Source organism: Sciurus carolinensis, chromosome 9, assembly GCF_902686445.1.
Source record: "Sciurus carolinensis chromosome 9, mSciCar1.2, whole genome shotgun sequence".
Lineage (NCBI taxonomy): Eukaryota > Metazoa > Chordata > Mammalia > Rodentia > Sciuridae > Sciurus > Sciurus carolinensis.
In genome coordinates this window covers 29184011-29472368 of record NC_062221.1, presented here as the reverse complement: position 1 = coordinate 29472368, position 288358 = coordinate 29184011, and the positions used below count along the sequence as shown (strand labels likewise).

Here is a 288358-nt window from a genome sequence, read left to right as displayed (position 1 = left end):
CACCATGATTCTTGACAGTTGGTGGAACAGCACATGCCATGTATCAGTTGGCTATGGCTTCATTTCCCAATAAGCAGAATTGACTACAGTCATCTCAGCAATCATTTGGTTCAGTTTCATTCAGCTCTCTATGGACCAGTAATCTGATAAATAACTGAGTTCTTCTTTGGGAATCAATATTTATTGACTTGTACTGACTGCCAATAATAAAGCAGTCTTTACCATGAATAATAAAAAAAAAGAAACAATACAGTAGAGCTCATGTATCCTTTGCCTAATTTCTCCCAGTAACAACATCTTGCAAAACTATAGTACAAAATCACAACCCAAGATATTGAAAATTATAGTCAAAATATATAACGTTTCCATCATCTCAAATATCCCTCATGTTTCTACTCCCATGTACCTCTCACCATAGTCCTCTAATCAAGTCATTTGAATCATAGTCCCTCAACTACATTGGACTTGAGTAAATTTACAGATTTAAAACTCCATGGATGAAGGGGAAAACTTTCCCCTTTGAGGAGGGAGCCTATTATACTGCCAGATATTTATTCTCAATATTTCTCTCAGCCTTTCCCAACAGGACCAAGAGCCATTACCATAGTGATTATTCACACTCATTCCCCAACACTGACTTTGAACTGAAGCTAATGCCAGGATACTCACCATTAGATGATCGATAGAGTTTTTAACTCAAGTCCATCTCACAATGGGTCCAGTGGGTCCCTGAAGCCATCCTGTTGTTACTTCCCCAGTTCTGGAGGGCACAATTGAAATAAATGTACTCAGCAATTAACAGAATCCCACATTGGGTGTACATACTACTTCATTCCTTTCAGAATGCCTAAAACCCAAAAAATTGACAACACCTAATGCTGGCAAGGATGTGAAGTAACAGAAACTCTCATTCATTGCTGGTAGGAATAGAAGATGGTATAGCCACTTTGGAAGAGAGTTTTGCAGTTTATTAATTACACAGAAAAATATAAGATTACCATACCATCTAGCAATCATGCTTAAGATACTTACCCAAATGAGTTGAAAACTTATAACTACACAAAAACATCTGTATCATGCTTACAACAGCTTTATTCATCATTGCCAAAACTCTGAAGTAACCAAAATATCCTTCAGTATGTAAATGAATAAACTGTGGTACATCCAGTAATGGGTTAAAAATAAATGAGATATCAAATTATGAAAAGACAGAAAGGAAACTTAAATGCATCTTACTAAGTAAAAGAAACCAATCTTAAAAGGCTACCTACTATATGCTTCAAACTATAGGGTATTCTACAAAAAACAAAACTATACTGACAGGAAAAAGGTTGGTGGTTGCCAGTTGTTTGGAACAAGAGGAAGTCAAAAATAGAATGGGACTCTTTTTTTTTTCTGGTACTGAGGATTGAACCCAAGCCCTCACCCACACTAGGCAAGCTCTGTGCTGCATCCCTAGTTTTTTTATTTTTTTATTTTGAGATAAGTTTTCAATAAGTTGCCCTTCTTGGCCTTCTAAATTGCATCTGCGATTACAGATGTACCACCACACCTGGCTAGAATTAAGCATTTTTAGGATGATGAAGTTATTTTATGTGATACTATAATGGTGGATATATGTCATTATACATTTGTCAAACTGATATGTCAAAAGCAAACCCTAATGTAAACTATGGACTTCGGGTAATAAAAAAAATATTAGTATTATTTAATCAATGGCAACAAGCATACCACACTTGTTCTGGATGCTGATAGTGTGGGAACCTATGAGTTTGTAGAGGGAAAATGGACATGGGAACTCTGTATTTTCTGCTTAATTGTGCTGAGAACCTAAAACTGCCTGAAAGGATAGTCTTTAATATTCTTTATCACTGCAAAAGAAAACCCACCCATTCCATCTTCTCCCCAGCCCTTGGCCACCAGCAATCAAATTTCCATCCCAATAGATTTGCCTATTCTAGATATTTCATATAAATGGAATCATACAATGTATGAACTTTTGTGTCTGGCTTCTTTTGCTTATGATGTTTTTTGGTTTACCCGCATTATAGCATCTATCAGTACTTCACCTTTATAGAATAACACCAATTAATTGTATAGTTTATACTATAGTTTGTTGATTTATCCTATGATAGATTAAGTTGTTTCTACCTTTTAGTTATTGTAAACAGTACCACTATGAACATCAGTTTCTTATGGTTGCTCTAAAAAATTACCACTAATTTGGTAGACTAAAACAAAATAAATTTATTTTCTTAAAGTTCTAAAGACCAGAAATTCATAGTCAGTTTTGCTGGAGCAAAGTCCAGTTATTGTCATGACTGCATTCCCTCCAGAAGTTCAAAGGGAAGAATCTGTTCCTTCTTCTAGTTTCTGGTGGCTGCTGATGCTCCTCAGCTTCTAAATATCATCCCTACAATCTTTTCATCCATCTTCAAATCATCTTTTCCTCTGTGTGTAATCTCCCTCTCTGTCTTTTTTATAAGGATTCTTGTTATGATATGTAGCATTGTTACAAGTTGAATTGTATCCTCTGAAAAAATGTGTTAAAGTCCTAATTCCCAGAACCTATGACTCTGATCTTTTTAAGAAATATGGTCTCTGCAAATATGGTCAATTTAAGATGAAGTCATAATAGATTAAGGTTGGTCCTAATTCAATAAGACTGGGGAAAGAGAAAACAGAGACACACAGAAGAAGGTGATGTGATCCCAGAGATAGGACTTGCAATAATGCAAAATCAAGCCATGAGACACCAAGGATTGCCAGAAAACACCAGAACTTAGAAGAGATAAGGAAGGATTGTCCCTTACTGGTTTTAGTGGGAACACAGTCCTGCTGACATCTTGATTTCAGGCTTCTAGACTTCAGAACTGTTGAACAATGAATTTATATTGTTTAAAACACCCAGCTATAGTAATTTGTTACAGTAGCCTGAGGAAATTAATAAGGGCCCACCTGAATAGTCAGAATGATCTCCTTGACTTAAGATATTTAATCCCATTTGCTAAAATCCTTAAACTCTAGGGATTAGGATGTGAATATATTGGTGGGGGGCATTTTTCAGCCTTACTAATCATTTTTATATTTATTCATTTTAAATAATTTCTAATTTATTTTTTAGTTTCCTCTTGACCTATAAGGATTTTAGTTTTTCATCAACCTGTGTTATTTTGGTTCCTAAACATTTGGGGGACTTTGCAGATATATTTTGTGTATTGGTTTTTAATTTAAATCTAGTTCTGATCAGTTTAAATTAGGTCAGAAAATGTTTTGTACAATTTGAATATTTTTAAACTTATTAAGAATTGTTTTGTGTACCAGAATATGACTTATTTTGGCAAATGTTCCATGTGCCATTGGAAAGAATGTGTATTTGGTATTGTTGGGTGAAGCAGTTTATAATTGTCAGTTAGGCCAAGCAGACTGAAAGCATTGTAAAAATTGCCTAAGTACAGCTTACATCTGACAGAGCATGCACATAACAACTCTACTCTTCTGCCTCAAAAACATGTCCTTCCCTCTACCTTCAGGCCTCCCTACAATTCATGTCCTACAATGGTGAATGCTTCTTATTTGTACACTTATGCTTGGATCATGAGTATTTGGCTATGTAATGCTTGATATAGATAGATATAGATTAGATGTAGATATAATAGATATAGGTATAGATATGTATTATATGTATATATGCATACATAACATAAGGAATTAAATTGTGTTGTACACAAGTCAAGAAATTTAAATTATTTTGAGTAATTTATGGACTATTTCATTTCTCTCACAAAAGACAAAGCAAATTGTAAAAATGAATGCTAATAAGCACAAAAGAATTAAAAATTGGGAAATATGCACCCATAAATATATTTGCATTCAACATTCACAAATATGTACTATTAAACATATTCGTGTATATTGAGGAGATTGAAAAAATGTAAAAAAAAAATGACAAAAAAGGATCAGAATATTCTGCATAGCCTTTACCATGGGGAGAGTTGGGAGGTTTGCCTAGAGTCATGAATATATTTGACTGATTGGTTGTGCCTGTTGAGAAAAAGCATCATGGAACTACTATTAGTCCAGACCAAGACCTCCAAGCATGTGACATCAACAGAAGCATGCAGGAAGATATAGAACAAGAAGGTGAAGGGATTATGAAGACAGAATCAAAACAACATTCTACATAGTTTAGAATGACGTTTTTTATCTTCCTTTGATAGTTAATTTTAGAGTAACCAGTATGTTTTCAATGAGATTCAACACCCAGCAAAGGAAAAAGAAATTTCAATATGCTTTGGGACTCTTAGCTCAGCCTACCTGGATTTACAGGGGATGATTCTGATGACCTTAAAGACACTAAAGAGGCAAGTAGAAGAGAGACAGTCTTCCCAGTACACCCTGTAAATACAAAACAATTTTTTTCTCATCCATTCTTCTCCTTCATTAATGGAATTGTAGAGATCATTAGAAATACCTTTTATGGGATATTTTAATATTCAAATTACCATTGTTATGTTCTCTCAAAGTGGTACTGATGTTGAACTTAACATTGTTATGTTCTCTCAAAGTGGTACTATTGTTGATCAAATATGTTTGAAGTAGAGACATACATTTACTCAGAGTTTATTATAAAGAGAGAACTACTTACTAAAGGGCCTCCACATTAAAAAAAAAAGGAAGAGGAATCCTCAAAAGACGTGTAAATCTAGGATCTCTGAATAAATGAGGAAATATACCAACTAAATGCCTCCAAAAGTTTATAATTCCCAACATCTAAATGGTATAGATGAAATAGCAATGAAATAAAAAATTGATTATAAAAATTATCAATAACTAAAAGACTTAATGAATGAACTAAGAGACAAAATTCAGAATGTAAAATAGAATTTCAATAAAGAGATAGAGATTCCAAAAAACTGAAAAAGAAAGCCTGAAAGTGAAAGACTCAACAAATTGAATAAAAATTCAGTTCAAAGACTCACCAATGGATTAGATCACAGAGAAGACAGTATTTCAGACCTTAAAGACAAGGTATATAAATTTGAACAGTCAGCATTAACAAAAAAGAAAAGAAAGAAAGAAAGAAAGAAAGAAAGAAAAGAAAAGAAAGAAAGAAAGAAAGAAAGAAAGAAAGAAAGAAAGAAAGAAAGAAAGAAAGAAAGAAAGAAAGAAGGAAAAAGAAAGAAAGAAAGAACCATGATCAGAATATCCAAGAACTCTGGGACAAAATTAAAAGACCATACTGAAGAATTATTGGAAGCAAAGAAGGAACTGAGACACAGGCTGATGACATTGAGAACATATTCAGTGAAATAATAGCACAGAATTTTCCAAACCTTGGGATTGCAGTGGGCATCAAGATACAGAAGGCATTCAGAACCTCAAACAGACTCAGGAAAGAACCTCTCTATGACTTTATAATTAAAATGCCAAATATATGGAACAAGAATAAAATTTTTAAATCCTCAAGGTAAAACTATCAGGTCATACTTAGAAAGAAATCCAAATAACATCTGATTTCTTAAAAGAAATTCTAAAATCCAGGAGGGCCTGGGAAAGAAAATACCTGCTGACTAAGATTGCTATATACAATAATGCTATCCTTCAAAATTGAAAAATAAATTAAAATCTTCCAAGATAAGCACGAACAAATATAATTTATGACTTCTAAACTAACACTACAAAAAATAAGTTTTAAAACTCCACACACAGAAGCTAAAAACAAAATCCAGAGTGTGGGTAAGGATGAATCTCATTAAAAGAGTAGTCAATCAAATGAGAATTAGTATCAACTAAAACATTAGAAATAAGTCAAAATGGCAGTCAAAATACACATATCTCTATATAACACTGAATGTAAATGGTCCCAACTCCCCATTTAAAACACATAGATTGGCAGGATAAATTTAAAACAAGAGATTAACCTCTCTTGTTGTCTGCAAGTGACTAATCTCTCATACAAAGACATCCACAGGCTGAAAGTGAAAGGATGGAAACTGATATTTCATGTAAATAGAGCTAAAAGTAAGTAGGAGTAGCTACTCTTTTATCCAACAAGATAGCCTTCAAGCCAAAATTAATGAGAAGAAACAAATGTCACTTCATATTGGTAAAGGGAATACCCCAACAAGAAGAGATAATTACAGTAAATATTTATGCCCCAATTATAGTAAATATTTATGCTCCTTGTACATTAAGATACATAAAACAAAAACTACATAACATAAAGCCTCAGATAGACCCCAATAATACTGGATGATTTTGACACACCTCTCTCAACAATAGATAGGACATCAACTTAGTAAATTCTTCAGACCTAAAAAATATAAATAAATGAACTCTAACAGACATCTATCAAATATTTCACCCAAAAACAGATGAACTCACTTTCTTCTCAGATGCTCATGGAACCTTCTCCAAAATAGAATATATTTTAAGTTACAAAGCAAGTCTTAGCAAATACAGAAAAAACTCAATATAATTTCTTGTATTTTTTCAGGTCATAATGAAATGAAATTAGATATCAAGAGCAAAAAAAACTATAGAAACTATGTAAACACATGGGGATTAAACAATCACTTCTGAACAATAAATAATTCATCAAAGAAATAAGAGAAATATTTTTTAAATTCCTAGAATCAGACAAGAATAGAGATACAACACACCATTGTTGCTGGAACACTGTGCAGGCAGTACTAAGAGGAAAGTTCATAGCATCAATTTATTGCCTCCATTTAAAAAAAAGTTAAAGATCCCAAATAAACAATCTAATGCTCCTTCTCAAGGCCTTAGGAAAGCAAGAATAAAACAATTTTAAAACCATTAGAAGAAAGGAAATAAGATGAGAGCTGAAATGAATGAAATAGCAAATTCAAAAATTCGAAGGACTAATATAATGAACAGTTGGTTCTTTGGAAAAATAAAGAAGATTGACAAACACTCACCCAAATAGCCAAAATAAAAAGAAAGGCCTAAATTATGAACTAATATCAAGGCTCCTCAAAGTATTCTATGAAACACAAAGCAGAAAAGGGAACACTTCCAAATTCATGTTATAAAGCCAGTATCACCTGAATACTAAAACCAGACAAGGACATATCTGAGAAAAAACCTACAGACCAATATCCCTGATGAATGTAGATGCAAAAATCCTTAATTAAATGTTAGCAATATACATCATAAACACATCAAGAACATTATACAGGTTAATCAAGTTGGTTTCATCCCAGGTCTATAGAGATTATTTAATATGCACAAATTGATCATTTCAATGAATAAAGAAAAGCCCTCAGCAAAACACAGGTCCCATTATGACAAAAAAAAAAAAAACACTGAAGAAACTAGGGATATAAGCCACTGACCTCAACATCATAAGGTTTCTTTATCATAAACTCAAAGCCAATATCATGTTTTTTTCCATATTTTTTATTTTTATGTGTTCTTTTTAGTTATACATGATAGTAGAATCTATTTTGACATATTTATACAAGCATGGAATATATCTTACTCTAATTAGTCTTATGGAAGTGTATGATGTGGAGTTTCACTGTGATATATATATATATACATAGGAAAGTTCTCTCAGATTCATTCACTGTCTTTCCTATTCCTATTCCCCCTTTTCTTTCATTTCCCTTTGTCTAATCCACTGAACTTCTCATCTTCCCCTCCCACCCTTTGTTGTGTGTTATCATCCATATATCAGAGAGAACATTGAACCTTTGGTTTCTTGGAATTGGCTTATTTCATTTAGCATGATAGTCCCCAAATTCATCCATTTACCAGCAAATATCATAAGGTCATTCTTCTATATGGCCAAATAATACCCCATTGTGTGTGTGTGTGTGTGTGTGTGTGTGTGTATATATATATATATATATATATATATATATATATATACACTATATTTTCTTGTAAGGGCATATATACTATATTCATCTAGTAATGGCATGAAGATGGGTTCCCTAGCTTAGCTATCTTGAATTGTGATGCTATGAACATTGATGTAGTTGCATCACCATGGTATGCTGATTTTAACTCCTTTGAATATATACCAAGGAGTGGGATAACTAGGTCTTATAGCAGTTCCATTCCTAGTTTTTTGAGGAGTTTCCATACTGCTTTCCAGAGTCATTGCACTAATTTGAAGTACCACCAACAATGTATGAGTGTGTACTTTTCTCCACATCCTTGCCAACATTTATTATTATTTATATTCCTTATAATTACAATTCTGATTAGAGTGAGGTGAAATAGTGTAATTTTAATTTGCATTTCTCTAACTGTGCTAGAGATGTCAAACATTTTCTCATATTTGTTGACTGATCATATTTCTTATTTTGAGAAGCATTTGTTCAGTCTCTTTGCCCATTTATTGATTGGGTTATTTTAGTGTTAAGCTTTTTTAATTCTCTGTATATTCTGGAAATTAATGCCTTATCTAAGGTACAGATGGCAAAGATTTTCTCCCATTCTATAGGTTTTCTCTTCACACTCTTGATTGTTTCCTTTGCTGTAAAGAAGTTTTTTAGTTTAATACAATCTCATTTATTGATATTTTAATTTTATTTCTTGCACTTTAGAGTCTTGTTGAGGAAGTCAGTTCCTATGCTGACATGTTGGAGAGTTGGGCCTACATTTTATTCTAGTATGTGCAGGGTTTCTGGCCTAATACCTAGTTCTTTGATCCACTTCAAGTTCATTTTTGTGCAAGGTGAGAGATAGGGGTAAAATTTCATTCTATTACATATGGATTTTCAGTTTTCCTAGCACCATTTGTTAAAGAGGCTCCCTTTTCTCCAACGAATGTTTTTGACACCTTTGTCTAATATGAGATAACTATACTTATGTGGGTATGTCTCTGTCTTCTTTTCTATTCCATTGGTCTTCGTGTCTGTTTTGGTGCCAATACCAAGCTGTTTTTGTTACTATAGCTCTATGTATAATTTAAGGTCTGATGTTGTGTTGCCTCCTGCTTCACTTTTCTCACTAAGGATTACTTTGGCTATTCTGGGTCTCTTATTTTTCCAAATGAATTTCATGACTGTTTTTTCTATTTCTATGAATAACATCTTTGGAATTTTAATAGGAATTGCATGAAATATGTATAGCACTTTTGGAAGCATGGCCATTTTACCAATATTAATTCTGCCTGTCCAAGAACATGGGAGAACTTTCCATCTTCTAAGATCTTCTTCAATTTCTTTATTGATCTGTAGTTTTCATTGTATAGGTCTTTTACCTTTTTTGTTAGATTGATTCCCAAGTGCTTTTCTTTTTGAGGCTATTCTGAATTGGGTTAGTTTACCTGGTTTCTCTTTCAACTGATTCTTCATTGGTGTGTAGGAATGCAATTGATTTATGGGTGTTATACAAATTTCTAGAGACCTATGACCTATCCAAATTGAATCAGGAGGACAGAAAATTTAAACAGATCAATTTCAAATAATGAAATTGAAGATGCCATGAAAAAGTCCTCCAACAAGGAAAATCCTAGGACCAAATGGATTCTCAGTCAAGTTCTTCCAGACCTTTAAAGAAGAACTAACACCAATCCTCCTCAAATTATTCCATGAAACAAAAAAAAAAGAGGGAACACTTCCAAATTCATTCTTTGAAGCTAGTATCACTCTGATACCAAAACCGAAGACACATCAAGGAAAGACGACTTCAGACCAATATTCTTGATGAACATGGATGCAAAAAATTTTTTTTAAAAATTTTTTTGGTGTTGGGGATTGAATTCAGGGGCTCTCAACCACTTATCCACATCCCCAGCCCTATTTTTTATTTTATTTAGAGACAGGGTCTCACTGAGTTGCTTTGTACCCAGTGCAAAAATTCTTAATATTGGTAAATCGCATACAAAAAGCACATTAAAAAGATAGTGCATAATAATCAAGTGGGTTTCTACCCAGTGATGCAAGATTGATTCAACCTATGGAAATCAATAAATAGAATTCACCACATAAATAAAGACAAGAATCACAAGATTATCTCAAAAGATGCAGAAAAAGCATTTGATAAAATACAAGCATCCATTCATGTTCAAAACACCAGAAAATCTAGGGTTACTAAAAACATACTTCGACATTGTAAAAACTATATACATCAAACCCAAGGCCAACATCATTCTACATGAAGAAAAACTGAAAGTATTTCCTCTAAAAATGGAACAAGACAGGGATGCCCTCTTTCACCATTCCTATTCAACATTGTCATTGAAACTCTAGTCAGAGCAATTAGACAAAAGAAAGAAATTAAAGGGATACAAATAAGAAAAGAAGGACTGGGGATATAGTTCAGTTGGTAGAGTGCTTGCCCCACAAGCACAAGGCCCTGGGCTCAATCCCCAGCACCACAAAAAAAAGGAGCCAAATTATCTGTTTGCCAACAGCATAATTTATATTTAGAAGTTCCAAAGACTCCACCAGAAAACTTTTCTCCATATTTTTATTGATGCATTACAATCATACATAATAGTGGAATTTATTGCCATATATTCATATATGCAGACAAGATAACTACATAATTTGGTCAATATCATTCCCCAGTATTTCCTCTTTGTCTCCACTCTGCCTTGCCCTTGGTCCTTTTCTTCTACTCTGATTAGTCTCCCTTCCATTTTTTCTTTTCCTTTTTCTTCTCTAGCATCTACATATACAAAAAAACAAATGATTCTTGATTTTCTGAGTTTGGCTTCTTTCACTTAATGTTCTCAAGTTCCATCCATTTTCCTGCATATGACATAATTTCATTCTTCTTTATGAATAAATAAAACTCCTTTGTATATACATACCATATTTTCTTCATCCATTCATCCATTGATGGACACCAGAAGCAATTGCTAACAGTTAATAAAAATGCCCAGAGACTGTCAAAATTAACTAGAAGAGAAACTTTCCAGAAATTTCCAGAGATGAGAAGCAGATATCCTCAGATGCAATTAATGTGTATAGAGAATCTAATTCCACTTTGCAGATAGAATTATGATTCCATTGAGGGATAAATTTTCTTGACTGTATAATTCTATATATATCCTCACAACTCTTAGCTACCCAGGAATGTATGATATAAACAGTGTCAAAGAATAAAAAAATATTGTGTAATGTAGCTCCAAGGGAATGGAAGTAAATAATATAATTTTTTTCTCACCAATGTCATTTTAACAAAGAGGAAATGTTGAATTGTTACGTCCAAAACTGTTGAGAAGAAAATTAATAAAACTATATAAAAATAGCTGCTGAATTAAGCATAAAGGAAGTTTTGGGGGCTTGAACTCTATTAACTATTTTATTTATTATAATTATATTTTGTGCTTGGGAGTGAACCCAGAACCTCACATACACTAAGTATACAATCTACCACTGAGCTATACCCATTATTGGATAATTTACAAGTGAAAAGACAGAGAGCTTTTAATGTTTTTCTTACTCTCTGATACACATTTGTTTTGTCAGGTCATTCAAAGAACATCTTACATCTCATTCATGAGATCTAACTAGCATATTGTCATCAAAAAAGAAAATGTCAAAAAGATTTAGATCCCTTCAGATTATACTTTGCAGAAAAATTGTCATAGCCTGTGGAAAGAGTGAATGTGAGTAACTTTCTTATCCAGAAAAATGAAAATTGCCTTTGATCTTCTTTCCTGATAAGGATTTAAAAGAACATATTATTCAGATATATAATCATTTACCAGAGTGTGATGACCTGTTCCTATAAGGTTAACAGATCTGCACAATAGCTGAGCATGAAATAACCACATGTTGGTTTTGTGATAGTTGACTCTCATCTGTTGTGATCCATTTTGTTTCTGCAGTAGTCATACGTGGTCTGTAATGGGTCCTATAGCCCTTTTATCTTCAAGGCTACAATTCTACCTGAATGAAGTATTACTCTGATTTACAATATATTGATCAGCAAAGGAAATTTTAGGAGTAATCTCTTGGTACTACTTGCCATAATGAATTTTACTTTACAGGTCATACAACTAAAATATGTGCTCTTCTAGATTCCAGGCATTTCCATCACAATTTTAAAAGTCATGGGCAAGGAAAGTGACAATGACACTTTTTTTAAAAGATTTTTCAAGTATCTGAAAAGGATTAGTAAAGTATTTGACAAGAATTTGCCAAAACCTTGCCAAGTCCTCAAAGAGCCCTCCTAGCAACAGTTAAGGGCCAACATCACATGACAGTCAATTTCTGACATATCATCCTGCTCAGTTAATCAATCATTTATTTCCTCCAATGGCAGAAAATTACTCATATTGTATTCATCATAGGTATTGACTTAGCTAGCCTCCATCCATCATTTGGTCAACTCATACCCCAGTTTAACATGGGGGCTATGGTTGATCTTTATTTCATTCTGCTATTTGGGAGAAATGGAGGCATAATCTCCATCTCCAACATTCTTCAATAGATTTGGGTATACCTCTCTCCCCAGTGTATAGTCACTTGGGTCCATGGCTATAAGTACTATTGGGCAAAGATTACGTGGATATGTTTTCTATACTCACAGAGGCTCTGTGGGTTCCATTCTCAAGGATACCCATATCCTCATTCAAACAATGATCTTTGTGTTCAAGAACTAGTTCAGATATCAAAATTGCATGAGGGATCATGATTTTCTGCTTGGTAACTGATATGAGTCTTTTGCACACATGCTCTTTATCATTTCTGGTTATAGAAGATGATCAATATCATCACTTGGTGTTTATCTAATCTCATTCCTAGGAACAACAAGGCCTATTTGTCACTGACCCAAATCCTTGCAGATCAAGGCTCGCAAGTTGCCAAGATAGCCTTTTTCCCCCTTTCAGCATCTACACCCCTGTGAAATGTTATCATCTGGTCTCTGTTATAAGAAATTCTATGATCCCCAATGGCACTAAGGAAGTTTCTTGGATACTCTCTTGTCCTCACCTGGGACCTTCAGAGGATAAATCCTTTCAGTGATGCCGTGCTTATCTTACTAGTACATTCTGTATATTGCTTTTGTGAGGAGAGTGGCTTGTGGACCCTCTCTGGAAATAGAATCAGCAAGTGGGTTCCCTGGAAACATATGATAATTCAATTCTTATATTCTCCTTTGCTGAAACTCATGACCATCAGTATTTTCCAAGGGAGTTGCAGTATCCACATTATTAACTATGTCAATTGCCGCATCTTTTTCCTGCCCCTCCGACATTTGACTCGGCTCTGTTGGAGTAGAGGATCTGACACTTGACACGGTTCTATTGGAATAGAGGACTCAACACTTGACATGGTTCTGTTGATCGTCCTCCGTCTTGGGGGCCATAGGCGTGGTGTAGTTGCTTTTTAATATTAATAATCAATATATCATTAGAAATTTATTGGAAAAACATTGGGAAGGTTTTACTGTATTGGGACACAAAATAGTGCACAATGACAATTTAGCAGTAATACATAGATAAATATATGAAAATAAACAATTGTAGCTGTGCTCGAGTTTAAAGGAGACTGTGATTGCTTTAGTATAATAATAGATGGATAAAGAGGCATTCCTCTGAGCTTCGATGCAGTGTTTAACCTTTGTTGCTTTCCTAGTTTTAATAGTTGATTCTAGAGATACTTTACATAATAAAAACATTTAGGTTAATATAATTCGCATAAATATAATTCTATAAAAAGGCTGGCAGAAAAAATAAAGACAGATTCAGCCTCAGAACACTTGGTGTCTCTGTGTGCTGTTTCTCCACTGCACCTCCCATCCACCTAGGACCCCCGACCCATGCTAGGGCTGGATCCTGGCAGTCAATACCTTGTTAAGTCCTCAAATAACCCTCCCAGCAGCATTTAAGGGCCAGAAGCATGTGAAAGTCAATTTCTGCCAATACAAATTGAATACATCAGGCAGCTCATTTGTTCAGTTATTTCTTCCCATAGCAGTGACTTTATTTTCTCACCAAGACTGGGCTGAGACCTGAACCTAGTTATTGGTATAGAGTCCATTATGTGGGACACAAGTAGAACCTGAGATGAGACTGACTTTTTAGAAGGACTGCGTATGGCCACAAGAAAATGAGAGATGACTGTCCTCTAGCAAAGATAGGAGAACTATTTCTATAGGCCTGGAGGGTGTTTTAGGGTAATCTGGAAGTTTAAGTTTCTCTAGAAAATCTCACTATATAATCCCTTCCTTGGTGTAATTGTCTTCCATTAGTATCCCAATTTAGCATAGAAGACCCATAGGGTCTGTGAATTCATCCTTTTAACTCCATTGCTATTCTAATTAAACCCTGGTTTCTATTTGCCTTCTCAGAAACAAAGGTATTATGGTTTATTTATGTGGTGTCCCCCAAAAGCTCATGTGTGAGATAATGCAAGAAAATTTAGAGAGGTTGGGCGTGGTGGCACACACCTGTAATCTCAGTGGCTGAGGAGACTAAGGCAGGAGTATCACAAGGTTGAAACCAGCCTTAGCAATTTAGCAAGGCTCTAAGCAACTTAGAAAGAACCTGACACAAAATTTAAAAATTTTAAAAGGACTGGGGATGTGGCTCAGTGATTAAGTGCCCCAGAGAGAAAGAGAGAGAGAGTTTAGAGATAAAAGGATTGGGTTATAAGAGCCTTGACCCAATCAGTGAATTAATCTCTGGATAATGGTTAACCAAGTGGTGACATGGAAGTAGGTAGAGGATGTCTGGAGGAAGCAGGTCAGTTGGGCATGCCCTTAGGGTTTATATTTTGTCCATGAGAGGAACCCTCTCTCTGCTTCCTAATGTGATGTCTTGGGCTACTTTCCTCCACCACACCTTTCCAGCATGATGTTCAGCCTCACCTGAAGCCCCAAGAAACAGAGCCAGCCATCTAGCCATCTATGGGCCAAGACCTCTGAAACCATTAGCCCCCAAAATAAACATTTCCTCCTCTATGTTGTTTTTGTCAGGTCTTTTGGCTACAGCAGGAAAAAAAAAAAAAAACCTGACTAAAACAGATGGTCTGTTTAAACATCTCTGTGGTGAGACTGACTTTCACAGCATGTCCTTATGTTACTGCAGCCAAACACCCAACTCTAGATTCCTTCTCATCGCTCTTCTTGTGTATATTTCAAATGCTAGAATAATGCATAAACCAAGTGTCTCCTTTTCAATCCATACCTCATCCCTATCTACCACACATCTTTCTACTTACAAGCATGACATTTGTCAGCAAAACAGTCTACACTGTCATCTTGTTCATTGATCACTTACTACGCCAATTATTGACAGGTTACTACTTACTTCATGGACAGCTGACCACTTACTATAACAATGGTCTTAGATTTGGTTCCCTCAGAGAAAACTCTGAAAGACTTAAATGACGTACTTTATTTGGAATACGGTTCCAAGAAACAAAAGAGAAAGTGAAGAAATAATACAAGGAAGATGGCAATACTAAGAATACTGAGCAGGTTTCTGCTCACTTCCACTGGGAAAATCTTTAAGAAACAATGTAGAACAAACCCAGCATCTTTCCAGTTTAGTATGTTAAGTTGCATTTACCCAGCAATTTCCACACCTCAGCATTTGACTTTTATTCCCACATCCTTTGTCCCCATCTGTTTTCTGAAAAAGTAAGATCATGTGCTACCAAAGAAAGTCTCAGAGAAGAGAAACCTACACCTGGGATGTTATACAAAAAGGACAGCATACTTGGGAGAACTTCTTGCCTTAAAAAGCTTGCCTTACAGAACATGGTTGAGCCAAGGAAATGTATAGACAGCATCACCAGTTTCTGATACACATCTCAATGCAATCCAGTGAATAAATTGGCAAGTCTATCCACAAAAGGGCAGTTAATGGTATCCTTCTATTCCTCTTAACTGGGGAACTGGAAAATTTATCATGTTGCTTATAAATGTGTTCAAAGCACAAGATCAAGTTCAGAGAATCATGTTTTCTCCAAATGCTTACTGATTTCAAAAAAAGACATTTTCTCATTAGAAGACATTTAAAAGGATCCTTTAAGATTATGAGATTGTGTATGTTCACCATGGTCATCTGACACTCACACATGATTTAAGAGTTGCTGGCTTACTTTCACTAAGAGGACAATTACTAAATTGAGAACCAAATTATTTTTCTATGTGTGAAAAAGTATATGTCATAAAGAATTAGAGGTCTTACAATGTTGATATTAAGAAAAAAGGGATTCTGATCCATAGTGCGGGGGTGGGTAGGGAAGAATGAAGGAACTTTGGATTGTACAGAGGGGAGTGAGGGGACAGGTGGGTAAGTGAGGAGGGGAAGGACAGTAGATTATGAGACAGACACATTATTACCCTATATACATGTATGAAAAGAATTTTTTTTTTTTTGCAGTACTGGGGATTGAACCCAGGGCCTTGTGCTTACAAGGCAAGCACTTTATCAACTAAGCTATATCTCCAATCCAAAAAGAATTTTTTAAAAAATATTTATCACTGTCAAAAAATTGATGAAAATAAATAAATAAAAGTTTTTAAAAAAGAAAAAATGACCTTGGAAAGTCATAATTCCAAGGACAATTTAAATACCAATTTGCAATAGACAGGTAGAATTTTCTAACAAGAAAGGAATGAAATTCAATTTCAACAGAGGAATAGATGCTATGTAGGGAAATATGGCAAAATCATATTTCTTCTTCCATATTATAGAATCATCAGTTCCTTTGCAAGTAGGTGGGCACTCATGTGCCCATCATTTTTAGGCTGCCACATACACCAAAATCTGTGTATGAATGCTAGACTAGAGTGGTTAAGGAGTAGCTGTGTCTCTGCCATTACTTTCCACACCACCTATATGTGGCCACACAGGATGGTGGAGACACATTAGGCTGCTATGCCAGTGAGAGACAAACTTCATGTGTTAATCACTGGAAAACTTGATGCTTACTTTTACAGAAACTGCACTAATTAATTCTCACCAATATAGAAAATAAACCCAAAACTAAATAATGGTTCTTGGAATTTGACTTTGGCAGAGATTCGCTAAGGTCCATGTGGTCCCCATATGTAGAGAACAAGAGAGATATATCAGACTTTAATGATTTTTTTTATTTAGATATGATGTTAATTTTCCACTGCTTTGTATTTATTTTCATAAGATAGTCAACATAGGATATGTTTCTCTCCTTTCTTAAATTATGGACATACAAACTCTCAGCAAACATCTTTTTCTTTTACATATAAACAAAAAGGATTTTAAAATCATAGTAAAGACTTAGCTATAAGGTAAATTTTAATGCAAAATTTATTAAAAATGCATGACAGTGTCAAAGGCATTTCCCTATGCATTGTTTTATCAGTTACAAACAACTACATGCACACCATCCCCTACAACTTCACAACTTTAAATAAATCATTTATTTAGTTCATATTTTTATGTGTTGGCAATTTGGGCCTGGGTTAGCTGGGCTATTCCAATCTGCTTCTGACTCAGCTCCATCTCAGCTGGGCTCATTCATGCATCTCAGCCAGACAACAAGTTACTTGGGTGATATTTATCTTCAGTGCCCCACCTCATGTCTCTGGAAGACAAGGAGAGTCCACTCACATGTTAGGAGTAATGATACTGTACATCTCTGTCATCCAATAGGCTATCCCAGGATTGTCCACTTGGCATGGGCATGGTCCCCAGAGAGAAGAGAAATATGCCTGTCATCTTGAGGCATAGGCTCTGATATAGCAGAGTCACCCTGCTCCTTTGTATTGGCCAAAGAAAGTGACAAAGCCAGACCTGGTTAAGAAGTAGAGAGGGGCTGAAACTATGGAACCTGCCTAGGTGTCCATCAGTGGATAAAGAAAATTCCATACATAATGGAATTTTATTCAGCCATAAAGAAAAATAAAATTGTCATTTCCAGGAAAATGGATGGAACTAAATACCATTTTGTTAAGTGAAATAAGTCAAACTCAGAAACTTAAGGGTTGTATATTTTCTCTCATATGTTAAAGCTAGAAAAGAATAAGGGAAAGAAAGGTGGGGTGGGGGACAAGGATCTCATGAAAATCAAAGGTAGATCAGTAGAGGAAAGGGACCAGAGAGTGGAAGGCAGGGAGGAAGGGAAAAAGTGGGAGGGAGTGATATTGGCCAAATTATATTGTTACATTGTGTACATGTAGAAATATGTAACAACAAATCTCACTATTAGGTACAACCATAATGCAATGACTTAAAAATGTAGAAAGAGAAAATAAAAAAGAAGTAGAGAAGGGTTGAAGTACAGCACAGTGGTAGAGTGCATGCTTAGTATGTGTGAGGCCCTGGGGATTCTATCCCCAGGACCACAAAGAGAGAGAGAAAGAAATGGATTTGTTGGAGGAGCTACAAAGTCTCATTTTAAAGTACACACACACACAGGAGGCATGGATAATTACACACAGTTTCTCTTTTTTTCCCCTAGGAACAACTACAGAAGAATAATCAATTCCTAACAGTTGTCTATATTTAAGTCCTTTCCTAATTTGCATATCATTCCCCAGAACCAAAAAAAAAAAAAAAAAAAAAAAAACTATTCTCTTTATAAAGCTATTTAGTAACTGTCAGTAATCACAGGAGAAAGTCCTCTGAAAGTTTCATCTTTAATTCTATAAGTTTCTCAAATATTTATCTGAAAAATGTAGCTCTTTCCAGAAAAAGGCAGGAATTGAACAGGTCTTTTCAGAAGAAGCCAGGTTGGAACTGTGCTGCAATACTTGTAGATTCTGTATATTTTATCACGTTCTATTGAGCAAAAATATCTAATTCTACAGTTCTTTTTTTTTTTCTCATGAAGGGATATAAAAACTTAAAGCACAATCAAATTCTTCCAATTCACGTATCTGGATCTCTTTGTTATTTCTTTTTCATTTCTTTTGAGTGTGACTCATGTCTATCTTGCCCTTTGGAATATTTCTTCAGAGATAAATAAACATGTTTAGAATATGTCTGACAATCACGTAACTTCAAGATAAATAAATTTTTCCTTCCTTTGTCAGTGTTAAAATAAAACCTTCTCTCAGCCCATAAAACCTCTCCACAAAAGCAAAAAAAAAAAAAAAAAGAAAGAAAGAAAGTAAAGAGTTTTTTTAATAAGCATTAAACCAGAATGTGATATGCACCACAGGCAATCAGCTAAGAGAATGCAAAGATAGAAACAAATCTTTCCCTTTTATATAGCCAAGCAGATACAACCTATTACATACATGTACTCAAGATAAACAAAAACTAGACCTTAACTAGCCCTCCAGTATGAGTACTTTTTTTTTTAATTGTAAACAAATGGGATACATGTTGTTTCTCTGTTTGTACATGGCATAAAGGCATACCATTTGTGTAATCATAAATTTACATAGGGTAATGTTGTTTGATTCATTCTGCCATTTTTTCCTTTCCCCCCACTCCTCCCACCCCTCCCCTCCCTCTATACAGTCCTTCCTTCCTCCATTCCTGCCCCCCTCCCTAAACCCAACTCCAACCCCAACACTAATCCCTCCCACCCCCATTATGTGTCATCATCCACTTATTAGCGATATCATTCTTCCTTTGGTTTTTTGAGATTGGCTTATCTCACTTAGCATGATATTCTCCAGTTTCATCCATTTGCCTGCAAATGCCATAATTTTATCATTCTTTATGGCTGAGTAATATTCCATTGTATATATATACCACAGTTTCTTTATCCATTCATCAATTGAAGGACATCTAGGTTGGTTCCACAATCTGGCTATTGTGAACTGAGCAGCTATGAACATTGATGTGGCTGTATCTCTGTAATATGCTGATTTTAAGTCCTTTGGGTATAGGCCAAGGAGTGGGATAGCTGGGTCAAATGGTGGTTCCATTCCAAGTTTTCTAAGGAGTCTCCATACTGCTTTCCAGAGTGGCTGCACTAATTTGCAGCCCCACCAGCAATGTATGAGTGTACCTTTCTCCCCACATCCTCGCCAACACCTGTTGTTGCTTGTATTCTTGATAATCGCCATTCTAATTGGGGTGAGATGGAATCTTAGGGTGGTTTTGATTTGCATTTCTCTTATTACTAGAGATGTGGAACATTTTTCCATATGTTTGTTGATTGCTTGTAGATCTTCTTCTGTGAAGTGTCTATTCATTTCCTTAGCCCATTTGTCGATTGGATTATTTGCATTCTTGGTGTAGAGTTTTTTAAGTTCTTTATAGACTCTGGAGATTAGTGCTCTATCTGAAGTATGATTGGCAAAGATTTTCTCCCACTCTGTAGGCTTTTTCTTCGCGTTGCTGATAGTTTCCTTTGCTGAGAGAAAACTTTTTAGTTTGAATCTATCCCAGTTATTGATTCTTGCTTTTGTTTCTTGTGCTATGGGACTCCTGTTGAGGAAGTCTGGTCCTAAGCCGACATGTTGAAGCTCTGGACCTACTTTTTCTTCTATAAGATGCAAGGTCTCTGGTCTGATTCCGAGATCCTTAATCCATTTTGAGTTTAGTTTCGTGCATGGTGAGAGATATGGGTTTAGTTTCATTCTGTTGCATATGGATTTCCAATTCTCCCAGCACCATTTGTTGAAGAGGCTATCTTTTCTCCATTGCATATTTTTGGCCCCTTTGTCTAGTATGAGAAAATTGTATTTATTTGGGTTTGTGTCCGTGTCCTCTATTCTGTACCATTGATCCACCTTTCTATTTTGGTACCAATACCATGCTGTTTTTGTTACTATTGCTTTGTAGTAGAGTTGAAGATCTGGTATTGTGATACCCCCTGCTTCACTCTTTCTGCCAAGGATTGCTTTAGCTATTCTGGGTTTTTTATTCTTCCAGATGAATTTCATAATTTCTTGCTCTATTTCTGTAAGGTACATCATTGGGATTTTAATTGGAATTGCATTGAATCTGTATAGCACTTTTGGTAGTATGGCCATTTTGACAATATTAATTCTTCCTATCCAAGAACATGGGAGATCTTTCCATCTTCTGAGGTTTTCTTTAATTTCTTTCTTTAGTGTTCTGTAGTTCTCATTGTAGAGGTCTTTCACCTCTTTTGTGAGATTGATTCCCAGATATTTTATTTTTTTCGAAGCTATTGTGAATGGGGTAGTTTTCCTAATTTCTCTTTCTAAAGATTCATCGCTTATATATAAAAAGGCCTTAGATTTATGTGCATTGATCTTATATCCCGCTACTTTACTGAATTCACTTATGAGATCTAAAAGTTTTCTGGTGGAATTTCCTGGTTCCTCTAAGTATACAATCATATCATCAGCAAATAGGGATAGTTTGAGTTCTTCTTTTCCTATTCGTATCCCTTTAATTTCTTTGGTCTGTCTAATTGCTCTGGCTAGAGTTTCAAGGACGATATTGAATAGAAGTGGTGAAAGAGGGCATCCCTGCCTTGTTCCAGTTTTTAGAGGGAATGCTTTCAGTTTTTCACCATTTAGAATGATATTAGCCATGGGTTTAGCGTAGATGGCCTTTACAATGTTAAGGAATGTTCTCACTATCCCTATTTTTTCTAGTGTTTTGAGCATGAAGGGATGCTGTATTTTATCAAATGCTTTTTCTGCATCTATTGAAATAATCATGTGATTCTTGACTTTAAGTCTATTGATATGGTGAATTACATTTATTGATTTCCTGATGTTGAACCAACCTTGCATCCCTGGGATGAAACCCACTTGATCATGGTGCACTATCTTTTTAATATGTTTTTGTATGTGATTTGCTAAAATTTTGTTGAGAATTTTTGCATCGATGTTCATTAAGGATATTGGTCTGAAATTTTCTTTCCTTGATGTGTCTCTGTCTGTTTAGGAATCAGGGTAATATTGGCTTCATAGAATGAGTTTGGGAGAGTTCCCTCCTCTTCTATTTTCTGGAATACTTTGAGAAGTATTGGAATGAGCTCTTCATTAAAGGTTTTGTAGAACTCGGCTGAGAACCCATCTGGTCCGGGACTTTTCTTTGTTGGTAGGCTTTTGATGACTTCTTCTATTTCATTACTTGAAATTGGTCTATTTAAATTGTGTATGTCCTCCTCGTTCAGTTTAGGCAATTCATATGTCTCTAGAAACCTGTTGATGTCTTCGAAATTTTCTATTTTGTTGGAGTATAGGTTTTCAAAATAGCTTCTAATTATGTTTTGTATTTCAGTCGTGTCTGTTGTGATATTTCCTTGTTCATTCCGAATTTTAGTGATTTGGGTTTTCTCTCGTCTTCTCTTTGTTAGTGTGGCTAACGGTTTATCAATTTTGTTTATTTTTTCGAAGAACCAACTATTTATTTTGTCAATTTTTTGTATTGTTTCTTTAGTTTCAAATTCGTTGATTTCAGCTCTGAGTTTAACTATTTCCTGTCTTCTACTACTTTTGGTGTTGGTCTGTTCTTCTTTTTCTAGGACTTTGAGCTGTAGTGTTAGGTCATTTATTTTTTGAGTTTTACTTCTTTTATTAAATGCGCTCCATGAAATAAATCTTCCTCTAAGTACTGCTTTCATAGTGTCCCAGAGATTTTGATATGATGTTTCTTTGTTCTTGTTTACCTCTAAGAATTTTTTAATTTCCTTCCTAATATCTTCTGTTATCCATTCATCATATAATAGCATATTGTTTAATCTCCAGGTGTTGGAGTAGTTTCTGTTTTTTACTCTTTCATTTATTTCTAACTTCAATCCATTATGATCTGATAGAATACAAGGTAGTGTCTCTATCTTCTTGTATTTGCTGACATTAGCTTTGTGGCATAATATATGGCCTATTTTAGAGAAGGATCCATGTGCTCCTGAGAAGAAAGTGTATTCGCTCTTGGTTGGATGGTATATTCTATAAATGTCTGTTAAGTCTAAATTATTGATTGTGTTATTGAGATCTATGGTCAGTATGAGTACTTGACAGTACCCTTTATTACACACAGTTCATCCTAAATTCACCATTAGTGTTAGTTAACTGGTTTTATACAATGGAAAAATAAACTTCTATCTTTCTGACAGGAAGTAGTTTTCTGATCAGGATTAAAGCACCCACTGAAGTTAGGTTCCTACGAATCTACTGGGAGGTAGGGCCCTATTACATTTCATTGAAATGTAAACATCAAGGGAAATAGTGCCCCTGTAGTTCCCAGGTCCTTGACAAAGACATCCTGGGTTATAAAGAAAGCAAGAGGTTTATTTAGCTTTAAAAAAAAAAATTATTGGCCACTCTGCAGATATTCACACATTTTGAGATAGAGAAAGAACTTAGAATTTTTCTAAAGTAAATATTCTAACAGGGGAAGGGAGAAAATTTTTCCTCTTATTTTCAAGAGAGAGAAATTAAACCTCATTTTTATTAATGCCTTATAATTATGCATAATAATGGAATTTGTTATGCCATATTCATACATACACAAAACATTACCCAGTACCTTCCCTAAACCTTACTTCCTCCCTCCTCCTGATTTGCTTGCTCTACTCCACTGATCTTCTTTTTATTATTGTTGTTGTTATTGTTGTTGTTGTTTTAATTAGTGCATTATATATAACTTAAAACAAAATTTAATTTCTCTTTCTCTCCTGAGAAACAACTGTAGAATTTGTTGTGGTATAGTCATACATGAACATAGCATAATCTGATAGATTTCATTCCCCAGTATGTCCCCTTGGGTCTCATTTTTAATTGTATTTGCCTTTTTCTCAAGCAAGGGCTCTTCTGTGTCAGCCATGGTTGTTAGTAACCATGGTGATTACAGGACTTATCATTCTCATCAGCTCAGAATTTGTTCATCCATTTCATCATCCATCAGATTGTAATTAAATCTTATGCACCAGAAACAAGCCTGGACTATGTTGATTAAGAAGTGAATTAGAGAGACAGATTCCTTTCATTAAAGAAATCATATTTCATAGAAGGAAACAGATAATAAAGAGAAAAATAAATAAATTTACTTAATAATTTATTTACAATCTAATTACAGGTGCCATTAAGGATAATGAGGACAAACAAAATAGCATAAAGGGCTGAGTTTAAAAAATTTCATGGAAGATGATGTTTGAGCTGAGATGTGATGAAGGACTACCAAGAAGATGAAAGGAGTTAATGTCACAAGCAAAGAGAAATTTAGAAAAGCTTCTAGATGTCTCGCCTTAGCAAAGGAATAGAATGTAAGTGGCACTTGCTATGAGTGGAAATACAGGGGAAAGTTACATTTGTGGGACTAGAGAGAATTCTGTTTTAAACATGTGAGTTTGAACTGCCTCTTAAACATCAAAGTATAGATATTAAGGAAATGATAGATTATTGCACTTCCCTGCCCGTAGAGAGACACGACACGTATCCTGGTTCAAGGCTTTATTGTTAAAAGGAGTCCATCATACTTCTTCTATTCTCCTTTGTTTTCTTCCTCCTCTCTAAGGGCTACAGCGAAGCATATATACACAACATCAGCCAATCAGAGCACTGTCCAAGAGGGAAAAGCGTGGACAATATAGTAAGTTACCTGGGGCACAAGGTGATCATGCACAGAGCATGCATAGGTGCAAACCAATCATAGAAACTTCCATATATGATGCCATTTGTTTTTCACAATAGAGCCTTACTGGAACCTTACTGGCAACTTGCCAGCCGCCATCATTAATGAACAGCCTAAAAAGGGTCTGGGGTCCCAGCTACCCCAACAATAGATTCCACAGTTTTTAACTCATATTAAATGTCAGAAAGTAACCTACAAATGTGAAAGTCATCAAGTTACAGACATCATTTAAACCAGAGATCCAGACTTCCTCTTCTTATGACAAAGTGATTTCTGGAAAACTGGTGCTTCCATGAAAAGCAGATTTAAAAAGAAATAAGATTTTAAATAATTAATGTCTGACATTTTCAGAAAGCTGCCTAGGCAACTAGAATTCAATTGGGCAGAATATAAAAATGAAGTGAACCAGAGTGGTGAGCCAAATTCTTTACCTGATTTTTGCCTATGGACATTTGGTCATTAATAGCATGAAGGAAAAATCCCAAGCATGAGAATGTCTGGACAAAGTTGCTGCTAAAAGACAGAGGAGTGAGCAAAAAGAAATGGCAAAATTGAACTTTGAATGGCAAGAAAATCAGGATTCAAGTGGCCAATATCCCAGCAAAGGATAAAACCCAACAACTGAATTGGTCTCTCCTTCTCCTGAAGGCATTTGCCAAATTCTTGGACTGTGTTGAGATGGGGAATAAGAATCTGAGCAGAGGGCTGAGGCTAGGGCTCAGTGGTAGAGCCTACCCCATGTCAGGCACTGGGTTCAATCCTCAGCACTGCATAAAAATAAATAAAATATTCTCCAATTCCATCCATTTGCAAATGCCATAATATTATTCTTCTTTATGTCTGAATAATATTCTGTTGTGTATTTATACCACATTTTCTTTATCCATTCATCTGTTGAAGGGCATCTAGGTTGGTTCCACAATCTAGCTATTGTGAATTACATTAATGTGACTGTGTTACTGTAGTATGCTGATTTTAAGTCCTTATCATGCTAAGAGAAATAAGCCAATCCCAAAAAACCAAAGGTGGATGTTTTCCCTGATAAGTGGAGGATGATACATAATGGGAGTGGGGGTTGGGGAGTGAAAGAAGAATGGAGGAACTTTAGATTATGTAGAAGGAAATGAGGGGGGTGGTATGAAAAATCGTGGAATGAGACAGACATCATTACCCTATGTACATGTATGATTACATGAATGGTATGAATCTATGTTGTGTACAACCATTTGTACCCCATTTGTGTACAATGAATCAAAATATAATCTGTAAAAAATAAAAAAATAAATATATAATTTTTAAAAATAAATTTTAAAAATCTATTTTTTATTTATCTCAATAAAGGTTATATAATTTTTTAAACAATAATAAATAGATAAAATAAAGGTATTGTGTCCACCTACCCAATAAAAAAGAGGGATCCTTTAGAAAACTCATTGCTTTTGAGATACCTCAAGGTACACACCTGAAGTAACATCAAGGCAGTCCAGAAGTATATCTTAAAAGTAGTGTGACCTTAAAACACTGCAAATCTATGTCCTGTCTTCTCTCCAACTTGATGGAGAAGTGAGTACATTTTTTACTAAGTAGATTAAAGGAACATGATGGAGAGTACAAGAAACAAACCAACATATATGCAATCACTTGCTTTTCAACAAAGTGGCCAGTGAAATGTGATAGAGAAAGAATGGCCCTTTCAACACATGGTCTGGGCTATTTGGGTATTCATACAGAAAAGCTAATTTACAATGAATCACAGATTTACATACAAAATGTTAAAAAATAAAGATTCAAGCAAAAAATGTCTTTTGGTAAACAAATGTATGTGTAAAAGGAAAGCACAGTCCATTAAAGAAAAAATTGATAAACTGAACTTCATTAAAGTAAAAACTTCTGTTTATCAAAAGTTACCATAAAGGCTCACAGGAGAATTTGCAGGAAGAGAGGAGTAAGAGAACTGTTTTATATCTTTACTGTGGTATAGTTACAACTATAGGATTAACTAGATTAATTCTCACTTTCTCAGTCAAAGGAAGACTGCCTGTGCTCAGGGAAGAAAGTTCTCTTCAGCATGTACCACTCTCTGGGCCTCAGAGTTTCCTTCATTCAGTAAGGAAATAGAATATTAATGTCTTCATTGGTCACTGTGAAGATATAATGCCTAGAACAATGACAAACAGGTAGGAAGTATCCAAAACTTTCTTAAAATTTCTGAAAATTTGGTGCATGAAGAAAGGAACAATCCAAGAACTATAGGTTCATTTCAAAAGCAGGCCTATGCTCTACCAATCATGAAATCCCTAGCCTACCATGGGACCCACAATTCTCTCAGACCACTATGGCTCTGCTCCAGTTGTTTCCCCAGTTAGGTCTGCACTGAGCACCCAAGTATGCACAGTAGATATCACATGAGCCAGTTCTTTCCCATGTGTGTGTCACCCCACCAGAGACAATGACTCTGAAGCTGTGAAAACCTAAAGGTCTGTAGGCAACACACTTTCTGCTAAACCTACCTGAGGCCACCAAATTCATGATTGTTTAATGAACACATAAAATTTCCATCATCACAATCCTCCATACAGGTTGCTGTTGTTGCTGTTCTGGGGATTGAGCCCAAGTGCACTTTACCACAGAAATACACCACCTATCCTTTTTATTTTTTTATTTTTTTTTTTTTTGAGACAGTCTCACTAAGTCACTGAGGACTTCACTAAGTTGCAGAGGGACTCACCAAGTTGCTGAGGTTGGCCTTAAACTTGTGATCCTCCTCCCTCAGTTTCCTGAGTTGCTGGGATTACATGCATGTGCCATTGCAGCCAACCCTCCATGCAGTTTCTAAACTCAGTGCATGCAAAATCAAAGTACTCCTCTCCCCCCAGTCCCATACCTCCTGCTGGGTTTGTGCTCTTCATGCCTTATTTCATCACTTCACCTTCTAACTGCTCAGTCTAAAACTTCTATCTGTAGATCTCTCTGGGGCACCCAAAGCCCTGCATGAAAGCATTGAAACATGCAAGTCTACTTCCCCCTCTTCTGTGACTCTTGGCCATAACCCCCACTTCCCATTCTCAGTGTTCCTGATTCCACCCATGGCAAATGTATATGAAAGGATCATTGCAGGGCCCACTCAAATCCTCTGACCACATGATTCTACTTACATCTCAGGTCCATTGCAAATTCACTGAAGTACAAGAAGAACTGCTATACAACTATCTCTCCCATTCCACATTTCTAGATGCTCCCATTACTGCCCCTTGAGCCTGCCCTGTACATTGTCTCTCCTGGAACCCATATGGTTTTATAAGATTCATACCCATCCTATAAACTGGGTAAGGTTTACTATTGGTGAGTATTTTCATCCCACACCCAGGTAGAGTGCAGGGTGGAGAAGAACAATTAGGTGACTCAGTGCTCACTAAGAGTACAAAAACCAAGTCATAGTCCTAGGGGTGGAGTTCAGAGAAGGGGAGTAGGGGGAGTACAGGCTCATGCTCTGGGTTTCTTGACTCTGGACCTGCCAAGACTTCTGGTTTGAAATACCTGTGGATTCCTCACATAGATGAGAAGGAGGGGACTCTAAAGTTGTGTAAATTAGTGGTATGTTGGAAAAATAGATCTACACATTATAGTATGGATGCTGATTGTCCTTCAAAGGCCCATGTGTTAAAGGCTTTGTTTCCAAAGCAGTGCTACTGGTAAATGCTGGAACTTTTATTATATGGTGACTTGTGGGAGGCCCTTAGGTCATTAGGGGTCATTACTTGAAGGGGATTGTGGGACCCTGGCTCCTTTCTTTTTCTCTTTTGTTTCCTGGTCATGAGGTGAGCAGTTTGCTCCACTGCATGCTCCCTGCTGTTACCATCCAGTCCATCCACCACAGGCCCAGTAGGTCCACCTTATCTTGCACTGGAACCCATAGAAAGGTGAGCTAAATTAACCTATTCTCTAATAAGTTAATTTTCTCAGCATTTCATTATAGTATGGAAAGCTAATACACAAGAGAATGAAATTTGACTCTCATCTCACACCTTAAAGAGAAATCAACTCAAAATGGATTAAAAATACAAAACCTGACAGTATAAAAATAATAACAGAAAACATAAGAGGAAATCTCCATTATGTAAACCCCAGTGATGATTTTCTGGATATGACCCCAAAAACAAAAACAAAAACAAAAAGGAAATACAGACAAATGGAACTATATCAAACTGAAAAGCTCCACAGCAAAGGAAACAACCAAATGAGTGAAGAGATAACCTATGCAAAGGAAGAAAATATTTGCAAACCAAATATCTTATCTGATAAAGACTTAATTTTAAGAAAAACACCACTCAGCTTGGGTCCCAATGCTGCTCAGACCCTTAAATCCAGGGGAGCAAGCATTCTGGGTGCCCAGTCTGAGTCACAATCCAGCAACAGCACCCAGAAAGCCACTCTGGACACGGGAACTCACATCAGAGATTTTATTAGGCAGACAAGTAGAGCATCCACTGGGGGCTGGAAAGAAAGGGAAAGAGAAAGAATGGCACAGGAGCTTCTCCTAAATATTGGAATTCTGTGAGCTAACAAGGGACCAATAACTGAGAAGGAGACTTGCAGGCTGACTGATGAACCAATAGCTAGCTAGGATGTTCACAGACTGACAAGCTAGTTTGTAAGATGGGAGGTGGGCTGCAGTGTAAAGGTCAGGTGAGCAGCTTTATATTGTATTAATATTCAAAATTTGTAAGATACACAAACAACCCAATATCCAGGAAACAAATAACCCAACTTAAAAACAGATAAAGGATCTGAACAGACATTTCTCAAAAGAGGAGATATAAATGGCCAATAGACACATGGAAATGTGCTCAACATCTCTTTCATCAAGGAAATCAAATTAGAAATCAATAACAAAAAATTAACAATAAAACCCCTAACATTTAGAGCCTGAACAATCTACTTCTACAAAACCATAATAAGACATCTCAAGAGAAAATTTTAAAACTAGATTGAACTAAAATTGAAAACTTATGCTATATGCACATACAAATTTATCACAACAAATTCCACTATTTTGTATTATTATAATGTACCAATAAAAACTACATTGAACTGAATGAAAATAAAAATACAACATATCAAAATTAGTTGGAAGCAGCCTAATAAGCACTGAGAGAGGAAATGTTATAGAAATCTTAAAAGGAAAAGCCTCAAATCATTAATCTAAATTCCTGTATTAAGAAAATAGAGGGCTGTCTGAGGCCCTGGGTTCAATCCTTAGTACCACATAAAAATAAAAGAAGAGATTGTGTCCATCTACAACTAAAAAAAAAATTTTTTTAAAGAAAACAGAAAAACAAAGAATAAAATAAATCCAAAGCAAGATGGAAATAAATAATAAAAAGATCAAACATTAACAAAAGCTGAAAACAGAAAAATATATAAACAAAATGTTATGGGGCACAACTTAAGAACAGACTGATCACCACTTAAAAGTCCAAATTTGAGAGTCTTTATTAAGTCGGCCAGCTGACTGTCTCACATGATGCCCCAAAAAATGGCTATTGGGAGAACAGCTCTGACCATAGGGTTGTAGGGATTTTTCTACCAAAAATTACATCAATCATAAGTGTCTGTTGCTATGATTCAAAATTACAAACTAACATCATGAGATCAACAGAGGAGGAAGTGGGTCAAAATGACCCTTACCTAGGTACAAACTAAAGAATAGTTACTAATATCCACATAATCAACATTCACATGGTACATTGTTTAGGAGCAATAGGAATCAAAAGAGAGCAATTTTTCATTACATAAGAATTGTCATTTTGTATTGCTAAAAATGTCACACTAAGGAACTGATGATGGGCACAGAGGTGGTGTGCTCCCATGGGAGAAACTAAGCAATTGTTGATGGGTACAGAAGTGGGGGTGTTCCCACGGGAGAAGTTTATTTCCTACATAAAATGGAGTCTCACAGCAAAATGGAGTCTGTTTAGTCATTTTCCCTATAGTCTGTCCCATAACATTCTCATGGAGCCAGAAGAGTCAGCCCATCACAAAAACCTTGTCTTTTTAAAGATCAGAAAAATTCTCTACTGAAATAACAAAAAAAAAGACAACACACAAATTTTATATCAAGAATATAACAGAGAAAGCTGGGTGCAGTGGCACACACCTGTAATCCCAGCAACTCTGGAGCCTGAGGCAAGAGTTTAAAGCAATCACAAGTTTAAAGCAATCTTCAGCAATTTAGCAATACTCTATGCAACTCAGTGAGACCCTAACTCTAAATAAAATATTCAAAAGGGCTGGGGATGTGGCTCGGTGGTTAAGTGCCCCTAAGTTCAATCCATGGTACAAAAAAAAAAAAGAAAGAAAGAAAGAATATAATAGAGAAATCATGCAATCATGAAATTTATTTGGAAAAATAAGAGACCCAGAATAGCCAAGGTGATCCTTAGCAGGAAGAGTAAAGCAGGAGGCATCACACTACCAGAACTTAAACTATGCTACAAAGCAGTAGTTGGAAAAAAATAAAAAATTTTAAAAAGCATAGTATTGTCACCAAAATAGACAGGTAGACCAATGGTACAGAATAGAAGACACAGAGACAAACCCACGTAAATATAATTTTCTCATACTAGACAAAGGTGCCAAAAACATACAATGGAGAGATGTTAGCCTCTTCAACAAATGGTGCTGGGGAAACTGGAAACCCACATGAACAAAATGAAACAAAATGAAAAATGACAAAATGAAACAAAATGAAAGTAAACCCCTACCTCTCACCCTGAACAAAATTCAACTCAAGATGGATCAAGGACCTAGGAATTAGACCAGAAACCCTGCACTAAATAGAAGAAAAACTACACCCAAATCATCATTATGTTACCTTAGGACCAGACTTCCTTAACAAGACTCCCAAGAAAAAACAGAATCATTGTGACAGTACCTGCAGGTTTGATTACACGTGGCTGCCGCCATTTTGAGACAAAAACCAGGCCCTGTAGGACCCCTGGCCGGACTGACTGAGCCCCATCTCCAGGATCCCTCAGCCGGACCAATCACTCCCTGCCTCTGGGGCCCTCACATCAACTGACTGCTCCCTGCCGCCAGGACACCCAGACCAACTGACTGTGCCCCATCATGGGGACCCCAGACCAACTGATTGCACCCAGCCTCCAGGATCCTGCAACCACACCAAGCACACCCGAATTCCAGGACCCCTGCGTGACCAACTGCACACCGCCTCCAGGACCTCCTGCTGACCATGGCCACACCCTGAGCTGCAATTCCCCATTTGCCAACACATTTCGAAGCCAGAGTGGCCATCTTGGATAATCCTGGAAGCTGGAGCTCTGATCTTTAGGTGGGGCAAATCCCATCCTGAGATGTCTGCTGGAGGCTTAAAGATCATTGTCAGGTACCTCTCATGCATCAGGCTGCTAAAGACTGGGAGGTTTCAATACTATATGAATGTTATACTATAGATTTTCTTTTTTCTCCTTATTGAAAAAGTTTAAGATTATATTTCTCTACTTTTCTTGCTCTCTTTTCCTTTTGTTTACCTGTTCCCTCAGAGTCTCTTTCTACAGTTTTGCATGATAATATCCAATTTCTTTTGATTACACTCTCACCCTTTCTATTATCTAGAACTTCTGTATATTCTTTTCTTATCCCATTAACGGCTACATCCTACATTACTCTGCATCCTCTTTGTCCTCCATTTGAAACTGCAGACCTTATTGCAAATCTGTTTGTTATATTGAAGGTAATATTTGAACTCATTCTGTTTATTATGACAATTTTGTTGTTGTCCTCATAGGGGCTATTTGGTATAGGATTGCATAGTGTCTGAATTGGGCACTGCTAATATTGATCTCCCCTTAAAGAAAGGGTTTTGGAAACCTATAGGGCCATATAAGCCTATAAGGGGAAATCTGTAATACCCCAGATCTGCACTGCTGGAGGGGAAGATACATGAACAACATGAAAAAACAAAGGAAGAAAATGATCAAAAACAAATCTAGATTCTATATTAATAGAATCCAATGACAGTATGTTAGAAGAAATGTCAGAAAGGACTTCAGATTATACCTGATTAAGATGATTCACAAAGCAAAGGATGAGATAAGAGAACAAATGCAATCAATGAATGATAATACCAATAAGCTGAAAGAGCACCTGCAGGAAGCAAAAGATCATTTCAACAAAGAGATATTCTCAAAAAAAAAAAATGGAAATCCTTAAAATGAAGGAAACAATAAACCAAATAAAAACCTCAATGGAAAGCATCACCAAAAGACTAGACCACTTGGAAGACACAACCTCAGACAATGAAGACAAAATATTTAATCTTGAAAATAAAGTTGCCCAAACAGAGAAGATGGTAATAAATCATGAACAGAATCTCCAAGAACTATGGGACATCATGAAAACACCAAATTTAAGAATTATTGGGATTGAGGAAGGCACAGAGATAAAAACCAAAGGAATGAACAACCTATTCAATGAAATAATATTAGAAATTTTCCAAAATCTGAAGAATGAAATGGAAAATCAAGTACAAGAAGCTTAAGAACACCAAATGCACAAAATCACAACAGATCCACACCAAGGCATATTATAATGAAAATGCCTAACATTCAAAATAAAGAAAGGATTTTGAAGGCCGCGAGAAAAAGCATCAGATTACATATAGAGGGAGACCAATACAGATAGCAGCCAACTTCTCAACCCAGACTCTAAAAGCTAGAAGGGCATGGAACAACATATTTCAAGCTCTGAAAGAACATGGTTGCCAACCAAGAATCCTATACCCAGCAAAACTAACCTTCAGATTTGAAGATGAAATAAAATCCTTCCATGATAAACAAAAGTTAAAAGAATTTACAAATAGAAAGCCTGTGCTACAGAATGTTCTCAACAAAATATTCCATGAGGAGGAAATGAAAAAGAACAAGGTAGGTCAGCAAAGGGAGTAACTACCTTAGAGAAAAAACACTCAAAGGAGAAACCAAGCCAACTTAAAAACCAAAAATAAGCCAAATGACTGGGAATACAAATCATATCTCAATAATAACCCTGAACATTAATGGCCTAAACTCATCAAATCAAAAGACATAGACTGGCAGAATGAATTAAAAGGAAAGACCCAACAATATGCTGCCTGCAAGAGACTCATCTCATAGAAAAAGACATCCACAGAAAAAGACATCCGCGAAAGGATGGGAAAAAAACTACCACACACATGGACTCAGTAAAAAGCAGGAGTTTTCATCCTTATATCAGATAAAGTGGACTTCAAGTGAAAGGTAGTCAGAAGGGATAAAGAAGGACATTTCTTACTGCTTAAGGGAACCATAAATCAGAAAGACATAATGGTAGTAAATATTTATGCCCCAGACAATGGTGCATCACTGTACATCAAACAAATCCTTCTCAATTCCAGGAATCAAATAGACCACAACACAATAATTCTGGGTGACTTTTACGCACCGCTGTCACCACTGAATAGATCTTCCAAACAAAAACCAAACAGAGAAACCATAGAACTCAATAACACAATCAATAACCTAGACTTAATAGACATATATAGAATATTCTATCCATCAATGAGCGAATTCACTTTCTTCTCAGGAGCACATGGACCTTATTGAAAATAGACCATATGTTATGCCACAAAGCAGCCCTTAGGAAATGTAAAAAAATAGAGATACTGCCTTGTGTTCTATCAGATCATAATGGACTGAGAGTAGAAATCAATGACAAAATAAAAAACAGAAATTACTCCAACACCTAGAGACTAAATAATATGATATTGAATGAAACATGGATAACAGAAAACATCAGGGAGGAGATAAAAAATTCTTAGAGGTCAATGAGAACGACGATACAACATAAAAAAATCTCTGGGACACTATGAAAGCCATACTAAGAGGAAAATTCACTGCATGGAGCACATTCCAGAAAAGAATGAAAAGCCAACAACTAAATGACCTAACATTACAGCTCAAAGCCCAAGAAAAAGAAGAACAGAATAACAGCAAAAGTAGTAGAAGACAGGAACTAGTTAAAACCAGAGCTGAAATCAATGAAATTGAAACAAAAGAAACAATTCAAAAAATTGACAAAACACAAAGTTAGTTCTTTGAGAAAGTAAACAAAATAGACAAACCCTTAGCCACACTAACAAAGAGAAGAAGAGAGAAAACTCAAATTACTAAAATTCATGATGAAAAAGGAAAAATCACGACAGACACCACTGAGACACATATCATAACAAGATGCTACTTTGAAAATCTGTATTCCAACAAAATAAAAACTACCAAAGACATTGACAAATTTCTAGAGACATATGCTCCTTCCAAACTGAACCAGGAGGACATACACAATTTAAACAGATCAATATCAAGCAATGAAATACAAGAAGCCATTAAAAATCTACCATCCAAGAAAAGCCCAGAACCAGACAGATTCTCACCGGAGTTCTACAGACCTTCAAAGAAGAACTCATTCCAATACTTCTCAAAGTATTCCAGGAAATAAAAAAGGAGGGTACCCTACCAAACTCATTCTATGAAGGTAATATCACCCTCATACCCAAACCATGAAAAGACACATCAAGGAAAGAAAATTTTAGACCAATATCCTTGATGAATATAGATGCAAAGATCATTAACAAAATATTGGCAAACCACATCCAAAAACATATTAAGAAAATTGTGCACCACGATCAAGTGGGGTTCATTCCAGGAATGCAAGGATGGCTTAACATCCATAAATCAATACACGTAATCCATCATGTCAATAGACTTAAGGGTAAGAATCATATGGTTATTTCAATTGATGCAGAAAAAGCGTTCGACAAAATACAACACCCCTTCATGCTCAAAACACTAGAAAAAATAGGGATAGTAGGAACATACCTCAACATTGTAAAGGCTATTTATGCTAAGCACATGGCCAACATCATTCTTAATGGAGAAAAACTGAAACAATTCCCTTTAAAAACCAGAACAAGACAGGGATGTCCTCTTTCACCACTTCTATTCAACATTGTCCTCAAAACTCTAGCCAGAGCAATTAGGCAGATCAAAGAAATTAAAGGGATACAAATAGGAAAAGAGGAACTTAAGCTGTCACTATTTGCAGATGACATGATTCTGTATTTAGAGGATCCAAAAAACTCCTCCAGAAAACTTCTAGACCTCATCAATGAATTCAGTAAAATAGCAGGCTATAAAATCAACACACATAAATCTAAAGCATTTGTATATGCAAGTGACGAAACAGCTGAAAGGGAAATGAGGAAAACAACTCCATTTGCAATAGCCTCAAAAAAAAAAAAATACTTGGGAATCAATCTAACCAAAGAGGTAAAAGATCTCTACAATGAAAACTACAAAAAATTGAAGAAAGAAATTGAGGAAGACCTTAGAAGATGGAAAGATCTCCCATGTTCTTGGATAGGCAGAATTAATATTGTCAAAATGGCCATACTACCAAAAGTGTTATACAGATTCAATGCAATTCCAATTAAAATCCCATTGATGTACCTTACAGAAATAGAGCAAGAAATCATGAAATTCATCTGGAAGAATAAGAAACCCAGAATAGCTAAAGCAATCCTTAGCAGGAACAATGAAGCAGGGGGTATTGCAATACCAGAACATCAACTATACTACAAAGCAATAGTAACAAAAATGGCATGGTATTGGTACCAAAATAGACAGGTAGATCAATGGTACAGAATAGAGGACATGGACAAAAACCCAAATAAATACAATTTCCTCATACTAGACAAAGGGGCCAAAAATATGCAATGGAGAAAAGATAGCCTCTTCAACAAATGGTGCTGGGAAAACTGGAAATCCATATGCAACAGAATGAAATTAAACCCCTATCTCTCACCCTGCACAAAAATCAACTCACAAATGATCAAGGACCTTGAAATCAGACCAGAGACCCTGCATCTTATAGAAGAAAAAGTAGGTCCAAATCTTCAACTTGTTGGCTTAGGATCAGACTTCCTCAACAGGACTCCCATAGCACAAGAAATAAAAGCAAGAATCAATAACTGGGATAGATTCAAACTAAATGACCTTCTCTCAGCAAAGGAAACTATCAGCAATGCAAAGAAAGAGCCTACAGAGTGGGAGAATATCTTTGCCGTTCATACTTCAGATAGAGCACTAATCTCCAGAATATATAAAGAACTCAAAATCTCTACACCAAGAATATAAATAACCCAATCAACAAATGGGCTAAGAATATGAACAGACGCTTCACAGAAGAAGATCTACAAGCAATCAACAAACATATAAAAAAATGTTCACCATCTTTAGTAATAAGAGAAATGCAAATCAAAACTACACTGAGATTCCATCTCACCTCAATTAGAATGGTGATTATCAAGAATACAAGCAACAACAGGTGTTGGTGAGGATGTGGGGAGAAAGGTACACTCATACATTGCTGGTGGGGATGCACATTAGTGCAGTCACTCTGGAAAGTAGTGTGGAGACTCCTTAGAAAACTTGGAATGGACCCACCATTTGACCTAGCTATCCCACTCCTTGGCCTATACCCAAAGGACTTAAAATCAGCATACTACAGAGATACAGCCACATCAATGTTCATAGCTGCTCAATTCACAATAGCCAGACTGTGGAACCAACCTAGATGTCCTTCAATTGATGGATGGATAAAGAAACTGTGGAATATATATACAATGGAATATTACTCAGTCATAAAGAATAATAAAATTGTGGCATTTGCATGCAAATGGATGAAATTGGAGAATATCATGCTAAGTGAGATAAGCCAATCTCAAAAAACCAAAGGACAAATGATCTCGCTGATGAGCCGATGATGACACATAATGGGGGGTGGGAGGGGGGCAAGAATGGAGGAAGGAAGGACTGTATAGAGGGAAAAGAGGGTTCGGTGGGGTTGGGGGAAGGAAAAAATAACAGAATGAATCGAACATCATTACCCTACGTAAATGTATGATTATGCAAATGGTATGTTGTACTCCATGTACAAACAGAAACAACATGTATCCCATTTGTTTACAATTAAAATAAATTAAAATTTTAAAAAATATATAAACAAAAGAAAAAAAACAGAATCAATGAATGGGATGGATTCCAACTAAAAAACTTTTTATCAGCAAAGAAAACAATCATTCTGTGAAGAGAGAGCTTACAGAGTGGGAGAAAATCTTTACCACACGCACTTCACATAGAGCACTATTCTCCAGAGTTATAAAGAACTCAAAAAATTTAACACCAAAAATACAAATAACTCAATCAATAAGTGGGCTAAGAACTGAGCAGACACTTCACAGAAGAAGAAATACAATCCCTCAACAAATACATGAAATATGTTCAATAACTCTAACAGAGAAATGCAAATCAAAACTAAGATTTCATCTCACTCCAATTAGAATGGCTATTATCAAGAATATAAGCAACAATAGGTGTTGGCAAGGGTGTGGAGAAAAATGTACACTCATACATTGCTGGTGGGATTACAAATTGGTGCAGCCACTCTGGAAAGCTGTATGGAGATTCCTCAGAAATCTTGTAATGGAACCACCAGTGGACAAAGTTATTCCACTCCTTGGCCTATACCCAAGGACTTAAAATCAGCATACTACCATGACACAGCCACATCAATATTTATAGCAGTTCAATTCACAACAACTAGATTGTGTAACCAACTTAGATGCCCTACGATAGATTAAGAGATAAAGTGTGGTATACATACACAAGGAATATTACACAGCCATAAAGAAGAATAAAATTATGGTATTTACAGGTAGTGGTTGGAGTTAGAGAATATCATGTTAAGCAAGATAAGCCAATTCCAAAAAAACAAAGACAAATGTTTTCTCTGATAAGTGGATGCTGAAACATAACAGCGGGGCAGGAGGTAAGGGAAGAATGGAGGAACTTTGGATTGTATAAAGGGAAATGAGTAGAGGGGAGGGGACAGGGGTAGAAAAGATGGTGGAATGAGACAAACATCCTTACCCTATGTACATGTATGATTACACAAATGGTGGTGACTCTACTTCATGTATAATCAGAGAAATGAAAGTTGCACTCCCTTTGTGTACAGCATTCTGCTGTCATGTATAACTAGATAGAAAAAAAACAATAAAAATAAATAATTAATTTAAAAAATTTTTAAAAAGAATTTTAAAACAACAAAAAAACACTTCCATGTTCAAATCATGTCATTGTAGAATTCTACAGTGTTTAAAGAACAATTAAAATTGATTCTATGTAATCTCTTCCAGAAAATAGAACAGAACTGTTCCTGACTCATTTTAGGAGGCCAGTATGACCCTAATAACAAAATCAAAAATTGAAAATATGGAAAAAAAGAAAGAAGACTATATACCAATATCTATCATAAACTTGAACACAATTCTCAACAAATTAATAGTAAATTAAACCAGCAATGTGTTGAAATAATTATATACCATGATCAAGTGCAATTATAAGAATGTACTTGATGGGGGATGGGGTTGTAGCTCAGTGGTAGAGTGCTTACCTTGTATATGTGAGGCACTGGTTTTGATCCTCAACTCAACATTAAGAAAAAAAGAATAAATAAAAAAGTAAATTAAAAAAGAAGAAAGTGATAGTCATATCAAATAATACAGAGAAAGCAGTTGATAAAATCCAACACACATTTTTTTTAAGGCATAGACAGAGGTTTAATTAGGAAGATAGATACACATTCAAGGGAGAATGCAGGCCGTCTCAAAAGTGAGAAACAGTCCTGACTTGGACTGGGGGTCCAATATTTATACAAGGGCTGTATTGGGGACTGGACTGAAGGTGGATTCAGGGTGGAGCTGCACAATTTCACACCAGTTTGCCTGCACTTGTGTATTTCCCTCATTTTACAAGGGCAAGGGCCAAGAGCATGGGCCAAGATTTGGAACTATGTTTTCTGCACCAAAACCCTTCACTTCTCAAAAAGTTTGAAAATTAAATGTAGACATTTGCAATGAACATTTTTCTAAACCCTCCTTACTTAACCATACTCAATGGAAAGGAATGGAATATTTTCTTGAGGACATGCATTTATGAACACAGAATTCTGAGCCTAGTGATAACATATGAATGTTCAGTTTGCTTCTGCTCAGAGTCAGGGCCAACCAACTGTGATAAGCCCTATCTAAAGCAGCAAAAGGCCAAGTTTCTAGCAGCATGCACACTGGGAGAGGTGACACCAATGCCCATACTTTCTAGGGAAGCAGTTCTTTTTTTTTTTTTATTGTAATCAAATGGGATACATGTTGTTTCTCTGTTTGTACATGGCATAAAGGCATACCATTTGTGTAATCATAAATTTACATAGAGTAATGCTGTTTGATTCATTTTGTTATTTTTTCCCTTCCCCCACCCCTCCCACCCCTCTTTTCCCTCTATACAGCCCTTCCTTCCTCCATTCTTGCCCCCTCCCTAACCCTAACTCTAACCCTAACACTAACCCCTCCCACCCCCCATTATGTGTCATCATCCACTTATTAGCGATATCATTCGTCCTTTTTTTTTTTGAGATTGGCTTATCTCACTTAGCATGATATTCTCCAATTTCATCCATTTGCCTGCAAATGCCATCATTTTATTATTCTTTATGACTGAGTAATATTCCATTGTATATATATATACCACAGTTTCTTTATCCATTCATCAATTGAAGGACATCTAGGTTGGTTCCACAATCTGGCTATGGTGAATTGAGCAACTATGAACATTGATGTGGCTGTATCTCTGTAATATGCTGATTTTAAGTCCTTTGGGTATAGGCCAAGGAGTGGGATAGCTGGGTCAAATGGTGGTTCCATTCCAAGTTTTCTAAGGAGTCTCCACACTGCTTTCCAGAGTGGCTGCGCTAATTTTCAGCCCCACCAGCAATGTATGAGTGTACCTTTCTCCCCACATCCTCACCAACACCTGTTGTTGCTTGTATTCTTGAGGGAAGCAGTTCTTAACCAAATAGCCTGGTCACATTCTTGATGCTGCCCCAACACCATCTGTAAGAATCCAGAAAACCATGCCGGACACAGGAATTGACATAAGAGGGATTATTAAGCAAACAAAGTGTCTCCCTGCAGGGTAAGAGAGAAAATGAGAGGAAAAGAGAGAGAGTGTGCACAAGAGAGAGTGTTAAAAGTGAGGAGGAGGGAGAAAGAAAGTGAGTAGGAGAGAAAGCTTGAGAAAAGATGACAGGAAACTATTTTTAAGCAATTGAATTCCACCAGGTTAACAGGGGACCAATAATGGAGAAGGATACTTGCAGGCTGACTGATGAACCAATAGCTAGCTAGATGTTCACAGACTGACAAATAATTGGGAGGTGGGGAAATGACTGCACGCAAAGGGCCAGGGAGCAGCTTTATATTACATTACACCATCTATGTGCCTGTAACTGCTCTTAATGTACTTATCACTCTGAGTCATTTTAAGGAATGCTCTGGAGGTACCCAAATTCTTGGTGACAACACTTTCTTGGAGAATACTCCAAAAGCTGAAGACATGAATCTAACAGATTTTATCAACTACCACAGAACCATCATCACACTGAGCTGAACACTTTTGTGGGTGTTTTTTTTGTTTTTGTTTTGTTTTGTTTTTTGTTTGTTTGCTTTTTTGTCAAATTCCTTTTTCAACAAACCCCTTGAGTTACATTCTTCAGATATGGATTGAGATTGCACGACCTCAGGGACTCACACTCAGAAAATGGCAGAGTTGGGGAGATGCACAAGTCCTACCTGTTAGGTATAAAGCCACCTTTTTCCCTCCCAACCCACCTGTCAATCTGCTGTTAAGCCCGCCTTTCCCGTTACAGGAATTTCCGGCTTACGTCGCCGTAACCTTCCTGCCTCCCACATTACGTTCCAATATGTCATTGGTCCATCAGTCAGTCTGTAATAATTCTCCTCCGTGATTGGTTCCTCCCAGCCCAAGAAATTCCAATGCAAGGAACCCTGCGCCATCTTCCTTTTCCCTTTCCCCTTTCCCCCAGCGGACACGTTTTGTCCACTTGAATAAAAGTTCCTCGTGTGAGACCCGTATCTGCGGAGCGTCTTTTCTGGGAGTTATCGATGAACCAAAACTGCCCCCCTTTACATCTAACTAACACTACCCCTTTCCCTTACAGATACATCTTAGAACACAACTTCCCTGCCTCCACCTATGTCAGGTTCAGAGCTTCACAGAACAAACCTGTCTTATCAAACTGAGGTCACACCTTGAGTGTGCACCTCAATTCCAAACACCCATATTGAGTGGAATCTGTCCCTGCCTCCTTGAAGAAATGAGGTCTTGTGGGATTCTGTACTCAGTGCCACACACAATAATGCTATAATGGTGGCCACAATAGGGGTGATTTTTAATACTTCACACAAAAATCTTCTTTAAAAATTGAGAACCAGAAACAATCATTCTTCCACATCATCAGTAGCCATGCTTCCTTCTCTCGGGACTTGTAGCTTTGTGCTGAAAACCAGTATCACTACTATAAGCAATAGTCTCCTGTCATCATTATTTTTACTGCTCTTTAAAATTATAATTTTTATTTTAATTTTAACATCTTAATTGATTACATGACTCTTAACCTAAGATGACTATAATTCCACAAACTGGAGAAGTCTAGCAACAGATGTCCCCACAAAATGTAACAGATATTTCAGTAATAGTGGTTCACTTCACCTTCTGAATATAGCTCTGAGGCTTATTTTTAAAAGGGACATGTTTGTCTTTTCCTCTTCTCCCTCTCCCACTCCCTACCTGGGAGCAGAGAACAAGATTACCTTGAGTTATCTGTGCTCCACAGGAAGGAGATATCTGTCAGAGGATCTAGGAAGTGAGTATCTCCCAAATTAACAAGTGAATGTTAACACACCATCAGGGTGCCCTGGGACCCCCCTGTCAGGGCACACCTGGAATGTGGCCTTTGAAGAGCTCCTATAAATATCCCTGTTCCTGCTGATCACAACCTTTGGGACAGGAGTCCCCTTTGTTTCTCCTTTGCTAGCAAACAATAAAACTTCTTTTTCCTTTTTCTCAAAACTATGTCCTCTTTATTGAATTGGCATTGGGGACAAGGACAGAACTTTGTTACAAATTTGGCAACCCATGGGACCCGAGAGCAGCCCCCGCTCTGGCTTTCTTGGGCAGGCCTGGCACTCCAAGCAACCACACTTCTGTAAGCTTGGGGGTAGGGCTAGTGGCCAAATAAAATTGGACAGAAAGCGGTCGAAGCAAGCTTTATTGGAATTTAACTCTCGGAAGAAATTCCCAGTGTCCCAGGGTACAGGTCAGGGTGACTCCAGCTGCCCAGGGTCTTTATAGGCTGGAAAAGGTAGGGGTGAGGGGGTCCTGCTGAGTGATAGGCAAACTAAGAGTCAGTGGAGTATTTCTGCCCCTGTTTGATTGGTCACTGTTTGACACGCTGCCCTCTGTATCAGTTGCTCCACCCCTCTCATATAGTTGCTCAAATTCTGACCTAACAACTTCCATGCTGAGAATATAAAGTATACTTCTTGAAGGCTGACTACTGGAAAGTTAGGAGACAGGCAAGTGTGCCCTGGGTCAAACCAGAGGAGCTGTTCCTGTAAGTCAAGGGAGTGAATGAGGGACTCCTGCAGCTGCTGAAGCCCAATTCAGACACTATGCAATCCTAGACCAAATAGCCCCTATGAGGACAATAACAACATTGTCATAATAAACAGAATGAGTTCAAATATTATCTTCAGTATAACAAACAGATTTGCAATAAGGTCTGCAGTTTCAAATGGAGGACAAGAGGATGCAGAGGGATGTAGGATGTAGCTGTTAATGGGATAAGAAAAAGATATACAGAAATTCTAGATAATAGAATGGGTGAGAGTATAATCAAAAGAAATTGGATATTAGCATGCAAAACTGTAGAAAGAGACTCTGAGGGAACAGGAAAACAAAAGGAAAAGAGAGCAAGAAAAGTAAGAAATAAAAACTTTAAATTGTCAATAAGGAGAAAAAAGAAAATCTACACTATAACAGTCATATAGTATTCAAACTCCCAGTCTTCAGTAGCCTGATGCATGGGAGGTACCTGACAATGAGCTACAGGTCTCTAGCAGGTGTCTCAGGATGGGATTTGCCCCACCTAAAGATTGGAGCTCCGGCTTCCAGGATTATCCAAGATGGCCACTCTGGCTTCCAAATGTGTTGGCAAATGGGGAGCTGCAGTTCAGTGTGTGGACATGGTCGGCTGGAGGTCCTGGAGGCGGTGTGCAGTTGATCACGCAGGGGTCCTGGGTTCGGGTGTGTTTGGTGTGGTTGCAGGATCCTGGAGGCCGGGTGCAATCAGTTGGTCTGGGGTCCTGGTGATAGGGCACAGTCAGTTGGTCTGGGGGTCCTGGCAGCAGGGAGCAGTCAATCGATGTGAGGGCCCCGGAGGCAGGGAGTGAAAGGTCATGCTTGAAAGGACGAACAGAGACTTATGCCAGGAGAGGGGGATTTTTTATTAGAAAAGTTTGTTGCCTTATATACAGTCTCGGAAGGGAACTAACTATGCTATCTGCATATTGCCAGCGAGGCATTTGCCTATAGGTCGGATAGGCCCAGGGTGGGGGTGTTGATACCTAATGGGTGGCTAAACGCCCCAGCGGGAAGCAGACTTTCAGGAAGAGAAGCCTGTTGGACGCCATTTTAAGAAAAGGGGGAGGGGCAGGGGAAAATAGAAAGGGAAATAATGAGGTAAATGGAGTCAATATTCCTCCCTTTTGTTTTTTATGAGGGGGGTCGCCAGTCTCTCTGGCTGCTTCCTGCTGGGTGGGGGCGACATGGGGGTAGAAAGAGTTGACTGCATATTTCCCAGAAAAGGGCTGCAAAGCATGTGAGGGCGGTCAGGCGTCAGATTAGGGAACGTCCCTGCAGGAGTAGCATTTGTATTGGCCTCGGACCAGTCTAGGTGGGAGCGTACAGGAGGTATGAGCCAGGCATCCGCATGGAGCTACATCAGAAAGTACTTCCACTGATTATAGATGGAGAGGGTTGAAGCTGGAGCTGGAGACATCTTCAGAATGGAGGGGGTGATATTTCTTTAAGAGAAGCTGGTTGAAAGTTTGATTAGTGATTTTTTGGAGCTGGCCTTGAAGGAACCTTATGATACAGGGCAGGAAGGAGCAGAAGAGGAGAAGTCCGAGGAAGGGCCCTAAAAATGGGAGGACATAGGTGAGGAAGGGTGATGAGAAGAAGTCTGATAAAGGACTAGCAGTGGGTGACTTCGTTAGTTGAGCAGAGAGATTCTGTAGTTTAACAACATTCTGCTCGAAAAGACCAGATTCATTAATGTAGTAGCAACATTCTTCCTTCAGGAAGAGGCAAGTTCCTCCCTTTTCTGTGGTGAGGAGGTCGATAGCCCAACTGTTTTGTAGGGTTACCTGAGCAATAGAGGTTACTTGCCGCTGGAGTGAAATTAAGAACTCTGTTGTGGTGTCCAGAGTCAATTCTAGTTTCTCTTGGAGGTCTCTGGATGCCCAAAGGGAGTGACTCAATGCTCCTCCCGAGAGACCCATTCCCACTACTGAAGTTGTGAGGGTGAGGCCAATAAGAACCAGCAGGAAAATAGCCCGACAGACGCGATGGTGAGGCATGAGCTGTTGAAGTTCAGAGGAGGAGTATAAGGAGAGCTGAGGGATTACTGTGACTAGAAAGCAAGTACCAGTAACATTGGCAGTGGAGGAGAACAGAGAGCCATTGCACCAGAGGAAGTGCCCTGGTTGAACAAATTTGGGTGTTGTTGGTATAGGGTAGGTAGTGGCGCAGAGGGAGGGGGAAGAGGTGCCGGACGGGGACAGGCAGATGAAGGGGAAGGAGGTGTCATTTGAGAGGAAAGTCTCTTTGGAGAGGGAGATGAGAGATAAACACAGGTTGACCAAAGGAGGGAAAGTTGTAAGTGGAGGGAGTGGAGTTGTCCGCCATGAGCGGCACCGCTGCAAGGAGGGGACGAGCTAGGGATGCACAAAGAAAACATTGCAAGGTGGGGATGGAGATGGTGGTTGAGTTCAAAAGATTTAGGAGGTGTAAGGTCTGATTTAGCAGGGTGAGCCAGGTAAGAGGGGCAGCTTTATTTGTACCAGTTTCATCAATGAGTTTGTTAAGTTGTGTCTCCAATTTCTGGACATATTCAATAACCTTGGTTTTGGCTTTGGGGGGGGTCATCAGGGAGCGAGTGAGGGACATAAATCCTGTGGGTTTCAAAGCAAAATCTTGTGCATAGACCGCAATATCACTGAGATCATTCCAAAAGGAGTCTCTAGGATTGTTAATGTGAATGGTATAAACATAGCTCTTCTGTGGGGTATCCGCCCCACATATTTGTGGAAGCTGCGGACGTGCTGGGCCAGACACAGTCTACGAAATTTAAGTCTAAAAGTGGGGAACTTATTTTGTCCCTGTTTCCCATTTGAGTAGTAAATGTTACAAGTCCAGTAGGGGCATCCCCCATAAATATCTTCCCAGCGACAGGCAGTAGTCAGCCTTTTGGTCTTTGGGAAGGCAGATGAAAGGGTTCGCAGCATTGGCAGGATTAAGAAGTTTGCATTGGGGACAGGAGATATCAAGGGAGATGGTGGAGCAGTTGTGGATAAAGCAGGAGCTCTCAGTAACCTGTGCGAACGCTTGAGACCCCAAAGGCTGTGATGTACTTTTCCTGAACAGTGAATTTGTACATGGTACCAGAGAAGGGTTGGGATTATAAGCTACAAGGCACAGGGGAAGTAGTGACAGAATGATAGGTGGAAGGGGTTTGAGAGGTGGAAAGGGTTTATGGCATGGAGGAATCATGTTCAGTAGTAGGAGAGAGTAATGGTGTATGCGAGATGCGGAGGCGTAGGGGTTAGAGGGCAAAGGGATGCAGGTATATGAAGGGGTAGAGGACTCTGGGGTGGAGGCAGAGGCGGTGTCGGCAAGTTCTGCTGGTTTCAACCTGGAAATATGAATCCAAGGGGTAAGGCGGTTATCAGACATTGAGAGTTTTGCAGCAGTTGGGGTACACAAAATTACAGGATATGGTCCTTCCCATTTTGGAGTCAGAGAAGCCCTGGGTTCAGGAGGATTATAGAAAACCAATTGGCCCGGGTGCAGCGATAGATTGTTCTGTAAGGCAGATGGGTCTGGAAGTAGCCAGTCCTGGTATCTCCATAATTCAGCACGGAGGTGAGAGAGTAAAGGTAAAGCTATAGTAGGTGGTATAGGTCCCTGGGTAGCCATAATACCAGGAGGTAGGAGGGGCCTACCGAACATGATTTCGAATGGGGAAAGGTTGGTGGGTTTCTTTGGGAGGGCCCTGACCCTAAGCAGAGCAAGGGGCAGGAGACGGGTCCAATCAAGGTGTAATTCCAGAGATAGTTTAGTTAAAATGTCCTTTAAAGTTCTATTGGCTCTCTCCACCTTTCCTGATGCCTGTGGCCAATAGGGACAATGTAGGTGCCAGGGGAGGGAGAGTGATTGAGATACTCTCTGTATTATTTGAGCAGTGAATTCTGGACCATTATCTGACTGGATGGATGTGGGCATCCCAAACCTCGGGATGATCTGGGAAAGGAGGGTGGAGGCCACAGTGGAGGCCTTTTTGTTAGATGTTGGGAACGCTCCACCCAACCCGAGAAAGTATCAGCAAAGACCAGGAGATACTTAAAACGCTGAACAGGAGGCATGTTAGTGAAGTCAATTTGCCAATCAGCCGCGGGGGTAATTCCCCTAGCCTGATGAGAAGGATAGGGTTTGGGTTTGAGGGGGGTGTTGGGATTGGTGCGCTGGCAAATGGTGCAAGTAAGGGAAAGCTTTTGTAATAGGGCTTTGTCTGATGGGGTTAGTGGAAAGAAGGTTTGCAAGAAGTGGGAGAGTGTTTGGGGGTTTGAGTGGAACAAGTCATGAAGGAGGTGAAAAAGGGGGCATTTATCATCGGGAGGAGGGGAGTGAGGGCCTGCTTGTGGGGTGTTTTGGGAGGTCTCCAAGTCGGGTGTCAGGACGGGAAGAAGAGAGTCACAGGTGGGCCCAGGGTTCAGGGGGCCCGTTGCAACAGCTGCTGCTCGTGCGGCAAGATCCGCCTTGCGGTTACCCTGGGTTATTGGGGAATTATCTTTCTGATGGGCTTTGCAGTGGGTGACCCCTAACTGTTGAGGCAACTGAGAAGCCTCGAGCAGTTTGGTAATTAATGCTGAATTTGTTACATTATTTCCTTTTGTATTGAGTAACCCTCTTCTTTCCATATGGCCGCATGGGACAGGAGGATATGGAAAACATATTTAGAGTCTGTGTATAGGTTAAGAATTTTCCCTTTGGTGAGGGTACAGGCCCGGGTAGTGGCTATGAGTTCAGCCTGCTGGTTGGTGGTTCCCTCCGGTAATGGTTGGGCTTCTATGATTGATTCGAGGGAGACCACTGCATAACCTGCATAGTGCGTTCAGGTCCTCCCGGAAAGAGGATCCGTCCGTAAACCAGGTGAGGTTGGCATGTGGAAGGGGGCCTTCAGAAATGGAAGAGTGACAGGGTATGAAGTTTTGGAGGGCTTCCAGGCAGTTGTGAAGTGGTGTGTTGGGGGAATACAGTATTGGGAGTAGAGTGGCGGGGTTTAAGGGTGGACAAGGGAGAAAGGAGATAGTAGGATTTTCTAGGAAAGAAGATAGAAGAGCTAAGATTCTAGATGGTGGCAGGGATTGAAGGGCTTTATAGGTGAGTAAGTCCTTAAGGTGATGGGGTGAAAGGATGGTGAGTGGTGCCCCAAATGTTAGTTTATAGGCTTCCTTCTGCAATAAGTGCCCAGCTGATAGGGCTCTCAAGCAGGGCGCCCATCCCCGTACAGTGGGATCTAGCTGTTTGGATAAGTGTGCCACAGGGGCGAAGGAGGGGCCGTAGGTTTGTCCTAAGACCCCTAAAACTTGTCCACTGTTTTCATGGAAATAGAGAGAAAAGGGTCTGGTGAGGTCAGGGAGGTGAAGTGCTGGAGCTTGGACTAGGGTCTGTCGGAGCCTGAGGAAGGGGCGACAGGGGTGAGGAGGATAGAGGCTCTCCGGGTTCCCCCCTCGCCAATTCATAGAGGGGTCAAGCTAGCAAAGAAAAGTTTGGAATCCAGGCTCTAAAATATCCAGCCAGTTCCAGGAAGGACAAGATTTCTGCCTTGGTGTTTGGGACAGGAAGGGAAAGTAGGAGGTGTTTCCTGTCTAAGGTTATTGCCTTCCTCTGTGGAGATAATTGAAAGCCTAAATATGTCACGGTTATGAGGGAGATTTGAGCTTTGGAAGGGCATTCGTGATACCCCCTGTCAGCCAGGACATTGAGGAGTGAGGCGGTGTCTGTTTGGGATTGTTCCCAGGAGGGGCTGCAGAGTAAGAGGTCATCTACATATTGCAGGAGAATAGATTTGGGGTGCGATGTATGGAAGACCTTAAGGTCCTGGGCTAGGGTTTGTCCAAAAATGTGGGGGCTATCACGGAACCCCTGGGGGAGGACAGTCCAAGTAAGCTGCTCAGAGTGTCACGTGTGGGGGTCAGTCCAAGTGAAAGCAAAAATGTCCTGGGAAGAAGGGTCAAGAGGGATGGAAAAAAAGGCATCCTTCAGATCTAAGACCAAAAAGTGCGTAGAGGAAGCCGGGACCTGGGATAACAAAGTATAGGGGTTAGGGACTAAGGGATGAATGGGAACAACAGCAGTATTGATCATGCAGAGGTCTTGAACTAGGCGATACGTTCCATTTGCCTTTTTGACTGCTAGGATGGGGGTGTTGAAGGGTGAGTGCGTATGGCGGAGATATCCTTTTTGGTAAAGGTCCTCAATGATAGGTTGAAGCCTGAGGAGGGCGGTGGTACTCAGGGGGTATTGGGCCTGATGTACAAATTTAGAGGGATCCTTCAGCCTTATGGATATTGGTGGGCAATGGGCAGCAGGAAGGGCTGGTGATGTCCCATACCGCGTCATTAACAGGGTGTGTTAAAATGGGAAAGGGAGTCTCGGTATAGAATTGTGACCCCTAGAATTGTGATCCTCTGAAATAAGAGCCAGAAGGAAGGAGGTCGTGGGTGGAGGGAGGGGGGCATGGTGATAGAAACATTCAGTAGGGAAGAGGATATCCCTCCCTAAAATGGAATAGGACATTGGGGCATGACTAAAAAGGAGTGGGAGAAAGGGAGGTGGGCATCTTGGATATAACAAGTTAAGGGGGGGGTCCTTTGGGGAAAGATTTGTTTTCCTCCTACCCCGACTATAGGAGAGGTGCTGGGTTTGGTGGGGCCCCGAAACTCCCTCAAGACCGAAAAAGTGGCTCCAGTGTCCAGGAGGAAGGAAATGGGGTGACCGTCCACAGTTATGGTTACCCTGGGTTCCTGTTTAGTTATAGGCATGGTCGGGAAGGACCCATGGCCCCATCAAGCCTCTTCAGCCAGTCCCACCACAGATGGTTGCTGCATTTTGGGTGGCTGAGGGATTGTTTGACCATCCACCCCTTCAGGTGAGTGGGCAATCAGAGCCCCAATGTCCCCTCTTTTGGCATTTCGGGTACGGCGTAGGTGGGTGCCTAGGAGAGGGGCAAGACTTTGACCAATGTCCTTCCTTGCCACATTTGAAGCAGGCCCCCGGTGGAGGCTTGGGGTTAGATGAAATAGGAGAATGCCCAGGGGAGGGTTTCATGATCTGGGCCAACATTTGAAAGTTGGCTTGATCAGCCCTCTGTTTCCGGTGTTCCTTTTCCTCCTCCCAGTTATGGAAGACTTTGAAAGCCACTGATAAAATCTCAGTTTGCAGGGTGGCGGGGCCTTGCTCCAGCTTCTTTAATTTGGCTTTAATGTCAGGGTAGGATTGGGCCAAAAAATATGTCATAAGGACATGCCAGCCATCATCTGAAGTGGGGTCTAAATTGGTATACTGCAGGAGGGCTTGGGTCAGTCTATTCAAAAACTCGGATGGAGTCTTCTCCTTCCTCTGAATTATTTCCTGAATCTTTTAAAAATTAACAATTTTGCAGGCAGCCTTTTTAAGGCCGACTACCAGACAAGAGGCAAAGCGGTCTCGGGCCTGGATTCCTTGAGCTGTATTATAATCCCAATTTGGGTCTTGTTCAGGGACTGCGTGTGGGCCGGGTGGGTGGTTGGGATCTATATGGTGGGTATCATTGGCATGGGTTTGGGCAGCCTCCCAGACCCTGCGGCGTTCCTCAGGGAGAAGAGTGTTGGCTAGGAGCATGAAGATATCATGGTGTGTTAGGCTATATGCTTGGAGCACCCATTGGAATTCCTTGATGTAGGTAGTAGGATCGGTGGTGAAGGAGCCTAGTCTTTTTTCTAATTGGGTTAGATAGGCCAAGGAAAAGGGCATATGAACCCTAACCACACCTTCAGCTCCGGCCACTTCGCGGAGGGGGGCCACCGTAAGGGGGGTAGGAGGAGGTCCCCTAGATTGAGTAATGGGGGGACTGAAAGAGTCAGAAGGAGGGGAGTCCCTAAGGGGTGGGGCTGTGGCTGCGGGGCAGAAGGGGGAGGAGGGGAAGCGGGAGCCAAAGGGGGAAGTCTGTAGGGCAGGGGTTCAAAAGAGGCAGAAGAGTCAGAGGGGCAGGGAGCAGAGAGAGGGGTGGAGGCAGAGGGTGCTTTGCAGGCAAGGAGAACCTGAGCAGGGGAGCAGGAGAAGCAGAGTCTGGGGTGTGTCTAAGCAGGTTAAAAGCCTCAACATAGGGAATCTCCCTCCACTTTTTCAGTCGCTGGCAATAGTTGAAAAGGTCCCAAATTAAATTTGGGTCCAAGGAGCCCTCTGGGGGCCAATGGCTTCCATTATCTAAGGGATAGGTAGGCCAATCTTGAGTGGAAAATTTGATCAAAAGTTTGGGCTTAATGTCCGGTGTGAGGGAGAGTGAAGCGAGGTTCTGGAGGAGGCATTTGAGGGGTGAGGTGTCCGGAAGAGATGAAGAAGCTCCCATATTGAGAGGAGGGAGAGGGGAGAGTGAGGAGGAGGACAGAGGAAGAGGGGAAAAATCCTGGGCCAGAAATGGTCAGGGGAAACCTAAGGAGCGTCCTCCAAAGATCCCCTCCCCGACCTTGTGACTCCTAGAAGGGAGTCAGGAAAAGGAAGTGGTAGGGGTTGTCACCCGTACACCAGATCCTTTTGGCTGAGAGCCGGAGGCGAAGTGCCAGGGCCACAGGGAACCTAGTACTAGGATTTTTGGTTAGGAGAAGGGAAGGACAGAGTGAAGGAAAGAACAGGAGAAAATGAAAGTCTTCACTTATCATAGACGCCTCACAACCCCAAAGCAGATGAGAATAGCAAGCTGTCGGAAGGGTCCACCAAGACCATAAAGATCATGGTGGGGTGCGGTCCCCACCCCAGAGGAGCATCAGGACTTTGCCTGACGATCACGGTCAAGAGTCCCACTATAGCTCGAATGGGGTTGACGCTTGCATGGGGGCTTACCTAGGTGATGGCCGGTGGTGAGTGCGGGAGCCAGCGTCTGAAAGGGCGGACGTGGGCAGAGGTCTCAAGAAGGCGAAAGGGAACAGGGGCCTTCAATGTAGAAGGGGACCCTGTCCCGGGTTTCGGCACCAATGAAGGAACAACAGAGACTTGCTGCCAGGAGAGGGGGGTTTTTTTATTAGAAAAGTTCATTGCCTTTATATCAGTCTCGGAAGGGAACTAACTATGCTATCTGCATATTGCCAGCGAGGCATTTGCCTGTAGGTCGGATAGGACCCAGGGTGGGGGTGTTGATACCTAATTGGGTGGCTAAACGCCCCAGTGGGAAGCAGACTTTCAGGAAAAGAAGCCTGTTGGATGCCATTTTAAGAAAAGGGGGAGGGGCGGGGGAAAAATAGAAAGGGAAATAATGAGGTAAATGGAGTCAACAGTGCTGAGGGATCCTGGAGACGGGTCTTAGTCAGTCTGGCCAGGGGTCCTATGGGGCCTAGCTATTATCTCAAAATAGCGGCAGCCTCGTGTAACCAAACCTGCAGATACTGTAACAGTGAACTTCCAGGCAACAGCAGGCAGCTGGCACTCCACTGGCGGTTGGTGATCAGTTTGCTGACTGTCATTGGACGATCAGCAGGTGAACCTCGTGCGGTGGGTGATGGATAGGTGTAAGGCAGGCAATGGACAGGCAAGAGGCAGGCAAATGGCGGATGATAGGTGCCTGACAGTGAGCAATCTGCACTCAAAAAAGGCATTGATATGCTGGCAGACTGCAGGTGATCACAGCAGACAAGTGGGGTAAACAGCAGGGGATCGATAAGCAGCAAAAACTGCCTCACCAAGAAACAGATATCCTCTGCTCAAAACTGGAGTTACGGAGCGACAAGGAATGCAGCCTCCCTCTAATCCACCATCTTGGATCTCCCTTTTTTCTCCTTTTTTTCAAGACTGGTGTCCTGACCCACAGCAGGATAATTTGCAGCTGCCTGGGGCCAGTCTGAGAAGTAGTATTCAGACTGTCAGTGCGGAGTTGAAGTGAAAAAATAATTTTTAAAAAATTCTCCTTTGTTGTCCTGCTATACTCACACATTAGAGGGAGCACCTTTTTGCATCCAACTTAGTTTTTGCTTGTTAAGACTCATTATGTAATTACATACATTCCTATACATATATCATGTATTTTATCTCTGACAGACCAACTCCCAACTGCAAGATTGTACAATAATTCAGAAAACCATTCAAAAAACCAGATTGTTATAGTAAAACATTTTTTTCTTAGACACATTTACATCTATACGTGGCCCATTCAGCCAATATCTTTCTCAGAAAACAGTCTATAGGATCAACACAGTATTGCCCATGTCTTAAGGAGCCAGAAACAAATGCAAACAAACAAACAAAAAACATATAGACAGAGAGGATCCCCAAACTATGGCTGACAGATGGGAACCTTTAAAACAGACAGACCAGATGGGAGAAATTCCCCCAAGTTCTCAACTCCCATTTAACTGTGACTTCTACACCAAGCAGAGCCACAGATGTCCCCATGAAAAGGCACCAGACATTCCCACAAAGGGGAACCAGATGTGGAGAATCAAGAGTCTCAGTGTGCACACTGGGGGAGCTTACCAAATGGCCAAGGTGTTGTGACTCTACTGCATTAAGTTTCCTTTTTCTCAATGTAGACCAAGATGGAGAAATCCTCAGTGCAGGGAAGGAAGGCAGGAGTTCCCCAAAACAAAGGGGGCTTCAGCAGCTACTGGGAGTCCCTCAGTCACTCCCTTGACTTACAGTAACAACAGCTCCTCTGGATTGACCCAGGGCACACTTGCCTGTCTCTTAACTTTCCAGTAGTCAGCTTTCAAGAAGTTTACTTTACATCCTCAGCATGGATGTGTGGTTGCTTGGAGTGCCAGGCCTGCCCAGGAAAGCCAGAGCAGGGGCTGCTCTCAGGTCCTATGGGTTGCCAAATTTGTAACTGAAAGTTCCATCCTTGTCCCCAATGCCAATTCAATAATGAAGACATGGTTTTGAGAAAAAGGAAAAAAGTTTTATTATTTTGCTAGCAAAGGAGAAACAAAGGGGACTCCTGTCCCAAAGTCTGTGATTCTGCCCATCAGCAGGAACAGGGATATTTTATAGGAGCTCTTCAAAGGCCACATTCCAGGTGTGCCCTGACAGGGGGTCCCAGGGCACCCTGATGGTGTGTTAACATTCACTTGTTAATTTGGAAGATACTCACTTCCTAGATCCTCTGACAGATATCTCCTTCCTGTGGAGCACAGGTAACTCAAGGTAATCTTGTTCTCTGCCCCCAGGTAGAGAGTGGGAGAGGGAGAAGAGGAAAAGGCAAACATGTCCTTTTTAAAAATAAGCCTCAGAGCTATATTCAGAAGGTGAAGTGAACCACTGTTAAAGCAAGAAAAGCAAAGCAGGACAGGGTAAACAGCTTAGGATAATGGGCAAGTGTGAATAATTCTGGTGGTCTTTGAGACATAGGGACCATCCCTAGTTGTCTCGTTGCTGACCCTGGGTTGATTTCCATCAGGTGAAATACTGACTTGATATGTGAAAGTTTAATACAAGCTATGGAAAGGGTTCTGGCTTGATTCGTTGGTATAAAAACATTCTCCTTTGCAGTCACTAAGGATTGGCTAGCCCTGGAAGGGGCAGTCTCTTCCCAGTCAGCAAGGCTCAAAATAGCCAGAGCATCAAGAATACAGAGAATAGGATGTACCTCCTACTCACCTCACTCGGCTCTGAGCATAGCCTGGGTGCCTGCCACCAGCATGGAGGCTCACCGTGAGTTGCAAAAGGATCTCAGAGTAAAGAACTTAAAGAAATTCAGATATATGAAGTTGATTTCCACGGAAACCTTATCATCCTCCGATGACAGTTGCGACAGCTTTGCTTCTGATAATTTTGTAAACATAAGTCTGCAGGCAAACCGCGAAGGCTGTAAGGACCCCTAGCTAGTAAAGACATTCTGGACCTCTAAGGGTGGCGATGAAGTTCCCAGCACGAAATACCAGGGGGGCAGTCAACCAAAAAAAAAAAAAAAAAAAAAAAACGGCCCTCAGCCCTCATTTTGCCACTGGTTCTAATTCTGATTCAGAAGAAGAAAGCGGCATGAACTTTCTTGAGAAAAGGACATTAAATATAAAGCAAAACAAAGAAATGTTTGCAAAACTCATGCCAGAATTAGAAAGTTTCCTTGGTTCCTTCCCTGGAAGACATTTCCTCCCAGGCCCAAGATCAGCAAATCAATCAAAGACACCCCAAAGGCCTACATTCCCAGGTGTGGCTTCCAGGAACAACCCTGACTGGAGAGCTCCTCCTCTAACTAGGTCAAGGTCCTGGATCCTGAGGTCCCTTAGTGCTCTTCCCACAGAAGAGGAGGAGGAAGAAGAGGAACAGAATAAGTTTATGCTGATGAAAAAGTGGAAGACTGTGGACAGCTACATGAATGATAATGATATGCCCAGAAGTCAGTGCCTGGGATCCATGACCCTTCTGCATATAATTTGCCCAGTGGAAGAAATTACACAGGAAGAATTGAGAACCTCTGCAGCAGCTCTCGAGAGAAGATACATCACTGCAATCTACTTGTCATCGGAAAACAATTGATGCCAAAACAAACTGCAGAAACCCAGACTGCTGTGGCACTCAAGGCCAGTTCTGTGATACCTGCCTTCGAAATCATTGTGGTGAAGAGGTCAAGGATGCTCTGCTAAATCCAAACTGGCATTGCTCACCTTGCCCAGGAATCTGCAACTGCAGTTTCTGCCACCAGAGAGATAGACAGTATGCAACTGGGGATCCTTGTGTATTTAGCCAAGTATCATGGCTTTGGGAATGCGCATGATTACTTGAAAAGCCTGAAACAGGAATTTGAAATGTAAGCATAATACCCTCAAAATGCTGGCCTTCCTCTTCTCATACTGCCCTTAAAGTTCTCAGTTTTCTCATAAATTGGAACCTGACTTAAGAATCTTGGCGATCAGTCTGCTTTATAGGAAACTCAATTTCATCTCATTAGACTGGCCCGTGTTTCTGGAACATCACAGAAGGCATTTGGCTAATTACACTTCACCTTCCTGTAGTTTCTCCTTTGCTTCCCCTGCCTTCATCTCATAACTTCCCTGTTTTTCCAGTGTTCCTCTCTGATCCCTTGGTTTCAGAACCCTTTTTAAATGCCAATTTTATAAAAGCATGTATGATTTAATTAGTGCATTTAGAAGGACCACACAAGTGTTAACTGTTCTATAGTATTCCAGAGAGCAGTCCTCTAATTTGTTTATACAAAAACAATGGTTATGATTTTAATGTTCACACTAATTGACATTTTTAACAGAATCAAGGCATGAAAATCTTAGAACCATGTGGAAAAATTAGGTAATTGTTGTGAAATGGAGTATTACTTTGAATGCCTCTGATGAGACTACCCCATTTATTGTGCTTACTATATAACTCATCACAGTTGAGACTTTGTTTCTGCTGATTTCTTCCATCCTAAAGTTAAGTGGTGCATTCTGTTTACAGTCATCCAAAGATTTGTGGGCAAAATTACACTGCACTACTTAAAACTATTGTCTAAAAGATATTCTTGGAAGTTAAGATGAAGAAACCTCAGAGTAGTCTGATTTAAATTCTTGCTATAAAAGTTTTTAGAAACTTGATAATAACTAGTCTATCACTCTTTGCAGTTTTTTTATATTATCCCTGGGTCTTGCTGTGTAGAGGAAATTTGTTTGGGTTTTAAGCACTTTTATAACAAGAAGTGCCTTTTCAGAGATGAGTAACTTTCAATGGTTTGTTAAGTTAATATCTCTGCCATTTTAGTTTCTGGACAGCTTTCACATGTTCCATTTCCTTTTGCATAAATCGTTATTTGGTAGAAGTAGAATTTTAAGTGTGTTCAGTTTATTTGCATATATAGCTTGTCACTGTACCCATTCAGAGTTTGATGCTTAATTGGACTTTGCATCAATAAGTGTAAATACAGCTTTTGATTGGTAATGTTTTTATACAAAGGTTTTTATTTTAATAATAAAACATTTTATTATTAAACAAAATACAGAAAATAGGAAAACATAGTTCACTCATCCTATTGGCCTTATGATAAATGAAAACATAGAAACCATGCACTAATAATTAGACCTACTTCATCTCATTATTGTGAGAATAGAGCAAATGACTCTATATAAATCATTTAGAAATTACATCTTGTCTACAGAGGGCATACGTGAAGTTTATGCCACCTTTTCTTGGGATGCTGTGCTGACCTTCCCTCTTGGTCATAAAAAGTGTTGGCAAGAATGTGGAGAAATGGAAACTTCATACAATGCTGGCGTGGGTGTGAGATAGTGCAACTGCTTTGGAAAATGGTTTGATAGTTCCTCAAAAAGCTAAATGTAGAGTAACTATATAGCTCAGGTATCTCACTCCTGGAAAGATACCCGAGTAAAATGAAATCATATAACCACACAAAGACTTGTATATGACTGCTCATAGCAGCAGTATTCATAATAGCTTCAAAATGGAAATAACCTAAAAATCCAATAATGATAAAATGATAAATGAAATACGGTAAAGTTAAACAGTGGAAATAGCCATTGGCTTCTGCTTCTCCTGAATAGGCTTCTGTTCTCAGATTTTCCCAGCTGCTTGCTTTAAATTACATTCTCCTCGACAAAGTCTGCTATTCTCTCATTTGCATCTTTTCTTATGCTTAGACTATTAAGGAGTTACCTTTATTGTTGAATGGAATATTCTATTTCTTATATCTTTGGCTTAATTCCATTCCTCTATAATAGTCTATTTCAAGCTTTCTCTATTCTTGCATCTTCCACACCACTGTGTCTCTGCCTTATTTCCTTTTCATTGAGTGCAAATCTCCTCTTGTATTTCTCATTCCACCTCTCTTCACAATTCCTCAGCTAAACCTTCTTACCTACCTCTCCATTTTAGATGCTTCTTCTTGGTCTTCAGTTTTCATTTACTTCTTCATCATTTCAATTTGTGTATGTGTGTATATACATACATATACATATATACATATGTACAAATATATACATGTGATTATGTACATATATATGCAGTACACATTTATATGTGTATATTTGTATATGTATGTGTATCTCATTTATCACTAGAGTGTGTGATTTGACCAGTGGTTTATACTATGCTCAAGTATGGTATACAAGGTAATACAAATCATTACCACTTTCTAATCCAGAACATTTCATCACCCCCCCAAAGAAACCCTATGCCCAGAAATCATCATTCTATTCCTTACTTTCTCAAGCACCTGAAAACCACTAACCTACTTCATGTCTCTATAGATTTGCCTGTTTCAGATATTTCATATAGATTTAGACAGTATGTAGCTCTTTGTGTCTGACTTCTTTTAATTAGGATTATATTTTCAAGGTTCATCCATGTTATAGCATATATTCATTTTGTATTCCTTTAATGGCTAAATAAAGTTTCATTGTATAGCTACACCATATTTTGTTTTTTAGTTTGTCAGATATTGGACATTTGGGTTGTTTTTACTTTTGAAATATTAAAACTAATGCTGCTATTAACAGTAACAAACAAGTTTTTGTATGAACATGTGTTTTCATTTTTCTTAGATATCTTACTAGGAACAGAATACCTGGGTCATATTGTGATTCTATACTTCATTTTGTCAGGAACTACCAAAGTGTTTTCCAAAATAGTTGAACCATTTTACATTCCTACCAGCAATATATGAATGTTCCAATGTGTCCACATCCTTACTAACACTTGTTATTGTTCATCATGTGGATTATAGCCATCCTGGTGGGTATGAAGTGGCATCTCATTGTGGTTTTAATTCACACTTCTTTTGATTAATGATGTTCAGGATATTTTTACATGCTTATTGGCTATTTATACATCTTCTCTGAGTGAACATCTATCCAAATCATTTACCCATTTTTAATTGCCATGTTAGGATGTTTACTCAGATGTTGGCTGGGTCTGCAGTCATTTCAAAGGCCTCTGTGTTCACATGTCTAATGCCTGAACTGAAGTATTTGAGCTCCCCAGGCATCCCTCTTCCTCTTTCTACTTGTTCTCTCACCATGAGAGCCCCAGGATAGCCAAACATCTTACCTAGGAGTTGAATACTGTCCCAAAACAACTTGGTAATGCACCTATGGCCATTGTAATCCTAGTCTCAGACATCATGCAGTCTCATTCCTGTTACATTACACTAGTATACAACTGCTTTCAATTAGGAATTAGTTAAGAATCTTGGCGCACTCTTGTTCCTTGTTAATGTTGCAAAAATAATCATTCTGGAATTCCATACCAAAAGGAATATGTAGTGTATCTTTGATAACTGTAGTGGGTTGAATGGTAACCTCTCCCAAAAGATAGGTCTATATACTAATCCCTGGAACCTGAATTACTTTATACAAAAAAAGAGTGAATATTATATTGTGTGGAAAACAGATGTGACTAGGTGAAGGATCTCAAGATCAGGAGCTTACCTTGGTTTGTCCAGACAGACCCTAAATATAATCACAAGTATCCTTATAAGAAAGACACACAGAGGAGATATACACAGATGAGAAAGTGACAGGAAGACAGAGACAAAGAATGGAGTGATGCTGTCACAAACCCAGGAATGCCAGGGCAACCACCAGAAGCTGGCACAGGCAAGAAGCATATTCTTTCCTAGAAGCTCTGAAGGGAATATAGTGCTGCCGGGTTTCATACATGTAGTCTTCAGAACTGGGAGAGAATAAATCCCTATTACTTAAGTCATTTAGTCTATAGTAATTTTTTACAGCAGCCTTAGGAAACTAGTACAATAACAACTCTTCATCCATGTTACACATTGGAATATTGTGACATTTTTCTACTCACATCACCACTATTCATTTGTTATCTTGCACTCCACTGGGAGTATTTGTATAAATGTAATTTCTCCCAAATTTAGTCCTTTGTTCAATTTGGGAAAAAATGTACACATATCCTGTGGTCATACAAAATTTTCCTTAACCATTTTAAATTTCAGAAAACTTAACAATTATACATAGTGGAACAACTGTAAAGCCATCACTCTCCCAGGATGGAAAATGTCCAGTGTTGAGGGTTTTCACTAAGAGAGATTCATACACCTTTAAAGGGATTGATAACAGGTACAGCATTGCTTTTGAACATCTTAATCAATTACTTGGATAAAGAAAATTAGAGAAAACTATAAAATGAAGCACCTGTGCTCTGGGCTGTTTTCAGGCTCTGTCTTACTTAACTTCTTCAGGCATCTTGCATTTCTCTAACCTTCAGTTTTATGGTAGCAGAGTCAGTGCTTATCTGCAGTTCTGCTCTTACAACTATTTTTCAGTGTGAATCTGTAGAAGGCTGTTTAAAACACGCACCAGAGGATTCTTTGGGCTATGGATTATTGGCTTAAGGAAAAGGTAACCAAAAAATGGAGAGTTGGAGAAATAAACTTTATTTATGGATGTACAGGAGAATACAGGTTTTGAACAAAAATACTTTATCCTGATTTCTTGAATCATTCATTACCAATATGTGCTTAAAGAAAAGTAATAGGCAGCCTTTTTTTTCATTATTTAAAATCCAAACTTTACTAATTAATACTCAAGGTAAAATACTCCAACTATAAGGATGAGTCTTTCTTATGCCCCTCCATGCCAGTCCTCTATAGATGTAAACATGGAATCAGGTGTTTTACACATACTTCCATATATGTTGTAAATATGCACACATTATATGTGGAAATAGATTACTTAATTTTGTTCTTTTTGTATCTGTAACTCAAATGCATATATTGATCAAAAACATTTTTCAATTCATTTTTATTGTAAACAAATGGGATACATCTTGTTTCTCTGTACATGAAGTAGAGGCATACCATTTGTGTAATCATATATTTACCTAGGGTAATAGTTTTTGATTCATTCTGTTATTTTTTCTCCCCCCCACCCCTCCCACTCCTCTTATCCTTCCTCCATTCCTACCCCCTTCCCACCCCCTATATGTGTCATCATCTGCTTATCAGTGAGATCATTCGTCCTTTGGTTTTTTGACATTGGCTTATCTCACTTAGCATGATATTCTCCAACTGCATCCATTTGCCTGCAAATTCCATAATTTTATTATTCTTTATGGCTGAGTAATATTCCATGGTGTGTATATATATCACAGTTTCCACAGTTATTTACAGTGTGTATATATCACAGTTTCCTTATCCATTCATCAATTGAGGGGCACCTAGGTTGGTTCCACAATCTGGCCATTGTGAATTGAGCAGCTGTGAACATTGATGTGGTTGTATCTCTGTAGTATGCTGATTTTAAGTCCTTTGGGTATAGGCCAAGGAGTGGGATAGCTGGGTCAAATGGTGGGTCCATTCCAAGTTTTGTAAGGAATCTCCACACTGCTTTCCAGAGTGACTGCACTAATTTGCAGTCCCACCAGCAATGTATGAATGTACCTGTTTCCCCCACATCCTCTCCAACACCTATTGTTGCTGGTATTCTTGATAATCGCCATTCTAATTGGGATGAGATGGAATCTTAGTGTAGTTTTGATTTGCATTTTCTTATTACTAAAGATGGTGAACATTTTTTCATATGTGTTTTGATTGCTTATAGATCTTCTTCTGTGAAGCGTCTGTTCATATCCTTAGCCCATTTGTTGATTGGATTATTTGTATTCTTGATGTAGAGTTTTTTGAGTTCTTTATATATCCTGGAAATTAGTGCTCTATCTGAAGTATGAGTGACAAAGATTTTCTCCCGCTCTGTAGGTTCTCTCTTTGCATTGCTGATAATTTCCTTTGCTGAGAGAAAGCTATTTTGTTTGAATCTATCCCAGTTATTGATTTTGCTTTTATTTCTTGTGCTATGGGAGTCCTGTTAAGGAAGTCTGATCCCAAGCCAACAAGTTGAAGATTTGGACCTACTTTTTCTTCTATAAGATGCAGGGTCTCTGGTCTGATTTCAAGGTCCTTGATCCATTGTGAGATGACTTTTGTGCAGGGTGAGAGATAGGGGTTTAGTTTCATTCTGTTGCATATGGATTTCCAGTTTTCCTAGCACCATTTGTTGAAGAGGCTATCATTTCTCCATTCCATATTTTTGGCCCCTTTGTCTAGTATGAGAAAATTGTATTTATTTGGGTTTGTGTCTGTGTCCTCTATTCTGTACCATTGATCTACCTGTCTATTTTGGTGCCAATACCATGCCGTTTTTGTTACTATTGCTTTGTAGTATTGTTGAAGTTCTGGTATTACGATACCCCCTGCTTCACTCTTCCTACTAAGGATTGCTTTAGCTATTCTGGGTTTCTTATTCTTCCAGATGAATTTCATGATTGCTTGCTCTATTTCTGTAAGGTACGTCACTGGGACTTTAATTGGAATTGCATTGAATCTGTATAGCACTTTTGGTAGTACGGTCATTTTGACAATATTAGTTCTGCCTGTCCAAGAACATGGGAGATCTTTCCATCTTCTAAGGTTTTCTTTAATTTCTTTCTTTAGTGTTCTGTAGTTCTCATTGTAGAGGTCTTTCACCTCTTTTGTGAGATTGATTCCCAAGTATTTTATTTTTTTTGAAGCTATTGTGAATGGGGTAGTTTTCCTAGCTTCTCTTTCTGAAGAATCATCACTTATGTATAAAAAAATGCATTGGATTTATGAGCATTAATCTTATATCCTGCTACTTTACTGAACTCACTTATGAGTTCGAGAAGTCTTGTGGTGGAATTTTCTGGTTCCTCTAAATATATAATCATGTCATCAGCAAATAGGGATAGTTTGAGTTCTCCTCTTCTATTTCATGAAATAAAGAAGTATTGGAATGAGCTCTTCTTTAAAGGTTTTGTAGAACTCAGCTGAGAACCCATCTGGTCCCAGACTTTTCTTTGTTGGTAGGCTTTTGATGACTTCTATTTCATTACTTGAAATTGATCTATTTAAATTGTGTATGTCCTACTGGTTCAGTTTAGGTAGTTCATATGTCTCTAGAAACCTGTTAATGTCTTTGAGATTTTCTATTTTGTTGGAGTATAGATTTTTCAAAATAGCTTCTAATTATGTTTTGTATTTCAATTGTGTCTGTTGTGATATTTCTTTGTTCATTCCGAATTTTAGTAATTTGGGTTTTCTCTCTTCTCTTTGTTAGTGTGTCCAAGGGTTTATCAATTTTGTTTATTTTTTCAAAGAAACAACTATTTATTTTGTCAATTTTTTTGATTGTTTCTTTTGTTTCAATTTCATTGATTTCAGCTCTGATTTTAACTATTTCCTGTTTTCTACTACTTTTGGTGTTCCTCTGTTCTTCTTTTTCTAGGGTTTTGAACTGTAGTGTTAGGTCATTTATTTGTTGATTTTTTTCTTCTTTTATTGAATGCACTCCATGAAATAAATTTTCTTCTAAGAACTACTTTCATAGTGTCCCAAAGATTTTGATATGTTGTTTCTTTGTTCTCAATTACCTCTAAGAATTTTTTAATTTCCTTCCTGACATCTTCTGTTATCCATTCATCATACAATAGCATATTATTTAATCTCCAGGTGTTGGAGTAGTTTCTGTTTTTTACTCTGTCATTTATTTCTAACTTCAATCCATTATGATCTGATAGAATACAAGGTACTATCTCTATCTTCTTGTATTTGTTAACAGTAGCTTTGTGGCATAATATATGGTCTATTTTAGAGAAGGATCTATGTGCTGCTGAGAAGAAAGTGTATTCACTCTTCATTGGATGGTATATTCTATAAATGTCCGTTAAGTCTAAATTATTGATTGTTTTTGAGATCTATGGTTCCTTTGTTCAATTTTTGTTTGGAGGATCTGTCCAGTGGTGAGAGAGGTGTGTTAAAATCACCTAGTATTATTGTGTTGTGGTCTATTTGATTTCTGGCATTGAGAAGGATTTGTTTGACGTATATAGATGAGCCACTGTTTGGGGCATAGATGTTTATGATTGTTATGTCTTGCTGATATGCTTCCCTTAAGCAGTATGAAATGTCCTTTTTATCCCTTCTGACTAACTTTGGCTTGAAGTCCACATTATCTGATATGAGGATGGGTACTCTGGCTTTTTTGCTGTGTCCATGTGCATGGTATGTTTTTCCCCATCCTTTCACCTTTAGTCTGTGGGAATCTCTTTCTATGAAATGAGTCTCTTGCAGGCAGCAAATTGTTGGATCTTTCTTTTTAATCCAATCTGCCGGTCTATGCCTTTTGATTGATGAGTTCAGGCCATTAATATTCAGGGTTATTATTGAGATATGATTTGTATTCCCGGTCATTTGTCTCATTTTTTTTTTACATGACTTGATTTCTCCTTTATTTGGTTGTTCCTTTAGGGTAGTTCCTCCCTTTGCTAATTTACATAGTTGTTTTTCATCTCTTTCTCATGGAATATTATGCTGAGAATGTTCTGTAATGCCGACTTTCTTTTTGTAAATTCTTTTAACTTTTGTTTATCATGGAATGATTTTATTTCATTGTCAAATCTGAAGGTAAGTTTTGCTGGGTATAAGATTCTTGGTTGGCATCTGTTTTTTTTCAGGGCTTGGTAAATGTTGTTCCAGGCCCTTCTAGCTTTTAGGGTCTGGATTGAAAAATCTGCTGATGTCCATATTGGTTTCCTCCTGAATGTAATTTGATTCTTTTTTCTCTTGCAGCCTTTAAAATTCTGTCTTCATTTTGTATGTTAGGTATTTTCATTATAATGTGCCTTGGTGTGGGTCTATTGTAATTTTGTGTATTTGGAGTCCTATAAGCCTCTTGAACTTGATTTTCCATTTCATTCTTCAGATTTGGGAAATTTTCTGATATTATTTCATTGAATAGATTGTTCATTCCTTTGGTTTGTTTCTCTAAGCCTTTCTCAATCCTGATAATTCTTAAATTTGGCCTTTTCATAATATCCCATAGTTCTAGTAGATTCTGTTCATGATTTCTTTCCATCTTCTCTGTTTGGTCAACTTTGTTTTCAAAATTAAATATTTTGTCTTCAATATCTGAGGTTCTGTCTTCCAGGTATTCTATCCTATTGGTTATGCTTTCCATGGAGTTTTTAATTTGGTTTATTGTTTCCTTCATTTCAAGGATTTCTGTTTGGTTTTTTTTTTCAATATCTCTAACTCTTTATTGAAATGATCTTTTGCTTCCTGTATTTGCTCTTTTAACTGTCGATTGGTGCGATCATTCAATGCCTGCAATGGCCTTTTATCTCATCCTTCAATGCCTGCATTTGCTCTTTCATCTCCTCGTTTGCTTCCCTGATTGTTTTGATTATGTACATTCTGAACTCCCTTTCTGACATTTCTTCTGCCATGCCGTCATTGGATATTATTGCTGTACCATCTAGGTTTGTTTGGGACATTTTCTTCCCTTGTTTTCTCATATCATTCAGGTATCTACCCCTCTAGTAGTGAAACTCTGGGATATTGCAGATTTCCTCTATTGACTAATATTGTCTCTGTAGATTTCCAATAACTCACCTCCTAGCCTTCAGTAGCCTGAAGTCTTGGAGGAACTTGATAATGCAATGCTCCACTAGGAAGCTAGCCTTCTACAGGTGGTGGCCTTCTGGTGGCTCTGAGTTGGTTCCGAGCCTCTCAATAATACCTCCTCTTCTTGGCTCCTGGGTCTTGTCAAAGGTCTTCTAGTCTCCTGTAGGTGTCTCAGGAAGGGAGTTGCCCTTCCAATGATGATGGCCACGCCCTCAGGAGTAATTAAAAATGCCTACACCAGCCTACAAAGAAGCCTCTGGCTAACTTCTTGATGGCGACAAACCTCGGCATGGTGGTTGGGCAGGGTTGTTCAGTGGTGGCATCTGTATTTGGCCTGGTGGTTGGGCGGGTTGCCCCACTCAGCAAGGCAGGTGGGTTGGGTGCCCGCGTGCTACCTCCATGATGCAAGCAGCCTGACTCGCCCTCAGCTCGCTCCACGACTGCGGCCAACCAGTGATGGCACCGACCTAGGTGCAGGGGTCAGGCGGGGTCGCTCAGTTAAGACGTCTGTCCTTGACCTGCTGGCTGGGCAGGATAGCTGCCCGCAGCCTACCTCCGTGATGTAGGTGGCCTGGCTCAGCCACCAGCTCGCTCCGCGACTGCCTATTATTTTTTATTTAGTTATAAATCTTGGAGACCTTTCCATGAAAGTTGAATTAGTTCTGCATCTATTCTAAACATTGTGATGTTATTGAAAATTTAAGCTCTTTAGCCAAGCATGGCAGCACATACCTGTAACCCCAGTGACTTGGGAGGCTGACACATGAGTATTGCAAGTTCAAGGCCAACCTCAGCAACTTAGCTAGACCCTGTCTCAAAATTTTTAAAAAGGGGGGTTGGAGGACTGGGGATGTCGCTCAGTGGTAAAGTGCCCTTCAGTTAATCCCCAGTACCAAAGAGAGAGAGAGAGAGAGAGAGAGAGAGAGAGATTTAAAGAGTTCACCCATATCCCTCCCTCTCCCCTTTAGACATTACCAAGTTGTATGTAGTAAACTGATAGTTTAACTTTGAATCTCTTTATATGATTTTTAGTTATCTGTTAGCTTGGGGGAGAAGACATCATGTGGTTCTGGAACAGACATTCTCTTTTTCTGCCACAAATGACCCATTCATAGTCTGCCATCATTCTGCTGCCCAGGCCTTTTCACAATGACTTCTAAGAATGACTTCATAGATATTTTATATAAATATCAACACATAGTTGTAAATTTTCAAATACCTTCACTCTGGCCTTGCTTACTTTCAATGTTGATTTAACTCATGGTTGTTATGTAAACACCGGAACCACAGACTAGAGGCAGGTAGGGTTAAATACCCTGAAGTAATTGCAGAAATTCTTAAAGAGACAAAGACAGAGACAAACAGAAACCGGAGAGAGAGAAGCATCCTGAGACAAAATTCATTTGAAATCATCATTCCTACTTTATAAAATGTTTGAGTATAGAACAAGGTGGACATTACGAATGTTTTCCCTAATAAGTGGAGGATGATATATAATGGGGGTGGGGGTGGGGAATGAGAATAATGGGAGAACTTTAGAATATGTAGAAGAAAATGAGAGGGAGGTGGGTATGAAAAATGGTGGAATGAGACAGACATCATTACCCTATGTACATGTATGATTACACAAATGGTGTGAATCTACATTGTATACAACCATAGAAATGAAATTTTGTACCCCATTTGTGTACAATGAATCAAAATGCAGTCTACAAAAAATTAAAAGCTAAATAAAAATAATAATAATAAAAATGAAAGAAAAAAAAGAGTTGGAAGGAAGTTTGTTGTTATGGAGTGTGCAAAAATTATAAACCACCATACATATTAAGCCAAACTGAAAGGGAAAGAAAGATCCTTTAATGAGCATGCCAAGCAAGCAGCTGGGAGCAGGCTAACATCTCAAAGAGCTCCCAGCACCTGAAAACCACAAGAAAAATTGAGGCACATATAGGTCAGAAAGACCCTGTTGAAGCAGATACTCAACATAGATACAGGTGTCAGGAGGCTGAAAAGAAAACATTATAAGTAAGCATACAGTGGGGGTCAGATCAGAACAAAATGGCATTTACTTTGGTTCTTTTTCATTTCATGTATCACCAGGGAATATAATTCACTTGTGTTATTTATCCACATGTGAATTTATTTGAATAAAAGTCAAGAATTTGTTCATCCACTTGACTTAGGTAAACCAAAAATGGATTTTATTTTAATTTTGTAATTAAAAATAACAAAGTTCAAAGAAACAAAGATTGAAGAAGGACTAGAACTACTGGTATAAAGGACACCATCAAGATTGTCTTTATCACTCTTTAAACAAAGATGTCTTTTTTCTTTTCTTTTTTTTTTTTGCGGTGCTGGGGATTGAACTCAGGGCCTTACAGCTTGTGAGGCAAGCACTCTACCAACTGAGCTATCTCCCCAGCCCTGTTTTTTTCTTTATAACTTTTTTTTTTTTTTTTTTTTTTTTGGTGGTGCTGGGGATTGAACCCAGGGCCTTGTGCTTGCAAGGCAAGTACTCTACCAACTGAGCTATATCCCTAGCCCTATAATATTTTCTTTCTCTTTAAAACACTTCCTCTTCAAACTAGTTTCTTATGATTCTGTGTTAGAAAAACCAAAGTGTCTGTTTTCCCTCTGCCATCTCACCACAATCAACATGGAAGACTTCCATGATCTCAAGAAGTGTAGGAATTTCTTTCCACCACCAAGCAAGTAATTTTGCAGCTGACATCAACTGGTTGTCCTGTAATTCAATTCAGTTCTGACATGATCTACTTGGAGATAGCATCAGATCCCACAGGTTGAGGACTCAGTCCCCAAGCATGCCCCCATTTCAGACCCAGTTGCAAGTCTGGGGTCTCCAGAACTTCAGACCAACCAGTTACCAATTGGAGTTCCCATAACCTTCTCCTTGGGTTCAGCTGATTTGCTTGCACAGCTCACAAAGCTCAGAGAAACATGTTTACTGCTTTACTGTAAAGAATATTATAGGAGTTCCTGCTGTGACTGGTCTCCCTGATGCGTCTGATTGTCCTCCGCAGGGAGGGCTGGGAGCGGGAAGTCAGTCGGCCCTACCTATCCTGGTCTGACCTTGTTGGGGAGTGTCCCCTTCCCTTGTCGCTGGTCAAGAAGAGCAGGGGGGCTTAAGACCCCGACATCTGGCGCCCAACATCGGACCCTCAAGGCTGAACCGCAGCCAAAGCAAAGAGGCAGTTTTGAAACTGAAAGTACCGGCAGATTGGGCCAAGCGAGTTCCGAGGTAAGGCATTCCTGAAAAGATGGGGCAAACACACACCACACATAGTGACCCTGCGCTCTCAGCTCTTAGACTCATGCTGAAGAGTAGGGGCCTTGAGTGGTCTGATACACAGGTGGAAAAAGCCTGGGACACCTTTACTTTGGTGGTCCCTTGGCTTCCTGCTGCTAATCTTTTTGACTGGTCCACATGGGATCGTGTAGAACAACTTGTTAGGAAGAGGGAAATCAATTTAGGGGAGGGTCCCCCATTGGGAGTCTGCCCTACATTATCTGCCCTTAAGGCCTGCTTCTCTCCAGGACCTCCCAAAGGGGGCTCCAAGTTTCTCCCCAAAGAGCCGCCACCTAAAGAACCACCGACTCCTCCCATTGCATCTCCTTCCAGAAACTTGCCACATAGTAAACAACGTTGGGAGACCTTTAATGAGGAGCCCAATCCATCTCCACCTGCTCCTCCCAAGGTTGAGGAACCACGAGGGCAGCCAGCCTCTACACATAGGGAGGGCCCACTACCACCCCGGGGAGGCTCATTGCTGCCATCTTGTATTCTGGGGCCACATCAGACTCCAATGAAAGCCCTCGCCCTCCTCCTTCCGGATGGCAGGAAATCTTCCCAGTGGCCGTTTTATGATTCTGGGCAAGAACTCACAGACTCTAACCTCCCCCCTCCCTGTATGGCCTTCCCAGTAAATGTTAAAATGTTAGTTTGGGAAGGAATGACTACTGATCACGAATTGGCCTGTGCAGGGATGAAAGATTGCTCTATGGGAAGGTGAATTGTGGCTATCAAAGATATTGGCACACAGCTACCACAAGCGAGCGGGCAGATGGAAAGGGATTCCTTATCTTCAAATCTCTTCTTTCTTACACTTCTCTGCTCTTCCTGCAAACTCCAACACCTCCTTCTTCTCCCCCTCTTAATTCCTCCTCCTCCTCCAACTTCGCCCCACCCAGCCCACATAGTCCTCCTGCTAGGAGGTCCCACATATGCCGGTGTGGAGGGAGTAACCAGTCCAACTATCAGTGGCACGTCCTAGTAAGGAGTATGATATAGTAGCCCCAGTCCGCACAAGTATTGGAGATAATTGTTTCACAATTTTCTGCATCCAAACCTGAATTGATTACTAACCAGGAATAAGGGTTAAAATGCCCTAGGCATCAAGTTTCTGCTGGAACATTTTAGCCCCTTTCAGATCCTGATCTCAGTCAAGGCTTACATTGAAATGTAAATAGAGAAAGCCTGAAGGCTCAGTAGGAGACCAGTCTCAAACCCAAGAAAAAGAAAAAGAAAAAAAAGAGCAAAAAGTCTTACCTGAACTCCAGCAAAAGTAAATTTTATGGTGCTTTACTAAAGTAATTAATGGCCATATCATTTTTCCAGGACTCTTGTTTTTTTTAATTTTACATTTTTTTTGAGCTCATGACTTTTTTGATCAGTTCTATTTTTTTTTATTCAACTAGAGTTTTTGAACATCTGTTACATTGCAATGGAGATTCACCTATAAAGTTTCAAGGCCTTTGATTTTGTGTTATGTGTATGTCATGCTGCCTGATGTCATGTTTTGTCTGTATCAAAAATGAGCACTCCTAAAATTAAAATTTAAAAATGGATCCAAATACTTTTAATTCACGTGATTTAAAAAGGTTCAATTTAAATTGGGTAAACTAATAGAAGTAAAATGTCTTGAAAATATCTCGCAAGTCTCTAGGTGGTCAAACTAATAAAATGTTGATGTTAATAAAATGTCTAACATCAATTTTTCTAGGACTTTCCTCCAACAAGAAAAAGATGGCAAATACTGTTCAGGACACTTGTCTAATATCTTGGTTTTTTTTTTTTTTTTTTTAAGAAAATAAGTGAATTAGAGTTGACATGCATGGGATTACTCAAATGTGTTTATAGAAAAAATTGTTTTGTGTCATCACTAAACTAAAAACAAGATTACTAAGAGTTATGTCCTAACAGGTATAATTCTATATACAAAGGGTTCTAAAGGTTTCAACTGTGTTTCAATTAGAGTACTATAAATAACAAAATATTTAATCATTAAAATGGAGTAATTTATATAAATTAAGAAATTTCATAAGAGTTGTTTCAGAATGTGAACAAAAAGGTCAACAGATAGGAAAGAAAAAAATAAAAGGTTCTAGATATGGAAATATATTTAGTGATAAAATGTTTCTGGGTAAGAAAGTGCTTATGTGATAAAATACATGAGGGTCTAAATAAGTGCTAAGAAAGTCTGTAAAGGGCAAATTTCAACAGGTTTGCATGTAACTAAGTTGGTTGTATGTATGTGACGCAGTTAAAGCTATTTAAATTTTTTCTGAAGGTGAAATACTAATGTTCTGATATAAACCAAAGTTTAGTCTATATGGTAAAATGACAAGGATTTCTTAGAAACACTAATTCACTCTTAACTTTGTGTCTATTAAGTTTTATTCTTTAGAACAATTAGTCTTAAAAATTGGGGTTTATACAATTATGGTTAAACAACTGTTAGAGTATTGTACTACGTTATAGAGTCTAAGTTTTTCTTTAAAAATTAAATTTGGTAAGATAAAAGTGTCAAGGTAATTGTGAAATGTCACTCTTTGTATATTAAATGTGTTCATATTTTCAAGGTATATAAGTTTTAAAGCAGGGAATTTATCAAGCTGCTGTTCTCCAAACTAAACTTGTCTGTAATGGTAATTTTAAACTTATAAAGAGTAAATTTTGGGGGGGATTTATTTCTATCATTTAATGTTCTATTATAGGACCTGTTATCAATAGGGTATATGTAAAATTTGTTACTTTTTTACACTGAGAAAATTTTGGGTGTGGATGTGTTTCTAGGGGTTGGAGCCTGATTTGTTTAAAGGTTAAACATAAAAACAAGGGCTGGGGATATAGCTCAGTTGGTAGAGAGCTTGCCTTGCAAGCACAAGGCCCTGAGTTCAATCCCCAGCACCGCAAAAAAAAAAAAAAAAAAAGAAAAGAAAAACCATAAAAACAATTGCCACTTCACCACACAAAAGGAAAGTTAAAAGCTCTCTCAGCATTTCTTTAATTCATGTTTAGATACAACGTTAAATTGTGTTAACTAATGTTCATATAGACTCAGGAGTCAATATATGTAAACTGCTTAAAATGACATTTAAGAAAGAGTGTAATGTGCAGTAGCAAAAATGGGACAACAGTGATTGAAATTGGAGTCTCTGACCTCATGACTTTGGACAGTGGACTTCCTTGAGAGCTACACAGAGCTCCTAACATTGCACTTTGCAGCTCTACCATCTTAGATCTACAGGCTCAACTTGAGTCCTTGGCCACTTCGTCCTGCAATGGTGAAGGAAGGAGGGCTTTGCCTGTTCCTTGGTGAAGAGTGCTGTTTCTACGCCAACTGCTCTGGCATTGTACAAGATAAAATCAAAAACCTACAAGAAGATCTGGAACGTCATAGGAGCGAGATCCACTCTAATTTCCTCTGGACTGGGTTACACGGGTGGCTCCCCTACCTCCTCCCGCTTATAGGACCGCTAATCACCATTATCCTTGTGTTCACCTTTGGGCCTTGCATAATCAATAAGCTTATCCATTTACTGAAAAGTCAGGCTAAGTCTGTGCAGCTCATGGTGGTCCGACAGCATTATACCGCTCTTCATAATGATGATTGGGAGCCCTATAGGATCATGGATCACTCGTATCAGGACACTGGGGTCTAAGTGTCTCTCCCTTAACCCCTGTTCCTCCTGAGGGGCCCACCTGAAGCACTAAGGTGGTAGTCAATGACGGGTAAGATCCTCAGAGGAGGACAACCTAAGACAGGCACACCTTCGAGTAAGGCGGACCCCCAAACTGCTAGGGTGATGTTCCATGATGGGTAAGACTCTCCCAGGGGCAACCTAAGACAGACACACCCTTAATATAAAACAAAAAAGGGGGATGTGTTGGGACTAATGACATGTTAACTATCTCAGGCTGACTCCTTACTCCCTGGCGAGTGAGCAAGATCAAGGCCTCAAAGGCGGTTTCAATAGTTAATGACGATGAATTGGACCACCGTCAGGGATTGGTTAACAACAGTTCCGCAAATGTGATCAGCTCATGCTTGCCATATAGTTCAATGGGACTCTCGCCTACGTGAACCCCCCTGCCTTGCTGACCTTTAAGCTGATTGGTTCCCACCTAGCCCCCACCCTACATAAAAGCTGTGCGATTTCCTCAATAAACGAGTTCCAGCTGTGAAAAAAAAAAAGAATATTACAGATGATGCAGATGAAGTGATGCATAGAGTGAAGTAAGGGAGAAGGGTACAGAGCTTCCATGTCCTTTCCAGGTATATTGCCCTCCAGGAACCTCCAGATGTTCAACTGTCCAGCCATTCTCCTTTTGACTGTATTTCTGGCTTCTTGTGGAGACGTCAATGCTTTGTCATGATTGCTGATAGACTGGATGGGGAAACCCAGCAAGACTTATCTGTTTAAATTCTTCAGCATTCCTTCCTCTTGGGCATGGGACCAGGGCCACTTTGGAACGAAGGTCTTGTGACTCTTGGACAAGGGTAGATCAGAGAATTTCTTCATGTCTATCTCCAAGACAGAAAACAAAGGGGAAGATTAGAGTTTGAATGACCTGCCTTGGGGAAGAGAAATTCTAGTTTCTATGGCATGCTTTGGAGAGGGAGTTATAAGCTAGGAACTGTGGAGGAAAACAAAAAATATATCTACATCTACATATGTATCACATATATAACATATATATCATAGTATCTCAGACTCTCTTTCAAAAGAATGAAAACATGGTCTCCCCATTGTCATTGGATTTGTATTTTGAATAAATTGATGATTGTTTAGTCATCATTTTCAATTCCAAATTCTAACAGAGTATATTTAATTGTCCCTGAACAATCCAAGCCTGTTTTGGCTAATGGAGCAGATAACATTGTAGAAAAAAATAGTACTCCTAAGAAGAATCACTATGAATCAGGCTGTGGACAACCATTTAAAGAAGTCGGGCTGAGGTTGTGGTAGAGCACTTGCCTTGCATGTGTGAGGCACTGGATTCAATTCTCAGCACCACATATAAAGAAATGAATAAAATAAATATCCATCAACAACTAAAAAATATATATGTGTATATATATATATATATATATATATGTATATATATAAGAAGTCATCACTATTGGGCTTCATAGAGGGACCCTCTGTCTTATTCAGTTCAAGATGCTATAACAAAGTACCATAAATCAGGTGGCTTATAGACAACAGAAATTTATTTCTTACTATTCCAGAAGTCAGAATTCTAAGATCAGGGTGCCAGCATGGCAGGATTCTGGTTACAGACTGCTGACTTCTTGCGCCTTCACATAGCAGAGGAAGATGAAATATATCTCCAGGGACTTTTTTTTAAATGGCACTAATCTCATTAACGAGAACTCCTTATGACCTAATTACCTCCCAAAATCCCTTTTTTTTTTTTGAAACATGGTCTCACTAAGTTGCTTAGGGCTTGCTAAGTTATTGAAGCTAGCTTTGAACTTACAGTCCTCCTACCTCAGCCTCCCAAATTGCTGGGATCACAGGCATGTGCCACCATACCTGGCCCTCAACATATTTTGAGGGACACAAATATTCATTCCATGACACCCTCTGTAGAATATACTGGAAAGGGTTGTCAAAATCTTGGCAGATATGTAACTATAGAAAATTGTTGCATCCCAGGAGCAGGTAAGGACTGTGAGAGCCATCTCCAACAAGGCCTACTACCTTAGCAATGATCTCTGTGGAGACATCTCTGAATCATTCTTTTCCCTCCCACTAGAAAGGTAAATTCACAAAAGCAGAAACTCAGAATCTGTATTGGTACTGAGAGATGGATGTTGCTAACCAGATTCAGTGTAAATGTGACAAACAGATTCCCTACCCCAGTAATTTGGAATAACTAAACAGGTGCCACCTGCAGAACTAAATCTGTCCAAGTGTGTTAATTAACATTTTCTAGAGAGTGCTTGCAAGTGCTTCTGCCACTGGGGCTGCTCCCAGTTCTACTCTTCTTGTTGAGTGCCTAGAAGGTGTTGTTGAGTTCATCTTAACAATGAACAACACTAACAAGTGAGTTTAGGTAGGGATGCCCACAGCTGAGTGGATCTGACCCCAAGGAAGTGGCCAAAGTGGAGGGCAGGCTAGGAATCTGCCCACCTGCAGCTTGTTTCAATCAGAGCCAAATGGGCTGTGGCTGGAAATCCTTCCAGGTGCTACAGACTGCGGCCAAGACTTTAAATACAGAGCAACCTGACAAGGAGAAAGAAGACTGGATGTCAGCTCGGGCCATGTAAGATGGAGGTGCAGTTGCCTGATGTGCCAATGGTGAAAATCTTCTCATATCTGGATGCATTCAGCTTGCTACAGGCTTCAAAAGTGAACAAGGTAAAGGCCCTCCACTTTCCGCCGCTCTGACAGAATTGACCAGCGTCCAGCCCACAATCCTCTACCTTGTCAGGTCCCTTCCACCTCTCAGCCTCAGCCATGGGTCTTGGCTACCCCAGCATCACATGTACATAGCCTTCCTTCATTTCTTAAGTTTACCTTGTTCAGATTATCCACTTAGCTCTGATACCAGTGTTCCTAGAATCTATTCACTTCTCTTGACCAGTTGTGCATCAGTTTTCAGAATAGCAGAACAATAATTTCAGGGTTTGGGGGCTAACCTCATTCACTCTGAGTGCCTCACATTCTGTTAAATGGAAAGAACAAACTGATGTATAGGAGTTATTTTGACTAAATGATCCTAGAGGCTCCCATTTCAAGTACTAGAAAATTACTTCTTCCTTTGAACTCTCACAGGAATATTGAGTGCCTGTATTACCTGTGATAGGACTCTACTGTTCCCACTTCCCTCTCTCCAGACTGGGCAGGCTTTAACAGCTGGGATTGTGTCAGATTAACCTTTCTGGATTCAGCCCCCAGAATAAATGCAAGCAAAAGAGAAGCCAGTATTTGTGTGTTGATTGCTTATCAATTACCTTCTCTCTCATAGAATTGGAATAAGATTGCAGAAAGTGATTTCCTATGGAGGTGAGTAAAGAAAGGGGCAGGGTAAGGTGGGAAGGGAGAAGGCCATGTAATTGTGTACCTGTACTGTATGCTTTGGGCTGTGTGCATCTGTGTTGTGGAGGGCACACAGAAAGGTTAACATGAATAAAAGGTTCATGTGATATAACAGTGACTCTGTGGAGGTGAGCTGAGGGCAGCCTAATGGGATTATGACTCTTGTTTCCAGGAGACTATGTCTAAAGAAATGGCGCTTCTGCAACTTCACCTATGAGCGTCTGGGCACACAGACATGGAAGCAGTTATTCCTCCACCAAACAAAGCAGGAGCGTCGGATGGCATGTGCACAGTCAGAAGACTTTATCTACAAAGAAGCAGCTGAGAACCTTGGTATGGAGCCAGGTGTCTTGGAGGAGCATGATAAGCTTGTTTTCAGAAGTCCACTCTATTTTTCCCCTGTATGCACTTCTGTGTTCTCATTCAGTGAAGGAGAAAGGGATTAAAACTTAATGGGCCTGGGTTGCTATGATAGCCATATCACCAGAGCCTTGCCTCCTGTGTCTGTACTAAATGGAGGAAGCAGAGTAACTATTTCACAACATAAAATAGGCCTCTGTTGCTCCCTTTTTCCAAAGGCTTTCTACCCATCCTAGAAAAAAAATTAGGGGAGGAGAGAGTTGATGGATAAACTCCTAAATAGTAAAGACTACTGTTCATTTTATCCCGATACTGCTTTCAATACTTGTAACAGTTTTCTGATGGAAAGAATTTTTTAAAGAGCATTATAGTTATACATAATAGTTGGGTTCATTTTGACAAAACCATTCATGCAAGGAATTTTATTTTAATCCCCATTCCCCCAACTTTTCCCTCCCCCTCCCCCTACTCTCCTTCCTCTACTCTCCTGATCTTCCTTTTGTTCATTTATTTTTGATTGGTACTTTCTATATATACATAAAGGTGAAATTCCCTTTGGTATATTTGTATATTCATATCACATGATTTTTTTAAATTTATATTTCCATGGGGAGGGTCTAATACCCATTAATCTATGGAAACAGATTAAAGAGAAAAAGCAAGTTTGCCAATATCTCCCAGTGACCAATCTGCAACAGGACCCTGCGTTTGACTAATTCCAAAGCCCAGTTTCTGCCTTCTCCGTAATTGCCACCCAGAAAAACTTAAATTATCTTTATTTGATTTGAATCATCCCTCTACTATCTCATGACCAAGTATTACCTGTGTTTCCTTCCAGGGATTTTGGGACCAGTGGCTTATCTCTCAGGGAGTGGCATCACAGTAGATGGACAAGGAAAGTCAATCATTTGTATTGTGTCTTCAACGTGCAAGCTTTATACCTGGGATGTACAAGAGGTGAGTGTGGCAAATGAGTAACAAAATTAATGCATACCTGTGACACATGAAATAATGCTGAGAGGAAAATGATACTTGGAGCTTGTAACGAAGTTTCAAAACAGGTTTTCCTTTTTTAATTTTATTTTTATTGGTTCATAATAATTATACATAATAGTGAGATTCATTATACCATATTTGTACAGGCACATGACATAATTTGGTCAATCACATTCCCCAGTACTTTCCCTCCCTCTTCCCTCCCCTGATCTGCTTGCTCTACTCTACTGATCACCCTTCTATTATTTTATATAATGCATTATAACTATATATATAAAAGGGGGATTCTTTATGATGTAATTATATATGGATATATATATATATATAACCTAATTTGGTAGACTTCATTCCCCAGAACTTCTTCATGCTCCACCTCCCACCCCTTCCCCTCCCTAATCCCCTTTCTCTACTTCACTGGACTCCCTTCTATTTTTGTGAGATTTCCCTCTTTTTTTTTTTTTTTTTTTAATTTCTCTTTCTCAGAGATCCCATCTTTGAGTCTGAGTGACTGATTTCACTTAGCATAATGTTCTCAAGTTCTATCCATTTACCAGCAAATGACATAATTTCATTCTTGTTTATGACTGAATAAAACTCCATATTTTATATGTATATATATATAAACCATATTTTATTTTTTAAGATGTGGATATACTTTATTTCAATGACAAATGGATTGGGCCCAACAGCTTTACTCCATAAAGTTTGCTCTTAAATATTAAATACTTTTTTTTTTAGTGTATCATAGTAATATATAACAGAGTTAATTTTGACATATTCATAAATACATACATTCATAGTTTTATCCATTTCTATCCTCTCCTTCTCCTTTTTCCTCCCCCTGGCCCCTTTTCTCTCCTCTATTTTACTTCCTTCTATTTTCTTAGTTTTAATTGGTACATTATAATTATTGTTCTGATTTTAGATATGAGGTATTCCCCAAAAACTCCTGGTAATGCAGGAATATTCAGAGGTTAAATGATTATGAGAGTTGTAACCTAATCAGTTCATCCTCGTTTGAATAGAATGAATGGTAACTGTAAGTGGGGCAGCCTGGATTAGGTGAGTCACTAGGGATGTGCCCTGGAAGGGTGCAATTTCTCTGTGGTCCCTTCCCCTCCCTTTCTCTCTGCTTCCTCACTTTGCAATGAGTTCAGCTTTCCTCCATTGGGCCCTTCCCCCATGATGTGCTGCCTCACTTTAGGCCCAGAGCCATGGAGTTGGCTGTCTATAGACTGAGACCTCTAAAACCATGAGCCCCAAATAAACTTCTCTTCCTCTAAGTTGTTCTAGTCAGCTATTTTGGTCACAGTGATGAAAAAGCTAACTAGTTTGATGTGGTGGCACATGCCCATAATCCCAGAGGCTCAGGCAAGAGGAATGCCAGTTCAAAACCAGCCTCAGCAACTTAGCAAGTCCCAAAGCAACTTGGCAAGACTCTATCGCTAAACAAAAAAATTAAAAAGGAGTAGAGATGTGGCTCGGTGGTTAAATGATCCTGTTATCAATCCCCACACCAAAAAATTTTTTTTAAAAAGAGAAAAATCTAACTAAAACAGTCAGATGCAAAATTGGAATGCATTGTGATATATTCACACAATAAATGCACAATATGTGCATAGCATAACTTAGTCAATTTCATACCCCAGTTTCTCCCCTTGTCCTCCCCTCCTCCCTCACCCTTGCTCCTGTTTCACTGCTTTCCCTTCTGTTTTCATGAAATCTCCTTTTGTATTCCTTTTTCTCTTTAGCTTCCACCTACAAGAGAAAATGTTCCACCCTTGATTGAGTCTGGCTTATTTCACTTCACATAATGTTCTGCAGTTCTATTCATTTATCAGCAGATGACAAAATTTCATTATTTATGGTTGAGTAGAACTCCATTTGTGTGTGTGTGTCTGTGTACGTACGCACACATGTGCTTATCCATTAATTGTGTGTATATGTATGTGTGTGCATCCATTCATCTGTTGATGGGCTCCTGGGTTGGTTCCATAACTTGGCTATTGTGACTTGTGCTGCTATAAACATTGATGTGCATGTATTACTATAGTATGCTGATTTACTTCTTTTGGATAAATACCAAGGAGTGAGATAGCTGGGTCATATGGTAGTTTCATTCCTAGTCTTCAGGAATCTCCATTCTGATTTCCAAAGTGATTATACCAACAATGCATAAAAGTATCTTTTTCCAAGGATGTAAGGGTAATATGGCTATGATATCTGTCACCCCATTGATTGCCAGGGTTGATTCATCCAATCTGGCTGACTAAGCAGGTGTACCCTTCCTTTCCCCAATATTTTTGTCAACTTTGTCATGAATCAGTTAGCTGTAAATGCATGGATTTATTTCTGGGTTCTCTATTCTGTTCCCTTTGTCTGTGTCTGTTTTTATGCCAATACTTGTTTTTGTTTGTTTGTTGTTTGGTTTTATTTTGTCAGTTTTTTTGGTAGAATGGTTCTGTAGTACGTCTTGAAATCGGGTATTGTGAGATCTCCAGTAGTTCTCTTTTCACACAGATTGCTTTGACTATTCTGTCTCCTATTCTTCCAGATGAGTTTTAGTATTTTCTAGTTCTGTGAAGAATGTCATTGGTGTTTTGATGGGATTGCATTGAATCTGTAGATTAGGTAGTATAGTCACTTTAGCAATAATAGTTCTTCCACCTATGAACTTGGAGGTTCTTCCATCTTTTAATGTCTTCATCTTCAATTTCTTTCTTCCATGTCTTAAAATTTTATTGTAGATGTCTTTTACTTCCTTAGTATTTTTTGTGCCTGACTATTGTGAATGGGACTGCTTTCATGATTTCTTTCTCAGCAAACTGGTATATATTAGAATATAGACAAGCTACTGATTTTTATGTGAACCTTCATACCCTCCTACTTTATTGAATTTATCAGGTTTTTGGTGGAGTCTTTAGAAGTTTCTTTATGTAGAATCATATCATTCACAAACAGGGATAATTTGACTTCCTCCTTTCCTATTCGTATGCCTTTTATTTCTTTCTCTTGCCTAATTGCTCTAAAATTTCTAGTACTATATTAAATAAGAGCAGGAAGAGTAGACACCCTTGTTGCATTCCTGATCTTAAATAAACAAGTTTTTCCCCATTCAGTATAACATTGCTATAGACTTGTCATACATAGCCCTTATGTTGAAATATGATCCTTCCATACCTAATTTGTTCAGGAATTTTATCAAATTTTATCAAACACTTTTTCTGCATCTATTTAGGCAAGCACATTATTTTTATCCTTGATTTTATTTGTGATGTCTATTGATTTTCATTTGTTGAACCATTCTTGGTTCATACTGGTTTTCATGAAACCAATTTGATCTTGGTGTATGATATGTCTGGTGTCCTATTGAATTTGATTTGCTAGTATGTTGCTGAAGATTTTTGCATCTATGTTCATCAAAGATATGTTCTCATAGTTCGAGAAACATTGTGTTAAATGTTTGGTAAGCCAGGCTCAGTGATGCACACCTATAATCCCAGTGATTCAGGAAGCTGAGGCAGGAGAATGACAAGTTCAAAGCCAGCCTCAGCAATTTAGTGGCCCTATGTAACTTAGCAATTCCCTGTCTCAAGTTTTAAAAAAAATAAAAAGGGCTGGGGATATGACTCGATGGTTAAGCACCCCAGGTTTAATCCCTGGTACCAACAAAAATTGTGTAGTTCAGCAGTAGAGCATTTGCCTGGAATGCACAGGACCCTGGGTTCAAACCTCAACCCTATAAAAAAAATTTTTTGGGGGGGTAAAATTCAACAGTGAAACCTTCTGGGTTTCAGTGAACCAACAGGTTTTTCTTTGTTGGAAACCTTTATTACTGGTTCAAATTCATTATTTTCTTCGGTCTACTCAGGTTTTTTATATCTTCTTTCTTCAATCTTGGTAGGCCCTATAAGTCCCTAAATTTGTTTATTTCCTCTAGATTTTTCCAATTTCTAGCAGCTTTTCAAAAGAATTCCTAATAATCCTTCAAAAGTTCAAATGTCTATATCAGTTGTAATGTCTCTTTTTTTATCTCTAATTTTATTTGGGTCTATTTGTCAATTTTATCTTTTCAAAGAACCAACGGTTTCATTTATTTCTGCTCCTATATTTATTATTTCTTACCTTCTACTAATTTTGGATACATTCTATTCCTTTTCTAAGACCTTGAGAGGCATAATTGTTTATTTTAAATCTTTTTTTAATTTAGGCACCCAGTGCTATAAACTTTCCTCTTGTACTGCTTTTGCTGTAAGCCATAGATTTCTGTATGTTATGTTTCCATTTTCATTTTTTTCAAGTAATTTAATTTCCCTTCTGACTTCCTCAGTGACCTGCTATTTGTTCAAAAGTGTATTGTTCAGTCTCCATGTATTTGTATAATTTCTAAAGTTTTCCTTGCTTTTGATCTCTAGTTTCATTCCTTTGTAATCCAAAAATATACAAGATATGATTTCAAATTTTTGAAGTTAAGACTTGTGGTTGACTACATGATCTATTCTAGAGAAATTTCCATGTGCTGACAAAAAGAATATACATTCCACAGCTGTTGGATGAAATGTTCTCTAAATGTCTATTAAGTCTATTTGATCTATACTTAGTTTAATTCTGATGTTTCTTTGTTCATTTGCTGGCAGGGGGTGGGATCTGGATGATCTATTAGCAAGAGTGGAGTATGGAAATCCCCCACTATTATTGTATTAAAGTGTACATCTTCCTTTTATTTTATTAGTGTTTGTCTTATAAAAGTGGCTGCTTCATCATTAGGTACGTAGAGATGAATAATCATATCTTCTTGATTGATTGATCCCATAATCATTATATAGTGACCTTCATGGTCCCTTCTTACTGTTTTTGTTCTAAAGTCTTGTCAGATACAAATATAGCTATTCCTGCTTGTTCTCACACTCCATTTTTTAAATATCATTTTCCATCCTTTCATTTTCAGTCTGTGTGTGTCCATATTGTGAGGTGAGTTACTTATATGCAACATATCACTTGGTGTTTTATATTCCATTCAACCACACTGTAACTTTTAACAGGAGAATTAAGACTGTTTACATTCAGAATTATTATTGAAAGGTATGGACTCAAGACTGTCATTTTGTTTTTTTCTTCTGGTCACTGAATATTATGTTTGTTCTTTATTCACCTTTGTGGTTTGATTTACGTTCTAATGATTTCTGTTTATCATTTGTGTATCTACTCTTCTAGTGGGATTTATATTTTCACATGCTATCATAATGCTAATTATCTTTCTTCCACTTCTGGATGTAGAATTTACTTAAGCATTTTTAAGTTGGTCTAGTGGTTAAATTTCTTCAGTTTTGCTTATCTTGTAAGGTCTACTTCTGCTTTGATTCTGAAGGAGAGCCTTGCTGAGCATGGTAATATCGATTGGTAGTTATTTTCTTTCAGGACTTAAATACATCATCCCATGCCCTCCTACTGAAATACATCATTCCATGTCCTCCTCCTCAGTTTCTACTGAGAAACCTACTCTTAATCTAATGGGGTTGCCCATAAATGTGACTTGGCACTTTTCTCTTGCAAATTTTAAAATTCTTTCTTCATCCTGTAATTTTGACAGCTTGATTATGTCATGGTGAGGATCATGTCCACTTGAAGTTTTAGACATCCTATGCCTCAGTGTTGACGTATGTCCCAAGATCAGGGAAATTTTCTGCTATTTCATTGAAGAGATTTTCTGTGCCCTTAACTTTTTTCTTCCCCTTTTGGGTTTGCTGGTGATGTAGACATTTGATCTTTTAATGGTGTCCCAAAATCTTGGATGTTCTCCTCATCATTTTTTCTTTACTTCTGTCTGAATGTGATATTTTAAAAGACCTGTCTTAAAATTCCAATGTCATTTCTTCCACTTTTAATGTGTAGTTGAAGTTTTCAACTGAATTTTTTATCCATTTCCAAGATTTCTAAATGGTTCTTTTTCAAAATATCTCTCTCCCTCCTCCCTTCCTCCCTCCTTCCCCCTCCCCTCCCTCCCCCCCTCCCCTCCATCCCTTCCTCCCTCCATCCCTTCCTCCCCTCCATCCCTTCCTCCCCTCCATCCTTTCCTCCCCTTCCTCCTGATTTTATTTATATCCTGCATTATCTTCCTAATTTTGTTTCATTGGTTGTCTGTCTTCCATTGGATCCTACTGAGCTTTCTTAAAATTAATCTTCTGAATTCTTTATCAGGAATTTCATCCACTTAACTGTCTTTGGAGTCTGTTACTACAGGGTTAATGATCTTTAAGATTGGGTCATATTACCTTGTTTTTTCATATTTCTTGTGCTCCTATGCTGATTTGCACATCTGATGAAGCGGATACCTCTACCATTTTTACAGGATGGCTTTCTTAGTAAGTAGCTTTCCCCTGAAGATGAATCTTCCAGAATCTATTTGTTGTACAGAATTCATCTCCAGCTGGGTATGACAGTGTAATCTCCTCGTAGCTTCTTTGCCTGTGATAGGTCTATTTGGATACAGCAATACTATATCAGAGTCAGAAACTCACTATCTCTGTGGGTCATGCAAGAGTGGGGACACCATAAGCAGTTCAGGAAGATGTGGCGTAGATAGCAGAGTGGAGGGGGGGTAAATCCTGTGTGATTACTCCTACAATAGAGTGGCAGCTCCTCTCAGGTGGTGGGAGTTTCCTCAGGCATTGATAATGATTCTGTTACTTGAATGGGTCTCTAGAATTGGTTATTCTGTTAGTGATAAGGGTCCTGAAACATTTATCTGATGAGATATGTTGTGAGGCCAGGTGCTTCTCCTGCAGAGGCTGGAGAGGAAGCACTATACCCTTCTATGCTCTCACCCTGGCTTCTCAGCAGTATGTCAGACAAGGTGTAGGGACAACATATGCAGGGTATCTGCACAGGTAAAGTGTGGGCTACTGAGCAGATTACCTGTATAGGTGTAGTGAAAGCAAAAGTTGTGTGATTCCTCTGTACTGCTACTATAAGCAGGAGCAGAACCTTAGGCACCCCCCACAACTGTGCACACCTAGGGACAGGGCAACAGTCAGGGGCATTTCTCTCCCTAATTCAGTTGTAGCATCCATCAGGGATCAAGCAGAAGTGGGTCATGGTTGGAGCTGGGTAAAATTTCTCTCAGTTGGGGTGCTTAAAGGATAAAAGGAGAGCAGAACAAGGTCAGCACAGAGCAAAGATTGTTTTCAGACCCTCTTTAGCCGTGCATCTTGGGGCATGACTACATTTGGAGCTGTAGTAGTGTTGCTTGAAACTGCCCCAACATCCCTCTGTGTTGGGGATGAGGAGCAATAGAATCTGAGTTCTTTATCTACCTCGTTAGTGGTAGGCACCTTTGCATGGTGCTGGGAGAGCGGTGGCAAGAACTCTGCAGGCAATCTTCAGTGACTGGCCAAGTCCCTGGTCTCACAGGGCAGACTCACCATCCCCCAGTTCTTGCAGAGGGCACCCCCTACTCCCCTCCACATCATAGCACCCATTCCCCACTGTGTAGTACTCTCAGCAATTTGTGTAAGCCTCTCCACCAAGCTAAGTTTAGTTCATGAGGCAGTCACCCCCGAGACAATGCAGTGGAATGTCTATAATACTAGAAATGAGAATATTGCAGGGCAATATTTAGACAATAGAGCAGTCCAAATTCAGACAGGAGGTCCCTTCTCAAGTTGGCTTCTGTCTACAGCACCCTTGGTTCACTCGGAGATGAAGTGAATTCCTTTTCCAAAGCCAGACTGCTGTAAAGATCTCTATTATCTATTTAGGCTCTAAGACTGCAAGAGCCATGAAACTTTACCAGTATATGCACTGATAGTTTGCTGGAACTCTTTCACCTTTATTCCTTCAGAGAGGGACTAAAACCAGAATGGCAGGCAATGGGATATTTTCTCTTGCTCTACTGCTATATCAGGTCTTTGGATTTTACTAATTTCCATCTTTCTACTGTTGAATTCCAAGGTTGCCCTGCCAATACTCACCTCAATCGTCACATATACACCTGTTGCTTTAGTTCTTCCTTGTGAAAGAGCAGGTGAATGCTAGGTGCCTCTATTCAGCCATCTTGCCTACCCTCTGTTGTCTCAGGAATTTGCTTTTTAATATGTATTCCTATATATAAACTTGTATAAGAACTTATTTTCTACCAGTAACATAAAGTGACTTCATGAAATAATCTTTTGGTGTTAAGTACCTTCATTACTTTTTTTTTTTACTGCCTCTTTGTCAATGATTGGCAATTGTTATGTTGCTTTTGCAGAAAATGATCTCTAACTCTGATTACCTCAAAGGGACATAAGGATCTTGTGAGGATTAACAAGGTAATGCAAGGAGCACTGAGTAGGGAGTTGGAAGACTCCAAAGTGGGTCCCCAATGATTGTATTTTTTTTGGATTTTCCTGTTTATTTCTCTCCTTTTGTTTAAAAAAAAAATTGTGTAATGACTCTCTAATACCCATGGTCTTTTGAAGTATAATTGCCCTCTTAAAAGTATGAGTTTATAGGGAAACTCAAAAAACACATAGAAGAGTATCTCTTAGGTAACTTTTTACAGAAGATGCCAGCATCATGTCCCTGAGAGCAAAGAGCCCAATGGTCAGATAGCAAAGAATCCAGACCTCCTGCCAACAGCAAACACCAACTTGCCATCATGTAATTGAATCATCTTGGCAGCCTTCTACAACCTCATAAGACACTCTAAGCCAGAACCACTCAGTTAATGTATTCTGGGCTTTTTAATTCACAGAAACTGATTATTGCTTTAATCCTCAATATAATTTGTTATGTAACAATATTTAACTGGTGTAATCCTTGGTACCTGGAAACAGAGTGCTGCTATAACAAAAACCTAAAATGTGGAAGAAGCTTTGGAACCAGGCAGTGGGCATAAGCTGTGAAGGAGACTCAGAAGAGAAGGTCGAGTTTTAAATGATTATCAAAAACCTCATGACCTGCATGAGGGCTTAAAGGAAAGTATAAGAAATATTGGACAATGGAGAAAATGGGTCCTTGTCATATAGTGGCAGAAGTTTAGCAATACTGTCACCCATGTGAAGTGAAAATTAGAAAATGTTAGCAACAAATTGAATGGTGTTGCTAAAGACATTTCCAGGCAGAATTCTCAATGCTGATCATTTTTGCAGTTCATAGTAAAATGCAAGAGAAAACAAAGAGATTAAAGTAATGACTTCCAAATAAAGGGGAGTTAAGAATTGCTGGTTTTGGAAATCTACAGCCTCTTCAAATGGAAAATGATGCTAAAATTCAAGAAACGGGTTCCAAGTAAAGATCAAATCAGGAAATAACACTACAAAGATGAAGCCAAAGGAATGGCTGCAAAATTCTTTGATAGATTTCAGAAATAAGCAAAACAGTTCCTTGGAGAATTGTTATGTCAATGGGACTTTTAAGAACTTTAAGGCATTATCCTCAGTGGCCACAGCAGAATACCAAGATATAAAAGCATTTATCTCAAAGACATGTGAATATGGCTATTGTCTAGTAGCAAAAACGCCAATAAGGTTCTTAAGAGAACCACAAAGTTTTTCAAAAGAATGACATTGGGAAAAAAATGACATTGCCAAAAACATTGCCAACTTGGGTTTAAAGGGTAAATACATTGCAAAGGTATTTAACAAAGGAAAATCAGTCCTTGGATCCCAAAACTTACAGGCAGGGAGAAGGTTCCAAAAACTACTTGGCTGCAAATTTTTCCATGGTGCACAGAAGGGAGAACAAAGAGCCATGAAGAATCTTGCTCAAGGTTTAATTCCTAATCGTCAAACTACCAGCATTTTCTCTATTAGATTTTTAAAAGTTCTGTTTATCAGTGATTCATTGGTGCTTCCCATCCTATTTTTCCATTTTTCCCCTTTTTTAAATGGCAGTGACTGTGTCATTCTATGCCTACCCTGCCCTTGTATTTTGAGGATATGGAGGATAAATAACGTGTGTATGTATTTCAAAGATTTCACATCAAGATCAATTGAATCTGAAGAGCTTCATCTATACCTGGACCTAATTAAACAATGAGTTCTGAGATTTTTTTAATGCTTTAATGGTATGAGACATTTGGACAAATTGGAAGATGGTGAATGTATTTTCACATGGGAGGAAAGTGAAATATTAGGGGCCACAGAGTGGATTGTGACAGCCAGTCTGTAAGATGGCCCCAACATCTTTGCCCCATAGTATTCATGATCTTGTGTAGTTTACTGCCACAATGTAACCAATAAGATGTTGTAGAAATAATGGTGTGTAACGTCTGAAGCTGTGTCTTGAAAGACTGTTCTACTAAGGTCGCTGGCTCTTAGAAATTCAGCCACAATGTGATGAGGGTAGATGGTCAAGCAGACTTCTAGAGACAGCTGTGTGGTGAGGTACAGAGGACTCCTGCCAGTATCCAGCACCAAATTGCCAGCCATGTGAGTGATATTTTGAAAGTGAAACTTGACTGCAACTTCATGAGAGATCCAGAACCAGAACTACCTTGTCAAGTCACACCTGAATTTCTGACCCAACAGAAACTGATATAACAAAACATGGCAATAGATTACACTATAACAATGTACCTTCTGATGCTAATAATCAAAGTAAAGATTACATTTGAGAAGGATAAAATGGTTATTAAATAGATCAAGTGCAAGGAGAGTTTGGGAGGGCTTAGAAGTTGGTTACCTTGAATTATAACCACCTTAGAAGTGGTATGATTTACTAAATTCACATTTATATTTGTCTTTATACATATACTTCACAATTTTTAAAAGGCTAAAGAAAAGCCTGTAGGAGAAGTTATTTCTTCTGTCTTATTTGCAATGTAAAAGGTTGGTATAAAGTTGGAATAACAGTTTTCATGGTGGTCGATGTATTTTGAACTCCTAGAATTCCCAAGGCAGAATTCTGTTTCATGTGTTACAAAATGTAATAACAACCCCATAAGAAGTCATGATAGGAAGTAACTTGCTGGTTGTCACACTGTTGCTTAAGAGGCAGAACTGATTTGAACAGAGTCTGATCATTCTTTCTGTTCCTCATATTCTGAGTTCCTATCTCTGCGCATAATGCATAGTTCCTGTTTTCATGTTCACTCCTATCACCAAATAATTGATGTTTAGAATCTTGATGTGCTTTTCCCAAAAGCAAAAAATGGGTCTGATTTGGAATAGGCTTCCAAATAAGCATTGGCAGAATGAAAACAGTTGGGTATGTTCCTGGAACACAGAATGTTGCTCTTGTTCTCTAGGGCACTATGATCTGGTCAAGTCCAGTACAGCAGTCCAATATCACAAATCTGGAGACCCTCCCTCAGATGCATCTCGCAATCACTGCGGATATGGAGAGAACTATCAAAGTTTGGAATTGTCATGACAGGGATCCTCTGGCTACTTGTACCATTACTCGAATCTGTTTTTCCTTGAAAGCTTTTCTCACAAAGGATGGGCCATTCCTGATGGTAAGTGAGCCCCCCACCTGAAGTGGGTGCACAAAATGAAATTCTTACTGTTACCTTGAAGGCTTTGAGGTCCTATTACTGTTACATTGTGATCTGTCTTCTAACCTAGAAATTGGTCACAAAATACCAGTGATTATTGACCACAAAAACCTCCATTCCATCTTGACCTACCTCATGTATATTTCCCCAGTCATAATTCTGTGGTGAGAATTAAGTTCCTGAATTATGTCACATCTGTTTCTTCTTTCAAGTGTACATTGTTATCCATGAATTAGGGCAACAGTGGAAAGTAAGATGTGAATATGGGCAAACACTGAGAAGAAAACAGTGCTACAAATGTGCCTACAAATAATTGTCTTTTGCAAGAATGTTTTGGAGCTTAGAAATTTTTATTCCATGGGATTATCCCGACAACTTTGGAAGGCAAGCTGGTCAGAAGTTTAGATCTCCATTACATGATTGAAGAAATCGTGGCATATATTGCCAATGACAGTGCTGCCCCCTGAGTACTTTAGGATTTCACATCTTTTTCTGTTGACATGGTGGTGATGCTTTGGTTGCAGGTGGGTGATTCTGATGGTAACATCCACACATTTACAATGCCTGAGTTAAGGGATATTTCTAAAGTCCATGCTTTTCAATATAGTGTTGATCTTCTACACTGCTCTCCTGACAAGAAATGGGTCTTTGCGTGTGGGATACATCAACATATCTTGCCAAAGGTAGGTGCTGTTCTGTGAACTTCAAGTTTAGGATAGGATGGTTGAGCATTAGGAAGATCAAGTTGGGAAGTGTCCGAGCAACTACAGAGTCAATGAGGAATAGGCCTAATGCTCTCTCCTCTCTAAGGCCGTATCATAAGCAGAATCTATTGAAATAGTCAGAAAACAATAATATCTAGTTGCCGTGGCAAATGTTTATTAATTAAAGTATGTTCATGAAACTTTAAAAGGTGAAGGAAAGAAGAAGAAAAAGGACCTCTGGTAACCTTGTTCTCTTTTGCTTTCTGAATTTTTATCTACCTTGGTTAGAAAGTACAGAGAAGTCCAAAAGGAAATACTCTTAGAGACTTAGAGTTACCCTAAGGAAGTCTTTGACCTCTGAGCAGGTCATCTGTAGCATGGCACCTATAGACTGGGCAACAGAGAGCAGGGAGTCAAGAGGGGAGGTAGTAAAAGCCAAACAACCCTTGACTAGTTTTCCAAGAAGGGAAAATTGATTTACCCAATCTCATCTTGACTAGAGTTCAATGTGGCAAGATGATTTGTAACCCTTCAGCCTACATCAGGGACTCTATTCTATCTGTGAACATGACAGGAAGATAGGAAGACAATGAGCTCCTTATGCTTTGGAGTGAAGCAATAATTGTTTAACCTTTCCTAAGATGCAGAATAGAGCTTTGGCCATAGGAGGAGGGCTCTTACAGTGGCTTATCTGGAGTCCCTTGTCGGGGTTTCGGCCGGACCCCTGGCCCTAGGTGTGGCAAGGCTAAGATGGCGCCTGGCAGGATGCCAGTGTGGTTGAGTGTAGCTAGCTTGTGCGCAAACAACTGATGTCACTTGAGGAAGTTTCAGTGATTGGTTGAGGCCCCCTCATGGACACTGCATGCCTGTATATGCTGCCTGTATCTGTCCACGCTCTCCCCTCGTGCTCTGTATGATGATTGGTCGCTTGGAGGCATATAGTGAGGTGTAGCTTCCCCCAAAAGAGGAAGAAGAAGCAAGAAAGAAACCACGGCAGACGCGCGCAATAAAGAGCTGAAAAGAACCAGGTGTCGTGTCTCTCTGCCTAGGGGGACCCTCCCCTAAACTGATTTCCCTCTTTCTAACAAGTTGTTCCTTACACCCACTTTCATTTTTATTTTTGTTTGTCCCTGATCTTATTGACGCCCTTTTTGATGTTTTAGACCTTTTCTCTTATTTTTTCTCCAAAACCTGACTGTCCTCAGTCAGAGGCTCCACAAAAGAGTGTTTTTTAACTATTGCCCACAGGTCTCGAGTCTTCACCGGTGTCAATGTCATCATTAATAGGGCGCTTAGACTGCATTGTTAGCTTCCCAAATGTCCTTTCTAGTTCCTCCCCTGAAAGTTCCTCTTCTGAATCCTCCCCGCCTGAGTTACACTTCCCTTCTGAGTGATGAGAACAAGACTGTTCCTCTTTAATCTCCTCTAAGACCTGACTTCCCTCTTCTAAAGGTCCTCTTAGTTTTCGTTTCTCTTTGTGCTGCAAACAGGATTTAATCAAAGACCAAATGGCTAAAGTTCCCACAGGTAGCGACTTTTGTTTCTCTGCTGTGCGCAGATCTTCTCCTAACTGCTCCCACTGTGGTATATTTAACAATCCTTCTTCTAAAAACCACGGAGAAACCTTTTCTATGGTATCAAGAAACGTTCTAGCTGTTTTTACTTTTAACGGAGTTTCGTGATTTTTCAGCAGCTCTCTGAGAGGCTGTTGTATTTTAATTTTAGACAGTTCTGTTTCCATGGTTAAATTTCACAACACTAAGAGCTAATCTAAGTACAAAAACAAACCACACAACTAACACAAAAATAACACACACCACACAAACAATCTGGTACCACTGCATCTACCTATGTAGACTCAATTTTGCTGGGTTCCCTACCCTGCACTGCCGGACTCAAGGTCTTGAAATGAATATCACTGACGGACTCAAGGTCTTAATATGAATAGCACTGACGGACTCAAGGTCTTAATATGAATAGCACTGACGGACTCAAGGTCTTAATATGAATATAAATACTTACCTTTTACTTTACCTGTAGAGCTCCTGGGTTTCGGCGCCACCTATCGCACTCCCTGCCCGCAGAGAGACACGACACCTGGTTCTTTTCAGCTCTCTATTGCGCGCGTCTGCCGTGGTTTCTTTCTTGCTTCTTCTTCCTCTTTTGGGGGAAGCTACACCTCACTATATGCCTCCAAGCGACCAATCATCATACAGAGCACGAGGGGAGAGCGTGGACAGATACAGGCAGCATATACAGGCATGCAGTGTCCATGAGGGGGCCTCAACCAATCACTGAAACTTCCTCAAGTGACATCAGTTGTTTGCGCACAAGCTAGCTACACTCAACCACACTGGCATCCTGCCAGGCGCCATCTTAGCCTTGCCACACCTAGGGCCAGGGGTCCGGCCGAAACCCCGACAGTCCCTCCTGCACTGAGATACTCTACTTTTCCCTTCACCTGACTCCATGCGTAATACTCTCTCCTTAGGTTTTTTTCACAGAGTGTTTACTGAGACCATCAGAATACAGCACCCCTCTGTACTTCACTGTCCCATTTGCATCATGCTACAGAGGCTGCTGGACTCCAAGGAGAGAAAACAGGATAACGCTGATGTATCGGAGAGGTTCCCAAAAGAAAACAGGATTTACCACTTTTGATCTAACAGCAGAAAGTCCTTGGGGTAGAAAAGACATCCAAGGTAGGCTATGCAACATTAGAAATACTCATTTCTCTTCCTTATCCCACATGCACTCCTGTGCCCTTAACAGATATGAAGAAGTCAGTCTGTGTAAAGGGACCAGAGGATTTCCTTAGCTGGGTGTGACCCCATGCCTGTTTGATTCTGATATTCATGCTGATCTCTACAGTCTACCCTGCTCTCTGGGGAAGATGTGTTTTGATTTCTATTATATCTTAGGACCAGGGTTCCAATGCACATTTTCAGTAAAGGCTTCTTTTCAATGTTTAAGTTATTATTTGTTGTCCATAATCTTCTGTTCTTGTGTTGGGGCACCCATTATCATAGTCAGTGACATGGATTTGTCAGGCTACTTCATTGTCCACACTGGACTGTGGTCCCATGGAAGTAGGAAGTATGTTTTTTCATTCAGTGCAAGTTTCTGACTAAACAATGTGCCTATATGTGCGTGTACATGTTTTATATGAAAACAGCACATCAGATTGCAAGTTTCCTGTTGCCAGTTCATATAGACAGCCCTAATTGGATGGGAGTTGGTGATGGAAGTATGATTGTCTTTGAGAGTGGGCCATACCTATTCCTCTTCACTGTTAATGGCCTCATGCTGCAACGATTTGAGGGCCACCAGAGCACCATCAGCAACATATGGGTGGTATGTAGGATGCTTTCTTTCCCCTCCACCCCCCTCCCCGTGCTGGGGATTGAACCCAGGGCCTCATGCATGCCTGGCAAGGCACTCTGCCATTGAGCTACATCCTAGTCCCTTCCCCTACTTTTTGATCTGAGCTTGACTCATTGTCCACTCACTCCCGGATATCCTTTGAAGGATTCTCTCCATGTCCTTGCTGCATCTGTGGATGGTTCTATACATGTGTACATGTGGGAAGAGGGAGGCCATTACCCATATCTCAAGAGGTGCTGTCACCTGGAATACCTGGGGAGTAGTGTGACACCAAGATGGTAAGCCCTGTTTTGTGACAAACTTTTCCTGAAGTTTATTTCTACATAAAAATAAATGAAAGGATAATAGGGTTTTTTTTTTTTAAGATTCTTTGTAGATATATATGAATAAACTTATGATTGAAAAGAGCATTGGTGGAGTTGGGATTGAGCTCAGTGGCAGAGCACTTGCTTAGACAGTGGGTTTGATCCTCAGCACCACATAAAAACAAAGATATTGTGTCCATCTACCACTAAAATCCCAGTTCAGTACCCTCTTAAGAGTGTCTTTCAGAGACACTGTTCTTAATTTTGAAGTTCAATTTTTCTTCCAAAATGATTGACCTTTAGGTGTTGCATCTAAGAAATCTTTGCCTAAACCAAGACCACAAAGATTTTCTCTTGTGTTTTTTCTCTAAAAGTTTTATAATGGCAGGTTTTAAATTTATGATCCACATTAAGTTAAATTTTGTATGAGCAAAATAAAGATCCAGGTTTATATGTTTGTATGTGGTTATTCAGCATCAGCATCACTTATTGAATAAAAACTATCTCCAAAAAATTGTCTTTGAAACTTTGTCAAAAATTGCATCCCCAGCACCATCAAATTGCGTGTGTTAGTAGAAAGACCTTTGTTCTATTGATTACACACTACCTTGAAAGTAACTTTTTGTGGAAACTTTGAAATTGGAGTATTCAAGTTCTATAATTTGTTCTTTTGTAAAATTATTTAGCTATTCTAGTTCCTTTTTTTTTCCACATAAACAAAGTTTTCCATTATAAAGTTCTCCAAAAATTGTGCTGTGGTTCATATTAGAATTCTATAGATCCAGTAGATATTTTGGAGGGAAATTAGCATTTTCACTATACTGACTCTTATAATCCATGATCCTGTATGTTTCCTTATTTAGGTTTTCTTTGATTTCTTTAATCAGTGTTTTCAGAGTTGCTTAGGTACAGATTTTGCACATATTTGGTAAAAATACTTATGCCTAAGGTTTCAGGGTTATGGGATTCCTTGGTTTTGGGGTTGTTTTAGGTTGTTTTGGATTTTTTGTTTGGGAGGTTATTTGTTTTGGGGCCTTTTTTGGTTTTTGTGCAGTGCTGGAGAATCCAGGACCTTGTGCATGCTGGGCAAGTATTTTATGATTTTGGTGCCATTATAAAAACTATAATCTCAGGACTGGGATTGTAGTTCAGGGGTAGAGTGCTTACCTAGCATGTATGAGGCACTGGGTTTGATTCTTAGCACCCCATATAAATAAATGAATAAAATTAAGGTACAAAAACATCTAAAACAATTTTTAAAAATAAAAATATGGTCTTATTTCAATTTTTTTCATTACTAGTGTGTAGAAATGAATTGTATATTGACATCATCCTGCAAACTTGCTTAATTATTCTAGCAGGTTTCGTTTTTTGTTTGTCCTTGGAATTGTTTTGTTCTGTATTTTGGGGGTTTTTTGTTTGTTTGTTTCTGTGTTGTGGTACTGGGGATTGAACCCCAGGGTATGCTACCTCTGAGCTATATCCCCATCCTTTTTATTTTTTATTTTGAGACAATGTCTTGGTAAGATGCTGAGGCTGGCCTTGAACTTTTGATCCCCTGCCTCATCCTCTTTTGTTACTGGGATTACAAGTGTCTGCCACTGAGTCCAACATCTAATATACTTGATATATATTTGCAGATATTTTATGGGGGGGGTCTAGGTAGACAGTCATATTGTATGTAAATAGAGACTATTTTCTTCCATTCCAACATGTATGCATTTACTCCCTGATCCTTCTTCACTGCATTGGCTACAACCTTCAACACAATGTTGGAGTAGATAAAAAATGTTCAGTCTTTCATCATTAGTATATTCACCATATCTTTGTAGATGCCACTTATTGGGTTAAGGAAGTTCTCTTGTAGTCCTCATTTGCTGAAGATTTTTATCACAAATGTTGAATTTTTCCAAATGCTTTCCTTACATAAATTGTGATAAGCTTATGGGTTTCTTTAGATAATTAGAGTGAATTATATTGATTAACTTCCTTTATTTTTATCAGGACATAGAACTTTATTTTTAAATCTATGATTAACAAATAACTATATATATATTGGGTACAGTGTAATGTCTTCATGTTTGTATACATTTGTAGATGATTGAACCAAGCCAATTAACATATTAATCACCTCATACTTTTTTGAGGTGAAAACATTAAAATCTACTTTTGGCAATTTGCAAATTAATTACTACTAACTGTAGTCATCATAGTGCACCAAAGATCTCCACAATTTATTCTTCCTGTCTAAAACTTTGTACCTTTTGACTCCATTTTCCCATTCCTTCTGCACCCCATGCTCAGTTGCCATTCTACTCTCTACTTCAATGAGTTCAATTTTGCTTTAGATTCTGTATATAATTGAAATCAAATAGTATTTGTGGTTCTGTGTCTGATTTGTTTCCCTTAGCATAATGTCACATAGTGATTCATCCATGCTGTTGCATATGACATATTTCCTTATTTTCCAAAATAGTATTCCATTGTATATATACCACATTTTCTTCCTTTATCCATTGACATACACTTAGGTTGATTCCATATCTTGAATATTGTGAATAATGTCTCAATGAACACAGGAGTAAAATTATCTCTTTGACATACTGATCTCCATTCCTTTGGATATATACTCAGAAGTGGATCATTATATGATAGATCATATGGTAGATATATTTATCTATATATCATATGGTAGATCTATTTTTGATGTTTTGAGGAACTTCCATACTGTTTTCCATAATAACTGTACCAAATTTACAGTTTCAACCAACAGTGTACAAGTGTTTCCTTTTCTCCACATCTTTGCCAACACTTGTTAAGTCTGAGAAATCCACTGTCATTCAAATCTTTCTATAAAACATGTGCTGTCCTCTGATTTTCAGTTATTTTCTTTGTCTTTAGTTTTCAGAGACTAGATTATGATGTTTCTAGTGTGCATTTCTTAAATTTTAACGTGTTTGGGTTTGATCAGCTCTTTGAAACTGTAGATTTACCAATTTGGGGGATTTTGCTTTTTTGTTGTTGTTGTTTTGTTTTGTTTGTGCTAGAGATTGAACCCAGAGTCTTGTGCATGCAAAGTGTGAAGTCTAGCACTGAACTGTACCCCAAATCCTTATGGGGTTTAGTTGTTACTTGTCTATGCATACTCGGTGGGAGAGAAAGGGGTTACCACTTCTACTCACCACAGTACACAGAAGGTGGTCAAAAGGGCTTTATCCTCATGAGTAGGTTGGGATTGCTACTCCTGCAAATGATACTCAGTATAACTTGGCTGGATCTATGCAGTTACTCAAAACCAAATTCAAGAGTATGATTAAAGGACCAATTAGAAAGAATATTTTTAGTTTTGTCAAGTACTAATTTAATATCAACAATACCTAGTTTCCATTTCATCCACTGATCTTGTTTCTTCTGCCAGCAACCAGGTCTCCAGGGCAATATGTGATAATGTGAGCATAGTACGAGTGGTGTCAAGAGTTCATGAATCCAACATTCTGGTGATGTATGCTTTGAATTCATAACATGGAAACCAATGGAATTAACTTTGATCCTCCTCCTCTTCTTCCTCCTTGATGTAATAAAGAGAATTCTGTTTGCAAGACCAGAATGATTTAAATGCTGTTAAGAAATGGTTGTATATACAGTGAATTGGACTCATGACAGATGTTATGAACAGGCACTATACAGATAGTGTGGAGCAACACATCCTTTGTCCTTGCCATCAGGGGAGCACAGAATGCAAATAAGGTAGTAAAATGTAAATAGTCACAGAGGTACATTTCCAAATAATTCAGGAAGAATATGTTGTGGGGAAGATTTTCAATTGTAAACTTAGATTGACAAATTCTTTCACTTTAAAATCAGCCTCAATGTTCTTGCCTATAAGCAACCAAAAAAAAAAAGTCAATCTGAGCAAAAAAAAAAAAAAAAAAAAAAAAAAAGTATTAGAAAGACATAGATTAATATTTAAAGATAGCTAGAAGAGACTCAGACTATAGTCTTCTCAATTGGTCCCTTTTTCTTCCCAGTTGGCCTTTTAATCATACTCTTAAATTTGGTTTTGAATAACTATATAGATCTGGCAAAGTTATGCTATCATTTGTAGGAATAGAAATCCCAATCTGCTCTGATAAATCACTGTCAGATTTCTATCTCAAAATACAGATGGGAATAAATACTTAATAGGACTTGGAAATAGAGACTATATCAAAGGCTAAACATGTAAGTATTTCAATTTGCATATTACTATAGCCATGGTATTAAACATGACAGAGCTGGCCCCCATCCTTGTATCACTAGCTAAAGATTCCATTTATAGGGTTTCTTCCACATACAGATGGGTGAGGGAAAGTGTTTCTGTCAGAGGGATGCGCAAGCTGTAGATTAACCACTAAGAAACGTATTTAATAGAATAACAGGAGACAATTATCTTTTTTAAATCAAAGGGGGTGGAAGGTCTGACTCAGATGGGGGAGCCCACCTTCCTTTTATTTAGTCATACAAGTAAAAGGGGGACCAGGAGGAACTTCTGTGAGGAACAGGATGGGGTGGAGTTAAGGAAGCCATTTGCTATAGCGGGTCATCCCAGTAAGACCTGCAAATTCCCAGCGGTGAGCCACTGCACGGACATCACATGCTTCAGGCGATCTGGAACGATCTCAATGATTGCCGGTTCCTGAAAGCCATGTCTGACAGCTCAGCAAGCCTGGTTTTAATTGCTGGTCATAAATGACTCCCCACATGAGTTCTGAAAGAGAATAACAATTAAGCCTAAGACACTGTTCCTCCTGGTGTTTTTTTTTTTTTTTTTAAGTTTGAACTTATGATTTGAAATAAAACTTTTTACAAAACAAATTCTTAAAATAACAAATTTTTACAAAATTGTTACACAGGAGCACACCTTAAGATACCATTACAAGCTACATTTTCTTAGAAAGTCAATAGATTCAGTCAATTAGCTGTCAATTAAAATGTGAGTTCCTTTCTTTGAGCAAAAAGAAAGCTCATGTGAAATGTTGGACTGAAAGCCAGTGAGACCCACCAGAGCAGTCAGTAATGGCTCAATACCTCCAGAAGTGAGGAAACCAGAATTCTGGCCTCCCTGGCTGAAGCTAAGTTCTGCCTCCTGTTTCCCTCTGCACAGGACAGCCTCCAACTGGATGCTTCTGAAGTTCTGTGTACATGGTCCTTTTATTTCAGATAACTACATAAAATGTTAACATTATTTTAGTTTGATTGTAAAGTTCAGAAAATAATGTTTACAAATTTTACCACAAGGAGTATCATGAGTTTATTATGACTCTCACCAACTTTGGAAGAATCTCCATTTCATAAGTTTCTGATTTAATTCATCTTCTTACATCACTATTCATGCCTAGGGAACATCTGCCCCCCATACCTGTACACGTAAAAATCCAGCTGGTGGTCCTTTTCTTAAGCTGAATGTATGGCTCTGCCTACATTAGACTGTGCCACATCTATTGTTAGAGTGCCCAGCCAATCATTTATTATTTCTGACGCTGACCAGCGGAGTCAATTTGGCGCGGGGGACAAAAGAATAGCGAGGCTCTTGAATTCGGAACGGTTTATTGATGAATCAGGAAACCCAGGAACTGGAACCTCGAACCTGGAACCTCCAACCTCTAAAAAAAAACCCCTTCTGGTGCTCGAGGAGAGCCAACTTATATCCCCTCCAGGAGGCTAAGGGTAGGGCTGACGCCAATTATGCAAAGATTAGGCGAGAGCTAGCTGCCCAATCATGGTAAAGGTCAAAAGGAGCAGGCACGAGCAGGGGCACCTGTGCACACGTTGTGTGCATGGACTTAATTGGATACGGCCAATGACAAATCACCTGGGTGTGCTTATGCCAATCAACCTCCTCACCACCTCTGTGATCAAAGCAACCTCTGGCTGGCTGCCAAGCGCCATCCTGGCGCCGTTCGCACGGCATAGCCCCCAACATCTTTCTATTTTTCACTATTATACAAATCATATTTTAGCATGTTCCTGCAGCATTTCTTCATATAGCCTAACAATCAAAAATTGGATTTTTTTATATTCTCTAGACATTTTATTGGTCTGTACATCTCAGTTGATTTGCATAAAAACAAACACACAGGTAGATCTTAGCACCTTATAGTTATGATTCTTTCCCTCAATGTTGTAAGTTAGCCTTAAAAGAATCAACTCAGCTTGCTCATACTTTCTCTAAGATATTTAGTTCCTGTCTCCACAGTAAACATAATTTTTTTTACAACAGACATGCTCAGAACAAATAGCACAAAACCATGAGCTATGACAAGTGATAAAAATGAACTTGGCTGACTTCCATGTATCAATTCTAAACTAATGGCCTTTGAACATGTCCTTGTCCCCAAGTTTTCAGATCCATGATCCTACGACATTTCTATAGTTTGACAAAAACTAGAATGCACAATCTTAAGTGTGTGGGGGAAATATTAAAATTCATTACTGAAATGTTTCACTTCATAAATTATTGAAAATTCATAGTATGGCATCACTAAATCTTGCTAATTATGAAAGATGTAAATTGACAATAATTTCCTCTCATAATGATTACAATATCCATGTTTATTCCTAATTCAAGTCCAACTACCTACCTTTTGAGTTTGAGGTAGCTTCGTTGTGGTTCTACTGCAGAAGTAGTATGTTTCAAAGTATCATCTTTAGATAAAATTTGAGAGAAAATAGTTTTCTCACTTTGCCTAGAAACTAAAAAAAATCAACTCTTTAGTGATAAAAATTCATTCTTTTGTGAACATGAACACAATACATGGAAACTGTTTCTTTTCATGAAAAAGTGGAGTCAAGGGAAAAGGGCTCAAATTCTGTTGCTACCTTCCGGTTTACCCAAGTAAGAACATGCATAAATTCAAGCTTATGAGCATCCAGTTTCAGCATTGCACAGAGTTACTGGATGAACGAGGATCCATTCTTGGAATTTTGCCAGGAAGAGTAACCTGAAAAGTAATAATGAAAAGTTTGGGTTTTCCAGTTAGACTTCTACAATAATCTCCTCTGAAGAAACCTAATTTTTTCAGGTCAACAGGTTCATTTGTTCCAAAAATTATTCCTTCATCATCATGCCTTAGAATTACACAAATAAAGCTGCTCCTTTGCTATGATTTTCTTTAGAAACATTGTGCATTAACTCCACAATTTCTTCACATGTAAGGTCATTTTTATTCTTGACTTCATATTTCAAGTTCATTCATGTTTCTCTGAGGTTTGCTGCATCTACATCTGTACCAGACTGAGAGGCCATTCCAGTGCTTTTATGAAAGTTATTATAAAACATAAACCCTTTTCTGGATAATCCATTTTGTAACTATTGTCCAAGGATATTCCAGAGTCCATTGATTTGCTTCCATGTATGATCTTTGAAATTTTTAATGGATTTTGAATCCACTGAGTTTTCACTGTTCTCCATAATTGCTTTTCTTAATACATATCAGGTACTTTGTGAAGCATCTCATCTTTGCTCTTCCAAGAAATTCTACAGTCAGGAAACCAAACTTTTAGTGATGAAGTGAGTTTGTCCACAGATGCCCTTCTTTTCCCACTCTGCTGTGCTGCCTGAGGAAGCCAGCTCCTTATTACTTGTCTTCTGTGGTTCTATTAGTAGTCTCTAGCTTTTCAGGAACAAAGGGACTTGCCCTGATAGTCACTCAGCTCTTACAAGCTCCCATCAGCACACCCCGTGCCTGCGAGGCTTCCACCACCAACTGCTGCCAGGAGCCCTCTTGGCTTTGAGGAGGTTAAAAGCAAGACAATCTGAGGGGGTATATTGTACTCTGTGGGAATGTAATCTCAATGGGAGATTACCCCAAAAGGCAGAGTGGGCTTCTAGACCGTAGTGTCCACCATCCCCTCTCTGTAAGAACAAACTTGAAGCTGTTACCAGCAGGATAAAGGAAGGGAAGCCCAATGAAGAGTCTATATAAAGGAACAGTTGGGTAAAGAAGGTATCACATCAGGTATTATAAATGGCATCTTGGAAAAGTCTGCAACATAATGAAATCAGAATTAAGACAGGCAGTTAGTAGATAGATGATCTGGTAGAATGGAGAAAATGGATCCTGGAAGTTGGAGACTGCCCCTGGGAAATTGGAATGACAGTGTCTCCAGAGTCTTTTTTTTTTTTTTTAATTGTAAACAAATGGGATACATGTTGTTTCTCTGTTTGTACATGGAACAAAGGTGTACCATTTGTGTAATCATAAATTTACATAGGGTAATGATGTTTGATTCATTCTGTTATTTTTCCCTTCCCCCCACCCCTCCCACCCCTCTTTTTCCTCTATACAGTCCTTCCTTCCTCCATTATTGCCCCTCTCCCTAACCCTAACTCTAAACCTAACACAAACCCCTCCCACCCCTATTATGTGTCATCATCTACTTATCAGCGAGATCATTCATCCTTTGGTTTTTTGAGATTGGCTTATCTCACTTAACATGATATTCTCCAATTTCATCCATTTGCCTGCAAATACCATAATTTTATTCTTTATGGCTGAGTAATATTCCATTGTATATATATACACCACAGTTTCTTTATCCATTCATCAATTGAAGGACATCTAGGTTGGTTCCACAATCTGGCTATTGTGAATTGAGCAGCTATGAACATTGATGTGGCTGTATCTCTGTAGTATGCTGATTTTAAGTCCTTTGGGTATAGGCCAAGGAGTGGGATAGCTGGGTCAAATGGTTGATCCATTCCGAGTTTTGTAAGGAATCTCCACACTGCTTTCCAGAGTGGCTGCACTAATTTGCAGCCCCACCAGCAATGTATGAGTGTACCTTTCTCCCCACATCCTCGCCAACACCTGTTGTTGCTTGTATTCTTGATAATCGCCATTCTAATTGGGGTGAAATGGAATCTTAGGGTGGTTTTGATTTGCATTTCTCTTATTACTAGAGATGTTGAACATTTTTTCATATGTTTGTTGATTGCTTGTAGATCTTCTGTGAAGTGTCTGTTCATTTCCTTAGCCCATTTGTTGATTGGGTTATTTGTATTCTTGGTGTAGAGTTTTTGAGTTCTTTATAGATTCTGGAGATTAGTGCTCTATCTGAAGTATGATTGGCAAAGATTTTCTCCCACTCTGTAGGTTCAGAGCCTTTTGATCACCAAGATTTCCTGCCTATACTATCGTTCCCAAAAGGCTTTAGACAGGGAATTGCTAATAAATACCCCCTGGGCTGCTACCTGCCTGAATCACTCCATTTAACCCTTCCGCCTTCCCATCTACTTCCCACCTTTTGGCCATTCCACTGGCATCTCCTGGGCCTAGTCACGTAGGCAGGAATGAGAGAGAGAAGGGGGTTGGAGCAGAACAAAGGAAACTTTATAAGAGGGGCAGGGCACTCTCACTTCTTGGGATACCAGAATACCAGCCATGGCCCCCTTCTCCCTCCCAGGAGATGTCTGTATTACTAAATTTAAATAAAACCTGCTTTATATGCTTGCCTCTGTGTACTTCTCTAATGTCAAACTTCAACATTTGAGGAAGCAGAACTCATCACTGATAACTGGTGATATCAGTAATATGATTGGTTTATTTCAGATAGCAATGTCCATGTGGCTAAGTTAGTGTTGAGTGTGTAATAAGACAAGGGTAGAAAGTTAAATTATACAGATATTTGCAGGATCTAATCTAAATATTTATTACATACTAGGTGCAATGGTAAGATTTTGGCATTTGGGGGATTTTGTTTTGTACTTTTTAGGAAAAGAGAAAAAACATTTTAGATCTATGTTTTGGAAACACCCTCATCACTGCCATTTTAAAAATTAATTTTAAAGTGTCCATAGTGACTAAGGAGTGCCAGAAGAGCTATTTTCTTGATTATAAGAGATTCTAAAAGTAGTATATGGGCAATAAAATGTGAATAGTAGAGACCGAGGAAGAAATATGTAATCATGTACATACATAATTTGCCAAAGGAAAGGGAAATAATAAATAGGCTTCTACAAGGATCTGTGATTCCCGAACAACTTAGGTTAAAATGAATTGCTGTTGGCTGTCACCTTCCAGAAACGTAAGTGGCTTAGACATGCAGAGAAAACTTCCTAAACATTTAAAATTGCAAATGCAAAACAAATTTTAAAAATCTATGGTTAAGTTGACTAGAAAAGAAACTGTCTAAATTGGAGAATACACACAATATAAATCCAGAATATTCAACAAATACTGAAGATGATGTCTTACTTGATAGACTTTTAAAGACTACGTGTAATAGATAGAGAAAATGAAAAAAATTCCCAGGATAATGTGGCCTGGGAAAAGTGAGTGAAAAAGAAGGCCATGCACTAACAGCCTTCATCTCCCAAGATAAATGTTTTCCAGGTGCTGAATATAAACAGGGAGGAGGTGTTTTATCTCCCCTAAAGTAACAGTCTCTAGGAGGCATTAATCTCCTTCAAAGTAAATCCTTTCCAGACCGTGCCCACAGACCCCCAACCCAAGCAGTTCAAATTCCTGAGTGCCCAAGAAAACTGATATGCTCACTAGACCACCCTCAAAATAACTTATATAAACCCAGTCCCCTTTCTTTGTTTAGTGGCTTATTTTCCACCAGGAAAGTGGGTCCACCAATGCTATTTCATCCCTGCATGCCCTTTTCCTCTGTGAAACTTCATTCCTGAACAAACAGCTGAGATCATTTATTGAGGTTTGTGTCCTGCCCAGCCTTTCTGTGCTAACAACATGATGGAATACAGGGCCTCTGCCAAGCTGAAGGTCAGATCAGAGATCTGCAAGATCCAAGACTCTTGGAAAAGCAATACTCCTGTTGATAAAGTGAGGGAAAATCTGTCCATTAGAGGATGATGGAAACAACTGCCTTTATGTGCTTCAAAAACAATTCTCCAGAGATTCCTAACTATAAATGACCTACACTTGGAGTTGGGCTGTGTATCAGTGGAGGTTCCAAGACAATAGAAGTATCACTTACAAATTAATTTGAGGAAGGTTTGATAAAGATTCATAATTTGGGGCAGGGTTTTTTAAAAGATTAGATGATTTATGATAAAAAGAATTAGAGAAGCTAAAGGAATATTAAATCTAATGTTATTTTTAGCACCTCCTTATATGAACAGCCCTATAGTTCAACATGTCTACAAGACTGACTTGTCCTCACTAATCCAGACCTGATCTGGTTTCTTCCTCAGTCATAGGAAGCACTATTGCTAGGCACCATCCAGTGGGAGGTAGTTAACCTTCCCCCACCAATAAGGGTAGTAAATATATTACTAAGGTGAAGCACTGAAGTACAGTAACCTATCATAGTTGACTAAAAAGGGGTACATGCCTGCAATCCCAGTGACTCAGAAGGCTGAGGCAGGAGGATCACAAGTTCAAAGCCAGCCTCAGCAATTTAGTGAGGGCATGGGTAACTTAGTAAGACCCTATCTCAAAATAAAAAAAAGTGCTGGGGATGTAGCTCAATGGTTAAGTGCACCTAGGTTCAATCCCCAGTGCCAAATTAATTAACTAATTAAATTTAAAAATAGAGTTACTGAGTTTTCTCACCTCTTCAATTTCCCTGGATGACCTGTGCTTCAAGCCACCACCCATGAGTAGGAACTAACTATAGAATCTAGAGAACTAATCAAGGACATTTCCTTTATTAGAGCATCTTGGTCAGACATCAATGTTTTAATGGATGATATTTAAAATAAATGGGTGCCAGGCACATTGGCATATGCCTATGATCCCAGCAACTCTGGAGACTGAGGCAGGATCACAAGTTTGAGGCCAGCCTCAGAACTTAGCAAGTCCCTGTCTCAAAATAAAAAATAAAAGGGCTGGGGATGTAGCTTAGAGATAGAGCTCCCCTAGGTTCAATCCCCAGGACTGAAAGAAAAAAAAAAAAAAAAAGTGGGTAACAGTTTAAAGTTATAGATTTCACTAAAATGTTCTACTGAGTAAAGATTTCACAGGAGAGTCATCCTCATCTACCACAACATACCTGCTACACTAAAGTCACCATGGGACCAACCCACTTTCCACATGCAGGAGATAAAACTATAGCAGTCCTTCCTTAAATCAGTTTCGCTTTCCAAGATTTGTCAAGCACAGCCTGCAGTCCAGAGATATTAAGTGGAAAATTTAATAAACAATTCATGTCTTAAATTGCACACACCATTCTGAAAATTGTGATAAAATCCTGTTCCATTCCAGCCAGTATATGCATACTGTATGTATATGCTACCCATTCGGTAGTCTCTTAGTATCTATCTTCATTAGAAAATCTGTAAGGAACAAGGTTGCAGCTATTTCTCCCCTGATTCTGCCCCGCTCCCCACACACATTTTATAATCTAGATTGTTAACTTTCTTGTCAGTCATTGGTCCAATTAGCTTGCAGGCTTTCACTATTTAAGGGCGATTCCCTGCTACTTGCTCTCTCTTTTCTCTCTCTCACTTTAACTCTCTCACCTTCTCTCTCACTCTCTCGTTCTTTCTCTTTCGCTCTTCAGGGCAGATATTCTGTTCATCTGCTAATAAAATCTCTTGTGTGAGTTCCCACATCCAGAGTGGTTTCTGGGTGCTTTCAAAATCAACTGTAACGGTATGGGTATCACAGTGCCATTGGTAAATGGTTTCCCTTACTTGGTTCAATAAACCACTCAAACTTATTCTGCATTCTATTTTTTATGATAATATTCTGTAATCATTTTAAATTTTCTATTTTTTCTATTGGTTTCCTACAATTTAGGAATAGCATAATAAGTGCTTCATCTAGTAATATTGATGTGTATTTATTCTTTTAAACAAAACTGTATCACCATCACATCACATTCAGTTTGACCTCACTGCAGCCATCTTGAGTCATTACTGCCACAACTGCCCCTGAGTACCCCTGGTTGCTGCGCCCACCCCCTTAGTTTCCCAGTATACTCTTAATAAAACAATTAGAGTGATAATGTGAAGCTTCACAACTGGACCCTGGCACCCTCAATGCCAGGAATATGCCTGACATCTTGATATTAGCTTAAGGAAAAACAAATATTAGCTTGGATGAAGTTACTTTTGTCTGGACCACTTCATAAGCCCCTTTCCTCTGAACCAAATTTCAGGGATCCACTGATCTTGCTGCCCTCCAAGACACACTTCTGTACACAAGACCCCTGGTAAATCGCAGTGTGAAATCCTGGATCCATCTGTCTCTCTCCTGGGTCTCATGGCACCTGAGTCATACCCTGGGACTGGGTTGTTTCAGAATAGTATAATGAACAAGTCCTTGCCGCTTGATAATAAAATAATCCACATCCCACTGCTTTAAAAGGATATTAAAATCTTTTGTACTCCTTTTGTTTTACACAATAGCTATACACTATTAATTTGAAATTATTTGATTGCAGCAAACAATGGGCTTAGAGAGACTAATACTATTAGCCTTGGGTAAGATCAGTTTCTCAAAGAGTTGAGGACATTATAAATAACATTTGATTTTAAAACGAGGCAATGCCAGTCATGTGAAAGCTCTGCTGGATTTGAGTAACCAAGAAGAGGTGTCTGCAGTTAGCTACTGACATAGCAGCTGGCCAGCTTAGCAGCTGCCTCAACAGGGACTTTTCTGTGGACTTGGAAAGGCACTTTCTGAGGGCAGAGGTCCTTTTTTCATTCTCATTTGCCAGCATCCAGCAAAGGCTTTTCCTCCTCAGCAGGAAGACAGAAGACACAGACGATAGTTTCCTGCAAGTCACCGTCCTTCCTAGTCTAGACCCATTCTGACTGGCTGTTTAAACTGGAAAGTTTGTGAGCCCACATGGGCCGGCTTGCAGCTCTTTTGGCTGGGCCAGGATTGAGGGTCTTTCTGGGACAAAGAGCAGCTAATTGCACTGATAAGTGAATAAGGCCTAAGGCTTTACTGAGCTACCTGACAACTGTTCAAAACAGATGTGATAGACTGGGGTTGTGGCTCAGTGGTAAAGCACTTGCCTAGCACTGGGTTTGATTCTCAGCACCACATAAAAATAAATAAAAATAAAGGTATCCATCTACAACTAAAATACATTTGGAAAAAAAAAAAAAACAGATGTGACCCCACTAAGAATGCCATTTATTATAAAGGAAGATGGTTTGGCTTTTTAAAAAAAGACATGTCAGACATGGTGGGGTACACAAATTCAAAGCCAGCCTGAGCAACTTAAGACCGTGTCCCAAAATAAAAACAGGCTGGGGGCTGGGGCCTGGGGATGTAGCTCAGTGGTAAAGCACCTCTGGGTTCAATCCCCAGCAGTACCATTTTAAAAAAAAAGGAACTGTGCTGGATACAGTGTAATCCCAGCAACTCAGGAGGTGAAAACAGGAAGATCGTATATTAGGGAATTTAGGGAAATCTTGTCTCAAAGGTTAAAACGAGGCACGTGATTTCAAGTGGTCTTCCTTGACTCTGAGTCTACAGAAGTTACCAATATTCCTTAGTTGTTTATTTGAATGGTATTTGCTGAATTCAAAGTGACTGTGTAGTCTGCATGGAACAACTATATGTGAGAATATTTTCAGACAAACTGGAAAAAGCCTGAAGTACAACCTGCTATAACTGGTAGTGATAAAGAAATATCCTATAAATAGAATATTTCTAAATGCTGACAATAGTCAATTCAAATCACAAGTCAGAGACACATATTCCATGTTCTATAACCACAAAATAATTAGACTGAAACCAAAAAAAAAGGTATATTTTTAAGATTCTAAACTTCTGAGTAACAGATGGGTCGAACAGTAACAGTCCAAGAAAAAGACTGTTAGACAAATTTACAAAACTTGTGAAAACGTAAATGAATAGTTATTCATTGTGTTATCTGCATGTACTTTGAGGAAAATATTTAACTATCACTCATTATTGAACCAGTAATGTCAATGGTAAACTTAATTTACTGTGATGAACTTAACCATGCTCAGTCCCCTGAATTTCTGTGAGAAATACAGGTTGATATCCTGACTTGAATAACCACACATCAGTTTCTTGGCTTATCAATAATAAATTTTCATTTCAATTTTTAAAACTTATAGCCAAGAACTGTCCTCAGTCATTGGGTGACTTTACAAATTAGCTTTTGCTGCTGTCTTATTTTTCATTGCTATAACAAAAGATCTGAGTCTGGGTAACTAGACCTATACTCCTACCAAGCATAATACAATGGACAGATATTAAACCCTGCATTCCAAAGTTAGAATATACATATTACTTAAGTATGAATACAATTCTTTTTCTTTTTGGAACCAGGGGCACTTAACCACTTGAGCTACATCCCCAGTCCTTTTTATGTTTGTTTGTTTGTGTTTGTTGTTTATGTTTGTTGAAACAGGGTTTTGCTAAGTTGCTTAGGGAATCTCTTAACTTTCTGAGGCTGGCTTTGAACTTGCAATCCTCTTGCCTCAGTCTCCCAAGCAAGCCACTAGGATTACAGGTGTGCACCACCTCCAGGTGTGCACCAGCTCCAAATAGAATATTTCTAAATGCTGATAATATTCAACTCACATCACAACCATCATAAGTCAGAGTCACATATCTCATAATCTGTAATCACAACAAAATTAGCCTGAAACCAAAAATGGAAAGGAAAAATACATCTTTAAAAATATAAACTTCTAGGAGTTCTTTCCTTTTGCTGCCAAGGCCACATCCATAAGTATGCTCAGGCTTCAGAAGAGGCTTACCTCCAGTGGCCTCCACTGTTCGAAAAAGAAGGTCTGGTTGGACCCCAATGAGACCAATGAAATCACCAACGCCTACTCTTGTCAGCAGATCCAGAAGCTGACCAAAGACGGGTTGATCATCTGAAAACCAGTGATTCTGTCCATTCCTGAGCTCAATGCCAGAAAAATACATTGGCTCACCAGAAGTGCAGGCATATGGGCATAGATAAGTGAAAGGGTACAGCTAATGCTTGAAAGCAAGAGAAGATAACCTGGATAAGGAGGATACGGATACTGCATAAGCTGATCAGGAGATACTGTGAAGCTAAAAGACTGACCACCACATGTATCACAGCCTCTATCTGAAGGTAAAGGGGAATGTGTTCAAAAACAAGTGGGTCCTCATGGAACACATCCATAAGCTGAAGGCAGATAAGACCCACTAGAAGCTCCTGGCTGACCAGGCTGAGGCCCGCAGGTCTAAGACCAAGGAGACATGCAAGTGCGGTGAGGAGTACCTCCAGGCCAAGAAGGAATGTCACCGCCTGCAGCAACAATCCCGTGGATATTTGTTACCGCCTGCAGCAACAATCGCGCGGGTATTTATCGGAGGTGGACTGGAAATAAACTACTTCTATTCCTGAGATGCTTCCTTGCTTGCTTGCTTATTCTCTAGCTTATAGAGGAAGAGTGGCTTGCTTGATTTTAGAGGAAGAGAGGCTTGCTACGCTTTTTTTGGCTATTCCTTCTTAGAGTTCTGCTGCTGCTTCTTAGAGGTGCGTCCTGCTTCCTGCGAACTAAAGGTGCGGGCTAGAGGTCCATACTAAAGGTGCTGTCTATCAGAGGTGCTTCTTAGTGGTGCGTCTTGCGTACTGCGATCTGTGTTCTGGACCTAGAGGTGTGTTCTAGTCCTCCGCTCTGTGATCTGCCTTCTGCCTTCTGCCTTCTGCCTACTGCTTACTGCTTACTGCTTTTTGCCTTCTGCCTACTGCCCGCTTATATTCCCTCCAAGAGGCGGAGGGTAGGGCCACGCCAGTTAAGTGAAGATCAGGCGAGGAGCCAACTGCCCAATCACGACACAGGTCAAAACAATCAGGCACGAGCAGGGGCCTTCGGGAACACATGTGCACGCGTTGTGTGCGTGGACTCACTTGAATAAGGCCAATGATAAAGCACCTGAGTGTGTTTATGTTAACAGACTTCCTCACCACCGATGTAATCAACAACTTCTGGTTGGCTGCCAGGCGCCATCTTGGCATAGTCCGCATGGCATAGCCCCCAACAAAGGAAGAGACCAAGAAACCCTCTTGTGTCTGCACATAGTGGTCTCAGTGATTAACTAGATCAGTTCTGAAATAAAAACAAGCTTTCTCTGTTAAGAAAGAAAGAAGAAAGGGAGGGAGGGAAGAGAGGAAGGAAGGAAAGGAAGAAAAAGAAGGAAAGGACGAAACGAAGGAAGGAAAAGAAAATAAACTTCTAAATAACCATGGGTCAAATAGTACTTTATACTTATAATGACATTTGGATTGTACTTCAAATTGAATAATAATAAAAACATTACTTTTAAATTGACAGATATAGCCAAGCACAATGGTGCATACCTGTGTTCCCAGTGGCTCAGGAGACTGAGGCAGGAGGATGGCAAGTTCAAAGTGAGGCCCTAAGCAACTTAGCAAGACACTGTCTCAAAATAAAAAGTAAAACTTGCTGGGAATGTGGCTCAGTGGTTAAGTGTCCTTGAGTTCAATCCCTAGTTTAAAAAAAAAAAATCAGACATAGTTAAACCAATACTTTCTGTGGGGAAATATGCAAAAAAAACCAAATGATTGTATTTGGAAAAAAGAAAATCAGTTAAGCTTTTTAGTCAAAATTTTAGGGAAAAAAAGCAAAGTAATCCTAAAGAAATCACAAAGTATAAAACACAAATAATAATCCAAATTAAGGAGAAAGTAAAAAATTCTATATAGCAATACAAAATTGCTGAGAAAAAAGTTGAGAAAGCAATCCCATTCACAATAGCTACCAAAAACAAATACTTATGAATCTAACCAAAAAAGTGAAAATTTCTACAAAGAAAATTGCAAAACACTGATGAAAGAAATTGAAGAGGACATTTTAAAATGGAAAGACATAGTCATTGATTGGAAGAAGTAATGTTGTTAAAATGTCCATATATCCAAAGCAATTTACAGATCCAATGCACTCCCCCCATCAAAGTACCAACAACATTCTTCACAGAACTAGAAAAACACAATCCTAATCCTAAAGTTGATGTGGAAGAAAGACCCCCAATTAGCAAAGCAATCTTGATTTTAAAAAGAGCAAAGCTGAGGCTGGGATTGTAGCTTATTGGTAGAGTGCTTACCTAGCATGGGTAAGTCACTGGGTTTGATCCTCAGCACCACAAGAAAAAATAAATAAATAAAAACTAAAGGTTAAATTATTTAAAAAAATAAATAAATAAAAATTTAAAAAAGAGCAAAGCTGGAGACCTCACAATAACTGACCTTAAAGCATGCAACAAAATCATAATGACCAAAAGACCTTGGTACTGGTATAAAAAGAGACACATTGACCAATGGAGCAAAATAGAGAAAAATACATTTACAGCCTACTGATCTGTGGTAAAGGTACCAAACATACATTGGAGAAAAGACAATTTCTTCAATAAATGGTGCTAGGGAAACAATGCCCATATATAGAAGAATAAAACTAGACTCCTATCTCTTACCATGTACAAAAATCAATTCCAAATGGATCAAAGAACTAAATATGAGACCTAAGACTACCAGAAGAAAACACAGGAGAACACTTCAAGACATTGATATAGGCAATGATTTTTCAGATAAGACCCCAGAAGCACAGGCAACAAAAAACAAAAATAGACAAGCTTCTGATCAGCAAAGGAAACAACAGAGTGAAGAGAAAAACTGCAAAGGGGGAGAAAATACTGCAAACTGTTAATGGAACAAGAGATTAATATCCCAAATGTACAAGAGACTCAATAGCAAAAAAAAAAAAAAAAAAAAAGCCAAATAAATCAATTTTTAAATGGTCAGATAAGCTGGGTATGATGATATGTGACTGTGATCCCAGTTACTTGAGAGTCTGAGGCAGAAGAATCGCAAGTTCAAGGCCAGCCTGGGCAACTTAGCAAAACCCCGTCTCAAAAAATTTTAAAGGTCATGGTGGCTGGGGATGTAGCTCACTAAAAGAGTGGTTGCCCAGCATGTGTGAGACCCTGTGTTCAATTCACAGTACTGCAGGAAAAGGAGAGTATGAGTGATCTGAATAGACATCTCTCAAAAGCATAGCCAAGGAGTACCTGAAAACTGCTCAACATAATTATCAGGGAAATGCAAATCAAAACAACAATGAGATATCATCTCACACTAATTAGAAGGGCTATTATCAAAAAGGCAAAAATAAAATTATGGCAAGTACATGGGAAAAAGGGGATTCTTATACATCATTGGTGGAGATGTAAATTAGTGCAGCCATTATGGACAACAGTATAGTTTCCTCTAAACACTAAAAACAGAACTACCATATGAACCAGCTATTCTACTACTGAGCATATATCCAAAGAATATGATATATACATGATAGATGATGGATAGATATATAAGATATCAATATACCAAAGGGATATCTGAAAATCCATGTTTATTGTAGCACTATTCACAATAGCCAAGATATGGAATTATGGAATTCAATAAGATGTTTACTAATTGAAGAATGAATTTTTTTAATGTGATATACAGGGCTGGGGATGGAGCTCAGTGGTAAGGTGCTTGCCTAGCATGCTCAGGCCCTGGGTTCACAAAAAAAAAAAAAAAAAAAAAAAAAAAACAAAACAAACTGTGGTGCATCTATAGAATTGTGGAATACTTTTCCTCCATTAAAAATTAAATCCAGTAACAGCAAATTAAATTCAACAACAAAGATAAAACTGGAGGACATTGTTAAATCAAGTCAGGAACCAAAAAACAAGTACATTTTTCACTCATTTACAGAAGCTAAAATAGTTGATCACATAGGAGTAGAGAGTAGAATAGAGGTTACTAGAATCTAAGAAGGGGAACAATGAAGAAGAGAGAGGGTGGATAATGAGAATCAAAATACTGTTAGAAGGGAGAAAATAGTTCTGATGTTCTATAGCACATAGGAGAACTGTAGTCTACAACAACTAATTACATCTTTCAAAATAACTGGAGAAAAGTTTGAAGGAAACCTTCAAACACAGAGTTTGAAGGGAAATTTCAACATATAGAAATGATAATTGAGAAATTGAAATGCTAATTACACAGATTTGATCATTACACATTGTATACATGTATAAAACTATACTATCCCCCATAAGTAAGTACAAATATTATGTCAATTACAAGCAAATATTTTTTAAGGTTTTCATTTGTTTAATACATCTGAAAAGAATGCATACACAAAGAATTGAGACAGGAAAAAGCATTGATTCAACACTAATGAATCTACAAGATTTAGGATTTGGGTAAGGTGGAAAGATTACCTAAACATTTTTAAAAACTAGAAACTGCAACCAAATAAGCTGGAAAAAAAATCCCTATTAGCACTTATGAAGAGTCTCCAAGACTCTTGCCATGATTTTCATTGGAGAATATGGGGGGCCAGGGAGACCTCATAGGCAAAACAGAAATAAGGAGATTCCCAACTGGTCAGTCCCCTTATTGGTAAATGTTCTCCCACCCCGTCCATCCCCAGCTTCTTAATGAAGCAGGCCTACATCCTCAAACCTGAAATAATGCCAGTCATCCTACAGACATCTGTCTTCTATGAGCACCACCCCTCATGTCCTTACATGTGCCAGGTCTTCAGCTGGGCTCTAGGAACACCACACGCTGAGGTGCAAATCTATGCTAAGTATATAAGACAATGACTGACAGGGAAAAAAATTTGTCTTTTAATTACAAACCAAATTCATTTGGTGTATTTCAAAAGGTGCAATACTTTTCTTCATTTATCAGTGAAAGAAGTTAGAGATGAACCCCACCCCCCACCCCAAAAAAACACCAGCAAATGGCAAACAAATTTCCTTGAAAGTCACAGTCACATATAGAGTGCATCCTAGAAAAAGAGGAGGGGCAAGACAGCTGCCACCCATTTTCATCAAATACCGGATCTACTCAAGGGTGGAGAGAAAAGGCAACTTTCAAAAAGGAGTATATTATTAAACAAGGCATTTACTATACTCCTTCCTAAGAGCACCAGGTGGTGAACACATTTTCTGAACAAGATCTAGGAAGTGGAACGTGGAATCAATTTCTCCTCCTCCACTAAGGGCTGTCCATCAGTTAATGAATTAAAAAAGGGGTTTCAAGATGGCGGACTAGAGGGTGGCTGCATTTCATGTTGCTCCAGGACTCAGGATTCAAAAGAGGAGATATTGAGAGACTTGGGACCAACTCAAAGCCGCCGGGTGAGTCTCTCCTGTTGGGGAGGCATCCCAGATGGGGCAGTAGTCCCGGAACGCAGGGAACTTTGTGAAGTAGAGTTGCCCAACGAGACCCCCCCACCCCCCGCTGGAGCAGTGAACTCGGACAACTGGGAGCATCGTAGAGGAGGCTGCTCAGCACAGGGCTTGGACTCGGAGCAACCACTGGGGCTCTGGGCGGCTGCCCAGAGGAGGGGCTGTGTGGTGAGCAGTTTGGACCCAGAGCAACCACTCCTGAACACCGGGGGGGCTGCCCGGAGGAGAAGGAGAAGCGCGGAGGGTCACTTGGACTCGGAGCGACTGCACCAGAGCTACAGGTGGTTGCCAGAGGAGGAGCTGCATGGCGAGCTGTTTGGACTCAGAGCAACCGCCCCTGAACACCGGGGCCTGCCTGGAGGAGGAGGAGGAGGAGCAGGAGCGCAGAGGGTCACTTGGACTCAGAGCGACTGCTTCTGAACATTGGGGGGGGGCGCGGAGGAGGAGGAGGAGCATGGCAGATCGCTTGGACTCGGAGTGACTGCATCAGAGCTCCGGGCGGCGGCCCGGAGGAGGCATGCAGCAGGTCACTTGCACTCAGAGCGACCGCTCCTGAACACCCGGGAGGCTGCCTGGAGGAGGAGGAGGAATGGGGCGGGTCACTTGGACTCAGAGTGACTGCCCAGGGCTACGGGTGGTTGGCGGGAGGAGGAGGCGCGCAGTGAGTTGCTTGGACTCCTAGTGACCACACCGGAACACCTGGTGGCTTCCGGAGGAAGAGGCGTGCGGCAGGTCGCTGGGACTCGGAGCGACTGTATGGGGCTCCATGTGGCTGCTCAGAGGAGGGGCCGCATAGCCAGGCGATTAGGTGCAGAGCAGGGTCCCAGGACCTAGGAGGCTTCTTGGTGGAAGAACCGCACATAGACAAGCTGAGGGGCAGAGCAAAGGTTCCAGGACTGCGGGCAGCTTCTCTGAGGAGAGGCAGCCTAAGGAGACTCGTCTGCGAAGGGTGAGGCTCCCAGGCCCAGGAGGTAGGTCCGGGCCCCTGGGAACGTTGCAGAGGAAGGCAGCCCAGTCCAGGCAGTAGTTGTGGATTGAGGGGAACCTCTAGGAGGGGAAGTGACAAGCGAGACCTCCCCACCGGGTGAGTCTTCCCTGCCGGGTGAGGTTTTCCCACAAGGACGGGAAAACCAGAGACACAGGCCCAAACAGGCCTTGCCTCAGCCCGCAGCCTAGTTCCCCTTTGGATGACCATTGGTCAACAAGTGGAGGCACCTCTGCCCACTAGCAGGGAATATACCCCACCTGAAGGCCACCACCGGTAGAGAGGCAGCTTCCTTGTGGAGCACTGCATTATCAACTTCCTCCAAGACTTCAGGCTACTGAAGGCTAAGAGGGGATATACTAGCAATCTTCAGGGACATTATAAGTCAATAGAGGAAATCTGCAATATCTTAGTGGTCCACTGATACCTGAACAATATGAGAAAACAAGGGAAAAAAATGCCCCAAACAAATCTAGATGTTACATCAATAAAATCCAGTTACAGCATGGCAGAAGAAATGACAGAAAGGGAGTTCAGAATGTACATAATTAAAATGATCCGGGATGCAAACGATTAGATGAAAGAGCAAATGCAGGCATTGAAGGAGGAGATGAAAGAGCAAATGCAGGCATTGAATGATCGCACCAATCAACAGTTAAAAGAGCAAATACAGGAAGCAAAAGATCATTTCAATAAAGAGTTAGAGATATTGAAAAAAAACCAAACAGAAATTCTTGAAATGAAGGAAACAATAAACCAAATTAAGAACTCCATAGAAAGCATAACCAATAGGATGGAACACCAGGAAGACAGAACCTCAGATATTGAAGACAAAATATTTAACCTTGAAAACAAAGTTGAACAAACAGAAAAGATGGTAAGAAATCATGAACAGAATCTCCAAGAACTATGGGATATCATGAAAAGGTCAAATTTAAGAATTATTGGGATTGAGGAAGGCTTAGAGAAACAAACCAAAGGAATGAACAATCTATTCAATGAAATAATATCAGAAAATTTCCCAAATCTGAAGAATGAAATGGAAAATCAAGTTCAAAAGGCTTATAGGACTCCAAATACACAAAATTACAACAGACCCACACCAAGGCACATTATAATGAAAATACCTAACATACAAAATAAAGACAGAATTTTAAAGGCTGTGAGAGAAAAGAACCAAATTACATTCAGGGGGAAACCAATACAGATATCAGCAGATTTTCAATCCAGACCCTAAAAGCTAGAAGGGCCTGGAACAACATTTTTCAAGCTCTGAAAGAAAATGGATGCCAACCAAGAATCTTATACCCAGCAAAACTTACCTTCAAATTTGACGATGAAATAAAATCATTCCATGATAAACAAAAGCTAAAAGAATTTACAAAAAGAAAGCCAGCATTACAGAACATTCTCAGCAACATATTCCATGAGGAAGAGATGAAAAACAAAGAAGCAAATCAGCAAAGGGAGGAATTATCCTAAAGGAATTGTCAAATAAAGGAGGAACCAAGTTGTGTCAAAAAAATAAATAAATAAATAAATAAATAAAATTTTAAAAATGAACCAAATGACCGGGAATACAAATCATATCTCAATAATAATCCTGAATGTTAATGGCCTGAATTCATCAATCAAAAGACATAGACTGGCAGATTGGATTAAAAAGAAAGATCCAACAATATGCTGCCTGCAAGAGACTCACCTCATAGAAAAAGATACCCATAGACTAAAGGTGAAAGGATGGGGAAAAAACATACCATGCACATGGACTCAGCAAAAAAGCTGGAGTATCCATCCTCATTTCAGATAATGTGGACTTCAAGCCAAAGTTAGTCAGAAGGGATAAAGAAGGACATTTCATACTGCTTAAGGGAAGCATAAATCAGCAAGATATAACAATCATAAACATCTATGCCCCAAACAATGGCTCATCCATGGATGTCAAACAAATCCTTCTCAATTTCAGAAACCAAATAGACCATAACACAATAATACTAGGTGATTTTAACATGCCTCTCTCACCACTGGACAGATCTTCCAAACAAAAATTGAACAAAGAAACCATAGATCTCAATAACACAATCAATAATTTAGACTTAACAGACATTTATAGAATATACCATCCAACCAAGAGCGAATGCACTTTCTTCTCAGCAGCACATGGATCCTTCTCTAAAATAGACCATATATTATGCCACAAAGCTAATGTTAGCAAATACAAGAAGATAGAGACACTACCTTGTATTCTATCAAATCATAATGGATTAAAGTTAGAAATAAATGAAAGAGTAAAAAACTACTCCAACACCTGGAGATTAAACAATATGCTATTATATGATGAATGGATAACAGAAGATATTAGGAAGGAAATTTTAAAATTCTTAGAGGTAAATGAGAACAAAGAAACATCATATCAAAATCTCTGGGACACTATGAAAGCAGTACTTAGAGGAAAATTTACTTCATGGAGCGCATTTAATAAAAGAAGTAAAACTCAACAAATGAACAACCTAACACTACAGCTCAAAGCGCTAGAGAAAGAAGAACAGACCAACACCAAAAGTAGTAGAAGACAGGAAATAGTTAAACTCAGAGCTAAAATCAACGAAATTGAAACAAAAGAAACAATACAAAAAATTGACAAAATAAATAGTTGGTTCTTCGAAAAAATAAACAAAACTGATAAACCTTTAGCCACACTAACAAAGGGAAGACCAGAGAAAACCCAAATCACTAAAATTTGGAATGAACAAGGAAATATCACAACAGTCACGACTGAAATACAAAACATAATTAGAAGCTATTTTGAAAATCTATACTCCAACAAAATAGAAAATTTCGAAGACATCAACAGATTTCTAGAGACATATGAATTGCTTAAACTAAACGAGGAGGACATACACAATTTAAATAGACCAATTTCAAGTAATGAAATAGAAGAAGTCATCAAAAGCCTACCAACAAAGAAGTCTGGGACCAGATGGGTTCTCAGCTGAGTTCTACAAAACCTTTAAAGAAGAGCTCATTCTAATACTTCTCAAAGTATTCCATAAAATAGAAGAGGAGGGAACCCTCCCAAACTCATTCTATGAAACCAATATTACCCTGATACCTAAACCAGACAGAGACACATCGAGGAAAGAAAATTTCAGACCAATATCCTTAATGAACATCGACGCAAAAATTCTAAACAAAATTTAAGCAAATCGCATACAAATATATATTAAAAAGATAGTGCACCACAATCAAGTGGGTTTCATCCCAGGGATGCAAGGTTGGTTCAACATTCGGAAATCAATAAATGTCATTCACCATATCAACAGACTTAAAGTTAAGAATCACATGATTATTTCAATAGATGCAGAAAAAGCATTTGATAAAATACAGCATCCCTTCATGTTCAAAACACTAGAAAAAATAGGGATAGTGGGAACATTCCTTAACATTATAAAGGCCATCTACGCTAAGCCCATGGCCAATATCATTCTAAATGGTGAAAACTGAAAGCATTCCCCCTAAAAACTGGAACAAGACATGGATGCCCTCTTTCACCACTTCTATTCAATATCGTCCTTCAAACTCTAGCCAGAGCAATTAGACAGACCAAAGAAATCAAAGGGATATGAATAGGAAAAGAAGAACTCAAACTATCCCTATTTGCTGATGATATATTTATATACTTAGAGGAACCAGGAAATTCCACCAGAAAACTTTTAGAACTCATAAGTGAATTCAGTAAAGTAACGGGATATAAGATCAATGCACATAAATCCAATGCATGTTTATACATAAGTGATGAATCTTTGGAAAGAATAATTAGCAAAACTACCCCATTCACAATAGCCTCGAAAAAAATAAAATCCTTGGGAATCAATCTCACAAAAGAGGTGAAAGACCTCTACAATAAGAACTACAGAACACTAAAGAAAGAAATTAAAGAAAACCTTAGAAGATGGAAAGATCTCCCATGTTCTTGGATAGGAAGAATTAATATTGTCAAAATGGCCATACTACCAAAAGTGCAATACAGATTCAATGCAATTCCAATTAAAATTCCAATGACGTACCTTACAGAAATAGAGCAAGCAATCATTAAATTCATCTGGAAGAATAAGAAACCCAGAATAGCTAAAGCAATCCTTAGCAGAAAGAGTGAAGCAGGGGGTATCACAATACCAGATCTTCAACTCTACTACAAAACAATAGTAACAAAAACGGCATGGTATTGGTACCAAAATAGAAAGGTAGATCAATGGTACAGAATGGAGGACACGGACACAAACCCAAATAAATACAATTTTCTCATACTAGACAAAGGGGCCAAAAATATGCAATGGAGAAAAGATAGCCTCTTCAACAAACGGTGCTGGGAGAATTGGAAATCCATATGCAACAGAATGAAACTAAACCCATATCTCTCACCATGCACGAAATTAAACTCAAAATGGATTAAGGACCTCGGAATCAGACCAGAGACAGTGCATCTTATAGAAGAAAAAGTAGGTCCAGAGCTTCAACATGTCAACTTAGGACCAGACTTCCTCAACAGGATTCCCATAGCACAAGAAATAAAAGCAAGAATCAACAACTGGGATAGATTCAAACTAAAAAGCTTTCTCTCAGCAAAGGAAACTATCAGCAATGCGAAGAAAGAGCCTACAGAGTGGGAGAAAATCTTTGCCAATCATACTTCAGATAGAGCACTAATCTCCAGACTCTATAAAGAACTCAAAAAACTCTACACCAAGAATGCAAATAATCCAATCGACAAATGGGCTAAGGAAATGAATAGACACTTCACAGAAGAAGATCTACAAGCAATCAACAAACATATGGAAAAATGTTCCACATCTCTAGTAATAAGAGAAATGCAAATCAAAACCACCCTAAGATTCCATCTCACCCCAATTAGAATGGCGATTATCAAGAATACAAGCAACAACAGATGTTGGCGAGGATGTGGGGAGAAAGGTACACTCATACATTGCTGGTGGGGCTGCAAATTAGTGCAGCCACTCTGGAAAGCAGTATGGAGATTCCTTAGGAAACTTGGAATGGAACCACCATTTGACCCAGTTATCCCACTCCTTGGCCTATACCCAGAGGACTTAAAATCAGCAAACTACAGAGATACAGCCACATCAATGTTCATAGCTGCTCAATTCACAATAACCAGATTGTGGAACCAACCTAGATGTCCTTCAATTGATGAATGGATAAAGAAACTGTGGTATATATATACAATGGAATATTACTCAGCCATAAAGAATGATAAAATTATGGTATTTGCATGCAAATGGATGAAATTGGAGAATATCATGCTAAGTGAGATAAGCCAATCTCAAAAAACCAAAGGACGAATGATATCGCTAATAAGTGGATTATGACACATAATGGGGGGTGAGAGGAGTTAGTGTTAGGGTTAGAGTTCGGGTTAGGGAGGGGGGCAAGAATGGAGGAAGGAAGGACTGTATAGAGGGAAAAGAGGGGTGGGAGGGGTGGGGGAAAGGGAAAAAATAACAGAATGACTCAACATTACCCTATGTAAATTTATGATTACACAAATGGTATACCTTTACGCCATGTACAGAGAAACAACATGTATCCCATTTGTTTACAATTTTAAAAAATTTTTAAAAATGAATTAAAAAAAAAAAGACTGAAAAAACAAACCCCACACACTCCTCCCCCCCACCAAAAAAGGCAGCGGGGGGGGGGGGGGGCAAAAACAAAGGTGTTCCAGATTACTCTCCAGGTTGGAACCAGGAAACAGCTTCAACAAATTAGTCTGTTACAAAGTCATCACAAGCATGCCTTGCTTTTAAACAACGACAACAAAAAAGTGGTTTTTTGAAACAACAAAACAAAAACTAGTACTGATCACTTTCTGACAATACACAATTACCCAAAATTAACTAGTATGGAGAGGGGCATACCTATGGGCCTTGTCTCACATGTGGGTAGGTGCAGGGCATTTGTCATTATTGCAGAAATGAATTTTAATTTTTAATCTTTAGTTTGATTTAAACATTGCCTCTAGTAGGATGCCTGACACCAGCTGTGCAGAAAGGACTCTGGAGAGGTGTTCATAGCAGCACACACCTGCAGCTGTTCTTCGGTTCTGGAGGTTCCAGGGCAGCCAATATTGCTTCATCAAACACATTCTTTAGGCCTTTCTGTGTGAGTGCACAACACTCCACACACTTGACAGCCTTCAGGTCACGGCCCAGCTTTTCAGCAGTCTCTGGAGTGATAGGCTTCTGTTTGTTGGCAAGTTTCTCAATAGTAGATGGGTCATCTCTGAGTTCAGTTTGGGTCCCCACAAGCAAGAAAGGAGTCTTTGGACAGTGGTGAGTTATCTCAGGCACCCACTTTTCTTTCACATTTTCAAATGAGGACAGAGAGACCACTGAAAAACAGACTATAAATACATCTGTTTGTGGATAACTCAGCGGTCGTAATCTATCATAATCCTCTTGCCCTGCAGTATCAAAAAGTCCAAGAGTATATGGCTCTCCACCAATCATAACTGTGACTGCATAGTTGTCAAAAACAGTTAGTACATATTTGAATGGAAATTTGTTTGTCGTGTAGGATATCAGGAGGCATGTTTTACCAACAGCACCATCACCCACAACAACACACTAATTGTCTGCATTGCAGAAATAGTTTTGTATCCACGTTAAATATTTCAAATTTAATGTTGACCTCAGCTTCTCCCCTGGGACTTTGGCAGCACTGCGCCTGTTCTCCTCGGCTGCTGGACAGGGGCACACACCTGACATCAGCACCACAAATATTTTTTTCATTATATACTTTTTTATTATTTTTTATTTGTTCTAATTGGTTATACATGACAGTAGAATGCATTTTGATACATTGTACACAAATGGAGTATAACTTCTCATTCCTCTGACTGTAAATGGTGCTGAGTCACACCAGTGGTGTAATCATACATGTATATAGGGTAATGATGTCTGTCTCAGTCTACCATCCTTCCCATCCCCTCCCCTCACTCCCCTCTGCACAATACAAAGTTCCTTCATTCTTCCCTATCTCCCCCCACTATGGATCAGCATTGACTTATCAGAGAAAATATTTGGCCTTTCGTTTTTGGAGATTGGCTTATTTCACTTAGCATGCATTCTCTAGTTCCATTCATTTACCTAAAAATGGCATAATTTCATTCTTCTTTAAGGCTGAGTAATATTCCATTGTGTATATGTACCACATTTCCTTTATCCATTCATCTGTTGAAAGGTTGGTTCCATAGTTCAGCTGTTGTGAACTGAGCAGCTATGAACATTGATGTGGCTGTATCTCTGTAATATGCTGATTTTAAGTCCTTTGTGTATAAACCGAGGAGTGGGATAGCTGGGTCAAATGGTGGTTCCATTCCAAGTTTTCTGAGGAATCTCCATACTGCTTTCCAGAGTGGTTGCCCAATTTGCAGTCCCACCAGCAATGTATGAGTGTACTTTTTTCCCCACATCCTCACCAACACCTATTGTTGCTTGTATTTCTTGATAAATGCCATTCTGACTGGAATGAGATGAAATCTTAGAGTAGTTTTGCTTTGCTTTTCTCTAATTGCTAGAGATGTTGAACATTTTTCATATATTTGATCAATTGTATTCTGTAAAGTGTCTGTTCAGTTCCTTAAAGGTAAATATTTTTAAGTTTTTTTTAAATTACACTCTGGATATTGAACAGCATTCAAACAGGAAGTGCAGATTCCAAAAGTATTACCAGATGTGTGTGAATATACCACAATGATTTCCACTTATGTATATAATTATAGTGCACTAACTAAAATAATAGATGGGAGATCAGTAGAGCAAGTGGATCAGGGAAAGGGAAGACAGGAGGGAAAAGGACAGTACTGGAGAACAAGAGTGAGCAGATGTTTATGTGCATATATGAATATGGCATAATGAATCCCACCATTATGTATAATTATTATGCATCAATAAAAATAAGTATTATAGAAATAAAAGGAAGTTTTAACAATGAAAAAAGGATTAAAACATTAAAGATATGAAAGTCCTAAACATCTATTCATGCATGTAATATAAGAACTAAGACTGATAGAATTAAAATGAGAAATGGACCGTGAGAGGCATGAGAAGGGAGCTGATGGGAAACCAAAAGACTAAAGCACAAGGAGGCAGAGAACAAGAAGCAGAAAAGGAAATGGACTCCTGGTCCAGTATGGCGATGAAGGCACAGAAGGTCCCAAAAGGTGACTTGGGTGCATATGGGGAAAGGAGTATGCTGAGAGATTGAACTTGGGCAGCATTGGACCAGCTGGAACCCAAGTTCCATCTGTGAGTCCTGGGTTGTAGTCCCATTTACTGTGTTCTTGAGCAAGTCACTCCTCTCCCTTGACTCAACCTCCCCAGTGAAGGCATACCTTCTCCATCTTCCCAGCCTAGATACTTCCCCAGAGTGGCACCTTTCACATATGTGGAGATGCTGACCAGTCAGAGGCAAAGGGCCTTCCTCTATCTCTTGGATCCTGGATCTCACTCTACAACTCAGAAAGTTACCCTAAGCATGGGAGGAAGAGGTAAGAAACCTCTCAGGAGGGATTGATTGCAGGGTCTCTGATCCTAGCAGTTGCTGTGCCCTTCAATTTGTTATTATACAAAGTCTTTCTGCTCACCACAAAATGGAAGCCAACCAGTTGAGAGATAAGGCAGAGGTAAGAAAAAGAAGTTCATTAAGTGATGAAGCTAGTCGATCACTGCATGGCTGGTACATAAGTACCATCTTGCCAGAAAGTTGAATTAGGAGTAGTTTATACAGGAAATAGGTGATTGTGGCCTTCTCACAGGTGACGGTTTGTGGCCAGATTAACACGCATTTGTTTGTTTATTTGGTAGTTGTAGATGAACAGCATGTCTTTTATTTGCTTTTATTTTTATGCAGTGCTAGAGATCGAACCCAGCACCTCACACATGCTAGGCAAGTGCTCTGCCACTGAGCTACAGCCCCAGCCCTTAAACATACATTTGATTTTAATTCCCTAGTTACAAAATGTTTAGTTCTGCAAATCTAAAAAATAAAAGTCTCAGCAGCCCAGCAGGCTGAGACAGAAAGTTCAAAGCCAGCCTCAGCAATTTAGCAAAGCCCTGTCTCAAAATAAAAAGGGCCGAGGGTATAATTCAGTGCTTAAGTGCCCCTGGGTTCAATCCCCAATACCAATATAAATAAAAGTGATTATTTTTGTCAAAAATATTATTTCCTAGCCAGGTGCAGTGGCACACACCTGTAATCCCAGCAGCTCAGTAGGCTGAGACAGGAGGATCACAAATTCAAAGCCATCCTAAGCAATTTAGTGAGGCCTTAAGCAATTTAGCAAGACCCTGTCTCAAAATAAAATGTAAAAAAGCTCAGTGGTTAAGCACCCGTGGGTTCAATTCCTGGTACAAAAACAGAAAAGAACCATAATTTCCTCAGACTATTCTTATTATTAACTAGTTTGCCTATGTGCAGTTCCTGACACATTACACAATGAACAGGCTAGAGGGGACAGCTGCCCAGAGGGCCTGCTGCTGATCACCAAATTCATGGTTATAAAAGAAAATATATTCCAACTGATTATTGTTAAAAGACAAGGGTCAGGTGAAATTAAACATGGAGCCATGCATGCTCAGTTTCAGATCACGAACCCAGTTCAAGGTGAAGAAGCCTTCAAGATAGAGGGCTTCCCTATGCAGTACACAGGGGTGGCACTGAGGCCCAGCAGACACCCAGGACTTCTGGCTCCCAGCCTGTGCTCCTCGCACATCACACTTCCCTCCATCCCAGAAGAGGCTAGTGTAAGGTACACTTCTGGCTGCCCCTCTCCTTTTCTTCCTCCAAGAGTCTCAAGTGGGACAGGGAGTCACCCAGTTCACCCTACAGCAGGGTTAAGCCCAGGCCCTGGGGTGTGGAGGGTCAGCTCTAGCACACAGGTTCTAGAAGCCCTGAGGGTCACCAGGGCCCTTCCCCCTCCAATGACAGTTTTCAAAGGATGCCTCCTCTGGAAAGGTGGTTATAGACCCAATCTTACAGAAGAACCCAAGACTCAGAAAAAGAGGTCATTGTCTCAAGGTGATCAAGCCCAGTCCAAACCCTGGCTTTCATACTCTGTCTCCATAGGGCTTTCCACCACAGCACCTTTCTTCCAGAGTTTCTGCCTACCCCTAATGCCACATACATCATACATACATGTATGCACAAATACAAACACACAAGTACAATGAGCAACCTGGTGAGTGGGGTTCTCTGCAAGGGATTAGGAATGCCTACACACACCTCAATGGGTATGAGGAATTCAGGGGCACCAGCCTCTGCATCTCTGGGGTGGACCTGTGTCTTTCCATGGTTGAATTCATCTGCCTAGAGACAAAGCTGTAGACAGAGAACAGAAAAGATGCCTTCCACAGCCTGCAACTTGGTGTCTTCCTTGGGTTACTTCCTGGGTTATACTCAGCATCCCACTCAACCTAGAGAGAAGGCACAGAGGCCCCATCAACCCTGAAAAGTTGAAGTTTCCAAGGTCCTTCAGGTAACCCCCTCCCAAGGTGCACTAGGGCATGGCATGTGGAGGAAATTTTGGGAGCTGGGAGACTGAAAAAACAAGCCCTGCTATAACAGAAAGTACTGTGGCCTTTCATGACAGAGAGCCTACTAGGTGTCTCACAGGGCAGTAGGCACTCAGGTAGGCTGCACCAGTGGCCCTTCTTACAACTTTCACCCTGCTCTGCACTCCAGAAGCTGAGCCCCACTATCTGCACCAGCAAGGTTCCCCTCTCCTTTGCTTTTCAGGGCCTTGGATACCCAAGTTAGCTCACAGATGTCTGGGCAGTGCAAGGAGCATAAGGCCAAGGTAATTATTCCCAGCATCCTCCTGCAGGTTGGCAACAGCTGCCTTCTTCCTCTGAAGGCTGAAGCTACTGGGGGGTAACCCTTCCTTCAGTTACAGCCCCTATTGTCATAACTATTCTATCCCTGCCTGTTGGTGCCCAGGGCTCATGACAGCTGTACTTTACTGCCCATCATTGGCTTCCCTTATACCTGAAGCTCTGTAAATAGTCCCCCAGTTAAACTCTCTTCTGGTTACATCTTTTCTGGTACATGCCATCAGCTTCCAGCCAGGAGCTAGACAGATCCAGCACTTAAGATATTTCATTAAATCCTGCCAGGTGCATCTAGGATGCAACCCCAGGACACAGGGTGGCTCCTACCACATGCCAGAATGTCTCTATCCTTCTCACCAGGTCATGGTCAGGGAAGAAGAAACTAGAACCTAAGCCTCCTATCATTTAGCTTCCTGTTTGTCCCATTTAGTGGTTTGTTTTCCTGAATAGCCACTCACTGTTCTCTCAATTCTGTCCTTAGATGTAGTTCACTCTAAAACCAGAATTCACGTTAAAGTCCAGTCCCAGCTCTAAAGAATGCCATTGTAATTTTAAGAGCTCCAGATACACAACTTCCCTTATCTGCTTCATATTCTACTCTATGGCCAGAAGATGGCAGTATATCACCATGCCCACTTTTCTACTTCACTTGGGGCCCAAATACCAGCTGGAACTCGGCAATGAACACATTCCTGAAGGTTCTTCAGTCCACAGCTCACCTGTTTAAGGTGCACATATTAGTAAGATAATCCAAGTACTTATGTAGAAGATCCAAACTTGTAGTCAAAGAAGAAAGTGCCTTTCAAACATCATGGTAATATTCTTTTCTTCTACTTTTGATAAACTTTGAATTGGATAAACCATCATCCTTTATTAGGACAGAATACTTTGAAAGAGATTCATGAACCATTGCCAGTCAGCTGATCTCAGTGGTGTTGAAGATGTGTTTTTTCTTCCATGTTTTATCCTACAAGAGCCTAGCAGGTGAAGCAAAAACATCAGTAGGCGTTGGTGTCCCGCAGAAAAACCTGGACAGCCAGGTTTACCCTGTGGCCCCCAGCACAGTGAAAACCACCTATTGGCTTTGGCTAGTAGAAGTCAGGGTACTTCTGCCCATTCTGCCTATTCCCAAGGCTCTAAGTGTCTTTCAAGAGATTCCAAAATGTACCCTGTGTACATGTATGATTACAGAAATGGTGTGACTCTACATCGTGTACAACCAGAGAAATGAAAACTGCACTCCATTTGTGTACAATGGATCAAAATGCATTCTGCTGTCATGTATAACTAAACAGAACAATTTTAAAAAAGAGATTCCAAAATGTATCAGCACAAATTCAGTTATTACATTGACTAGCACATGGTTCTTTCAATATCAAAAAATAAAAAACAGACCTCCTGGATCTTCTAACCATTTGGACAATTATGCCAATATTTTAATTAGTGAAAGCTATTTTAATAAAGCAAGTTGCTCCATAAATTCCCTAAGAAGTCCTAGGTGATATTGAGAAAAAAGGTGCTTTTTATGCTAACAGGCTTGTAGAAAACAGTAATGAGAGCACACCTTGGCAATCTTGGTAAGAAAAACCAAATTACAAACATTCTACATTGAAATTGTGGACTGGACCCAAGTGAACAATCATGAAGTCCTGTCAGTGATGGCAACTCCATTGTGAGCCATGGTGTTTGAGTGAAGACTGGAAGAGTTTTCTATCTTATTGTGGTAGGAATTTTTTTTCTTTATACATCTTTTATTACAACAATGTTCTCGGCTGGGGATGTAGCTCAGTGTTAGAGTGCTTACCTAGCACACAGGAGGCCCTGTATTTGATCCCCGGCACCACAAAACAAACGTTTTGTAAAGGCGAGACACAAAACTGAGTGACTCAGAGCATGTTCAATATTCACCCCTCCCATGTACATGTGCCAGGTATGCAGATACTTGGCCTTCCTCTCCTGGAAGCCCTCATCTCCAGTTAAAGGCCTCTAAAATTTGCATAGGCCTGAGTATGGAATGAAGGCTTGACTTTGTGGTCTTTGTGGTGTTGACCAAGGCTGCCTCCTTCCCTGTGCCTGCCTTAAGTCCACCCCAAACTGCATTCTCCATCCACTCTGCTCTCTGAAACTGTCAGCTCCATAGTTACCATTGCAATTACTGGGGGAGCATAAGAACCATTCTGGGTGACTATAAAAACCTGGCTGTGGTACCCACTTGAAGAACTAAAGTTCACATGCTCCCAAATGATGACCCCTGACTGCTAATGTGTCTGACTGTGGTCTGACCCACATCTGGCAGAAATGCAGGAGAGACATTAGAGCTAACAGAACAGCAACTATGACTATCCCTGGCATGGACAAGACCAATGTGGGTCCTGTTGCCTTAAAGACAAGAACTTTACAGATGGCTTTGGGCACCAAAGAGAGGCAGCAAAAGGACTCCTGGAATTATATCAGCCTGCCTCTTCAAACCCTTAAGGAAGACCCCAAGGGGAGGCTGAGGGTTCTAGGGTTATAAGGAGTAAGCAAAAAGGACCTCAGAGATGAAGAGCCCTAATTCCACCTTTGTTCAGTGAGGGACTGGTCTGCTGAGGGAAGTCTCAGTCACAGGACCATCAACACCAGTACTACTGACCCAGCTAGCAATGTAAGACCCCACTAGGACAGTCTCAAAGATCATCTCCAGCTATATATCAGGTAAAACCACCCAAGCTGGCCTTCATGGAGGTAGGCAATTGGGTTGAGCTCTTGCCCTAAGATGCCTTGACTTGGAAACCAAAGGTCCAGAAATGGGGCCACAGAAAAGGGCCCTCAAGACCCATGCTGCCTGGAGTCACCTGTAATAATACCATCCTTTCCCAATTCCTTTCAAAATAAATGGAACATGAGTACAGAAGTTATAAAACTTAAGTTGAAGAGATGGTGGACCCTTCCACCTCAGGTCACAGGCCTCACCCAACCTGGTCCTAGACAGATAGAGTTCTCCCTTCCCAGAAGTTTTGGTCCCAGGAGCCAAGGACAGCCAGCCAGATATGCAATGAGGGGTCATTAGTAGGGACCCCAAGACCCTTCCAGGGTAGAGTCCACCTGCTAACATACATACCTCTGTGCCTGCCAGGCACAGCTGCCACCCTCATACTATGGGAGGGGCTGGGTAAGCCCACACATCAGAGTATACTCAGTGTTATCCTTTAATGAAGTGCTGAGTCAGTGGGCCACCCTTCTCCCCAAGACCCCCTCAGTAGATACCCCACACTACTGGCTGCCTGGAAGATAGGATGGCCTTAAGGCAGCCAGCCATGCTGAGGGGTCAGTTTGCAGTGGCCTAGGAAAGGCATTTATCTCAGAGACCTTGGATGTGACAGCAGCAACAAGGACAGAGGAAGCTAAACCGAGGTCAGGGATGATAGAGAACAGAAAGTCTCTGAATCCTGTTGGGACAAAGGCCAGTGCTCGGGAATAGTACAGTCTGTCTCCCCAGGGGTCTGGAGGCCCTTCCACTCAGGAAACCCTTAGTCACAAATCCAAGCAGGCTGGTGTCACACAGAAGTAGCACACAGGGCTACTGAGCTCAGGGAGCAAGCCAGGCATCACCTCATGAGCTTCGAGGTCCCAGGTCTACAAGTGGGTCTAGCAGGGCCAAGGCCAGAGCCACCAGAAGACTAGGAGCCACCTTCCACTAAACCTGCTTGTCAGTCACTATAGGCATCTAAGAAGGTGATCTCTCCTTAAGGTTCCAGGACTGTCCAGGCAGGGTTGAGGCAACAGCAGGCCAGGGCTCCCTTGGTTCCTAGAGATCCGTGACCTTGTTTTCCACAGCAGCTGCAATCTGCTGGAGCCGATAGCCTAGTTGCATTTTCTGGGCCGTGCCATCCTCCTCCAGGGCAGTGATGATCTGAAATGCAGACAACCAACGCCATTAGGGGAGACCTGTGGCCCACACATTCACTGTAGATATCAACAGGTCTCCAAAGAAACACCGATGAGGGTAAGAGCCTGAGAAATCCAGTGAACTGTCTGACTTCCTGTGTGACCTCAGAATCTCACTGGAGAGAGGGATAATAGAGTAAAGTCACCATGGAGTTTTAAGGATTAATGAGATAGGGAATGATACACTTTACTCAGTTACCTAGCATTTATGGTTAAAAAACATAGACCTCACCCAGTGAAATTGTTGAGTGGAGCCCAGCCCCCAACTGGTTTCACCATGAGTACCTCAGAAGCCCTGCTGCAGCCATCCCAGCTCACTTGCCCTCTAGCCAACAGCATTTCAAGTCCCTGTATGTCAGATGCCAAGCAGAGATTAGGGACCAGGGACCCAATTATGGCCAGACAGATGTGGTATGGGAGACAGATAAGGAGAAACATGAACAACTACAGAACCACAAAAAGGGGGCTGCCTCAAAGGGAGCCGGCATCGTGGCACATGCCTATAATACCAGCCACTCAGGAGGCTGAGGCAGGAGGATCTCAAGTTCCAAGTCAGCCTCAACAATTTAGTGAAAATGTAAGCAACCTAGTGAGACCCTGTCTCAAAATAAAAAATAAAAAGGTCTGGGGATGTGGCTCAGTTGATAAATGCCCTTGGGTTCAACCTCTGGTACAAAAAAAAAAGAAAAGAAAAAGAAAAAAAGGGAACAGGAGGGCAGCAGTGTCTCCATATGGGGGAACTACTAAATCATACCCCCACATGCCAGATGCCTTGCCCACACCATGCTAAGCAAGGCTGCCTGGACTTCGCATTTGTGGATCCAATCATTGTTAAATGACTGCTGTCCACCAGGCTGTGGGCTACAAGGTAGGTTCAACACTGAATAGCAACAGCCACATCACTAGTGCCACACAGACATGTGAGTAGATTATTTCATCAGGCACTCACAGGTTGACGGGTGAGCACTCAGTGTAACAGGCCCAGCCAAGGGGTCCTCCAGAAAACCCCCTTACTGACTGTTGTACCCTTACTATCCTCATCCTGTGCCTGGACCCTTCTCTCTCATGGTTTATGAAGTCCAGCCAGGTCTGAACCCACAAAGGTGACACCATGCCCAACATGCTGCCTACCTCAGAATCTGGTAAGGATTGAGTGAAAGCGTGGCCCAGTTGAATGGTCCTAGATTCCCCAGCCACCCCCAATCTCTACCACCATGCCTGGGAGGCCTGTTAAGGAGCTGGGATGGGAAGTTGGGAAGAGCAGAGCCAACACCAAGAAGCAGGCCTAAAGGACAATTTCCAAACCAATAAAAGACCCAGTTCCTTCCCTATTCTGTGCTTGAGGAAGCCCAGACCGCCCCAATCACCACCCTGAATCACAGAGCCAGACCTCCTCACATCTGTCCCCTTAGTCTCCCCAGGGGTTACCTTGAGGTCAGCCTCCCAGTCAGGGCCCAGGGTCTGCCCACCTGGTCATAGTATTTGTTGATATACTTGTAGAGTTCATGAAGGGCTACTCGTGCCCCGAGGTCACCAGAGTAGTTCTAGAAAGAAGGCAGATGAGAAGTAAGAGAGATGAGGGGTCTGGTCAGCCATGGCAGCAGGCTCAGAACTCCAGGGGAGGGTGAGAAGAGAAAAGGGAGCCTAAGAGGTAGAGCAAAAGACAGGCCCTATAGTGGGAAGTAGAGTCCCATCACAGATCAGGGACTCCAGGCTAGGCATGCCTAACTGAGGACAGGAGCCTTCTTAGTAGAAAGAGTCCCCATTCTGCAGTTTCTTCAGAGACTCTGCCTTTCTCCCTGTCAAGGCTGTAACTTGGACTCCCACCTTCCCAGGGCACTACAGGGCTAGGCAGAACCAATGCCACATGCAAGCTATAAGCCCAGTGTAATTCTGCTCTGATCTCACTCAAGGATTTACTGAAGTTTTTTCATAAAGACACCTCTGAGCCTCAACCTCTTAACTAGAACACTGGTGTTGATATCATCTGACCTATGGGTCTCTAATGGGGATCAAATAAAATAAGGCAATACCCCAAAGTACAGATGATGTTAGTATTGTGGTTGTCATCAACATCATCATTTCAGAAACTGTTCATAAATTCCTGAAGTTCACATTCCCTGAAACTGTCTGAGGAGTAGGAAGGGGCACATCTATATCACAAAGGCTAGGAGAACAGTGGGAAGATGCAGGCAAGTCAACACTAACAGGCCGAAAGTTGATCCCAAGCATTCCATAGAGCCCAACAAGGGCTACAGGCATCCAAACACCTGGTTGAGTCAGATTAGGTGAAAGCTGCCAGGACAAGACCCCTGCTTGCTCTGTGATGAGGTACCGGGAGCTCTGACATCTTGCATTAGCAACTGGAACATTATACATTTATGCTGATGGTGTATATCATGCCTCAACCAACTCACAGGGCTGCTAAGGTCCCAAGGGCTTCCCTGCCAAGGAGCAGTATGAGGACGGCAGGATCATCATGGCAGGAGGCTTGTACCTGACCCAAAAAACAGAGGCAGACCTTACCCGGGACAGCTCAGCCAGGACAGAGTTCATCTCTTGATCACTGGCTGGGACGTTCTGTCTGATGTCTGCATAGTACCTGCCAGAAAACCGGGTACAGCCGCTGCTTGGTAAACAAGCCCACTCCCCACAGTCCCCACCAGGTCCCACCCCAAGACCTCAGCTGTGTGTACGCCCACCCACCAACACCCTTTCCAGACTCACTCCCATCCCTGGTACCTTTCCACCATGCCTTTGTAACGGGGAATATCACGAGCATACAGAAGTTTGTTGATGGGGGAGTCCTAGTATCACCAGCAGGAGAGTATTGAAGATGGAAAGAAGGATGATAGCTTCTATTAGGGTGATCAACTCTCTGGGGTTTTCAAGCAGTGCTTCAATTTTAAAACTAAAAGTCCCATATCCCAGGAATCTGTCAATCACCAGCAAACCAGCATGATTGGTGACCCTAGCCCACTTTCTTCTGCAGGATCCTCCTCTGCTCCCTCCCTGCCTCAACATTCAGTTGCTGAGGTCCTTGGCTCAGGCTTCTCCCTTGTTATTCTGAGACAAAGCCTCCATCTGGAGTCAGAATGCAGAGTGGATGTATGGTGTTCACTCCTCACGTAATCATTTTAAAAATCAGCGAACTGTGACCCAGAAAATCATATAAATTGCCCCAGACCACCTCACTCAGCTAGGATATGAAGCAGGTCTCTTAAGTCAAAGACCACAATTCTCTCACAATCAGACAGAGCCTGTACCACCAAACTGGGTTCAAGTCCTGGCAGCCATGACCTCTGGACCGCAGACTTCTGCTCTCAGGACTTCTGCTTCATGCTAAAACTTCCAGGAAGGAGAGAAAGATCTTTGCGGGGTACTGCCCCCATGAGAACAGGTCCAGGTCCTGCCTCAGTCTGAGTCAGGATGTATGCTTTCTCCTCAACTCTCCACAGCTTGGTATTCCTGGCGTGGACTATTTCTAAGCTACCCAGGAACCATTTGCTATTGTGCAGGGAAGAGGAGGCAGTAGAAAGACCTAGCAAAAAACAGAAAAAAACAAAACAAAAAAACAAAACAAAAAAACAAAAACACCAAAAAACAAACAAAAAAATCACCACACAGAATCCACCCCTGGAGGTGACCCATGAGTCCTGGTGTGGTCTTGTGATTTTCAGTTCATCATAGGCAGAATGATGAAAACATGTGGAACAAAATAGCTTCCAAAAGACAGCACTACAAAGTGGAACTTCATCAATATTGCTTCTTCACCAATATTTAGAAGTATGTCTCTTAAGAGACCAGAGGCCAACCATAGCCCAGAGGTATGAGTTAGGCAAAGCTCCATTCATGAACCTGCAAAGCCATAAAGACCCTGCCTAATGGGTGCCTGAGCGACACACTGGGAACCCCATATATGACGGAACTCGGGCTTTGACTACATACTCCCAAACTTGGTGCTACCAGAGACCACTTCTCTATGCTTCCCAGATGTCCTTATGAACCCAATCCTCAAATCTGTCTTTCCTGGACCATCCTCCCTTCTACACCACTAGCAGACAGACACCTCTACCACCCTAAGGAACCAAATCCACCAGGCAGCCCAGAGTTGCACTGAGATCAGAGAATCCATGTCTCCACTGAAAACCACCTGGTGGCCCCACAAACACCACAGGCTTACTGCCTCCAACTTTGAGCTCACCATAGCCAGAGGCCCAGGGACCATGTGTATCTGTCCTTCCATATCCCCCACATCTGATCCACAGTTTCTGTCTGTCCTATACCCTTTTGCTCGCTTGAATCTGACCACTGCTTGTTCAAAGAACAGCACAGCTTCCTCTGGACCCCCAGGTTCTAGTCTTCCCACTGCTCAGCTGCCAGGATGCTCCACCAAATTCTCATCAGGTCTGATCATACCATGCCCCCATTCCCAGGCTTTCTGTATCTTCCCAGTGCCCTCAAGGTGAGCCTGAATCAAGTGGCCCTGGCCTGCTCCCACAGCCTTCCAGGTTGCACCTTCTGTTTACATCTTAATATTGTGAATTGGCACACAGTGCCCCCTACTCTTGCTCATCCCTTAAGATTAACCAATTGCCACCTTCCAGGAAGCTCTTGAAACAAAGCCTGGCCAGGGAATGCCTTAGGTCAGTGGCCTTCCCTAACTCTCTTCCTTGAAACTTTCAGGAGAACCTGGAAAATGTGTACACACCCAGCACTACTCACCCCCAGCCCATGCCACCCCTGCCCCCACCTGCTTCCTGTTGTATCCAGCCCAGCCTGCTCACCCGGCCCAGTTTGTGGTCAGCCAGGGTGCAGGCATCCATGAAGGTCTGTGCAATGACAAGGAGCACTGCATCCATGTTATCAGACGTCTGCACATCGAACACAAACTGTGGGTTTTTGATTATATTGATCCAGAACCTCAGTGGCAGGCTGTGAGTGGGGCAGACATGGCTGATGAGCATTTGGAGGAGGCAGGAGGGAAGAGCCCACACATGCCCTAAGCCCTGCCCCTGCCCACCTGTTGGTCTTCCAGATATGGATGGTATCTTGGTCAGAGATGCCGTGCTGCTGGGCCTGCTCATCCAGCAGGTCAAAGAAGTACTTCACAGCAAGAGGCACAGGGCGGCTGGTACTGAGAATCACCTGGAACAGGTCATCCACAAACTTCTGCAGGGTGCCCTGCAGTAAGAGGGGAAAGCAGACAGGTGTGGTCAGCAGTGGGACTTCAGCACCAGCCCAATCCCATAAGTAGCCACTTTCTCCCACAGTCCAGACACCACTGCTTGTCTTGTCCCTGGTCCCAGCCCTGAACAGTCCATCCTGTCCCACCTTCATGGATAACAGGCGAGTCAGGTAGATCTCAGGGATGGCCTTGGCTCGCTCACGCTCTCCGCCCCGAAGGCTGCCCCTCCGAGGCCTGGGCGGCTCTGGTTCCTCACTCGGCTTCACCAGGTGCCAGGGCCGGATGCCCCCCTCATCTACATCCTCCAGCATTGGAGTCCCTGTGCCAAGACCTCATAGCTTGTCACTCTACACCAGGTGCCACCTCCTGGGTCTCCAGGGTCCTCCAGAGTCCTTTCCAGGAGTGGAGGCACCTGGTTGAGGCTTCTTGGGTAGAAGGAAAGTAGGCACAAGCCCACCCTGAGGTCCAAAGAACTGTTCCCCATTACTCAGGTCTGGGCAAAGTGTAAGTTAGTGTAGATGACTGGGGATCAGGTACTCACGTTCTCCAGGGACATAATCCTGGTTTTCCCTGAGTATATGTTTGGTGAGGCAGGGAACAAGGGCCACAGTTGCTCCATCTGGAACCTGCTGACCACAGTTGGTGAACCCTCTACCATCTCCACCCCATTGTACCCCTTCTCCAGCTCCCACCCTCCTACCTTATAATGCTGCAGGGTGTTCAGGCGTCTCCACAGACCCTGGACCTCAGAAGTGACATCCTCATCAGAAAGGATGAGGTGTCCAGCCACCCCAGATCGCCATTCTGTAAGTATAAAATGGGACTTGGGCCAGGACTTCTAGGATCCCCTTGTCACAATGGAACCCATCTTATCCTAACAGAAGAACAATACCCCTTCATCAGGGGCAACCCCCCTCACAAACTCTCCAAAAACCAACAAGGGCCTCACCACATGAGAGGTTGTCCAATATTACCCACTCTGGGTGATAAGATATCCCTGAAAGGCTAGTCCTGGACCATCCCAGGCCCAGCACTGTCTTAGATACCCTCCCCACACTCACCAACATCCAGGGTGCGAGGGTCTGGTCGTTGGGCAAGAGGCACGCCTTTATAAAGCTGGTCCAGCATCTTCTCCTTGGCTTGGGAGATGGTGTCACAATCCAGGACCTTCACAGGCACACCCTGGGCCTCTCCTGCCCCAGGTCCCACAGCCAACAGTGCATTCAAGGTCTAAGCCGGGCATATGGGAACCATCAAGATTTGTGTGACATTTAGGATGACCAAGATTCAAAGCCAAGGTCAGAGACAAACCATGAGAAAGCCACAGTCTCTAACCCCCAAGCAGTCCCAAATTCTTGTCTCATCACCTGTCTGCCTCCCCCAGGAACAGGAGCTTCCTACATTCATTGACCCTGCACACAGGACAGTATGCTTATAAACATCTATGAGATAAATGGCAGAACACCTGAGTGAGCACAAACCCCTCTTCACTCAGGTTCCCAGGTGCCTGGCTGAGCTGGTCAGGCTGAGGTATCTGAGGAAAGCCTGCATAAGCCAGGATTCCCTGCCCAACCTGACAGAGGAGCAGGTTTAATGGAGCCTGGATGGGACCTCCTCAAAGGAAACCCTCATGTGGAACTAAAGGAAAGCAAACCCAGAGCAAAGACATGTAGGTCAGGCTCCTGGTTGGTAGACAAGGCCACATCCCTGGTAGGGTGGTCAGAAAGATACTCAGGTCCTGTCACAATACAGGTCCACAGTCCAGGGCAGAGCAGACTCCTTTCAGACCCTGGTTATATCCACTCTGGTACCAATCCCAAGTCTGGGGACCCTCTGAGGTACTCTCAAGGTATGGCCCTCAACCCTCTAACCTGTTAAGATTGTCTAAAGGCCTCACTTAGGCTGGAGGTTCATCTGAGTGACAGAACGCTTACCTAGCATATATGAGACTCTGGGTTTGATCCTCAACATCAAAAATAAATAAGCAAAGGCCTCTCTCCAGCATGCAGCCAGAGATCAGCCTGGCTCTCCATTTAGGTATGGACACTAGAAGCTAGTACCTTAACTGAGGATTGATACTGCAGACCACACACAAGCACACCCTCACCAGGGGACGGTACTCCACATCCTCTCTGAGTAGGCGGTTGTCATTCAGAGTGTATTTAGCTTTGCCAGTCACGCTGTCCACTGGCCCCTTGTCCACTTGATGCTTAATCCCTCGAAAGAGCATGTACAGAGGTTCCCCAACTGAATCCTGGGAGAGTGTTGGCAGTTAGGGACCCAGGCAGGTAGCAGAGGTATATGCTATAGGGTATACACTGGGAAAGGGGAAAGGATGCAAGCTGAAGGTGACTGAGGACATGCTAGGCAGGGTCTCTGCTTTGACACAAGTATGCAGGCTAAGTTGCATGGGGGTTGTAGGGTTAGTGATTAAAAGGGCTCAACCCCCTCTGAATAGATGTTCTAGCAGCCTCTGTCTCCCTCACCCTCACAAAGGTGTAGAGACAGATGGACATCCAGTTGGTGAGCAGCTTCTCCACCACAGTTTCTGTCCTGGGATGACAGGAAATGGGAAGGCCAGGGTCAGCAGGTGGGATGCAGGGTTCTCTATTCTGTAGGTCCCAAGCAGGACCCAAGGCTCTGCCTCAGCTCCTGCCTCCACCTGTCCACTACCCACCACCCACTTGCAACGACCTCACAGACCTGCGCAGCATCAGCTTGGGGTTCTTGGCCACATACTGGGCTACGAGGTCACTAAGCAAGGTGCGAAGGATGTCAGTAAAGTACTCAAGCTTCCCATGCAGGGCCACAGTGAGCAGAGATGCCACATAGGCACGGTCCCGAGCAGAGAAGGTACGCTGACTCTCCAGTGTATGAATGAACTGGGCCAGGGAAAGGATAGATGGGGGAGAGAATCAGAAATGCTAGAATGGAGAAGGACCAGGCCATGAGAGTCCAGTTAGGGGTAAGATGGGGTAGGAAGGGTTCAGCTGGAGGTGGGAAAGCACCTTAGTAAGGAAAAGCTTGCTGTTGAGCAAGTTGGAGAGCTGACCCAGGCCCTGTTCCACAGTGGGTCGCCTGCTCTCAGGCACACCAAGGTCCCGATGCAAAGGCGACTCCCGGTGCCCAGGGAAGAAGACCCTCTCAGCATACACCTTATAGTCAAGGAAGGGGATGCCACTTCCAAGAAGGTCACTGGTGAGATCGGTCATCTCTGTCATGAGGTCTGTTGAGCAGAAGCCAGGTTGGGTGCCAATCCTGTGTGACAGGAATGGACTTGGGAAGAACTCTGGAGGCCAGAGCCATTTCTTGGACCTCACCTGTGAACTCCTTCTTGCAGCGGTCCCGCACACTGCTCTCCAGATTCTCCAACTGGATCTGAACCTTCTTATAGTCCCTCAGGGCCTGCTTGCTCTTCCTCCTGCTTAGCACCAAGATCAGGAAGGGACAGCCAGGAGGCCAAAGCCCTTGCTGGGTCCCACTTAGCCTGGGCCTGCCTGATCCAGCCCTAAGCACACCCTGACCTTGTCCAGCACAGTCTAACCCAAGGATGACAAGGCCTGGCCAAAACAATTCAGCCTGCCCTGTCCCAGCAAGCCACACCCATCCATGCCCCATCTAGCTCAGTGTAGTTGAGCCTAGGGATCAGCAAACAACACCACCACCAAATTTGGCCTGTGACCTATTTTTACAAATAGAGGTTTGTTAGAATACAGTCACATTTATGTGTTTACATACTGCCCATGGCTATTCTTGTGCCTGATTAGAGTTGGGTGGTTGGTTGCAAGAGATAACCATCCTACAAAGTCCAAAATATTTACTCTGGTCCTTTGCTGAACCCTGATGTGATCTGCCCCTTCCCCATCCTGCCACATCCCACTTCCTGCCCCAGACCAGCCCAGCCATACCTGGTTACACCCACCTGTACATGAGGACAATGATGATGACACCCAGAGCCAGAAGAGTAGCACCCACCCCCAAGCCCACCTGGGCTGCCACAGGAAAAGCCACAGGGCTCTCGCCGTCATACTGTACATGACCCAGGGAGAAGTGCAAGTTCCCCATCTGCACCTATGTGGGGAGTCACCTGTGAGGGAAGGTTTAGCACATCCCTGATGCCCAGTCCTGTCTGGAACCTGCCCACTGACCGTGAACTCAGGCAAAACATCAGGTGCCTCCCGTAGGGCATGGTGCCGTGGCAGAGGCTGCTCCACAGGGGGCTCACAGTACAGATGGTGCCGGGTCAGTGTCTTCACCACACAGGGGCCATCTCCTATCATGGCCACCACCTCCTCCTTGGATATTGCAAGGTCCAGATTCTCCCCCTGGAACATAGGGTGACTGATCTGTCACTTAGAACACTTCCCCAAGAAAGCTGGTGGCCATTTAGATCCTATCCCCCCATATATGGGAAGGATGGTTCTGAGACCCAGCCAAGGTGCAGGGCTAACAATCCTTTAGCACTACTCTCCCATAGATAGAGCTGATGGTCATGGAGATGTCATTCAGGCTGCTCTTCATGACCCTTTTCTTCCCCTCCCTACTTTTTCTACAAAGCTAAAAATTTGGAGAACCTAAAACTGCCTACAGAATCCTGTCCAATTAACTAACAAATCCAGAGCCCCCACTGTCTGAAGGTTCCCTAGGTGGGTGATGTATTGTCTACCTGTGGCCTCAGTGCCTATCTACTGCCCACCATGCATCTCAGAACATGTACCTAGTGTTATCTATGTAATCCAGGCTGCCATGTAGGGATTAGCCCAGTTACCTGCTATGTAGCACACTGCCCAGCTACTGTGTGTGCCAAGTCATTTACTGATGGTCATGAAGACACCCACCATGAAATGTTAGGACCCAGGCCACTAGTTAAACCCCTACCAACAGTTAGGGTTCCCCCACCCCATAAGTCCCCTAGCCCTTGCTCCACTGTCCTGGCTTCTCCGCTGCAGAGGGTGAATTTTTTGGGTCCTGCCAAGCTCAAGAAGGAGCTGTACCTCCACAGAGAACACACTTCCAGGTTTGTGCCGGAATGGCACGGTGGGGTCCTCAGGGTTGAGGGGCTGCAGAGTGGGATCAGCCTCATAGGAGAAGGGTGTGTGGCTCAGTGTTGCAAAGTCAAAGACCAGGTTGTCGAGGACAAATTCTACCCGGACCCAGGGGTCCTCAGGCAGGCCTGGGAGGGCAGGTGTGCGGCACAAGATGAGCTGGGAGGAGTTCACATAACATGGCTCTTCAAACTGGTAGAAAAAGACAAGGGAGGGTCAACTGAGGGGCCACATGGGAAGGGGGCTGAGCTGGTACTAGCCACCCATGGCTGCCCACAGGGTGTGATGTGGGGAAAGGGGAGAGTGGTAGCCAGCCCAGGGCAGGCAAGGAAGGCCAAGGGTATCCTACACGATGACTGCCACAGGAGGTTCCAGAGGAACACGCTGTCTCCAGGACCACACGGCGCCTCCGTCCATGCCCCTGACTGGGCTGCAGCACTCCTGGAGCCACAGTTACTCGGATTCTTGGTGTCTGCACCACATCCAGATTCTGGCCACGGACCCATATCTCACGTCCTCCACTGAAATAGAGATCATGAGTCACTCATGACATATGAATCAGGATCTTTTCTTATTTTTTTGGTACTGGGGATTGAACCCAGGGGCACTTTACCACTGGGCTACATCCCCAGCCCTTTTTATTTTTTATTTTGAGACAAGGTCTCTCTAAGTTGCTTAGGGCCTCACTAAGTTGCTGAGGCTGGCTTTGAACACAAGTTCCTCCTGCCTTAGCCTCCCTAGCTGCTGGGATTACAGGTGTGTACCACCGACTGGCTGTGGATGAGGATTTAAATGAAAGTCAGTCCCAGCTAGCTCAGCCCAGCCCAAGCCACATGGGATTCCCTATGCATGGGATTCAAGGGCCCCCACACAAAGCCCTATACCCAAGTAGGGAGGGACAAAAGCTCACTGGTCATGCAATCATGCCCTTGGTCCCACACCTGAGAAAACTCTTGGTGGGGCCAGCAGAGGTGATATTGGGATCTGATGTGTATTTGAACTGGCCATGCTGAAGACTCCGCTCAGTGGTCCCAAACCACACAGTTACAGGAAGCATAGCAGGTATGGCGTGTGGGCTGGTCTCACACTGCAGCTGCTCTGACTGCTGCTCCAGCCTGGGGAGGAGAATGAAAGCAGAGGGCAGGTCAGTTGGGAGAGAGGAACTTGGGACCCACTCAGGCCTTGGCTCCCTTTTCTCTCTTGCTTACTGCCATCTCCACCAGGTGGCCCTGAAGACTGCACTCCCACCACAGCCCCAGCTTTGGGAGGGCCTGATAACTTTCTCATGGGGTGGATTTGGCCCTCTCCCCATTTCTGTGTTCCCCAGCATCCCACCCCCTTCCATCCTCTCCCTGGAGCACATGGAATTTTGTAGGATGAGGAAACAGCCCTCACAAGTGACAAAGCTGGTCTCCGACCATCACTCGGATATCCTCTAGCCTCCCAGTCAGTAGCTTGGAACCATGCAGGGTGAGGCGGGTGCCCCCAGCTCTGGGGCCACGGGCTGGGAAGATGGAATGCACCTTTGGGTCCTATACAAAGGAGGACAGGGAGAGATAGAAAACAAAGGGAGCCTGAGTCGCACAAGACAGCCCTGGGGTGGGGAGCCATATGAAGGCAAAACCAGAGGGGCTGTCAACGGGACTAGTCAATTGGCAGCTTGCGGGGAGCTCAGCAGTCTGGCACCTGGTAGGCAAAGTTGAGCTCAGAGATGCTACGCCCTCTTCCTGGCACTTCCACTGTAGCAGCACCAGCCACCTCCTCTCCACTGGCCCCAGTGATGCACACAAGACTGTGGGTACAGAGCAGGCAAGAAGTGTGAAATTATATCTAAGACCCACCTCAGAGAAACCCAGTAGTCCCTCTCCCCACCTCTGTCAAATGTCTTTCCCTTCCCCATCCTCCATAAAACAGATCAGGATCCTCTCTTGTTTTGGAGGGAACTCCTTAAGGCACATAAGCAGGCCTTGGCATCTAAGAATTAATATTTGTGGTTTAACCTTTCAAGTGCAACCCCAGAGGCCCCCAACAAGGAGGAATTTATCCCTCTGTTATGGCATACATTTACAAAGGAGCTCTGTAAGGCTGGTGGTAGAGGGTGGCTGAGCTAAAGAGTGGGCCTAGCCAGCCACCCTGTCTTCCACCAACCCCACATGCACAGCACCCACCCACAGAATGGTAAAAACTTGATCTCTTCTTGAAAAAATCTGAGAGTCTCTAGTCAAATCTGAGGGTAAAAGTGAACAGCCTAAGAAAATGCTGGCTGTCAGTCAGAAAACAGAAGTTGAGGAAAATTAATTTCCAGAATGTTAAGTCTCAGTGGCTCTATTCCATACCATTGTCACAGTCACTGCAAACACTTGGCGAAAACAGAACCAGTAAAGTGTGAACTGCCCAGGGGAGGCACCAGTCAGAATATATTTTAAACACCTTATAAATTACTTTGTAAACTATGTAAGTCTTACAGTTCTGGAATCATTAACAGTCTGGAAAGTCTCCTTAGGTTCTCAGTCATAACACATTTTAGAGAAAACTCCATGCTCTTTTGAAGTAGTTCCTTGTTTAAAATACAGATTGTGTCATTTGCCTAGCATGCACAAGACCCTAGATTCAATCCTAAGCACCACAATTAGTCAATCAATAATAAAATACAGATTGTGGGGCCTCACCAAAGGCCTTCTGAATCCTCATCTCTGAGAGTAGAATTAGGAAACTATTCTCTCTCTAGGTCACCCTGATATTCAATCAGGTTTGGGTCCCACTAATTGTGGCCACTGCCTTGATGTCCCACATATGCACCTTGGAACACTGCAACCACTGACCAGGTTACCATGACTAGAACCTCAGAAAGCCATGAGCCCTGGGGATGTGGCAGGGGTTTCCAGAGGCTGGACAGAGAAGCCTGGCATTCTACAGGTGTGCCACAAGTGCACCCCCTGAGAGCCCAGCAAGGCCAGTACTTGGGTAAGGACAGCTGATGAGAAGGCTAGCCCCTGAGCCCAGCGATTGGGATATGGGAACCCTGCTACCACAACTATATCCACTACAACTCAGGAAGTCAGATAAGAAGACCTAAGCAGAGCCAAGATGCAGTCACCAGTCAGCTCTGCCCCAGACAGGACCTGAAAGAACCCTGACCTGTAGGTATGTGCAGAAAGCCAAGATGGGTACTTCAGTGCCTCAGTGGCAACCTTAGCACCAAGGCATTAGAACCAGAATCAAGGGAACAGGGAGAAGGAAAGCAGATGAGTAGCAGGTGGTAAACCCTGAGTAAAAAAGTCAGCCATGGAGCCCCTCCCATGTTGAGTCCAGTCAAACTCACCTACTAGAGACCTCATACTCCTGGGCATCCACAGCACAGAGCACTCCAGCTACCGTGACCATGCCCAATACATCCTGTACATGTTGGCCCAGGTTGGATCCCCTGATGGTGACACGGGTGCCTCCGTCTATAGGTCCAGTCAGTGGCTCCACCTGTTCCAAGACAAGGACTGCTCACCTCTACCCACCTGTGTAGATTCTGGCAGTCTGGAGTGGCAGCCCCAGCCTCCCACCTTTGGGTTGCCTGAATCCATGGCACAGGTACTACCCTCCCACCAAAGACAGCACTGAGGAAGGGAAGTGCCAGCATTTCAACATACAGAGTGGATGAGAGGTGCAGGGCACTGGGTGGCCACAGCCTCAGCCTTTCCACAGGCCTCCTGGGTCACACAACGTGGATACTCCCCCTCACACCACACACAACCATATTGGGGCATGGCAGTTTGGCAGCGGCTGCAGTCCCCGTGGCCCACGGAACAGTTATATAGTATCACTGGAAGTAGCAGAGACAAATGTGAGAGGCAGGCCTGGAAAAGCCCTACTACTACCAGCCCACCCCCATGACCACTGGGTAGCTCACCATGCAGCCCATCAGCACTGTCTACACGTAGGCGGCCAGCCCGGCGCAGAAACAGCCCCACCTGGAGCTCTGGCTGCAGAGCCTCATAGCTAAACTGAAAAAGCGAGAGTGTGGTCAGGCCTGGGGTTGGGAAGGCACCAGGCCTGGGGAAGGGGTGCTCAGAGAAAGGACTAAAATACTAGTTATGGTAAAACAGGGTCAGAGATCAGAATTGGGGTGTAGAGGCCCCACAGAGTGAAATGGTTGGAGATTAGAGGCAGAACTGGAATGGAAAGACTTCCTGGGATCTCTATTTAGAGGTCAGGCTGGATGCAAAGACCCCATGTGACACTGAGTCAGAGGTCAGAGATGGGGTACCCATCTGTTTTCCAGGGTCAAAACTTGAACTGGGACAAGCATGATGCAGCCAGCTTATGGCTAGTGCACCCTTGCCCATCCAGGTTCCTGTGATTTGCACCTGGTGATGTTGGCATGTGACATGGCACCAGGTATCTGGAGGCGGCGCACACTCAATCCGGGCCTCAACCACCACTTCAAGGCCCTCCAGCTCCAACACACATTCATTGTCTCCTGGGCTGTCCTGGGGGCAGAGAACACAGTTGTTGGGGCAGTTTGGGGAGCAGGTCCTGTGAGTCACATAGATCCCCAGGACAGCTTCTGGGTTGTGATTGGGACACAGGGCCATGCCCACTTTCTGCTCCCCAGAGCTTGTATAGTTTGTCAACAGTCAAGGAGGCTGCAAGGACAGCTGCAAGCAGGACACACACACCTGGAAAAGGCGCAGATTCCTGCCTCGCAGTTGAATTTCTCGTTCCACGTGGACAGGCATCAATGTGGAGCCCTGAACGCTCTCTACACACGGGCAGGAGCTTGCCCCCCAATTCATCTCTCCCTGCAGGCACCAAGAGTAAGGCAATCTATGGACCCTATACTGCCCACCTCAGGCCTCTGTCTTGCTGGACTTCAAGAGCAAGACCCTGCCCCTGCCCTTCCACTGAGAGAATCACAAGGCAAGTGAGGGGCTGCATTTCCCCGATCCCCTCCCGAGGCCTCCTTCCTGGGCTGGACCTCACCAGCTCCCAGAGCCCGGGGGTGTCGTACTGGTAGTCGAGGCTGGACAGGAGGATGAGGGGGGCAGGAGGGCCCTCGTGCTCTGCTGAGTCTCCATCACCTGAGAGGAGGGTGGAAGTGGAGAAGGCGGGCACGTCACCCCCTGTCCACTCGTCGGCCTCGGGCAGCTCGCCACCTTCTCTCATGAGCCAGTCCAGAGCGGGCTTCGTGGAGCCAGTGGCCCCTGGGAAAGTGGTGGCAGGCACAGTGCCAGGTGGCTGATCCAGGACCACCGTGGAGGGAAGGGTCTCAGGGCCAGGCTCTGCAGGGGGCACTGCTGCTGCATCTGAGGGTGATGGGTGGGAGGCTGAGAGGTCCTCAGGTGTGGCCGCAGGTCCCAAGTTAGTGAGGGCAGGAACAGTGGTTCCAGGTATGGTGGGGAGGTTGGGAAGGAAGGGTTTCTCATGGAGAGGTGATTCTATAGAGGAGGTGGAAGGTAAGGGACCAGGACCTGCCCATGGCCCCAAGGGTCTGGCCCCAATCAGGACATCTGAGTTTGTGGCTCCTGGGTCCACAGGAAAAGTGTCAGGAACAGGAGTGACTATGGATATAGGGGCTGTGGGTGGGACGGGGGTGGGTACATCTCTTACAGGAGGGGCTAGGGAGAGAAGTGGGCTCTGAAGGGGGAGGCAGAGAAAGACAGGAAGGGCCGCTCAGCAGGCAGGTGCAGGAGCAGGAGGCAGGCAGGCAAAGGGTATGTTAAGAGGAAAGGAGACCAAGGAAAAGAGAAACAAAAACAGCCCATTAATTCTCCAAAGGAGAAACACAGAGGGCAGGCTCCAGGGGTGTCTGTGCTGAGGTGGGGCACAAAGGCCACACCTCTCGCCTCTCAGCTACAAACGTCCTCTCCTGAAACAGGCTGGACGGATCAGCAGCCATTCTCTAGTGAGTCCATCACACACAGCAGGTTGGGCGTTCAGGACACAGCCTCACATGGGCAGGCAGACACACAGACCCCGGGCCATCAGAAAACCCTCACACTGGGACCCAAAACCCCTATGTGGTCCATCCTGGGGTCCCACTCACCTGTTTGCTCATCACCATAGGCCCAGCATCACACGAGGCCTTGTGTGTGCACAGGTGCTGCCAGACACACCAGTTACACCCCCAGTGGCTGCTCACACAAGCCTGGCACCTGCACAGAGCACAACCATGGGGCAGAGATCGCCACAGGGGAGTTCAGATCTGGGGGACAGGGTGAGGAACTCACTGTGCAGATGGGTGGAGCTCAGTGACTGCCATACAGTCATAGAAGGAGAGGGAAGCTTTGGTGATTACCACGGCGCCAAATCTGAGCTCTACACTCACGGAGACGTGGTCTGCAAAGTGGGAGAGAGGCCCAGGACTAAGGAGTGGGGAGTAGCACTCAGACCTAGCGCTGACATGCTGAGACCACACAGAGGTGGTGCTACCACCCTGGATGGGTAGAGGAAACCAGATCAGGGAAGACAGTCTACAGGGCACAAAATAGACATTCTAGGGTTTTGGTGAGGAACTCAGAGAAAAGCAACAATTCAAGATTCTTATGCCTGGATTCACACCTTACCCTGACCACATCCCTTGGAACAAAAAGGAGTAAGGTAGGGTTCCCCAGTTCTGGGGTTAACAGCTTCTCTCACCCACCGGCTCCTCTCTGCAGCACTGGGGCTTCACTAGGGTCTGGGGAAGGGCACATCACACCAGAACCAGTCAGCAGAGCAGGACTCTGATGCTCCCCAAAGTGGCAAGAATATGACTCCCCGGGCCACAGGGGTGGCAGGTTTGGCACCGACAGGAAAACCTGCCAAGAAAGTCCAGCATACACTTTCAGCACCCCACTATGGCTTAGGCAGTAGATCAGGGCTCATTTATAGGGTACCCAGTGTGGGCAGGCACCAGTAGCCTCTACCCCAAGATCTCACAAACACCTTCTGGATTGGGTCGATAACAGATGGAGAAATTGAGGACCCCAAAAGGAGTGACTGTGTAAGGCCATGTGGTATTTGGTACATATGACTTCAAAATTGGAAGTCTGGACCCATCCCCAGAGCCCTCCCTTCTGGGGCCTACCTACTCTGCTCACTCACCTCCCTCCTCTCCTCTCGGCTGATGTTGGCAGGACTCATGGCTGCCACTCGCAAACAGCCCAGCTTAGGCTGGAAGCTCCATAGCCACTGCTCTGGCCCCTGGCCCCTTGAGCACTCTGAATGGCGACTACACCTGAGAGAGAATGACCAGTCCCTAATATGTGACTCTTAAGGGCTGCTGGGAGTTCATAGGGCAGGGACAACTGCAATCCTGAGCCCCTGGACGGACCCTCTGAGTGGCAGATAACACCAGGAACCTGAGATGCACAGACAGGGTGGATGATTGGGATGTCCAGAATCAGAGGTGAGAGTCAAGGGTCAAGGGTCAAGAATCCTGAATGAGACAATTACACAGTAGCACTTCAGGCATGAGGCTGGGTCAGGAGGCATCAGGAACTGGTAGAACACTAACCTGCCAAGGAGCACACACCACCCACAGTATGGGTCCCTGTGAGCAAGGCAAGATGCACAGTCCAGGTGCTGAGCACAGGAAGCCACAGGAACCTTCACAAGCTGTGACAGCAAAGAGGACCTGAGGCCAGCAATCCAAACACCACTGGCTCACCCACATGTGGATCCCCAACTCCAACCAGAAGACTCTCCCAGCAATCATGCCCTGGCTCATGCCTGGAACTCACTGTAGTCTGGGTCATAACATACAGGTGCTCAAAAGTCCCATCAAAGGTGAGGTCTCTGCTCACTGCAGACCCCTGCTGAATGCTCTGTATGGAGTATCGGTGTCCATCACTCTCCGGGCCCAAGTAGACCTGAGATCAGAGACCACAGAGTCTGGCACCAATTCCATGGCCTCAGACCCAAGGCCTTCTCCCATTCACAATTTAAGCAATTTACAGATAAAACTTCCCTCTGGGCAGTCCCAGGTCATTGCAAGCAGTCCCAGAGAAGGTAGAAGAGAGTTATAGATAAACCCATCCAGTCCTAGGAAGAGCAGCACAAATCTGGTTGGGCATATCACAGATCACACATCTCAGGCCTCAGAGGACATAGGGATACCTCCACCTAGGCTGAGTCCCTAGAAGCCTGTACTCTCTAGATCCCGGAACAGGACCTGGTACTTCCTGTGCACTCACCCTGTGCAGCTGTCCTTGACTGTCACCCAAGAAGGCAATGGTGTGTCCATCCTCTACAGTTACTGCCACAGCTGTTAACTGAACCCCCGGCAACTCTAGAATTGGTGTGGATTCCAAAGGGACATGGCTGGCCATAGGGCTGGGTGTGTGATCTGAGCCACAGGGATAAGCATCTGGGGTGTCCTGCAGGCAACAAGAAGCATTGGTTAAGTCCCTCACTAGATAAAATTCCCGTCCCATCCTTCCTGGACAACCTCTTCCCAGCCCCTAGTCTCTCTGCCAGACCTCCCTGATAACCCTAGCCTGGGCAGCACCTGCCACAACCACATCCTTAGCCCAAACTGCACACACTTAATCTATGATTGCCATAGACAGTTACCAGTGGCTCCTTCCCCTCTTTTGTTCCCCACCCATGCCTGCAGCACCATCTTCTCCCATCCATGACCTGGGAGCCACTTCCTCTGATCTCTGTGCTCTGCCTTCTCTTGAGCCACTTCCTAAAGCTCTCATAGCTAGCCTCCTCACCTCCCAGACCACTGGCTTTAGCCCTCTGCATTTCTCACTGACTCAATCTCATTGTAAGTAGTTTCTTCCCTTCTGTATCCATTCTGAGGCTATAACCACACAAGTCCCAACCTCCCCTCCCTCACTTGCTACAGAACCTAAAACAATATGTCACATTTCAACATTTCTGCTCTTATCCTAGAACCTCAGTCCACCTTCACAATGCTACTTCTTCAACACTCTGGTCCAAGACATCCCTAATCTACTCTCTGCCACCCTGAATGCACTGCTGTGTTGAGATGCCCCTTCATCACCTAGGCCCAAAGGAAGTACCTAGTACTTGCTGACCTGATCATTCCCCACCTTACTACTACTAGTTTCCTTTCAGGTTCCTTGGGTAGCTTCTTGGCTGCAAATGCCTGACCAGTGGCCTTGGAGAAAGGCAAAGACCAGGCCATGCTGGAACTCACCACTGGCAGTTGGTCACAGCAGGAATTGACATCATACTCAATGTAGGCCACCTCAGTCCCATCCTCAGCACGGCCCTTCCGAGTATAGCAAGCATCTCGTGTATGATTAGCAAGCCGGTCCACCTCATCCAGAGGGAAGGCACAGAGTGCAGAGGCTCCAGATGCCCCAGTAGCCGCAGATGGAGGACGGCCCACAGTGGGGGGAGCTGCTGAGGAGAAGGCTGCAAAGAGCACCTCCCCACGAGCCACCTCCTGGGATACAGCCACAGCCGCAGCCTGGATCAGCCCATAGTGGCCACCCTGGCAAGCCAGAGGCAACTCTACATAGGAGTAATAGTGCTGGTCCCAGAGGCACACTCGAGACACATAGGCTCGGAAAGCTCTAGACTGAGCCTGCAGGTCCCGTCGCAGGAATAGAAAGTAGGCATTGGCTCCATGGGCAAAGGCACTCACAAAGTGGTGGCTATACTCAGAGAGGCGGCCCACTGCCAGCTTGGCTGTCTCTTCATAGGAGAAGGCAGCTTGGAGGTCTGGTGGTCGCAAGGCCCGGGTTGTGATAGGGGGGATACCACCCCCCACACCCCTGCTAGTGTATCCCCGCCCTACAAACAAGAGGGGCTCCCCTGCTAACCCCTGGGCCACCAGCCCCACTGTGCTGACTGCGGGGTCGTTGGCGGCCACATATTGGGTGTCCCCAGGCCGCTCTGGCCGCAGCAGCAATTGCCCAAGCTGTCCCAGGCTCCGCTGCTCACAGACGCCCTGGTGCACACTCCCGCACACCACCAGGGCTCCTGGGCTCACCAGGAGCAACTGGTTGGAGTTGTTGGTAGGTTGGGCCTGGGGGCACTCATCAGACATCACAGGCGGCAGGCAATCCCTGCTATCTAGCACAGGACCTGTAGACACTGTGGCCTCCAGCTGTAGCTCAGGGCTCAGTTGAAACAGGAAGTTGGTGGCCCCTAGATAGAGGGTGCCTGATGTGGGATCCCTCACCAGGTGTTGCAGATGTGTGCCATTGGCAGTGAAAACAGCTGGTGGAGAGGGCTGGAGGGTGAGGACCCACCCAGCCCAGAGTGTCTGGAGAAGAGCTGGGCCAAGGGTAGGCATGGTCACCTGTCAGGAAGAAAGGCTGAGTGGGATTCATGTGGCCAGCAGAGCACCCTAAAGTCATTGATAAGGGATAGGCATTGCCTCCTAACCTGAGGGTAAGCAGAGGAGGACTAGGCTTAGATAAGCACTGTGGTCAAGGACGACCACAGGACCATATACTATCTGGGGAAGAAACAGATAACATTTATCCCTGGGAACTTCAACACCCTCCCTTCTCTGTAGGCACTATGCTCTCTAGAGTCCTACATCCACCCAACTCTACCCTCACTCCCTGCTGTGCTGTGCCACCACATGAATCAAAGACAGCAGGGCCTAGAAAAATAGGAAAGCAAGTGAGGAAAAGGAAGAAGGCCAAGGACCTTCAGAGGCCCCCTCTGCATGGATGTTGGTTTCCTGGGCAGAGGGAGGAGGGAAGATCAGGGGCCACTAGCATGTCTGAGTAATGCAAGAACTGGGTGAAGGGCCTTTCTGGTCAGGAAACCAGAAGGGTGATAATCATAGAACTAACAGGCCAGAGGGAGGGAGAAGGTCCAGGCTGAGAGGGGTGGAAGGTGAAAGGCTAGGCCCCACCTCCGAGAGCCCTGAGCAGAGGTGGGAATAACACTGCTCCCAGATGCCTAAGAGGGAGGTTAGGCTCACCTGGTAGGGCCAGCTGGATCAGGAGACAACAGCATGACCTGAGCAGGAGTCACCTAGCCAGGGAAAAAGCAAAATATGAATTTGGGGGCGAGGCTGCAGGTATTTGGGAACCCTGGGCTCCCCACTGTGGAGGAAGCACAAAACTACCTCCTCCCCATTGCCCAGCCTGCCTGTGCAGCCAGGCCCAGCCTGGCCCTCAGCCACCAAACACATTCCATAGAGGACGCCTCCTCAGAGCCCACATGAGGAGGGGGAGGGCAGCAAAGCCAGGCACCGAGGGGCCTGGGAAAGGTCAGTTAGTAAGGAGCCCCATGGCTGGCAGGGCCCAATCAGGCCCCCAACATGGCCCTCTGCCTCTCAGTTCTCTTCCTCTCAGCACTGTCTACTATCCTATCCTCTACCCAAACTCTTCCCTGTAGAGGCACCCCACTATACACCTCCACACCGGCCAAAAGCCCGAACCCCAACAAGCACCAATACATTGGCCGATACACATTTGTACATATTGATGCATGCACACCATCCAGCCTATGTGCATACACCCAAACATATGGGTGCTTGCACATAAGTACACACACATGCTGATATGTGTACACACACAGACACACACAAAAACACAGGCACACCCCATGTTCATCACCACATAGACACATCCATACAGAGACAATACCTACACATACAAACACACTGCATATTCTGTACAGGCACGCGTCATACCCACCCACCAGAGACATACATAACACTACCCACATTTAGACAATCACACATACAAGGTCAGAGCAGAGCCAGGACCCAGGGTGTGGATGAGTGGGGGTACCCTGAGGAAGTCATCATGTCCATGTCCCCCGACCCCTAGTCCATCCGAAGGTCCATCCCTGGGCCTCCCCAAACTATGGGTACCTGCTCTTCTTACCCTCCAGCTGGGGCTCCTGAGTCCCAGAACCAAGAAACCATAGCAACATCAGCTTTCCCAGACCCCAGTGGTCCCCAGTTAAGAACATCAAGCATGCATCTCAAACTGGGAGACACCTCTCACTTGTCTTTGCTCAGGCCATGTTGCCCAGCCCCTCCCACCACCCAGCTGCCAAGCTTTCTGTGCAGAATGTCCCAAGGGTTCTCACATCCCTTGGCCCAGGTCAACTCATCCCATCAGTGACCTCAGCAGGGTGCTCTGTGGCTGCCCCTGTGTAAGAAGGGCTGGGCACAAGGCTTAGAGGAGGGTCTAGCAGCCTGGTGGGAGCAGGGACACTGTGGCCACAGCCTGGCTGGGCACTGCTCCCAAAATAGCTTGGGGGTTTCCATTTTTAGTGTGCAGAGAACAGGGCAGCTCTATGGGAGCGGGAACAAGGCTGCCTCTGTTTGCCACCCATGGGGTGGGGGGAAGGAGGCGGCAGGGAAAGTCTCGAACCCAGCCAGAAGCTCAAGATTGTGGCAAGGCCAGGCTGCCCAGGAACCCCCCCACCTTGTTTCCTCAGGATGGGGAGACAAAGTTTCTTCTTCTGGGAGGAAAATCCACCTAAGGATAGTCAGAGGCCACCTCCTGCACTTGGCTACTACCCATTCCTCCTACCACCTCATGCCAGGGATGTGCCCTGGGCATAGGGTCCTATAGTTAGACTGACATTCACTGTTTCATTTGCTGGCAAATATTTGCTTAGAGACTACTGCATGCCAAAGTTCTCCAGGCCTCAAGGGGAAGTTAAAAAAAAAAAAAAAAAAAAAAAAAACACTCCCCAAATGTGAAATCACAACTGAGCTGAGGGGCACACAGGAAGAAATGCATGGGAACAGAAGAGATTCTGGCCAGGGAACACAGAGAGTCAAAGGCTGACCCACTCACTACAGGGAACTATGTCAGGCTTAATCAATCACAGTTTTCCCATGAAACAAGGCCTTGCACTCCTTCCCCATGTACCATGGGCAGGAGGAAGACAAAGGGCAGTGACATTTTCTCCTCCATGTGAGGCACACATATTACTTAACCTCTGCCACAGAGCACAGAGCAGCCCCTCTAATCTACCCCCAACCTCACAGGATTTTCTTTGAGCAGAAATGGAGCACATCTCTCTCTAGAGCTTTTGGGGCACCCTAGAGAGAGAGGGATAAAGGTCAAACCCCTTGAGTCCACATCCTCCCCCACACATGCTCTTCGTTCCAGTCTGAACTGCAGGCTATTCCGCTTCTCCCTGTTGTCACAAGGGCTGTTCCCACTGCCTGGAATTCCCACTCGCTTTCTACCTCATTAACTCCCACACCCAGCCATCACCTCCCTGGGGAGCCTTCCCAGTTCTCCCAGGCTCCTGAGGAGGTTGAGGCCTGTGTGGCAGATAGAATGGACACACCCAGTCACCAGCCTAGTGTACAGTGCTCTGCCTGATGGGCTCTGAGCCTCTGATTTCCAAATGACAGAATGAGAGCAGTCCTCTGATCAGTAAAAATGGTAGTGTGTGCCTGGCATTAGTTGCACCACCCAAGAAGACCACTTCTCTCCATTATATCATTCTACATTGGACCTGAAGCTCCTTAAAGGCAGGGAATATGGCTTCTGATTTGGAGTCCCCAGCAACTAGCACAGACATAGCACAGAGCAGGGGTTCATTGCATGGAGAATGAACCCCCATTTCTCAGCCAAGGAGACCCTAGCCCTGGGAGAAATGGGAGCCTTACACACCCCTCTCAAAGCCAAGTTGGCCTTTTACAGGGCAAGGCATTGGTCCCACTTTCATTAACAACCAGGCAAGAGCAGACTGAGAAGGTTGATTTGAGCCAAACCTCGTGTCCCCAACTTGCACAGGCCACGATCTCCTGCCTACTCCCCACATCTCAGGCCCTGTCCAGGCTCACAGCCAAACCCTAACTGCCTGTGCCCAGGCCTGTCTGGCAGGCCTCTTCTGGGCCCATCTCTCTCTGACTCTCTTCAGCAGGGCCCAAGACTGCCTGCAAAGTTTACAAAGAGCAAGCACCACCGGACGCTCCTGCAGCAGTCCTCACCAATCAAAGGGGTCACAAAATGGCCCTTCCACACCTGTACATTTACCTTGTCTGAGAGTTAGTGGAAAACTGGCATTCCCTTTCCACCCTCCTGCCCCACTCCCATGGTCCACCAAAGGGGTAAGACTCATTGACACTGGTGCACACTGCTCACTCTATTCTGGGTGCTGAGTGGGGTGAAGGGATCCACCATTTACCAGCCACCCGCGATGACCCAAGGCGCTCATCAATCATCCGTTGAATTTGAGTGTGGAGTGTGGAGAGGGGGTTCCCCTCTGGGTGTCGGGAGACTCGTGGTCCGCCTTTGTCAGTCGCAACCTCAAAGGGCTGCTACTCCTGTGGGAAAGCCTCGACCTTCCCATTCGACTCTTCACCAACCCTCCTCCCTCACTCTGCGGCAAGGAAAGGACCCCACCAGTAGTCCTGGAAGGGCGGGGAAGGGGCTGGCTGGTCAGTACCGCGGCGGTGGTGGCGGTGGTGGCGGGGCGAGGAGGGGGCGCGGAGGAGCAGCTCCACCTCCTCTGTCTCCCAATCGCGTAACAGGCGGAGCCGCCAGAGTTTGCTTTCGCGCTCAGAAGTGTAGTTTCAACTCTCAGGATCGAAGTCGCCCACCACTCACTAGGGCAGCCCCTGTTCTACGGGATCGAGGCCTGAGGCCATGCCACCTCGAGGGACACGGTCTCGTCCCAGTCCCACTGCCCCCGCCCGAGCCCCGCACTCACCACCCCGCCAGCCCGCGGGATGAGCGCGCTGAGACGGGTGCTGGCCGCTCCGGACTCGCTTAGGATCTGCGCTCGGCGGCCTCCCCCGGGGAGGTGGGTCTGGCGGAGCCGCAGCTGTTACCCGGAGACCGAGGGGCGGAAAACTGCGTCCGCTGCCCGCCCCTCCCGCCGCGGCGCTGCCACCGCTGGGAACAAAGGAGACAAAGCCGCGTCGGCCCGGCCGGGCTCCGCTCCTTCCCCCTCTTGCCCGCCGAGCCGCCCTCCCCCCGCCCGCCGCCAGGGCCAGGCCGGAAGCAGCCGGGAAAGCGGGACGCGTGGCCCTGAACCGCCCGGGACCCCGCATTCTGGTCCCCCGGGCTCCGCGTTTGCCCACGGATACGAGGTGGGGGGGACAGTTTCCAGCAACTGGGTAATGCTGCCCGGTGGCGGTAACCATGGCAACGCGGACCGCGGGGGTGGTGGCGGGTGTTGGGGTGTGAAACCTGGAGCAAGGGCGATCCCACGCCCCGCCCCCGCCGCGCCTCACCTGCGCGCATTGTAGGAACGGAATAGGCCGCCCCACCCCCACCCAAGCAGCCTGGACAGTAGCTGTGGTTTGCACCCCTTGTGCTCATAGTACAGCGCCTGAGCCTCTTTCTGTGTCGCCAGAACGGGGTGGAACCCGCGCCTCTTACCTGCCTGGGCTGTTGGCTAGTGAACACCACCACCACCACCCCGCCTCGCCCAGTGCCCGGAGCTCTTTTCCCTTCTGGTACCGGGATCGTGTGGTCATTCGCCCCCAACTTCCTTTATCTGAACTCCTAGGCTCCTTGTTTCCCTCTTCACACCTAGCTCTGCCCACCGCTCCTTCCAGATCTCCCCAACAACCAAGCTCTCCTTCCGGCCCCCACCCCGGGCTGTTTGAGAAGAGCTCGGGCTTTGGACCTGAGTTTGCACCATCACAAAGCCATGTAACCTGACACCCAACACCACCACCTATTTGCTAACTTACAAATGGGGAGTGGGGGGTGTGACAGCACCCCCTAGCCAGGCTATTAAGCAGGGTACACGGGCTGCGGAGGAGCACAAGCAAGGTCACACTTCCTTTCCTCCCAGGCCCATACCTGAACCCACCCCAAGATGAAAAGCCTTGGGCAAGTTCTGGGCTCCCTCACTATCAAACACCTGAGCCTTCCTGAGGAGGAAACAGCGGGTAGAAGGGTTTTCTCCTGAGGCCTATTTGTGCCCTGTGCAGGGCCCTTCACACCCTGGCAGACTGGAAGCAGAGGACCAGGCCCATCCTGAGGACTTTGGCTCAAGGCCACTGGCAAGGCAAAAAATCTCACCCAGAAGCCTTCACCGCCACAGGCTAGAAAAAGCCTCAACCAGGGGCTCAGGTCTTCTACACTGGCTACTCTTCACTTCCTACCCCCTCAGGGTCTCCCTTCACTCTCATTCATCTGCCTTCTAAATTCTCCCTCCCCTTACTTCTCAGGTCACCCCTCTCCTCCATCCCCACTAAGAGTCCCTAAATCCAGGCACCCAGCACCTTACTGTCACCAGCATGGCAACCCCTCTCCAGTTCCTTTATTCCTGGCCTCCAGCCTCAGAGATTGCCAACTCTCTTCCCCATTCTCTAACTTTACAATCTCCAGCTCCCCCACGCCCATCCCCACCTCAGCCAGGACAGTTTGCTCCAACTCACTCACCCACCTTGGCTTTCCTATCTCTACAGCTTGTGGAATCCCTTTTTTTTTTTTTTTTTTTTTTTTTTTGGCTATTTGTTGATTCTCTGCGGTGCTCAGAATGGAACTTGGTGCCTCACACATAACAGGTAAGTGCTCTACCACTGAGCCACAACCCCAACCTGTGGGATCCCCGTTTACATGCCTGGAATCCTCCCCTCCCCAAATCCATTCACACAAGTGCACACTGGTCAGGACCTACCTTGCCCCATAGGTAAACTTGGACTTACCCTACAGTCCTCATCTGTACACAGATGAGTCCTGTGCATTAAGAGGAACAATTAGTACCGAAGTCATTCCATCCCATGCCATTCTGGGGAAACACCACACACCAGGTAGTCAAAGGTTCAGAGAACCAGTGGGGCCATTTGGGCTGAGCACAGGCTCCAAGAAGGGAGGATACCTAATGGGAAACACTTCTGACTTCACTAGCTTCTGCGGAACAGTTTTACAAAGGCACAGATGAATGAGCTACCATCCACAGACCTTAGGTACAGCTTCAGTGTACTCTGAAAGGGTAGGTGGGCTTTCTACTATGTACCAGATCTCCAGTACTACAAAACAAGTATAGAGTACCACCCTACAGCTCCTGTTTACATAAGGCTATCCATGCCATTTGGTCAAGGAGGTCAAGGGTCACTGTTCCCCTCTGAAAAGGGAGAGGTCAGAGGTTCTCAGGGCAGTCCATATGCACGCCTCATTGCACTTCCCACCTACTGTGGGAGTCCATCCCCTTAACTATTTCTCCATTTACACTGCTGGTAACCTAAGCTCTGACTGTGCCTATTGAGGATCCCCAAATAGTAGAAGCACACCCAGCCCAGTGGCACACTGGTGCTGCCCAAAGCACTCTGCACCAGAGACCCAGATTGGCCACCCATCTCTGTAATGATGTCCCTGAAAATACTAACCATTTCCCAAGTCTCTTTCCTCTGATCTCTCCTCCAATAGCATTAGAATCAGGAGGTTCCCCAACACACCCCCATACCATGACAGAGAAAGAGAGCAACAGGCTAGGTTACACTCACTGAAACCCCCAGGCCATGTGACAAGCAGATATAGCAAGCAGAGGGAAGATCAGGAAATTCAAAATGAAAATCCAGGCCTCTGGAATGAGTACATCCAAAACAGACCTGAAGAGAGGATCAGACCAAGATGGGATAAAAAAGGAATTAAAGGGGGCTGAGTACAGGATCTGTTTTCAATGGAAAAAATTCAGTCTTATATAAATTATATTAAATAATACAAATTCTAAAACATTTTAATTGGACATTCACACAGTTGTAATAATTAATGTAAATGAGCATTGCCTACAAAGCAAAGTACATCTGCTGGTGAGTTGTGCAGATGATGCTCAGACTTTGGCTGAGGCTGTGTATGTCCCAATACTCACTTGATCACTGGGATTCACTAATGAAAGCCACATCACACCTACCCACTTAGACCTTCAAGAGGCAGATCCAGGAGCTAGCTGGCCTTGAACAGCATGTAGAGCACAGGTAGTGTGGCTATAAATGTCACACAAGTGACCAGTGTGCTGTAGACGGTGTTCCTGTTACCTTGAACTTTTAGCCTCTGCTCCATGTCAGACAGGGCCAACACCACACTCTGCTGTTCCAGCAAGGAGTTGAGCAGAGCCCCATCTGCTGGCTCCACCAAGCGTGGGTGTGCTGTGGCTTTTGCAAGCTGAACCACCCCAGCCATTTGGTTGCAAGTCTTTTCCAGGCCATCAAGTTGCTCTCGTAAACCCTCTAGACAGGAATGGACCTGCCGGGAATGACTGAGCTGCTCTTTCAAGGCAGCTGAAAGAACATCTGTGTCTTTGTTTCGGGTGGGGGAAGTACCTGCCAGTGACCCAGAGCCTTGGCCCTGCCCAGCATGCACCAGGCTCCTCAGGTCTACCATGAGGTCTTGGAGGTCCCTCTGCTGGAGGGAGTAGCTAGACGCCTGTTCACGGATAGCCTCCTGGAGACTCACAGGCCCTTTCTGTGCCTCCAGGAGTAAAGCCTTTAGCTCCTGTAGCCGAACACGGTTGACATATGTGGAGCCAGCCACACCAATCAGAGCTCCCAGGACTGACCCAATGAGGGACCAGTTCTTGGTCCTCTCGGCTCTTGCACGCTCCTTCTCATGACTCTCACGCACAGCTGCAGAAAAAAGGGAGAACTTCTCACGTTCAGAGTCTTCTGCACGCATGTAGGCCATGCGGAGCCTCTTCTCCTCCTGTGGAAACAAAGCATGTACTGAATGATGAAGGCCACATAAATCTGGCCAGGTGTAGGAGTAAAAGAACAGGGAGTGTAGAAGTAGTGTCATGATCTTCCCATCTGGATAGTCTTGGGTCTGGCCAGAAGTGCACTGATGTTTCCCAAAGGTGTGTATAGGAAATGATGTGTCTGGAGCTGCCTGGGCTGGTCCCTCCAGTCATCTGGGTCCTAGAATGTCAATCAACCCCAGTACCCAAGAGGAAAGACATGGACAGGCTCTGGAAGCATGGGGCCCTGTCCCTCCACAAGAGCTTCTGGTTCACCTCTTAGTTTCTCTATAATTTCCAGGTTAGGGGTCCTGTGCAGGTGAGAAAAGGCTACTTCATAAGAGGCCTACCTGCAGCATCCTGTGCTCCAGAGTAGCCAGTTCCAGGTACTGGTTATCTTCCCTAGAGACACGGTCCAAGCGGTCCCTCACCTCCTTCAGCTTAGCTTGCTGAACTTCCAAGTCTTCCCGAGCCTCTCGGACAAGCCCACGAGCCACCATGAATACTTTCTCAGCCTGCAGAGAGAATAGCAGAGGTCATCAGTCCCCTCTCTCAACACCCACACTGTCTCAGCTCCTTTGTCAAAAAGACAGTGGCTAAGAGGTCAATGGGGTGTCAACAGCAAAGGGCAGAAACGGTCCTTTTGGTGTTCCTCCTGGCTCACCCAGTGGTATAGCCCTGGGCCACACCCCTCCAAAGCCCCAGATTTATCCGTTCAAGCAGAAATAATGTGCCTTAAGAAAATTGAAAGTAACTAACAATGCAATACATGCTGTGTCCACTAAATCCAGCCAACTCTTGTCTGATACAAACCACAGTAGAACACATGTTCTTACATTGTTTCCCATGTGTTACCTTATGTATGCCTCAGGACAAGGCCATCAAAGGCATTGCTACAAGTCTCCAGTTTATAGACCAGGAAAGTCCAGCTTGGCCAAGATCACAATGTCCAAAGAGAGAAAGCAATATGCCTCAAATCCTCAGGTCCTTCCTGCCTTGCTACAGTGCTTTGGGCCTAAGCAGGAGTGGAATCAGAGGTGACAATGAATTTCTGCTGCTACAAAGGACTTCAACCACAGGCAGTTCTCAGTGCCCTCTACCTTCACACAAAAGGCAGCAAATCACAGCCCCCTTGCCAGGAAGTCTCACCACTAACCCTCCCAGTCTGTGAAGGAATGTTTATTGGCCTATATACAGAATGTATATTAATGATCACGGACTTACTGGCACACAGCAAATATTTTCAGGGAGATTAGGAAGCACAGTTACATAGAGACCTTCATCCCAGAAGTGTCAGACCCAGGTTTCCATGCAAAAATAAGTCAAATCCTTCCACCAGAGGTGTTTAAGAAAAGGCAAGTCTGGCCAGGTGTAGTGGCACACACCTATAACCTCAGCAACTTATGAAGCTAAGGCAAGAGGAACACAAGTTTGAGACCAGCCTGGGCAACTTAGTAAGACCCTGTCTCAAAATAAAAATAAAAAAGGGCTGGGGGTATAGTTCAGTGGTAGAGCACCCCTGGGTTAAATCCTCAGCACCAAAAAAGTAAATAAATAATAATAAATAAAAAGTACTGGGGATATAGCTCAGTTGTAAAGCAGCCCTGGGTTCAATCCACAGTACCAAAAAAAGAAAGAAAGAAGGGTGTCGGGGTTTCGGCCGGACCCCTGGCCCTAGGTGGAGCCTGGCCAAGATGGCGCCTGGCAAGCTGCCAGTGCAGTTGAAAAACTGCTATTCTGCACGCAAACAACTAACTTCACCTTGAGGAAGTCTCAGTAATTGGTCAGGGCCTCTGCATGATTCTTGCGTGATTCTTAGGTGCTTCAAGTTATACCCATATACGTCTATCTTCTCCCCACATATCATGAATATTCTAATTAGTTGATATAACCTATATAAGTGACAATAACTTCCCTAAAAAAAAGGAAGAAGAATCTGCTGTTAATAAAGAAGTTTGCCACCAAAAAAAAAAAAAAAAAAAAAAAAAAAAAGAAGAAGAACAAAGAAAGAACTGAGAGGATGGGGGTGCGTGCAATAAAAGGGCTGAAAAGAACCAGGTGTCATGTCTCTCTGCGGGCGGGGAGCGCGACAGAAGGGCAAATCTGGAGTGTTTTCCCAATACCAGCATGTGGCTGATAACTTACTTGGTAATAGCCAAAATGCCCCATTTCCCAAATTGAAGGGCCAGGCCAACGACCCCAAGTCCCCTACTCACCTCAGTCACATTTCCCTGGGCCTCTTGAACCTCATTAAGTCCAACAAACTCTTCATATCTGTCCCACCAAGTCTTGGCTGTAGAGGTTGCCCGTTGCTGAATGTTGTGCCCTAGGGCTCTTCCCAGGGCTGGGAGGCGGTGATACAGCCCAAGGGCCGCCTCCTCTTGTCGCTTCTCCCCAGGCTGGCTAGGGCCTGGGCTGCAGAGAGTCCTGGTCACAAAGAGGTCCCTTCCAAGGAGACCCCTTCGCACCAATATGTGGGGTACATCCATGATGTGCTGCATGGCAAACACAGGGCTACACCCCATCATCAGGTGATCTACAAGGAGGACATCAGACAGATGAGCTCACAGCTAAGAAAGGGTGGACATTAGTTAGGTCTCAAGGCCTAGGGACAGTTTTGAACAGACTCACTTCCACTAAAATTATCTAAACCAAGTACTACTCTGTTGGGTTCAGAGACTACAGCCCTGTGGCAAGAGAATGGTCAGGTTTCCCCCTGTGTCTCCTGAACAATGGAACACATTTGGGGTAAAGCTCATGTAAGACATCATGTCTTCCATGTTCCTCCATGACACTACCCAAAACAGACCCTCCCACCTCCTTGCATCCCTCAGGTATCTTTGATGTGACCTGGATAAGAATTTTAGAAGCCAGTTTTCTGATAATGTCAAAGAAAGATCCCAAACCTGAGTTGTGTCCATTAAACAAAAGCCCCACAAAGACTCATGGAGACTCCCTGGGAAGTGATGGAACTGAAGGCAATTCAGAAAAGATTAAGACCCAGAGTCATTTCTGGAAAAGACTCTCACATTCAACTTCCTAGACTTCTGAAGCCATCTTCACATTGGGTAAGCAAAGTTTCAATTACATGCAAGGACACAAGGACACAGGTTATTCATGTCCCAACAAAGAAAACACTCAGCTCTCTTTTGAGAAGATAATTCCAGGGGAAGAAAAAAATCTGCTTTATCCAAAGAGAAGAGCTTTTCTTAGGTTCACACCAAGACTTCTCCTACCATCTAATTCAACCAGGCTACCAAGTCCCAGTCTCACATTTCTTGCTTTCCATGAGCTTTTTCCTTCCTCTCCAACCTCAGCTACTGCTCAACAGGTTAGGCTTCTCTAGTTTCCTTTTTAGCCTTGCTTCAATATTTGGGTCCTAGCAATGCCTACTTCCCCTACAACGAGTCTTCCAGTATCCAGAGGCAGGACTTGCCCCAGTCCAAGAACAGCAGTGATACTGAGGGCACCAAAGAGTGGGTAGGTTACCCATATTCTCAGGAAAACCTGGCACCTTCTTCTGGCCAAACCATTTCAAAACCCCTAAGCACTGATCCTAGCTGTCAGAGTGACATCTGGTGGCCAAATAACCAAGTCAGACAGAGAAAAGCAGGAGTTAAGCACAGAAAGACTGAGGGAGATACATCAAGTGCAGAACAGAAAATGGCTTCCTGATATAGGGTGATATGAAACAAAGACCTGCCCACAGCATCCCAGCCTCCACCTTATCATCTGTGAAGAAGTTCAGGCCCTCCTGAAAATTAGCCTCATGGGCAGGACATGTCTTCTGGTCAGAGTGGATCCAAGCTGAGAGTCACAAAAGGGGACATCCCCGTAACAGTGGTTCCAAGCTGTGCTGCACAGGAACCCCTAACTTCATTCATAAGGCTGGAGATCATGCCCAAGGAAGAGCACATCCATGCACAGTGGATGGGTGAGCCTCACAAGCCTCAATGCCAGTGCCCTCAGCACACACACCATGCCCCCACCACAGTCCTGCTAGTGTAGCCTTCATCAAAGCAAGCAACAGCACTGCACCCCACCCACTCTCTTTCCCAGCAACACTTGGCAAAAAGGGGTCATTACCTAGACTATCACTACTCTGTCCCCTCCCCTTTTCTTGATCCTACTCCATAATCAAGGCTGTTCCCTGTAGATCCCTAACCAACTTGTTAGGTTCCTATTTCTGCTTCTCAAATTTCTTCTCCAGCCTCTGCAACTTTCAACACCCTCTCATTCTGAAATCACTGCCCTCTCAGCTTCCTCCAATGTGCTCAACCTCTGGCAGAGGCCCACTGTCGGACCCCAAGACAGCCATCCATCCCTGGGAGAGATGATAGCTACAGCCTCCAATGCAATCTCAGTTTCCTCCCCTGCCTTCCACGGACTGTTCTCCATACAGCAGCCCAAAGGTCTATTAACATGTGAGGACAAATCACATCCCTCAGCTCCCAGCTTACCTAGCATGAACCCCAGGCCTAGAAGCAGCTAACAAGCCTCTCAGCCCTTACCTTCTTTCTTCTCTCCATCACTGTACTCTGCTCCAGCCACCTTGACATTCTAAGCAGATTCTGTTGCAGGTTCTATGCCCTGCCACTCCCCCAACCTAGGCCTCTCTTCCTCAATAAATCTCCGTGGCATACCCTGACGGTATGCTCATAGCTCACCTCTCAGTGGTCACTCCTTCCACGGTCATCTTTCCTGCTTCATTTTTCTCCATTAGACATCCATTTCCTAACTAGAACATAAGTTTGGTGACACAGGGACTTCATGAAGAAATATGTCAATAACATGTGGAATTTCTTCTCCACTCCAGTCTCTTCTCCCAGCCTCTCTAGCCCATCCAAACCCCTGGCTTGTCTCTCAGTCCTCACCACTTAGGTGTCTTCCAGACCCTTCAACCAGTAAAGGGAAGAATTGCTGGCAGAGGTAAAAGATGGAAAGCACCTGAGGTTGTCTAAAACTTGAAAAGCAGTCTGTGCATCCCAGAAGTAGAAGCAGACAAGGGTAGATGGAAGACAGCCTGGACAGATGGGCAGAGGCTCAATTAAACAGGTGAGGACAAATCACATCCCTCAGCTCCCAGCTTACCTAGCATTCCTATGGGCCAAGCTTGGAATCTTGCCCCTCCAAATTCATTCTCACACTCCATCTAGATTACTGTCTCCTGCCAACTGCCCTTTCCTCAACAGCTCTGTCATCTGTACCTTATCCTCATTCACAATTGAAGGTCTACTTCATTTCTCACCAAGAAAATATGAATTTGGAACTTCCAACAAACTCCCATCACACCTTCCAAATTGCCAGTTTCTGCTCCATTTCTCTTTCTCTCTTCCATTTTTGTTTTTTTGTTTGTTTGTTTTTGTTCTGTTTTTTGTTTTCGTTTTTTGGGGGGTTTTTTTGGTGGTAGTATAAGGAATTGAACCCAGGGGCACTCTACCACTGAACCACATCCCCAGTCACTGTTATTTATTTTGAGACAGGGTCTCACTAAGTTGTCCAGGCTGGCCTTGAACTTGATGATCTTCCTGTCTCAGCTGCCAAAGCAGCTGTGATCACAGGCATATACCACCACATCTCAGGAAATTGCTTTGTTTTTTTTCTATGGGATATTTTTTGGGTACCAGGGATTGAACTCAGTGGCACTCAACCACTGAACCGCATCCCCAGCCCTATTTTGTATTTTACTTAGAGACATGGTCTCACTGAGTTGCTTAGCACATCACTTTTGCTGATGCTGGCTTTGAACTTGTGATCCCCCTGCCTCAGCCTCCGGAGTCACTGGGATTACAGGTGTGTGCTACTGTGCCCAGCTTGGGCAATTGCCTTTTTTTTTTTTTTTTTTTTTTTTTTTTTTCAGTGCTGGGGATCGAACTCAGGGCCTTGTGCACGCAAGGCAAGCACTCTACTGACTGAGCTGTCTCCCCAGACCCGGCAATTGCTTTTTGATGAGGGTACTATAATAATTCAATGGAGAAAAAATAGTCATTTCAAAAATGGTTTTGGGCTGGAACAGTAGCCCACACCTATAATCCCAGCAACTGAGAAGACTGAAGCAGGAGGATCATAAGTTCAAGGTCAGCCTCAGCAACTTAATGAGACCTTGTCTCAAAACAAAAATAAACAGGCCTGGGTATGAAGCTCAGTGATAAAGTACCCCTGGATTCAACCCCCAGTATTCCCCAACAAAAATGGTGTTGGAACAAATGCAACAAAAGAATTAATTTGAACCTGTATGTCACAATATATAAAAAAAATTAACTTGAAATATATCAAAGACCTAATTATAGGAGATCAAACTACAAAAATCTCAGAAGAAAATAAGCACTGACTTCTTAGATGTGATACCAAAACCACAATAATCAAAGTTAAAAAAAAAGAAAAAGAATTGGACTTCACCAAATGAAAACTTTTGTGCTTCAAAAGACATTATAAAAGCCAGGCATGGTGTCACACGCCTGTAATTCCCGCAGCTCAGGAGCCTGGGACAGAAGGATTATTAATTCAAAACCAGCCTCAGCAACTTAGTGAGACCCTATCACAAAATAAAATATGAAAAGGGCTGGAGAGGAGCTGGGTTATGGTTCAGTGGTAAAGCGCTTGCCCAGCACGTGTGTGACGCTGGGTTTGATCGTCAACACCACATAAAAATAAATAAAATAAAGGTATTGTGTCCATCTACAACTAAAAAAGTGTTTTTTTAAAAAAAGGGCTGGGGGTGTGTCTGAGGTTAAGCACCTCTGGGTTCAATGCCCACTACCAAAAAAAAAAAAGACACTATCAAGAAAGGAAAAAGATAGGGTCTAGGAGTGTAGCTCAGTGGTAGAGCACTTGCCTAGCATGCTTGAAGTCCAAGGTTTGATCTCCCAGCATCGCCAAAAAAAAAAAGTGAAAAGATAATTTATAGAATGGACTCCCATCTCTCTTGATTCTCAGGACAAAGACTCTATTCTTCTAGGGAAGACCAACACAGGCCCAGGTCCCATTCTCTCTCCCTCCTCAGACATTGCTCAACAATTGATGTGGCACTCACTTCAGCAACTATCCCATTTCTCTGCTCTTTACACCATACTCTTTGACAGACTGCCTGAACTCACCATCTCCACTTGTTTGCCTCCTGTTCTCTCACAAACCCTCTCTGCTCTGACCCTCATTCCCACCAAGCCACTGAAACTGCACTTGTCTGGGTCACCACACTACTAAATTCAATGACAAGTTTTCTAGTGCTCATCTCATTTGCCCTGTCAGCAGTCTGTGCCTCGTAGTAGCACCCCGCTTCCTTCAATCACTATTTTCACTTGGCTCCTAGTCACCCACTCATCTCCCTAACCTCTAAACATCTGTCTCAGGGATCAGTGTTCACACTTCTTCTTTCCCAGGGCCTTGTACTTGCAAGGCAAGCACTCTACCAACTGAGCTATCTCCCCAGCCCTCAGTGCTCACACTTCTAATACAGCCTTTTAAAAGGCTATGGTTGGGAGCGGGGCAAGAATGGAGGAAGGAGGGACTGTATAGAGGGAAAAGAGGGGTGGGAGGGGTGGGGGGGAAGGAAAAAATAACAGAATGAATCAAACATCACTACCCTATGTAAATGTATGATTACGCAAATGGTATGCTGTTACTCCATGTACAATCAGAAACAACATATATCCCATTTGTTTACAATAAAATAAATTTTAAAAAAAATTTAAAAAAAAAAAAGGCTATGGTGCCAGGTATAGTGGCGTACACCTGTAAACCCAGTGGCTCAGGAGGCTGAGGCAGGAGGAGCACAAGTTCAAAGCCAGCATCGGCAAAAGTGATGTGCTAAGCAACTCAGTGAGACCCTTTCTCTAAATAAAATTAAAACATATGGCTGGGGATGTGGCTCAGTGGTCGAGTGACCCTGAGTTCAACCTCCAGTACCCCCCCCAAAAAAAATAATAAAATAAATAAATAAAAAATAAAAAGGGCTGGGGATGTGGCTCAGTGATTAAGTGCCTCTGGGTTCAATCCCTGGTCCAAAAATAAAAACGTTACGGTGCTGGGTGCTCACTTCAGCAGTATAAAATTGCAATGAAGATTAGTATGGCCCCTGTGCAAGGATGACACACAAATTCATGAAGCATTCCATACTTTTCTACTATGTATAACTATAAAACTCTAATTTCAAAAAAGAATACTAATGAAAATTATGCCTATGGAATAAATAAAGTTAAGTCTTGATGCACTGGGTTGATAGATCATTAGTAGCCCTATTTAGATAACAAAATAACACATGCCACAAGGTGTTTTGAATGATTAAATTAAATCTGTTAGATCTGTACCTGGCAGAACAAAGTGATAAGTGGTAGCAATTGTTATTATTGATTATAATCAGAACAAATAAGCACTTGATGTTTACAGGAACTATGTTCTTCCAATAAAACTGTCAAGTGAGTTTAAAAAAAAATACTATGGAGCTGAAGTGAAGTAGTAAGAGTGCTTACCTAGCATGTTCAAGGCCTTGTGTTCAATAACCAGCACTGTTTAAAAAAAAAAATACATATATACATATATATACATGTACACATGTCCACGCATATTTTATATACGCACATGGAAATGCTTTTAAAAATGATTGTGGTAATGTCAGCACAGCTTTGATTATACTATAATCTATGGTCTGTACATATTAAATAGGCTAATTGAATTGTTAATTGATATAAATTATATATCAATAAAGCCAGTATAAAAAAAAAAAAAAAGAGCTTGAATTGGGGTATAGGTCATTGGCAGAACATCTGCCTAGAATGCAAGTGCCTAGAATGCTGGGTTCAATCTCCAGCACCTCAAACACAAAAATAAAACTATACTGACTTCTCTAGTCCAGACCTCTCCTCAGGATGTAGGCTTTTTTAATCAAACTGCCCAACCCTTATCTCTGCTTAAAAACTAACAGGGTGGAAGGCGGAATGTAGCTCAGTGATAAAGCATAGGCTCAGTGTGCTCCAAGACCCTGGGTTTGATCCAAGAACCACAAAAAAATGAAATCTATTGGTAATCTCATCTTCCCCTCTTGTTTTGGCTATGACCAAAATACCTGATGAGAACAACTTAGAGGAAGGAATATTTATTTTGGCTCATAGTTCCAGAAGTTTCAGTCCATAGTTGGCTGGTTTCATTGCTTTGGGCCTGGAATGAAACAGAACATCATGGCAGAAGGACATGGTGGAGGAAAGCTGTTCAGCTCATGACAGTCAGGAAACAGAGAAGCAGGAAGGGAACTGGGACAAGATACAGTCTCCAAGAGAATGCCCTTAAAGATCTACTTCCTCTGATCATGCCCGACCTGCCTATAGTTTCCACCTCCTCCCAATAGTCCCTTCAAATTATTAATCCATCAGATGGATGCATCCACTGATGAGGGTAAAGCCTCCATGATACAATCATTTTCCAAAAGTCCCACCTGTGGACATTGCTGTGCTGCCTTCAACACATGAGTTCTGTGGGGACATTCCAGATCCAAACCATAAAGTCTCCCAAACTGATTTTTCCCATAACCTTCTCCATCTTAGTTGATGACAATCCCAAGTCCAAATGCTCAGGTTGAAAACCTCACATCCTCCAAAACTCCTCACTTTCTCTTCTACCCTGACATCTAATCTATCAGTAAAGTCCCATTCTGGGATCACTACTCCTCTTATCTCTGCTAGTACTACCAAGTGGTCCCAATAACCAACATCCCTTGCCTGGATTATCCCAAGAGTCCCTTGACAGGTCTCCCTACTTCTACTCTAAACCTTATAAACTGACAACAGAGCAGCCAGTGGTCCTTTCAAAACACAGGTGAGACCATGTCTCTGCACAAACCCTGCAACAGTTCCCCATTTCTCTCAAGGTAAAAATCAAAGTCCTTTCCATAGCCTACAGAGGATCCATCCCGGGCTCTCACTTCTTTCTGACCTCGTTTCCTACTATTCTCCCTTTCCTCACTCTGCTCCAGTCACATGGACCTTCTTGATCCTAGAAAACATGAGACTAAGGATTGTCCCAACCCTTAGGTGACCAGCTGATCATGGTCAGCACTGCTTGCTCCTTGGACTTCTTCAAGTTCTGCTCAAATATGAACTCCTGGGGAGGTCTCTTTGTGGCCACCCTATCAGAAATGGCCATCCCACTCTTACCCCAACACTCAGTGCCTACTTTTCCTGTTTTCTTTTTCTCCTAGAATATCTCATGAACTATGATATGTATTTCACTTATAATCTTTGCTTATAGTCTGTCTCACTAGAATGTCAGTTATGCCAGCACAAGAAGTATTGTTCACTGCTGAATCTCCAGGGCCTAAAAACATACTCAATAAAAGTGCAATGGATGAATAAACAGAATTCACAAACAAGTGCATGCCTGATTATCTTATAAAACCCAAACTCCTTGCAATGACTTCCAAAGCTGTAGGATCTGGTGACTTGGACCCCACACACACACACACTTCTGCCACCTCCCTATCTCCCTCCAGTAACTATTTTCTTCGGTTCCAGAAAAGCGCCTTGCACGTGCACTCCCCTCTACCTGCAGTGCTCTTTCTTCCTGTGCACAATTGCAGGCCTGGAGCATTCTGGTCAGGTACCCTTTCCGGGGACCCCTCCACCCCCCGGGGAAAAGACCCTTCCCCCTTGTACCTGGCGCACCTAGTCGACTGCACCGGAGCTGTAACCCAGACCGAGCGTCTGCCACTCAGTTGACCTCTGACCCGTTAGCGCCTGCCCCTGGAGAGCCGCATCCTGTAGCAGGAGGGCAACTTCCTGACTAGGACCCAATCATCGGGCCCTCACCGCGGTATAGGAACAGGAGGTGGGACCCGGAACTCCGTTTCCGGTTTAAGAGCAAAGTCTGGGGTAGGGGCGGTAGGCGCCATGTCCGGCCGCGAAGGTAAGTGTGTCCGGACAGCGGGGATGGCGGGGAGGGACCGGACGGCGGGGACAGGCTGAACGTGCTCATGTCGTCTACAGGTGGCAAGAAGAAGCCCCTGAAACAGCCTAAGAAGCAGGCCAAGGAGATGGATGAGGTGAGGACGTATTCCGAGGCGCGGACGGGGCGGGCACGGAGAGACAGGGAAACCCGCCTGGAGTAAAACTGTTTTGCCTCTCTAGGAAGATAAGGCTTTCAAACAGAAACAAAAAGAGGAGCAGAAGAAACTTGAGGAGCTAAAAGCGAAGGCCGCGGGAAAGGGCCCCCTGGGTAAGTGAGGGCCGAGGGACGCTTAAATGGGACACATACCCGGGCATATCTGTTCCCTGTCTCATTGGTGAACTGCGAGGTCTCAGTTCCTGGTCTCCTCTACTGTTCTAGCCAATCTTAGATTTGCAGCAGTAGGAAGGAACGCGAGCCAGAATAGAAGTCCTTAGCAAAATCTTGTACAGATTTAGCACCCCTTATCTGAAAAGAAATCTTATCTTCCAGGCAGTCTTGGACTTTCAGTCCCTAAGAAATCTGCAGAAATTTACCCCAGACACAGATTCATACAGTTAGGTTTATGAATATCTCTCACACTTTCTTGCCCCAAATTTGTAACTCATGCTACTGGTTGTGTTATTTTGTGTTTCTTGGTACTGAGGATTGAACACAGTGTTGCTCTATCACTGAGCTACATCCCCAGCCCTTTTTGCTTTTCATTTTGAGGCAGGGTCTCCCTAGGTTGCTCATTCTGACCTCAAAACTTGTGATCCTTCTGCCTCAATCCCTCAAGTAACTGCTATCAGACATGAGCCCCCATGCCTAACTTTATTTATTCTTTATAATGCTACTCAACTAATAACTTTTACTTACTATTAATATTTTTTGTAATAAATGATTCCTCAAGTCCAGGTTCCTTAGAGTGCTGTTGTTCCATATGCTTTTCTAGCCTAACCAGGAACATCATATGAAAGGACTGTGGTATAATGTGGCAATATAGATTTAGAAATCAGACTACTGCGGTTGGAATTCTGGCTTGTCACTTACCAGTTATAACCTTGAACAACACCAAATATGAAGACTTTAATCTATAAAGTGGGTGCGTGGCAAGAGAATTATTGAGCTAATCTGTGAAGTACACACACAACATTGTGGAAGAGTACACAGCTCTTGCTGGGACCTCTGCCTTAACCTCATTCTGCCTTTGCCCAGAATAGATGGTATCAGTAAAGCCACTGTACATGCTTATGTCAGAATGAATTCCCAGGGTAAGAGGTAATCCTTACCAGGATCCACATCAAATTCAGTGGGCCATAAGAACTGTTTTTCCCTAACTGTGACTTTTCCTTTTGCAGCCACAGGTGGAATTAAGAAATCTGGCAAAAAGTAAGCTGTTTCTTGTGCCTGAAATGATGGTGACTGTTGATTCCATTCCTATTTAAACATCAGGACCCCCGCTGTGACATCTTTTGCCACCTATAGCTAGAATGAAGTGTTGCGTTGAAGTCTGTTGTAAATTTAAGAATAAACTTTTGTAAAAAAAAAAAAAAAAAAAAAAAGGCTTATTATCTCTTTAGTTTCATTCAGCCTTTCCTACCTCAGCAGTGAATTTAAAGTAGACCCATCCTAGAATCTTGCCAGAGTTTGCTCTTTGTTCTACTCTGAATTCTGTATCACTTGGAATTAAACAAGCTCATTTGAAAAGCTGTCATTGTGTAACATATATTCAGTGGAATGCCTTATTTGTGGTTAGTGGGAGAATTTACTTTGGAAAGGAAACAACCTGTCTTTATTATGATGTCCAAGTTACCATGTTTTGTTTTGTTTTTGCGGTGCTGGGGATTGAACCCAGGGCCTTGGACTTGCAAGGCAGGCACTCTACAAACTGAGCTATGTCCCCAGCCGCAGTTATCATGTTTTTACTGAGTAGTTCATCTGTTCATATAGTCTGCTATGTGCAGACACTGGGACATGTACCAGTGAACAGCAACTTTTTTCACATAACTCTCACCTGGCTTTTCATGTTGAATTCTTGTCTGAGTCCTACCATATTTTTCTTGCTAACTCCAACCTGTAGGAAAAAAACGGGACATTTCGGGGAAAGGGGATGTCTTGACCTCCTGAGCCTTATTCAAATCTATACAACCAACGCTTGGCACAAAAACACTCTTGCACTCTCAGAGGAATGAATGAATAACAGTCTGAGCAATTCTCATCCCCTCTAACACCAGCACAATACTCCTCAGGATCCTTTTTCACCTCAGATCTTTCCTCCCCAGCCAGACCAACTTCAAATGCTCACATTTGAAACATTTACTATTATAGAAGATGCCTGTTCACAACAGCTCCACTCATACTCCGCCCCCAACCCCGCTCTTCCAGCCTCCTCCCTTAGGGAGTCTCCCAGTAAGTGAAAGTTGTATCTGGCAGGGAGAACCTTGAGGTAAAAGACCACACCCCCTGAATGATGCCTGCCTCGATTCAAGCGCACACGGGCGAAAGTGAAGCCAAAAGCTCCTGCCCGGTTCTCCACACAGTGCAGGGAGGGGGCGCAGAAATGGGACAGATACGTCTCAGACCCGCACTCGGGGTAACTGAGAGCGCCACACCGAGTCCCATCTCAGACTAGTGAATCCAGCTCCTAGCGCTAAGCGCGGGACAGGGCGGGGCCGAGACAGTCAGAGACCAGGCTGAACGCGGCGGCGCGCTCCTGTGTATGTCATTTTTTCGCGCCTGCGGGCTGGGAGCTAATTGGCCCTTAACCTCGGGGGCGGGGCACTAGCTGAGGAGAGCGGCGGCGCGCGGGCGGTTGGTCCTGCTAAGTCTTCATTCCCACCGTGTTGGGATCAGTGTCCTCGGACGCTTGGGGCCCACGGGAGACATGGCTGGGACACCCGGGCCGGGCAGCAAGAGGCGGAGCGGGCCCCTGGCGCCTCGCCCTGGCCCGCCGCCCGGCACAGGGCACCCCCCCAGCAAACGAGCCCGGGGCTTCCCGGTGGCCGCCTCCCCGGACCCCGAAGACCCATTCGGCGCGCAGGGGGAATTCACCGCCGATGACCTGGAGGAGCTCGACATCCTCGCGTCACAGGCCCTGAGCCAATGCCCGGCCGCCGTTCTGGAAGTATCCAGTGAGTGCTCCTGAGGGTCTTCTCCCCGGCGGGTGGCGCAGACCTCCCCCCACCTCTTGAGGGCTGTGACTTCGGAATCCTGAAGCAAGTGCTGCCAGTGTCTGACGCTGCCTTTTCTTCTTTTTAAACCCTGATTTAAGCAGCGGTTGTGTTCCAGAAGCCCTTTGATTTTGGGGGAAATCGGATGTCGAGCAGCCGATTTAAAGTGTGGGCGGCGAGGTTAACATTTATTTTCTAAAGTTTAGTCCACGCAGTTCTTGGTTCTAAGCAGAGATCCTTAGAATACAACTACCGCCACTATCAGAACCATCACTACCCACGTGAAAGGGTTTGAATTTTATTAAGCCACTGTTCCCTTCTGGCAGTATGAGTAGAAGAGGGGCCTGGCAGAGGCAAGAAGTGAAAGAGATTTATTCTTTTATACAACTAGTATTCTGTGTAGGTACCCAACGGTTAGGAACTACAGCAGACCTAGCAATGAACAAAATTTAAAAATTCCTTTCTCCATGGAGATCATACTCTCCTTGAGGAATGAGTGAAATATTGTGAGGCTGCCAGAAAGAATGGTCTTAAGGTCAACCGACATCTGTACTTCACAGTTAAGGCATCATAAAAACCACACGGTCATTTCCTGGAAACCCAGCCCTCACCGTCTGCAGCGTATTCAAAACAGAAATTCAGAAAGCACTCCTTGATGACCAGCTGTTCATGTGACAGTACCACTCCATCCAGTGGCACAAGGCAATTCCTCCCCTGTCCTTAACCCTACATCTAATTCCTTCCTAAATCTTAGAATCAACTTTATCTTCTTAATCCATGTCTGGAATTCATCCTATTCACATTTCTAACGATTCCCTGATCTATGCCACCATGATACTTAAAGAGAGCATTCTGCTAAATTGACTCATCATTTCTAGTCTTGACTCCCATTAAGTCAGAGTGATGTTTCAGAACTCAGTTCTGACCATGTTTCTCACAGACACATATGAGTATCCATATTGAAAACCCTTTAATTAATACAGATTTGCATTGTTTTGAAGTAAACCTTATTCAGCAGCTTAAAAAGAAAGAAAACCCTTTAATAACTTCTCACTACTTCTAGTATAGAGATAAATTTTTAACAGTCTGTAAGGTCCAGTCAATATGATCTGACCCTTTCCTCTCTTCTCTCTGGGTTCTAACCACACCAACCTTTCTTACTTTCTTGAATTTTCCCTGCTTCCTTAAAATACAGGAACTGCACATGCTTTTTCTCATACTTAACTGTCCTTTCCACCCATTCCTCATCTCCATTCATCTGGTTAATTCCTGCTTGTCCTTCAGCTCTCAGCTCAGGAAGATCTTCCTTAGGGAAGCATTCCAATTATTCCACTTGGGTCAGATTCCACTATTATAGGCTTTCCTATATTTGTCCTCTGCAGTTCTTATAGTTGTAATTTTACATTTATTCCTGTGATTATTTGTTGAATGTCCTGTAATGGTAAGGATCGTTTTGTTCACCATTGTATCCTTAGAGATTCATATTGTGCCTGCCATATTATAGGTGCTCAGTAAATATTGTTGAATAATAGATCACAGTTCTGGCCTGTGAGATCTCCATGGTACCTTTCAGCATTTAGATGAGACCCTTGAAATTGGGTGAGCTTTGGGAAGAGGGTAGGTACTAGGGTCTGTTACTTCTAAGGATCATTTATATCTTTACATCATTTTCTTAGGTTGGAAAATACTGATGTATATTGCTTGCTAGATCTTTTTCTACTTTGCTTTCAAGAGCAATTTCATTCTGCATTTTCCGGCAAAAGCGGGAAAATATTGGGTTCTAAAATGTATATGGGAATTGTTTCTTACAGGTGTTCATAAGGTCCGTAGATTAGATGGAATGTCAAAAAATCCCTCAGGGAAAAACAGAGAAAGTGCTCCAGTTAAAGATAATTTTGAATTAGAAGTTCTTCAGACACAATACAAAGAACTTAAAGAAAAGGTAGGTGACAACTTGTGATATTTCTTTAGTTGTTTCCTTGCTTGCTTACATATAGGGAATTGAACCCAAGGATGCTCTACTACTGAGCTCTCCATACAGTAGCACCTGCCTGTAACTCTCAGCTCAGGAGGATGACAAAAGTATCACAGGTTCAAGACCAGCCTGGGAAACCTAGCTAGATCCTGTTTCAGAAATAAAAAGGGCTGGAGATGTAGCTCAGTGGTAGAGCACCCCTGGGTTCAATCCCTAGTACTACAAAAAAAATAACCTAGTACTACAAAAAAAATAAGATGAGGTTTTTTGTTTATTTGTTTGTTTGTTTTTTGGTACAGGGGTTTAAATCTAGGGCTGCTTAACCACTGAGCCACATCCTTAGCCCTTTTTTTATATTTTATTTATTTATTTAGTTAGTTAGTTAGTTGCTGGGGATTGAACACAGGGGCACTTAACCACTGAGCCACATCCCCAGCCCTTTTTTGTATTTTATTTAGAGACAGGGTCTCACTGAGTTGCTTAAGGCCTCACTAAGTTGCTGAGGCTGGCTTTAAACTTTCAATCCTCCTGCCTCAGCCTCCTGAGCCATTGGTATTACAGGCATGTGCCACCGCACCCAGCTAAAAGAAAGTTTTAAAACAACCCAGATATGATAGCACATACCTATAAGCCCAGCTACTTGAGAGACAGAGGCAGGAGGATCAAAATTTCCAGGCCACTGTAGGCAACTTGGGATGGCCCTGTCTCAAAATAAAATTAAAGGCTGGAAATGCAGCTTTGTAGAGTACTTGCCTGGCATGTGCAAAGTCCTAGGTTCAATCTCCATTTTAACAACTACAAAAAAATGTTTTAAAACAGGTATCTAGATTTGTCCCCATGAAATGAAAGATGGTTGGGGAAAGAAAGCCAGACAATTTAGACTGAAAGACACTAAATAGATTTCTAACAGCAAGTCAAGGGAAAGGGAAAAAAACTGTACACCAGATCCAAAAGAGATATATACTGGAAGAACACTGAGATGAATTTATAGCATATATTTTTACATGAAGAACACATCATCGTGAAGTTTGCTATTTTGTTAGCAGTTTTTCGAGAAAACAAAGACTTCTTTCATATGACCATCTGTATGTCCCTAAGAGAACCAGAAACATAATATGGCATTTTGGTTCTGTGACATGTAACAAAGGTTTTTTTTAATGCCTGTTAGAGCCCAAAGATTCTGCACATATTAGTGACAAGTATGTCTTTAAGCTATTCTTGCTAAATATCTGTTGTTAATCTGATATTTACAGCTGAAGGTAATGGAAGAAGAAGTCCTCGTTAAAAACGGGGAAATTAAAATTTTGCGCGACTCACTGCATCAAACAGAATCTGTTCTAGAAGAACAGAGAAGATCACATTTCCTTCTTGAGCAAGAGAAAATCCAAGCACTCAGTGACAAAGAAAAGGAGTTCTCCAAAAGGTGACCTAGAGCATTTGTTTTGCATGTTATGGACATAGCTCATGTGCTGCTGCTCATGAGTTCCTTTAGAAGCAATGATCAGTGTTGCCTGTAAATCTTCCAGGGAGGTTTCAACAGTTGTCTGTTATGCTTGTATTTTTCTTTCTTTTTTTTTTTTTTTTTTTGCTTTGTTTTTATTAGTCCATTATAATTACATATAATGGTGAGATTCATTGTTACATATTCATACATGCTCATGACATAATTTGGTCAGTTTCATTCCCTAGTACCTCCTCTTTCCCTCTTCTTCCCCTGATCCCCTCCTGATCTCCTTTTTATTATCATGAGATTCCCTACCACCACCTGTTTTTTTTTTCCATTTTTCTTTTTTCTCTCTAACTTTTACATATGAGAGAAAACATGGCAACCCTTGACTTTCTGAGTCTGCTTTATTCCACTTAACATAATTCTCTCAAGCTCCATTCATTTTCCTGCAAATGACATAATTTTGTTGTTCTTTATGGCCAAATAAAACTCCATTGTGTATACGTACCACATTTTCTCTTTCCATTTATTGGTTGACTAACATCTAAGCTGGTTCCATAATTTGGCTGTTGTGAATTGTGCTGCTATAAACCTGCGTTTCATGTATCACTGTATGATGACTTCAATTTTTGGGGGTAAATACCAAGGTATGGCTGGGTCATATGGTAGTTCCATTCCTGGTCTTTTGAGGAACCTCCATATGGCTTTCCATAATGGTTCTACTAATTTACAATTCCATCAATAGTATGTAAGTGTGCTTTTTCCCCATATCCTCACCAGCATTTATTATTCTGTTCTTAGTGATTGCCATTCTAAACAGGAGTGAGATAAAATCTCACTGTAACTTTAATTTGCATTTCCTTGATTGCTAAAGATGGTTGAACTTTTTTTTTTTCTGGTACTGGGGATTGAACACAGGGGCACTTGACCACTGAACCACATGCCCAGCCCTTTTCATTTTTTAATTTAGAGACAGGATCTCACTGAGCTGCTTAGGGCCTCACTAAGTTGCTGAAGCTGACTTTGTGATCCTCCTGTCTCAGCCTCCTGAGTTGCTGGGATTATAGGCATGTGCCACCACACCCAGCTGAACATTTTTTCGTATAACTGTTGGCCACTTGTACTTCTTCTTTCAGGAAGTATGTGTTCTTTTCTTTTCTTTTTTTTTTTTTTTTTTTGTACTGGGGATTAAACTCAGGGGCACTTGACCACTAAGCCACATCCCCAGCCCTATTTTGTATGTTTTTTAGAGACAGGGTCTCACTGAGTTGCTTAACCCCTAACTCTTGCGGAGGCTGGCTTTGATCTCTCAATCCTCCTGCCTCAGCCTCCGCAGCCACTGGGATTATAGGCATGTGCCACTCCACCTGGCTGTTTTTCTTAAATACTTTCTGCTTTTAGCAAATTGCCATACACTTTTCTTCTAGGGTCTTCATATGGATTGGAAAAGAACTTAGATGAATCTTGAGTTTGCTGTGATAGCCAGGAATAAATCACTAGCTTAAAATTTCTACAGTCTTAAATAAGGGCTCTTGGTAGATCAGAAACTCAGTTAACCTAGCTTAGACCAAAAGGAAATGTACTGAACTCAGATTCCAAGTACCAAGATAGGCATGTACAGGGGCCTCAGATGACTTAAACCTTACCAGGACAGTCAGGGAAATGCAAATCAAAAAGTACACTAAGAGGGGCTGAGGAGATAGCTCAGTCGGTAGAGTGCTCGCCTTGCAAGCACAAGGCCCTGAGTTCGATCCCCAGCACCGCAAAAAAGGATGCCATTGGAATTGTAAAGTAGCTTTAAAAAAAAAAGTACACTAAGATTTCGTCTCACTCCTGCTTTTATTCTCTATGCTGTAGACAGGCTACATCCTTATAATAGAGGATGTGTTCTCCAGAAACTCCTGAGATCCTACTCATATTTCATAACTCTAGAGCACAGTTCAAACTTGAACTCCCTCATCTCAAGTTTTAAAATTCTGAGAAAGACTCTGATTTGTGTAACTTGAGTTGGGTGTCCATCCCTGGATCAATTGCCATAACCAAAGAGATGATAGCTCCCATTCAAATCACATGGTCCAAGATAGGGAAATGATTGTATGAAGTACTGTGCTGGGTATTTTATATTCATTGTTCCTAATCCCCCCAAATATGATGAAGTCAGTATTTATGTTATAGATTCAGCAAGGCTAAGTAAAAGGTGGGATTGGTATTTGAACACTCACAAATTTTCTTCACAATAGTTAAGTACTATGCTGTCTTTTAGAAAGAAGGCTAATGTTTGATACTTCAGGACATTATATCATAGCAAACTTTCATATGTATTTTTCATTGCTTTTCTTTTTCTCGCTTGGGATTTTGAAACCCAGAGATATTTTTGTGATTGTGATGGTGCCACTGCAAGTATATTTCTTTTGTCTTCCAGCTCCAATCATTGCAGTCTGAACTCCAGTTTAAAGATGCAGAAATGAATGAATTAAGGACAAAGCTTCAGAGCAGTGAAAGAGCAAATAAACTGTCTGCTCCTTCTGTTTCCCATGGCAGGTAAGGATAGTGCTGAAGGAATGATTAAGTTTTGCATTATTTAGTAAAAAGTCTACAGAACTCTCTCAAACTGGTCCTGAAAAAAGGCCATTGAGATCCTGCCACCTGGTCAGAGGTTCTTTTTTGTGAAGAATTTAAAGGTGGTCTGGATAAGGTTTGAGGTATCACAGCATAAAGGCCTGCAATCTGGATGTACTTTCTCTGAATCAGGCATTATAAGCACAATACCTGAGACTAGAAAAAGCTGGAAAAGTGATCAGCAAATTGTGAGATGGGTCTGTCTTCATTTCAGTATAATTTATTTAACATGACAGGTTTTGCCCAAGCATGAGTATATTTCAGTCCTGGTTCTTTGGAATATTTCTGCTGATTTGCTGCCTTGGAACCTGTGTCTAATAGCCCCTCCTTTGCTGCCAGAGGTGCTCAGCTTAATTGTATCCTACCCTTTGCCTGGCAAAACAGTCTAAAACTATCAATATCAGTCTTGCAATTTTAACAGTGTCAGTCACAACATCTTTTTCTGGTATTAAATATTCTGCTGCCTTTGCTCATAACAGGCAGGGTTTGTAATTGAAATCCTTGCCTTATATAACTTCAAGTGAGACAGGAGAGCAAAAGAAGGCCATCTTCGGGGCTGGGGAGATAGCTCAGTCAGTAGAGTGCTTGCTTTGTAAGCACAAGGCCCTGGTTCGATCCCCAGCACCCAAAAAAAAAAGAAGGCCATCTTCACTCTTCACACATTGATAACAGGAAAACCTGATGTTGTATAATCAGATCAGAGAGCTAAGACTGCTTCTCTGACATGAAGATGTTGGCTCTGAACAACTTGCTTAGTTTTCAACACATTTTCTAATAGCCCCTATTAAAAATCAGGTTATTCGCCAGGTGTGGTGGTGCAGGCCTGTAATCCCAGCAGCTTGGAAGGCTAAGGCAGGAGGATCGTAGGTTTGAAGCCAGCCTCAGCAACTTAGCAAGACTGTAAGCAACCTGGTGAGACCCTGTCTCAAAATAAAAAAAGGTTTTGGATGTGGCTCAGTGGTTGAGCACACTTGGGTCCAATCCCTGGTACCAAAAAAAAAAAAAAATTAGGTTGTTTCATATTGAAAAGTTTTAGTGGAATTGGAAATGGTAAAGGAATTATGGCCAATATTTTTGGGTGATTAGGAAAATATGAAAATAAATGAAATACTTTTTCAGTAATTTGGATCAAAATGCCAAATGAACATTTTACACTATGCTCCTGGACAAAGATGACACATAAATAACAGATGAAGCCTGTGGTCAAAATACCTAGACATGAAAAGTTTAAAATTTGTTGGAAGTTTTATAACCAGGTATTTTAAGTGATTTTAGTAGATCATTACTTTGCTTTCATAGTTAATTTTTTCCAGTCCTAGGAAAAGCCCTTCTGTGGTTATAAAGCCAGAAGCATGTTCTCCACATTTTGGAAAAACATCTTTCCCTACAAAGGAGTCTTTTAATGCTAACATGTCCCTTCCCCACCCCTGCCAGACAGAGCCAGGATACAGTCTCTTGTGGGCAGAGAGGGTAAGTCAGTCTATTAGTCATCTATTATGGTAGAATTGACTACCCAAACTTGTGGTTTAAACAATTATTTGTTTCTCCTGATTTCTGTGGGTTAGCAATTCAGATGGTACACAATTAAGATGGGATGGCTTAGCTCTATAGGAACTATCACTGAAACCTTGTTGGGGCTAGAGGATCTATTTCAAGGTGACTCACATGGCTAACAACATAATCCCTCTCCACAGGGTTACTGTGTGTCCTCATAACATGGTAGATGGCTTCCTCTAGAGCAAGCAAACTCAGAGAGAACCAGTCAGAAGTTTTTTATGGCCTAGTCTCAGAAGTCACATACTATCACTTCTGCCACATTCTCAGAAGCAAGTTACTGAGTCTGGTATATTCAGTGGGGAGGAAATGAGGCTGTACCATTTGAAGGGAGGTGTGTCAAAGAATTTGCAGGCACGTTGTTTGTTTGTTTGTCATCATCACCCACTCAGCATACTGGTAATTGAACCCAAGGGCACTCTACACTGAGTTACATTCCCAGCCCTTTTTTATTTTTTATTTCAAAACGGTCTCACTAGGTCACCCAGACTGGTCTCAAACTTGGATCCTTGTCTCAGCCTCCCAAATAGCTGAGATTACTGGCATGTGCCACTGCACCTGGCTCTTGTTTGTTTTTGTCTCTTTCTTATCTGCTGTGCACTCTACCATTAAGCTGAGTTACATCCTCAGCCTCTGTGACCATAATTTGAAACCATCACAGTCATTTTACACAGACCATGCCAGAAACGTAGCTAGATTGCAAGGACCTGTGTTCCTTTTGTAGTTCAGCCGTGAGTTTTACAGCCACTTCAGATAGGGAGTACTGCCACTGTCTAGAGAAAGATCATCTAGCATTAGTAGATACACTGGTGCCATACCAGTTCATCATATAATTCAAATACATCGACTCTTTCTACCATCAGCCTTTTTAAATCATTGACCATCACATCACTCCTGAGAAACTATATATAGTCCATTCACATTTTTGGTGCCTGGCAACTAATAGGGCATTGCAGGATAGTGTTACAAGCAGACAGTAGAACCTGATAGCCTGGATATAGATCCCATCCTCGTTATTTATTGGCTTAGCTAATGTGGGCAAGTGCCTTAACCTCTGTGCCTTAACTTTCCTATATGTAAACAGCTAATGATAATACCTCCTGGTAGGGTTGCTGTGAGGAACAAAGGAGCTGATATGTGTAAACTCTTAGCAGTGTCTGACCCATACTTAGCCCTGTAAGTAGTAACCACTTAATCCTGTTAGTGATTACTGTTTTCACTTATATTCATTTTGAAGTAAGGAAAACAGTTTAATTTTCTTCTTTCCTTACATAAATTCCTGTTTTACCTGAGAAAGGCAACGATGTGAGGGATCTTGAACTGCTTTGGGTCTTTCTTATCCAACATTAAAGAAGTATAACAACTGATTGTGTTTCATATTCATTGCATGTGAGAGTTGCAGATAATGCCTGTGCTTTTGTGCTCAACTTTTGATTCACATTTTATCTAGTTTCAGATAAGAAGACCCACAGCCTGAGAGGTAATCCCATTAATGCAAGAAGAGGTACAGAAAAGCCTTGCTCACAAGCTGGATGCAGAGGTCAAGACTCAAGGTATCAAAATGACTGCTTTTCCTGCAGGGACCTACATGACTCTCATCATCCTCTACCACACACAGTAGAATTGTGTGGGAACTATCTGAGTCTCTGAGAATCCATGCCCCAGGTAGACCTTCAGAGAGTTCAGACAAGTAGAAGACTATGACTTTATAAAATGAAGGGCAACTAGACACAGTGGTACACATCTTTTACCTCTGCAACTCCAAAAGGACTGAGGGTGTAGTCCGGTGACAGAGCACCACTGGGTTCACTCCCTAGTACCATAAAATGAATTAATTAAAAAAAGAGAGAGAGAAAGGGCAAGCTGAGTGTGGTGGTACATTCCTGTTGTCCTAGCTACTTGTGAACAGAGGCAGGATAATTACTCGAGCCCAGCAAGACCTCATCTGAAAAGAAAAGGGCAAAGAGCACATATATCCCAGGTATGTCTCAGAGCCTTCTGCACCCACAGGCATCTTAACAGAGCTTAGTGTCAGCTTAGAGGGCACTTGCATCAGAGTCTTCACCTTTTCCTTCTGAAGCCATAGAAAAGGTCTCCCATGTCAGAACCTTCTAGGATTACCTTGTTTTCTTCTACAGGCTCCATTTTGATAAATCTGCTCCTGAGGCAGCCTTTGATCCCAGGATCATCCCTAGGTCTTTGTCACCTTCTAAGCAGTTGTTCTGAGACTCCTACTGGCACCCTCTCACAGCCATCAGGGTTTGGCAGGTAAGCATTAATACTCCTGAAAAAATTGTCTCTGGGAAGTCAGTCCCTTTCTGGCCCTGGCCAGCATGGGGGATCTGTGGGATGTGCAGGGAGACTAAAGAATTTGGCAGGCAGGCTGTTTGAGGCCCTTGACCTTATCTATTTTCTTTTGTTTGTTGCCAGTACCTTGACTGGGATTTCAGGCCTCAGGGGTACAAGTTCTCGCAGTGGATTGTTTTGCCCTTTGGCCCTGAGAGAAGCACAGAACCTGGCATTCACAGGACTGAATCTGGTTGCCAGGAATGAAGGCTTATGTGATGGAGACACAGAGGGAGATAAAAGGGCCTTCCCACTCTGCCAGCTTCTGGAGCGGTGCACCTTCTCCCCCTTGTACAGTTCTTCATTGACTTGCACTGCCAGGCTCTGCAGGATTTGGCAGCTGCTAAGAGGAGTGGAGCACCTGGGGACTCTCCGACACATACCTCCTGCTTGAGCTCTGGGGTAGAGGCCAGCACTGATGACTCAGTTAGCAACTTGGAAGGTTTCTCTGCAGCTTCACTTAGCATTCTTCAGCACCTGGTGTGCCACAGCAGAGCAGTTGTCTGCCTCTTACTATCAGGAGTGGGGATAGATTCTGCTGCTGGGGAAGGAAATGAGAGCCTGGTTCACAGACAGAGTTGTGGAGATACAATCTCAGTCCCACAAGGAGGGCTGCCGATGACCAAGGACTGCATCCACTATTGAAGAAGCTGCTTCAGCTATTGGCTTTCTCTTCTGCAGCAACAGGTCACTTTCACGTCAGTGTGCTGAGCCAGTGCCTCAAGGTTTTGGTGAAATTAGCTGAAAACGCTTCCTCTGATTTGTTGCCCAGGTATAAGCAGCATGGGAGGCATGATTTTATGTGTCTTCCTGACTTCTTGAGGTCTAATGTGTGGCCCTTGTACATTGCTCACATCTTTGCTTATCCTACTACTCAGCTCTAAGGCTTGGTTCAGATAGTTCTGAGGTCATGAGAAGTAGGGCCAGGTATCAGATAACCAAATAAGTGGTTTGTTTGATTTAATTCTGGACTGCAGGTAAGCAAAAGGCACATGTGATAAAAGAAGCTGTAGCCACTGTGGAAGAATATCCTGTCCCAGGACAAAGGCTAAACCAAGAGGCCTTTGAACCTGAGATGTGGAACAGGTGAAGCCCATGTGGCACAACACATTAAGTTTGGTGGAGTTCCCTAAGGAAGCAGAGGGTATGGGAAGGTCTGCAGCTGCAAGCTGACCTTGCTGAGTCTCTGCCTGTCATCATTGTGCCTACTTTTAGCATGAGTTATTGGTTGCTTTGCTCTCATAGGATCTGTTGGAAGTGGAAGTATAATGAACCTAGCTCACACTGTTATCAATAAATTCCTAATTGGAACTGGCATGGTGGCACACACCTGTATCCCCAGCAGCTTGGGAGACTGAGGCAGGAGGATCGTGAGTTCAAAGCCAGCTTTAGCAACTTAGGCAAGGACCTAAGTAACTCAACGAGACCCTTTCTCTAAATAAAATATAAAAGAGGTCTGGGGATATGGCTCAGTGGTTAAGCGCCCCTGGGTTCAATCCCTGGTACCAAAAAAATTTCCTGACTTGGGAGTTCAGAACTGTGAGATGGCATCGGAGGAAATATAACCACGCTACCCACTGTCATCCAGTTTCCCTCATAGCACTGTTCCAAGAGGCCAGTGCCTATGTTGGAATGATTCCACTGGCTGGACATACCTTAAAATTTTTCATCATTCTGAGCTCAGCATGCCTGTCCCTAAAACTACTTCTGGATCCTAGTTTCCCAGTAAATATTTTCTGGTTGTTCTGATCCATTCCAAAGGGTGGTTCTCAGAGTTGGACTGCAGTGCAGTATGTGGGGCACAGAACCATTACCTAAGAGCCAGCTCATAGTGACTAGTTGCTTTTTCCTATATATTAAGTGAAATGAATTCCAGAAATCAAGTTTCTTACCATTTCTCTTGGTTCTATTGAACATGTCCACAGGGGTATTCAAGATAGCGATTTAATGGGTGGGTCAGTATAGGCCAGACACAGATGCCCTCCATTCACTGGTTCATGTGACATACATGGCCCTGCATCCGTTTGCCTCACACAGAGCCTGTCTCACTCTAGCAGTCAGTCAGTATTTTTTGAGTAAACCCTATCCTGAGGCAGGAAAACTTGTCTGAAAAATCCCTTAGGGAGTGTGCTGGAGTTGATTCTAAACCAATAAGTATTCTGAGCCAATTGCCATAACTCTCTGACACATCTTTCCAATCAGTGCCTTCTCTTCAGAATTCCTCATGCTTAACCAGGCCTGGTGGGGCATGCCTCTAATCCCAGTGACTCAGGAGACTGAGGCAAGATCACCAAGTGTAAGGCCAGCCTCAGCACTTAGTGAACTTAGTGAGACCCTGTCTCAAAAAATAAAGGGACCAGGTATATAGCATCAGTGATAAAACACCCCCTTGGTTCAGTCCCTGGCACCCAAAAAAAAAAAAAAAAAATCATCATATTTACATGCTCCAAGTTGAACCCTACTAACACTCAACTTCCTCTTGCCTTATAGTGAAAAACTAGAGCAGAGGGTGCTATCAGGAGTTGAGCACAGTATGTGATACAATACAAATAGCCAGGAAGCTTGTGTCTCTCCTGCTCCCCATCTTTGCCCACCCAGTCTTGAAAGCAAATCATCCTTATCTTTTCACTATTTAGTTTGGGGTTCAGAGCAGGGTTTATTGTTTGGGTGTTTTTTTGTTTGTTTTGTTGTTGGGGGATGGGATTAGTTTTGTTTGTTTTGCGCTGCTGGGGATTAACCCAGGAGCACTTTAACCACTGAGCTGTAACCCCAGAATTTTTTGATTTTATATTTTGAGATAGGGCCTCACTAAGTTGTTAAGACTGACCTTGAATTTGGGGCCTCGACCTCCTGAAACACTGGAATTACAGGCGGGCACCACTGCACTTAGCTCGGTTCCTTTTTTTACTTTGAAAAGGTCTCACTAAATTGAATATTGCAATCCTGCTGCCTCAACCTCCTAAGCACTGGGATTACAGTTGTGATCCACTGCAGTGAGCTCATTCCCAGTTTTAACTAGAACGGCATGATGTTCTCTCTTGTATACAAAGGCTGTGCATGAAATTTCACTAAAAAGAAATTCCCAATTCAACTAGAAATAACTTGGAAACTACTCCATTGTATACAAGGTGAATTTTTCTTGCAGATTACTCTCAGGAGCCTACTATAGTTACTAGTTAAGGGCCGCTGGCAGTTGAACAGTGAGAGCAGGTAACCATGTTAAGTTCCAGTTTCCCACAAAGTTCCAGGGTCGCTGGCGACTAAAGAAATGCAACTTCTTGCATGCTTACAAGATATGCTATAAAATGAGTTCACCCAAAATAGTGACATACTGACGGATGGTCTTGACCTTCAATGCTAAGATACTGTATAGTCTAGCCCACAGAGTGTTTAGATGGTGTTCCCCAACCACCAGGCCAGTTCCCTCTCATGCTCTTGCAGGCTGTGCAGATTGAGCAGCAGCAGCAGTCGCCTTGAGACTTGGTATATGGTCCCTTGGTCATAGCTATCCCTTTGCCCCTGAGACTGGGGGAAAGTGTACCCAGAGCCCCACAATTGGCACCTCACACTGACAGCAGAGGTGACCAGGGTTTACTGACAAGAAATGGTCTTCCTTGCTCTGTGAGTGGCCTCATAATATCCAGCCCTAGTCAGGTCCGTGATTTGTCACTTCGAGTCCTGGCCAACCCTGTGTGGTGGGCAAGACTCATACCCCAGTTATGACCTGCATCCCTATTTGGGAACAAAGGCAAAGAAGAGACCAGGAGCTTGTAGAGGCCAGGCATCCCAGATCCAGGGAGTCCTCCCATTTACTGGATGTTGCTGTGCAAGGGTGAGGATCTGTCATCTCTGAGCCACAGCGGTCCTACAATAAAGTTAGTGTCCACTCATTCACACAAGACAGCTTCATAGCAAGTAGGCAGTACGAGAGGGAGCAGCATTTGAGCCCAGGTCTGGATGAGCCAGGTCTCCTTTTGGGGAGTGTCAAATTTCTTTGGGCCCATCTTTCAGGTTCCAGTGTGTGTTGCCAGTGCTGCCACAGTGCCTCAGCCCAGAGACACCCCTGCCTTGTGTGCTACTGGCTGTTGAGCTGCTCTCCCTCCTAGTGGACCATGATAGCCTTGCACCTCAGCTCTGTTCCCACTCTGGTAAAGGTGGGCCTGCACTCCTACAGAGGGAGGGAGGGGTTGGGGCAGGGACAGGGGCCTCCTGAGGGCTTCTGCAGAAGGGGGACCCTGAGTGAGATAGGGGTATCCTTTTCAGAAGGCTGCCTCCTCCTGCTGCTGTACATGTACATCACATCAAGGCCTGACAAAGTGGCCTCAGAGACACAATGGCTTCAGCTGGAACAAGAGGTAAAACTGGGACCCTTATGAAGACTGCTCATCGCCTTATAAGAGCCCACAAGTCTCCTCCCTCCTTTCTGGAGAGAAAGGGGACTGTATTCTTTTTGGTAACAATATTATCAAGCAGCTTATAGCTTATCAAGCAGCTTATAGCTTATCAAGCAGCTTATAACTTACCAAGCAACTCAGTTAGGCACTGCCCATACAAATACAGTACAGGTGGGCCCAGGTTGTCCTGGGACTCAACCAAGTTGCCTGATAATTGATTCTGTCCTGGTTTGGGGGCCTGGTAGCTGGAGGTGAGTCTGGAGGCAGGTGGGTTATTGGTGAAATTCAGGTGCTAGTCCTGAGTCTGACCTGGAAAACCACACTACTGCTTCTGGGGACCCCATTTGTACAAATGAGCAGTCGCCAAAGTAGCTAGAGCTCTTATAGGAGATGCCTAAAAAAGCCTTTGCAGTGACAGGGGTCTTATTCTGGCAGGATGAAATAGAATCTTTTTTTATTCCAGGCAGTATGGCTCCTGGCCAAACTGGGCGGTATAGCCCTTCCCCTCCAGTCACTGGCTCTGACTGTCAATGCAGTATAGAGGTGAGTATGCAATACAACAACATGACAAGCTCTGTTTGTGGTTAAGGGGATCTTGTGCAAGGTCCCTGGGTCCCACTCAGAACCCTGCTCCCCTGGACAGCTAGGCTGAATGGGTGTTAGGGCACAGAAAGGTGGGAGACATCAGTTTGCACACTCTCTCACTCCAGGTGGTTAGAGTTCTCACAGTGATGCTGCACAGACAGTGGCTGACCGTGCGAAGGGCAGGGGGGCTCCCAAAGACTGACCAGCAGAAGCGCACCATACGGTGTCTACGGGACACAGTGTTGCTCCTGCACAGTCTGTCCCAGAAGGACAAGCTCTTTACTGTGCACTGTGTGGAGGTCCTGCATCAGTATGACCAGGTGATGCCAGGGGTCAGCATGCTTATTCGAGGGCTTCCTGATGTGACCGACTGTGAAGGTGAGCCCCTAAGACACCCTCCCTGCCCCAACTCACATGTTGGTTCACACCCCTGCTGTTTGGTGAGCAAGTCAGACTCCTATTCAGTAGACCTGCCACACAGCCCTTTCGCACTAGGTACATTATTTTCATGCACTGGTTCTTCTCTGAATATATTGGGCTGCCCTTTGCTTATATCTGTTGAGTTGGCCTAACAGTCATGGTTTTTCCACGAATATCCTGTCTGAATTGCTTTGTTATCACTTTGATCATAGTAGCTGAGGAGCAAGGCCTGGGCATGGAAGGGACTGGTTAGTTCCTGCTGGTGCTGGGGGGAAGATAGGTGGGACCTCCCCAGGCCCTAGTCCTTCAGGCCTCAACATTGAACCCTCCCTCTTCCTTTGGCTCAGGAGGCAGCCCGGATGACCTCTGTGCCGCGGAGACAGACATGGAGGACCCTGAAATGGACTGTGCTGAGGCCCTTCCCCTGAGCATCCTCCGCAAGGGGGCCCAGCACTGCTGCTATCGTCCCATCATCCTCTGATTAAAAGCATGACCAGCAGTTCCTGCTGAGAATGCGTTGTTTCCCCAGTCTGATCTGTGTTGGCTGAGTGGGAGGGAAGGAACAGGCCAAGGACCCAGGGAAACTAGGCGCCTTCCCCAACTCCCCAGCCCCCCTTCCCCACCCCATCTCCCTGGCTGGAACTGAGATGGTCCCCATGGTAACTAATCTGCCTTAAGGAAAGCCCTGGCCTGCCTGTGGAATTGTCCTGAGTCACTGCTTTGGACTGGGCCATGGGGAGAAACCATTGTGAGGCAGAAGGAGGCTGCCCTAGGCCAGAACTAAACCAGGGAAAGTGGGCCAAGGACTAGACATAAAAGGGCCATGGCAGGGGCTCACAGCACTGCTCGAGACCTGGAACTAGCCTGGCACCTGGAGACAGCTGGGGCAACTGTCTTCCGGGTGGGCTCTCAACAGCGTGAGGGCCCCAGTGCACTGTAGCAGCCAGCAGGCCCACAGCTGTGGATCAGAGCAGACCTTTCGGGATGCCTGGGGAGGGAGGAGTATTGGCAAATGAGGGACAGACTAGGCAAGCTGATGAAGCAGGGGCGGCCTTGCTCACGAGGCAGGCTCATGGGCGGGCCCAGACCCAGCTTCACTTCCCGCCACTGCTGCCAACAGCAGGACCAGCAAGGAGTGTGTGTGCCTGGCCCTCCCTAGTCACTGCTGCCTGCCTATTCCGGTAAGTGTGGACCCCCAAGGGGATGGGGCAGGGCATGAATTTCATGGGTTTCCCCCAGCCTTACTAGGTGGGCAATAGGAAACAGGACCAAACCCACGTGAGGAAGAGGTAACCCTCCCCAAAAGTATAGTCATCCCTCTAGGAAGTCACCCCCACCCTCTTCAACTTCCTGCCCTGAAAATGGGCTCTAGAGTTCCCAGACAGTGCCCTGACTGCAGGCAAAGCCTGCAATATACTTCTGCCCACTACCCTTCCCCACCCTTGCCCCCAGACCCTGCTTACTTTAGGTCTTTCCCCTGTACTCACATGACCTACCCCAACCTCATGCTCCTTCCCAGGCTCAGCAGCAGGTACCTACCCCAGCATGGGCTCACAGGCCCCACCTCCTGGTCCCATGCAGACCCTCATCTTCTTGGACCTGGAGGCCACTGGCCTGCCGTTCTCCCAACCCAAGGTCACGGAGCTGTGCCTGCTGGCTGTCCACAGATGTGCCCTGGAGAGCACCCTCACCTCTCAGGGGCCATCACCCACAGTGCCCCTGCCACCCCGTGTAGCAGACAAGCTCTCATTGTGCGTGGCTCCTGGGAAAGCCTGCAGTCCTGCTGCCAGCGAGATCACAGGTCTGAGCACAGCTGTGCTGGCAGCTCATGAGCGTCAATGCTTCGATAACAACCTGGCCAACCTGCTCCTTGCCTTCCTGCAGCGCCAGCCACAGCCTTGGTGCCTGGTGGCACACAACGGTGACCGCTACGACTTCCCCCTGCTCCAGGCAGAGCTGGCTATGCTGGGTCTTGCCTATATTATGGATGGTGCTTTCTGTGTAGACAGCATTGCTGCCCTGAAGGCCTTGGAACGAGCTAGCGGCCCCTCAGAGCATGGCCCAAGGAAGAGCTACAGTCTGGGCAGTATCTACGCCCGCTTGTATGGGCAGGCCCCAGTGGACTCGCACACAGCTGAGGGTGATGTTTTAGCTCTGCTTAGCATATGTCAGTGGAGACCAAGGCCCTGCTGCAGTGGGTGGACACTCACGCCAGGCCCTTCAGCACCATCAGGCCCATGTATGGGGTCACAGCCTCTTCTGAGACCAACCCAAAGCCATCTGCAGTCACAGCCACTGCACCCCAGCTACTACCAGGAATGCTAGTCCCAGCATTGGTGGAAGCAGAAGACCCAAAGCTGTTATTTCAACAAAGGTCCCTGGAGTCCCACCCCGTGAGGGACTGCTGGCCCCACTGGGTGTGCTGGCCTTCCTCACTTGGCAATAGCCACACTGTATGGACTATCCCTGGCCACACCTGGGCAGTAGATCAAGAAGAAAAATCTAATAAAGACCCATACACACTGAGTAGTCACTTGCCTCCTAGCCTCTTTGGAAGCTGGGGCCTCTACCTGTACTAGGGACCTTGGGAGTGGGGCATAGTCTTTGTCCCTCACTCTCCTCACAGAAAAAGCAAACCTTTGAGGCCCAATAAAAGTAGGGAAAACACATATATCTAAACAGTGAATGGAAACAATACTCAGCCTAAGTTCAATCCCAGTAACCAAGGCTCTGAAGAAAAGGGGCAGCAGCTCTGAATATTTCCTTTTATTATAAACAAGTGTGCAGACCCTAGACTCTCAGAAACATATCAACAGATTCAAAGCTAAAACAGAGCTGGTCGAACATTAACAGGGCAGGGAACACCGAGGTATTTGTGTCTGGGCCACAGCTGCCACCCGGGCCCCCACCCCCACCTTTGGTCCAGATGGCCCCTTGGCCCAGGTGTCCCTGCTGCCAGCACAACTGTGGACTGGGACACACAAGTTGATAGTCTTATGAGGCTGGTATCAGGGGAAAACAGAGTTTCAGAGGTCAGGTTGTCCCTCTCTTCAGTGGGTCAATTTCTCTCCATACATTCAGCTTCACACATTTTAAAACAGAAAACAAGCAAAAGGTTTGGCTAAAAGTAAAAAACACCGCAGGGAGGAGACCTGAGTGTGTTGGTGGACAGGCCCCCTTGTCCACCTGTGGGAAGGGCCAAGCGGCAAGGGCAGGAAAGATTCCCCATGTGTGGTGGGGATCATGAGTGGATGTGGTCCTCCAGGAAGGATGCAAGGACAGTCAGTTGTCAGGTAGGTGGGGCTGTGACTAAGTTGTGTTGACATCAGGAGCTGACCACCTCCACTGACTATGGCACCCATTCCAGGGAGCAACAGGACATCTACCCCAAGCACTAAGCCTCAGCCAGATCCCTACTTTGTCTACTTGCCTGTTTCATGGCACAGGCTCAGCAAAGGGCACCCCAAACCCTGGGAACAAGCCATGATTTTGAGCAGCAATTGGCCACTCCTAAAACCAGGACACATGGCCATGGTGCCCATGGCAATCATAATGTGACAGACTGTACCTGGTAACCCTGGGGTGAGTCGAAAAGACCTCCCACCCCATTTTTCAAATGTGCTTGAGATTTCAGGAAGCATGATTTCAAGTGGGGAAGCAAAAGTTTGGTCCCAGTCCACTCTGGCAAGGATTGTTTCCTACCTGGTCAGTATCAGAGGAAGTCACGTGTCTAGACAGGACACACACACCACACACAGGGCAGTAAAGAACTGTGCCTGCATACCACTCACACAACATAATCAAGTGTCAGCCAGAGGCACACTCAGGGGGCTGCCTTTGGGGGATCCATGTAGGCCGGGTTATAAGGCGGCTGGTTGGTAGGGTATGGCACAGCTGCACCTGCTGAGAGTAAAGCAGACAATGGTTGGCTGTGGTACAGTGGGCTGTAATGCAAGCGGGCAGGCTGGCAGAAAGGGACAGAAACAGTCAATGCCATACCCTGGGATAAATACCAAAGGGGCAGAGGCATGAGCTGGGGGATCAGGCAAGGTCACAGAATTCCCAATGGTACTTACCAGCCAAGGTCTCATGGTAGGCCGGTGGGCCCATGGGCTGGGCCGGATAGGGTGGTGGGTATTGGGTCGGGTAGGGTGCTGCTGGCATCCCTGGCTGGGGAGGCATGGGATGGTAGCCCTGGTACGTCGGTCCAGGATAGCTGGGGGGCATACTGGGAGGCTGAGGGTAAGGGGCGTGCACCACAGTGGTGGCAGTAGTGGTGGTGGTCACGACCGCTGCAAAGAGAATTCCAGTCAAGGCGCTCTAGTTCCCCAGGTCTTGAGGCTGGTTTACACCCTCATCCCTCCAGCTTGGTCAAAGTAGGGCTCTATTCAGTTGCCCTTGCCTATCCAGGGGTCTGGACCTGCACACAAGAGGGGTCCCAGGAGGGTCAAGGGTGAGGTGTGGGGGCATGCTTACGACGTGGTCGGCGGCACATCTTGTACAAACAGCAGCAGGAGCAGGTGAAGCAGATGATGATGGTGACAACAGAGAGCACAAAGATGGTGAGGCCAATGGCTACAGTTGCTCCAAACCTGCCAAAGAGCCGGTCATGACCCAAGGCCCCTCACCCTCCCCAAGACCAGGAGTCCACACCTCACCTGCTCCCAGAAACATCCCTCTTACCAAAAGACTCTAAGCATTATAGATATAGAACTTCCTAGTTGTGTAGCTTGAACCTGTCTCAATGTCAGTTTCCTCACATGTAAAATGGGGTTGTTTTTGAGCTGAGGGCTCTGTAAGCTCCTAGCCCAGGATCTGTCCCCTGCTCCCCTCAGGAGCATGGGAGGGAGTTCAAGCCCCCCTGCACATACACCTTGTCCATCCCCCCACCAAACATGAACCAGATGGCTATCAGGAACATGCCACGAGCCAGGCACTATGGCATGGTTGCTTCCCAGGCAAGAAAGCTAAAAGCATACAGGGTGATTTGGAGGAGCAGGATGGAGGTAGCAACAGAGCTCTCTGGAAAAGGAGACCTCTCTGCCCAACCCAAGTGCCCACAGAATGAGGGCTTGCCCTTAGAGAAAGTAGGGCAGGAAGTTCACCAAAACAGACTTCCAAAGATAGACAGGGCCCCTTACTATCCTCCCATGTTCCCAGGGGCCACACTGTATTCTTATAAAAGGTAAATGATTGGTAAATGCACCAAGTACATTCAAAGTTAGAAATAGCTTGTTAGCTACAGGGCATGCACCCCTTGGAGGCCAGGAGGGTGTGGGTCCCACCCACCCCATCATGGGTTTCCAGCTCACAGCCCAGAGAGGAACACAATTTCAGCTAGGCCGGGCCCCTTGGCCAAAGAACAGGCCAAAGGACAGGCTCTGCACATTCCAGGCTGAAAAGCACCCAGCCAAGCTCCCAAGTTGGGAGTTATTGCCACCATGCGGCCAGGACAAGCCCTGAAGACAGGACCATCAGACCATAGGTGTCTCTCTGCCCAGCTAGAGTCAGGAATGCAGGAACACACATTCACACACAATCAATGACATGCCCAGGCAGAGCCAGTGTCAGTTCTGGAGTAACTCTATTTCCTGTCTAAGCCTCTAAAGAATGGTGCCCAAGCTCACCCCATGTTAGCCTCCGCCTTCACCCTGGGGCCTCCTGCATGCCTGGAATTTCCCCTTTCCAAGAGGGGCCACTCAGTTTCGATCTCCTCCCCTTTCAAGGAAAAGAAAAGCAAATCGCTTCCCTCAGTCCTTCCCATCCCTGACGTCATCGACAGGAAGGACAGACACATGAGGCTCTGGAGCCACCCTCTTAAAGACACAGTCATGGCCCAGGTGCCGGCAGCAGAGCCCAGCTGTGCCAGCAACCAGAAGGGGGCCAGAGGGAAGGAAAAGAAGTCAAGGCACTGGGAGACTTTCCAGAGCTGCCTCTGATCCTGATTTGCCTCAGCTGTTTGCTGCCCAGAATAGCTCCACTGGGGGATTTGAGAGATGCCCCAGCCTCAGCATGCCTGAACCACACTCCACCTATACCCTCAAGCACAACCCTAGGGTCCTGGATGATAAACAAGATACTTTCAGCAGGTCCCTTTTGCTTCTCCTCTTTTATCAACATACTCTCCAAGCCTCCATCTGGCCTTACTAAGAGGCAGCTGCCACCCCACTGCTCCACCCTACCAGGTCTGATCATGTCACCCCCTGCTCAAATGCCTGCTTGGCTCTTCTAGCTATTGGAAACAGTAATTTTCTTTATAAGTAAAGTACTTGCTAAACTGTGGGTATATATGTACTTTTCTGTATGTATATTATAGTTGACAAAGAAGAAACAAGTCTTGAATTTGTCTAACTAGACATAAACTTACAATAAAGCAAGTTTCAATTTTTAACTAAAAATTTAAATGAAACACCTTATTAGACCTACAAAGTCTGTCATGATCTGGAACTCTCACATTCCCTCCTTCTCTGTGCTCCTCACATGATCCTTTCAGCTTTTTAAAGCACCATGCTGGTGTCCTAGCTCAGGGCCCTTGCACAAGCAGGTCCTTCTGCCTAGTGGGCTCTTTTCTTCCCCCACCCTCACTCCTACCTAATTAATTCCTTCCTGCTCTTCAGACCTCAGTTCAAAGTACCCATTCCCTACAGATGAGGTCAGGCTTCTTGACAAATGCTCTTACAGAATTAAATTCTTTTCTACCTCAATTTGCAAACAAGAAATCCTTTGTGAGTACTTGATAAACTGCTTTAGGCAATCACTGTATTTCCAGGGTCTGGCACATAGCAGGTTCCTAATAAATGAATTAATAAATTCATTCAGGGACCCTGAATTCACTCAGGGACTCCTGGCATGACTGTCAGGCACAATGCTCTAAGAAAACCAAGCAACACTCAAGGGTGGTTGCAGAGTGTGGCAGAGGACCATGGCCACATCAGGTTTCAGTATTAATGGAACCACACCTCCAATGGGAAGGAAGGGGTCTCCCAAAAATGGGGTCAAGCCAAGATCAAGGAGTCCGAAGATCAAGTTCAGAAGGCAGAGTCAGACTAAGCAGGAGGCCAATGGCACAAGAGCCCAGGCAGGATTGGGGCTTGAAGGCCTCCAGGAGATAGAATATGCCCAGTGTTTAGACTGTGAAAGGGCTGTCTCTGGACTAGGACAACCCAAGATACTAGCAAGACACTGGGTAAGCTGTAAGATAGTGAGTGGGCCTAAGGACCACAAAAAGAACACTTTGAGGACAGGGAGGCAGCCCAGGTTCATGATGCTCACACCTCACCTCATGGACCTGTCTTTCCTGTGTATTGGCACAGTAGAGTCAGGGCGAAGGGTCAGTAGTGACTGGTCTAGGGCCTGAGACCAGAGGTTCTACCACTTGGTGCTTGAAAACAAGCCAGTCATGTCTAATAGTCCTATGAGTGAAAAGAAGCTGAAATCAGGATCCAAAATAACAGTGACAGGGGGACCAATGAAGCTCTGAAGAGGAAACAAACCAGGTGGACACAGGCCATCAACCATTCAACAGGGCAGGGCAAGAGTCACTTGCTAAAGCAGGGAGAGAAGACCTGGGCTGATACAAAGCCAAGAGGCCACATGGTTGTACTGTGGGAAGTCCAAGGCCCATGTTGAGGGAGGACACCACCCATACAGGGTGTGATGTCTCAAGGAGTAGCCCAGAAGGTGAGAGCCAAAGGTGAGGGCTCAAGATGAGGAAAAGAGGAGAGTTAGTAGTAGAAAATGGGGACAGAGCTGGGGCAGATCCCTGGCCCACAGGGCCTTTCTTCTTCTAGGCTTCTCCCAAGATGCTGGCCACAGCCTGGGCAGCAGGGCCTGGAACTCCACCAAGGAACTAACCCTCTGGTAGACAAACAGTATCCTCAGTCAAGGAAGTAACACAGAAATATCCAGCAGAAAGGGGGCCTCCACAGGGTCCAGACAGCCAACCACCTGAGGGTGTTCACAAAAGTATCACTGATAGCGGGCATGGTGGGATATGCCTATAGTCCCAATGACTCAGGAGACTAAGGCAGGAACATCACAAGTTTGAGACCAGTCTCAGGAATTTAGCAAAGTCCTAAGGAACCTAGCAAGACCCTGTCTCAAAATAAAAAGTAAAAAGGGTTGGGGATATAGTTTAGTGGTTAAGTACCCCTGGGTTCAATCCTCTGTACCAAAAAGAAGTGTCATTGATGACCTTGTCCCTCTACTCACCTCCCAGTACCTGCCATGTCCCTAAAGCTTTACAAAGCAGGTCCTGTGTATAACACAGGGGCTCAGAAGAACAAAGCAGAGGAAGATAAGGGAGAGGGGCATAGTGTGGGAGAGGGTACATGGATCTCGTTATCTGCACTGCCTGTGGGTGACAACAGCCTGGGTGGGAGGCTGCAGGGTTCACCATGACAGAGAAAACACGAAGCCCAGTGCTACACACTCCACAGCATGCTGCACGGCTGACAGATCCAGTCCCACATACACACTTCAGGGAGGGAGAGATGCTCCTAAGCCAATCCCAGGCACCTCTTGCTGCCACAAGTCCCAGAAAGCTGCTCTTCAAAGACTCCTTGGGACCTTGTCTCTCTACTCTCACAGCTCAAGTCTCCACCACTGCCAGTAAAGTCCTTCCACATGCTGATTCCTCCTCCAATTCCTGTCTCACTCCTCTGTTCACTGCCAGGTCTCTCCAGGGACCTATCTCACTGTACACACTTCCAACTCAATTTTCAATCCACTCCATTGAACTTGCCGAGGGCACTATACCTCTGCAGGGTAATGTCCCCAACTCACAGTGCAATTTACAATGCTGCCTTCCTAATGTCCTCTCCCCTCTATGAAGGGGAGCAACTCCTCCTGCTGCCATTCCTCAAACACTATTGACCCTCAAATTTGATCCTCAACACTTTTCTCACTCTTCTCACCCAAAGGGTCTGGGATGAGTCTTCCACCCCAAACATACCCTTCACCCCAAACCTATGAGTGGGCCTCATCCTGCATATGTCCTGGATCCCACACAGGGATGGATGCCCAACCCTGTCTCCAGAGCAGAGATCAGGGCAGCCCCTATGTCTGCGCACCCTCTTGCGTCTTGCTGGCTGGCAGCTGCTAAATGCCAGACTCCATCCTCCTCCTTCCACTCCCCCTCCACCTCAAGTCCTGTCTCCCTCTGACCTCCAACACCTCTGGCCAGGAGGCCACAGCTACTTCCTCACTGCTTACCCACCCCATCTGCTCTCTTCATCTTCTGTAGAGAAGTCAGAGTGGTCTTCTTCCTGAAAAAACCACACAGACCCCAGCACTGCACACAACCTTCTGTAGTACCCACTATCCTCAGGTTGAGGCTCAGTCTTGGCTGCCCTCAGATCTACACTAGTTGGGTATCAGAATATCCTATGGGGTCACCTGAAAGTCCATTCTCCTGCATGGGAGCCCTACCTAGATGTGGAGGGGCTCATTGAGGTCTCAGTTCCTGTCCAGCCCCCAGGTTTTTCCCTCCAAAAGAACAACCAGTTCCCAGCACTACAAAAAGAGGAAAGAAAAAAAGAAAGGAAAGAACAAAAACAAAGGGGCAACCAGGCCTGAGTGGGTTCCTTCTGCTGAAAGGAACTTAGAGATATACATCAGGGTAGGAGACAGCTCACAAAACACTCCATTCAGGAAGACACACGCACATGTGACTGCATGCCCACTCTACCCACACAAATGTGCATCTCAACACCTGTCACGGTGGTGACAAGACAGGTTAGGAACCTGGCTAAGGAGACTGGAGTTTAGGGAACAAGGTTGCTTCTAGGTCCCTGGAGATGAGGATTCCAACACAGTGACTAGTAACTATGATCCATAAACTCTGACACAGCAACCATACCATCTGCTCTCCCAGCACCTTTGCCCCACACCATTATCACCCTATCACCACACTCACTGCCTCCATCATTGTCATCATAGCCATCATTACTCCATCACCATGACTGCCACCATTGACCATCGCTTCATCTGATCACCAATGCCCCATGACAATCACCATCATCTCACATTTATCACTGTTATCCTCACCACCTGTCACATCCTCCCCTATCACCTAAGTCCCATCAGTCACCACTGCCCCACCCCATCACAGCTGCCTCCCACCCCAGCATATTAAGGAAGACACAACTCTCCAACATGAGGGTTAAAGGTCCTGGTGGCCAGGCATGATGGTGCACATCTGTAAGCCCAACGGCTCAGGAGGCTGAGGCAGGAGGATCACAATTTCAAAGCCAGCTTCAGCAACTTAGTGAGGCCCTAAGCAACTTAGCAAGACTCTGTCTCTAAATAAGAAAATTTAAAAAGGTTGGGGATGTGACACAGTGGTTAAGCACCCCTGGGTTCAATCCCTGGTACAAAAAATAAAGGTTCTGGTGGTCAAATGTGATGACAACTTCCTTGGGGCCCCACTGCATTGACTCTGCACTATCCCATAGGTCTCACCAAGCCCACCTGTCACCTCTACCAGGAAGCTGCACCACAGCTTTATTTACCCTGACATGGGGTCGCTGTCAAAGCCAGATCGAAACCTCAGCGCCGAGCCCAGCTGTTCCAGTGGCTCTGTGTAGATGGGTACACTGCAAAGAAGGAAGTTCATGAGAAACACACTTGAATCCACCTACATACCAGGAACAAACACACTACCTTAGGGCACAAACATAACATGCACAAAAGCTATCATGTACTGGTAGTTTTCAAGGCCTCCAGAACTATCACACACACCAGATCTCACACTGCAACATCACACATTCTTCTCAGCTGCACCAGGGATGGTATCAAGGACACACCACATATGAGGTCACAAAACAAGTCTCAGTAGTTCTCAAAAGACAGCTCTATGACATATTTTTTCTAACTACATAGGGTAAGGTTATAAACCAATAACAGAAGACTATGTGGTCACAAAGTTAAAAATAAAAGAAATGGCCAGGCATGGTGGCACACTCCCGTATTCCCAGCTGCTCAAGAGGCTGAGACAAGAGAATCTCAAGTTCAAAGTCAGCCTCAGCAACAGCAAGGCACTGTCTCTAAATAAAATACAAAATAGGGCTAGGGATGTGACTTCAGTAGGTGAGTGCCCCTGAGTTCAATCCTCGGTACCCAAAAAAATAAAATAAAATAAAAACTAAAAGAAGTGCTTAAAATGCAAAACTAAACCACACACACACACACACACACACACACACACACATACACACACACACACACACAACTCATACCTTAGGAAACTAATTAACATGATTCAAAAAGACAAAATTTTTTTTAAAAATTGTGAACTATATAGTGTGTTAAATAAGAAATCATGAAGAAAATTAACAAATATGTAGATCTTAACAATGATAAACAATAGTACAGATCAAAATTCATGAAATACAACTTAATAGTTCTTGAAGGGAAATTTATATCTTTAGTAGAACTTATTAGGAAAAAAGAAAGGTTAAAAATAAACAAGATTGGCTGGACATGGTGTTACATGCCTATAAATCCCAGTGATCTGGGAGGCCAAAGCAGAAGGATCACAATTTCAAGGCCAGCAGCAACAATTTAGCAAGGCCCTAAGCAACTTAGTGAGACTCTGTCTCAAAAATTAAAAATACAGATCTAGGCACAGTGGTGCACAACTGTAATCCCAGTAGCTGGGAAGCTGAGGCAGGAGAATCATGAGTTCAAAGTCAGCTTCAGCAACAGCGAGGCACTAAGCAATCAATGAGACCATGTCTCTAAATAAAATAGGGCTGGGGATATGGTCAAGTGCCCTTAAGTTCAAACCCCAGTGCAAAAAAATTAAAAAATAAAAAAGGCTGGGGGGTGTAGCTTACTGGTAAAGTAACCCTGGGTTCAATCTCTAGTACCAAAAATAAATAAATAAAGATTGTATTAAACTCGAGAAGATAGATGTGAAAGCAATACAACATGGCACAGTGGTCCATGCCTGTAATCCCAGCTTCTCGAGAGGCTGAGGCAGAACAATCACAAATTAGACTCCAATCACGTGCAACTTAGCAAGAACCTGCCTACAAATATAAAATTTAAAGGACTCGGGGTGTAACTCAAAGGAGAGCACTCCTGGGTTTAATTCCCAGTACCATTTTCTAAAAAAAAATCTAAGTAATACAGAAAACCAAAAACAAGAAATAGAACAGTAAATAATAGCCACAGAAAATAATAGAGAAGATAAATCCAAAGCTGAGAGAACTCTAGCAAGACTAAGAAAAGGAAAAGATATAAAAAGGGAAAAAATAAAAAACAGAATAAAAATGGAAAATAATTATAGGTATAATAGATACTTTAAAAATGGGAACCTAAGGCTTAGGGTATAACTTAGTGGTAGAACTCACAGGTAGCATGTATATATAAGACTCTGGATGCAATTCCCAGAACTGCAAAAATAAATAAATTAATAAAATAATTTTGTCTGGATTCTGACTTAGATTCTGATTTTAACAAACCACTGTAAAAAGGCATTCTGGAAGATAGAGGAAGCAAATGAACACAGACTAATATTGAAAGCTAAGCAGCTACTGTTAAGTATGCCAAATGTATTACTGATATGATGGCTATATTTCTTTTTAAAGATCTCATTTTAGCCTGGCATGGTGGAGCATGTCTATAATCCCAGCAACTTGAGAGGTGGAAGCAGGAGGATCCCAAATTCAAAGCCAGCCTCAGCAACTTACTGAGGCCCTAACCAACTTAGTAGGACCCTGTCTCAACATAAAAGATAAAAAGGACTGGGGCTGTGTTCAGTGGTTAGGTGCCCCTAAAATTAAATAAATAAATAAACATAAAAATATAAAGGCCTCATTTTTAACAAAGAAAGTTAACAGTTAAGGAGAAATGCTTGTGATGTCTGGAATTGGCTTTAAAATAATCCAGAAAAGGGGACTGGAGTTATGGCTGAGCAGTACAGTATATGCCTAGCATGCACAAGGCCCTGAGTTTGATCTCTAGTACTGCTGAAACATAATTCTAATCCAGGTTAAAAAAAAAAAGTAGTAGGAGGTATATGAAACAATAATGTCAGAGTGCTGGTAACTATGGACATGAGTGAGAGATACATAGTTATTATATTATTCTCACTGCTTTTATACTTATTTGAAACTTTCCAAAATTAAATGTAAAATTAAATAAAATATAAACACATGAGGAAGAACTACATCCTAGTAAATTTAAAGGATAGTTAGTAAAACAAAGGAGAAAGTAATTTTTGAAAAAAATCAGTGTGAGGGCCAAGTGCAGTGGCACATGCCTGTAATCTCAGAGACTCAGGAGGCTGAGGCAGGAAGATCACAAGTTCTAGACCTGCCTCAGCAACTTAGGCCCTAAGCAACTTAGCAAGATCCTGTCTCAAAATAAAAAATAAAAGCGCTGGGGATGTGGCTCAGTGGTGAAGTGTCTCTAAATGCAATCCCTAGTACCACCCCGTCAAAAAAAATCACTGTGAGGAGTTCCCTTAGCACACATGCTAAAATTGGAACAATACGGAGATTAGTATGGTCCCTACACAAGGATGACATGCAAATTGTGAAGCAGTCGATATTTTGTGCAGTTCTTAAAAGATTATTTGACAACTGTATATTCTTTTCAAGAAGACACATTCAAGGTACAATGGGGTGACACCCAATATTGAAAGTGTGACTTTCATATTTAAAAAAAAAAAAATCGGTGTGGATCTGGGAATATAGCTCCAAGGTAGAACATTTGCCTAACATGGGCTAGGCCCTGGTTTGACCTTCAGCACTGCAAAAAAATTAAAAATAAAATAAAAAGCTAAAAAATCAGTTTGAAAGCTTTGGAGGGCAATGGCATGGAGAATACACAGCTGGGACACAGTGGTGGTAAGGCTGGGAACAAAGATCATAGATAATGCATCTGGCACCCAAGGTTTTCTTCTCCTAGGGGAGTTAGTCTATTTCAGAGAGCCAGCACATCTGGAACTTCAAGTGGTCAAGGTGACAGGGAGCCTTATAAAGGTGGGAGACCCTCATGACCACCATTCACTTGCACTGGGACCTAAAAAGCTGTTTCTTGAGAAGAGAGAAACTGAATAGACTCAGTTTCTGATCATCTCAGTCCCTGCAATCAGGTCAAAATGATCTTGAGTGCTAATGTCCCTGGAAGAAGTAATATAATTTGCTTCTGGAGGGTCCTGAGCTCCAAATTTCTATAATCAATTTTGCAAATGTACCATCAAGCACACAATCAAAAATTTTCAGGAACACTAAGAGACTAAACAATAGGAAGAGAAAAACAACAGCAATAACTGACAATAAAAACGTCCACAGGGATTTTTAACTATTAAAGTTATCAGACACTGACATTAGAACAATATGTATACTGTTTAAAGAACACAGTGAGACTAAAGAAAAGAAGAGCTTACTGAGACTAAAGAAAAAAGTGAGTGATTCTGAGAACTTGAAATATAATAGGTATCTGACTAAAGAAATTTCTAAGCAAGTATTGAAGGAGCAGCTTAGTTTTTCTTTACTGCTTGTAGTAAAATGGGAAAAGAAATGAATCAAAGATGGAATTATTCTAGCAGCTAAGGAGGCTGAGGCACGAGGATCATGAGTTCAAAGCCAGCCTCAGCAAAAGTGAGGTACTAAGCAACTCAGTGAGACCCTGTCTCTAAATGAAATACAAAATAGGTTTGGGGATGTGGTTCAGTGCTCGAGTGCCCCTGAGTTCAATCCAGTACCCCCCAAAACACAAAAAAGAGATGGAATTATTAAGCAAAAACTAATCAGAACTTAAAGATTAGGAAAATTTGGGCCTAGGGGTAAGTTCAGTGGTAGAGCCCTTATCCAACATGCACAAGGCCCTGGGTTCAATCCCCAGCACTGCAAGAAAAAGAAATAAAAAAGGAAAGGAAAGAAGAAAAGAAAAGCTTTGGAAAATTCTCAGCCTATCAAATATAGTCAACAGAGTCAATACAGTAATCTTATAGAATAAATACAATCCAAGATGTTTTTATGGACAAGCTAATTATAAAATATACAGTACAAGGAATTGATCCCAGGGGTGCTCTACCACCAAGCTATATGCCAACCCCTTTTTGTTTTTTGTTTTTTGAGACAGGGTCTCACTAAATTGCCCAGCTGACCTCGAACTTGCAATCCTCCTGTCTCCAGGCTTCCGAGTCACTGGGATTACGGGCCTGCACCACTGCATCAGTTTAATTCTAAAATTTGTAAGGAAATACACAAGTCAAAAATAACCAAGATTCTATTGAAAAATATCAAGCCTTACTATAAAACTACAGTAATTGTGAGTCTTCTATTAGTTCAAAGATAGACAAATAGATCCGTGTAACAGAACAGAACCTAGAAACATATCCATGCCTGTATGGACACACAGTTGATAATAACTGCAGAATGACAAAAACAAACAAACAAAAACCCTTTTTTCTAGGTAAATGGTATTGGTTCGACTAGATATCTATATTTAAAAATGAAACTTTGGGGCTGCAGTTGTAGCTCAGCGGTAGAGCACTTGCCTAGCATATGTGAGGTACTGGGCATTCCATCCTCAGCACCACATATAAATAAATAAAAGGTTTTGTGTCCATCTATAACTAAAAATATTTTCTAAAAATGAAACTTGATTCTTTATTAGCCTACTCTTAGGCATATATTTAAAAGAAACACAAACAGGACAGGGTGGTGCACACCTGTAAAACCAATGATTCAGGAGGCTGAGACAGGATAATCACAAGTTTGAGGCCAGGCTGGGAAATTTAGTGAGACCGTGTCTCAAAGTAAAATTTTTTAAAAAGGGCCAAAGATGTAGCTCAGTGGTGCCCGAGGTTCAATCCCCAGTACAAAAAAAAAAGAAAAAAGAAAAGAAACTGAACAGAGTGGTGCACGCCTGTAATCCCAGCAACTCAGGAGGCTGAGGCAAGAGGATTGCAAGTTCAAGGCCAGCCTCAGCAACATAGCAAGACCCTGTTTCAAAATAAAACATAAAAAAGGGCTGAGGATGTAGTTCAGTGTTAAGTGCTCCTGAGTTCAATCCGCAGTCACAATACCAAAAAAAAAAAAAAAAAAAAAAGAAAGAAAGAAAAGAAAAGCATCTACATGTGTACCAAAAGACATGTACAAGAATGCTCAAAGCAAGGCTGGGCACAGTGGTGCAACTCAGGAGAATGAGGCAAGTTTGAGATCAGACTGAGAAATTTAGGAAGACCCTATCTCAAAATTTAAAAAGTTTAAAAAGGGCAAAGGATGTAGTTCAGTGGTAGAGCACCCATGGTTTTAATACCCAGTGCCCTCCGCCCCTCCCCAAAAGAAGAAGGGCCATAGGTCATAGCATTATTTGTAATAGACAAAAAATGAAAATAATCCAGATATCCATCAACATTAGGATGAATACATAAGTTATGGTGAATATCATAATACCATACACCAAAGGAAAACACAATGTGGATTAAACTCACAATGTTAACAGAAAGAAAACAAACAAAACCACAGGCAATCTATATATGATATGTATGATTTTGTATGTAGGCATGCATGTATGTATATGTGAGACAGAGAGAAAGAGAAATCTGGCAAACAGTTGCTTTTGGATAACAGAGGAGATGTAAAATGAGAGGGAATGTGAGGGGCTTCTGAATACTATGATGCTCTATTCTTAGCCTGGACAGGTGATGGTTATATGAATGTAAGTCTTTTTTTTTTTTTTTATTCTTTTTAGATATACATGACAGTAGAATGTATTTTGACATATTATACATACACGAAATATAACTTACTCTAATTAGAATCCCATTCTTGTGGTCGAACATGATGTGGAGTTACACTGGTCGTGTATTCATATGTGAACATAGGAAAGTTAATACCATTCAATCTACAGTCTTCTTTATTCCCATCCACCTTCCTTCCCTTCATTCCCCTTTGTCTAATCCAATGAACTTCTATTCTTCCCTTCCCCCTGAATGTGAGTCTTTGTTTTGTGATAATTCACTAAACTTATATACTTCAGATTTGTCTAATTTTATGTGTATGTTATCTATCACCTGAAGAAAGTTTTGGTGGCTGGCAGTGTAGCTCAGTAGTAGAAAATGTGCTTAGCATGAACAGGCCCTGGGTTCAATCCCCAACATATGAAAAAAAAAAAGTTTCTTCAAGGTACCAAAGTAGCTACTCTCTCCCCAAGAAGGAAGATAAAACTGAACCATGGAATTTAGAGATGCATACTTGGGCATTATAACTCTAAAGAAAAGTTTACCAGGATCAGTTGCTATAATCCCTGCTACTTTGTGGGGCTAAGGCAGGAGGATTACAGGTTTGAGTTTAGCCTCACCAACTTAGCAAGACCTGTGTCAAAATAAAAGGGCTGGGGATGTAGCTCAGTGGGAAAGTATCCCCAGTACAGAAAGTGAGAGAGAGAGACAGAAAAGGGAGGAAAGAAAGAAAGAAGAGAGAGGATTTTTGGGGGGTTGGGTACCAGGGATTAAACCCAGGGGCACTTATCTACTGAGTCACATCCCCAGTCCTTTTTTATTTTTTATTTAGGACAGGGTCTTGCTAAATTGCTTAGGGCTTCACTAAGTTGCTGAGGCTGGCTTTGAACTCACAATTCTCCTGCCTCAGCCTCCCCAGCCACTGGGATTATAGGCATGCACCACCATGCCAGTAAGAATGATTTTTTAAAACTTTAAAAAATGAACTAGTTGGGGGCTGGGGTTATGGCTTGGTGGTAGAGCACTTGCTTCACATGTGTGAGGTTCTGGGTTCAATTCTCAGCACCACATATAAATAAATGAATAAAATAAAGGTCCAAACAACTAAAAAATATATTTTTTTAAAAAATGGACTAATAGTATAACTCAAAGGTATACCATTTGCCTAGAATGTGTAAGGCCCTGGGTTCAATTTCCAGGAATGAAATGAAATGAAAAGAAAAGAAAAGAGTTAAATAAAATTTAGAATAATAGTTACCTTTTTAGGAGGTGAAAGAGATACTGATTGGGAATGATCTCAAGTAGACTTCTGAATTGCTATAATGATATATATTCTATTCTGGGTGGTGGTTATGCTGGTAGTAGCTTTGTGACAAATCAATGGATTGTACACTTACTTTGTGTACCTTCTTTTTTTTTTTTTTTTTTTTTTTTTTTTTTTTTGCGGTACTGGAGATTGAACTCAGGGTCTTGTGCTTGCGAGGCAAGCACTCTACCAGCTGAGCTATCTCCCCAGCCCTGTGTACCTTCTTGTATATAATATCAGAGTACACTGTATATAACACAACAGTATATAAAACAATCTCAGTGGATGGGTTGAGAATTATGTAAACTGAGTAGTTATAGGATTCCATAATATCAATAAGTTTACTACATTTAACATCTTTTTCTTTTTATAGTGTCAGATATTGAACCCAGGAAGCAGTAAGGAGACAAAATATGGAAGAGAAGCTAGAAAACATAGGGAAGGAGAAGAGTAGCAGGCGTCTAATCAGAATTTCAGAAGGAAAGGAGAAGAAGGGGTAAGGAGTAACATTTAAAGAAGTAATGGCAGCCAAGTGCAGTGGCACATGCTTGAAATCCTAGCTAGTCAGGAGGCCAGTCTGGGCAACTTAGCAAGAATATGCCTCAAAATAAAAAAATAAAAAGGACTAAGAATATAGCTCAGTAATAGAGGACCCCTGGGTTCAAGCTAGTATAGCCAAAAAAAAGGAGGAATGATAGAAAAATTTCCAGAGAGATACTAAACCACAGATTTAAGGAATTCACCTGATTTTTTTTTTTTTTGCAGTGCTGGGGATCAAACCCAGGGCCTTGTGCTTACAAGGCAAGCACTCTACCGACTGAGCTATCTCCCCAGCCCAAACCACAGATTTAAGAAGCTCACAAATACATAACACCAAAAAAGAAACCCATACCTAGATATAACATAAAGTAACTGAACAATACAAAAGACAAGAAGAAAATCTTTAAAAGCACTCAGGAAAGGGAAAATAAGTGCCAGAGTACTTGCCTAGCCAGATTTATTTTAAATGAAGGACACACTGACTGTTTTACTCATATCTGAACAGAAATATTGGATGCTAGAAGACAATGTAGAATGGAACTTTCATTATATCAAGAGAAAATAGCCACCAACCTAAATTCCATGCTCAGATAAAATATTATTTTAAAATGAGATTAACATAAGTTATTATATTAAGAGAATAGAATAGAAAAAAGCATAAAATCTGAACAGACACAGAAAAAGCAGTAGACAAAACTCAACATTCCACTGGGCATGGTGGCAAATGCTTATAATCCCAGCAGCCCAGGAGGCGGAGGCAGGAGAATCAAAAGTTCAAAGTCAGCCTCAGCAACTTAACAAGGCCCTAAGCAACTTGGCGAGACCATGTCACCAAATAAAATATAAAAAAAGGGGTGGGGATGTTGCTCAGCACCCCTGGGTTCAATATCTAGTATTAAAAAAAAAAAAACAACAGTCCTTCAACTAAATCAGGAATAGCAGAGAACTTCTTCAACTCAACAAAGGGTACCTATTAAAAAGCTACATCTAACATCATAAGTGAAAGGCTGAATGCTCTCCCTTTAAAACTGGAAATAAGACATAGACATCGGTGTCTAGCCAGTGCAAAAAGGCAAGAAAAGGGGATTAAAGGCATACAAGTTAGAAAAGAAGTAAACTGTGAAAGAAAAATGGCATAAAAATAAATCAAAACAGTACAGAAAAAAAGAAAGTACAAAAGTACAGAATAAGAGAGACAAATAGAAAGTTATAATAAAATGGCAAATAGAATTCCATAATATCAATAAGTTTACTACATTTAATATCTTTTTCTTTTTATAGTGTCAGATATTGAACCCAGGGCCTCACATATGCTAAGCAAGCACTCTATCACTTGAGCTACAACACCAGCCAATATATCATACTTAAGTGAAATAAATGTTCCTGCTTTTTTTTTTTTTTTTTTATCATAAGCCAGGTGCATTGGCCCACACTTGTAGTCCCAGTTACTCAGGAGGTTTAGATAGGAGAGTCACTTGAGTCCAGGAGTTTGAAGCCAACCTGGGCAACATAGAGACAGACAGAAGGAAAGAAGGAAAGAGATGGGGGACAGGGTGAGGGAAGAAAGGGAAGGAGTCAAAAAAAAAATTACATAATGGATTTTAAAACTTAAGACATTTGTAAAATACAAGGATATCCAAAGATTGAAAGTAAAAGGGTAGAATATGATCTATCAGGAACCCTCAATCTTGGCTGAGAGGTGTGCAGCCACTCACAAGAGCATTGGGAAGTCCTTAGTAACTTGGTGACATCTCTCTGATCCAGCAATTGCAGTGTATATTTTCAGGTAATTTTTATAGGCTCCATAAAAAGAGGAAAGAAAGGAGGAAATATACGAGGATGCCTACCACAGCCATCTATGATGGCAACATTTTTGGATTCATACCATGGAGAACCACATAGTTGATGGACACAGGCCAGAAGTGCACACAGCACGTGGATGGGGCTTACAAACACTATAAAGACTGCAAAAAGTAATGGAGTTCATTGTAATCCTACACATGTGCCAAAACAACAGTATAGATTTTGCAAGAACACAATCAAGAGGATATACCTTAAGCTCAGTAAACTGGCTTCCTATGGAATAGGAGAGGAATAGAATGGTCATGGAAGACTAAAGTAAATATAAAAGATGCGGGGCAGGAAGGGGCTGGTCTTGCCCAGACCAGTCATGATCACTTGATCAAGCTGAGAAGTATGACTAGCTCAACCCTCTATATCTATGGTCAAATATGAAGAAAATACAGAATGTGCCAAAGGGAGATACATCCTCTTATGAGCCCATGACAAAGTCTACACCCCAAATACAGGATAAATGCATGGGTCATGTTGGGAGGACATAACACTCATGCTCTGGGCCCTGCACAAAGCACACACACAACCAGGTGCATGCACACATTGTGGGTACACTTACACCAAGATGCCTACCCTAAGGACATGTTGATACAGATACACACTCAGTATCGAGCCACAGGGACAGGGGCAGCTGAGGTCACTGACCAATACCTGAGAAACCTGCTCAGCCCAAGGCTGGATGAACCAGTGCCCTTGAGGGTGGGGGAGCAGAGCAGAGGACTAACTGTGTAGATCTTGTGAATCAGCCCAGAAGAGGGGGTCCAATGCCCAGTCATCATCTTTAAGAAGTTTGACAGAGGGGCTGGGGTTATAACTCAGTGGTAGAGCGCTTGCTTCACATGTGTGAGGCACTGAGTTCAATCCTCAGCACCACATAAATAAATAAAACAAAGATGTTGTGTCCATCTACAACTAAAAATTAAACAAACAAAAAGGGTTGACAGGCCTGAGGGATAGCACTCTACTGTGTCACTGAGGCTCAGATAACCCACCAGTGTACCAACCTGGTCTCAGGTACAGCACACATTTCCTCATTCCACTTGAATTTCTTTAGCACATCAGAACAACAGTATTGGTCGAAACAGGAACCACAGCAGAAATCAGGACAGGACTCAGGAAATAGGTTGTCTCCTGGAGCAGTCATGCACACCTCGCCATGGGCTGGAAGAGAGAAGCATACCTATTTGCTCTGACCCACAGGCCAGAACCCAGACAGCAGAGTCTTCCCCAGCATAGCCACCAGGCACAAGCATGCTCTGGACCATATTTATCACTGGCCATCGTCCAGCCTTGCCCTCTATCCTGGGCTACAGCAGAGGTACCCTAACTGATCTGACTTTCTACCTTGCCAGTCTGCTGAACTTCTGATAAGGAGTGACATTTTCAAGTGTGAGTCTGACTGGGCCACTCCCCACTGTCAGACCTCCCCTGGTTTCCAGTGCTTCAGGATCAAGTTGAGTCCTCAAAGCAGGATGTAGACTGCAAAGGGCCTTGAAAAATCACTCCAGCTTTCCAGGTTAGCCTCACTGCCTATTTCCCATCCCTCCCTTCAACTCTACTCATCCTCCAGGGCCTTACTTCAAGCCACCTCCTCCAGAAGCCGCCAAGCCCAGTAGACACACAGCTTAATGGTAACACTCCTGACCACCTGCAGAGACCAGGCACTGGACTATTCAGTTTATAATCCTCATTTTCTCTCCAGATTACTCAGCCACAGCATTATTCATTTACTTGATTCCACAACTGCAAGGGCCTGACCTTCACAGGCCACCCCCTGCCTACAAGTTGACTCCTAACCAATTCAGTCAGTCAGTCACACCCATCACAAATATCCATAAAAGCACTTATTCCTGGGCTGGGTCCTCAACAGGTGCCCAGGAAATGTCTGTGTTCTCAGTGACACTATAAGAATCCCTGGAGCTATCATGAGGCTGTCAGACACAGAGGTGGAATCTAGTGACAATCTTGCAAACTTCAATATAGAAGATCATGCTGAGAGAACTAATAACCCAGGGCTCTTAGTGATCACAAGGTTTGCAAACCTTCAAATGTTCTCATGTATCCTTAGGTTAACTGTTAACAGAGACTTAGACTCCATAAGACAGAGGGGCAGTACTAGATTCTGCCAAGGCAAATCCCTAATGGAATACCCAGTTCAGAAAGGCCTACATGACTATAGTAGACTGAGGGCAAGTCTGGTGATAATCCCTGAGGTCAGCCTGGAAACAATCTTGGCACAACATGTGGGCCTCAGATTTCGCAGCCCTAAACTGGCCAGGACCCCAGGCAGTGTGCAGTATCTAGAAACCCAGAGGGGCCAGTGTATCATGCACTCTGGGGCTATTAGAAGAAGGAGACCTAAAGACAGAGCACTGAGTGACCTCCTTGAGAAAAAGGAGTGGGGCTGCACTTTGTCTTTGCCAATTCCAGGCAGAACCCTTCTCTGGGCAAAGCTATGGAACAGAGGTTAGGATCATTGACAGGTCAAGTTCAGCTAGGTGGCCACTTGCAGATATTCTTAGCATGGCCCAGCTGGGGCAGCTAAAGTGAACCCACCTATACCTGGGCCTTTACAGCAAGAGCTAGAGGCCTGGTCAAGCTGAGGACATATTGGTGAGTCTTTCAGGCCCAGCTCACAACACAAATGTTCTTCTGACCATCACACTCTGCTCAAGGCTCTCCAGGCATGATGGGACCCAGGAACCCTCCCACAGGCTCACTCTAGGGGTTGCTCAATCTGAGTACCAGACTCCCCCTTCTCATTTCCTCACTTAGGTCCTCCAAGTTTGTCCCAGCCCTCAGGAAACAAAGCCTTTCTCCTCCAGGAAATCACCAGCCCAAAGGTGTCTTTGGCTCTTCAAGGATGGGCAGGAGACTGTTTTAAATTCCCATCCCTAAAAGGCCCCTAGACTGCCCTCCCCAGTCTGTGAGTCATCAGTCTCCGATTACACACAAGGTGGTGTCCCCTCCACACCGAGCCAGGCTCAGCGTCCAGCGTCTGCAGGAACACAAGAGCCATGGAGGCAGTGGGAGTTCCCAGTCAGGAAACAGAGGCTGAAGCAGCCTCTTGCTGCTATGCCTGGTCAACCCCAGGCAAGGGAATCCTACTCCAGCCTCTGGAGACCCAATACCCTGGAACATCAGAGGAAGGCTGACCCCTCGCCACCATGCCAGGACAGAACAAAGGTGGCAGTTGCCTGGGGTCTAAGCAGTGTCAGTTCAAGCGGGGAGGAGTGCTGGAGTGGAGAAGAGGTACTTCGTGAAGTTGGCTGACTGCCTCGGGGCTATGAGGAGTAGGCGGGAGCACTGTGGGGCTGGAGCTGTCTGGCTCGTCCTAGGCACTGTGCGGGGGAAGTGAGTGACCCTGTCCCTGGGCAGGACACACCACCCCTCCCCCCGGCTCACCACCCGGAGGCGGCGGTAACAGCAGCAGCAGCAGCAGCAACAGGGTCGTTCGTGCCGGGACCCGCGGAGCCATGGCTGGGCGGACAGAAGGACGAATGGACCGACGGAAGCACAGATTCGTGGGGCTGCCAGAGTCTCAGCGACCAGTGCGGCCGCCTGCTTTCTCGCCCCGCCCCAGCGGGTTCCCGGAACCCCCGCCCGGGAGAGGAGGAGGGGTACCGAGGGAGGGCAAGTGGACGCCCCTCCCAGCCTCCCGGCCAGCTACAAGCCGGTGTCTGAGCGAAAACTTAGGACGCGTTTCCGGGATGCGTGCCGGGCGCCGCATCCGAGTTGTCTTCTGCTCACCGAATACTTTGTAGGGGAGACCTCCAGCCCCCAGTCCTCGAGGCTTGGAGGGGGTCCCTGTGGAAATCTGCAACCTAACACTTGAGCGCCTACTGTTTGCCTCTTGGAGTTCGTGTCCAACTCCTCCTTCCCTCCTTGAGCCACGGTTTCCTCTTTTGCTTTAAGGATCTTTTGAGAGCTGCTTAAGGACCAGGTGAGGGGATAGGAAAAGTGTCCAGTGCAAACCTTAGCACAGTAGACACCAAACAAACGCCAGTTCCCTTCTCACAGACTTTGCATAGGACCCTGGATCTGAGGGAAATCTGTACCCCACACCCTGGAAGACACTTCCATCCATCCCCCTGGTGATCCAGGCTCTCAGCCCAGGCATGCTCTCCCTGGCCCAGGAGCCTCCACTCAGGGAAGGAACTGGCAACTCCCAGGGTCACCTCTTGGCACAGGGTTGAGGGCTGCTTCTGCTCCCTCAATGTGGCAAAGCCAGGAAAGGGAGTTGGAGCATCCTTCTTTTTATGCCCAGAATTTCTGACCTGCCCCCATCCTGTATCTGTCACAGCCAGTCATTATATTCAAGGTAGAAAGCATGAAATGTCCACTAACAGGAACCCGAGTCAGTGTGTACTCTCTGTGTGCCACCTCATCTTATCTGGAGGTAGGGGCATTGCTGTGGACAAAGATGGAGATATGATGACAACTTGAGATGACCCCAGCCCAGTTTCCCAGGCTTGGGGGTTAAAATAGGGAGAGGAAAGCCTGGGTCTCCAATAAACCCCTAATACCACCTGAAGGCTTAAGACTTACCATGCTCAGCACACATGTTGGGGGCAGGGATATGACTGTCTCCAGACAAGATCTGTCTCTAAGGGGCTTAATGAGAAATCTGAACCACATCCTTTCTGGCACAGCTTCATCCTACATCTGCCTTCTGAGTTCTACTCTTCAAAGCTGAATGAAGCCCAGGTTCCCCTTCCCCTGAAGTATGGCCACGACCTATTTACCTCCACATTCACCTTTCCGCACCATCCCCTTGATCCCTGTTCCATGTTCTGGGTGCCTCCCTAGAGATTGTTTCTACCTTTCCAGAGATTGTTTGTTCCATTCTGCCTTGTCCACAAACTTGGTCTCCAGCCAAGCTCCTAAGTTCATTCTCACTTCCCATCACCTACCTTTGGTGTCTTTGAGCTACTGCCCCACCCCCAGATCTTCCAGGGGCCTCTCACCTGACCTTACCCTCCTGACCTTGTCAGTATTAGGATCCCCCATACTCCCTCACCTGCTTACAGCTCATAAACAGTCCATGTGAGGCCTTCATGGTTGCCCATGGCTCTAGGACCCAACCAGGGTTGTGCTTGGATAGGAAAAGGTGGAGACCAAGAACACCACAAAAGCTTAGAAATTGCAACCATACCCTTGACAGGCATGCTTCCACATGTGCAAGCATTAGGTAGGTTAGGCCTGCAAAACCTGGAATCAGTCATATCCACTTGTGGGCTGGGGAAAGTGACCCCTCCAAGGCAGAAATCAAACACATTGTGCCAAATGTGGGTTCCCAAAAGGTTGCAAAGACACAAATCTCACATAATGTGAGAACCCAGACCAGCTAAGTATAAAATGCCAGGCCATAGGAACAAGGTAGATGGATTGAGGGCAGCTGGGAACAAGTGCAGTGCAGGTCTGCACCCCACAGTCTTGTGAGGCCTCTCCCCAGTACTCCTTTCATCCCAGCAGGTGTCTAGCCCCTGGTTTGTTTGTTGTTTGTTTAGGTACTGGAGATTGATCCCAGGTGTGCTTAACCACTGAACCACATCCCCAGTCATTTTTTAAAATAATATTTTTAATTATAGATGGACACAATACCTTTATTTTTATGTGGTGCTGAGGATCGAACCCAGTGCCTCACACATGCTAGGCAAGCACTCTACCACTGAGCTAAACCTTAGCTATTTCAACCCTTTTTATTTTGAGACAGGGTCTTGCTCAGTCTCTTAGGACCTTATTAATTTTCTGAAGCTGACTTTGGACTTGTTATCCTCCTGCCTCAGCCTCCAGACTTTGCTTGGATTACAGGCATGAACCACCATGCCTTGACCTGCCACTGGTTCTTATTGGGCTTAGTTGATAGAAGGTAGTAAAAGTAGAAAGTATCCAAGGTTGCAGCAAGAGGTCAGAGGCTGGGACAACAGTACATTTATGGGGCTGTGTTCCTTGCTCCATCTCTTGTAGGTTGTCACACCCCCCCACTAATCCTTATTCCCAGACCCTGACCTCCACCCTCAACAAATTATAGAAGTAGAAACTAGAGGTACAAGGTAGACATTGAAGGTTGGACATGGGGAGGGGGTCCCACCATGTTTCAGTAACCCTTCCTGCATTGTCCCTGCAGTCTCTAAGAATGGAAAGGGCCCTCCCTGATGCCCTATCTAGGTGTTTCACCAGGCATAGGTGGCTTCCCAACCTATCTGCAACTCTGGAAACAGCAGTTTTAGTAAACTCTCCTCAAATACCCAACTTGATAAGAACAACTGTTTCATGCTGGGACCTTCGTTACAGTTTGTTAGCCCTCTCTTGCAGGCTAGCAGGTCAAAGCAACTCCCAATTATGCTCAGAAAGCATAGTGTCTGATAAGGTGGAAGTAACCAGGTATGGATGCAATCCATTAGCTCAAGACTGGTCCTCTGGGCGAGGAATAATGCCTGCTAAAGCAGAGCACTACTTTAGCAAGGGTCCTTGAAATGGGTCCCTTTCCCCCATTTCAGACAGTGGATGTGCCACTTACTCACTCTCCCAGCTTCCTTTGCCCAAGGCAAGAGCTTTTGCCCTCAGCCCAGTCGATCAGACATATTCTCCCTGAAGTCTTAGGGGATGCTGGTGACCAACAGCAGAACAGCAAAGATTCTACTTTGGTGGTGTTACCAGAGTCCATGTCAAGAGGCCTGACTCTGGGACCCCAACAGACCAGATTCAACCATTTGCTGCCTTGAGAGTCTGATCAGAGAGAAAATGATGATTGAAGCAGGAATTTATTTAGTATGGCCATCTTGGAAGGAACAGAAAGACTAGCATCCTAAGCCCAATCTTCAAGGTACTGACACTAGCTCCAGGATTATATAGGGGAAAAATGAGGGCAGGGGGCAAGAGTAGTCAAGGAGTCTTGGTCAAATTGTGTTCTGGTTGATTCTCAAGCAGATCCAGTTTTGCAAGGTCCTGATAGCACCCATGAGGGGGCAATTCAGTTTCCATCATGAGGTGATCTGCCTGCAAAGCTTATTGTTCTTAGAACCTGAGGCATACTAAGGAGAAATGACTCAGAGAAAGAAGAAGTTAGAGGAGCAAAATGGAGTCAGTCAGGACAGTGACTGGGTTCTCCTTTAAGTCTCCAATTAAAGCCCCTGCTACAGGGAGGAACACAGCAGTCATGGCAGCAGTACACAGTTCTAGGCCTATGGTGAAGGCTTAGTCACAAAGACCCCCTGCATGCCTCTGGTGGTGGTAGCAATAGCATGCTTACAGGCTAAACCAGAACTGTGATTTAGGCTGGAGATGATGTTATACGGCCTCAGAACCTTGCTCTCTGATCCCTTTGGTGACTTTAAAAGCCATACAAATTCCACTGAGTACAGTCAGTTTCTTCCAGCTGATAAAAAGTTCTTACCAGGACAGCCACTCTAGAAAGCAGTGTGGAGATTCCTTAGAAAACTTGGAATGGACCCACCATTTGACCCAATTATCCCACTACTCAGCCTATACCCAAAGGCTTAAAATCAGCATACTCCAGAGATACAGCCACATCAATGTTCATAGCTGCTCAATTCACAATAGCCAGACTGTGGAACCAACCTAGATGCCCTTCAATTGATGAATGGATAAAGAAACTGTGGTATATATATACAATGGAATATTACTCAGCTATAAAGAATAATAAAATTATGGCATTTGCAGGTAAATGCATGAAATTGGAGAACATCATGCTAAGTGAGATAAGCCAATCTCAAAAATCCAAAGGACGAATGATCTCACTGATAAGCGGATGATGACACATAATGGGGGGTGAGAGGGGTGCAAGAATGGAGGAAGAAGGGACTGTATAGTGGGAAAAGAGGGGTGGGAGGGGTGGGGGGAAGGAAAAAAATAACAGAATGATTCAAACATCAATACCCTATGTAAATGTATGATTACGCAAATGGTATGCTGTTACTCCATGTACAAACAGAAAGAACATGTATCCCATTTGTTTATAATAAAAATAAATTAAAAAAAAAAAAAAGTTCTTACCAGGAATGGTCGCAGGTAACAGGGAAATAGGGGTGTCCCGACTGATAATCTGCCAGGTTGGAGCTAAAGATAGTGGAAATGCAGCCAGGTTGGAGGGCAGGGCTCTGGCAACTCATGCAAGCAAAGATGGGGCTAGCAAAGTCACCACTACTGTGTGTATAATGAAAAGTATTTGATCTTAGTTTTATCATTGGGATGTCCAGTTGGGGTCCATGTCTTTCATGTCCTGAACAAAGAATTGAGCAAGACACACAGAAGTTAACAGGCAAAGTACAGATTTATTGAAAATAAAAGTAGAAGTGGCACTCCATAAGTAGAGTGGAGTGAGCCAAGCAAGAGAGAGAGAGAAGGTCAAGGCCCGATGTCCGGAAATGTGTGTTTTATATGATGGACTGTGAGGCATTCTCTTCACTATATGGACCGGATTGAAGAATTTATTCCAGTTGTTCCCACTGGTTACCTTATAATATCTGACTGGAATACTGTCCAATTTTCCCCCATTGTTTACTTTAGAAAACCTAATTAGAATATAGTCTTCTTTACCCCCATTGGTTATTTTAGAATACCAATCCTGTGGCAGGAGTTATCATGGGCAGGAGTAGTCTCGGTGAACAAGGACATGATGACTCATTTCCCTATCTTGTCTTCCTCCGCCATGTTGGTGCCCCTGAACTCCTACCTAACATAAGTTCCCAACTTCCAGCTCCTACAACCCTTGGCATTTACTGTTTTTCCTTTGCTAATGAATAAAGGGGAATGGCAGGGGGATGAGAGCTTCAGATTGCAGGTTAGTGACCAGAAAAACCAAATCAGCATGGGTTCCAGAGGACTGGAATTTCAGTTCCAAACTCCAGGAAAAGAAGAAGGTAGAACTTGACTTCAATTTGCCATAGCCAATGAATTAATCAACCATGCCTTTGTAATGCCACCTCCAAAAACTCCTCTAACAGTGGGGTTTGTGGAGTGGCAGACACACTTATGTTCTAGGAAGGTAGTGTGCTTGGAGAGGACATGGAAGCTCTGTGCCCTCTCCCCTTATGCATGTCTTCCATTATGCTTGTCAAAAGACAAAATTATGGTCAGCTTAGTTATAGATCTAATTAACTTTCCATCCTAATAAAACAGAATAAGAGCCCCCATTGGGCAATGGCAGATGGTGGGATTTCTAAGATGGGAACAAAGAAACAGAACAAAAAATAAAAGATGAAAGATCAGTTTATTTTTGTAAGGGTTAAAATCTTTTTTTTCTTTGCAGTGTGGGGAATCAACCTAGGGTCTCAGACATGCTAGGCAAGTGCTCTACAACAGTTATACCCCTAGTCCTTGGGCAAACTTCTTTAATATGCTAACTCAGGTAGACTGGAATCCCCTGTTTTCAAGAAAAGAATGATCTGTTCACTTCCTTAAGAGTTTCAGCTTGGGGCTGGAAGTTTTGTTCAGTGGTAGAAACTTGGCTAGCATTCACGAGACCTTGGGTTTGATCCTCAGCACTTCAAAAACAAACAAACACATCAGTTTAATTACATGGCATTTTACATGAGTGACTCCATTTTGGTCTGGTCTACTGGGACTTAGAGCAAGAAGCTCAGTTCAAAATGATAGCCTCTCATATTTTTTATTTAACTGGCTGTTCCTGGGCTGGGGGTATAGCTCAGTGCTTTGCCCAAAGTCCTGTGTTCAATCCCCAGAAAAAAAGAGAAAACAAAAGAATAACAAAAACCAAAAAACTCAGGCTATTCCTGAGTTGCGTTCTTTATATCCTTTATAATAAACCAAAAATAGAAGTAAAGTGTTTTTCTGAGTTCTGTGAATCATTCTAATGAATCATAAAATCTGTTGTGAGAAATAGAAAGTCCAATAGTCCATTTTCAGAATATAGTATTTTGCCTTAATTGGGATGTAAGATCCAATCACAACCATTTTAAGCTTCCCAACCTATATCCAATCATAGCCATTTTAACTATAGCCCTTCCCTCTGCTCTTTCCAATTTTAAATAAATTAGCCAACTGTGTAGATTGTAACCCTGAGTTCCTCCTATCAGAAAAAGGGGCAGTGCAGGTTTAGGAATAAAAACAGGTAGACTTAGTCAGGCAAGATGGGGCAGGCCTGTAATCCAGAAGCTTGGGAGGCTGAGGCAGAAGGATCATAAGTTCAAAGCCAGCCTCATCAATTTAGGAAGACCCTAATCAACTCAGTGATACCCTGTCACTAAATAAAATATAAAAGAAGGTCTGGGGATATGGCTTAGTGGTTAAGCACTCCTGGGTTCAAACCCTGTTACAAAAAAAAAAAAAAAAATGAATATGTGACATGTCAAAATACATTCTGCTATCATATATAACTAAAAAGAATTTTAAAATAAAAAATAAAAAAAAAACAGGCTGACTGCAAGCCATTCTGTGGAAGTGAAGTGTGCCTTGCCAAGCTACTTCCAAGCATGAGTTTGATTCCTTGCAGCACCCTGGTATTTCTAACACTGTGGAGGGGGTTGTTGGAACTCTGGATTTATAGCCAGTCACTGAGAAGAATGCATCCCACCCTTGGGGACTTCTGGTTGGCACCTTAAGTGGGTGGGCAGTCTTGGGGAACTAAGCCCTTAATCTGTGGGATTTGTGCTAATTCCAGGAGTTAATGTAAGATTTAAACTGAATTATTAGACACCTAGGTGGTATCAGAAACAGAGAATTGGCTATTGGTGAGCCACCTCCTTGCACAATTTGGTTGAAAAAAGGATATCATAGGCCTGTCAGAGGATGAACATATTGAAGACAAGTGTTTTAGTCAGCTTTTTTGCTGCTGTCACCAAAAGACCTGACAAGAACAATTAGAGGAGGAAAAGTTTATTTGGGGTCTCACAGTTTCAGAGGTCTCAGTCCATAGAAGGCTGGCTCCATTGCTTGGGGCTTGAGGTGAGGCAGAACATCATGGTGGAAGTTTGTGGCAAAGGAAAGCAGCTGGAGACATGGGGCCAGGAAGAGGAGAGAGAGAACTCCCCTTCCCATGGACAAAATATAAATCCAAGGGCACGCCCCCATTGACCTACCTCCTTCATTCACACCCAACCTGCCTATATTTACCACCCAGTTAATCCCTACCAGAGGATTAACGCATTGATTGGGTTAAGATTATCATAACTCAATCACTTCACCTCTCAACTTTCATGCATTATCTCACACATGAGCTTTGGGGAGACATCTAAACCATAACAAGGTCTTTGAATAGCATGAAGAGGGGCTGGGGTTATAGCTCAGTCATAGAGTGCTTGACTAGTATGTGTGAGGCATTGGGTTCAACCCTCAGCACCACATGTACATAAATAAGGATATTAAAGATTAAAAAAAAAAAAGAATAGCGTGAAGAGCTAAGGAATCCAGGATTGTGGTGTCAGGTAGTTGCTTCTAATAGCACCAGTTTAAAGAAAGCGAAAAAGGTCAAATTCTTAGCTGCTGTGTCAAGGCACTAAACATTATTATCAAATCTAAGGACTGATTCTATGGTTTCCAGATTTAAATATTGTTTGAATTCATAGCCTAAGTTTTCTTTCTTTTTTTGTTTTCTTTTCCTTTCCTTTTTTTGGTGTTGAGGATTGAACCCAGGACCTCTCACTTGCTAGGCAAGCAGTCTAACTGAGTTATACCCCTATCCCCTCACTGGGTCTATTATGTGAAAGTTAGGCACTGATCAGGACAGAGAACCCTGGGAAATTGGACTCCACATGTCTACATCCAGTGGGCAGCTCTGTCTATTGCCCTTGACCTACTAGTCTATGTGACATGGAGGTCACCCCCTTTTCCTTTACACAGGCCTCACACAGCTACTTCACAGGCTGCTCTGTGAGCTCTTCCTCATTGTAATGTGGGGTACTTAGGGTTTAGTCCTCAGGCCTCATTTCTTCTTTACAGTCTCTTTGGAGAGCTGGCCCAGTGTTATAACTGTAAATATGATCTACATACATGAGGCCATTTCTTACCTGCAGCCCAGGCCTTTTAATACCAGATTTGAACCATCTTGTCAACATCACTTGGATATCCATCTGGCATTTCATTTAAACCACCTTTGACTGAACTACTGACCCATATCTCCCACAAGCTTCCATGTACACAGGTAGTAATTCCACCCCTTGGCATCATCTCTTTCTCACATGCCTTCCTCCAATAGTCAGTCAATCTTGGTTCTACCTTCAAAATACATGCAAAAGGACTGTGAGTATAGCTCAGTGGCTTAGTGGTAGAGTGCTTACCTATCATACTGATGCCCTGGGTTCAATTCCAGCACATATACATTGAAGTATATATATAAAAGCTGGGCATGGTAGCACACACCTATAATTCCAGCAACTCCAGAGGCTGAGACAGGAGGATCACAAGTTTGAGGCCAGTCTCAGCAATTTGGCAAAACCCTCATCAACTTGGCAAGACACTGTCTCAAATTTAAAAATAAAAAATAAAAAGGACTGGGGATGTAGCTCAGTGGTTAAATGCCCCTGGGTTCAATCACAAGTACCAAAAAAAAGTGCACATATATATATATATGGGGTGGGTGATGCTAGAGGTATAGCTCAGTATGCTCAGTATGCATAAGGCCCTGCTCAGTGTGCTCAGTATGCATAAGGCCCTGGGTTCAGTCCCAGCACCAAAAAATATAAAATAAAAGAATAAAATAATAAAATTAAATGAAATAAAATAATCTTAAATAAACAAAATAAATACAGAATAGATACCACTTCTCAGCAGTTCCACCACAAGCATCATTGTCTTTTACCTTGATTATTGCAGCAGGTTCCACACACATGTCCTGGCTTCTAGTCTGCCCCATTAAAGTATACTCTCAACTCAGTAGCAGCCAGAGGAAGGATCCTTTTTAAATGTTTAAAGTTTAAGTTTAAGTCAAGCCCTTTCACTGGTCCTCCTTTATCCAGGGCCCCACATAACCTGTTCTCATGACTTCTCAGACTTGGTTTTCCTCCTTTTCCTCCTTCTTCTTTGGTCGCCCCAGCCTCTTCTATGTCCTTGAACTCACTGGTGCAATGCTCCATAACCTAATCCAGGGCCTTGGCACCCTCTAATATGCTACATCATTTGCTTATTTGTTTACTGTGTCTCTCACCACTAGAATGTCATCTATTTGACAGCAGGGAATTTGCTCGTTGTGCTTATTCCTGTATCCCCACTATTTAGCACATGGTAGGCATTTAATAAATGTGTTGAATTAATAAATTAAGTGGAATGAAGACATATTAAAAAAAAAAATTCAAAGGACTCAGTTCACCACTAACCCTGAGTTTCTTTGGTACCTTCCTTGCCCACTGAAGGTGTCCTAGAAAGATATCATGAGGGAACAGCTTTGCAAGAGGGAGTCAGTGATTCTCAAGGTCCTTCCTCCCAGCATGTCCCTTACACCCTAAACTGGAGATGGATCCCAGCATGTCTGGGAGATTCTATTATAAGAGCCAAACCCAGAGGGATGGCTTATATTTCAAAAGAATTACAAAACATTATTATTTTATATTGGCCAAAATATGAAGAAATGTGTGAGATTGAAGTCCTAGACCAAAGAGATAAGAACAAATTTAAAGTGAGCTATATTTACCAATATGGATGCACTTAGCAGAAACTTGGGGTTCACTGTGCTAGCTCAAGTTGCTGGAAATTATTCTACATACCTATTTGGTTAGCTGAATGAAAGATGGATCTCACTAAATGCAGTGAGATGCAGTATTAGTCCATCTTCCATTGCTCTAACAAAATACCTGAGGCTTAAAAACAGAAAGAAAAGCAGTTAATTTTTTATTTTTTGATGCTGTGAATTGAACCCAGGGCCTGACACATACTAATCAAGCACTCTACCATTCACTCAGCTATAAAAGAGGTTTATTTAGCTCAGAAGCTTTTTTTTTTTTTTGGGTACTGGGGATTGAACCTAGAGGTACTTAGCCACTGAGCCACATTCCAGCCCTCTTTGATTTTTTGAGACAGTCTTGCCACGTTGCTTAGGGCCTTACTAAATTGTTAATACTGGCTTCGAATTTGCAATCCTCCTGCCTGACCTTCATGAGTTACTGGGATTATAGGCATGCATCACCATGCCCAGTGCCCTTTTTTAAATTTTAAAACAGTGTCTCACAAAATTGCCAAGGCTTGCCCAAATTTACAATCCTCCTGCCTCGGCCTCCCCCATCTCTTGAATTACAGGCCTATGTTTGGACTCTACCTGTTAAAGATCCTCCACGTCTCAGCAACGACATACTGAGGACCAAGCTTTCATCATATGAAAGCTTGGGAACACACCCAAGCCATATCCAAACCATAGCAGATGCCCAAATCTCCCTAGTACAATGTAGGGGAAAGAATTCAAAACCTCAAGATCTAGTCATTCACGCAAAATAAATGTTGGGACTGAAATGTTATCATGGACAACTCACCCTTTCCCTGAATTCCTAGAAAAGGCCCAGAAAATGCCCAGAAAATACTCTCTTCACTGAGGTCTTGGGAATTTCACTGCTGAGGGGAGCATCTTTGAAAAACTTGTTAAGACTACTGTAACTAAGTGCAACAAACTGAATGACTAAAACAACATAAAGTTTAAGAAGCCTGGGCAATTCAGTGAGACCCTGTGTCAAAATAAGAAATAAAAGGGGCTAGAGATGTAGCTCAGTGGTAAGAATATGCCTGGGTTCAATCTCTAGTACCACACACACACAAAAGAGAAAGGGGGGGGGCTCTTAGATTTCAATTTAGATAACAGGATCCTAGGTAACAACAGTTAAGAAGCAGTGTTGAGCTGCCAGAGGAAAGAGGTACAGAGACCATGACATGTAGGGCATGTAGGGCTTGTAGATAATCTGAACAGTCAGACCTGTGGGGATCTTTCACAGTAGGGAATTAAGCACCAGGCCCCCAGAACAAAAATAGATGGGAAGCCAGCAGAGTTCTACTTATACAACAGAACCTGTAGCTCAGCTAACAAAATCCTGACTGTAATTTTCCAACAAAATCAGTTCATGAACCCAGGGGCCCCTGAAGGGAGCCAGGTGGGGCACCCTTCAAGGAAGGCCTCCTGTATAGCTCAGGGCTCAGTTCAGGGCAACATAACTCCTCTTCAGTGACCAGAGGTCCCCTGAGGGTGGGAGTTGAACCAAGGGTCCCCACACAGACTAACAAGAAAGACCTCTATATGGGGCATGTACAGAACTGGCAAAGAGAATACTTCCCAAGTGGAGAACTGGCTACAAAATTCAAGCTTAAATTATCATGTTTTTAAAAAGTATTTATTGCAAAGAATTCTGGACACAGTGTGATTTGTAGCTGAAATTTGTATCATCCATTCCCAGGAAAGCAGGAAAACATCTACAACTTGGGCACATCAATCATTCCAGCTGCCTGGCAGCCAACCAGGCATGTGGCTGCCCATACAGAGGCTTCTCCAGGCCAATGCTGAGGGAAAGGGCTGATCCTTGCACGTGCCCCAACTCCAGACTTCCCTCCGCCCTATCCCTAGTCTTTGTAATACATCCATGTCCAGCAGCTCCTGCCTCCCCTCTGTACATGGAGAACCAGGGATTCAGTGGTCTTGCTTCAGGTGACATCAAGATATAAATGCACAGCCACTGACCAAAGGAACCTGCTATGGCTAATAAGTGAGTGTATTCAGGAGGTGACAAAAGTCACCAAAACTTCAAAGGACACAGAAGCAAAGGCTATAGTCTCCATGTCCCAAAGGCAGTGGTTTTGGTCCTCTGACCTCAGTTTGGGGCTCAGTACTCCAAAGGAGGTAATTCCAGGAGGAGGATCCTGTCCTAGCCCTATCCTAGACATCTCTCTACCTGTATTTGTCCACAGATACTACAGCACACAAGGATGAGAGACCACTGGCCAGGGACAGGGACAGTGGCTTCTCTCAGGGACAGGTAGTACCTGTAGGCTGCGAAGCCCAGGGGAGGCTAGAAAGGTAGGCTGCTCTAGCCAGGCACAGGTATGGAAAGATTCTGGATAAAAAGTTGGCTTGGGCATCCATGGGCACGGTTTCACCAATGCCCACCTGTGGCATCTGACAGAAGGGCATCTGACTGCTAGTCCACCCAGACATTTTCCAGCCCTGACCCATAACCTGACTGACTGGATCCAGAACCCACTGCCTGGACCCGAAAGAACTCAGCAGGGCATGACAGATGCCAGACTTCGCAAGGCTATTTTCACAAGGCTCTTACACACATGAATCAAAGTTGTGATGCAGTTGGAGAAATTCTCCCTTCGCCAGGGACTACCTCTGTCTTCTCCTTCCTCAGTCTCACAGGTAGAAGTCAATAAACATTAGGACAGATTTTACAGGACCACAAGTTTTTCTGAACCATTTATGGTAAATGCATGTTTCTGCCACCAATATACATTCTTGTGTGAACAGAGGCTGCAACAGGCAAGAGGCAACCTTCTCCCTGGCTGCCAGTGGACACAGCTGGGGAAGGGGAGACCCAGGCTTCCCCTTGAGCACTTCGGTGTGTGCACCAGAAAGGTAACTTGTACAACTGCCCAGTCTTTACGTGGTTGCACTGTGACCAGTTGGGAAGGGGTAGCCTTGGCCACCAGCTCCCCCATATTCCAGTGTATACAGAGTTGGGAAGGGGCGACCACAAATGCTGTTCTTCCTACATGTTTTTATAGCATCACAAGATGCCAAAGCAGTGTGTTGCTTTCATGAAAGTCCAGAAATATGAGTAATATGTACCTAAGGACCTGGTGAGTGTCTTCTGCTCTTCAATTCTTGCCAGGGAAGGATGGGGAAGGTTCTCCCTCTCACCTGAGGCAGCAGATGCTCAGGGATCCATGAAGACCTGGCCACTGGCTCAGCAAGAGGCCACAGAGAAGATAGTAAAGTTCCTGCAGGAGGTCACTTCACCCACCCCAGACAGTTGGGCCACAGTGACAACATCCCAATGAGACTTTCTGCTTCACATTTAGGGATATACACTTCACAAAGCCAACTGGCCTGGTGAGAGTGGCCACCTGAAAACTGCAACAAAGGGGCCAGCTGCTGGGCAGCCTTAGCCCACCTACACGGCACAGTCTAGCCCAGTGATTCTTAGCAGCAGGATAGCAGCCATGCCCAACCCTGTTACTAATTGTCAACAAGGAGGCAGGTGAGCTGGGCAGGGACTCTGGGTGCTGCCAGCCGTACATTGCTTTGAGAGTATTCCTGCATGGTGACTATCACACACACAGATCTTGTCTGCAGAGATCAATGCCTGCCCAGGGGTTGCAGTGGATGAGAAACGGTCACTGGTGAGCCGGGACTGTGACAAGGGCTTCCTCTGGAGGCCGAGAGATGTCTACATTCTGCACAATAAAAACACAGAACATTTATCCTGCAGCAGGAAAGATGGAAAACCTGCTGCCTGCTTTCCTTATCGCTATGGTCAGATGGGATGGGTGCCCATTCTCACCACAGGAGCCCCAGCCACAGGACTCTAGACCCTTACCTTCCTTAAGAGCACAGTCATGAGCTTCCTGACACATAATGGATGCTCAGACAATAGAACAAAGATGGGGTGGGAAATGCCACTCAGCTCATTGCTCCACTGCAGGCAGGTGAGGTGTTACCCAAAGCAAGGCTAATTCCTGTTTCAGGGTTGGGACACCTAGGGAGGAACCCCTGGCTTGGAGCCTGCGTCCTCATTAGTCGGGGAAGGGAGGGAGTTCAGCTCCAGGGGGGTGCCTCCTTCCTGGCTCTGTCGGTTCACAGGTATCAGACATAGTCCCAGAAGCCTGTGGACATCTGCTAATCTACAGCCTGATCTGTCTCTTCCAGTCTGAGGCACAGTCCCCTGAACCTTTCAACTACAGATGGCCCCTACATAACTGCAGAGCCAAGTTCCATCTTTGGCCTGCTGAGTTCAGGATATCTCAGGCCTGAGAACATGGGACCTGAGACTCTTCTCAGTTCTATGAGGCTGTCCTACATAAGCCCTGATTCCTGTGACCCCTCTTCCTATCTGTGGGCTGTGGGAACTATCACCTGCAGGAGCAGGTCACCAATGACTTGAGCTGCAGCCTTGTACAATGTGATGCTCAGGTCCACAGGGAGGGAGACACAGCTCCCCTGACCCACACCCTGGGCTCACAGATCAGTCATTGGAATTGTAGGGATAAGTACATTTCTCACCTTGAGGTAGGTTTCCTGAGGGGTCCCTTTCCATATCCCAACTCCAAAGATGGACCAAGAAACTATAGGATCCTACCTCCCTGAAAGGGAACTGTCTGGAAACCTGTGGCCAAGAAAAGGTTAACTTCTTTTTCAGAAGTTATCCTCTCAGAAGTACACATCCTGAGACAGGGAAAGTGACTATCAGCTGAAGCATGCCCACGGGCTGGCAGGGTTGGCTGCCAGACCCAGGGACCTCATTCATCTGTTGGGCCCCCCTGTCAGTTCTGGGGGCCCAACACCACCTGAGCTTTCCTCAGTGCAAAGGATGCCTGGTAGAATATGCCTTCCCTTGTGACCTGTGGGTGCCAGATAGCCTGGTTCAAACTTGGCCAATGCACACAAAGATTCCCAGAGCAAAGGGGAAAGAGGCTTGCATGATGAACAGTCCTGGCTGTGGACAGCAACCTTGGGAAGGAATAGGACACATGCATACATCTTTGCAGGGTTCAAGGCCAAGGGAATGTAGGTGAGCAGGGGCACCCCAGCAAGGACCCATGGTCCATGTATGTCCTACCATGAATGGCAACAGGCATGACTGAGGCCACAGAAGTCTTCCTGGTGCAGTGGATTCCAGGAACTGGGACTGGAATCCCAGAAGGGGAGGGAGGTCCTGTCCTTGGCTGCTATGAAGGGACCCCCACATGGGCACTGAAAGTGGTTCTGGACAGCACTTAGGGGAGTTCTACCACCATAAACAAGGCCCTCAGGGAATAGAGGTGGTGAGTTGCCTGCCCTTCTAGAGGAAGTTCTCTGCCTACAGCTGGGCCCCTCAGTATCTTCCCTAACAAAACATGATACTGTTTTTATGTTCAAAGGCACTTTAGTCAGGCCTCATATGAGGCCTGGGTTGGTAGGAGAAGATAGAAAAATCCCCACTTGCCCCTCTTTGGCTCAGACCTCTATGGTGGGGCTACTGGGAGCTGTGTGACTCCTCAAGAACCGGCAGCCAACCATACCCAAGCTTAGGTGCTTACTGACATGGTGGCCCAGCCCCAGGGATTTCCCCACCCCTAGAGCAGCTTGTCTTGGGAAGCATCTAACCAAACCACAACTCCACCCAAGGACAGGAGAACAATCTAGGCAGAGAACAGCCTTGGCAAAAGATTTGAACTCCTTCTGGTAGGTACCCAAGCTGGGGGCCTTAAAGATGTGGAGTCTCAACACCCCTGGGCAACATGCCTGCCACTCCAGCAGTGACCCCAATATTACCTGAGGCCTGTCCCGGTGCGTGTTCACAGCTGCCACATTTAGGAATATGGATTCCACTTTACAACCTGTCAAAGTAGAAGAGGAAGTTTTAGTTCCCCCTCCCTAGAAAGACAGCTGAAGACAGAGGACAAAAATCTTATCTCAGGAGGAGGTTGTGAATTGGATAGAGCAGTTATCTCAGCTTCACTCTAGTCCTTCTACCTCAGGTAGCTCCAGGGACCTGGCATCTTGTCAGTCTTGTGCTTATCCATGTATGACTGCCCAGAGAGCACCACCCAGAGGACCCAAGCTGCCTACACAGGGACCAACGGCAGAGCAGTAACAGGCCTATGCTCAACACAGAGTCACTTATTTGGGGGTTTCCCAAAACACTGATAACCCCAACCCTGCCACACAAGGTCAAAGCAACTTGTGCTGGGTGCTTAGTGCAAGGCAGAGATTATCACATTGGAATGAAATCAGCTGCCCATGCAGCATCACCCTTAAATGCAAACCTGTATCAGAGGAGCTGAGACCCAAATCAGGAAGCTGCCTGAGCTCTCTGATGGTGTAATAAGAAGCAGGGGTGAATATAAACTGCCCTGCACCCAGAATATTTTAAGATCCAGGCCCTGGGGGCCATGGGTGTTGTGGTGCTTTTGGAAACACCAGTAGAAAAGGCCCACATGCAGGTGGGTAATGGTTAAGGAAGAATCACTGGGGAGGCTTCTTGAGGTCACATAAACTTTTTTTTTTTTTTTTTTTTCTCAGTACTGGAGATTGAACTCAGGGCCTTCCACATGCTCAGCAAGGATTCTTACACTTAGCTACATTCTCAGCCCTTTATTTTTTCCTTTTTTTGGTGGAGTGGGGCTCAAACTTGGGATCCTCCTACCTTAGCCTCCCAAGTTGCTGGAATTACAGGTATGTGTGAGAGTCCCACTTCAATAATAACAAACTTAAAAAGCAAATTGGGAATGGTAGTGGTATAGGGACTAGAGAAATGGGCCCCTAATGGAATTTTCAAGTGATTTGTGAAAAATCACAGAATGCTATAGACAGCTAAGGTCATAGCAATCTAAGATCAACCTATGGGACACTCCCTTACCATAAGCCACGGGGGTCAGCTTCAGGACTGTGTGCAGTGGACACTTGAGGTAGGGCAGCTGTTCTGTGGACAAAGAATGGGATGGATGACATACCAGGGATGCCCAGGTAACAGTCCCTCTTTTTCACACATACTCACACACACACACATACACACCATACAGACATCCCATCTCCCCAGAAGCAAGATCTTTAACCTGCTGCCTTGTCAAGGAAGTAGGCCAGAAGACACCGCATCACAGCCTGGTGGCAGATAACTAGCACATTCTCTTGCCTCTCCAATTCCATGATGACTGGTTCTAGACGCTGGACCAGGTCCTCATAGGACTACAAGGACAAACAGGAAGGATGTCTCTCAGGCCTGGCTCCCAGGGTAGGAAGAAAAGAATCCTGGGCAATAGGCCACCTTCCAAAAAACACTCCTGGAGCTGCTCACCATTCAGGAGGTTGTGGCTAACCCTCTTCTAGCCTGGCTCCTGAGGGGATGGGGTGGGCAGATGCCCCTAGAAGACTGCCAGTGAGATGTCTAGCTTGAGAAGGAAGCAAGTAGGAGTGGGCAATGTAGGAAAGGAGCCATCTCCTCCTCCCAGGGCCAGGACCAGACAGATCTGAGGGGGCTAGGCCTCAAGCTTCCATTTCAAAGGGCCACCTCACATCCACTCATGGGGCCTTACACTGAACCTTCCTTATGAAACTCACATTCTATCAATTGTGGCTGGTGGAAAAGATGCTACCTGCTTCCAGTCCACAGAAGACAAAGGTAGTAGGGAAGGGGAACAAAGGTCCCAGAACTTCCTAGAGAGTAACTCAAAAACACATGAGGTTTCCAGGAACAACCCTCACAGTCTACCTGCCCTGTGCCCTGACCTAACTCTGTGGTAATGTGTACCTTGGACTCTCCCTTGACCAAGCTCTCAGCCGGACTGGTTTAGAGAAATGGGCTTAAGCCCTGAGGGAGTTTTATTTCTCTGTATACAATGAGTAACCCTTTAAAATAAAGTCTCCATGTTTGAATTTGCCCCATCCTTTGACTAAGAAGCAATACCAATGAACTAATTTGCGCTGGCCCCAAGTAGTTCTAGAGAAATCTAGGATCAAGTCTTTATTTTTTTATTTTTTTAGTACTGGGGATTAAACTCAGAGATGCTCGACCACAAAACCACATCCCCAGTCCTATTTTGTATTTTTATTTAGAGACTGGGTCTCACTGAGTTGCCTAGCACCTTGCTTTTGCTGAGGCTGGATTTGAACTCGCAATCCTCCTGTCTCAGTCTCCCGAGCTGCTGGGATTATAGGTGTGCACTACCACAACCAGCCAGGATCAATTAATGGTCTGTGAGCCTGGCGACTAGGTGAAGGTGTGTCTTTGTGTGTACAAGCATGAACTATGTGTCTGTGGGGGGTATTTTGATTTGAGTTCTGCCTCAGGCCACTTCCTGAAGGGAGAAGAGATGCCTGAGTGAAAAGTGACCCGCCCAGTTTCTGACCTGGAGCTTGGACTGACCAGGGATTCTGTCAGAGGGGAGATGACAAGTGCAGATTACTTATAGTATAGTGGTCACAATCTATCTGGGGAAGGTGCCTCTGGGCCTGGAATCAAGGCTGGAGTGGTGCCTAGAGCTGGAGAGAGAACAAGATCACCCGGTAATGAGGGGACACATCCAGAGGAAAAGCAAAGGTCCAAGGTAGAGATGCGTGGGTTAAGACCTAGGCCTCAGGCCAGGCATATGTCCCTGACTCCACAGTTACTTGCACACCCTGGGAAGGGCTGACAACTCCCTGGCAAAAAAGCTGGCCTGGAAATGTAAGGAGAACAAAAGCTAAGCTAAACCCCACAGAGCCAGGCTTTGTCATTCTCAAACCTCCACCCCTGGAAAGGAGGAAAAAAAGGATGAGGAGCAGGGATTCAACAACTCCCAGGGGGTTGGATGCCTGTTCTATGTAGCACTGTCCACCCACCAACCAAGGAGGGGGCAGAGGCCTGGGCCACAGAGTTGGGAAGTGGTACAGATGAAATACATACTCAGAATGGCCACAGGCAGTATTCCCAAGTAGGCATCAGGTACTTGGATTAAGACCCAAATCCCACCTACCTCACCCTTGGGGTACCGGTACCGGTACTTGTCCTGGTCCCGCAGGGCAAATTCCAATGGATAATGATCCTGGATTTCCTCATAGGTCATCTCCTCACAAACACCCTAGGAAAACACCACAGTCATCACATCTCCCAATCTAGGCCTAGAAAACCAGCCTTGAGGTGGTTGGGGGACTACAGGCAGAGGAGACCTGTTTACAGGGCATTTCCTAGGCAAAGGGAACTCTCCCAGCCTAGATCTTAGGCTGTCTGGGAAAAGCAGGACCCCTCAGAACATAGCTTGGTGGCAGCCTCCTGTTTATATGAAGCTACCAGAACAATCCTTGTCCATCCATCCAGTTTATGTCATAAAAATAAACGCAAATAGTAACTGCATCTTTTTTCAGTGCTGTGAAAATACTAAATCTTATAATAGAGTGTTGTACAAATTATAAAGCAAAATTTCACTTGTGTCATTCAGAACACACACATACAACATAGATTACCTTATACAAATACATTAAAAAACAAAACAGGGTTGGAGTTGTGGCTCAGTGGTAGAGCACTCAGCACCACATATATAAATAAAAAAAAATTAAGGTCCATTCAACAACTAAAAAATATGTATGTATAAAGTTAAAATAAATTTTAAAAAATAACAAATAAATAAAAAGTACCCAACCAGCAGAGAAGATAGCTGATTAAAAATACTTAGGAGAATGTATATTACCTTATACAAATAAAACAAGCAAGCAAATAAACAAAAATAAACAAAACAAAAAGTATCCAACCTGCAGAAAGCTGACTGAAAACAGTGAAGTGTAATGTAAGGCCACAGGCTCAGAGTGAATTAAGTCATCTCTTCCTTAGCCTGGTCCACCCCTATCTGAGTCTACATTACCAGCAGCATTGTGGACCACTTCCCCAGGACCCTGTGAAGAGTGATAAACTCTCCCCAATCCATTCCTTTACCCAGGAGTCCAGGAATGTTTGAACTGATCAGTGTTTGTCCCAAGGTCCAAGTCAAGAGCCACCAGAGAAGAGAGAGAAACAATAAAATACCATAACAAAAAAAGGCACCTAGAGAGAAGGAGAAACAATAAAATACCCTAACAAAAAGCTGCGAGTCTCTGATTTTGTTCATTTTTTTTCTACAAAGACTGGGGCAAAGTTGTCTATTAAGAAAAGATAGTGCTGAGCATGGTGTACATCTGTAATCCCAGTGACTCAGAAGGCTAAGGGAGGATAATCACAAGTTAGAGGCCAGCCTGGGCAACTTAGTAGAAATCAAAAATAAAAAGGGCTGGGGATGTGGTTCAGTGATTAAGTGAGTTCAATCCCTGGTATCAAAAAAAAAAAAAAAAAAAAAAAAAAAAATCAGAACAGAAAGTACTAAAACAGAGAACAGAAAAACAATAAAGCATCAAAATCAAAATTAATTCTTGGAAAGGATCAACAAAATTCAAAGTTTATGAACTTAGTTTAACTAGACTGACAAAGAAAAAATAGGACTTGAGTAGTTATCAAAGTTGGGAATGAAAGAGAAGACATTACTTATGGAAATATAAAATAAAAGAATGTTATGAACAACATTATATATGGAAATATAAAATAAAAGAATGTTATGAACAACATTATATATGGGTTTTAAATCCATGGATTTAACTGAGGGTCAAAAATATTTGGAAAAAAGTATATGTATGAATATATACAGACTTTTTTCCTTAAGAATACAACGCAGAGCCGGCCACAGTGGGCACACCTATAATTCTGACTCAGGAGGCTGAGGCAGGAAGATCGAGAGTTCAAAGCCAGCCTCAGCAACGGTGAGGCACTGAGCAACTCAGTGAGGGAGGAGGGTCTTGTTGACACCTTGATATCACACTTCTAGGCTCCAGAATGGCAAGAAAATAAATTTCTGTTGTCTGAAGCTACCCATTTTGTGGTACTTTGTTACTGCAGCCCCAGGAAACTAACATGTTTTGGTACCAGGAAGTGAAATGCTGTAATAAATAACTAAAAATGTAAAAATGTGGAAGTGGTTTTAGAACTGGGTAGTGGGTAGAGGCTGGAAGAATTCTGAAGTGCATGATAACAAAAAGCTAGATGGCTTGAAGAAACTATGGTAAAAATGTGGACATTAAAGAAGACTCTGGGAAGCTTAGACAGAAGTGAAGATGGCAGCAGAGAAAGTTTCTGTTGCCTAAAAAAATAGTTGTATCATCATGAACAGGTTGATAGCAATGTGTATATTAAAGGTTCTTCCATGAGGTTTCAGAAGGAAATGAGGTTTATGTTATTAGACATTAGAGAAAAGATAATCTTTTGTTATAAAGTGGCAGAGGACTTGGCTGAACTAGATTCTAGTGTTCAGTGGCTGTCATAAAAAGTCAGATATAACAAGTGTTGCCAGGAGTGGTGGTGCACGCCTAAAATCCCAGTGGCTCAGGAGGCTGAGGCAGGAAGATCGAGAGTTCAAAGTCAGCCTCAGCAACAGTGAGGCACTAAGCAACTCAGTGAGACCCTGTGTCTGTAAATAAAATACAAAATAGGGCTGGGGATGTGGCTCAGTGGTCAATCCCCAGTACCAAAAACAAAAAAACAAGGGTTGGCAAAGATAGAGAGAAATAAGAGAATGCAGAATCGTGTAGCTACATTGGAAAACAATTTGGTTATTTCTCAAAAGGTTAAACACAAGAGTTACCATATGACCCCGCAAACCTATTCCAAGGTATGTGATGAAGAGAATGAAAACATGTCAAAACAAAAACATGTATGAATGCTCATATTAGCATTATTTATAATAGTCCCAAAATGGAAATTATTCAGTCACAAAAAAGAATTAAGTACTGATACATGCTACAACATGGATGAACTTCAAAACATTATACTAAGTGAAGGTGCTGACGATATACTAAGTGAAAGAAGCTACAATTCAAGGATTACCAAGACCATATATTGTAGAGGTTTCAGACCAGTCAATGTACAGAGGAGTAAAAGTCCTTCAAGTTGAATGAACTCCTCAGGACAATAAGGCCATCTGACTGAATGGCTTAGAAACACTCTGCAACTACTCTGTCCTTGAGGCCTGGAGACTGTTATCTTATTATAAAAACATTTGGTACTAATGGACTCTGAGAGGCAAACTAGGTATATGATCTGCACATGCACAAAGTTAACTGCACTATGTAACCGAATGTAACTTGATATATCTCTGGAATAGATAATAAAACCTAACTGGCTTTCCCATGGGAGCCACTTCTTGCTGTTCGCCATCCTGTGTGCTTGCCTGTTTATCTGCTCTCCCCTTAACGTTTACAGCTAGACCCTAATTACTCTTCACAACTGACACCCTGAGCAGGGACCCTTCTGGACATGTCTACAGGAGAAGGGGACAGCTTACTGCCTGGTACAGGCTTTGATGTGCATCTCTCATCGGCTGGTACCAATCCCACTGGTAAGCTATGGGAAATTCCCTGTCTGAAGCTCAACGTCATCATCGGGCTGAACTTTCTTCTTTGATTCATAAGGCTAAACATAGCTGGTCTTGTTGTTTTGCTATCTGAAATAGATTCTTGCTGTCCGTGATATCCCTAGAGTGGGTCCTTAAGACCCAAAGATTGGGAAGATATAGGTAAAAAACTACATGAGGAGCCCCAGGCTCCTATTCCTGTGTTACATGCTTGGTATTTGTGTGGAGATGCTGTCTCAAAAATAGCCTTGACAGCGCTGCAAGGTTCTCCAGTAGTCTCTACAACTGGAGTTTTTCCTCAGCTTCTGCTTGCATTCCTACTCTTCCCTCTCCTCCCCCAGTCCAGTATATCTGAATGTCTCAGGCAGGCAGCTGCAGAGGGAGAAACTCATACCTTGGCTATCTGCCCCATTAGATTAAATAATGCTAATCAGTCAGAATATGAAAAATTACCTTTTGCTGTGTTTAAAGAATTAAGAAGGACAGTGTTGAAGAGTGGAATTAATAGTAATTTCATGCTTGATATGATAGAGGGGCTGGGAACAGGTTGTGCCTTGGTTCCCAATGATTGGAAAGCATCAGTGAAAATGGTTACTTCTCCTGCCCAAAATACAATGTTTTTACAACAATACTCTGATTTAGCCTATGTTAAAGCTGAGGATAATGCTCAGGGAAATGTTAATATTAATTATGATGATTTGTTTAGCATGGGGCAAAGAGGGACATTACAACAAGAAGCTCAGTTGCCTGTATCCACCGTTGCCCAGATTAGAACCTTAGTTTGTAAAGCATGGAGAAGGATCCCAGACACGTGGGATCCTTCAGAGTTCTTTGCTGTAATTCAACAAGCCTTAGGGGAGTCTTTCATTAATTTTGTTAACCGACTGACTAAAGTTATTGAAAGACAAGGAGACAATTTGGAGGCTGCCAATATTCTGACCAAATAACTAACTTATAAAAATGCCAACCAAGATTGTAAGGAAAAAATGAAATCTATTTACCATAAAGTGGATACTATACATTCTGATTTAATAAAGGCATGTCAGAATGTTGGAACTGAAATTCATAAAGTGGCTTTACTAGCCGCTGCTTTAAAGCTCCCCGATAAACTTTGTTACTATTGTAAAAAACCAGGCCATCTTCAAAAGGATTGTAAGATTTAAAAAAAAAAAAAAAAGGGTCACAAGAACTGCCCAATCAGAAACATCCAATCTGTCATAAAGGATTTCATTGGGTTAATCAATGCAAATCTAAAACAGACATGTCGGGAAACCCAATTATGGGTCACCTCCTGACCCAGGGCCAAAAGAGGAGAGACCCTTTTCACCTGCTAACACTGCTGTCTCCATCACAAACGTTTCCCATGCAAACAGTAACTCCTTCCACAAATTCTTTCATGCCACTAGAGGGAGTGCAGGGATAGATTTGATTACTACTGAGGATGCTCAAATACATCTCCCTGGAAGTTTGTAAAATTGCTACCCAAATTCAAGGACCTCTACTCAAAGATACCTTTGGTTTAATTTTGCCCCGCTCCCACAGTGTTCAACATCTCTAGTAATCAGAGAAATGCAAATTAAAACATTAAAATTAAATGCTAAAGAAGGAAAATTTATAATTCCTGGAGTAATTGATTCTGATTATACTGGTGTGATATATATTCAAGTTTGGTATCATATGCCATTAAAACTCCCCAAGGGATCCCCTATAGCTCAATTAATTGTGATTCCTTATATTACTGCCCAACAACCCCTAAAAGAAAGTGAGAATGCAAAATTTGATTCCAGTACACACACTTTACAGAAGAAGGTATACAGGCGATTAACAAATATATTAAAAAGTGTTCAACATATCTAGCAATTAGAGAAATACAAATTAAAACAACTCTAAGGTTTCTTCTTACTCCAATTACAATGGCTATTATTAAGGACACAAGCAATAATAGGTGTTGGCATGGATGTGGGGAAAAAGGCACACTTGTACATTGCTGGTGGGACTGCAAATTGGTGTAGCAACTCTGGAAAGAGGTATGCCGACTCCTCAGAAAACTTGGAATAGACCCACCTTTTGACCCAGTTATACCATTCCTCGGTTTACACCCAAAGGACTTAAAATTAGCATTCTATAGTAACATAGCCACATCAATGTTTATAACAGCTCAATTCACAATAGCTAGATTGTGGAACCAACCTAGATCCCCATCAAAAGATGAATGATAAAGAAACTGTGGTATATATACACAATAGAATATCATTCAGCCATAAAGAGGAATAATATTATGGCATTTGCAGATAAATGGATGGAATTGGAGAATATCATGCTAAGTGAAATAAGTCAATCCCAAAAAATCAAAGGCCAAATGTTTTCCCTGATAAGTGGATGATGATATATTATGGGGGAGAGGGGTTGGGGGGAGAGAAGAATGGAGGAACTTTAGATTGTGTAGAGGAAAATGAGAGGGAGTGGGGGTATGAAAAATGGTGGAATTAGACAGACATCATTACCCTATGTACATGTATGATTACACAAATGGTATGAATCTACATCGTGTATAACCATAGAAACAAAATGATGTACTCCTGTTCTGACGATATAGCCCATCTCGTAGAGTACTTGCCTAGCATGCAAAATGATGTACTCCATTTTACAATGAATCAAAATGCAATCTGTAGGGGACTGGGGCTGTGGCTCAGTGGTAGAGCGCTTGCCTTGCACATGGGAGGCACTGGGTTTGATCCTCAGCACCACAAAAAATTAAAAGAATAAATAAAAATATCGTGTCCATCTACAACTAAAAAATATTTTTAAAAAATGCAATCTGTAAGAGTGAAAAATAAAAAATAAATAAAAAGTTTGGTTCATCATTGGAGCATTTTTACCTATTATTGAAAATAGACCAAAATTAACCCTTTGTTTAAATGAGCAGTCAATCACAGGGTTATTGAACACCAGTGCCAATGTTACAGTTATACCCCTCTCAGTATGGCCTTGTGCATGGCCCTTACAAAGGGCCAACCCAGTTTGGGGCATAGGAGGCAATAATGAACAGGTGTCTACAAGCTCTCTATGGTTGTAATACTCCACCCCTTCCAACCCACAGTAAGTTATTACTCATATTCAACCATACATTATGGCAATTCCCTTTCACATGTGGGGCAGAGACATCTTACTCAAGTTACAAATGTCTATGGAATCACCTTTTTTAGAGGGGCCTCTGCAGATTTGACTGCCTTACCATTAATATGGAACGTCATCACTCCTGTCTGGGTAGAACAATGGCCATTGTCCAAGGAGAAGGTGGCAGCCACAGAGACCCTCGTTCCAGAAGAGTTACAATTGGGACATATTGAACCTTCTACCAGTCCATGGAATATGCCCATTTTTACCATAAAGAAGAAATCATGGAAATGGAGATTATTACAAGATTTAAGAGAAATTAATAAAAGTATACAGCCTATGGATCCACTTCATTGTGGATGGCCTAACCATAACCTAATTCCTCAGGACTTTTCCTTATATGTAAGAGGCTTACTAAACGACTGTGATTTTTTAATTATTTCTCTTTCCTGATGATCAAGAAAAATTTGCCTTCACAGTTCCTGTTATCAATCATTAGCCTGCTGATAGATATCAATGGAAAGTTCTTCCTCAAGGTATGTTAAATAGCCCCACATTATGTCAACATTTTGTAGATAAGGCTCTTCAGCCTTTCAGACAATTATTCCCACATATTATTGTTTTTCGTTATATGGATGATATTTTGATCTCTGGGCCAATACTTACAGAAGATACAACTAAATTGCAACACTTCTATTACAATCTGACCTCCACGTGGCCACAGAAAAAATTCAATGACAACTCCCTATTAAATATTTAGGACATAAAATACTCCAACGTTACTCCATTCCTCATATTCCAAAATTGACTCTTCCTTCCAAATTTTCCTTAGTTCATTTTGCAACAATTTTAGGACATTTAAATTGGGCCAGACCATATATTTCTTTAACTACTGATATGCTATTGCCCTTTTTCCAGTTGTTAAAAAAGCAACATAATCCCACCAGTTCTTTCCAATTAACTCCTGCACTGACTACAGTTCTTCAGCATGTTAATGAGAAATTATGTACAGTTCTTACAGACAGACTCCCAACACTCAATGATCTTTTATCTCTAATAATCTTTACTGGAAAGTCTTATGCCTTTGCTGCAGTTGTTGCTATTTATAATAAGGCTTATATTCTCCTCACTTTTCAGGAAGAAATATTCTCCCTTATGCTGATATGTATGCTCAATTGATCTCAGATGGTCACAATCATATTTTATCCCTTACAGGAACATATATTCATGTACTTTATCTTACTTATGGAAAGACCTTACATTTACAATATTTATAATTTCCTTCATATTATCATGCTGCCTTAACTGATTTTTTTAGCTTGTATTGCTTTCCATGTACCTCCATATGAATGCCTTTCCTTATTGTGTCAAGTCTCTCATGTTCCTTTTTCTATAATCTCCTCCCTTCCACTTTCCAACCAGATTACTGTCTATACTGATGGTGGAAAACAATGGAGTGTAGTATCTATATTCACTGATAAAAAATGGACTGATTATTATACATTGCCTCAAGCTTCAACTCAGTGAGCAGAATTAGTTGCAATTATTTTGTCTCTTCACCTTAAACATCATTACAAATTCACAGTATATAGCCAAACTGATGCCTCATATTTCCTCTGCAATTTTGTCAACTCATTTGGACTCTAATTTGTTATTCCTGTTTATCACTCTTCAATCTCTTTCAAAGGATCGTATGGCTCCAATATTTCTTGCTCACATATGTAGCCACATTAAAATTCCTTCACTCACTGAAGGAAATGTTCATGCTGATGCTGCTATAAAATCACTTTATACTTCTTTTCAGATGCCATGGAAACACATAATTTTTTTCATCAAAATGCTGACTCTTATTACACTCCATTTATGTATGATTTATCAAAATGTACAAATGCATTCTACTGTCATGTACAACTAATTAGAACAAATAAAATTTTAAAATTAAAAAAAAATGCTCACTCTTCAATGACACCTTTTCTGTTTCCTTTCCACGGGTCCATTTCATCATTAATAATTGCTCTCATTGCACACCCTTTCGTTCCCTGACTTGGGAAACTGTGAACCCTCAAGGTTTACATTCTAATGCCCTCTGGCAGATGGATGTAACTCATTTTCCTCCCTTCTACCCCTATTCTTTTTCACATGTTACCATGGATAAATCCTCAGGCCTTATATGGGCCAGTGCACATTGTTCAGAGAAGGTCTTAGCCTGTATCTCTCATTTGCTCCTTTGAATTGCTGCCACGGGTAAACCTCACCAATTAAAAACTGAAAATGTCCCTGCTTATATTTCTAGTGCCTTTGCTCAGTTTTGTAATCAATGGAATATAATTCTAACCCAAGGAATTCCCCATAATCCTACAGGACAGGCCTTAATTAAACATGCACATCACATGCTTAAAATGTGACTTAGCCCAACAAATGGGCTAAGGATATGAACAGATGTTTCATAGAAGAAGATCTGCAAGCAATCAACAAACATATGAAAAAAGGTTCACCATCGTTAGTAATAAGAGAAATGTAAATCAAAACTACACTAAGATTCCATCTCACCCCAATTAGAATGGCGATTATCAAGAATACAAGCAACAGGCATGGGGAGATAGCTCAGTCGGTAGAGTGCTTGCCTTGCAAGCACGAGACCCTGGGTTCAATCCCCAGTACCACAAAAAAAAAAAAAAAGAATACAAAAGAATACAAGCAACAATAGGTGTTGGAGAGGATGTGGGGAAAAAGGTACACTCATACATTGCTGGTGGGGCTGCAAATTAGTGCAGCTACTCTGGAAAGCAGTGTGGAGATTCCTTAGAAAACTTGGAATGGACCCACCATTTGACCCAGCTATCCCACTACTCGGCCTATACCCAAAGGACTTAAAATCAGCATACTTCAGAGATACAGCTACATCAATGTTCCTAGCTGCTCAATTCACAATAGCCAGACTGTGGAACCAACCTAGATGCCCTTCAATTGATGAATGGATAAAGAAACTGTGCTATATATATACAATGGAATATTACTCAGCTATAAAGAATAATAAAATTATGGCATTTGCAGGTAAATGGATGAAATTGGAGAATATCATGCTAAGTGAGATAAGCCAATCTCAAAAATCCAAAAGACAAATGATCTCACTGATAAGTAGATGATGACACATAATGGGGGGTTGGAGGGGGGCAAGAATGGAGGAAGGAGGGACTGTATAGTGGGAAAAGAGGGGTGGGAGGGGTGGGGGGAAGGAAAAAATAACAGAATGAATCAAACTTCATTACCCTATGTGAATGTATGATTACACAAATGGTATGCTGTTACTCCATGTACAAACAGAAACAACATGTATCCCATTTGTTTACAATAAAAATAAATTAAAAAAAAAAAAAAAAGAGCCAGTATATCGACGCCTTTTTTTTTTTTTTTTTGCAGTGCTGGGGATTGAACCCAGGGCCTTGTGCTTGGGAGGCAGGCACTCTACCAACTGGCCACATCCCCAGCCCTCGACGCCTTTTTGAGTGCAGATTGCTCACTGTCACGCACCTATCATCCACCATTTGCCTGTCTCTTGCCTGTCCATCGCCTCCATTTCACCTATCCATCATCCACCACCGGAGGTTCACCTCCTGATTGTCCGACAGCAGTCAGCAAACTGACCACCGACCGCCAATGGAGCACCAGCTGCCTGCTGTTGCCTGGAAGTGCACTGTTAAGTACCAGCAGGTTTGGTTACATGTGGCTGCCACCATTTTGAGAAAACAGCCAGGCCCTGTAGGACCCATCTCCAGGATCCCTCAGCCTGAACAATCACTCCCTGCCTCCAGGGCCCTCACATTGACTGACTGCTCCCCGCCACCAGGACCCCCAGACTAACTGATTGTGTCCTATCACCAGGAACCCCAGACCAACTGATTGCACCCCGCCTCCAGGATCCCAAAACCAGACCAAACACACCCCACCTCCAGGACCTCCAGCTGACCACATCCACACCCCAAGTTGCAGCTCCTCATTTGCCAACATATTTGGAACCCAGAGCAGCCATCTTGGATAATCCTGGAATCATAGCTCTGATCTTTAGGTGGGAAAATCCCACCCTGAGACACCTGCTGGAGACCTGAAGCTCATTGTCAGGTACCTCTCATGCATCAGGTTACTGAAGACTGGGAGGTTTGAATACTATATGACTGCTATAGTGTAGATTTTCTTTTTTCTCCTTATTAAAAAATTTTAAGTATTTATTTCTTTACTTTTCTCGCTCTCTTTTCCTTTTGTTTACCTGTTCCCTCAGAGTCTCTTTCTCCCTTTTTGCATGCTAACAAACAACTTCTTTTGATTAGACTCTCACTCTTTGTATGACCTAGAACTTCTATATATTCTTTTCTTATCCCACTAACAGCTACATACTACACCCCTCCGCATCCTCTTTGTCCTCCATTAGAAACTGCTGACCTAGGGCTGGGGATATAGCTCCGTTGGTAGAGTGTTTGCCTTGCAAGCACAAGGCCCTGGGTTCAAATCCCCAGCACAGCAAAAAAAAAAAAAAGAGAGAAAGAGAAACTGCAGACCTTATTGCAAATCTATTTGTTGTACTGAAGATAATAATTGAACTCATTCTGTTTATTATGACAATATTGTTAATGTCCTCATAGGGGCTATTTAGTCTAGTTGCATACTGTCTGAACTGGGCACTGCTAATATTGATCTCCCCCTTAAACAAAAGGTTTAGGAAACCTATAGGGTCACTATAAGCCTATAGGGGGGAAACTACAATACCCCAGATGTGCACTGCAAGAGGGGAAGATATATGAACAACATGAAAAAACAAGGGAAGAAAATGATCCAAACAAATCTAGATTCTATATTAATAGAATCCAGTGACAGTATGGTAAAAGAAATGTCAGAAGAGGACTTCAGATAATATGATTAAGATGATTTGTGAAGCAAAGGATGAGATAAGAGAGCAAATGCAGGCAATGAATAATCACACCAATAAGCAGCTGAAAGAACAATTGCAGGAAGCAAAAGATCATTTCAACAAAGAGATAGAGATTCTCAAAAAAAAAAGAAAAAAAAAAAAAACAAATAGAAATCCTTGAAATGAAGGAAACAATAAACCAAATAAGAAACTCAATGGAAAGTATCACCAACAGACTAGATCACTTGGAAGACAGAACCTCAGACAATGAAGACAAAATATTTAATCTTCAAAATAAAGTTGCCCAAACAGAGAATATGGTAAGAAATCATGAACAGAATCTCCAAGAACTATGGTACATCATGAAAAGACCAAATTTAAGGATTACTGGGATTGAGGAAGGCACAGAGATACAAACCAAAGGAATGAACAACCTGTTCAATGAAATAATGTCAGAAAATTTCCCAAGTCTGAAGAATGAAATGGAAAATCAATTACAATAGGGATACAGAACACCAAATGCACAAAATCACAACAGATCCACACCAAGGCACATTATAATGAAATGCCTAACATACAAAATAAAGACAGGATTTTGAAGGCTGGGAGAGAAAAGAATCAAATTACATTCAGGGGGAAAACAATATGGATATCAGCAGATTTCTCAGCCCAGATTCTAAAAGCTAGAAGGGCCTGGAACAACATATTTCAGGCTCTGAAAGAACATGGTTGCCAACCAAGAATCCTATACACAGCAAAACTAACCTTCAGATTTGAAGATGAAATAAAATCCTTCCATGATAAACAAAAGTTAAAAGAATTTACAAATAGGGCTGGGGATATAGCTCGGTTGGTAGAGTGCTTGCCTTGCAAGCACAAGGCCCTGGGTTCAATCCCCAGCACCACAAAAAAAAAAAAAAAAAAAAAAAAAAAAAAAAAAAAAGAATTTACAAATAGAAAGCCTGTGCTACAAAATATTCTCAACAAATTATTCCATGAGAAAGAAATGAAAAACAACAATGTAGGTCAGCAAAGGGAGGAACTACCTTAAAGAAAAATCCATTCAAAGGAGAAACCAAGTCAAGTTAAAAACCAAAAATAAGCCCAAATGACTGGAAATACAAATTATATCTCAATAATAACCCTGAACGTTAATGGCCTAAACTCATCAATCAAAAGACATAGACTGGCAGAATGGATTAAAAAGAAAGACCCAACAATATGCTGCCTTCAAGAGGTTCATCTCATAGAAAAAGATATCCACAGACTAAAGGTGAAAGGATGGGAAAAAACCTACCACGCACATGGACTCAGTAAAAAAGCGGGGATTTCCATCCTTATTTCAGATAAAGTGGACTTCAAGCCAAAGTTAGTCAGAAGGGATAAAGAAGGACATTTCATACTGATTAAGGGAACCATAAATCAGAAAGACATAATGATTCACTTCTTGAAAATAGACCATGTGTTATGCCACAAAGCAGTCCTTAGGAAATGCAAAAAAATAGATATACTGCCTTGTGTTCTATCAGATCATAATGTAATGAAATTAGAAATCAATGACCAAATAAAAAACAGAAATTACTCCAACACCTGGAGACTAAATAATATGCTATTGAATGAAGCATGGATAACAGAAAACATTAGGGAGGAGATAAAAAAAATTCTTAGAGGTCAATGAGAACGATGATACAACATATCAAAATCTCTGGGACACTATGAAAGCAGTACTAAGAGGAAAATTCATTGCATGGAGTGCATTCAAGAAAATAATAAAAGGTCAACAACTAAATCACCTAACATTACAGCTCAAAGCCCTAGAAAAAGAAGAACAGAACAACACCAAAAAGTAGTGGAAGACAGGAAATAATTAAAATCAGAGCTGAAATCAATGAAATTGAACCAAAAGAAACAATTCAAAAATTGACAGATCAAAAAGTTGGTTCTTAGAAAAAGTAAACAAAATAGACAAACCCTTAGCCACACTAACAAAGAGAGAGAAAACTCAAATTACTAAAATTCGTGATGAAAAAGGAAATATCACGACAAACACTACTGAGATACATAACATAATGAGAAGCTACTTTGAAAATCTATACTCCAATAAAATAGAAAATACTGAAGACATCGACAAATTTCTAGAGACACATGCTCCTCCCAAACTGAACCAGGAGGACATACACAATTTAAACAGATCAATATCAAGCAATGAAATAGAAGAAGACATCAAATGCCTACCATGCAAGAAAAGCCCAGGACCGGACGGATTCTCAGCAGAGTTCTACAAGACCTTCAAAGAAGAACTCATTCCAATACTTCTCAAAGTATTCCAGGAAATAGAAAAGGAGGGAACCCTACCAAACTCATTCTATGAAGCTAATATCACCCTCATACCCAAACCAGGTAAAGACAGATCAAGGAAAGAACATTTTAGACCAGTATCCTTGATGAATGTAGATGCAAAGATCCTTAACAAAATACTGGCAAACCGTATCCAAAAACATATTAAGAAGATAGTGCACCATGATCAAGGGGGGTTCATCCCTGGAATACAAGGATGGTTTAACATCCATAAATCAATAAACGTAATCCATCATATCAATAGACTCAAGGATAAGAATCATATGGTTATTTCAATTGAAGCAGAAAAAGCGTTTGACAAAATACAACACCCCTTCATGCTCAAAACACTAGAAAAAATAGGGATAGTAGGAACATACCTGAACATTGTAAAGGCTATTTATGCTAAGCCCACGGCCAACATCATTCTTAATGAAGATAAACTGAAAGCAATCCCTCTAAAAACAGGAACAAGACAGGGATGCCCTCTTTCACCACTTCTATTCAACATCGTCCTCGATGTTGTACTAGCCAGAGCAATTAGACAGACTAAAGAAATTAAAGGGATACAAACAGGAAAAGAGGAACTTAAGCTGTCGCTATCTGCTGATGACGATTCTCTATTTAGAGGATCCAAAAAACTCCTCCAGAAAACTTTGAGACCTCATCAATGAATTCAACAAAATAGCAAGTTATAAAATCAACACACATAAATCTAAAGCGTATACATAAGCGATGAAACATCTGAAAGGGAAATGAGGAAAACAACTCCATTTGCAATAGACTCAAAAAAAAAATAAAATACTTGGGAATCAATCTAACCAAAGAGGTAAAAGATCTCTACAATGACAACTACAAAACCTTGAAGAAAGAAATTGAGGAAGACCTTAGAAGATGGAAAGATCTCCCATGTTCTTGGATAAGCAGAATTAATATTCTCAAAATGGCCATACTTTCAAAGGTGCTATATAGATTCCAACTAAAATCCCTATGACATTTCTCATAGAAACCAAAAAAGCAATCATGAAATCCATCTGGAAGAACAAAAGACCCAGAATAGCCAAAGCAATCCTGGGCAGGAAGAGTGATGCAGGAGGTATCACTATACCAGATCTTAAACTCTACTATAGGGCAATAATAACAAAAACAGCATGGTATTTGCACCAAAATAGACAGGTAGATCAATGGTACAGGATAGAAGACACGGAGACATACCCACATAAGTACAGTAACCACATACTAGACAAAGGTGCCAAAAACTTACAATGGAGAAAAGATAGCCTGTTCAACAAATGGTGCTGGGAAAACTGGAAATCCATATGCAGTAAAATGAATCTCTCACCCTGTACAAAATTCAACTCAAAAAGGATCAAGAAAAAGTAGGTCCAAATCTTCATCACGTTGGCTTAGGACCAGACTTCCTTAACAAGACCCCCATAGCGCAAGAAATAAAAGCAGGAATCAATAAATGGGATAGATTCAAACTAAAAAGTTTTTTCTCAGCACAGGAAACAATCAATAATCTGAAAAGAGAGCCTACAGAGTGGGAGAAAATCTTTTCCACACACACTTCAGACAGAGCACTCATCTCCAAAGTTTATAAAGAACTTAAAAAACTTTACACCCCAAATACAAAGAACCCAATCAATAAATGGGCTAAAGAAATGGACAGACACTTCACAGAAGAAGATACACAGGTAATCAACAAATATATGAAAAAATGCTCATCATCCCTAGTAATTAGAGAAATACAAATTAAAACCACCCTAAGATTTCATCCAACTTCAATTAGAATGGCTATTACCAAGAACACAAGCAATAACAAGTGTTGGCGTGGATGTGGGGAAAAAGGCACACTCATACATTGCTGGTGGAGTTGCAAATTGGTAAAGCCACTCTGGAAAGCAGTATGGAGATTCCTCAGAAAGCTTGGAATGGACCCACCATTTGACCCAGCTATCCCACTCCTCGATTTATACCTGAAGGACTTAAAATCAGCGTACTACAGTGATGTAACTACATCAATGTTCATAGCAGTTCAATTCACAATAGCTAGATTGTGAACCTAGATGCCCTTCATTTGATGAATGGATAAAGAAACTGGTATATATATATATACACAATGGAATATTACTCAGCCAAAAGAAGAATAAGATTATGGCATTTGCTGGTAAATGGAAGAAGTTGAAAAATATCATGCTAAGTGAAATAGGCCAAGCCCAAAAAACCAAAGGCCGAATGTTTTCTCTGATAAGTGCATGACAGTATATAACAATGTGGGGTGGGGGAGGGAAGAGAAGAATGAAGGAACTTTGGATGGTATAGAGGAAAAAGGGGTGGGAAGGGGTGGGAAGGGGTGGGGATGGAAAAACAGTAGAATGAAACAGATAGTATTACCCTATATATATGTATGATTACATGAATGGCGTAAATATACATTGTGTACGACCATAGAAATGAAAAGTTGTACCCCATTTGTGTACAATGAATCAAAATGTGTCTGTAAAAATAAAAAACATTATAATAAAACTAAATAAATAAATAAAAAGGGTACCTAGCCTTGCTCATGTTAATAATGCTCTCAATATTGCCTTGTTCACACTAAATGCTCTCGATGTGCAATATGAAGATAATACACATTACTGGTCCTCCCCATTGGACAGACACTTGACCCCTAAGGAACCACTACCAAATATTTATGTAAAATACTGAGTTCCACCAGAACTAGTATGGTGGGCCCCTGTACCTTTGATTACATGGGGGAAGAGATATGGTGCTATTCTTACTCCTACAGGTCCTGTCTGGATTCCTGCCAGGTGTGTGAGACCCATCAATCATCATGAGTTGGCATCAAGGACTTCAAAATCCAATTCCCAAATTCCATTTGACTCTGGATAAAAGGACTCTAATTCAATGAAGGAACCTCTGACAAGAACAAGAGGCCCAAGAGACCCCGGTCTTCGAATCATCTAGTGACTTGGGGGGATCTAAAGAGTTTAAGAACATCTGCTCAACAACTGATAGCCCAGATGGGTTTAGAAGGTACTGTGGAAAATTTGGTTACAGCTCTGTTTGTAAAACTTACCCAAATTCCACAACTTTGCCAGCTATTACTATGTCATTTCTCTGTTGTTATATCTCTGTTGGTGGTGCCCCATACATAAAACTGTTCCACCTTTGACTTCCCGCACCCATTATGACATTTGGGTCTGCTTAGCAGAAACTGTTAATTTTTCTGAAAAATTGTAGCCATCAAACTATTCTTGATAATAGAGCTGCTATTGATTATTTGCTGTTGTTACATCATAAGGGATGCCAGGAATTTAATAATATGTGTTGTTTCAATTTAACTGATAACAGTAACCCCATTAGAAAGGAATTGGATCATCTTAAAGACATTGTAAAGATGATGCAACAAGATGATGAAGGTTGGGATTTATTAGATTGGTTAACCTCATGGCTACCAAATTTTACATGGACCAAACAGCTTTTTATTGGAGGATGTTTATTGACACTTGCCTTATTATACTGCGCTTGTTTTTGCCAATGTCTGCCTTGCTTTCTTCCTCCATCTTCCTTAAGCAGAACGTGAGTCATGTCTATTCAAAAGGCCATACAAAACAAAAAAAGGGAGTTGTAGAGGTTTCAGGCTAGTCAATGTACAGAGGAGTATAAGTCCTTCGAGTTGGGCACACTCCTCAGGACAATAAGGCCTTCTGACTGAATGGCTTAGAAACACTCTGCAACTACTCTGACTTTGAGGCCTGGAGACGTTATCTTATTATAAAAACGTTTGCTACTAATGGACTCTGAGAGGCAAGCTAGTTATATGATCTGCACATGTTCAAAGCTAACTGCACTATGTAACCTAATGTAACTTGATACTGGAATAGACAATAAAACTGAACTGGCTTTCCCATGGGAGCCACTTCTTGTTGTTCACCATCCTGTGTGCTTGCCTCTTTATCTACTCCCCCCTTAACCTTTATAGCTGGACCCTAATTAACCTTTACAATATATTGTATGATTCCATTTATATGAAATATTCAGAATAGGCAAATCCATAGATACATAAAAAAGATTAGTCATAGACTGTGGTTGAAGGAGGGATTGGGAAGAAAATGGAAAGTGGTTGATGATGGACATATGATTTCTTTTCAAGGTAATGAAATGTTCTAAAACTGTAGGTGATGGTTATGCAATTGGTGAACATACAATTACTAAACTGTTCATGATGAATAGGTAAACTTTATGGTATGTGAATTATACCTCTATAAAGCTGTTTTTCTCCCCCCCACACCCCCCATAAGGAATATAGGGCTGAGGATGTAGCTCAATGGTACAGCATTTACATTAGCATGCATAAGACCCTGGGTTGGAGTCTCAGCATCACAAAAAAAAAAAAAAAAAAAAAAAGAATATAAGACTATAATTGTGGAATGACTAAGAAAAATATTACAATGTTGAAATAAAAGACCAGCTCAAGAATGTTTATCAGGGGGCTAGGATAGGATTGTGGTTCAGTGGTAGAGCACTCACCTAGCACGCAAGAGGCCCTGGGTTCTCGATCCTCAGCATCACATAAAAAATAAATAAAATAAAATAAAGGTATAGTGTCCATCTAAAACTAAATAAATAAATAAATAAAATAAAATAAAAGTTAAAAAAAGAATGTTTATCGGAACAGAGGAAAAGAACAAAGATAAACATGGGAAAATGATTCATAGATCATAGCAACTATAACAGTTTCAAAACTTGAAAGAAAAGAAAATCTATAGTATCTAGGAAAACAATCAAATTAACTTTAAAGGAAAAACCCTGGAAGCTTCAGTTTTTTAGACAAAATCAAATGCTAGAGTCATTTCTGTGTACTTGGAGGCAAGAATAGCCTGTAACCCGCCTCAGAAAGCTGCTATTGTATGAGAAAAAAAACAGTGGCCACAGGCCTCCTCCACTCTCACCAACCACAAGATGACTTAAAAGAGCTATGAAACAGGTTATAAAAATTGCTTACCTTTTAAAACAGACAACCAATTCTGAAAAAATAAAAAATAAAACCATGGTGCTATATTCTGCCCAATTATGTTAATGAAAGGAAACAAATAGAAATAACAAATGCTCATCTTTCCTAACAATAAATCAATAATTATTTTCCTGTTACTAATGTTGATAAGTGCATTTTACTTAATTCAATCTATCTATCTATCTTTTCAGTGCTGGAGATCAAATCCAGGGCCTCACATTCTAGGCAAGTGCCCTATTGCTGAGTTACATCCCCTACCTTTTTTTATTTTTATTTTTTTATTTTGAGACAGGGTCTTGCTAAGTTGCCCTGGGTGACCTCAAACTTGTGATCTTCCAGACTTAGTCTCCCAAGAAGTTGGAATTCTAAGTGCGTGCCATTATGCCCAGTTTTTTCCTCTATTTATGTACATCCTACTTAGGAATGTCTCTGAAAACTTTAAGGTACTACTTAAATAAGAACACTGCCTATCTTCTAAAAAACAGAAAAGAAAAATTGTATTCAAAGAAAAATTGGAAAGAGAGAAAATTGCCAAGTATTGAGAACAAGCTCAAACATACCAGTACTATTACAACTAATAATAATAAGATTTGGGCATATAGCTCAGTAGTACAGCACTTGAATAGCACATGTGAGGCCGTGGGTTTGATTCCCCAGCACTGTCTATATAAGTAAATAATAAATGTAAATGGTTTTAGATGTCCCCCAATATAGGCTAAAAAAAAAAAAAATATATATATATATATATATATAAATATATATATATAAAATATATATATATATATTCCTTCCATCCAAAGAAAATAACACAGATTAAAAATAAAAGGAGGAAATATAACAAAACAATATGAACAAAAAGCAGAAATGGTACATAATAACCTCAGATCTATTAGGATGGCTACTATCAAATTATAATAAGTGGGCTGGGGATATAGCTCAGTTGGTAGAGTGCCTGCCTCGCAAGCACAAGTCCCTGGGTTCAATCCCCAGCACCGCAAAAAAAAAAAAAAAAAAAAGTATTGGTGGCCAGGCATGGTGGCACATGTTTGTAATTCTAGCAACTTGGGAGGCTGAAGCAGGAGGATCACAAGTTTAAGGCCAGCCTCAGCAATTTAGCAAGATCCTGTTTCAGAATAAAAAATAAAAAGGAAAGGGTTGTGGGAATGCAGCTCAGTGGCTGAGTACCCCTGGGTTTAACACCCATAGTATAAAAAAAAGAAAAAAGAGAGAAAGAAGATAACACCTTGGCAAGGCTATGTATGGGGAAACTGACTCTTTGCACATCATTGATGGGATTGTATAATGTGCAGCTGCTGAGGAAAAAAATATAGTAGTTCCTCAAAAAAATAAAAATAGAATTACCACGTGTTCTAGCAATTCCACTTCTAGTTATATACCAAAAGAATTAAATTGAGAGCAGTATCTTGAAGAGATATTGGTACACTCATATTCACAGCAGCATTATTCACAAGAGCTATAAGCTGGAAGCAACCAAACTGTCCATCAATAGATGAATGGATAAGTAAAGCATCGTATATACATATAAGGGAATATTATTGAGTCTTAAAAAGCAAAAAAATTCTGACACATGCTTCAACATGGATGAATCTTGAGGACAGTATGTTAAGTTAAAATAGCCAGGGGTAAAAAGGCACTTACTATATGATCCCACTTATACTAGGTACTTAAAAGTAATCATTGTCATAAAGACAGAAAGTGGTTGCCAGGGGCTGGTGGGAAGTGAATAATGAAGAGTTATAATTCAGTGGGTATAGAGTTTCTGTTTTACAAGATGAAAACGGTTCTGGAAATGGATGATACTGATGTTTGTGCAACAGTGTGAATGTATTTAATCCCACTGAAACATAGACTCAAAAAATGGATAAAATAGGTGATGTGCAGTGGTGCACACCTGTAATTCCAGCTATTCAGGAGGCTGAGGCAGGAGAATTCCAAGTTCAAGGTCCATCTGTGTAACTTAATGAGATCCTATCTCAAAATAAAAATTTATAGGGATGAGGATGTAGCTCAGTGGTAGAGTGCCCTGGGTTCAATCCCTAGTATGGAAAAAAATTACAAATTAAAGTAAAAATTTAAAAATTGTTAGGGCTTGGGAAGTATCTGAGTGGTTGAGCATTTGCCTAGCAAATGGAAGAGCTGTAATGGTCATAGAGCAGAGATACAGTCAGTGAAAGCCAGTTATCTCCTTTTGGGGATCACCATCAATAAGAAGGCATATGGTGCACCTTCAGCAGAATCAGGTACAAAATCCACAAGAACAAGAGCCACCCACCATCTGCAGAGTCACTTGCCATCCTGAATAGCCAGAAGCCTGTACGATGAAGAGCAAACAGCCCCACCAAGAGCTCCTGAGTACCCTCCCACCAAAATTACAGCCAGCTGACTTTCCCAACCAAAAGGAAAAAACAAAAAAAAGCAGAAGTAAAAGTAAGTGAACTTGAAAACACAGCAACAGAAATAAACTACCCAGAATAAAACTCAGGGGTGGGGGAAGAAAAAGAACAGATGTCAAAAACAAAAAAACAAAACAGAAGTTCAGTGACCTTTGGGATAATACCAAGCAGTCTGGAGTAAATATGATTGGAATCTGGGGTAGGAAAAGGGGTGGCAGAAAACATATTTGAAGAAATCATAGCTGAAATTTTTCAAATTTTCTATTTAGAAACCCACGAATAACAAATCTCAATGAAGCACAAACAGGATAAACATGAAGAATCCCATATCAAGGCACATTATAATCAAATACTGAAAATCAGTGCTAAAGAGAGAATATTAAAAAGCACTCAAGCTAGGTGCAGTGGAGCACACCTGTAATCCCAGCAACTAGGGAGGCTGATATAGGAGGATTGCAAATTTGAAGCCATCTTCAGCAACTTAGTGAGAACTTGTCCCAAATAAAAAATTAAAATAAAAAAAAAAAAGCAGTCAAAGAAAAGAAGTTACATTAGGTACAGAACAGAGGAGAATGACAACAAACCTCTTTTCAAACCAATGCAACCCAGAAGACAATGGAACAACATCTTTAAAGAGATACTGTGCTGTTTCGTATCATTTGTGCCTCCAGATCCCTTTCCCTTTTTCCACTGCTTTCAGCCCAGGAGGCCAAACGTTATTAACTGCATCTATAAGGCCATGAGGAACCCTGAAAGGAGGTGACAGGGAAAGAAGTGAATGAAGTTCAGATGTTCATTCCCAGGCTCACTCCTACAGGGGTTGCTTTTAGCAATTCAGGTCCTCACCAAGAACCATCCCATTAGGCTGCCTTCCCTCCATGCTCACTGGCCCAGGTCCAGTATCATCTTTCTCTCTCCTCTCTCCTTTGCCCAAGGGGAGCAAGGGTCCCTGTAGTTAGGAGTTCAACACAATGCAACAGGCCCGTGGTTTTCACATCCCCTGCCTATATCTTTGTAAACAGTCCCTTTATAAACTCTCATCAAATTAGCCTAATTGGACATCTGTTTTCTTTTATATCCCACAAATTCATAGGTCAGAGATTTAAATTACTTCATAAAAATATCAAAATAGGTTTAAAAACTATATAAAGAAAAATAAAAATGTGAGAAAAACAGAGACAGAGCGCAGAGCACAGAGAACAGAGCCCAGAGCAGAGAGCCATACACTAATCCAGAGACCAGAGCACACAGTGGAGAGAACAGAGCTAGATCACATAGCCAGAGTACAGAGCAAAGAGCACACAGCAGAGAGCACAGAGCACACAGCACAGAGCAGGAGCACAGAGCCAGAGTCAGAGCACAAAGCACAGAGCACAGAAAACAGAAACCAGATCAGAGAGTATAGAACAGAGTCAGAGCACAGAGCTAGAGCACAAAGCCAGAGCCTAGATCACAGAGAAGAGAGACCAGAGCGAGAAGAATAGAGCAGAATACACAGAGTACAGAGAACAGAGAACAGAGGCACATAGAGAAAGCAAAAAGCCCAGAACCCGGAGCTCAGAGCAAGAGCCCAATCACAGAGCACAGAACACAAAGCACAGAGTACAAAGACCAGAGCATAGAACATAGAGCACCGAGCCAAGACCCTGAGTACAGAGATAGAGCACAGATTCCAGACCCAGAGATAGAGAAAGAGCCAGAGCACAGAGCACTAGACACAGATGATAGACCAAATCCAGAGCTCAGAGCACAAATCTCAGAACACAGAGCCATAGCAGAGAGCACAAAGCACAGAGCACAGAGCCAGTGCACACAGAAGAGAGCAGAGAACACAGAGCCCAGAGCCCAGAGCTCAGACAAAAAAAAAAAAAAAAAAAAAAAAAAAAGTGAGAAAAACAAAGTTATAATTACAGGGTTTTTTTGTTTGGTTTGGTTTGGTACTAGGGCACTTAACCACTGAGCCACATCCCCAGCCCTTTTTAATATTTTACTTAGAGACAGGGTCTCCCTAAGTTGCTTAGGGCCTTGCTAAGTTGCTGAGGCTGGCTTTTTTGTTGTTGTTGTTGTTGTTATTCTAATCAGAATAACAGAATGCATTTTGACACATCATACACAAATGGAGTACAACTTCTCACTCTTCTAGTTGTATACGATGTAGAATCACACCAGTCATGTAATCATATGTGCCCATAGGGTAATAATGTCCAATTCATTCTACTATCTTTCCTACCCCCAAACCCCTCCCCTCCCTTCACTCCCCTCTGTCTAACCTGAAGCAGGCCTTAAATTTACAATTCCCCTGCCTCAGCCTCCCAAGCCACTGGGATTACAGGCATGTGCCACTGCACCCAGCATAATTATACATTATCTAACATTCAACTATTACTTTATGATGAGCAAGTAGGCAAAAAATAAAGATAGAGTCCGACCGGTAGCACAAACTGAGTGGACCCCAGAGAGCCCTGAGCAGCCTCACCACCATCGCCAGCCTAATTACCATCACACCCGGGGAGGATCCACAGCTGCCACAGCGGGCCGGTCACCATCACTGCAACCATGAGCAGCGAGGCCGAGACCCAGCAGCCACCCACCAACCCCCACCCCCGTAGCCCCCCACCCCAGCGCTGCCCACACCAAGCCGGGCACCAGAGAGCCAAGGCCCAGGCGCCCTACGTAGGCGGCGCTGCCGGCGGGGACAAAAGGTCATTGCAAAGAAGGTTTTGGGAACAGTAAAATGGTTCAATGTAAAAAAAAAAAACGGATAAAGTTTCAATAGGAATGACACCAAGGAAGATGTAGTTGTACACCAGACTGCCATAAAGAAGAATAACCCCAGGAAGTACAGCAGTGCAGGAGATGGAGAGACTGTGGAGTTTGATGTTGTTGAAGGAGAAAAGGGTGTGGAGGCAGCAAATGGTACAGGCCCTGGGGGAGTTCCAGTTCAAGGCAGTAAATAGCGGCAGACCATAACCATTATCCACGCTACCACTGGGTCCTCCACGCAATTACCAGCAGAATTATCAGAACAGTGAGAGTGGGGAAAAGAATGAGGGATCGGAAAGTGCTCCCAAGGCCAGGCCCAACAACGCCGGCCCCAGCGCAGGCAAAGGTTCCCACTGTACTACCTGCAGAGACCCTATGGGCAATGACCACAGTATTCCAACCTCCTGTGCAGAGAGACGTGATGGAGGGTGCTGACAACCAGCGTTGAGGAAAACAAGGTAGACCGTGAGACAGAATATGTACCTGGGCTATAGACCACGATTCCGCAGGGCCCCTCCTCGCCAACGACAGCCTAGAGAGGATGGCAATGAAGAGGATGAGGAAATTCAAGGAGATGAGACCCAAGGTCAGCAACCACCTCAACGTGGGTACTTCAATTGCCAACACAGACGCCCAGAAAACCCTAAACCACAAGATGGCAAAGAGAAAAAAGCAGCCCATCCACCAGCTGAGAATTCATCCATTCCCGAGACTGAGCAGGGCGGGGCTGAGTAAATGCAGGCTTACATCTCTTACCATCGTCCTGCTTAGACATCCAACAAGAAGAAGTGAATATGAAATTCCAGCAATAAGAAATGAACAAAAGATTCAAACTGAAGACCTTAAGTGCTTGCTTTTGCCCGTTGACCAGAAAACTAGAACTATCTGCATTATCTATGCAGCATGGGGCTTTTATTAATTTTACCTGAAGATGTCTCTTTTTGGTAATGACAAACGTTTCTTAAAAAAGCCTAGTTTTTCTCAATACACCTTTAAAGGTTTTTAAATTGTTTCATATCTGGTCAAGTTGAGATTTTTAAGAACTTCATTTTTAATTTGTAATAAAAGTTTACAACTTGATGTTTTCAGAAAAGTCAACAAACTGCAAGCACCTGTTAATAAAGGTCTTAAATTAAAAAAATAATAATAATAAAAATCTAAAGACAGCGGCTGAGGATATATTTCAGTTAGTAGAGTGCTTGCCTAGCAGGCACAAGGCCCGGGTTCAATCCCCAGCACAACCAAAAAAATCCAAAAAAACAAAACTAAAGACAGAAAATTTGAATGCTATAATTAAAGAATCTGAAATTAATGAGTTGTACATATGAAATTTTTTAATAGAAATTTTCAGCCACACAGAAAAATAGAGATAATAGTTATTATAATGAACCCATAATTCACCTCTTAGTCACAAATATTAACAATACACAGGAGATCCAAGATGGCGGACTAGAGGGAGGCTGCATTCCTTGTGGCTCCATACCTCAGGTTTCAAGCAGAGGATATCTGTTTCTTGGTGAGGCAGTTTTTGTTGCTTATCAACCCCCTGCTGTTTACCCCATTTGTCTACTCAATCACCTGCAGTCTGCCAGCAAGGCAACACCTTTTTGAATGCAGATTACTCACTGTCAGGCACCTATCATCCTCCATTTGCCTGCCACTTGCCTGTCCTTTCACCTACCCATCACCCACCCTGAGGTTCATGTCCCAATCGTCATTTGCTGGTAAATGGATGAAGTTGGAAAATATCAGCTAAGTGAAATAGGCCAAGCCCAAAAAACCAAAGGCCGAATGTTTTCTCTGATAAGTGCATGACAATATATAACAATGGGGGGGGAGAAGAATGAAGGAACTTTGGATGGTGTAGAGGAAAAAGGGGTGGGAAGGAGTGGGGATGGAAAAACAGTAGAATGAAACAGATAGTATTATCCTATACATATGTAAGATTACATGAATGGCGTGAATATACATTGTGTATGACCATAGAAATGAAAAGTAGTACCCCATTTGTGTATAATGAATCAAAATGTGCCAGTAAAAATAAAAAATATTTTAATAAAAAAAAACTTGAAAAGTTAAAAAAAAAAAAAAATACACAGTTAATCTTACTTCAACTAAACCTACACTTGCTTCCCCATTCCTAATCAATGGGATTAATTTGGAGAAAATGGTGACATGACTTAGAGGGAGCGGTGAATAGAAAGTGACAAAGGAGGCACAATAAAAGTTGACAGTAGGATCTGGCAGGATTGGGGTTCTTGACTTCCATAAGTCAAGCTCTTGTATAATCCCCTCCCCTTGAGTACTGGCAGAATATGTGAATTGAATCTAACCAAGAGACTATTGCAAAGGTGATAGGCAGTCAATTCCATGGTCATGTTATACGATTTCATTTTAGCAGATTTAGCATTTCATTGAGAGACAGAGAAAGGGGGCAGAAGAGATTGATTCTTTCTTACTGACTTTGAAGAAATAAACTGCCAAGTTGTGAGAGGTTCACAAGGCAAGAACTGTAGATGGTCTCTAGGAGCTTAGAACACCCCTGACTGAGAGCTAGGAAAAATAGGACCTTACACCTTCAACAATGAGGAGACAAATTCTGACAGTCATGCGAGCCTGGATGAAATCCTGAGTTTTAAATGAGATGGACACCCTAGCCAATGCCTTGACTGTAGCCAGGTAAAACCCTGAGCAGAGAACTCAGCTGCACCTTGTCAGGTATAACAACTGTGAAATAATAGATGTGTATTGTTTGAAAATACTGTTTTTAGTATTTGTTATGTAGAAATAGAAAACCAATACAGTGAGTATACAGGTATACCCATATAAGTCTTTCAACTCCATCATATGTTTCAAACAGTTCCGGGAGTAAGATGACTCAAGAATATGTTTTTTAAAAATGGACTAAGGAGTAAATTTTAATTATCATCAAACAATTATCTCAAAGAATACAAAGCTCTAGCCTAAGCCAGGTGTAATGGCACATGCCTATAATCCCAGGCTGAGGCTGGAGGATCACAAGTTCTAGGACAGCCTGAGCAATTTAGTGAGACCCTGTCTCAAATTACAATTTAGAAAAAAGGGATGGAGAGGTAGTTTAGTGGAAGAGTGCTTGCCTAGCATGTGTGAAGTCCTGGATTTGATCCCAAGAAACACACACACACACATATAAAATCAAGTCCAAGAAAAACTTATCACAACTAATTAAGGTTTGTTTATTCTAAGAATACAATGATTTGATATAGAAAATAATGCTTCATTATAAATAGGTCCAATGAGAAAAAATATTACCTCAATAAATGATTTTTAAAACTCTTTGAAAAAATGCAGGGCATGGTGGTATATTCCTATAAACCCAGTGATTCAGGAGGCTGAGGCAGGAGGATCATGAGTTCAAGACCAGTCTCAGCAATTTAGTGAGGCTCTAAGCAACTCAGTGAGACCATGTCTCTAAATAAAATACAAAAAAAGTCTAGGGATATGAATCAGTGGAAAAGCACCCCTGGGTTCAATCCCCAGTATAAATAAATAAATAAACAAACAAACAAACAAACAAGGACACAAGGTACATGCAATGTGTTGACTGGTTAGGTTCTTAAAAAAGAAATTTTTTTTTTCATGTGGTGCTGGGGATTGAGCCCAGGGCCTGTACATTAAAAAATTTTTAACTGACACATAATCAATGTACTTATTTATGGAGAATAGTGTGATATTTCAATACACATATAGAACATATAATGATCAAATTAATTAGCATATCCATCACCTCTAACATTTATCATTCCTTTGTGTTAGGAACATTCAAATCCTCTCTAGCTATTTTGCAATATACAGTTGTAACTACTGTCACCCTATTGTGCTGTGGAACAGAACTTATTCCTACCTAATGTGTTTCAGTACCCATCATTCACTCTCTTTCTAACCCCCTTCCCAGCCTGTGTCCTCTGTTCTCATTCTATCACTTTTTTAAGATTCCTCATGTGAAGAGATTATGTGACTTTTTGTCTTTCTGTGACTGGCCTATTTCATTTTACATAATGTCCTCCAGGTTCATTCATATTGCCACAATGACAAGATTTCTGGTTTAAGTTCTAATATAAACAAAACAACTATAAAGAAAATTTACAAGACAATCAGAAGAATTTGAACAAACTAGATATTTAACGACTATTTTTTTGACGTTTATAATGACATGCAGTTATGGTAACGAGAAAAAGAGTCCCTAACTTATTTTTGGAGATATACACTGAATTGAAACATTCTGTCTGAATTTTGGGGGATGGAGACGAATAATTAAACAAGATTGACCATATGTTGAACATGTTGAACTTGATATTCAGTACAGTAATCATCATAATATCCTCTTACTTTTATATATAAGTGAAATTCCCTACAATAAAATTTTAAAACAAATCAGGACAGAATCAGCTCAGTCCTCTATCACCATTCCAGAGGATAGAAGCCGGAGGGACAGGTCCATTAAATTAAACACCAAGGGTCTGGGGCTGTAGCTCAGTTGCAGAGCGCTTGCCTTGCATGTGTGAGGCATGTGGTACAATCCTCAGCACCATATAAAATAAATAAATAAATAAAATAAGGTATTGTGTCCATTTATAACTAAAAATATTTTTAAAGTAATTTAGAAAATTAATTAAACGCCAAACAAGAACATCAACATTGCTCATCACATATTCTTGCCACTGTAATAATATGAAACAGAAACATAAGGTACATAAATTAGAAGGAAAAATCTGGATTATCCTTATTTCAGATGAGAGCTCCTCAAGAAAATTCACAAAAATCAACTGAAAATTAGTAGAATAAAAAAATCTGGCTGCAGGTTTTGAGTGGACTGGGAATAACGAGGTGAGGTTCTAAGGAAAAAGACACCAGATGAAGTTCCCTGTGCCCGCGCTCCCCTTCCTCCCTCCTGATACTCAGGAATCTGGGCCTCTGGAACCTCTCAGGGCCCCTTGAATCCCCACTCTCTCCCTTTCTAACCAGTCATGCCTTATCAGCTTATACCTGGCCAAGTGTTCACCTCTGATACTCCATGCCTCCCACTCACTTCCCACCTACTTCTACTGGGTTCCAGCTTTACCAGGTTCATGTCAAGAAGCCCAATGACCCTGTTATGACATCCAGTGGTTAATTTGGAGCCTGATCTCATTACCTCATCTGAAGTATCAGCCCTCCCTAATACTGTGTTCTTCTTTCTACCTGATTTCCAAGGGATCCCCATCAGGCTGGTTTCCCTTCCACCTCATTAGATGGCCTTCTACAGCGTCCTCCATAACCCCTTAAATGCTAGGGTTTCCCAGGACTTTGTCCTGGGCCCTGCTTCTCCTCCTTCTGCCACCTTATCCATTCCACAGTCTCAATCTCAACACTCTCCTCAGAGATCAAACTGTCCTTGAGGTATCTGCTTTTTAATATTTCCAGGAATTCTTTTCCCTCATTCAGTGCATATTTACTGAGCATCTACCACGTGGGTGAACGAGGAAGACAGCCTGCCCTTGTGCAAGTTCATCATCTTCCTTGCTCCAGAACTCATCCAGTGACCTAAAGTCATCCTGGATGCTTTTCTCCCTTTTATCCCCATAAGTTCTACCACTTTCCTGTTAGGAAGGGTCCTCAGAACCTGGCTGTAGTTCCTGGTACAGGGTGGGTTCACATAAGTTTGAAAGATGAATAAACATCTGTTAAATCCATCCACTCCTCCCTCTACCACTGTCATCACCCAAGTTCCAGATGTCAAAACCTTACCAATCCACTGCAAGCACTCCAACTAATCTTCCCCAGCTCATCTCCCCACCTTACTCCAACAAAACCATTCTCAACATGAATTGGGTGATCTTTTAAGATTCAAATCTGATCCTGTTAGAGACTTCTGTTTCAGGCAGTGGAACACTAGAACAACTAGAAAAACCAGAGAGAAAAAAATTTTAATCTGTTTGATATCATCATAGAGTTACCAAGACAGAGATGACTTGACAGGCCAGGATATCAGAGCAAAGGGAGGTCTAAAGAGGTGAACTTAATATGTGAAATGTATCACTTTTTCCTTTAGATTTTGCCAATCCAAAAGTGGCAGCTGAAGAATAAGAAGCCAAGCAGAAAATAAGAACTGAGTGGACAAAAGCTTAGCAGAGCTTTCAGCAGTATTAGGCCAAAGAGACAAAAAAAAAAAGGCTTGGGGCCCCAGGATTTCAGTGAGAACCTTAAAGAGTAGGAGTAATTTGGAAAACTCAGTAGCCTCCACAGAGATCAAGCACTACTTTGAAACAACTCTATTCCTAACTAGACTAAGGTGATCCACTAACTGCCTTCCAGAAGTAAAAATAAATCTTCTGGAGCAAAATAACATTAACCAGAATCTCAAATTATTTCTATAACCCTTCTTCAAAATGTCCAGCACTCAATCAAAAATACCTGTTCGGTATGCATCAAATCCAAAATATGTATATTACTCCTAAAAATAAGTAAGAAAAAGAGTTGGACAAGGCGGTACATACTATAATCCCAGCTACTCAGGAGGCTAAAAACAGAAAGATTGAAAGTTTGAGGCCTGCTAGGCAACTTAGTGAGACCCTGTCTCAAAATAAAATTTTTAAAATGGCTAGGGATATAGCTCAGCAGTAGAGCACTTGGCCTAGCATGTGCAAGGACCTAGGTTCAATTCCTAGAACACAAAGAAAGAAGAAAAGAAAAAGGAAAAGGCAGACGATACAATAGGAAAAAAAAAAAAAAAAAAAAAAGAAGGAACAAAAGATCTCACATAAGATATCCAATAAATACAGTAGAAACTACCATAATTAAAACAATGTGATACCGGTTGGTGAACAGATACATATAATATAAGAACTTAATATAAATTAAGTAAAATAAATTGACAGGAAAAGTATAACTAAATGGCTATAGGCAAATGAATCAACTGGGGAAAACAACAGATTTAAGGTTTTTGTCAGAACATCAAAATAAATTTGGTTGGTGCTAGTTAGTTTAAATGTAAAAGAGAAGGAGGAATCAAAAACACAATGAAGTGAGTTAAAGAGAAAGTTTTCCCTGACACTTAGCACCATGCTCAGGAACAGGCAGGGCAAGGAAGGGATGGTAATTACCGCATCAATCTCATTGAGAACCTTCCACTGTTCATAGGGCACACCCAGAGCCTCAGCTGTCTGGATCGTCCTCTTCATCTGGCTCGTCCAGACCTTCAGATCCTTGATGTTCTGGTCACTGATGAATTGGGCCAGACTCTTGGCAAACTGAAACACATCACAGGCAAATTCGACCTAAAGGTCCTGGATTGCCCTAAAAGGATCCTATAGCCATAGAGTCCATGGGATCATGCTCAGTCTCAGAGAACACAGGTTTAGTAAAAAACCTGAACTAACTCCCAATGACACAGACCCACAAGCAATATTCTAGGGCACTCTCCCCAAGCCCTGAAAGCAGTTTCAGTCATGATTTATGGGGTCCTACCACACCCAGTCCATGCCCTAGGCACATGACCTCCTTGTCTGAGGCCTCAATATCCCCCTAGACTGTGGCAGAGTTATCAGCCTCACCCATCAGCACTGCTGGGCTCAGGTCACTCCAAGGGGAGTGCAGAACTCTGCAGAAAAAGGCTCAGCTAATGACAGCTCACATGGACACCAGAGTTCCAAGCATTTGCTAGGTACTTGATGACCTTCCCTACAGGTAGAAACATTCATGACAGAATAAAGGTCATGTACCTCAATTGCACAGAAGCCCAATCACAGTACACGACGCATATGTAGATATCCAGCCACCCAGAGGTACAGTGAGCAGGTACACACACACTGACCTCCCTGCCCCGGGGGGATAGTCCTGGGTCCCCACGATCCGGCCCTTGAGGTTGAGCTCACTCTCCCCATGACCGGCAGAGGTAGGATGGAGCGGGGAGTCCACATGGATGTTCATGAGGTAATATACGATTCGGCTCTGGATGTGGTCAGCTACACGGTTTCACCACGTAGCTCTGCCCCACGTCCATGATCTTGAATATAGGAACAGATCCCTTTCCAGAGAGAAGGCAGATAAGGCCTGTGAGGGCTGGGGAGATAGCTCAGTTGTAGTGTGTTTGCCTTGCAAGCACAAGGCCTGGGTTCGATCCCCAGTACTGCAAAAAAAAAAAAAAAAAAATTCCTCAGAGAAAGGCCTGTGAGTGTGGCCAGGGACCTTGGAGGGCACATCGGCCACCACAGGACCCAGTTGTAAGGCCTTATATCTTCAACCAACAAGATCAGATCACAACACTCAGGACCATTAGTTGGTGTTACTAGTGCTGGGGGTGAGGCAGGAGCAACACCACCACATGTGACATACAGACAAGTCCAGTGAGAGGTGCTCAACACTTAATCATGCTTACAAAGGGTGACATTCAAAGCAGTGGCCAGTCATACCACATCATAACTTTACTGCTGGTCCTGTGTCCCCAGGTCCCTTCTTTGCCTACCTCTGAGCTTTCAATACACCATCTGTAAGTTGAACAAGAGACAATTTTCCCCAGGGTTGACCTGGGAGTAGCTGGCAAATGCTCCACTCCCCGACATGCTTCCTGGTCAGCTTTGCTTCTTCCAGAAACCCCTCCCACAAGAACCCAGGTCATCCATGTATGCCAAGTAGCTGCCACACTCAACATCAGACAGTTGGTGGACATGACAATAAACATAGAAGAATGGTCTTGGTAGTAGCAGCTGATAAACCCAGCTCAGTTATTTCTCTGCTTTGGAGTGATGTGACCCTAAAGCTTGGGGAACATACTTATGCGGCAGGGGTAGAGATGGGCTTTGATCCACCTAAGAGCCCTCTGGATATTCACAGTTGAATTCTGTTAGTCTATGGGGCCCTCAGTTTAGGGTTATTACCCTAACTTCACTAATAAAACAGGAGCAATGTTTTCTGACAAATCTAACAGAAGCTACTCTAGAATAGCCCTCTAGTGCAGCCGCATCACAGGACAATGAGGAGAAATGTTGTGCTGGGAAAACAGAGGAAACATGAAAGCCACAGAGAGGCCAAGTGCTGTTCAGCTCTATCCTGATCTGGGCTGGCTCTGAGCACAGCAGACAAAAAAAGTTGTCCTCAACTAGGGCCAGTCCAGAACTGACTGGTTCTGTAAACACCTCCAGAAACCCTCCTTCTAAGAGTTGCTTGTGTTTCTTGGTTCATATGCACTATATATTCTTAAGTAATTATAAAGGACCTAGGCATACATCTATATTCCAGCCTGTCACTTAACACTGCACAGCATACATTCTGCCATACCTCTCCATAAGTATGATTGATGGGTGACCTTGGGAATATTTTACCAATGGCTACACTGTTCTTTATTTAACCACTGCCCATTTATGTGAAGGGACCTGGAGTTGGCAAAACTATAGTCAGCAAGTCAAATGCAAGCCCATAGGCTGTTTTTATAAAACTTTTACTGGAACATGCCCACACCTGCTTATTTGCAATACTGCTTCTTTTACACTACAATGGCAGAGCTGAGTAACTGGAATAAAGACCAGAAACCCTCCAAAATTTAAAAAAAATATTCCTTATCTGACCTTTTACAGAAAAAGCTTGCTGATGCCAGCTGTAAGATCCTCAGTTATATACCTCTTATAGACCTAAAGACCCCTTGCTACGCAATATTCCTGCTTGCTCTTCCATTCCAGAGGAAGGCAAATGGAGCTAACAAGCACTAATCATTGCCCACTGTTCATAGGCAGGGTCTGGGTCTCCCTCCTTTCCCCAAAATAGACTGCACATTGAAAGAAGATTTGTAATGCTTACAAATGCCTTGTGAGAAGACCCTCTGCACAGAAAGTAGATTTTATGGAAGAATAGTAGGAAATCCTGACTTTACAGAGATCCAGATGATTTAACAGGTATTCTGCAAGTCACCCTCTGGCCAATAATTTCTGCCTCAAGGAAAAATCAAAAGACGGTCAGACCATCTCTGCCTTTTGGTGTGGTCTTCAGCTACCAACCACGGGGAGCCACAAGGAGGCTGCCCAGTGGGCGACTCCCCACCACTCACCCCACCACACCTAGAGGACACAGTGCTCTCCTCGCTCACTGTCCAGGTTCCTCATCCAGTGACCATCTAGGAGTTCTCATAGCACTCAATGCGTTCATGAAATCCTCTGTGGCCTCATCGCTGGTCACGGTTTGACATAATCAGGACTGCCCAGTTTAACTTGCTGCAGGAGCCAGCACAGAGTAAGGGCACATCAGGACTGAAGGTCAGTCAGGGAGATCAAGGAGACTGCTGGGCAGGGGAATGGGGAAGCTTGGGCCAGAGGCCAGGCCAGTGCTGGGGCCTGAGGTTGGAAGCTAAGGAATTTTCCCATAAGGAAGAGACAAGCAGCTCCCTGGTTCTGAGTTTATACATAAGTGCCCTGAGATTGAAGTCCCTTACCTTTGTGATCCAGGAAGGCCTATAAGCCTTTCCCGACCTGTCCTATCTCCCTAAGCCCACATGGTCATTCCTTAGAAAAACAAGGGTGGTGGAGGGGTGAGGAGTGAGTGGAAGGAGGTTCTTTCTTAAACAAACTCCCCATCCCGACTCCTAGCCAGAGCTCCTCTCCCACTGTCTAGGGGATTATGGAGGAAGGAGTGGAGAGAGAAGGAAGGTAGGAGGAAGTAGCAAGAATAAATGCCCATGAGTCACACAGCTTTCCATGTGAGTGATCCTCAGGGGTCCAGACTCACCTGACCCAGCATTGAAGTCTACACTGCTTCTCCACCCCCAAAAGGTTCAAGAAGATCAAATGAAGGTCAGCCCAGGAACCAACCCAAACCTGAAATGGGGCCTCACTATCACATGCCACCTTCTATTTCATTATTGCCCCCAATGCACCACTCACCACAATGTTGGCAGCTATGACCTCAGGATCCACACAGATGGATTCAACAAAAAATGTCTGTAGTAAAATCAAGAAGCACAGGGTAGTTAAGGAGGGAAGGAACCAAAACATGTTTAAGGGTCTGGGCCTTGCTCCATGGAGCTCTCCACCCAACCTTCGCTGCGAACTAGCAGTGAGGCCTGAAGACCATCTTCCAAGGGAGTGGAATCAGGTTCAGGGATCACAGAGCTAAAGGAGGTACCACCCTATCCTAGACTCTCCCATTACAACCTCCTCTCCCCCTAGAAAGAAAACCCCATGAAGACAGAAAAAAAATAGCATCTCTCATCCCAAATTATACTCAGGAACCATGGCAGCCCAAAGCTCTATGTGCATCAGGAGACTCTGAAAGGCACCCCAGAGGACCCAACCAAGGAGCGGAGGTGAAGAGGTCTTACCTTGTAGCCATTCTGTTCTCCAAAATTAAATATGGTTGCTCTCCGTTCTCGGGTGGTATTGGTTGCATCAAAAACCTAGGATCAAATGAGTTAACTCAGCCTCTGACCCTGAGGAAAGTAGGAGGCCACCAGAGGGCTGCAGTGAGGGCATTTCTGAGAACCGATTTCTCACCAGGACCAGTTGCTGCCTAGAAGATTGGTCAGGTCAGTCACCTGCAGACTTGCACAAAGAAATGATTCAGCAATGCTCTGCATAAAGCAGGCACTCAGTTCATATGTGACCACCAGGAATTCCAGTAAAACTAGTTAAACGTGGTGCTGTGGTTTGAATGTGGTTCTCATCCAAGGTTCATGTTATGAAAGTTCTCCAGAGAGGGTTGTTAGAAAAACAGCAAGTCTGGCCCACCCAGCTCTCTGGCTTCCTGTATCCCAATATGATCTCTTCTACCACACAGGCTCCCACCATGATGCTATTAGGCCCTTCCAGAGATTAAACCAATGATTCGTGTGATGTTAAACTTTCAGCCTTTAAACAGTGAGTTAAGTAAACCTCTTTATAAAGTAAAATTAATTGTCTCACATTTTTAGTTACAATAATGAAAAACAGATGAATACATAAACATAAGTGAACTGAATCTATGTTTCTTTCCACTACATTCTAAGATTCCAATAGGGTAAAGACAGCAAGAGGATAGGATCTAGACACTTGGTAAATGACTCAGAGAAATGCATAAAAAAACAAACATAAGCCAGAGAAAACACCCACTTGCCCTGGAATGGTGCATGAACTCTGGGACAGAAGGGCCAAGGGTGGAAAAGAAATGGAAGACCAACGGGGAGGTCCAACAAAGAGTAGATGGAGCCCCAGGCCCTGCTCCTGCCCTATCCCGTCAGTCAGTGACCCACTGGACTCCTTATGAAGTGCCTGAGCCTATCCAAGCACCCCTGAGTACAGTGCAACCACTAAACATTCAAGCAGCTTTTGCCACCGTCATTTTTCAAAAGAGGCATCCCACCATGGCCCAGTGGACATTCCAGCAAAACTTCTAACAAGGAAACAATCAAAATACACTAAGATTTCATCTCATTCCAGTCAGAATGGCTATTATCAAGAATATGAAACAACAAATAATGCTGGTGAGGTTGTGGGGGGAAAAAGGTACACATGTACATTGCTGGTGGGACTACAGATAGTATAACTACTCTGGAAAGCAGTATGAAGGTTCTTCAAAAAACCATGGATGGGCCGCACGTGGTGGCACACACGCCTGTAATCCCAGCAGCTTGGGAGGCTAAAGCAGGATGATAACAAGTTCAAAGCCAGCCTCAGCAAACGCAAGACGCTAGGCAACTCCTTGAGACCCTGTCTCTAAATAAAATACAAAAAATAGGACTAGGGATGTGGCTCTGTGGTCACTTAATCCCTGAGTTCAAACCCTAGTACCAAAAACAAAACAAAACAAAAAAAAAAGCTAGGGATGGAACTACCATAGCCCCACTCTTGGTATTTCCCCCAAAGATCTAAAATCAATATACAATATCAATGTTTATAGTAATACCATTCACAATAGCTACATATGGAATCAACAAAGATGTTTGTTAATACATGAATGGATTAAGAAATTGTTGGTGGTATAATATGCAATGGAGTAATGGAGTTCTACTCAGTCATTAAATAGAATGGAATATAGCAATTGCCAGTAAATGAATGAAAATGGGACTATCATAAGTGAAATTAGTCAAACTCAGAAACTCAAAGATCAAATGTTTTCTCTCATATGCAGAAGCTAAGTAAATAAAGGCAAGAGGGAAGGAAGGATAGGAATACATAAAGAATCAATCAAATATAAATTAATTATTATAATAAGGAAGTCTAGCAGAGTAGAGGAAGGAGAATGGAGGATAAGGGAGGGAAAATGGGAGGGAAAAGGAGGAGGATCATGAACTGAAATAGATTTCCATGCCATGTTGATTTGTCGGGATGAACTCAACTACTACATATAACACACAGCTCTAATAAAGAAAAGAAAAGAAAATCAAAGATCTAGCCAAGTGCATGCCTATAATCCCAGCATTTTGGGCAGCTGGGGCAAGAAGATGGAAAGTTTTGAGGCTAATCTAAGCAATTTAGTGAGACCCGTCTCGAGAAAAATTTTAAAGGACTGAGGATGTAGCTCAGTGGTTCAATGCCCTTGGTCAACAGCCAGTAATGCAAAAAAGAAGGAAGAAAAAACAGACCTAAATCAATAAAATTAACAAATAAAAAAAGAACCTGAAGAAAATGAAAACAGGTACATAGAGCCAGAACGAAAACACTTTAAAAAAAAAGAAAGAAACCTTACACCCATAAGAGATACAAAAGTATACAGTAATCATGAAACAATGAACAAAGTTCTAAAAACTGGACTACTCAGAGGAAAAAGGAATGTGTAATCATGATTTTTTTTTTTTTGGTAGTGCTGGGAACTGAATCTGGAGCCATGCATATGCTAGGTCAGTTCTCTAACACTGAGCTACATTCCCAGACCATCACTGAAAATTTTAAAATATTCAATCAATATAAATATTGAGGAAGTCTGCCTCAAAATAAAAAAGAGAAAATGAGGTAGGGAAACAAAATTAGGGATCCAGCCTAGCATATAGCCACCAGGAATTCTAGAAAAAGCAACTCAGAAAATGGAAGAATTGAGAAATGAGTTGCCAGAAAGTAGCAGAGGTGGTTTATCAAAAAAATAATGCATGACAATTTCCCTGATAGGGAACACAAGAGTTTCCCAAAGCTAAGGGCCCCCGAAGAGCCAAAAAGGTAGAGGACAGAAGACCCATCACAAGATCCTTTGCCTTGAAGACCATAAAGTTCTCCCAAGAGAAAGGAGCATGAGAAACCCGCAGATCCCTCCAACAGATGAAATTTATACAAAGATCAAGAAATCAACATCAGACTTCTATGTGGTCTCTCTAAAAGCCAGAAGGCAAAGTTGTGAAAATTCTGAGCCAGATTCCCAGGCCTTTTTTTTTTTTTTTAGAGACAGGATCTTCCTGAGTTACTTAGGGCCTCACTAAGTTGCTCAGGCTGGCTTTGAACTCTCGATCCTCCTACCTCGGCCTCCCAAGGAGCTGGAATTACAGGCGTGCTCCACCAAACCCAGCTCCTCGAGTACCTTTCTTAGGAAATTCATGGAAGATATGCTTCAACAAAGCAAGTCAGTAAGGTAAGAAAGACATGAGATCTAAGAGCAGGGCATTCAACCCAGGAGAGGGGTAACAGCTGTGCCACGGGCAACTTTATCCATTGTGCAGTCAGAGGACAAAGAGTTCCAGGAGAAACAACTCCAAGTAGAAAGCAGAAAGGAAAGTACAGCTCCCATGTTTTAAAGTAAAGGGCTGAACTAGGACCTTTCTCTGCTGACACCCCAGCTCAGCCTTGTCCCACCCTTCCATCCAACTGCAGGGGCCATGACATAGGTAGAATTTCCTTCTTGGGACTCAATTGGTTCCTGGAACAGGTAGTAAATGCTAGGTAAGATTTCCCACATCTGAACAAATAACATATGTCAAAGACTTAGATGTGATGATAGCCTTGACTTTCCAAGGGAAGTCCTGCTGGGTTAAATGCAGTCACAGTCTTGAGGGAAACTCCTGGCCCATGTGCAGCCTCTGGCTTCATCCTTCATAGCCACCCCAAACTTCCTCCCCAAGCTGTCACTCAGGGGCATCCAGGACACATGCACCCCATTTCCCCTTCTAGATGCCTGATGTGAAAAGGAGTATATACATGTGTATGGGTTCCCACGTCTCACTCCCAGCTATCACCAGGGTGTTACACTCACCGCCACATGTCCCCCCTCCTCACTGAGGAACCTCCGGACATCACAGAGGGCTGCCAGGGCACACTGCCTTCAGGAGAAAAAACAGAGTCATCCCAGCAGCCTAACCCAGCTGCTGGAAGGCAGAAACTCACACTATCCAAGATAGGAGAGGGGACAGTTCTATGATTCCTTCACTTTTCAAGGTTTCACTTCTTTTCCTGGGGATAATTTTCAGTGTTTAGCTAACTCTGCTCCTATAAGGTTAAGCCTATACATTCCTGATGATTAAGATTTTTTTTTTTCTGAGACAAAGGTCTCACTATGTTGCCTAGAGTGGTCTTGAACTTGTGATCCTCCTGCCTCAGCCTCCCAAGTAGCTGGGATCACATGTGCACCACTGAGCCAAGCAGGAATATTTATTTATTTGTTTGTTTGTTTGTTTGTTTGTTTGTTTGTTTTGGTTCTAAGGATTGAGCCTAAGGTCACTTTACCTCTAACATACATTCCCAGCCCTTTTTCTTTTTTATTTTGAGACAGGGTCTCACTAAGTTGCTTAGGATCTCACTAAGTTGCAGAGGCTGGCCTCAAACTTAGAATCCTCCTGCCTCAGCCTCCCAAGTTGCTGGGATTACAGATGCGTACCATCATGCCCAGCTAGTAGGAATTTTTTTAAATACCATTTTTCTGTACTTTTCCCCTCATTGTGTCATTGTGTATAAATCCATGCTGCCACTTTGCTGTATTCATGATTTCTAACTGTCATGCATTTTCCCCTGATTATCAAAATAAGTACTTTTAAAAACAAGACATTTCCTTGTGTACATGCAGGTCAGGGGCTCATGGTGGGGGAAGATTTACTTAGGAAGAGAGATACTATGTTCCCCAGTGCAACAGCAGGCTTAATGTTCAATTTCCTGTTCTGGAAGAGAGAACTCACCAAACCACACCTTGTGGAGGAGGAAGTCACCATCTCTATCTCTTGGCCCATGTCCATAGGACCCTCAAGAATATGTAACCCTCCCCGATAATGGACTACTGACTTCACTATCTGCAGAACATTTCAGCCTTTTTATTCATTGCTGCAAAATGGATCGGCATATAAAAAGATATTTCCTATTTTATCCATTTATAAGATCTAGAAATAGACAAGTTACTTTATTTTTTAATCTATACTTTCATTTTTTCAGCCTAAGAGTAAAAGCTCCTATTTGTTTGATCTTCAGATTCAAAATCAGTCCTCTTCCTTTATCTGGCTCCATATCACCAGAGGGTCCTGCCTTGACTTTTACCTGCAAGTTGGCTACAAAAAACCAAATATCAGCCTAGCCCACCCAGCACTAAAGAAGCAGAAGCAAAGTGGTCTGAAGGTCTAAGTCCCACAGCAGGGAGCTCTTGCCCCCTGGTGGCCATAGAAGGAATACACAGCCTAGTGTCCAGACCTTTGTGGCACCTGGGGGGTTATGCCTTGAGGCTAGGTTTCATTTGGGCAAGTCACTAGAGCTGACAACCTCTGCTCACTGCCCTACCATGATGGCTGAGCGCAGAACCCAGAGCAAGCCTCTGCCATCCTAGGTTGACAGGGGCTTCAGGTGTTTTTTCTTCTTCTTTTTTTTTGTAGTACTGGGGATTGGAATGAATCTAGGGTGCTACATTCCCAGATTCCCAATCTTTTTTTTTTTTTTTTATTGAGACAGGGTCTTGCCTTAAACTTGCTATCTTCTTGCCTCAGACTAGTGAGTCTTTGGGTCATAGGTATGTACCACTACACCTGGCTTGAAAAGGGGCTTCTTGATCACCCTGATGACACCTGCCAAGAACACAGCATAGCTCTTCATAACAGCAGTCATGCTCAGTTCCTTGGAGCAAGTGTTTAGTTCAAGTCTGAATGGGGTGAGGATGCATGTACACATTTCTATATCATTAAGAGTAGGAGTGGGAACTACATACCCAGCAGCATCTGGGCTACTTCAAAACAAAGCCAAGGGCTGGGATTGTAACTCAGTGGTAGAGCACTTGCCTAGCACATGTGAGGGTTCAATCCTCAGCACTACTTATAAATATTAATTAAATAAAGGTATTGTATCCATCTACAACTAAAAATTAAAAAATAAAATAAAGTCAAGCCTGACCCACAGATGCCAAGATCATGCCAAGCACATAGCAAACATGCTCCAAATACACAGAAGGGGCTTATTCTGGGGCAAGAAAAGAAAGTCCCCACCCTGTTCTAAACCTGAGGTCTATATCCCTCATCATCAAGGGTTCCCCTTGCCACCAATAGCCACCCACACGGAGGGCCTGGAGTAAAACAAACATGATTGTCCTTCAGCACAGGTGTTTTTTCTTATCTGTCTCTTCCCTCCCTGGAGTTACTTCTCTAATCTTATAAGATGCCCTTACCAAAGGTCCTTAACACAGGGTAGGGAAGGGCCAGTCACCAAGATACTACATACCATTTCCTCGTTTCCAGACCCATCATGTCCCAACCCACCACATACATCCTCAGAGGTCCAGAGAATGGCGTTGACACTGATCCATTGAGGCAGAGCAAGGCTAGGGCTCAGGGAACAGCTCAGGCATTCACAAGCCACTCGGCTCTAGAAGCTACAGGGGCTTCTCAGCAAATAGGCAGTTACTTGCTGGCCTTCTCAACAACAGTGCTCCCCTACCCCCAATATACTTACTTCCGGATTTTCAGGCCCTCTTCATTGTCTGGGAGGAAAAACTCAAAAGATTTGTACGTCTTGACCATGTCCCGGCGATACTGGCCAACGTTGAATTCTGAGGGGAAGAAAGGTTCAGCTTTCACAGAACAGTAACCCTACCAACTCCTAACCAGGATCCTTCCCCACCATCCAGCTTTCTCTTTCTCCTTCCCCCACAAATTCCCCAGTGTTCCCTGGAAGGCTTACCCCGAGTAGGTACACCAATCCAGTTCAGGTATCTGGTCAGTTTCTTAGAAATGTAGGTCTTGCCCCTGGCAGGCAGGCCCACCATGACAATGAGCGTTGGGCAGTTGGTCATACAAACTGGAAAGCAAGCAGTATACAGTGTCAGACACAGCCAGAACCCCTCCTGTATGCCCCTCGCCCCCACCAACTATGGTCTCTCAGCTTCAGGGCACAGAACTGGCATCAACTGTACCTTCCTAGCCTCCTGGCATCAGCTCCCTGAGGACCCCAAACCCAGTCTCAAGTCGGCAGATCCCCACACCACAGAGCTGTCTTGGCTTTGGTGGATACAATGGGGATTTTACCAGCCCTTCTCATCCTGATGTGTACCAGCAAATATAAAGCTCAACCAGACACACTGCATGAAGGACCCAATGGGGTACTTAGTGCCTGCCTCTCTCATCCAGGTATCTATACCCTAACATTCTCATGTCTCCCCATCCCAACAATCATTCAATGCTCCCAGCAGACACAGTCTCACAGTTTGCCCTCCCTGTGAATTTCTTTTCATCATCAGAGTCTAGTCTAAAAGCTGCTTCTTCCACAAGTCCTTTCTCTAAGGCACTTCCATGCCCACCTGGTGCACCCTCACCCTCTGGTCACTTCACTAATGAGTCTGTTCTCTCCAAACTGATCACTTGGAGCAGAAGCAGGCCTGCAGTGTGTGAGCCATTCGGGGTCTTGATGCCTGGCACCGAGTTGGTGTTTAAGAAATATGGACAGGAGCAGGGAGGTATCTAGAAGTCTACCGGTAAAGGCCACCCTGGTAGTCCAGACCAATGCCCACAAGGACAGTCCTTCTGAAGGTCTGTCCACCACCATATCATGTGCCAACAGATCAGTGGCCAACCTGAGAAGTTGCCAAGGCTAGAAGTTGGGAAGGGCCACTCCCCTGAGCCTTGGTTGGCTAGAACAGACACCAATGCCACAGAACTGCCAGCCTTGTGTGATCCAGCTCAGCTTTTAATAAGATCAAATGCAGTCTCACCTCAGAAGCCTCAGAAAGCTTCTCTTTCATCATCCTTAGGACCAGTAAAACCAAAGCAGATAGACTGATGAACAGATACAGGGAACTGTCACTGCCCCTCCTCTGCCCACTTGGTTCTGCAATTGCCTTCAACAAGTAATTCTCCTTGGACAGACTGCCAGGCTCCCCTCAAGTTGTCTCCCTCTTAGCTTGGCTTGGAGGTCAAGAATTGGACAGGCACAGATTCCTTTCTTGACTCTGACACTGGCAACTCTAAGCTTTGGTATCCTCACCTATGAAATGGTATGAAAATTCCTCAGCAAAGTCTAGCACTAAACTCATGTAACAAACCAAACCACTTCCAGGAAGCTGCCCCCTACCTCATTCCAGCAGCATACCAGGGTAAGGTTGCAGGTGTATTTCGGCACTAACTGCACTTGGGATTTGGAGTGTGGAGGGAACAAACTGGTCCCTGGAAGGACCTACAGAGAAGCAAAGGTTCCTGCTTGCCAGCAGGTTTCCATCACTCCTGCTCAAGGCCTTTGTGCAAATGTAACCCAACCTGCAAACCTTAGGGAAGAGAAGGAAGGAACCCTATGGACCACAGACCAACAGTTAGCAAGAATGAAGAAACATGCAGAAAAAACTCAGCTTTGGCATAGATGAGAGGAATACAAGTTAGGCAAGGTCCTGCATCCTCAGGGCTAGCAGATGACTAAGGCCTGTGTTGTTTGCACCATTCTTGGCCAGGCTAACCATGGTTCTCAAGGGTAGAACATCAGCCACTACCCAGAAAGGATCTGTGATGAGGTCAACCCTTTACTGCTTCCTCAGGGGAAAAATCCCATGACCTCAGGATTGGGTTTCTGCATCCCCTGCCCCTTCACATCTTCCAGAGATGACCCTGGCCTATTCCCATGGCATTAACTTCCTCTGACATCACTTGGTGACAGTGTCCACCTTCCCCTCTCCCACCAATTTGCAAGGTGGGCAGTCAGGGCAACAAATCAAGCCTGGGTACAAAACAAGGCCATAAATTAGCTATCACCTCTACTCCTCAAGATAAGCTCCCAAGAAATGACCCAAAGAAACCAAAGTTCAAGTATATTCACAGCAGTTCTGCTTACAACAGCAAAATGCTGGGGAAATTCCAGCAGTGGAAAAATGGCAGTCATGATAAGGAGGAAACACACTACAGTCCCTGAAACAAACAGCACATGGACTAAGGGAGCTGGGGTATACAGAGAGAACTGCAGTTCTGAGCCCACAAGGACCCCAATATCAAGCAAACAGGACAGCAAACCACACTGTCTGTAACATTGAACATATGAAGCTTCCCTCACTGGTGCCTTTCCTACAATCTGCTGAAGGTCCTAGGAGCCCTAGGAGACAAGAAGCCTAGGACATACTGGCAATGCACAGTGCCTGCTACCTACTTCCTGGCACTTCCACTGAAGGGGCAACCACATGTGCCTAGAATAGATTTCTGAACTGTACCTGCTCCTACCTCTTTAGGCCAAGCTACGGAAGAAACAGCTTATATATATATATATGGCACAGTGGTCCCATTCAGAGAGACAAAAAGTCCTCTCTCCTCCTATTGCCCTATGCACACACTAGTCCTATCATCAAACAGTAAGAATCTTGTCACTTTGCAACCTTTTGAATGAGAAAAGTCATCAGAAAAAGTGCCCTTCCTTCCATGCTCCCTGGGTCCCCTCTTTATCCCCAGTCCTACCTGCCCCACCATGGAGTTCCTCTGGGTCTGAGCTGAGAAGTCAATGATGGGGAATGTGAGAGCCTTTGGGCCCTCAGGGGTAGCTCTGAATTTTATCAAGCAGGGGAAGAATTGCTAACTGTGAGTGTGGGTGGTGGCAGCGAAGGACACCCCTCAGTCAATCAGCCATTTCATGGATCAAAGATGTTGACTATCTCATCCCATAAATGAGGATCCCAAAGTCTGGAGGGTTAACTCCATGCCCAAGGCCACACAGTTGAACCAGAACATAGCCTGAGTACTCCTACCTCCAAAATCAAGGTTCTCACTCCTTTCTCTTTATTTAATATCAGTAGCTGCCCCCTAGTTAGGACCAAAGCCCTAACGGCTGGTTAGAAGAATAAGAGAGAGGAGCTTCAGTCATCACACCTCCAGAAGAGTCTAAAGAGGGCTTCTGAGGCTGTGGCTACAGCCCCTCATGACTCAGTATGTGGATCCTGAATGGACAAGGCCCCACCAGAACTTGGTCAGCTTATGAACCATGGCCACCCCTTACTAGGGCTCACAGTGTGATCAGAAGTCTCCTGGGTGACTCACATTATGGTCAAAAGTATGGCCATAGTGTGACCTGGCAGCACCAGCACAGAGCATCCTTCTCCCTGCCTTATCACACACATGCAGAGGTCAGGAGTGCAGGGAGACCCTGGCACATCAACAATCTCCTATTATCCATTTCCATATCTGCACCACCAGTTGAACTAGATGTTCTTTGAGGTCCTTGCCAAGTTGCAAATCTGTTACAACGTTTCAGTTACTCCTAAACAAATCTTTCCTTGGTAATAAAAAGCTACAGACCCAGCACTCCAGGAGAGGTGTCCCTTAACAATTCCACAAATTTCAGCATTATCTTCTAGATGTTCCTCCCTCAACTTTTACCATTCACTCATAAACCCACGTGGATGCTTACATCCCCATGGACACAAAGATGGGCCCGTATGGCATAGTGGTCTCACTGCCTCTATCTTGACCTCATCTATAATTCCCTAAAGTTCCTCTCAAAACCTGGTTTTAAGGCCAAAGAGTACCCATCCTCCTATTAGAGAACCAGTCTATGCTTAAGCATTTGAAATTTTGGGCTCAGAGAGGCCAAGTGATTCGCCTAGGGCCACACAGCAGAGAACTCTGCCAGACCACCCAGCCCACTCTGGACAGGAGAGAAGAAAGGGCGGGGCCATTCCCATTGGAGTCCTCCCTTAGCGGCAGACACTGGAAACGGAGGGAGGGAGCAAAGGAGCCAGTGCCTTCCCCGAAGTGCTGGTGGCTAGACCTACCCTATCAAGCGGAGATAGCCCCACACACCTGTCCCCACTCCCTGCTCCACCACATTTAGCCCACCACTGTTACCGCAGCTTCACCGGTCCCGAGCACCTCCGCTACGAACGGACTCCTCCCACCAATTATAATAGCCTTTCCTGCCCCGGTTCCCTACCTGTTCCTGTTCCCCCTCCACGAGACTCCCACCCAAGCCGTCCATCCACTCATCCCGGTGCACCTCCCTCCCCTCACCACCACGTTGACAGGCGTGCAAAGCAGGTCTCCCATTGCTATATGGCATCCAGATCTTCTTCAGTGGGTTCTGAGTCAGTTCCCGTGGGGACGCCATCCCCGGGCCGAGATGAGTCGGACCGCGCCGCTAAGGACCCAAAAGCCAGGTCACCACGGGCCACCAGAGGTCCCGCCCCTCGGGCCCCGCCCCTCGGGCCCCGCCCCTCTTCAAGTCTCGACAACGCTTATCCATCATCCCTCGGGTCCCGCCCCTGAATAAATAGGCTCCACCCCAAGAGCAGGACCAAGCTCCGACTACGCATGCCCAATTCTCCTACGGTCCCTTTTGGGACCAAGCACACCCCGTCTTTTATGCCAGCATCAAGAATACGCATGCTCAACTCCCAACAGCTCAAGGCCCGGATTATACAGGCCCCGCCCCGGATGCGCGAACCCTTTACACTCAACCCGACTTTGCTGATTTGTGTAGGTCTCCATGGTCCCCGCCAGGGAATGCAAGTCCCGCCTCCACGGCAAGCGGGGCTTCCGCTCCCTGCTAAGTTTGACCTCCAGTCTCCTAGGAGGGAAGTGTTTGCGTGCAGTGGAGCGAGGCTTGCGTGATCTGCAGGGCGGGGTTAATTAGGACCAGCCTGGCGGCTCCTGCGTGACTCCTACCACTGGCCTGGTGTCCCTATTAACTGCCGCGCCCTGCTGGTCCCGCGCTAGGCCACCTCATCTGCTCCGAGCCCTAAGACTTCCCGGTCCATAAAAGCGACCTGCTCAATCCCACAGGAAGAGCTCCTTTGTCCCATGTACGACACAGGACAAATCTCAGAATCGATGGAGTTTCTCTCTTGGTTTGGCTACTGGGGAGCACAGGCTAAACCCCTGCCCTCCTAGAGCAAATGTGCAGAATCTCGTGACCGAGTTATTTGAGGACTCATTAATTATCTTGCCAAGGATTTCACTTTTACCAATTAAATTTTCATCATGAGTTTATATATTTTTTAAATAGATTTCTTACTCTTCATCAGGAAAATGGGTGCGCCGGTCATCAATCTTAAGAGACTGTGGTGTAGATTAAATGTGTCAATCATTCTGAGAAATCTGTTCCAAAATGCATTAGTGTTCTCATTTCCTCCTGTCTGCAAAAGCACTGGCGGCAAGGGAGATATCCAGAAATTCAGGAACTCCTCTGGTTGACTCTCATGTGTTTGGCACAGACTGGGCCCCCCTGCAGGCTCCTGCCTCCTCTGACTGCCAACTCTGCCTATCTGAATTTGGTACACTTTCTGCCCCAGCCCTCACAAATATGGCTTGAACCTGTATCACACTGCCCTCTAGTGATGTCCTCCATCACATCCCCAGCAGGGTCCCTGCAACCTCAAGTTCTCTGGCCAGTGTGTGCCCAACCAGAAGTTCCCGGCATGGAGAACAAGGCTGACCTCATTGTCACTTCATACAGCACCCTCTTCCATGCACTTAAGATGACTGATACAAAGGTCTTGCCCACTTCACAGGAAATGAAGGTTCAGAAGATCTAATGCTGGATGCCTACCTGGAACTTTCCTGAAACCAGCTCTAGCTGCCTACCTTTGGGAATGCCCTGCCTTAGGCAGGGTCAATCATTTCCTCTTTCCTCATTCTCCAGCTGCATTATCCACCTCCCATTCCCCTCGGGGCTCCTTTGATCACCCACCTGCTTCCTAGTTCCCCAAAGCCACTCATTCTTTTCTTGACACAGTCAATCCTCCTGTCTCTCTCCTGACCACCACCAAGGCCATCTTGGGGCAATCCTGGCTTCTGAAACATCATTGCCACATACCCATACCCTGTCCACACTCATGGTAGAGACAATCTCCTCTAACATCTAGCACCTCATAAGGCCTGCCTACTGTCTTCTTCCATAGCCTACCTGAATGTTTAGTCAACAGCTAGGAGTTGAGACAGCCAGGGAAGACAAGGGAACCAGGACTATTTCCACATCCAGACAGTATAAACCTGATTCCTAGGAAACACCTTAGCTGTGTAACCTCCCACACTTCCCAGCTGACCCTGGGCTGACCCAGACACACCCTCCCATGTCCATATACTCATCTAGGAGGCCATACGTCAATGTCAGGGCTTGGGACCCTTCCCAAGGCCAGGGTCTACATCTGCTCTGAAGGTATTCACCATCTCCCCTATCATGGCCTTATTTCTTAGGAAGAAAACTGGAAAGTCTGTCCAAGATTACAGAGCCAGCCCACATGCAGGAAGAACTTAGTTTAAACTCCCAGCCTTCAAAACCTCACCTCCCACACCTTTACAACTATTGCAGCACTTCCCACCTCCACACCCACGTTCTTGGTGTTCACTCGATTGAAATTCCCTCCTGGCTATCTGCATTCCCCCCAGCATCAGTAGGTACCCAATAAAATGACAGCTCCTCATGGCTTTTCCTTCCTCAGGCATCCCAAAGTGTGCTAGCTCTCCTGTTTCAGGCATGGGAAGTTGTACTGGGATATCACTGTGCACTCATGGGTGAACATGTCTGGCTCAGTCTCCTCCCCACTAGTTGGCCTGACTCCAATTGGCTCCCAGGGAGCTCTCTGCACTGACCACTGAGCCCCCTCCCACTGTCACAGGTTAGAAGCTGTGAAGTGGCCAAAGTCCTCAACCCTTAGTTCTCAAGGCTCAAACTCTTCCCAGTCCCTTTATCTGTTGCTGAGTCCTGGTAGAACCAATACGCCACCATTCACAGCATAAGGAATGGGGGCACTCAATGCATGCCACACAGACAACACACACCAATGTACACAAGCGTTGCACATGCAGAAGCACACATACCAACAAGCCCCTGCACCCAGGCATGTATATAGGGACAGGCAGGCTGTAGCAGGGCCTGCTGCAGCAGGGCCTGGCTGCTTTCTACTGCCTCCCTTCTTCTTTATTCTCCCACCTAAGCTGCCATTACTGGGGTGGGGGGACTTCCTAGGAATCCCAGCTTCCTCTGGTCATTTCCAGAAGGAACTGTCCCCAGTAGCCCAGAACTCACAGAGTGTGAGGTTTTGACTTGGGGGTATAGAATCATGTGAGAAGCAGCTTATAAGCTCTGATCTGTACTTCCTGATTCTACTCTGGCACAGGGCACACAGTAGGTGCTCAAAGTGATTCGAGATATGTCAGGGCACAGAAAAAGGGCTCAGAGAAGCATGAACAAAACAGAGTATCCAGTAGGTGCTTAGAGAAGCTCAGGACCAGCTCAGGTACATGGTGCCCTAGAAATTCCAGTTTAAGAGCTAAGGCCACATCATATGAAAAACTTCTCAAATGAGCCTCTGGTCCTCCCCAAACTGGATAACCCCTTAGGAGGGAAGTAGAAGAATATGACCACTTTAAGGCTAGCAAGAGGCAAAGTGGGAGGGCCTCAGGCAGCTCCAGCTGGCTGTCCCTCCCCCTGGACTAAAGGAAGACACTATTTATAGCTCCCCCTTGCCTCAGCACCACCCCCCCAACCCCCCACCCCGCCGCAAGGCAACAGTGTTCCCCCTCCTCCAGGCGAGTGACAGACTGATGTCCCCTCAGAGCACCCTAAACCAGGGGAAAAAAACCAACACTCTCTTATCCCCTCCAGTACCACCCTCACTGTGCTCAGGTCTTTTCCCCATCACCCCCACACTCCCCACCCTGCCCCATGCCTACCCTGCCCGCTGCTCCCCAGCCCCGGGTCGGTCAGAGATCTGCCTTCTAACGTGCCTCTGTCCATCCTGCCAACGAACTGGCCAGGGCCACCGCCCCCTGCGGCTTGGGAAGAGTAGGGCAACCCCGCCCTCTGACAGGCTCAGAGTAGAGCAGCCCCGCCTTTCCAGCCGCCCTGGGCCCGCCCCGCCAGGGCTGCTTACTACTGTGAGGTTAACATTGGGGGCCCCATCCAGGCAGGCAGCCACACTCAGGCCCGTATTGCCGCTCTCCCAGTCAGAGCTGCCCCTACTTCCCAAGAGCTGCCCTGACTTCCCAAGAGCTGCCCTGTCTCCTGCTGGAGTTATCTACCCTGCCTGAGTGCCTGCCGCATTCTCAGGCAGGCCTGTCCACACATCCAGGAAGTCAGTCCTAGCTCCAGGGCCAGTAATGGAGTGGAGGGTGTGAAATAGGCAAAAACATACTCCTTCCAAACTAAGGGACCAAATCAGTTAAAGAAGGTGGGGAAGGAGGGTGGACCGAAAGGATAGAGAAGCTAGTTGTGACTCAACTCTCAGTGTCACTGTGTGGTACACATGACTTGGTGATTCTCATCCATCCCATCTTTCAATCACTTTACATTTATTAAGCACCTCCTGCAGCCACAACCTTCATGTACCCTATGTCACTCAATGCTCCCATGAAGCTTGGTGGCATCACTCTGCTTTACAGAATACCTTTGCTCAGGATAATTTGGTGAGGACTGGATAGTTAGATTGGAACTTGGCAGACTAAACCCCCTCTCCCAATTCATGTGTTTCCAAGAATCAAAGCTGGATATGGAAAGACAATGCTCAGCTGTGTGGTATGTGTGCTTCATGCAGGTTTGGAGGACAAGCACCCACTCCTCCTTGCCCCTTCCCCCGTCACCTTGCTCACATACTCAGATGTCAGTTTTGCAAATGGCAGCACACAGAGACTCAGCCACATGTGTATACACACCCACAAGATAAGACACTGTGGTCAGGACTTTCTGTGTACAACCACTTATGTCTCAGATGCCCCTGACAGCCCTATCCATACTGGGATAGGTGCTGCCTCATGAAGCAAAAACATGTATGTGACCCTCAGTCAGCACTTCCATGTGTGGGGCCTATGGAGGGGGATGAACCTGTGGGCCTTGGATGTACTGGTCTCAGATGCAATGTTGGGCTCCCGTATTGAAGCTCTGAATGCAATATGATGGTTACCACATATGATGATGTCCAGATGCTCTGTGATTGTGGGGCACCCAGACATAGCAAGACCTTGTATGGTACTGTCCAAACTTTCCAGACATACTGTAAGTCTGTAGAGCACACAGGCATAGCAAGACATCAACACAACAATGTCCAAACTGTCCCGACCCCCCTGACTGTGTATACTCAGATGTGATATGACTCCACTTGGCAGTGGCCCCATTACGGTGGTGTTCGGTGCATTCTGCCCAGATATAGTATGATCCAGCTCTGTTGCCATCCTCTACGTCTTTCCATCAAGGCTGATCCCATCCTTATAACCCCCACCTCAGGTTTAGCGGCGGCCAACATGGGCCAGGATGCGAGCGTTGGTGGCAGCCTGCTCCTGGCAGCCCTGGTCCGGGCCTGTTCCAGTAAAATCTGTAGGAGGCCAATGGGGGACATCCAGCGAGAGGGCAATGCGTGGTCCAAGACGGGGTTCCAGAGCTTAGGAAGCCCCAGGTAGCTGGGGGGCCTGTGGTGGTAACTGAAGGGCTCTTCGAGGACACAGGGAAGGGAGTGGTTTGGGGACAGTTCTGAGGAAGGAGCTGGAAGGCTGGGATTGGGGTCGCTGAAACAACCAGGACTCTGCCAACATCAGGACCTCAGGACCAGCAGAGCCCACCGGGTCATCATGTGGTCAGGCTGTGAGGGAGAAAATAGGCTCAGGAAAGGGGCTCTGTCCAACTATGGTTCACAGATAAGATGCAAGAGTAGAGAGAGAGGAAGAGATGAAGAGAGAAACAGGGAAGCCAGGTCAGGGACAGAGAGAAAAAGGCAAAGGTGAAGGGACAAGAAGAAAGCCAGAGTAAATCAAGACAGAGTCAGACAGAGAAAGGGGCCTTTAGACGGAAAGACTGAAAAATGGAATGAGAGAGAAAAAAAATCAAAAGTCCAAAAGAGGTGGGAAAGGAGAAGGAGAGAAATCAATGAGATGGAGGCAGAGCAAAATAGGAGACTGGAAGAAAACACAGAGACAAAGACTGGAAGAAAACACAGGGACAGACCAGTATGGTAAAACATAAATTCAGAGTCAGAAAAACACAGAGGACAAAAGGCAGAGAGGTCTGAGCAATGGAGCTTGCAGCTGATTAGGAAGAAGTAGGAACAGGGGTCCCTGAAGCCGAGAAGCAGTGGGAGACCTCATGCCCTCCCAGATCCCCATATCTCCACAAACTCAACCCCAGGACCACTCAACCCCCAAAACCCCTCCCAACCCAACACCATTCCTACCACTGCCAGCTTTCTCTGGGGTAAGTTGAGATGTCTGTGGCTACTGGGGCTGGGATCAGGTGATGCTGTCCTATGTTCTGACCCTCTCCTCCACTTCTGGGCCCATTTATCTCCCCTAGCCCACTATGGTAGGAGGCGGGATGTGTTCCTGGCATGAGGCAGCCACCACCTATGACTCATTCCCTCCTAGGGAGCAGTAAGGACACATCCTTATCTACTTTCTGGGGACAAGTTGAGGACGAAGGGTCACAGGAAAATGACCATGGCAGAGCAGTGGGACTTTGTACTCATGCAGGATAATACTAACTTCCCCAAGGGAAAATATGCCCCCCACACCACCTCCCCAAATAGCCACAACAAGGACATTTTAAAACAGCAGCTTTAATGCCCCCCCAGAATCAGCACCATGGCATCACAGGCTTGGGTCAAGGGGCAGGTCAGACGCTAGTCACATTTGCTCACTGCCCATAGCCACCCCCCACAGTGAGTCATCCAGCAGGGAGGCAGGAGCCACAATAGGGGTTTGTCCACAGTGGGGAAGGCTAAACCCACAGGACCAAGTCACTCAAATAACGGACATGTACACACACGCTCACGTGCACAGAGGCCTCTAGCACCAAGGGGAGGGACAGCAGGATCCTGCTGAGATTCGATTCTTCCAGGGGACACTACACAGCAGCTCATCAACTCTGGGCAGCACCTGGGTGCGCAGGTTGGAAACTGTCTTCAGCTCCTGACCTTCTTACACAGTATGTAGACCACAGAGAAATACGGCAAAGCATCTACTGATGAAGTGGAGTGGTGGGGGGGACCCAAAGCCCAGCAGTGAGTGGGCTCTGACTCAGTAAGGGAACCCATACTCAGGTCTTTAAAGAAGGGAACATGGAAAGGGACCATACTGGGGGTTCTACAGCTGGGTTCTGTATTCAGTTCTTTGATCTGGGGGGGGTCTGACCCAGGTCCTTGAGTCTGAGGAACTTCTCAATCATGACCTTGGCCCTCAGGGCCCAATTCTCTGCTGAGATGGGGCTAGGCACTACCTGTTCTCTGGCTCTGGATCACATGGAGTAGGCAGCGGCGCTCACAGGCCTCACGGGTTCCAAAACGGTTGGCATTCCCTCCACAGCCACCATAGACAAAGGGGTGACAGGACTCTGTGCTGCCTGGCACAGCCCGATGGTACCAGCGCAGGTATAGGCAGTACAGGAGCCCTCATCCAGAGGCAGGGAGCAGGGGTCTGGAGCCAATGGGAGTCAGTAAGAAGCCAGCAAGGAGTGACTAGACCTGCCCTTACCTGAATCCCTCTGGGCATATCCCTCATTCTCACCATCACCATCCCAAGGAACCTCAGGATCCTGGTATTCCTCCACAGAATACTCAGAGTATTCAGAGAACTCATCATCTTCAGGAGGTACTTGGCCTATAGCACAGTGGGGTGTATGGACCATGAGGGAGCAGCTGCTGGCCCTGGGGCAGTGTGAGCAGCATTAATCTCCACTGTGCACATAAAGGTATTCATGTGTGTGGGACCCTGTGTGCATGGCATGTGCTCTGCATGCATGTCCATGTCCGACCCATACATGCCCCATAGGTCCCGTCATCCTCACCTTCCTCTTCTACGTGAGAGACTCGGAGCACAGGCACCGGCCTGTGCATCTGGGTGCCAGCTATGTCTGCAGCATAACTAGGGAGGGGTCCTGGAACAAAGTACAGGTGATGACACCTGGGATCATCATGAGCAGTCACCCAGTCGCACCCCCAGGTGATAGACAGGGCAGGACCTAGGGTATAAAAGTTCTTAGGCTCAGAAAACTACCTCACGTGATCCAGATGCAATAAACTGTCCTTGGCAGGCTGGAAAAGGCAGAAAGGGACAATGATGGAGAGAGAAAGAGACAAAAGAGAAAGATGAGAAGATTGACAGATACACACATACACACACACCACACAGGGAGATTGAGATATACAGAGAAACAGCAAGATAGACAATGATATAAGAAGCAAGAAAGAGAAGGAGGTGGAGAGAAAATGAGAAGGGAGAAAAAGGAAGAAAGGTAGAGGAGAAGAAAACAGGAATGAGAAATTTGGAAAAGGTGAACAAAGGGCAAGAAATAGAGGGAGACAGAGAAACAGGCATGGAAAATAAATGCAGTTGCAAAAAAGACAGGAAAAAATAGAAAAAAAAATTTTAATTAAAAAATTACAAAGAGAGAGGTGGGTGGTGGGAGGAAGAGACAGAGACAGAGCTTCACTTTGACGTCCCCAGAGTCATCGCTGCCTGGCTTGGGTCAGACCCAGTAGAACCAGCTCTGCTCCCTCCTCTACTCTCTCCACATGTGAGAACCCTGGCATCCTCAGCTCTGTGGCTACCTACATCTACTGTGTATCTCTCATCATTGAGAAAAGTTCTATCAGCATGCATGTCCACAGCATGCATGTCCTCCTGACTACCTATCCATCTCTAACCATCTCTTTGACCCTTACCTCCTGTAAGTTATGGAGACCTGTCAGCCCCTATATAGGTATGCTGGGACAGAGTGGGACAAGGCTCAAGAGACTGGCAGCCAGGACCACTCACCACAATGCTGACTCATCTCCTGACGCACAAAGCCCCGAATGTCATCCTCCTAGGGACACAAGACCACAAGGACCATGAAGAATCCATGAATCACAGAAGTGACATCAGGCACATAATGCAAGGGACAAATAGAGTCAGGACCCAGGATCCAGGGGCTCAGGGTGTTGGGTGTGGAGGCAGAGCCCCAGCCCTGTAGATCCACACTTACTGTCAACGCAGCTTCTCCCTTCTCTCCACGGGGACCAATGGGCCCTGGCCTCCCCTATGTACAACAGATAAGAACAGGCTATGACTTTAGGTCTTAGAGACACCAGAGGTCACCCCAATCTTTGACCCCAAGCCTAGGAATCCCCACTTACCTGCTCTCCTCTCTCTCCAGGGGCTCCAGGGGCCCCAGGGACCCCCACCACACTCTCTCCAGGGGGACCTCTCTCACCCTGTCAGACACAAGGATCAAGTGAGCAGGACTAGAGTTGGTGAAGGTCAGAAAACAGGCAAACGGGGATCATAGATTCAGAGGTTAGGGTAAGGAGATTGGGGAATGGGTTGCACAGTCAGAAGTCAGAGAAGTAGGTAGGGAGGGCTAAGTGTATAGCTCAGTGGTAGTGTACTTGCCTAGCATATGTGAGGCTCTAGGTTCAATCCCTAGCACCACTCCCGCAACAACAACAAAAAAAAGGTAGGGAGGTTCAGGGCTCAGAAGTCAGAGAAGTCAGTCAGGGACTCTTACCTTCTGGCCCTGAAGTCCTTCAGGGCCTTTGGGGCCAACACCACCAGGTGGCCCTGGGAGACCACTAGCACCATCATTGCCCCTGGGACCTGGGAAGCCCACAATTCCTGGGGATCCCTGAGGAGAGATGGGATAGGGTCAATAATCAAAATCTTGAAAAGATGAACCCACTCCCAAAGAGGATGCTCTCCTCAATTCACAATGACCTTGACCTCAACTCACCCGCTCTCCTTTCTCACCCTGGTCACCCTTGGGTCCTGACTGCCCATCAAAGCCTCGGTCACCCTGGGAGCAGAAGAAACATAAGTGATACTTTGCCCTGACCTCCCTCAGATCCTGAATGTCCCCAAACTCCCATGAGTCCCCACGCTCAATGCTCACAGCCTTCCATGATCTGAGCATCTGTGACTCTACCAGCTGTGATCCCCATGACACCAATCCCTCTACAACCCCCACCTTGATACACATGCTCCATGTTTCATCCTTTCATCTTAACTCTCCACTGTGATCCCAGCCCATCCCGAAATCTCACAACCAGCCCCACACTACCCACCAACACCCCAACCCTCCACAACCTTCCTTGACCTTAAACCTTCATCACCCTATTGAAGACTTCCTTGCCCCATCTTGACTCCCCATCATGACCACTCAAGAGACCCTGTACCTTGGGACCAATCAGGCCCTCTTTTCCAGGAGCTCCAGACTGGCCTGGCACACCAGGCTCTCCCTGGAGTAAAGAAAATAGAGCTTAGACCATGTCCCAGTTGGTATCCCTCTAATCTAGCCCACCTATTCTTCCTCATTCTGGGTGTTCCTCATACTCACCATCTCTCCTTTTCGTCCTGCCAGCCCAGGACGGCCAGGAAGACCAACTTCTCCCTACAGACATCAGGTTTGGGGTCAGCCTTGGATCCCAGACCTCATGGCCCCCACATGCCCTTTTACCTCTGTACCTTGTCTCCCTTCTCTCCATCGAGGCCACAGGCTCCCTTCATCCCCCGTTCACCCTTAGGGCAAAAAGCAGGTGAGAAAGCAACTTTCAGACACTTCACCCTATGAGCCCTTCACCCTAAAACTAACTCTCCTGATAGACTTCAGACATTCTACCACCTGACCTAACACCCCACATTCATCTCTGAATATCCTAACATCTGACCCCAGCTTCCTCACCCTCTAGTATCCAACCTTCCTGACCAGAAAAATAGAATAGAACAAAAAAAAAAAAAAAAAAAAAAACCCTGGTCCCCTTCCCACCTTGAGGCCCCTAGGGCCCATGAAGCCAATATCTCCTTTGTCTCCTCGGAA

The 288358-nt window shown here is 43.0% G+C and overlaps 9 protein-coding genes, 1 long non-coding RNA gene and 7 pseudogenes across 27 annotated transcripts; 10 read left to right on the top strand and 7 right to left on the bottom strand.

Annotated features, from left to right (window-relative positions):
• Positions 1 to 83, top strand: part of LOC124992372 (cytochrome c oxidase subunit 7A2, mitochondrial-like) — a 253-nt pseudogene extending 170 nt beyond the window's left edge.
• A 54597-nt stretch (positions 84 to 54680) lies between these two features.
• Positions 54681 to 55793, top strand: LOC124992319 (cell division cycle-associated protein 7-like; annotated as a pseudogene).
• A 19214-nt stretch (positions 55794 to 75007) lies between these two features.
• Fbxw12 (F-box and WD repeat domain containing 12) lies at positions 75008 to 96527 on the top strand. The gene is made up of 11 exons (XM_047565445.1): positions 75008 to 75097; positions 75708 to 75745; positions 75951 to 76123; positions 76395 to 76397; positions 76992 to 77095; positions 88365 to 88574; positions 89138 to 89296; positions 91809 to 92019; positions 92493 to 92671; positions 92846 to 92979; positions 96425 to 96527. Exons 1-11 carry the CDS (start codon positions 75008 to 75010, stop codon positions 96525 to 96527), a joined length of 1404 nt encoding a protein of 467 aa, XP_047421401.1.
• Positions 96528 to 99920: 3393 nt separating this feature from the next.
• On the bottom strand, positions 99921 to 100456 carry LOC124993445 (caspase-3-like; annotated as a pseudogene).
• A 3283-nt stretch (positions 100457 to 103739) lies between these two features.
• On the top strand, positions 103740 to 109496 carry LOC124993559 (60S ribosomal protein L19-like; annotated as a pseudogene).
• An 11763-nt stretch (positions 109497 to 121259) lies between these two features.
• LOC124993558 (cell division control protein 42 homolog) lies at positions 121260 to 123595 on the bottom strand. Its single transcript, XM_047565443.1, has 2 exons — positions 123587 to 123595; positions 121260 to 121817 (listed from the first exon to the last, which is right to left on the bottom strand). Exons 1-2 carry the CDS (start codon positions 123593 to 123595, stop codon positions 121260 to 121262), a joined length of 567 nt encoding a protein of 188 aa, XP_047421399.1.
• A 3735-nt stretch (positions 123596 to 127330) lies between these two features.
• On the bottom strand, positions 127331 to 155673 carry Plxnb1 (plexin B1). 7 transcript variants are annotated; one of them, XM_047563504.1, is made up of 39 exons: positions 155519 to 155673; positions 154845 to 155029; positions 151132 to 151184; positions 149383 to 150511; positions 148409 to 148591; positions 147956 to 148084; positions 147730 to 147830; positions 147318 to 147450; positions 146875 to 147031; positions 146462 to 146570; positions 146278 to 146386; positions 145215 to 145868; positions 144911 to 145033; positions 144599 to 144721; positions 144142 to 144235; positions 143882 to 144054; positions 143563 to 143714; positions 141927 to 142032; positions 141636 to 141772; positions 141182 to 141355; positions 140590 to 140761; positions 140190 to 140432; positions 139344 to 139520; positions 139118 to 139266; positions 138516 to 138616; positions 138204 to 138421; positions 137899 to 138077; positions 137682 to 137748; positions 137303 to 137449; positions 136257 to 136425; positions 135896 to 135999; positions 135737 to 135821; positions 135342 to 135514; positions 135031 to 135191; positions 134795 to 134942; positions 132750 to 132814; positions 132534 to 132609; positions 131477 to 131551; positions 127331 to 129972 (listed from the first exon to the last, which is right to left on the bottom strand). In XM_047563504.1, exons 4-39 carry the CDS (start codon positions 150487 to 150489, stop codon positions 129868 to 129870), a joined length of 6378 nt encoding a protein of 2125 aa, XP_047419460.1. In that variant the 5' UTR covers positions 150490 to 150511; positions 151132 to 151184; positions 154845 to 155029; positions 155519 to 155673; the 3' UTR covers positions 127331 to 129867. The 7 variants fall into 7 exon arrangements, with proteins under 7 accessions (XP_047419460.1, XP_047419457.1, XP_047419464.1 ...); XM_047563501.1 differs by having other exon boundaries at positions 149383 to 150495; XM_047563508.1 differs by having other exon boundaries at positions 149383 to 150341.
• Positions 155674 to 157811: 2138 nt separating this feature from the next.
• Ccdc51 (coiled-coil domain containing 51) lies at positions 157812 to 169539 on the bottom strand. 6 transcript variants are annotated; one of them, XM_047565431.1, is made up of 5 exons: positions 169466 to 169530; positions 167291 to 167326; positions 161039 to 161358; positions 159173 to 159337; positions 157812 to 158791 (listed from the first exon to the last, which is right to left on the bottom strand). In XM_047565431.1, the coding sequence occupies exons 2-5, from the start codon at positions 167295 to 167297 to the stop codon at positions 158036 to 158038; spliced, it is 1248 nt and encodes a 415-aa protein (XP_047421387.1). In that variant the 5' UTR covers positions 167298 to 167326; positions 169466 to 169530; the 3' UTR covers positions 157812 to 158035. The 6 variants fall into 6 exon arrangements, with proteins under 6 accessions (XP_047421387.1, XP_047421388.1, XP_047421392.1 ...); XM_047565432.1 differs by having other exon boundaries at positions 169475 to 169495; XM_047565436.1 differs by lacking the exon at positions 169466 to 169530 and adding an exon at positions 163490 to 163560.
• On the top strand, positions 166846 to 166941 carry LOC124993823 (uncharacterized; annotated as a pseudogene).
• A 71-nt stretch (positions 169540 to 169610) lies between the features above and the next one.
• LOC124993544 (uncharacterized) lies at positions 169611 to 171298 on the top strand. The gene is made up of 4 exons (XR_007110332.1): positions 169611 to 169715; positions 169796 to 169851; positions 169937 to 170024; positions 171095 to 171298. It is a non-coding gene; the product is annotated as an uncharacterized LOC124993544 (long non-coding RNA).
• Positions 171299 to 172526: 1228 nt separating this feature from the next.
• On the top strand, positions 172527 to 188727 carry Atrip (ATR interacting protein). Its single transcript, XM_047565442.1, is given in 16 exon segments — positions 172527 to 172867; positions 174718 to 174848; positions 176135 to 176303; positions 178749 to 178869; positions 180261 to 180397; positions 180400 to 180417; positions 182640 to 182769; positions 182932 to 183110; positions 183113 to 183456; positions 183459 to 183619; positions 186859 to 186995; positions 187111 to 187202; positions 187705 to 187729; positions 187732 to 187784; positions 187952 to 188204; positions 188594 to 188727. Coding segments are annotated over 16 exon segments (2331 nt in total). The 5' UTR covers positions 172527 to 172620.
• Trex1 (three prime repair exonuclease 1) lies at positions 188677 to 190733 on the top strand. Its single transcript, XM_047565199.1, is given in 5 exon segments — positions 188677 to 189427; positions 189766 to 190425; positions 190428 to 190547; positions 190550 to 190681; positions 190684 to 190733. Coding segments are annotated over 4 exon segments (936 nt in total). The 5' UTR covers positions 188677 to 189427; positions 189766 to 189791.
• Positions 190734 to 190997: 264 nt separating this feature from the next.
• On the bottom strand, positions 190998 to 212246 carry Shisa5 (shisa family member 5). 7 transcript variants are annotated; one of them, XM_047564200.1, is made up of 7 exons: positions 212054 to 212246; positions 209653 to 209809; positions 203368 to 203445; positions 198758 to 198841; positions 192723 to 192838; positions 192323 to 192538; positions 190998 to 192146 (listed from the first exon to the last, which is right to left on the bottom strand). In XM_047564200.1, exons 1-7 carry the CDS (start codon positions 212124 to 212126, stop codon positions 192070 to 192072), a joined length of 801 nt encoding a protein of 266 aa, XP_047420156.1. In that variant the 5' UTR covers positions 212127 to 212246; the 3' UTR covers positions 190998 to 192069. The 7 variants fall into 7 exon arrangements, with proteins under 7 accessions (XP_047420156.1, XP_047420155.1, XP_047420158.1 ...); XM_047564199.1 differs by having other exon boundaries at positions 190998 to 192149; positions 212054 to 212242; XM_047564202.1 differs by lacking the exon at positions 203368 to 203445 and having other exon boundaries at positions 212054 to 212244.
• On the top strand, positions 201710 to 201808 carry LOC124993817 (uncharacterized; annotated as a pseudogene).
• Positions 212247 to 222671: 10425 nt separating the features above from the next.
• On the bottom strand, positions 222672 to 277736 carry Pfkfb4 (6-phosphofructo-2-kinase/fructose-2,6-biphosphatase 4). Its single transcript, XM_047564687.1, is given in 18 exon segments — positions 222672 to 225997; positions 228075 to 228139; positions 229162 to 229224; positions 229358 to 229487; positions 231254 to 231358; positions 262385 to 262531; positions 263095 to 263129; positions 263132 to 263255; positions 263257 to 263286; positions 264079 to 264097; positions 265360 to 265445; positions 265448 to 265483; positions 266150 to 266206; positions 266587 to 266661; positions 270417 to 270483; positions 273080 to 273176; positions 273308 to 273424; positions 277597 to 277736. Coding segments are annotated over 18 exon segments (1410 nt in total). The 5' UTR covers positions 277694 to 277736; the 3' UTR covers positions 222672 to 225937.
• On the top strand, positions 255057 to 255998 carry LOC124993096 (Y-box-binding protein 1-like; annotated as a pseudogene).
• A 4136-nt stretch (positions 277737 to 281872) lies between the features above and the next one.
• Ucn2 (urocortin 2) lies at positions 281873 to 283145 on the bottom strand. Its single transcript, XM_053743441.1, is given in 5 exon segments — positions 281873 to 282860; positions 282863 to 282911; positions 282913 to 282943; positions 282945 to 283112; positions 283114 to 283145. Coding segments are annotated over 5 exon segments (333 nt in total). The 3' UTR covers positions 281873 to 282807.
• Between the last annotated feature and the right edge of the window lie 5213 nt (positions 283146 to 288358).

Excerpts from the sequence above, each read along its gene's own strand:
- Plxnb1 (XM_047563504.1), bottom strand. The coding sequence starts at position 150,489 with ATGCCTACCCTTGGCCCAGCTCTTCTCCAGACACTCTGGGCTGGGTGG. Across the intron at positions 138,617-139,117 it reads ATCATTGTCCTCATGTACAG|GAGGAAGAGCAAGCAGGCCC; the intron begins GTGGGTGTAACC and ends GGTGCTAAGCAG. Across the intron at positions 136,426-137,302 it reads ATGTGGAGTACCGTCCCCTG|ACCTTGAATGCACTGTTGGC; the intron begins GTGAGGGTGTGC and ends TGCCCGGCTTAG.
- Shisa5 (XM_047564199.1), bottom strand. The coding sequence starts at position 212,126 with ATGGCTCCGCGGGTCCCGGCACGAACGACCCTGTTGCTGCTGCTGCTG. Across the intron at positions 209,810-212,053 it reads GTTACCGCCGCCTCCGGGTG|CCCATGGCGAGGTGTGCATG; the intron begins GTGAGCCGGGGG and ends TCTCTCTTCCAG. Across the intron at positions 192,539-192,722 it reads GATGTGCCGCCGACCACGTC|CGGTCGTGACCACCACCACT; the intron begins GTAAGCATGCCC and ends TTCTCTTTGCAG.
- Fbxw12 (XM_047565445.1), top strand. The coding sequence starts at position 75,008 with ATGGAGGTGCAGTTGCCTGATGTGCCAATGGTGAAAATCTTCTCATAT. Across the intron at positions 92,020-92,492 it reads GGGTAGAAAAGACATCCAAG|CACATCAGATTGCAAGTTTC; the intron begins GTAGGCTATGCA and ends ATATGAAAACAG. Across the intron at positions 92,980-96,424 it reads AGTAGTGTGACACCAAGATG|CAACCAGGTCTCCAGGGCAA; the intron begins GTAAGCCCTGTT and ends TTCTTCTGCCAG.
- Ccdc51 (XM_047565431.1), bottom strand. Across the intron at positions 159,338-161,038 it reads CCCAGGGAAATGTGACTGAG|GCTGAGAAAGTATTCATGGT; the intron begins GTGAGTAGGGGA and ends TTCTCTCTGCAG. Across the intron at positions 158,792-159,172 it reads TGGAGCACAGGATGCTGCAG|GAGGAGAAGAGGCTCCGCAT; the intron begins GTAGGCCTCTTA and ends TTGTTTCCACAG.